The sequence below is a fragment of the Salvelinus fontinalis genome, chromosome 3, assembly GCF_029448725.1.
Source record: "Salvelinus fontinalis isolate EN_2023a chromosome 3, ASM2944872v1, whole genome shotgun sequence".
Classification (NCBI taxonomy): domain Eukaryota; kingdom Metazoa; phylum Chordata; class Actinopteri; order Salmoniformes; family Salmonidae; genus Salvelinus; species Salvelinus fontinalis.
This window is the reverse complement of record NC_074667.1, coordinates 53,272,269-53,560,626: the sequence shown is the minus strand read 5'-3', so window position 1 is coordinate 53,560,626 and position 288,358 is coordinate 53,272,269. Positions and strand designations below refer to the sequence as shown.

Here is a 288,358-nt window from a genome sequence, read left to right as displayed (position 1 = left end):
CTTCAAACATTAATCAAATCATAACAATACTCATTTAGGATCTTAATTTGATCACTCTTTTGTTGCTAATAATTTTCCTGCACAGCAGTGTATTTGAGTTTTAAAATGGTTTAAAATATATATTTTTTCTTTTAAATGTTAAATTTCAAACTTGATTTTCCTTAACAAAAAATGTATTAACCTCTACAAAAAATGTGTATGAATTATAATGCACATAATAATTCACATTTCCTGTTGCTGCAGGGTTATTTTCCTGCTCTAGCAAACTGTCTCAAATTAAGATCCTACAGCTGTATAACTTGACATCTAACAACAAATTTTGATTACCAGAATTACATATGTATTACAATTATTAACAGTGTAGCATAGAAACTGCAACGAAGTTTCTATGTTCATAAGGCTAATAGCCTGAATATGTGCAGGGTGTAACAATTTGTTTTTGAATCAGTAAGTGACTGAAATGCATCGGAAAGGTATTGGAAAGGGAAGGTATTCAGGAAAGGGAAGCTCATCGGGTAATAATTGCGTCTTTAGAAAAGAAGTTCTGCATTGCTTTCAATCACAGTTCCTTCTTCTCCTGCGTGGCTGGTGAGTATTGTACAAGGAAATAGATAAGTGTGTGTTATTGAGAATCTTACCTTTCAGAAATGGGGTCATAATATCTAAAAGCTCCAACTGTTCAAAATCTAAAGCCAAAGTAAAAGAAGAAAACAGAAACTGCTCTGTTTATTTCAACCACATATCGGAGGTTACTCACATGACTACAAAAAAAGAACATTCTGGAACCTTCTGGCGGGTCATACCAAACTCCGTCCCCAGTTTGGTCGGACCTACTCTACATTGTGTTAACTGATTCTCATTGATTGAGTGTTTAGGATGTGGGAAATGTTTCATGTAATTGCTAGGCAGATGAACATCTTAGCCAGTGGTGTGTATCTTTGATAATAGTCCCTCGGGGACTTATCAGCCCTATCTGAGTCAGCCTAACTTTCTTTCCTCTGGGAGGTGTTCTGTACAGCTCGGTGTAGTCACCTGCTAATGATGTGGAAGGTACTTGATGGGAGTATAAACAACAGAAGATCCTCTGTGCTGTTAAAGTTTTTAACTGAGAGGTAGCAAAGGGAGCACAGCTGAACAGAAGAAAGACATGTTAGCAATACACATGGTGATGTGTAGCTCAGTGGAGGCTGGTGACTTGAAAAATTGAGGAGGATGGGAGACCCACGGTATTGGAACGAAACACACGGAGACTACAAGGTGTGTTTCAAAAATCATCAAAGACTAATTATTTTAACCTAAAGCATTTAATAAAGTCATTTATAATACAATATTATGGGGAAGTTGAATGAGAGGGCTACTTACACAGTGTTGGAAAGGATTCACAGCAGTGACTGAATGAGGGTATGAAGCATGAGTTGAGGTGTTCAGAGGCTTGACCAGTGCAGGACAGGGTTTTACTGGGAAGACAAAAAACAATAACACAAGACACTACACAGTTAAACAAAAGAGCTAAGAATGAGTTAGTCCAAGCAAGGAGTAAAATATTTGATGTGTAATAATGTGATTGTGTATGTGATTAACTCTACACACAGTAATGAGAGAAAATTGATATGGGTACTCACAGTGCTTGGAAGGGAAAAATTCAATGTGCCAGTGGATGAGCGGGCACATGAGACGTGGCTTCAGTTCATGTCAGGAGAGAGTTGACGATGGTAGTGCAGTGGAGTAGTCATCACCTCTTAATCAGGGAACAGGAGGGGACTTAGCTGTAAATACAAATAGCAGATACATTCCATTACAACTTCGCCTTCTTAGGTTTGGACAACAAGTTTCTCTATGAAGTTAAACTGACTGAGACTGAGCATCTCGCTCACTTGACACATATAAAGCCCTGATCCTCCACATACCTGACGATAACTGACGACTGCAAGCAGACTGGTGGCACCATAGGTCCCAGAGCGGTGGGGCAAATCTTACCCCTTGGGGCCTGGAGTTTTCCCTGATATGTTAACCTAACTAGGAAAACTCTGGACCCTATAAGGTATGACAGTGTTTAGTCAGTTGTGAAAAGGTTTTATAAGGGCTATGATGGGACCAGTTTTTCCTAATCAAGTTTTTAAAATCTCCTGAAACAAACTCCTGTCCCTAGGGGGGATGAAAACCCTGTCAAACTGCAGATACCTTATATGTGTTTATATCAATTATATTTAGACTAGATTAGGAGGGGGATTTCCTCTACCCAGACACAGAGACAACAACTGATAGACAATAGAACTCACAGGCCTGAGCTTGCTTTATGCATGTTTGAATCATGCAGGCCTATGCAACTGTAGGCCTTATGGAAAATGAACTCACATCTGCCATCACTATTATATCGATTGATTCATTCCAGGTAATAATTTTGGATTAAAAACGTATAGGCAGCCTAGCCAGCCCAATTTTGAATGTAATCTAAATTTGATCACATTCACATTTTCTCCTGACACACAAATGGACTATAAATGCATCACGTTACCAATTAGTTTACCCTGACCAGATGACAGGGTGCATAGGCTGTATGCAGCTGCTCTTATTAGGAGCCTACAGTTGATCAAACTGAAAAATAGTCTTGTTTTCATCCCATACAGCATGTCAGATGTCTAATGTTTAGGTGTAGCCTAGGCTGCAGCAACATTAATGTCATGTGTTTTTGCTTGTGTCTGTCCGGAGTGATTATGTGTTATCATCTTTGCTAAATAAATACCAGAAGAAAGTGCAAAGCCTACTTGAGCGCAAGTGAAAAAATGTGCTGCATCAACCTCTCTCTTTAATCTAATTTTAAATGGATGATGCGATGGAAGCTATCAAATCATTCTGAAATGTTTTCGACATCCCAGAAAAGATGTTCAGCGTGTAAAGCATCATAACGCGCAATTACAGGCAGCTTGACGATAGGCTCCCTGTTAACCAGCTATACATTTGATACCAGTTGGTATTGAACGCCCTCACTTTTTCATCCTTCTCCATGAAACTGATCCCAGGCAGAGTTCAGAGGTCGACCCTCGCTTTTAATTCACACCTTTTCAGTGTACCCCAGAGAATGAAAGGGGTTCTTCAACAAAAATTCCACAACATTTTCGGGAGCGTTGGCCATTCTACCATTCTGGCGGAGAAAACTGCACACTCCCGCTGGTAGCTAGCTACTGAAGTTAGCAAGTGAATATTTAAATAAATTGCACTAACTGGACACAAAAATAAAGTTCTAAACCCAAGAAAACTATTTGTAATATACCTCCTCCATCTCCAGTAATTTTAAAAAAATAATTTGAATTGAATAATGTCCCAAAAATGCTCAACTATCACTCTTCACTCTTTATCTCTATCCAACAAATGTCACAAAGCTTCTCAACACATAGAACCCCCATAATGCTCTGTGGCACAATCCCAATACAACACACTAGGTTCGTTCTCTGATCCTACATCTATGATTGGCTGGACAACATGTCAGTTCATACTGCAAAAGCTTTGATTGGTTGGAGGACGTCCTCCTGAATTCGTCATAATTACCATATATGTCTATGGAAGGAGGTGAGGCCTACCAGTCTCCTAGGTTGTGTTTTGAAGTCAATGTAGCCAGAGGAGGATGGAAACTAGCTGTCCTCCGGCTACACCATGGTGCTAGGGCGGCAGGAAGCCTAGTGGTTAGAGGGTTGGACTAGTAATTAAAAGGTTGCAAGATCGAACCCCCGAGCTGACAAGGTAAAAATCTGTTGTTCTGCCCCTGAACAGGGCAGTTAACCCACTGTTCCTAGGCAGTCATTGAAAATAAGAATTTGTTCTTAACTGACCTGCCTAGTTAAATAAAGGTAAGAAAATCATAATACTTTGTGCTTTCACCTCTGACCAAATAGGGCTATCTTCTCTATCCCCCCTATCATGTCACAACACAACTGATTGGCTCAAATGCATTAAGAAGGAAAGAAATGAACTTTTAACAAGGCACACCTGTTAATTGAAATGCATTCCAGGTGACAAACTCATGAAGCTGGTTGAGAGAATGCCAAGAGCTGTCATCATGCTACTTTGAATAATCTCAAATCTCAAATATATTTTCATATTTTGATTTGTTTAACAGTTTTTTGTTTACTACATGATTCAAGATGTGATATTAGTTTTGATACCTTCACTATTATTCTAGAAAATAGTAAAAATAAAGAAAAACCCTTGAATGAGTAGATGTGGTACTGTATATATATATACAAACATCATATAATCTCTCTCTTTGTCTCTCTCTCTATATATATATATACTATCTCTCTCTCTCTCTCTGAGAGAGAGAGAGAGAGAGAGAGAGAGAGAGAGAGAGAGAGAGAGAGAGAGAGCGAGAGAGAGAGAGAGAGAGAGAGAGAGAGAGAGAGAGAGAGAGAGAGAGAGAGAGAGAGAGAGAGAAAGAGTATATGATGTTTGTTACAAAAGGCAATTAGAGGCGCCACTTGATCAAAAAGAGCTGGTTTTTAGGCTTGGTGGGCGAGGAAGCAGAGCTGTCTGGCAAGCTTGATAAGATCTCAATCTGTTTGCCAAGGGGTTTAATGCTGGTTGTTAGTTGGGCTGTCTATGAGTGATCCCCATGGGGTAGGGCTCTAATCTCCTAATGTCTGAAATGCCAGTCAGGGGAGGGGGCTGAAGACATTCGCATTCCGCTTTGCAAATGACACCTGGTGTGTTTAAAAAAGCAGCATTGTGTTCTCCCTGCCGAGGGGCAGCAGGTGTAATCATCTGCTTTGTACAGCTCTTTCAAGCTGCTTAATTGTAGCAGGGTTTTGCTATTCATACAGTACAATGGCAATCCTCAGACTTCCTTCAACAGCATTCTGATACCCCAAATGTCTGGGCGTTACTCCAAAGTGCATTTGTCCAACTTCTGTCAATTTCATGGTTGTTGTTGTTGTTTATTTCTTTGTTATTATTATTTTTAGTCTCTATATTTTACAACCCCACTGTTTGTTATGTCTTTCTTCAGCTCTTTTGGAGTAGCTGTTATGTATTTGTTACTGTGTTAGTGTTCATAAAGCCATACTTTCATCTGAAAACATGCAATGTACAGCTTTAACGACTACAGTATGTCTGAACAACCAGTGAAGAAGAAAATAAAGATTATAAGGCATATCACTGAAATCCCGAACTAGAGTAATACTCTGGAGGTTGTACATCAGGGGTGGCAGGCGGCCTAGTGGTTAGAGTGTTGGACTAGTAAATGGAAGGTTGCAAGATCAAAACCCCGAGCTGACAAGGTAGAAATGGTTTCTTCTTCCCCTGAACAAGGCAGTTAGCCCACTGTTCCTAGGCAGTCCTTTAAAATAAGAATTAGTTCCTAACTGTCTTGCCTAGTTAAAGAAAGGTAAGAACAATCAAAACACTTTGTCCTTCCACCACCATACCATTTGGCAATCAGTCCCACTGGAGGAAAAATAACCCCAGAGGTATGGCCAAATCTAGATAGATGTCCCACTCTCTGTTCAATTGAACATAATTATTGTTTGACCATCTCAGTCTCTAATGATCAACAGAACACGCATGCATAATGCGTCAAGTTGGAGGCAAATACCACTTCTCTATGTTGAAAACATTCAAACTTGTACAAGTTCAGAATTGGCACACTCAACAGTTTTATTACCAAAGGGAACAGCTAAATATGGCTTTGTTTATCATGTTTTTATGATGAAATATGTAAGAAAGCTTATCACATTTTCCTGAACCATCGTAGTATGATATTTCAAATAGGGAGAAACTTATTTTCTTCTTGGTGCTACTCAAATAAAGAGAGAGACAGTTCCTGTACAGCCCTCCCAGAGGCTTACACTTGATGTTCTGTAAAGATGGCTGCCAGTTACACTGACTCAGTATGTCTGCCATACTGCATTTTAAGACTGAAACCTAAAAAAAAAAGTTTAAAATTAAACATATCCAACTCTGGGTTTCATTTCAGCCTAACATCAGTGATAAGGATCACCGGATAATGTCCATAATCATACTGATGAATAATTGATGATAAAATCCTTACCACAGGCCATGACTGAAAAATTCTAACCTTTCAAAGTACTAAACAAAAATTCAATATAATGTATGTGGCTATGTGGATGACATCTATAAAAGAGATCTGGTACAGATTCATTTTGCTGTATTAACAGTTTGATGTTGACAAGCAGACACTGTAGAGTATGGACATGCTGGCTGATTCCCTGCAGCAATCATTCCACTGGACATGGGAGAACACTATAAAGATAAAGGAACAAAAGAGTTAACAAAAAAGTTTCCAGAGCCAGACTCCCAGCAGACATAATCTTTGATCAGATTATATGGATTAAAGTATGTTGTTTACACAACATTAAGTATTTTAAGAGGATTTCTGGTTGTTTTGCTATATTTTGGAAAATAGTAATTCTCCAAAATCTCTTACAGACTTTTGGGTATTTAAAACAAATATCGTAATACTCACTATAGGGTTTGTAGAATGGAATGCTATGATATTCATAGCATTGTGGTATTCAAAATGTAATACTTTGACCTTCAGGATTAGTGCTAGGATTGATGGAAGAATCCTGTGTGTACAGTAAGGAATAGCTGCTGCTTCGGCAAAAGCTAATGGGGATCCGAATAAACATTCATACAGATTCTCTTATGCTCCCAATGGAATATTCATGGGGAGGTTTGAAGTATGTGTGCATATAGGATTCTGTTCAGTGAGAATAAAGCAGAATCAACTCTAGTCTCTACTAGTCTCCTTTATGTGCCCTTTATGGTTCTGTGCTTGACAGACGTTTTCAGAGGTGAGCTTCTATGAATTTGTCCTATAGTACTTGTGTGCCTCTGCCCGTGGAGCTGCAATCACCATGAGAGACTATGGAGTGCTGTGGAGCATTTCTTGAAAGAGGTAAAACACATACAAATACACCCAGGGAGTATAACAGCCTCACAGCTGCAGTCTAAACTTTACCCTACAGGCCCAGGGATATTACTCTGATGGATAGTCTATTCAAGTTTATAAAAAGATGGGGCAGGTAGGATCTTGGTAGGATCTTGATCTGTCTTATGGATCCAGTGGGAGCATATGAGGTTTATTTCTACACATTACTTTATATCCTCTCTCTCTTACTCTTCATCGTAGACACTGCCTTTCTAATCCATTGAACAGAAAACAAACCCCTCTCAGGCTAGGCATCCCTTACTGCTCTGTGGGCAATGGCTGTACAGTATAGCAGCCTATGGAAGACACGGGTCATTACTAAGCAGAGGTTATTTTAGCAAAAAGGCCAAAGGAGGTGTGGTATATGGCTAATATACCACGGCTGAGGGATGTTCTTAGCCGCTACACAACTTGGAGTGCCAGGATACAGCCATTAGCCGTGGTTTGTTGGCAATATACCACAAAACCCCAAGGTGCCTTATTGCTATTATAAACTGGTTACCAATCTAATTTTTTTTAAATTGTCATACCCATGGTATAAGGTCTGATATACCATGGCACATTCAGGGCTCAAACCACCCAGTTTATAATCATATTTAAAGGTGTGTTTGTCACGTCTACTCCCGCTCCTCCCCTCCGGCGTTCGAATTCGCCGGTATACTAACCACCGGTCCTGGGATCCATCACTAAGCACACCACGCATCAATCATTATGCGCACCTGCACGTCATCAGACACACCTGGACTCCATTACCTCACTTATTACCTCCCTTATATCTGGCACTCCCTTGGGTTCTTTCCCATCGTATATGTTACAGAATACTGACTCCAACAATGGATTCAGCAGGAAAACACAATATCTCCCAGACGGTCGACGAACAGGGATACCTTCTAAGTCAAGGTATGACCAGCTGGCACAACTGGGGACGGCTATGGATGAGGCTCTTCACAAGGTGCAACGTCTCGAACATGCCCGGGAGGCGTTATTGTCAACTAGCGGAGGATACTCTACAACCAGTCAACCCAGCGAGCTAACACAACAGCCCTTTCAGCAACCCGCTCAGGTCAGCGATGTCTGTTTGTCCCTTCCGGATAAGTATGACGGTACCCCATCTAAATGCCGTGGCTTCCTATTGCAGTGCTCTCTCTACTTTACATACCAAATGGGAGCCCCCACCACCGAGGTCCAAGGTTGCCACGCTTATTTCTCTTCTGACTGGGCAGGCGTTGGAATGGGCCACGGCTGTCTGGGAGAGAGGAGAAGAGGGGATCATGGCTCTGTTTGTGCATCTTCGATCATCCCCCGGAGGGCAGAGAGGGGGGTGAGCGCTTACTTCAATTACGGCAGGGGGACCAGACGTCTGCCGAGTACGAGCTCACCTTCTGGACAGTAGCAGCATCCAGTGGATGGAATGAGCCGGCGCTTCGCACGCTATTCAGAAGAGGAGGAGGTCCAGACGGAACTGGCCTGTTGAGGTGACAACCTCTCCTTCTGGATAACCTACTTCAGGACCATTGGTACTCTCCTCGCTTCTCTCCCACCCTCAGTGAACACTCTGGATCAGCTTAAACCCATGGAGGTAGGGGTCACATGCCTCTCCACGGCAGAGCGACACAGATGGAGTCAGCCCATGTCTGTATTGCGGTCAAGGAGGGCACCAGCTCCAGCGGTGTCCGACACTTCCCATTCCGGGATCCACAAGAGAAAAGGGACGGCCACGTCATCTTCCACCTCCTGGGGCAGGAGTGAGTATTCTATTGTCATCACTTTCTGCTAAGCTATTTTTCATGTCCATCACACTAGTTGACTGCCCCTCATGTACTGTGTCTACAGCGTTAGTGGATTCCGGTGCCGCGGGGAACTTTATTGACCAGACCCTTGCCTCTCTTAAAACCTCTTACAGCAACCCCCCCCCTTCTTTCAATTTCCGCCTGAAGACATACCCAAATCTAACTGCCTCTAGCTCAGGCCCAGGAGCAAGGATATGCATATTCTTGGTACCATTTGAAAGAAAACACTCTGAAGTTTGTGTAAATGTGAATTGAATGTAGAAGAATATAACACAATAGATCTGGTTTAGATAATACAATGAAAAAAACATACGTTTTTCTTTTTAATTGTTGTATCATCATCTTTAAAATGAACAAGATAAAACAAACATTCAGATATGAATATGGGGACAATTTCAGTGAAAAACATAGGGGGGCAACAGTACTTGTGCAAAGTTTCAGAATGATAACTTCCAAAATGAGTGTGCTACATGACATTTATCATGAAGTCACCCAGGTGTCCCACTTAAGTAGCCCAAATGTACCCAAGTGGCAAAATTGGTGAAGGTATACCTTTTGAAACAAATAACTATATACAAAATACCAAAATGGTATTCTAACACACCCCCAAAAAAATGGAGGGGAAAAAATCTGAAGAAAAAAATATATACATTTACAAAATAACATGGGTAACTATTTACACACTTTCAATATTTGTAAGACCCTCAGTCCTCTATCAAATCAAATCAATTTATATAGCCCTCAAGAGTAAATATGAACAGTTTACCTCTAGATGGCCCGGGAGGTGTGGAGCCAGAGACAGCAGGGGTCCAGCTGGATGAACCAGCTTCAGAGGGGGATGGACACGTTGGCGGCAGACACACGCATCTCGACCATGCTCCCTCTTATCCATAATATGTAGACTGAGTTGAGGAAGTATAGCCAATGTGTACTTTAAACATTTCATTACATTCTTATATATTGCAAATAAAATGTAAAAACAATCACAAACAATATTTTACATTATTAATTTCAAACAACGGCATTAGCATGAGAAGAACTTACCAGTCCAAAACAATGTCCTCTCCGTTCAAAAAATATGCTTCCATTTGAGTCATGGTCGCTAACTGAGTCGTCTTCCAAAAGCATATGTTTCACTTTCACGATCAATTTCCTCTATAATTTTGTCTACATTCGTATATCTAGTCTTAGATTTAGCTTTCCCTGACTTATTCGCCATGATATTCGATATAATAAACATCTGAAGATGCTTGTTACCGAAACAGTGCTGAGCGTAATGAGTTTGGCTCCTTCCAGTATGAACCTTCAATGGCGGATGACGGTCTTTACGCCAGAGTTTACTACATGGGTTGGTCTTCCAAAACACAAACATTACATATTGCCGTTTACCTCTGCTTATTGGCTATCTACCCAGCTAGATTTCAAGACGATCAGTGGTCATTGGGTTAAAATACAGTCAATCAACAAAACAGCGGTCATATAATGAGGTCGTTACTTATTGTCTTCCAATCGGTTTCTTTGGGTCAATACGTCCCGCGAAATGCCCCATCAAGTTTGGTTGTGTTACAAACAAACAGTTGATTGCAAGGAAACCAAACATGACTGGATAAAGTCAGGTTTAGTCTGTGTATTTACGTTGAATGTTTCGTCAAATTGAATGACACAAATTTCAACGAGATAAGCGTTCACAAAATGTTTCGTGTTAGGCTATAAAAATGGATTTAACCGATCAAAAGACCATTCATTGTGTAACAATGAGCCTTGGGATTGCAAACAGAGCAAGATCTTCAAAGGTAAACGATTTATTTCATTGCAATCTATGATGTTGTTACGCGTGTGCTGTTTGAAAAAGTATTTTTTTATGGGACTCTGTGCTCAGATAATCGCATCGTATTCTTTCGCAGTAAATCCTTTTTTAAATCTGACAACGCAGTTGAATTAGCAAGATTCTAGGCTTTTGAAGCATGTGAGACACTTGTATTTTCAGGAATGTTTAATATGACTATTTGTGGCGATCACCGTATGTTGTCGAATTTAAACCCGCATCCAGTATCCATAGATCAGAGAAGTTAACATCATCTAACACCCACTCTCCTCTCTTTTCCTGGTTCAAGCCCTCGATAGTTGGCCATTAAGATCCGGAGACTGTGTTTAGGACGTTGTCTGGTCACTACGAGTACTTGGTGAGCCATTTGGTTTAGCCAATGCTCCGTCAGTGATCCAGGCATTTGTTAACGAGGTGTTCAGGGCAATGCTCGGATGCCAGGTGGTCGTGTATATCAATGACATCCTGGTCTACTCGGCTACCCTGGAGGATCACATAACTCACATTCGAGCAGTCCTGGAACGCCTCCTGGCTAACCACCTGTTCGTCAAGGCTGAGAAGTGCCAATTTTATCAGAAGGCTGTCTGTCTCCTTAGGCTACCAAGTCAGCCCGCAGGGAGTGAGGATGGATGACAAGAAGGTAGATGCAGTCAGGTCATGGCCAGTCCCAACCACCATACAAGGGGTTACAATGGTTTTTGGGGTTTGCCAACTTTTCCGCCGTTTCATCAGGAACATCAGCTCAGTTGCAGCCCCTCTCACGTCTCTCCTCAAGGGTGGTCCCCATGGGTTGGTGTGGAGCCCAGCAGCCGACGGGGCCTTCCGTCTACTCAACGGACGTTTCACCTCCGACCCATTTCTCAAACACCAAGATCCCACAATCTCCTTTGTGGTGGAGGTAGACGCTTCAGAGGTGGGCATGGGGGCAGTTCTGTCTCAACAACAGGGTAATCCACAACATTTTATCCATGTGCATATTACTCTAAGAAACTGTACCCTGCAGAGAGGAATTTACAACTTCGGTGATCGAGAGCTCCTGGCGGTGAAGTTGGCAATAGAGGAGTGGCTGGAGGACGCCAAGGAACCATTCAACATCTTAACCTGTTGGGGATGGGGGCGCTGTTTAGACTATTTATGCTAATTTGGTAATTTTTGAAACGGCTTCCCACAAAATCCTTGATCGTACAATATGCATATTATTATTATTATTGGATAGAAAACAGTCTATAGTTTCTATAGGAGTTGAAATTTTGTCTCTAAGTGGAACAGAGCCCATTCTACAGCAATTTCCCTGACATGGATTCAGATTTCAGAAATGTTGGCCACTGTTCTGAAGTCAGTTAAAACGGCACTGATATTGCTATGACTATACGGACACTTCTTACGTCTTCCCCTGGATGCCTTTACGTGATGACGATTCCAATGGGGTCGATTGCACGTTCACAGGCCCCACAAATGAAAAAAACGTGAAGCTAGTCATTCTTTTGGAGCTGCGTCATGCGCCTAGAGGACACCGGCCCGCTCCTGTTCCAAGCATTAGTGAAGGGGGTAATATTACTCGGGTCATGTTTCTACTCGTTATGGGAGTTAAAAACATCATAAGGTAGTTAATTTAAAGCGTTTTATAGCAATTTATATCCGTTTAGTGCGATTTTGGGACATTTATTTTTGCAACGATGTGAATAGTTGGGCACGCTTTTCAGTTCATCCCGAACGCAGTAGGCATTTCCACATGGCAAGAGGACAGCTTTCCACCAAAAGACGATTGCTCTCAAGAAAGGATCCTTTGCCCAAGATACTGATGGAAGAACAGCTCAAGGTAGGACATTTTTATTATGATAAATCGTGTTTCTGTCGAAACATTTTAGTGGCTTAGGACGCCATGTTTTATGACGTAGCTTCGCTAGGCGCAAACTGTATTGAAAAGTAAGGATAAATTAAAAAATGTTATTCCGCAATTGTATTAAGAATTAAATTGTCTATCAATCCCTGTCCACCCTATATTTTTTAGTCACGTTTATGAGTATTTATGTATAAGAGTAGATCACTGTCTAAGTGGCGCAAGGACTTTTTCTTTACCAGCTTGTCTACATTTCACATTGTCTAACCATGATTTTGGTGGCTAAATATAAACATTTGCGATCAAACTCTATATGGAATGTGTAATATGATGTTACAGGAGTGTCATCGGAAGAATTCTGAGAAGGTTAGTGAAAAAATTAATATCTTTTGGCGATGTTGACTTTTATCGCTCACTTTGGCTAGAATCAATGCTGGGCTGCTATGTGCTATGTGCTACGCTAATATAACGATTTATTGTGTTTTCGCTGTAAGACACTTAGAAAATCTGAAATATTGTCTGTATTCACAGGATCTGTGTCTTTCGATTCGTGTATGCTGTGTATTTTTACGAAATGTTTGATGATTAGTAAGTAGGTAAACACGTTGCTCTAAGTAGTTTTTCTATTCCATTTGTGACGGTGGGTGCAATTGTAACCTATGCCATCTACCTGAAATATGCACTTTTTTCTAACAAAACCTATCCCATACCATAAATATGTTATCAGACTGTCATCTAATGAGTTTTTTTGTTGGTTAGGGGCTATAAATATCTTAGTTTAGCCGAATTAGTGATGGCTACTGGTGTTGGTGGACAAATAAAAGATGGTGGATTATTGTTAGTAAAACGTTTACTGTTGACAGGAGAACAAGAGGAGACAATAGGACGAGGTGGATAATTTTATAATAAGGCCGTTTAATTACATGTAAAGATATCTTAGTAAAATCTTGCAGCAAGGCTCTTTCAGTCTGACTCCTAGTGAATCGTCCGGAAAAGAGGGAGTTTCCAGAATTGTTCAGTACTATATAGACAACAAGCAAAGTAGGTAGATCTGCGAGTCCGGCCTTCCGATTGGTCGATCTGGGTCTTGGGTAGTCCTGATCAGGCCTGGTGTCCACGTTCCATTGGTTCCTGAGAGTTCTTTGTCCTGAGGTCCAACCATGGGTTGGGTGTGTCTGTGTGATTGTCATGGGGGAGGGGAATTGTGGGTGCCGTGTAAATGTCCTATGTGTCCAGCATATGTCCAAGAGAAAGAGGGGGTGTGTATGTTGTGTCAACTTATAGGTAATGTTGAGAAGTTGTTAAAACAAGTTACCAATATCTAATACAATTTCTTACATTATGCTAATGTGTTTTTAGGTAATAGATGTACATCTTTACATATTGTGTCTTCCCTGTAAAACATTTTAAAAATCGGACATGTTGACTGGATTCACAAGATCTGTGTCTTTCATTAGCTGTATTGGACTTTAATTTGTGAAAGTTAAATATTTTAAAAAAATATTTTTTTTGAATTTCGCGGCACTGGTTTTTCAGTGGGGGGGGGGGGGGGGGGTGTGCCGCTAGCGCCACGCTGATCCTAGACAGGTTAACCGAATATCGGAACCTGGAGTACATATGGACAGCGAGGAGGCTGAATCCGTGCCAAGCAAGGTGGGCCGTTTTCTTTACAAGGTTCGACTTCATGTTAAAAAAACACCAAGGATTATGCCCTGTCCCATCTCTATGATTCGGAAGAGGGTCCTGTCCAGAATGCACCTATAATCCCATTCTCCCAAGTTGTAGCTCCTGTGGTCTGGGATGTAAAAGTGGACATTTGCCAGGCTCTGGAGAGGGAGCCCGAACCCACTAACTGTCCTCCTGAGTACATCTACATTCCCACGGGGATAAGGGACCGGCTGCTGACCTAGGCACACACAGCTGTTGTTGCTGGACATCCAGGTAGTTCTCACACTACCCAATCCATCTCTGAGAAGTACTGGTGGTCCACCTTGGCGCAGGACATCTCTCGTTACATCAACTCCTGTTCCGTATGTGCCCAAACCAAATCCCCCCTGGAATGCTCCAGCAGGGAAACTCCTTCCCCTTCTCGTGCCTCAGTGTCCCTGGTCCCATCTATCCATTGACTTTGTTACTGATCTCCCCTCTGACGGTTTCACCACCATTTTGGTGGTTGTAGATAGATTTTCAAAATCATGTAGTTATGGAGAGCCTTTATGGAGAAGCTCGGGGTCACGGTCAGCGACACGTCCGGGTATAGGCCTCAGTCCAACGGGCAGGTGGAGAGGATGAACCAGGAGCTGGTGAGGTTCCTGAGGAGTCACTGTCAGGACCGGCAGGGAGAGCGGGTTCGATTCCTTCCATGGGAATAGAAGGGAGAGTGGGCTCGATTCCTTCCACTGGGTTGACCCCCTTCCAGTGTGTTCTGGGTTTTCAGCCGGCCCTGGCTCCATGGACCCCAGGCCAGCCCAAAGCTCCAGCGGTTGATGAATGGTTCAGGCGCACAGAAGTGTGGAGCAACGCTCACGTGAGACTCCAGCGTGCCATCCACAGTCAAAAGGAGCAGGCAGATTGCCACCACAGTGAGACCCCCGTGTACCACCCTGGGGATTGTGTTTGGCTTTCTACCAGGAACCTCCCACTCCGCCTGTAAGAATCTGAGCCCCCGGTTTGTGGGGCCGTTCAAGGTTCTCTGGAGGGTCAACGGGGTGACAGGTTCCCGGTGACTACCATTTCTCCATCAGATCTCTACTGGACTCCCGACATCGTGGGGGTTGGCTCCAGTATCTGGTGGACTGGGAGGGGTATCGCCCAGAGGAGCAGTGTTGAGTTCTGGTGGAGGACATTCTGGATCCCAACATCATCCATGATTTCCACCTTCGCTGCCCGGACCAGCCCACTCCTCATCCTCGGGGCCATCCCTCTGGTCGGTGTCGTCTGCACATCAGTGGGGTGTACTGTCACATCTACTCCCGCTCCTCCCCTCCGGTATTGGACATCACCGGTATACAAACCACCGGTCCTGGGATCCATCATTACACACACCTGGCATCAATCATTACACAGACCTGCACTCCATTACCTCCCCTATATCTGGCACTCCCTTACGTTCTTTCCCCAGTCAGTATTGTTTGTGTTTCATGTCTATACACTACTCGTGTTTGTTATGTTGTTCAATGTTCCATTTATTATTAAACTCACCACCTGCACTTGCTTTCCAACTCCCAGCGTATACATTGGAGTTCCTTTGCATTTGCTGAGTATTAATTTAATTTAATTTCTTCCTCTCCCAGGAGGAGATGGGGGAGGATTCCTGTTTCACTGATGCTTCCACTACCACCATCTCTTATTTCTTTTTTATTTAACTAGGCAAGTCAGTTAAGAACAAATTCTTATTTACAATGACTGTAACGATCCTTGTATCGAGGAGAAGGAGAAGACCAAGGTGCAGCGTGATAAGTACTCATAATTACTTTTAATGAATACAAACAAAACAACAAAAACGATAAACGAACAGTTCTGCCAGGTGAACATGCACTAAACAGAAAACAACCACCCACAACACACAATGGAAAATAGGCTATCTAAGTATAGCTCCCAATCAGAGACAACGATAGACAGCTGCTTGGGAACCACACCAGGCCAAACACAGAAATAGACAACCTAGACATACAACATAGAATGCCCACCCACATCACACCCTGACCAAACAAAACATAGAAACATACAAAGCAATCTATGGTCAGGGCGTGACAATGACAACCTCCCTCAGCCAAACCCTAATTCTCCCACGTTCTCATTTACAACTGCGACCTGGCCAAGATAAAGCAAAGCAGTTCGACATATACAACAACACAGAGTTACACATGGAATACACAAACATACAGTCAATAATACAGTAGAAAAAAAGTATATATACAATGTGTGCAAATGAGGTAAGATAAGGGAGGTAAGGCAATAAGTAGGCCATGGTGGCGAAGTAATTACAATATACCAATAAAACACTGGAGTGATAGATGTGCAGGAGATGAATGTGCCACGCGTGCTCTTCACCAAATGTAATACCATTTCATATTTTTAACAAGAGTAATAGTTAGCATATTACATTTACGCAAATCATGAATGCTTTTAAAAATATATATATATTTATTACTTTCCAAATAAACTTTATATTTCCATGGAAATACATGGACATTTTAATGAGAAAGACCCCCCCCCCCCCTCCAATAGTGATCGACTATCGAGGATCGCTATGGGGCGCAATCTGCAGATGTAGGCTTGTACACAATCGCCCAACCTTGTTTTAGGAACGTCAGGCAGGATTTAGGCTACCAACTGCCTAGCCAGTTGTAGCTCAATCTTGGGTGCAAAGATCACGTTCCCGCACTGACTGACTGTGTGGAGGCTCATTGATTTAACTTTACGCTAGCCTACATGATACACTAGTAAAGTAATAAAATATATAGCTGTCGGCTATATTAGCCACGACTTACCGTTCTTTGTGCAGCTTCAAATGTTGGAAATTGTTGTGCCTCCGTCTGTAATTTTCTTCCCGCATGTTTTGCAAGTTGCAATCCGTTTTTTGTTGATACAGCGTTGTCTTTATATCCAAAAATAATAATTTTGGGTATCATCTTTCCAAGGGCACCATCTGAATTCACCCGCCGACTGTCACGACTTCCCCCGAGGTCGGTCCCTCTCCTTGTTCGGGCGGCGTTCGGCGGTCGACGTCACCGGTCTTCTAGCCATCGCTGATCCATCTTTCATTTTACATTAGTTTTGTCTTTATTTTCTACACACCTGGTTTTCATTATCCAATTACATGTTCATGTATTTAACCCTCTGTTTCCCCCATGTTTGTTGATTCCCCCATGTTTGTTGATGTTTGAGTAATTATTTCTCTGTTCAGTTCGGTTCATGATGGCTAGTTTTTTGACGGGTGCTGTGTTCACCTGTGCGTAATATTTACCGTTGGTATTTGGTCAAGTGTATTTGTTTACCTTGTGCCTTTATTTTTTGAGTAAAGTACGTTGCTCACTCAATTTGCTCTCCTGCCCCTGACATCATGCACCAGCTACACTCATCTTCTGACAGAATCATGCACACCAAACCATATGGAGTCAGCAGGAGCAGACTACCCAAGATTAGGGTTCGAGGAGCGCGTCCAGCAGCATGCGGCCATGTTACAACATCTCGGCATCGCCATGGATCGCGTCCTGCAGAATCTGAACCGAGAAGAGGAGTTCCTCCAGTGCCTCCATCACCACTAAGGACACACCTACTCACCCCTCCTTCACCCGGTCCCAGTGGGATTCAGCTCGATCTTCCGAAGGAGTATGATGGGACAGCTGCGGGATGTCAGGGGTTCCTACTCCAGCTGGAGCTCTACCTAGCAACCGTCCACCCGGCTCCTTCGGGCCGTGAGAGCGTGCTCTCCCTCGTCTCCTGTCTCTCAGGGAAAGCCCTGGAGTGGGCCAACGCTGTATGGGAGGAAGGAGAAGCGGGGTTGGACGAATTGAAACATTTCACCCGCCACTTCCGGGCAGTTTTTGACCATCCGCCTGAGGGCAGAGCGGCGGGTGAACGGCTCGTCCAACTTAGGCAGGGGATGAGGAGCGCACAGGAGTTCTCTCTGGACTTTCGGACCCTGGCCGCCAGCGCGGGATGGAACGACAGGGCCCTGATCGATCACTACCGGTGCAGTCTGAGCGAGGACATCCGTCGGTAGTTGGCCTGCAGTTACACCACTCTCACATTTGACCAGCTGGTGGACCTGTCCATCCGGTTGGATAATTTGCTGGCTACCCGCGGACGTCCAGATTGGGGTCTGTCGATTCCATCCCCCAGCACCACAGCTCCTACGCCCATGGAGCTGGGAGGTGCTGCACATAGGGCGACCGGAGGAGGTGCCGGTCCATGCACCATCTGTGGCCGCAGAGGGCACACTGCCGGTCGGTGCTGGAGAGGTTCCTCTGGGAATCGAGGCAGCAGGCAGGGTAACACTCTTGTGTCACCCCAGGTGAGTCGGCACCAGGCTCACTCAGAGCCCTCTGTTGCACACATGTTTGTGTATATTAATTTTCCAGAGTTTTCCCCGCATTCCGGGCATAAGGCGCTCGCAGATTCAGGCGCAGCTGGGAACTTTATCGACAGATCATTTGCCCATAGTTTAGGGATGTCTATTTGTTCCAGTGGATATGCCCTTCCCAGTTCACACCCTAGATAGTCGACCATTGGGATCGGGGCTAATTAGGAAGGCCACCGCTCCACTGGGCATGGTGATGCGGGAGGATCACAAGGAGAAAATATTTTTTTTCCTTATTGATTCTCCTGCGTTCCCGTGGTGCTGGGTATACCCTGGTTGGCCTGTCATGACCGCACTATTTCGTGGCAACAGAGGGCTCTCACGGGGTGGTCACGAGAGTGCTCGGGGAGGTGTTTAGGGGTTTCCGTCGGTGCTACTACGGTGGAAAGTCCAGACTAGGTCTCCACCATGCGCATCCCCTCTGAATATGCCGATTTGGCTCTCGCCTTCTGTAAGTAGAAGGCGACTCAATTACCACCCCATCAACGGGGGGATTGTGCGATAAATCTCCTGGTAGACGCAGCACTTCCCAGGAGTCACGTGTATCCCCTATCACAAGAGGAGATGGCGGTTATGGAAACATATGTCTCCGAATCCCTGGAGCAGGGGTACATTCCACCCCCCACTTCACCTACCTCCTCGAGTTTCTTTTTGGTGAAGAAGAAGGATGGAGGTCTGCGCCCGTGTATTGACTATCGAGGCATCAACCAAATCACTGTGAGGTACAGTTACCCGCTGTTACTCGAGTCAATGCACGGGGCGCGCTTCTTCACAAAATTGGATCTCAGGAGCTCGTACAACCTGGTGCGTATCCGGGAGGGGGACGAGTGGAAGACGGCATTTAGTACCACCTCAGGGCACTATGAGTACCTCGTCATGCCGTACGGGTTGATGAATGCTCCATCAGTCTTCCAGGCATTTGTAGACTAGATTTTCCGGGACCTGCACGGGCAGGGTGTAGTGGTGTATATCGCCGACATTCTGATATACTCCGCTACACGCGCCGAGCATGTGTCCCTGGTGCGCAAGGTGCTTGGTCGACTGTTGGAACATGACCTGTACGTCAAGGCTGAGAAATGCCTGTTCTTCCAACAGTCCGTCTCCTTCCTAGGGTACTGCATTTCCGTTCAGGAGTGGAAATGGAGAGTCACCGCATTACAGCCATGCGTAATTGGCCGACTCCCACCACGGTAAAGGAGGTGCAGCGGTTTCTAGGGTTTGCCAACTACTACCGGGGCTTTGGTCAGGTAGCGGCTCCCATTACCTCACTGCTGAAGGGGGGACTGGTACGTTTGCAGTGGTCAGCTGAGGCGGACAGGGCTTTTGGTCAGCTGAGGGCTCTGTTTACTTCGGCTCCCGTGCTGGCTCATCTGGATCCCTCTTTGGCATTCATAATGGAGGTGGACGCGTCCGAGGCTGGGATAGGAGCCGTGCTCTCTCTGCGCTCGGGTACGCGACCAAAGCTCCGCCCCTGTGCCTTCTTTTCGAAGAAGCTCAGCTCAGTCAATGTGCAGGGGTACAGGTTAGTTGAAGTAATTTATAGTGACTATGCAAAGATAATAAACAGAGTAGCAGCAGTGTAAAAACAATGTAAATAGTCCGTGTGGCCATTTGATTAATTGTTCAGCAGTCATATGGCTTGGGGGTAGAAGCTGTTAAGGAACCTTTTGGTCCTAGACTTGGCGCTCCGGTACCTCTTGCCGTGCGGTAGCAGAGCGAACAGTCTATGACTTGGGTGACTGGAGTCTTTGACAATTTTTGGGGACTTCCTCTGACACCGCCTAGTATATACAGTCAGAAGTTTACATACACCTTAGCCAAATACATTTAAACTCCGTTTTCACAATTCCTGACATTTAATCCTAGTAAAAAATCTCTGTCTTAGGTCAGTTAGGATCACCACTTTATTTTAAGAGCGTGAAATGTCAGAATAATAGTAGAGAGAAGGATTTGTTTCAACTTTTATTTATTTCTTGACATTCATAGTGGGTCAGAAGTTTACATACACACAATTAGTATTTGGTAGCATTGCCTTTCAATTGTTTAACTTGGGTCAAACGTTTCGGGTAGCCTTCCACAAGCTTCCCACAATAAGTTGGGTGAATTTAGGACCATTCCTCCTGACAGTGCTGGTGGAACTGAGTCAGGTTTGTAGGCCTCCTTGCTCGCACACGCTTTTTCAGTTCTGCCAGCAAATTTTCAATAGGATTGAGGTCAGGGCTTTGTGATGGCCACTCCAATACCTTGACTTTGTTGTCCTTAAGCCATTTTGCCACAACTTTGGAAGTATGCTTGGAGTCATTGTCGATTTGGAAGATCCATTTGCATCCAAGATTTAACTTCCTGACTGATGTCTTAAGATGTTGCTTCAATATATCCAAAATATATATATATTTTCCTCGCTAATGATGCCATCTATTTTGTGAAGTGCACCAGTCCCTAATGAGGCAAAGCACCCCCACAACATGATGCTGCCACTCCCGTGCTTCACGGTTAGGATGGTGTTCTCCGGCTTGCAAGCCTCTCCCTTTTTTCCTCCAAACACAACGATGGTCATTATGGCCAAACAGTTCTATTTTTGCTTCATCAGACCAGAGGACATTTCTCCAAAAAGAACGATCTTTGTCCTCATGTGCAGTTGCAAAACGTAGTCTGGCTTTTTCATGGCGGTTTTGGAACAGTGGCTTCTTCCTTGCTGAGCAGCCTTTCACATCATGTCAATATAGGACTCGTTTTACTGTGGATATAGATAATTTTGTACCTGTTTCCTCCAGCATCTTCACAACTTCCTTTGCTGTTGTTCTGGGATTGATTTGCACTTTTCCCACCAAAGTATGTTCATCTCCAGGAGACAGAACGCGTCTCCTTCCTGAGCGGTATGACGGCTGCACGGTCCCATGGTGTTTATACTTGCGTACTTGTAACGTCTGTTTTCCTCCTCTTCTTCTGAAGGGTGTGTTAGGGGCAGGTGTTTGAAGGGTCAATTAGGGGCAGGTGTTTGACAAGGGGGGAAACAGCCGTTACAAGTACGCAAGTATAAACACCATGGGACCGTGCAGCCGTCATACCGCTCAGGAAGGAGACGCGTTCTGTCTACTGGGCCTTACGCAATACCCTCTATAGCGCCTTACGGTCAGATGCCGAGCAGTTGCCATACCAGGCGGAGATGCAACTGGTCAGGATGCTCTCGATGGTGTAGCTATTGAACTTTTTGAGGATCTGGGGACCCATGCCTAATCTTTTCAGTCTCCTGTTGGGGAAAAGGTGTTGTCAAGCCCTCTTCACAACTGTCTTGGTGTGTTTGGACCATGATAGTTTGTTGGTAATGTGGACACCAAGGAACTTGAAACTGTAGACTCCCTCCACTTCACTCCCATCAATGTTAATGGGGTTCTGTTTGGCCCTCTTTTTCCTCTGATCTCCTCCCTATAGGCTGTCTCAACATTGTCGGTGATCAGGCCTACCACTGTTGTGTCGTCAGTAAACTTAATGATGGTGTTGGAGTCGTGTTTGGCCATGCAGTCGAGGGTGAATAGGGAGTACAGGAGGGGACTAAGCACGCACACCTGAGGGGCCCCAATGTTGAGGATCAGCGTGGCAGATGTGTTGTTGCCTACCCTTACCACCTGGGGGCGGACCATCAGGAAGTCCTGGATCCAGGTGTAGAGGGAGGTTTAGTCCCAGGGTCCTTAGCTCAGTGATGAGCTTGGTGGGTACTATGGTGTTGAACGCTGAGCTGTAGTTAAAACCTCTCTGGGATCGTTTGGGACGCTACCTCGCCAACAGCCAGTGAAATTGCAGGGCGCCAAATTCAAACAACGGAAATCTCATATTAAAATTCCTCAATCATACAGGTATTATAAACCATTTTAAAGATAAACTTCTTGTTAATCCAGCCACAGTGTCTGATTTCAAAAAGGCTTTACGGCGAAAGCACACCATGTGATTATGTTAGTTCAGCGCCTAGCCACAGAAAACCATACAGCCATTTTCCAAAGAAGGAGAGGTGTCACAAAAGTCAGAAATAGCAATAAAATTAATCACTAAGCTTTGTTGATCTTCACCGGATGCACTCCCAGGACTCCATGTTAGACAATAAATGTGTTTTGTTCGATAAAGTTAATCTTTATGTCCAAAAACCTCATTTGAAATTGGCGCTTTATGTTCAGAAATGCATTGTCTCAAACATAACATCCGGTGAAAATGCAGAGAGCCACATCAAATTACAGAAATACTCATCATAAACACTGATGAAAGATACAAGTGTTATACATACGATTAAAGATAAACTTCTTGTTATCTTCATGTCCAAATACCTCCTTTTTGTTCGCCCGTTTAGTCCAGTAATCCAAATGCACAAAGCGCGAGCTCAAAGTCCAGACAAAGTCAAAAAAGTTCCATCACAGTTCGTAGAAACATGTCAAACGATGTATATAATCAATCTTTAGGATGTTTTTTTCATAAATCTTCAATAATATTACAACCGGACAATTCCGTTGTCATTAGAAAGGAAAGGGAACGGAGCTCGTGGTCACGGCCCCGTGCGCGATAAATAACTACAGGCTTTCAGCTGAGCCACTTACTGTGAGTGGTCTTATTCTCTCCCCTTTCACAATAGAAGCCTGAAACAACTTTCTAAAGACTGTTGACCTCTAGTGGAAGCCTTTGGAAGTGCAATCTGACCCCATAGACACAGGATATTGGATAGGCAATCACTTTTTAAAAAACGACAATCCTCAGATTTCCCACTTCCTGGTTGGATTTTTCTCAGGTTTTTGCCTGCCATATGAGTTCTCTGACATTATTTTAATCGTTTTGGAAACTTTAGAGTGTTTTCTATCCAAATCTACTAATCATTTGCATATTCTAGCTTCTGGGCCTGAGAAACAGGCAGTTTACTCTGGGCACGCTTTTCATCCAAACTTCCCAATGCTGCCCCTATCCCAATGAAGGTTTAATGAACAGTATTCTCACATAATTGTTCCTTTTGTACAGGTGGGAAAGGGCAGTGTGGAGTGCGATTGAGATTGCGTCACGTGTGGATCTGTTGGGGCGGCATGCGAGTTGAATTGGGTCTAGAGTTTCTGGCATGATGGTATTGATGTGAGATATGACCAACCTTCAAAGCACTTCATGGCTCCCGACGTGAGTACTAGGGGGTGGTAATCATTTAGGCAGGTTACCTTCGCTTTCTTGGGCACAGGGACTATGGTGGCCTGTTTGAAGCATGTAGGTATTACAGACTCAGTCAGGGAGAGGTTAAAAATGTCAGTGAAGACACTTGCCAGTTGGTTTTTGCCTGCTTTGTGAATGTTGACCTGTTTAAAGGTCTTGCTCACATCGGCTACGGAGAGCGTGATCACACAGTCGCCCGGAACAGCTGGTGCTCTCATGCGTGCTTCAGTGTTGTTTGCCTCAAAGTAAGCATAAAAGGCATTTAGCTCGTCTCATAGGCTCGTTTCACTGGGCAGCTCGTGGCTGGGTTTCCCTTTGTAGTCCGTAATAGTTTTCAAGCCCTGACACAGTCCCATATTGACACTTTGCCTTTTTGATGGTTTATCTGAGGGCATAGAAGGATTTATTTTAAGCATCCGGATTAGTGTCTCGCTCCTTGAAAGCGGCAGCTCTAGCCTTTAGATCAGTGCGAATGTTGCCTGTAATCCATGGCTTCTGGTTCGGATTTGTACGCACGGTTACTGTGGGGACAACGTCATCAATGCACTTATTGATGAAGCCGGTGACTGAGGTGGTATATTCCTCAATGCCGTTGGATGAATCCCAGAACATATTCCAGTCTGTGCTCGTAAAACAGTCCTATAGCGTAGCATCGCGTCACCTGAACACTTCCGTTTTGAGAGAGTCACTGGTACTTTGTGCTTTAGTTTTTTCTTGTAAGCAGGAATCAGGAGAATATAATTATGGTCAGATTTGCCAAATGGAGGGCGAGGGAGAACTTTGTATGCATCTCTGTGTGTGGAGTAAAGGTGGTCTGGAGTTTTTTCCCTCTGGTTGCACATGTGACATTCTGGTAGAAATTAGGTAAAATGGATTTAAGTTTGCCTGCATTAACGTCCCTGGCCACTAGGAGCACCGCTTCTGGATGAGCATTTTCTTGTTTGCTTATGGCCTTATACAGCTTGTTGAGTGCGGTCTTAGTGCCATCATCGGTTTATGGTGGTAAATAGACAGCTACGAATAATATGGAAGAGAACTCTCTTGGTAAATAGTGTGGTCGACAGCACATTAAGAGGTATTCTACTTGAGGCGAGCAATGCCTCGAGACTTCTTTAATATTAGACATTGCGCACCAGCAGTTATTGACAAATAGACAAACACCCCCGCCCATCGCCTTACCAGATGTAGCTGCTCTGTCCTACCGATGCACGGAGAAGCCAGCCAGCTCTATATTATCTGTGTCGTCAATTAGCTACCTCACGGTGAAACATAAGATATTACAGTTTTTAAATGTCCCGTTGGTAGGATAGTCTTAATCGTAGATCATCCAGTTTTTTTCCCAATGATTGCACGTTGGCCAGTAATATGGAGGGTAGTGGTGGTTTACCTACTCACCTGCAAATTCTTACAAGGCACCCCGCCATCCTCCGCCTTTTTTTCTGTCTTTTCTTCACGCGGAGGACGGGGATTTGGGCCTTGCCTAGACAAAGCAGTATATCCTTCGCGTCAAACTCATTAAAGAAAACATCTCTGTCCAGTTCGAGGTGAGTAATCACTGTTCTGATGTCGAGAAGCTCTTTTCGGTCATAAGAGACGGTAGCAGCAACATTGTGTGCAAAATGAGTTACAAACGATGCGAAAAAAACAAACAAAATAGCACAGTTGGTTAGGAGCCTGTAAAACGGCAGCCATCCCTTCCGGCGCCATTATTAGATGAGAGGATAGTCTAGCCTTCTTTTCTATTGGCCAGTGCATTAAAGCTGTTATGTCTAAACTGTCCTAATCTTCCTTTATTACGAGCAAGGATGGGACGTTAAATGGAGTTGAAAGAACAGAACAGTCGCATATCTGCAATTTGCACTACCTCTGCATTAGCTAGCAGATTAAAAGGACAAGTTGCTCTCAATATTCTGCGGAGGCTCTGCCTTATGTCTGCTGAACATTCTCACTCTTATCTCAGAGTGAAATATGAACAGACTTCAATCAACCAGTGGAGGAGAGCGGCCGGTGTGAGGCTCGACAGTGGTAAGAAAAGTGCTGCATTATGGAGGAGACTTCAGAGACATGCAGAGGAGAACAGACCTTTAAACAAGTCTGGGTAGTGCAGGGATGTGCTCTGTTGCAGGAAAGACAAGTGAAGACATGTTGCTGAATGTTGAGGAGGTCATGTTCCAAGAGTGAAAGGTCACACTATACTGCAGCAAGACAATGTTTGACATGTCTGAGAGGAGGAGTGTCTGAGCTCCTTCACCCTGGATCTGTAGTTACTAATCAGTATAACAGCAAGATGAGGCTGAGTGAATGTTTCCATCTGGTCCTGCTTCCTCAGAGAAGTGTCAGTAGGCCCATACATGGCTGACGGGCAGTGGTCCTGACAGGCTGACCTCCCTGCTGCCTCACAGATAAATGCCATGTCACTCTGGCCAGGCATCATACTCACACTCTGATCAGACTCTCTCACTGGCCCTCTCACTTCTACACATTATCCTGGAAATGAGCAACAATCAGTCACATTAATCTCACTCTGTCTTATCACTGTCCATCATCGGACATGTGTTGTTTAGTCTAAGATGTATTTGTTTTAGTTTTTACAGCTATCTACAGAGCTTAATTTAATCACACTGTTGCAGGATACCTTTCCTGCAATGCAGGACATTTTAAACTTTTAGCGTATTTGAGGTTTTAAAAGGCTTCTGAAGTTTATAATTTCCACTTTGAAATTTAAGACTGGATTTTCCCTTGTGAAAAATGTATCAAACCCTTCAAAACTGTCCATTAATTTTAATTCACATGATCATTTCCATTTCCTGTTGCTGCAGGATGATTATCCTGCTGTAGCAAACTGGCTCAAATTAATTAAGATCCTACATCTGTATATCAATGCACTCTTAAAAAGTATTAGTTACTATTAAGTATTCCTTACATAGTCCATATTCTGAGCTGTTTCAGTTTCCCCCTCACTCCCCCTTACATTTCCCATAAAACAACCCAGTCATTCAATTGCAGCTGGCAGCTGTGAGAGCGATAGAGATTTTGGTCATTCCAGAAGCTGTTTCTTTATGAGATCAAGCGGTATTAGAAACTGAGACACAGAGCACAAATGTGTTTGTTGTTTCTGCTCCCCAAGCTCTCCTTTGAAGCTGGTTATGTGATGTGGACTTTGGTATTCACAGAGACTCATCGTCTGGGCAGTTGACAAGGCCTGATAAACCACACTGTTTAATGCACAAGTTAATGGGAGGAATCAATAACAGGCATCGATACAGAGAATACAAATCACCGGAATTAAAGCAGGGCGCGCTCGCCCAATAGTCTATCATTACTGGAGCATTACTGTCCACATATCCCAGCGTGATATGCCTAGAGAGAGTGAGAGGGTCCACATATCCCAGCGTGATATGCCTATAGAGAGTGAGAGGGTCCACATATCCCAGCGTGATATGCCTAGAGAGAGTGAGAGGGTCCACATATCCCAGCGTGATATGCCTAGAGAGAGTGAGAGGGTCCACATATCCCAGCGTGATATGCCTAGAGAGAGTGAGAGGGTCCACATATCCCAGCGTGATATGCCTAGAGAGAGTGAGAGGGTCCACATATCCCAGCGTGATATGCCTAGAGAGAGTGAGAGGGTCCACATATCCCAGCGTGATATGCCTAGAGAGAGTGAGAGGGTCCACATATCCCAGCGTGATATGCCTATAGAGAGTGAGAGGGTCCACATATCCCAGCGTGATATGCCTAGAGAGAGTGAGAGGGTCCACATATCCCAGCGTGATATGCCTAGAGAGAGTGAGAGGGTCCACATATCCCAGCGTGATATGCCTAGAGAGAGTGAGAGATCCCAGCGTGATATGCCTAGAGAGAGTGAGAGGGTCCACATATCCCAGCGTGATATGCCTAGAGAGAGTGAGAGGGTCCACATATCCCAGCGTGATATGCCTAGAGAGAGTGAGAGGGTCCACATATCCCAGCGTGATATGCCTAGAGAGAGTGAGAGATCCCAGCGTGATATGCCTAGAGAGAGTGAGAGGGTCCACATATCCCAGCGTGATATGCCTAGAGAGAGTGAGAGGGTCCACATATCCCAGCGTGATATGCCTAGAGAGAGTGAGAGGGTCCACATATCCCAGCGTGATATGCCTAGAGAGAGTGAGAGGGTCCACATATCCCAGCGTGATATGCCTAGAGAGAGTGAGAGGGTCCACATATCCCAGCGTGATATGCCTAGAGAGAGTGAGAGGGTCCACATATCCCAGCGTGATATGCCTATAGAGAGTGAGAGGGTCCACATATCCCAGCGTGATATGCCTAGAGAGGGGTAGCGGTGCAAGATGCAGGCTTCTTCTTGACATTCTTCTACCTATTTGATGAATTCATCTGTGCCCATCCAGCTCCAGACAGCCTGTGTTTTCACTGCAGCCTCGCTCTGACAGGGCCAGAGCTTGCCATCTGTCTTCATCTCTCACTGTGGACAGGGACGGACGAATGGACGTGGGCATGGGAGGAGAAGTGAAAATAAGACCTTTTCTCACCACCTGCCTCTGCCCCGCTTTGAAACCATGGCTCTTGCACATTCTGCAATATCTACCTCCTGGTGTAGCCTACAACTTAAACTGTTTTGTTTCTCCTTCCAGAAAGGAGGAATACTCAGAGTAATTTTGTTAAATGCTTGGTATCAGTCCTTAATGTATCATGTTTAACCCGTCAATCAGTCCACAAATGCATATGTCTTTTTATGCCTAGATAGATGATAGATAAGGTTCAGGATTAAAGCTTTAAACCTGCAATGATTTTAGTTTCAACCTGACATGTTCACTTTCAACCGTAGTAAATCACTTGCCAGTCATAAACCTTAGATATCAAGAGTGTGCATGTCTCGTCTGTATAATGTGGTGGAGTGCATTGGGATTATGGTGCTTTAAAGTGAAGAACACTTAAAGATACAATCCAGGGTCTTCAAAGCTTACAAATTTGTAATTAAACATATCATACTAATTCCACGAAACCTCTGGAGCGTCACTGGAGCACCTCTGGAGAACAGGCCACTTTACATCAAGGATTTATCATGAAATCAAGTAAAGTGACTTTCTTGAAAATACATTTGACAATTTTGACATTTACAGAGCACGGTAAGGATTGTTTGACAGAAACGTCACAACATTTAGGCCTACTGTATACAACATGACATGGATCGCTTGGAGTGTAAAGGGGCCAATTTTGTTCTTATAAAGAAGAGAAGAGAGCAGAAGATTGATGTAATGTAGGATGGAGATGGATGGATGTAAAGAGAGCAGGAGATGGATGGACGATAGAGGTAAAGGAGCAATTATTCATGCAGGCAAGAAAAGCAACAAATTAATGGGTTGCATTTTAAACAGCTCTAATTAGAGGAACTTAACAACAGCAAAACAAAGAGGTACATTGTCTCCCAACAGAAGCACCATTTCAGACGTCAAGGATGGAAGAGGTGTGTGTGTGTGGGGGGGGGGGATGGGGGGGGTGCAGGCAGAAGACTTTCTCACAAGAAAAATGAAGAAAAAGAACCCTCCCTCCTTGGCGTTCTCCCACTGTGCAGACCTAGCGCTTGCCTTTGTTCGCGACATAACAATCCTCGAACAGATGGTGCTCTGCTTGAGTGAGAATGACCAGCACCATCCAGCAGCCAATCGGAAGCAGCTGACTCGTTTGGACAGCGCCAGGTGCTGTTCTCATATTTTCCTTGGAGGGGGACTAGGTTACGGTCGAAGAGTAGAATATCCGCAGACAACTAGTCAGTGAGGTTGCAGGTGGCGTTTCGAAGCGTTTGGATGTCTCTGCAATCTACACCATGCTCTCCTCAAGGTTAGCCTACATGGGAACCGTGCCTGAATGAATATATAAACGACAAACCGCTATAAATAGGCTACCCGTTGCTGATGGAATGGAATAGATTAAGAACTGTTTTACACGATAATATTGAAGGAATCCGATTAGGCTATCTATGTATTTATTTGATTTATTTGTTGGGTATGTAGGTTATTGACGCATAGAGGTGAAGGCTATTTGCACAAACCTTAAACTACTGATGTCCAAATATACGGGATGCAACTGAGAAGAGAGGGGCTTGCATTTCAATGAGGTGAGCCCTATACTTCACATGATTTATTTTGCATTAACAAAGTCAGGATTAGACTAATGCATGAACAAAGCCAGAATATATTAAACTGAAGATGTTTCTTCTGTAGCTGCTATATCCTCTTTCGAGGTATTGTGCAGTAGTATGAGAACAGGTGGATGTGAATGTTATGTAATCAGGAACTCTGTTGCCGGACACTTACCTCCACAATAAGGTTGTGGCCAGGGGGTCATAGCTATTATGCTATCAATTTTTCTGGAAATTTAAAATTTTCCCTAACAAAATGGTATTTGTTTGCCAACAACCTACCGTTACTGCATCTCTGCAAGGGCACAGGACTTTCTGTGCATGGGTTGGAGGGACTCACGGGCAATATTATACGAAGGAATAACTAATAGGCAATCGGTTTCTATAATAATGTTATGTTATAGGCTATCTATATAATTATTCAGGAGTAGCCCTACGACTACTCTGCATCTGCATCATCTTCTATATCTGCATTTGTATTATTGGGATTTGGCTATATCCCGATCAGAAATATTACATTTTCAATCTCAATGCGTCAAATAACACGCTCGGAAACAAACTTTGATCCTCCTGCGGCACCGCTCACCGCTGCAACGTTGCAAAAATGTGATTTGCATATACATTATCGGCAGAATAAATCGAACAAGAGACAGGTCTTCAAGTAAAGGGGGGCAGGGAGTGAGGTAGCCTATTGTCATTTTAAGAAAGGCCTCTGCTGCTTTGCAGCTGTTGCGCCTGTGTGATAGCTGAGGTTAAGTCAAACTGTTGTCTCACAAGCTTCTTATTCACCCGTTGTATGTTCAACAGTGTTAACAACACTAAGGCTAGTCTATGGGTCTATGGTGGTGAAACAGTATCTTTGGCACTGTTTCAACCCTCCTGTTGTGTTCGTTTCATGTTTAATTAATTCTGTGTTCCCGCTCCAAAATGACCGCTCCATTATAGCTGATTATAAATCCATAATAACACATATATTATCACCTAATGTTATGTTAGATCTTTTTAACAACTTAAGTTCTTGTGAACATTACAGGTTTTGAACTTCTATTTGCTATTTATGGCCTGTAGGCCTCATTGACCTGAGCTCATACGACTTGTTTTTAATTCATAAAAAGCATAATGCATGGATTATGTTTACTATAACAAATACTCAGATGAAACATATTGTGCTATTTATAACAGACTACTTTGTGCCAAAGTTTACAAAGACTCTGTCCTCCTAACCAGTGTCATGATCAAATATATTACAGTATGTATCAAGAGTCTCACATACAGTATATTGTTTGGTCACTGTGCTGCCACAGAATGAACTGTGAGCAAGGCCTCAAAAAAGCTTTATAAACCAGAGCTGCAAGAAAAGTTCTATATATTATTGAAACAATGTTGCCATTGTTTGTGAGAATCCCAACAAAACAAGGTCCAGTGTTGTCTTTAGCATCACATCTCTTTATTTGACCTGCTGTAAGAAAAGGTCATACTCAACACTTTATTTTTCAGTGTCTATGTCAAACTGCCAACACTGACTGAGGCTCAGTGGGCAAAGTGATGATTTGGTACTTCTAGCACAGGCAACTTGATAACATAGCAACCAATTAATGACAGGGTATAAAACAATGGAACTCTGTATCTAAGTGATACTAACGAATTACAACTTTAACAGACTGACTGATAACACAACTGAACTCCTTAACCCTCCTGCTGTGTTCCGATCGAATTGGACCGATTTACAAGTTTTCTCTCTGAAAAATGTAGTTGATTTAATGTGATTGTCATAAAGTTCCATGACTTTGTCCACACAGAGCATCTGAACACACAGCATACATTTAGATGATTTTCATCACATTTTGGGTGTTTTATTTAACTTGATCCTGGTCAAAAATGACCGGTCATTAGAAATGATTGGGTGAGACTACAACTGGTGTATAAAATTGAGTTCAAGCACATGCCCATTCATACTTCCTCTCCCAGACCCCCACATGCATGTGTGTTTGAGCACACACACACCTCACTCCCCTTCTTGGCTTCCATGGCAACCCCCACGGGAACATTTCCCCAATAGAATATTTCCCCCACGGGAACCACACCTGGGAGCCCTATGTGATATGTTGGGTTACAATCTCATGTCAGATGGATCTTGAGAAACAGACAGTGAACAGCAGGGACATCCATTTATCAAAACTCAAAGAACAAAGTATCAGGAGGGGAAGAGGAGTGGCAAGGTGCCTGAAGAAGGTTTTGGCTTTTTTTTCTTTCGGTAAACCCTGTGGGCATAACTCCCCCTCCAACAAGCACACACGCACACACGCATACACGCATACACGCACACGCACACGCACACGCACACGCACACGCACACGCACACACACACACACACACACACACACACACACACACACACACACACACACACACACACACACACACACACACACACACACACACACTCCTTCAACTCATAGCGGTGAGAACAGTCTGTGACAAAGGCCTGATAATAGGGTGCGTGTGTCTGTCCACCAGGCAGGGTTATTAGGAGACATTGAGAATACTACAATGTCCTCCACCATGGAGAAGAGAGTTCCCTTGGGGCTGGGGAGAGGGGGGCTGGGGATGGAAGGGGAGGGGAGCGGGGAGTGGAGGGTGTTGCAGCTCATGCTTCTCCCATTATTCTTGTAAAAAGGGTCAACACATTAGGATCTCAGAGGTAAGGCATGGTGCATGCTAGGCAGCTGTTAAACTAATTCTGTTCTCATAATCTGCTGAAGGAATCATTCTGTGCAGAGTGTAACTTTTACAGTGGGTTTATGGGCCCAAACCCCTCAGGCTTAGTAGTTGGACATTGCTGTTGTATTTTCTCTGTGCGGAGGGCACAGGCTACAAATACAAGCATACATTTCAGGTAACACTTCCCTTTACAGTGTTCTTATTACTGGAAAGACTCAACACTCCTGTCTCACAGATAGTTTTTTACCTCTGCAGAGATCTAAAATGAGGAGTTATCAGTCCTTGGTTTGATGTAGGTGAATTTATCATATTCTAATCTAGACTACAATCAATATGCAGTTTTTCGTGTTAATGCTATGGACATGAAGCAGCTGAACCCTTTTATGCAGGACATAACTTCAGTCTCCAGCCAGCCAGCTGTCTGTGCTTGTATTACTGTATACTGTATTCTGAAGCAACACACGTTTTCCCCCTTAACCCTCCTGTATGTAGTAACCTATTACACCTCTACCACACTTTTAGGGGAATATAGTTATTTTAATCCTTTCTGGGGGTTTTTATCTTCTCTGTGGTAGTTACCAATTATCTTTGCCAATCCCAGCCCACCAGACTGTTTGCCTCTTAAAGAGGTGTAAATGTTCATGGGCTTTTAGAAATCAGCATGACAGATTCAGCCTTTTTTTATCTTGGACTTTATGTTTGCACTACTCAAACGAACCAAAAGAGTGTGTGGAAAATCTACTTTCTAATTTTATATTGCTCATTGTCACTTAATCATAAAGTCACCATAGGAAGTTTTTCTTTGAGTGTGAGTGTCCATTTAGAAGAGCGATTTGTGATGGTGGAGAATTGACTTATTAGATTGATTTGGTTTTCCCTAAGGGAAGCCTTATCTTGTTTATGTTTATTATGTCAGAATTATGTGATCGGATTGTATGTCTTCTATTGCTCACATCTCTGGAAGGATTACGCCCTGTGTACACAGGATTGGAAAAGTAAACACCCTTCTCCTGGGAAAAAAAAGGATTTCACTCCTCAGCACATATCAAAGACCTGGTGTCTGACAGCCATGGTACAAAGCAAATCATTAACCATCAGCATTCAAAAATAATCCTGTAACTCAAATCTTTATCAATTGTCAGTTTGTATTCATGTATTCTTTGCATAATTCTATTTGATCTGACATCTAGAGGTACTGTAGTGAAGTGAACTATTAGATGTTGCAGGACATTCTCTTCTGTTCGATTATGCAGGTTTTATTGTAATGTATGACTATATAACAAGAGTATAGCTAACAATTTATTCCAAAAAACTCTGTGTTGTTAGTATAGTATATGTAGTCTGAGTGTCTGTGTACCAGATATTTATTGTGCTCTTGTCCTCTTAGGGTTTGTTTGAAATACTGTGTATGAATGGATCTTTTTTTTTCTTTACATACCTTTGTTTAGTTTAGCTGAATGTGAATAGACTCACACAATACTACATGATTAAGGTAAATCTGCAGTGACTTCAACCTCCCTTCTATTAGACCGATAGTAAACTGATTACAGTCCTTACGGCAACCAAAGAGAGCACAATTATTGTCATTACCATCTATTCAAATTGATTACATCGAATGAAAGCCAACATGGAAACTATTAAATGAAATAGAAAATCATTCTGTAACATTGACCGCAATAACTTTTTTATTGGTGTTGAAAACACATTTTGTTCGAGACTGTTTTGCAAAAGAAATGTGTCCCTCCATGGGACCCATAAGTGGTGGAAGTGGACTTTGTGTTCTTGACAAAGTACAGACAATTTTCTGGATAGAAAATGGAAGGTGTCTCACTCAGAATTAATACATTTCATGGTTTTTACATGCCATTTTTGTTGTCACAGCAGGCAAGCTATGACTACTGTACATACCAGGAACCATAGATCCCCAAGAATCATGTACACCAGGGAGTTTTGCAGTTATATGTCCTGTGCTAAAGTAGCATTGAACCCATATGAATTCATACACATACTCCATCTCAATAGTACTACAGACACCTGTGATCTTCAAATCACTTATCCATAGGATCACATAGTTTACTGTGACTACTGTAAGGTTAAGTAGGTTAAGTACCCAATTGGAAGATACAAAGGCTGTCCTGATTCAAGCTAAAGACCTTTGTTTCTGTCACACCCTGACCAGAGTTTGCTTTGTATGTTTTATGTTTTGGTTGGTCAGGGTGTGATCTGTGTGGGCATTCTATGTTGTTTGTCTGGTTTGTCTATTTCTGTGTTTGGCCTGATATGGTTCTCAATCAGAGACAGGTGTTTTGTGTTGTCTCTGATTGGGAACCATATTTAGGTAGCCTGTTTGGTATTGTGGGTTGTGGGTTATTGTCTATGTCTATACGTTGGTTGCTTGTGTCTGCACTTTCGTTATATAGCGTCACGTTCGTTTTGTTGTTTTGTAAGTTTGTTTAGTTGTTTTTGTCTTCGTTAATTAAATTAAGTATGTATTCATCAAACCACGCTGCGCTTTGGTCCGATCCTTACTCCTCCTCAGACGAGGAGGATTACGACGTTCGTGACAGTTTCTTTCCATGTTGTGTTGTTTTGTTCCCCCTGATGTGTGGATGTGGAGGCCAGGTTTCAAGGCTGGTTTCCTCTGCATGCTTGGTTTTCTCTGGCTCTGAGCCCTCTGTGGGCTCAATGCTGTGTCAGGCTAGTCTCAACGCAGCTTTACAGCTGTTGATTAATACAGCATCTGCAAAGTTCACAAGCTCTCTTCAACTGTATTGTCATGGTTCCAGACACTAATGATACTCCCACCCCACTTAGACTTTCATATACATTTGTTAAATGTCACCCCCCCTTGTAAAACTGAAATGTTTCAAATATAACTATTTTGATACTTGTGATAAATGTCACTGTTATCTCTGTCCGACATTTCAAAATGGAAACACCAACATTGGTTTTGTTTACACTGGTTTGGACTGTTGTCAAGGGAACCTATGAGAGCATAAAATAAACCAAAAAATTGGTGGTTGAGTCTATATTGGTGTAACGCTCGTCGTTAGGAGAAAGAGAGGAGGACCAAACTGCAGCGTGGTGAGTATTCATATTCCTTTTAATGAAAACCGAAATACTAACAAAACAACAAAACTAACGATAAACGAGAATACACGAAACGAAACAGTCCTGTCTGGTGAACATACACAAAGACAGAAAATAAACACCCACAAAACACAGGTGGAAAAAGGCTACCTAAGTATGATTCTCAATCAGAGACAACTAATGACACCTGCCTCTGATTGAGAATCATACCAGGCCAAACGCAAAAACCAACATAGAAAAACGAACACAGATAGACCACCTCACGCCCTGACCATACAAAAACAACGAAATAACAAAAGAACTAAGGTCAGAACGTGACAATTGGATTTAAGTTATGCTGTCTCAAAAGTCCCCATTCATCTATGGGTTTCATCTTTGGCTTAGACCTTCATTTGAAGCTTAATGATAATATTTCAACTAAAGCCTTTGTTTGGAATACAAAGTCTTAGATGAAATGATGCCCTCGTAAATGTAATCTCTCACACTGTAAGAGCTGTCGCTTTCCTCATCCTCAGATGAGGTGAGGAGAGAAGGATCTTCGGACCAAAATGCGGAGTCAGGGAAATATGCCATCTTTTTATTTAATACGAAAACTGATGACACGAAAACAAACACTTTAACAAACTACAAAATAAGAAAACGACGTACACGCAACCTGAATATAAACTTACATGGACAAACGTAAACTCACGAACAGGAACGGACATCGAAACATACGAACAGCCAAACAGCTCCAAAAGTGAATACATCGAACACAACGAAGACATCACAGGAGACAATCACCCACAAACAAACAGTGAGAATGCCCTACCTAAATATGACTCTTGATTAGAGGAAAATGCAAACCACCTGCCTCTAATCAAGAGCCATACCAGGCAAACCGAAACCAACATAGAAACAGATAACATAGACTGCCCACCCAAAACACATGCCCTGACCATAAACACATAAAAACTAACATAAATAGGTCAGGACTGTTACAGTACCCCCCCCCCAAGGTGCGAACGCCGGGCGCACCAGCACAAAGTCCAGGGGAGGGTCCGGGTGGGCAGTTGACCACGGTGGTGGTTCCGGTTCAGGACGCTGTTCCCGCACCACCATAGTCACTCCCCTCTTCTTTCTACCCCTTCCACTGACCACCCAAACATTACCTTCCCCTAAATAAACAGCTAGCACCGGAACAAGGGGCAGCACCGGGACAAGGGGTAGCACCGGGACAAGGGGCAGCACAAAAACAAGGGGCAGCACCAGGATAAGGACCATCACCGGAATAAGGGGCAGCACCGGGACAAGGGGCAGCACCGGGACAAGGGGCAGCACCGGGACAAGGGGCAGCACCGGGACAAGGGGCAGCACCGGGACAAGGGGCAGCACCGGGACAAGGGGCAGCACCGGGACAAGGGGCAGCACCGGGACAAGGGGCAGCACCGGGACAAGGGGCAGCACCGGGACAAGGGGCAGCACCGGGACAAGGGGCAGCACCGGGACAAGGGGCAGCACCGGGACAAGGGGCAGATCCCGGCTGAAGGACTCTGGCAGGTCCTGTTTGGACGGCTCTGGCAGGTCCATGCAGGCTGACGGCTCTCGACGCTCATGGCAGACTGACGGCTCTCGACGCTCATGGCAGGCTGACGGCTCTCTACGGTCATGGCAGGCTGACGGCTCTCGACGCTCATGGCAGGCTGACGGCTCTCGACGCTCATGGCAGGCTGACGGCTCTCGACGCTCATGGCAGGCTGACGGCTCTCGACGCTCATGGCTCTCTGACGGCTCTGGCTGCTCATGGCTCTCTGACGGCTCTGGCTGCTCATGGCTCTCTGACGGCTCTGGCTGCTCATGGCTCTCTGACGGCTCTGGCTGCTCATGGCTCTCTGACGGCTCTGGCTGCTCATGGCTCTCTGACGGCTCTGGCTGCTCATGGCTCTCTGACGGCTCTGGCTGCTCATGGCTCTCTGACGGCTCTGACTGCTCATGGCTCTCTGGCGGCTCTGGCAGATCCTGTCTGGTTGGCGGCTCTGGCAGATCCTGTCTGGTTGGCGGCTCTGGCAGATCCTGTCTGGTTGGCGGCTCTGGCAGATCCTGTCTGGCGGGCGGCTCTAGCGGCTCCTGTCTGGCTGACGGCTCTAGCGGCTCCTGTCTGGCGGATGGCTCTGTAGGCTCATGGCAGACGGGCGGCTTTGCAGGCTCATGGCAGACGGGCGGCTTTGCAGGCTCCTGGCAGACGGATGGCTCAGATGGCGCTGGGGAGACGGATGGCTCAGATGGCGCTGGGGAGACGGATGGCTCAGATGGCGCTGGGGAGACGGATGGCTCAGATGGCGCTGGGGAGACGGATGGCTCTGGCCGGATACGGCGCACTGTAGACCTGGTGCGTGGTGCCGGAACTGGAGGCACCGGGCTAATGATAAGCACCTTCCTACTAGTGCGTGGAGCAGGGACAGGGCACACTGAACTCTCAAAGCGTACTCTATACCTGGTGCGTGGTACCGGCACTGGTGGCACCTGGCTGAGGGCACGCACCTCAGGACTAGTACGGGGAGAAGTGACAGTGTGTACAGGACTTAGGAGACGCACAGGTGGCTTAGTGCGTGGGGCCGGAACTGGAGGCACTGAACTGGATACACGCACTATAGGGAGAGTGCGTGGAGGAGGAACAGGGCTCTGGAAATGCACTGGTAGCCTAGTGCGTAATGTAGGCACTGTAGGTACTAGGCTGGGGCGGGGAGGTGGCGCCGGAAATACCGGACCGTGCAGGCGTACTGGCTCTCTTGAGCATTGAGCCTGCCCAACCTTACCTGGTTGAATGCTCCCGGTCGCCCTGCCAGTGCGGCGAGGTGGAATAGCCCGCACTGGGCTATGCAGGCGAACCGGGGAAACCATGCGTAAGGCAGGTGCCATGTATGCCGGCCCGAGGAGACGCACTGGAGACCAGACGCGTTGAGCCGGCCTCATGACACCTGGCTCAATGCCCAATCTCGCCCTACCAGTGCGGGGAGGTGGAATAACCCGCACCGGGCTATGCACACGTACAGGAGACACCGTGCGCTCTACTGCGTAACACGGTGTCTGCCCGTACTCCCGCTCTCCACGGTTAGCCTTGGTAGTGGGCGCAGGTCTCCTACCTGCCCTTGGCCCACTACCCTTTAGCCTCCCCCCAAGAAATTTTTGGGAGTTACTCACGGGCTTTTTCGGCTTCCGTGCCAGACGTGTTCCCTCATAATTCCGGTTTTGAGCTTGATTCTCCGGCTTCCATCCACGTCTCCTAGCTGCCTCCTTAAACCACCGCTCCTGGGCTGTGGCTGCCTCACTCTTCTCACGAGAGCAGCGATGTTCTCCAGTTTGCGCCCAGGGTCCTCTACCAGACAGGATCTCCTCCCAAGTCCAAAAGTCCTTGTTGCTCCGTCGAGCATTCCCATACCGCTTGGTCTCTGTATTTTGGTGGGTGATTCTGTAAGAGCTGTCGCTTTCCTCATCCTCAGATGAGGTGAGGAGAGAAGGATCTTCGGACCAAAATGCGGAGTCAGGGAAATATGCCATCTTTTTATTTAATACGAAAACTGATGACACGAAAACAAACACTTTAACAAACTACAAAATAAGAAAACGACGTACACGCAACCTGAATATAAACTTACATGGACAAACGTAAACTCACGAACAGGAACGGACATCGAAACATACGAACAGCCAAACAGCTCCAAAAGTGAATACATCGAACACAACGAAGACATCACAGGAGACAATCACCCACAAACAAACAGTGAGAATGCCCTACCTAAATATGACTCTTGATTAGAGGAAAATGCAAACCACCTGCCTCTAATCAAGAGCCATACCAGGCAAACCGAAACCAACATAGAAACAGATAACATAGACTGCCCACCCAAAACACATGCCCTGACCATAAACACATAAAAACTAACATAAATAGGTCAGGACTGTTACACACACTGAAATGGTCCCATCTCTAATGTGGTTTGGAGTCATGGACAGAATCTCAGATTAAATGGAGGCATGTGAGAGAATGCATAATTAACTACTGTAAAAGTCAACATAGATGTCAAATTTAAAACAATGGTATCACTGGGAATCCTTTATCCAAAGTTTGTTAAACATTTTAGGGTCCAGTGAACATATTTTTAATCCTCTAAAACAGGGTTCCCCAACTGGCGGCCCACTCGTGGTTTTATTCATATTTTATATGCTGAAGTTGTCCAGCATTTATGAAGTTGTTTATTTTTATTTTCATTGTTGATATGAAATACTGCAAAAACATCAGGAAATCAGCTCCAAGTTATTTACATTTTTGGAAATCTGTTCCACACATAATAGATAGACACATGGGATTGTATACAAATGTAAGCAAGGTTTTAAATTATTATGTTTTAGTAAAATATTATATCTGAACCTAGTTGATGATCCTTGCCCTAAAACCTCAGGATTTAGCAACTTGATTTATTTTACTGCAATTTCCTTTTGGAAGTAAGGCATCCTTTGCTGTATTTTTTATGCACTGTGGACTACATCTAAGCCTATTTAAGCCTATCAGTAATGGCTGTTTATAAACAGTGAATAAACATGAGGTTACAGCCATTTGTAGTTAAAGAACACAGTTGTCTGTATCTCTCCTGAGGGTTACATTTCCTCAGACTGATTTCTGACTCTGCTAATCCTGATGGGTCAAGTCAATCTTAACCACTCACTCTGCCTTAGCTTAAGAAACATGTCTGTATTACAGGTATTTCACCCCTTATTTCACTCTGTCCCAGGAGAACACTCCCCTGTGCAGGAGGAGCTTGAACTTGTTTCATGTTACCCTTGCTCTGTTGCCAGGCAGTTTTGCACTCAGATGAATACACAGCTCTCTTCTTTCAAAGCCTCTTAGCAATATCTTCTTAAGTGAGTGTTGATCACAGATGTTGTTTGGTTGTAAGGCCTATGGAACTGCAGTACTAATGTATGTCTCTTCCATGGAAAGGGATACGCCCTCAGTAAATTCCCCTAATTAGGTTAGGGGATTTCTTAAGTGTTGCTCAGATTATAATGCCATACAGGACTCCGCCACGGTAGAGACAGCTAGCCTGGATATGGTGGCAGACCTTTCTGATTCCCACCTCTGCATTATATACGTTTACTACATATACAGGAAAGGTTGGTACTCAGAGTAAAGCACTAATGTAAACCCACTTCTCATTTCAAATGGTCCTAATGCTTCAGTAGTTTCAGGGAGGAATCAGTACTTATTGATTTCCACATGCCACTTTCAGAACTCAATTACAGAGCTTTGTAGTTGCTCAAGTGTGCATATGTGCCAGCCTCTCCCCTGGAAAATCCCTAACATACCTTAAGGGAACTATTTTACGGGAGCCATATGGTTAGTGAAAAAAGTCCCATTGCAAATGTACAGTCCCTTACCGGACGTCCGGCGACATTTCTAAAAATCTGAAGTGACGGTAGCAAAAGCTTAGAAACCAACTCAATAGTCAGTGAAATCCTTATTCTGAAGAACATTAGCACAATAAAAGTCGATTTTAATTGATATAACATATTCACTTTAGGTTTAAAAGGTATTGTGGCCCATTTGTTAGAGTCAGAACTGTAGTGCTATATGGGATGGCAGATGCCTGGTGCTCCTGTCATGAGCTGCTATTCTCCAGACTAGACCGTTGGGCCAGATTCTGGCTTCACAAGTCCTTCTCCTAAAATCTCTGTCCTTGGATAAAAATCATTCTGGATTATTACAATTTATTTGAATAAGTGACTGTTGAGGCTGAAGAGGTATGCTCTACAAAATGCTGTACTTGCAATGCACACTGTAGGCTTCTCTCAGAAACACCCTAAATATGTTCAAAGAAATCCATCATATTTCTGTACCAAAACTAGGACACAGTAGACGCTTCATTAATAATCTAGGAACTTTTAATTTTTTTATACTTACGTATCTCAGAGTATTTTAATGATGAGTGAAGAAGCTAATGATCTATTCCTGATGGGCCTATTGGATAGATGAAAGCACTCAATGGAATTTGATCTTTGTCCAAGTATACAAGTCCTGATGGGTGTTTTTTGTATTATTGTGCATGCATGAAAAGGAGCTGATTTCACATTTTTCCTCATAACTGATGATGCTGCATAATTCATATTAACAATCTCTCAGATGAAGATGCAAACAGAAGGTTTGCTCTCAACATCATCAGGAGCTGTGTTACAATCATGTTTTATTTAACATGACTGACATGTAACTTTCGGTAGTATTATGTGACTGGACGTATGATATAGTGTACCCTTACATATACCCCTGACAATAGTTTTCATCAACTCCCTTTGTCTCATACATATCATTTTGTTATGCTATTTGTGCTCCTTTGTGTCCTTGTGTTAAACTAAACTATAGTGACTCAGTCTTTTTTTGCATTTTTTTGTCTTTGTTTTACAGACTCACCTTGCAGTCCTGAGGTATTGATGAAAGAAAAACTCTGAACAGTGGGAGACTCACTGTAACACTGGAACTGTTTCATTGGAACCCCCTGTGCATATTTTTCTGTCTGGATCATTTCAGAGGGATACAACTACAAGTCAACACCCCCTCTGGTTAATGACAATCACACAACTCCCTCCAAGTTCATTTACCCCTTCTGGTGTCCAACCCTGTGGGTTTAGACAGGTGAACGCAGACAGACAGCATGGCTAGAGGGAGGTTTATCTACTGTCTACTAGGCCAGTTGTTCACTGGCCTGATTCTGTCGTCCGTTGGACTATCCTCCATCCAGAGAGATAATGATTGTCCCCAGCAGTGTGTGTGCGAGATCCGACCCTGGTTCACCCCTCAGTCCACCTACAGAGAAGCCACGACGGTGGACTGCAACGATCTCCGTCTCACACGCATCCCAGGCAACCTGTCCAGTGACACGCAGGTGCTCCTCCTGCAGAGCAACTACATCGCCAGAACCAGTGAGGAGCTGGAGCAGCTATACAACCTGACAGAGTTGGACCTGTCTCAGAACAACTTCAGCAGCATCCGTGATGTGGGCCTCAGCAACATGTCCCAGCTCACCACCCTGCACCTGGAGGAGAACCAGATCATTGAGATGCCTGACTACTGCCTGCAGGACCTCAGCAACCTGCAAGAGCTCTACATCAACCATAACCAGATCAACATTATCTCCCCCAATGCCCTCTCTGGCCTGCACAACCTGCTCAGGCTCCATCTAAACTCTAACAGGCTCAAGGCCATCGACAGCCGCTGGTTTGAGTCCACGCCCAATCTGGAGATCCTCATGATCGGGGAAAACCCTATAGTTGGCATTCTGGAGTTTAACTTCAAGCCTCTTGTAAACCTGAGAAGTTTGGTTCTGGCTGGAATGGATTTAACAGACATTCCTGGAAATGCCTTTGTGGGACTAGATAACCTAGAGAGTCTCTCCTTCTATGACAATAAGCTAGTCAGAGTTCCTCAAAACGCTCTTCAGAAACTACCTAACCTCAAGTTCTTGGACTTGAACAAAAACCCTGTGCACAAAATTCAAGAGGGGGACTTGAAGAACATGCTGAGGCTGAAAGAGCTGGGAATTAACAACATGGGGGAGCTGGCATGCATTGACCGCTTTGCCCTCGATAACCTCCCTGAGCTCACCAAGCTGGAAGCCACTAACAACCCCAAGTTCTCCTACGTGAACCGCCAGGCCTTCCGTGACCTCCCCGCCTTGGAGAGTCTCATGTTGAACAACAATGCCCTTAACGCCCTCTACCAGTCCACTGTGGACTTCCTGCCCAACCTGCGTGAGATCAGTATCCACAGCAACCCCATGCGATGCGACTGCGTCATCCAGTGGATGAGCTCCAACAAGACCAGCATCCGCTTCATGGAGCCCCTCTCCATGCTCTGTGCCATGCCAGCCGAGGTCAGAGGGCAGCATGTGAGGGAGGTGCTCCAGCAGGACTCAGCGGAGCAGTGCCTGCCGATGATCTCCCACGACACATTTCCCAACCACCTGAACCTGGACATCGGCATGACTGTGGATCTGGACTGCCGAGCCATGTCCCAGCCCGAACCGGAGATCTACTGGGTCACGCCCATGGGGAACAAGGTGATGATGGACACCATGTCTGAGAAGTACAGCCTCAGTAGCGAAGGAACGCTGCGCATCTCTCACATCCAGGTAGAGGACTCTGGCAGGTACACCTGTGTGGCACAAAATGTTGAGGGGGCAGACACTCGGGTGACTGCTGTTAGGGTGAATGGTACTCTCTTAGACAGCACCCAGCTGATGAAGATCTATGTGAAGCAGACTGAGTCCCACTCTATCCTTGTCTCCTGGAAGGTCAACTCCAATGTCATGACCTCCAACCTCAAGTGGTCATCTGCCACCATGAAGATAGACACTCCCCACATCACCTACACAGCCAGGGTCCCGGTGGATGTCCATGAGTATAACCTCACACACCTACAGCCTGCCACCGAGTATGAGGTGTGTCTCACCGTCTCCAACATCCACCAGCAGACGCAGAAGTCCTGTGTCAACGTCACAACGAAGCACGCAGCCTTTGCTGTGGAGATATCCGACCAAGGCACTAACACTGCTTTCGCAGCTGTCATGGGAACCATATTCGGCATCATCAGCCTGGCCTCTATGGCTGTGTACATTGCCAAGCGGTGGAAGAGGAAAAACTACAATCACTCCCTGAAAAAGTACATGCAGAAAACATCCTCCATCCCACTCAATGAGCTCTACCCTCCCCTCATCAACCTGTGGGAGGTAGACAGTGAGAAGGACAAAGAGGTGTCCTCCTCCTCAGAGACCAAACCCAGCCAAGTGGACACTACACAGAGCTACTATATGTGGTGATAGCTACTGGGTCGTTCCACCAATTCGGTGCCTTTGGGAGAAGTGTAACTTGGTAAAAAAAACAACGTTTGATTTCACCTAATATTATCATTCTGTCATAAAGAGCACATGTTGAACTTCATTAAAAACACATTTTCTCATCTCAAAAGGTTAAATAAAAAATTACTATGGTAAGTGTCTCTTAAGTGCCAAATTAAGTAACAGGGTTGACGGTAACAGGGTTGACAATTTCATCTAATATCAGCCATAAATCCCCTTGTGACAGGGTGTTGTGTACAACAAGTGTTTTGTGTACAACAGGGAATGCAAGCTTCACAACAAAATTGAAGTTGTTAAAAATGTTCTAGCCTGTCTATTGAAAACACGCTCAGTTTTCAACCCGCTCAGTTGTCCACCCGCTCAGTTGTCCACCCCAAAACACCAGAGAATGGCCAAAAAGAGTAGAACCAGCTCACCTGCTTTTACACATTTTTATATATATATAAAAGGAGGGTTCAGTTTACGTAACAATGTTGACCTTAAAAATAAGGGACAGATGAAAATGAATCACTAATCACATTGAATAAATAATAATCTTTAGAAATGACTTTGTCAAATTAACAACAGCAAAAAAATATATAACTTTACAATGATGGTGAAAACTTGGAGAAATGTTGGGGTTAAGTGGGTTATCTTCAGGTCACAGAGTCAGGTCACAGAGTCAGGTCAGGTCACAGAGGGTGCACAGAGTCAGGTCACAGAGTCAGGTCAGGTCACAGAGGGTGCACAGAGTCATGTCAGGTCACAGAGTCAGGTCACAGAGTCAGGTCAGGTCACAGAGGGTGCACAGAGTCAGGTCAGGTCACAGAGAGTGCACAGAGGGACATGTCAAAATGCTGAATTGTTTTACTTTAGCAAGTCTTTATTCATATTGAAAATCAGATTCTCCATGTGGTCTATATTAATAAAGGGCACTTCATTTAATAAACAGAATTTCAAAATTAAATATTGTTGCACAATTTCTACTTAAAATATCAAAGGGATGCAAAAGGCACTCATTTCGTGGAATGACCCCACTACATGGTGAAAGATACTTCATGTGGGGTAAATCAGAAATCATTTTCTTATAGGAGCACAACGTCATTTCTTTCGCTTCTTTGTGTGAGAGTAATATTACTTTTTTTCTTCTGTTTTCTACTTTGCTCATATGAGGCGAAGGACTGACTAGTATTTCAGACTTTTTAGCATAGTGCATTGCCTTTCTTCTCTTGCACCCTTTTTGACACTCAATATGACAACTTTGTTTAGCTCCCAGGACTTGGTAGTCACTGTGCTTTATTTTTAGTACTTGTTTTGATAGCACAGCATGGGTATTGTAAAGGATTCAGCCTGGATCAGCTTGCAGGAGCTGGAATTGGATCCATTTAGATTTCTTTCTCTGGCAGTATTCTTAGAGAACGCAATGTTTTTTTTCTCGTAAAACAGTTTAACTGTTAACTGTTGTGCACTGAAATATATAAACCAATTTGTCTATGGACTCCAATATAAACTGACAAAGTACGTTTAGACTTGATATACTGTCTATTGAATAACGTTAGCAATCGTTCTGTAATGTTGTATCAACTATAATTTGAACAACTATTTTGACATTAGTAAACATTATTTTTTATTTAGAACTTACGTTTGCAGAGAAAACACTGTAAACCAGCAATATAAATATGAATGTTTATTAACTAGGTAAGTAGACATAAGGCTTTTTAAATTCTCAGAATATTTTATTTTATTTTGCTAGAATCTGTCAACGATCACTGATTTTGTTGTGATTTACACACGCAAATATGTTGTATATTGAGGAACAAGCAAAAATAAATGTATTTTCCTCATATTTTTTATACGATTTCCAGGCCATGTGTCATTATTTGCAGGCTATGCTACGTCAGATATTTAAAACAGGAAAAAATCTACTTTAGAAACATTTATTTATTAGTATGCACTAATTTACCATAATTCCATATGACTATCAAACTTGAATAAAAATGAAAACATGCTCTGCGGGGGAGATACAAATATGTGTTTTACAGGATGACATAATGTCAATCAGTGTGAGAGTAGGTGTAGGCACAGTGTAGATTGTGTTAAAGAGAGTGAAGAGATATAACGACAGAGATTGAAATGCTGCTAAAAGCAATTATCAGAGCATAACTCATATCTGCCCGTTTAGTCTCCAAATACTGTTGTAAAAAGCCTACGAGGAGCAAACAACCCTCCAAAACCACAGATGAAAAGTCTGAAAACCAGGAAGAAGACATATGGGGATAAATGTTAAGACAAGCCTCTCAAGCTAATTGACTCCTAGACTTCACTGGACACAGATGACAGATCTTCAGGGTTTACATGCTGCCCACTGCCATTAATGACATGTAGGGCAACAGTGTCCTCCCTTGTCTTGTCCAGTCACCAGGATGAGACAGGATGGGTGTGGGGAGCAGGGAGAGGAGAATATGAAGTGGCCGAGCATAGATCAAAGGAGGAAGTGATTATGGATAATGGGCACAATTAAGCAGCACAGATTGCTGCATTTCTAACAGCCAGCAGCCCTGCTTTAATCAGACAGATGCTAGCAGCTTCCAATTCTCTGCATTCCTTATACAGTATGAGATGGAATTTCACAGGGGTCGAGAGGTGCATAACTGAGCCTTCTGAAGGATTTTGTGTTTATGTGTAGGTCTCCATTTGGTTGTTACATTAATGTAGATTTTCATGGTAGAGATGGAATCAAACATCAGTCTGTTTCTCATCCACCATAACTGCTCTTTCACCAATAAGCTCACTGGGAGGTGAAGAGGAGGAGGGAAAATGAAGATTAATGTTGAATGTTGAATGTTAATGATGAATCATCTGTCACTTCAATACAGTGACTTTTTCGTAGCAGGTTAGGGGAACTTACGCAGCAGGCTAGGATAATTAACGTTGCAGGTTAGGAGACTGAGGTTAAGGTAAGGAAAAGGGTTTTAGGGTTAGCGAAAATGCTCCCCTAAGTTGCTATAAAAAGTCACTTCCGGTCGTAGCTGTATCGAAGTGGTGTGAAAAAACTGTGTCCCCTGTCACTCAACAGCTTTATCATTGAAAATCAAAAAACCCACCTCAGTTCATATCCCAATTTCATTGGCTCTCTCTCCACGAAAGTCTGGGCCTATTGGGAGTTGATCGTGCAGGAATGCTATGTTGGTGTTTGATGTTGATTGACAGCTCAGAGCTTTGTAGAGCAATCAGACCATCTCAGTCTGTGTTCCCCTGATAACACATGCATCCCTCTGTTCTCTCACTTTCTCTAACTGTCCCTCCCTATCTGTATCATCAGAGACCATCTCATCTAACTCTAATGTACTACTTCACTGCAGAAAAATGAATAAGCAGGGCAGTAGAAGTAGTATATCTGCTACAGAATCTTTATGAATGTAATGGATGTGAGATTATGTCAACGTGTTATTTACTTTAAAAACATTTTTATTTCACCTTTTTTTTAACCAGGTAGGCTAGTTGAGAACAAGTATTGGTGTTGTCTAAAATGATGGGATCTCTCACCTAGATATCAGTAAAATAACCTTGCAACCTTGCAAGCACCACCAAGGAGATATTCATAACAACACTTGTCCTATTGTTTCCTGTTTCCTGTCTGTTTCCTGTTCCTTCCTGTCCTCTCTCTCTCTCTCTCTCTCTCTCTCTCTCTCTCTCTCTCTCTCTCTCTCTCTCTCTCTCTCTCTCTCTCTCTCTCCTCTCTCTCTCTCTCTCTCTCTCTCTCCTCTCTCTCTCTCTCTCTCTCTCTCTCTCTCTCTCCTCTCTCTCTCTCTCTCTCTCTCTCTCTCTCTCTCTCTCTCTCTCTCCTCTCCTCTCTCTCTCTCTCTCTCTCTCTCTCTCTCTCTCTCTCTCTCTCTCTCTCTCTCTCTCTCTCTCTCTCTCCTCTCTCTCTCTCTCTCTCTCTCTCTCTCTCTCTCTCTCTCTCTCTCTCTCTCTCTCTCTCTCTCTCTCTCTCTCTCTCTCTCTCTCTCTCTCTCTCTTCTCTCTCTCTCTCTCTCTCTCTCTCTCTCTCTCTCTCTCTCTCTCTCTCTCTCTCTCTCTCTCTCTCTCTCTGACTAGTGAGATGCCAGTAGAAGTTGTGAGGAAATGTTATTAAATGTCACAGACCCTTTGGGGAGACTTATGTCCTGTGTTGTGGTGGGGCTGACAGAGCACAAGGCAAGGCTGTGTTTATGGGCATCTGATGATCGGAATGGAACTGTGATGCCAATCAATGAGTTCTTTTGAAAATGTGTGTGGTAGTCTGCGCCATGTCCCATCCCAGCGGCCTGTTTCCATAACAACCCCCAAACTGAGTACACCTTTTGAAGGAGGGGACCACAAAAACACCATGTACACTTTCACAGGTGTGTAGAGAAAAAAAACAGTTGCCTAGGCATTAGAGGGCATGTATACCTACACTTCAGGCTAGGCATGCTGACCCAATGTGTTAATAAGCCATGCTTTTGGAGGTGCGTGGAAAGAACTACATGGATCAAAGTCAGGACAAGAATTTACTGAGAGTAGCTGTGATTTCATTGCGTTGTATTATTCTTACAATTCATGGTGCAACAGATAAATGCCAATACACAGGTTGGCTGTGTCTCTGTTTCTGCCAATATTGCCTAAATCTTTTTCATTTGTCAAATCTGACAGAATGGGGACACTCCTAAATCTATGGCGACAAATGGAGATCAAATTTAAAGAGATATATTTGGCGAGGCTATGGAGCAATAACTGAAACCAGATTAAGCGCTCCCTAATGACTGAAATATAAGCCTAATACTGTCTGTTGGCATAGTGTGTGGGAATACAGCTGGAGATTTGTCATATTCATGTTTCAGCCCAGAGCATGTTCTAGGTGGCTGGTGAGTCAGTGCTGGTGTCTGACTTCTCTTTGCTGCTCTACTGGACTGTGGAGCTGGCAGTAGTGCAGCAGTCCAAAGCTGAGGTGACCTTCTGTCTCTGCCTCGACTCACAGCCCAGCTATCAGCTCTCTCCCAACAGGCCCATGGCCGCCGGCGCTCACTGAGAGAAATTAATCAAAATGTAATCTTTCTGCTCAGCGTGAGGAGGAAGCCGAGGCCTGCGCCAGGACCTGACACTTTCTATTAGACCAGCCCATTTAACAGAGATAGTAGCTCCTTTAAGAGGCAGGAAGTAACTTACTGTAGGCACATATTTGTTCAGCAGCGTTCAGTAGATATTAAAGGAAATCTGGATATACAGTGGAGCTTAGGTACACCTATATAAATGCTGACTTTGGCCAATTGATGATTATCGGCAAGGGGATAAGGTTCCTTTATTTCAAAGAAGAGGTTTTCAACTTATGAGAGGTGTCTATTGTATAAATAATAAGAAGAAAGTTTATCCAATGAAGATAGCAATAGCTGGGTGAAGGAAGTCACAGCGAACATGAGAAATCACTGAGCAGCAACTGCTGTGGCTTAACTTTCTCTGAAATTGCTTTTCAGCCAACACAAAAGGTTATGCAATTTAAATATAACATTGTATGATTGACATGAAATGCATTTTCATAAAACACATTTTATGAAACTCTTGGTAACTCGATTTGTTTTCTGAATGCCTCCATAAAGGTACACATACAAGTGTCAGCTGGAATGAAGGCTGTGCTTTGCCTTAAATGGAATGGTTGTGCCTTATGCTACAACAGATTGACCTTCATGGATTCTTGAGTGAAAGAGCAATTACTCAATCATATCTGAAGGTTTTTATGCCTAACAGATATGAATCATGATTTCTGTCATAATCTAAATAATAACTCAGGACTGTGAATTAATCTTACTCCAAATCCATTGAAGAAGTGATTTGACATGTTTATTAGCATCCCTGAATTCCTCACTCTGATTAAATTAATGACAGCACATTACAAATTCCTAGACACACAATGTCACTTTTAACAGTGAAACTTGTAACATTTTCCTCCCTTTAATCGAAAGGTTCTCTTTCTCAGGTGACCTGCCTGTCACCACCAGCACAGGGTGTGGGTGTGGGGGAGTTGTTACCATGGCAACATTGATTTCTTTGTCTCCCCCTAGGATTTTATTTAATAATTCTTGTCTAGATAACGAATACAATTACCTTGTCCGTGTAAAGAGTTTGTGAATGGGCTTTGCTTTAATGCTCATCAGATTTATGTCCATGAACATAACCCCATTTTAGACGAGGGATAATTATGGAGTATCATGTATCAGGCCATTAAAATAAGGATTTGGAAGCCTGTACTGTATTGCTGGCAGATTTGTTTCCGATATTTTGAACATTAATAGACTATGTGTATGTGGAGGCTGCTGATGGGAGGATGGCTCATAATAATGGCTGGAATGGAGTCAATGGAATGGTATCAACCACATGGAAACTACGTCTTTGATACCATTCCATTTATGAGTGGCTGACCCAGTGGTCTTGAGAGATGTGGAGGTTTAGAACCTTTAGTTGGCTCTCCCTATTTGATTTCTAGAAAAACAATCCTTTATCTGATCTTCCTTGTTTTTGTTTTGCTCTTAACGTTTGGTGTGGGTTTTAGGTCCCAGTTGTTGTTGCTATGCAACTATCAGTGGACACCTCATGAGTGCATTTTAGAACCCCTCCTAAAACCCCACCTGTTTTGGGTTTTCTTGCTGGGGAACATAACAAAATGGGGGCTTGTATCTTGTTTCCCATGAGTATGGTAGTTTCTCTAATAACCTACTCAGATGCTTTGCTTTGCCCAGATTGTTGAGTGTTCAAAATAGACTTTTTGTGGTTGAGTTTCTGTGACTGACATCCACCCAGAGGAGTTAGAAGATTGTTTGAAACATTTTGAAAGTTGCATAACACAGGCTAATTTTTAAAACATCCATGGACTTTAAGTTGGAAGTATTTCTGGAAACCCTACATGGGAGATACTAGATAAATGTATGAAGGCAAATCTGCTCCTCATTACAAAGGATTATGACATCAGGGTGACATCTGGTGAACCAAAAGCAGTAGTCAAAGAGTTGATCTGTACTATTTTGGTGGAGGAAGAAATCCTTCTGGAGAGGGAGGATGATGAAAAGGGTCTTACGGGTGGTAGAGTACACCCCATATATATGCAACTGAGAGAGGTAGAACTAAAGCCAAAATGGGAGCAACAGAAATTAGAGTTGAAGCACAGGAAAAGAAAAGATAAGTGTGCAGCCCCCCCCCCCCCCCCCAAAAAAAAATGTGAACGTGCAGCCAGACTAGAACAAGAGCGAGAAGAACGTGCATATGGCATTTGATTAAAAGAGTTGGAGCTGGAAGTAAGACAAAGGGAGATAGATCTGGAAGTACTCAAGTCAGGCCATCCTGCACCATCAACAGTTTGGTTTTGGTCGGTGCAGTCGGCTTGTACTGCATTTCAACGAAAAGAAGGTGGATGTATATTTTACTTGAGCGGATTGCCACATCCCTAAAATGGTCACGTGACATTTGGTCACTGCTCCTCCAAAGTGTTCTTGTGAGAAAAGCTCAGAAAGTGTATGGCGCTTTATCTCTTGACCGTAGTTCAGATGATGGCATTGTTAAAGCTGCTATCCTTCGGGCTTACGAGTTGGTCAGAGGCATTATGTCTTGAGTAATTTATGAAAGACAGAATCACAAAGCCATGTTGAGTTCGCAAGGGAACAAGCTTGTATTTTGTGTTGTTCTTGTGGTTCTCAAGAGGTCAAGGACCTTGAGGATTTAAAGAAAATCATACTTCTCGAGCAGTTCAAGAATTGCCTTCACGAAAGGGTTGCTACCCTACATTTATGAGTTGCAGATGAGTTTGTGTTGACACATAAAACTACCTTCACAAACAAAGCACCCAGTAGTTATCCCTACGCAAAAAGCAATCCAGAGAAGTCACCTCCTACTGTGAGGTTACAATCCTTTTCTACATTACCCAAAGATAAAGATCGGCTGAAAACTGTTTTTTCATATCTGCTAGTTTGTCAATACTGCCGTGAGAAAGGACACGGAGACTGAGAGAGAGAAAAATACATTTCTTCTTGTGAGAGCACTCCAGACCATTAATTCTCTGGTTGGGACTGGGGCATCTCCTAAACAAAATGTTGGATCAGATGTGTATGAACCCTAAGTGGCACAGCGGTCCAAGGCACTGCTTGCAGTGCTAGAGGTGTCATAACAGACCTGGGTTTGATCCCGGGCTGTATCACAACTGGCTGTGATCGGGAGTTGCATAGGGTGGCGCACAATTGGCCCAGAGTCGTCCGGGATAAGGGAGGATTTGGCCGGGGAAGGCAGTCATTGTAAATAAGAATTTGTTCTTAACTGACTTGTCTAGTTAATTAAATAAACCCCAACATATACATGTAAAGTAATCTATAAATTCTAGTATGGTAACATGAATAAGTATATTCCAAGTTAAAATCCAACAGTGGGCAGTCAATATGTTTTTGTCTTTTGTATTTAGCCACTGCGTAGCCCTGGCTCACAATTTATTTTGACTGCACATTTTTCCATTTTGGAGATTAGTTTTGTTTTGGTTGGGCTCGTTCCAAGGGGATGAGAGTTATAGAAATGTACGTGATTTTACCCATTTATTAAAAACGTGTACCTTTTAGGCAACTATAAAAAGGAAAAAATATATACGATCATGTTTAATGATAAAAGATCCCATAAACTGTTCCATAGTCACAAAAGGCTTATTTCTCTCCAACTTTGTGCACAATTTTGTTTACATCCCTGTTAGTGAGCATTTTTCCTTTGCCAAGATAATCCATCCAAGAAGCTGATTAAACAGCATGATAATTACACAGGTGCACCTTTTGCTTGGGACAATAAAAGGCCACTCTAAAATGTGTGGTTTTGTCACACAACACAATGTCACAGCATGCAATTGGCATGCTGACTACAGTAATGTCCACCAGACCTGTTGCCAGAGAATTTAATGTTAACTTCTCTACCATAAGCCACCTCCAACGTAATTTTTGAGAATTTGGTAGTACGCCCAACCGGCCTCACAACTGCAGACCACGTGTACGGCGTCATGTGGGAGAGGGTTTTGCTGATGTCAACGTTGTGAACAGAGTGCTCCATGATGGCGGTGGGGTTATGGTATGGGCAGGCATAAGCTGCGGACAATGAACACAGTTGTATTTTGTTGATGGCAATTTGAATCCACAGCGATACCGTGATGAGATCCTGAGACCCATTGTCGTGTCATTCATCCACCGCCATCACCTCATGTTTCAGCATGATAATGCATGTCACATGCATCTGTACACAATTCCTGCAAGCTGACAAGGTCCCACTTCTTCCATGGCCTGCATACTCAACAGACATGTCACCCATTGAGCATGTGTGGGATGCTCTGGATCGATGTGTATGACAGCGTGTTCCAGTTCCCACCCATATCCATCAACTTCACACAGCCATTGAAGAGGAGTGCAACAACATTCTACCACAATCAACAGCCTGACCAACTCTATGCGAAGGACATGTGTCACTCTACATGAGGCAAATGGTGGTCACACCAGATACTGATCCACGCCCCTACTTTTTTCAAAGGTATCTGTGGCTGTCATATCTGTATTCCCATTCATGTGAAATCCATAGATTAGGGCCTGATGAATTTATTTATATTGACTGATTTCCTTATATGAACTGTAACTCAGTAAAATCTTTGAAATTGCTGCATGTTGTTCAGTATATTTACAAAAACAATAAATGTGGCGGTTTTGTCTCATGTTTAACATTTGACAGCCAGTAGACACCATGTTTCTATTGGAGAAGGTGACGCATTTAAGTTGATCATGTTGTGAGATGGAAGTTGTTTTCTGTTGGTGGTGAGCAAATGTGTCCTATGAAAATATAGGGGCGGAGGTGTTACGGGCTTTGGTTTTCCATTTATATTTCGAGGTTGAACATTAGCACGTTAACACGCGGGGCACACCGATTTGTGTCACCTTGTTAGTTAGTATGTGTTACACCTGTCTGGTATGGGCTGGCCCAGGTGATATTCAAGAGTGGCTGGCCCAGTGCTCCAGTGGTCTTCAGAGATGTGGAGGTTTAACACCTTTATGGCTCTCCCTATTTGATTTCTATAAAAACAATCCTTTATCTGATCTTCCCTGTTTTCGTTTTTCTCCATTATTTTGGTTTGCTTCCTGTCTATAAGTTTGGTGTGTTTTTTTGTTTTGTTTGCCTCTTAGTGGGATAATTTAGTGGGCGCTCATGGTGGGCGTTGCTTTGCTGTTGTTGTTGCATCTTTCAGTGGACACCTCCATAAGTGTCTTTTATAACCCCTTTTAAAACCCCACCTGTTTTGTTTTGGTTGTTGTCAATAACGCTTTGTTAGTTCCCCCTTCTGTTTGAGTGACATTTTTGGGTTTCTTGCTGGGGAACGTAACAGTATATGCAGTATTATAGTCCAAGAATGAACCTCCATAATTTGTATTATTTTTCATAGGTCTCCCAAGTTAAAGGGTTTGCTCTGTAGTCAACTTAGGTAAGAGAGATGGATATTAAGAACACAGGACACAGAGATGAAGGACACATCAAAGACCCAGTAGCTCTGCAGAGCAAAAACTAGGCAGAGACAGCTAAATTGACCTTCAAATTGCTGTGATATATGAAAACACTCTGGAGTTCTCATGGAAGGATTTAGGGGCCTTTAGTCTGCCTGTGTCTACAGCTGGACATGTGATGGGCTACTATAACAGAGGTGGTTCCAGACTAAAACTGGATTTTCTTGTTTACTTAATTTGTATGTAGGGTTGCACATTTTGGGGAATATTCAGAGGTGGAAACTTTCCGTGCGAATTAACGGAAATATATTTGCAACCCTATTTGTATGACATGATTTCTCCCTTGACACTTTCTCCAATCTCTCTCTCTCCTCAATCTCTCCCTCTTTTACTCTCTCTCTCTCTCTGTCTCTTTAGACTTTGTAATAGATAAAGGAGATAGAAAGTTAAAAAAAAAAATCTATCAGCTAAAACATGAATATAAATTACTACTATGTTCAATGTTCTCATGGTTGTGTCTGTTGACTGATGTTGTTGTAGTTCTGCCCATAGATTGGTCTCTGTGGTGATGCACTCTTTGTTGTGCTTGGAAGAGTTAATTGGGAGTGAACTAGCTGTCCTAGCTCTGTGAAACTACCAAATGTACTTTATTTCAGAATTTTTCATCCTCTGTTAAATTCATAATGAATCGGGTGGACTGATTTTACTGTTGTATTGTATTCTCCCAAGGCCTCATTAAAATAATCAGTTGGCTTGCGGTGCAGTGTGTGCATTGCTGCGGGAAGATGTTTTGGGGTGGGGCTGATGTCGAGGGGGGAGTGGGTATTTTCCTCCACTCATACAGGAGTAATAAAGACCTAGTGCACTAATTTGGTAGGATTTGTTTTTGGTATGGATATATATTCTGTATATGTTTTTATATATATGTATATATTATTATTTATTTATTTATCAGGGGGTGCTACAGCTATGGATATGAGTGTGTATAAATGTCACTGTTTGAGTAGCTTTCAATTCATCAACTTTTCATCTGTACACAGTCCTATTGCAAGTTTGGTTGCAATTAATTCCACTCAAAAGAAGTGTGGTGCGGTGCAACTGAACACGTTTAATATGCAACAGTTGAATACATGTTTTTGTATCAATGGAATAATATATGAATAAACACCGGAGATGTCCAATAAAACAAAACAGGAGCCTTAAATCCCTGGATGGTCACTGGAATCAATGAGAGTGACTGGGGAATCTGTGTTAATACAGGTCTATATCTGTCTGTAAAACCCACTTCTCAGAGGGAAAAGCTATCAATCCACACCTCCCATTATACCCTGAACTCCCTCTTCATAGGCTGTCTTCCTCTCCTGCTGCCCTGCCATATTTATGGGCCCGAGGATACGATCAAAGATGGTTCCACTCCATCACCCTTCTGATGGCCTACTTTCTGAGAGAAAGGAAACCTTGACGTATTTATCAGCTCATCGTGTGTGAGAGTGTGTGCGTGTGTGTGTGTGTGTGTGTGTGTGTGTGTGTGTGTGTGTGTGTGTGTGTGTGTGTGTGTGTGTGTACTTACAGGCCCTAGTTTTTGCAGCCTCAGCTAATATCCTTACTACAGTCAGCATCCTTTTGACAGTTCTTATGTCACTTCTAAGTTTTCCCCTCACTCACTGACCTCAGCAATTAAAAAGCAGGTCACAAAACATCTGGATTAGAAACATCATTTCTAATCCATTATTTTGTATGTAAACCTCCCTATGCAATTAAACTGTTAGATATAAACAGGCACTTTCTATCTAGACTTCTAGCCCAAGGCATAACAATTAGGTCATTCGAGTGAAGATATACCTGACCACCAAGAAAAGTATCCACAGACACAAGGCTGCAGTATACGGGCCAGGAAACATGTTGAAGGTTGCGACTCTCTCCAAGAGAGATTATTTAATCATATGTGAATAGTGTCACCTGTGAGGCTGTGCAGTTGCTCTTTTGTTTCTCTTAAAAAATAACAGTTCAGCTTAATTACAGATTTGAGCCAAAGGGCCATGTTCATTATGTTTTCAATTTGAATATGGAACAAATGGTAATTGCATTGCTTGTGATAAACAGGTCTGAAGTGTTTCTCATTTTACACAAAATTTACTAGAGCTGTACAGTACTGATGTGATGACATTGAGAATGTTCCCCAATGTTTTGCTTTTGTCTGCTGTAGCAATCATTCTCCTTTTGTAATTGGTGTAAATTGACTTCTCCCAGACAGCCCATTTCATGCCTGTGTGGTTTGCGTGGGCAGTTGACAGGCTGGTGGGAGAAATATGGAGCCACAATGATTGCAAAATCATATTTGAAGAATGAGCAATGCTCAGCATAGATTACAAAGTTGTACAGTATATCATCACTCATTGCTTAATTTCTACGCTTAACAAGCACTAAACTGGTGAAAAAAGATGAATAATGGAATATGATATCAAACATGGGTTTCTTAACCTCTGTAAGTGTTGGTAGTCCACTCTGTGGACTGTGGTTAGATATTGATTCAGCTTACAGCGTCTGTGAGGGCTCTTCATAAGCCAGTTGGCTAAGACAGAGCAGTTTTGTGAAAGGGGTATTATCAGCAGGTCATGACAATACAGAGTACAGCAGGGGTGTTTCCCTTTCCACCAAGACAACTGCTTAGAGAATCTTCACCAATATGGTCGCGGAACAATTCATTTTCTGTTCTATTCAGGAACAAGCATGTAACTCAAGTGATCATCTGTCAATTATCCAACACTTACTGTTGGTTGCTCACTGATCTGACAGTCGTTTGTGAATGCCCATTTCTCTACTGAGGGATTCAGCACCAAGCTACAGTATGTGTGGAGGGAGAAAGTGAAAGGAAGAGAGACTCTCTCTCTCTCCGTGTGTTTTCTCTGCAGAGCTCAGAAAGTGGTAAATTACTTAGTAATTGCTGTGCTCAAATAGCAGAGCCCTCTACCAGAGCAGTGATGTGTACCTATTTGGTGACCGGTTGGAACGTAATACCCCAAAAGCACTAAAAGCCACTTTTTATGCCATAAGGTTTTCAGTACAGATACAATGTTGCCATAACAACACAATCATCATTTTTAGTGCATGGATAAATATCTGTTTTTCCTGGTATTTCAACTCCCAGCACAGTAGTAGACTCTCATCACTGAGCTCCTCTGAGCCAGTATCAGTGGGAAAGTAAAACAGGACAGGGGAAAGCAGCTATTGACCCAGTGAGGCTTCTGTGCCATGAAAGTACTTACCAGAAGAAAATCAATCTCCTGAACATCAAAAGGATGTTTCGATAGGATATCAACACTTCTTAATCTTTACTGCAATATCTGACCATTTATTATTGAGATCACCTTTTTGGAATTAGATCAATCTGACATAAGTGATACAGTACATACATATTGCCCACACTCAAGGAGACTCTTTAAAAATTCTACAAAGCCATCACTTTAGGGGATGGCTATTCTTAATGTGGGAGAATGTTTGTTTTTTTACTGACTTTTTTAGGCAAGGCACTCATGGGGGAAGTTTACTGTAATACTCCCTAGGTTGAAGATGCACAGATGTATATTTTTGATCTAACTCCCCAGGAGGTGAAGCGTGATAGGTTAAGTAAAATGTTAAATCTGGCTTATACATGTTATGTTGTACTACATAGCTGGCCTCTGCCTAGTTATGTCAATCTATATGAAAAGTAGAAACTATTATACACTGATAAATCATAAATCATGTGTCCCTAATATGGTCATACATTCTGCAGGAGCTTAGAAAGTGCAGCTCAGTTTCCATCTCATTTTGTGGGCAGTGTGCACATGGCCTGTATTATCTTGAGAGGTCTGTCTTCAGCAGCCTTTCTCAATAGCAAGGCTATGATAACTGAGTCTGTATATAGTCAAAGATTTCTTTAAGTTTGGGTCAGTCACAGTGGTCAGGTATTCTACCACAATCTACTCTCTGTTTATGGCCAAATAGCATTCTAGTTTGCTCTGTTTTTTTTTGTTAGTTCTTTCCAGTGTGTCAAGTAATTATCCTTTTGTTTTCTAATGATTTGGTTGGGTCTAATTGTGTTGCTTTCCTGGGGCTCTGTGTGGTCTGCTTGTGTTTGTGAACAGAGCCCCTGGACCATCTTGCTTAGGGGGCTCTTCTCCAGGATAATTTCTCTGTAGGTGATGGCTTTGTTATCAGAGGTTAGGGAATCGCTTCTTTTTAGGTGGTTGTAGTATTTATCTTCTCTTTTCTGGATTTTGATCATTATGGGCCTAATTCTACTCTGCATGCATTATTTGATGTTTTACATTGTACACAGAGGATATTTTTGCAGAGTCTCAATTTGGTGTTTGTCCCATTTTGTGAATTCTTGGTTGGTGAACGGACCCCAGACCTCACAACCATAAAGGGCAATGGGTTCTATAACTGATTCAAGTATTTTTAGCTAGATCCTAATTGGTATGTCTAATTTTATGTTTCATTTGATGGCATATAAGGCCCTTCTTGCCTCGTCTCTCAGATCATTCACAGCTTTGTGGAAGTTACCTGTGGCGCTGATGTTTAGGTCGAAGTGTGTATAGTTTTTTGTGTGCTCCAGGGCAACAATGTCTAGATGGAATTTGTATTTGTGGTCCTGGCAACTGGACCTTTTTTGGAACACCATTATTTTTGTCTTACTGAGATTTATTGTCAGGGTCCAGGTCCGACAGTATCTGTGCAGAAGATCTAGGTGCTGCTGTAGGCCCTCCTTGGTTGGGGTCAGAAGTATAAGATTGCCAGCAAACAGGAAACATTTGACTTCAGATTCTAGTAGGGTGAGGCCGGGTGCTGCAGACTGTTCTAGTGCCCTCGCTAATTCCCTGATATATATGTTGAAGATTGTGGGGCTTAACCTGCATCCCTGTCTCAACCCCAGCCCTGTGGAAAGAAATGTGTGTGTCATACCCTGATCTGTTGCCAGTTCGTCTTGTCTTCTCAGGTCTTACCAGCATGTTTTCCCGTCTCCCTGCTTTCTCAAGTTCTGTTTTCTAGTTTCCCAGGTTCTGACCATTCTGCCTGCCCTGACCCCAAGACTGTCTGCCGTTCTGTACCTTCCTGACTCTGACCCCTTTACGAACCTCTGCCTGTCTTGACCCCAAGCCTGCCTGCTGTTCTGTACCTTATTGACTCTGCCCTGGATTATGGACCTCTGCCTGCCTTTGACCTGTATTTTGCCTGCCCCCTGATTGGGTCAATATACATCTGTGACTCTAGCTGTCTGCATCTGGGTCTTATCCTGAGTTCTGATAGTGTGTGTTTTTTGGCAATTTTAACCACACACTGTCATGTTTTTCCCCCAACACCACTTTCCTTCAATTTGTATAAGCAGGCCCTCGTGCCAAATTGAGTCGAAAGCTTTTCTGAAATCAACAAGCATGGAGAAGACTTTGCCTTTGTTTTGGTTTGTTTGTTTGTCAATTAGGGTGTGCAGTGTGAATACTTGTTCTGTCGTTCAGTCATTTGGCTAAAAGCCTATTTGGCATTTGCTCAGTACATAGTTTTCACTGAGGAAATGTACGAGCCTTTTGTTAATGATAATGCAGCAGATTGCCGTTGACGCATGTCCCATGGTAGTTATTGTGGTCAAATTTGTCTGCACTTTTGTGGATTGTGGTGATCAGACCTTGCTTCCAAATATTGGGGAATATGCCAGAGCTGAGGAGGATGTTAAAGAGTTTAAGCCAATTGGAATTCGTGGTCTGTAGATTTTATCATTTAATTTAGGATACTGTAACGGTTCCGTAACGACAGACGCTGGGAGATGGGAAGCAAGTACAGGGTGAGGATTTAGCAATAAATAGACATGAAACTAAACAAGAACAGCGTCTGGACAAGAGAAACAAAACAACATCAATGCAGACACAGGGATGAAACTGAAGAAGTGACAGATATAGGGGAGGCAATCAATGACGTGATGGAGTCCAGGTGAGTCCGATGACTGGTGCACGTAACGATGGTGACATGTGTGCGTAATGATGAGCAGCATGGCAGCCTCGAGTACAAGAGAGAGGGAGAGGGAGCAGATGTGACAGGATACCATCAACCCCACAGGCCTTTTTGGGTTGGAGGGTTTGTATTTTGTCCTGTAGTTTATTCAATGTAATTGGAGAATCCAATGGGTTCTGGTAGTCTTTAATAGTTGATTCTAGGATTTGTATTTGATCGTGTATATGTTTTTGCTGTTTGTTCTTTGTTATAGAGACAAAAAGATTGGAGAAGTGGTTAATCCACACATCTCCGTTTTGGATAGATAACTCTTTGTTGTTGTTTGTTTAGAGTTTTCCAATTTTCCCAGAAGTAGTAAGATTTTATGGATTCTTCAGTTACATTGAGCTGATTTCTGACGTGCCGTTCCTTCTTTTTCCATAGTGTATTTCTATATTGTTTTAGTGATTCTGTCACGTTCCTGACCTGTTTTCTGTTATTTTTGAATGGGTTTAGTTGGTCCGGGTGTGAGTTGGTGTGGGCATTCTATGTTTTGTGTTTCTATGTTTAGGTCATTTGTAATTAGCCTTATATGGTTCTCAATCAGAGACAGGTGTTTGACTTTTCCTCTGATTGAGAACCATATAAAGGTAGGCTGTTCACACTGTTTGTTTGTGGGTGGTTGTCTCCTGTGTCCGTATATGTTTACCACACGGGACTGTATCTTTTGTTTGTAGTCTGTACCTGTTCGTGCGTTCTTCGTTATATGTAAGTTCACAGGTTTTAGGTCAGTCTACGTTCGTTTGTTATTTTGTAGTTTGTTGAAGTGTTTTCGGTTTTTCGTCTTTACTTTAATAAACTTCATTATGTCAAATTATCACGCTGCGCTTTGGTCCAATCCCTACTCCACCTCTTCGTCTGAAGAGGAGGAGGATGATCGTTACAGAACCACCCACCAACCATGGATCAAGCAGCGTGAGAGGGACCAGCAGCAGCAACCTAAAAACCAGGACTCGTGGACTTGGGAGGAAATATTGGCTGGAAAAGGACCCTGGGCTCAGACAGGAGAGAATCACCGCTCTCGGGAAGAGAGGGAGGCAGCTAAAGCCCAGGAGCGGTGGTATGAGGAGGCAGCAAGGAGACGTGGCTGGAAACCCGAAAAGAAACCCCAAAAATTTCTTGGGGGGGAGGCTTAAAGGGAGAGTGGCGAAGTCAGGTAGGAGACCTGCGCCTACTCCCTGTACTTACCGTGGAGAGCGAGAGTACGGGCAGACACCGTGTTACGCAGTAGAGCGCAGGGTGTCTCCTGTACGTGTGCATAGCCCGGTGCGGTACATACCAGCTCCTTGTATCGGCCGGGCCAGATTGAGCATTGAGCCAAGTGCCATGAAGCCGGCTCTACATATCTGGCCACCAGTGCGTCTCCTCGGGCCGGCTTACATGGCACCAGCCTTACGCATGGTGTCCCCGGTTCGCCTACATAGCCCAGTGCGGGTTACTCCACCTCCCCGCACTGGTCGGGCGACGGGGAGCATACAACCAGGTAAGGTTGGGCAGGCTCAGTGCTCAAGGGAGCCAGTACGCCTGCACGGTCCGGTATTTCCGGCGCCACCTCCCCGCTCCAGCCCAGTACCACCAGTGCCTACACCACGCACCAGGCTTCCAGTGCGTCTCCAGAGCCCTGTTCCTCCTCCACCCACTCTCCCAGGGGTGCGTGTCTCCAGCCCAGTGCCTCCAGTTCCGGTACCACGCATCAAGCCTCCTGTGCGTCTTCAGAGCCCTGTACGCACTGTTCCTTCTCCCCGTACTCGCCCTGATGTGCGTGCCCTCAGCCCGGTACCACCAGTGCCGGTACCACGTACCAGGCCTATAGTACGCCTTGAGAGTCCAGTGTGCCCTGTTGTTGCTCCCCGCACTAGCCTGAAGGTGCGTGTCTTTAGCCCGGTACCTCCAGTTCCGGTACCACGCACCAGGCCTACAGTGCGTCTCAGCCGGCCAGAATCTGCCCTCTGCCCAGCGGCCCCTGAATGGCCCGTCTGCCCAACGGCGCCTGAACTGCCCGTCTACCCAACGCCGTCTGAACTGTCCGTCTGCCAAGCGCCGCATGAACTGCCCGTCTGTACTGAGCCTTCAAAGCCGCCCGTCTGCCATGAGCTTACAAAGCCGCCCGTCTGCCATGAGCCTTCAGAGCCGTCTGCCAGACAGGAGCCGCCAGAGCCTTCCGCCAGACAGGAGCAGCCAAAGCCTTCTGCCAGACAGGATCAGCCAGAGCCTTCCGCCAGACAGGATCAGCCAGAGCCTTCCGCCAGACAGGATCAGCCAGAGCCTTCCGCCAGACATGACCAGCCAGAGCCGTCAGCGAGCCATGACAAGCCAGAGCCGTCATCCAGCCATGACCAGCCAGAGCCGTCATCCAGCCATGACCAGCCAGAGCCGTCATCCAGCCATGACCAGCCAGAGCCGTCATCCAGCCATGACCAGCCAGAGCCGTCATCCAGCCATGACCAGCCAGAGCCGTCATCCAGCCATGACCAGCCAGAGCCGTCATCCAGCCATGACCAGCCAGAGCCGTCATCCAGCCATGACCAGCCAGAGCCGTCATCCAGCCATGACCAGCCAGAGCCGTCATCCAGCCAGGATCCGCCAGAGCCGTCATCCAGCCAGGATCCGCCAGAGCCGTCATCCAGCCAGGATCCGCCAGAGCCGTCATCCAGCCAGGATCCGCCAGAGCCGTCATCCAGCCAGGATCCGCCAGAGCCGTCATCCAGCCAGGATCCGCCAGAGCCGTCATCCAGCCAGGATCCGCCAGAGCCAGCCAGCCAGGATCCGCCAGAGCCAGCCAGCCAGGATCCGCCAGTCATTCTGGTGTTGCCCCTCATTCTGGTGTTGCCCCTCATTCTGGTGTTGCCCCTCATTCCGGTGCTGCCCCTCATTCCGGTGCTGCCCCTTAGTCCGGTGCTGCCCCTTAATCCAGTGGGGTTAATTTGGAGGGTGGTCATTGGGAGGAGGCTAAAGAAAAGGGGATTTATTATGGTGGGATGGGGACCACGCCCAGAGCCTGAGCCACCACTGTGGACAGATGCCCACCCAGACCCTCCCCTAGACTTTTGGTGGTGCGTCTGGAGTTCGCACCTTGAAGGGGGGGGGTTCTGTCACGTTCCTGACCTATTTTCTATTATTTTTGTATGTGTTTAGTTGGTCAGGGCGTGACTTGGGGTGGGCATTCTATGTTTTGTGTTTCTATGTTTAGGTCATTTGTAATTAGCCTTATATGGTTCTCAATCAGAGACAGGTGTTTGACTTTTCCTCTGATTGAGAACCATATAAAGGTAGGCTGTTCACACTGTTTGTTTGTGGGTGGTTGTCTCCTTTGTCCGTATATGTTTACCACACGGGACTGTGTCGTTTGTTTGTAGTCTGTACCTGTTCGTGCGTTCTTCGTTATATGTAAGTTCACAGGTTTTAGGTCAGTCTACGTTCGTTTGTTATTTTGTAGTTTGTTGAAGTGTTTTCGGTTTTTCGTCTTTACTTTAATAAACTTCATTATGTCAAATTATCACGCTGCGCTTTGGTCCAATCCCTACTCCACCTCTTCGTCTGAAGAGGAGGAGGATGATCGTTACAGATTCACCATAGTGAAGGCGTAGGCTCAGGTTTTCTGGATGTCTATGTTTTTGGTTGGATAGGTTTCTCAATTTCTTTCTTAGGTTTTTGCATTCTTCATCAAATCATTTGTCATTGTTGTTAATTTTCTTAGGTTGTCTGCTTGATATTTTTAGATTTGCTAGGGAAGCTGAGAGGTCAAATATACTGTTGAGGTTTTCTACTGCTAAGTTTACACCTTCACTATTACAGTGAAACATTTTGTCCAGGAAATTGTCTGGAAGGGATTGAATATGTTGTTGCCTAATTGTTTTATGGCATATTTACATTTAAACCATTTCTTAATATTATTAAATTCCTTTGGCTTTTATGCCTCATGATTAAGCAAAGCTCTGTTCGAGTAGTGTGTGGTTTTGCTGTGATCTGATAGGGTTGTCAGTGTACTGACTGTGAACGCTCTAAGAGACTCTGGGTTGAGGTCAGTGTTAAAGCAGTTTACAGTACTACTGCCAAGAGATGAGCTATAGGTGTACCTACCATAAGAGTCCCCTCAAAGTCTACCATTGACTATGTACATACCTAGCCTCCGACAGAGCTGCAGGAGTTGTGACACGTTTTTGTTGGTTATGTTGTCGTAGTTGTGTCCAGGGGTGCATATAGGGGAAGGAATGCTGTCACCTCCAGGTAGGTGTTTGTCCCCCTGTGTGCTGAGGGTGTCGAGTTCTTGTCCAGTTCTGGCATTTAGGTCGCCACAGACTATTACATGTCCCTGAGCCTGGAAATGTTTGATCTCCCCCTGGGAGATGGAGAAGCTGTCCTCGTTAAAGTATGGGGATTCTATACGGGGGATATAGGTAGCACACATGAGGATATTTTTCTCTGTTCAGATAATTTCCTTATTAATTTCTAGCCAGATGTAAAATTTTCCTGTCTTGACTAATTTAATAGAGTGGGTTAGGTCTGCTCTATACCAAATAAGCATACCCCCATGAGTCTCTTCCCTGTTTCACACCTGCTTTTTTGGTGGATGGGACTACCAGCTCTTTGTAACCTAGAGGGCAACCAGTCTCCTTTATACCATGTTTCTTGTAGGATGACAATGTCTGTATTTCCAGTTTCTTTGATGAACTCTGGGTTCCTGCTCTTTAGGCCAAAGGCAGATTACCTCAGACCTTGTATATTCCAGGATGAGATAGTAAAAGTTTTGTGTTCCATAGTGTTTAGTGTTGTTTTTGTGTGATTTAGGCCCGGACCATCACAGTAGATGTGAGCAGAGCATGTTGAGCATCTGATACATACCTCTTAGGTCGCAGGATGGGGCTTGGGCAGGTGTAATAGTGGGGGTTGGGCCTGTTGCTCTGCTCACGGCCTGGGCATAATATGTCCTGCTGTCATGTTGAGGTCCTTGCCGCAGGGGTGGGGGGCATGGGGTGGGCAGAAGGGGCATAGGTCTGATATGGGGGGGCCTGTATATGGTGTGGCCAGGGTTTGCTTGGGGTGGTCTTAGCTGGTTGGGGTGTGGCTGGTGATGCTGTGGTCTCTCTATCTCTCTCAATTTCAATTTTAATTACAATTTATTGGCATGGAAAACACATTGCCAAAGCAAGTGAAATAGATAATAAACAAAACATATTAACAGTAAACATTACAATCACAAAAGTTCCAAAATAATAAAGACATTTCAAATGTCATATTATGTCTGTATACGATGTTGTAATGATGTGCAAATAGTTAAAGTACAAAAGGGAAAATAAATAAACATAAATATAGGTTGTATTTACAATGGTGTTTTATCTTCACTAGTTGCCCTTTTCTTGTGGCAACAGGTCACAAATATTGCTGCTCTGGTCAACAAAGACATTTCAAATGTCATATTATGTCTATATACAGTGTTTCTCCCTCTTTTTTCTTTATCCCCCCTCTCTCTCTCTCCCTCCCTCCCTTTCCCACTCTCTCTCTCACCCCCCCTTCCCATCCACCTGTTTACATTACCAAAGCAAGTGGAACAGACAATAAACAAATGGGAAATAAACAAGGGAAATAAACAAGCAGAAATGAACAGTAAACATTACACTCACAAAAGTTTTATAAGAATATAGGCATTTCAAATGTTATGTTATTGGCTATTTACACTATTGTAACAATGTGCAAGTATATGTGAAAGGACAAATAAATAAACTGATAAATATAGGTTGCATTTACAATGTTGTTTGTGCTACACTAGTTGCTCTACTACTCTCTTCCTCCCCCTCACTCTCTCTCTCTCCCCATCCCCCTCCCTCCCTCTCCCTCTTCCTCTTCTTCTCTTTCGCTCTCTCTCTCTCTCTTTCTTTCATGGACACAGAGGTTAAAAAACAATCAATAAATCAAATTTACATATCTTTAAAGCCCTTTTTCCATCACCAGTTGTCACAAAGTTCTTATACAGAAACCGAGCCTAAAACCCCGAAGTGCAAGAAATGCAGATGTAGAAGTACTGTGGTTAGGAAAAAATATCTAGAAAGGCAGGATACCTAGGAAGAAACGTAGAGAGGAACCAGGCTCTGTGGGGTGGCCATTCCTCTTCTAGCTGTGCCAGGGGGAGATTCTAAGAGTACAGGGCCATTAAGGCCAGATCGTTCTTCAAGCTTCCAAAGGGTCTGAGGTCAGTTCAATTTGCTCCTGGGTCTGTGTTTTATTGCCAGGGGATTGAGGCGAAGCTCTCCTTAAAAGCATCGCTGCTCTGTCAACGAGAAATACCCCAGATTACAAATATCACCATTTGTCAGCTACACTTTTCATGACTTATTTTGTCAGTGCATCGATCTGGCTTTAAAATATGTCTGGAACACATCTAAACGTCATAATAGCACTCACAGTTATCTTTTCAACTGCCAGTGATTTAAAGATCAATGTTACTGTCAACAGAAATAAAACTAAGGTGAGCAAAACAGTTGCTGTAGGACTCCATGATGGGGGAAACCATAGAATCTCTCCAAGGTATCTAACATCATGTTCAGTTGATAATGATGCTATAGATTACTTTACTCTGAGGATTGACTCCTTTGACATCCCACTGAGCATAGTCCAATATGTCTTTAAAACAATGTCAAGGTCAAACCCCGACAAATGAGGCAATATATTTTTTGGTCTCTCCACAACTTAACAAGGTTTACTATATCCCATCTGTGACATGGATTTTGAACCATAGCAGGGTAAGTGGAAGTTGAAAATCAATCGATTGGATTCAGGAAGTTTCAGTGTCACGTTCCTGACCTATTTCTGTTAGTTTGTTGTATGTGTTAGTTGGTCAGGACGTGAGTTTGGGTGGGCATTCTATGTTGTCTGTTTCTATGTTGGTTTAAGGGTTGCCTGGTATGGCTCTCAATTAGAGGCAGGTGTTTGGCGTTCCTCTAATTGAGAGTCATATTTAGGTAGGTTGTTTACAGTGTTCGTGGTGGGTGGTTGTCTCCTGTGTCAGTGTTTGTCGCACCATACGGGACTGTTCGGTTTGTTTGTACATCGTCATTTTTGTGTAGTCTATTTTCCCTGTTCGTGCGTTCTCCGTGTTTAATGTAAGTTCGTCGTCGAGGTCTGTCTACTCCGTTTGTTGTTTTGTTAGTTTATAGTGAAGTTCGTGTTTTTGTCTTTTCTTTAAATAAATTATGTCAACTCAAGACGCTGCATTTTGGTTTAATCCCTGCTCCTCCTCTTCGGATGAAGAGGTTGAGATTGCTCAAGGCCATAGGATGGGAAAATAATTATTCTTATTTAGTGTGACATAATAAAAAACTATTCAAGGTGTATTTTAGCATTTAATATGTATTCTCTATCCTCATCATATGATTACTGAATGTATATATTATATTGTATTTATATGTTCTATTGATTGTTTATTTTTGTTATTGTCTGAGCTGTAACGCCAATGCCTGTGTTTCTATTTTCTGCACTCACCCAGACCTATCTTCATCCTTCTAGCTTGGCACTCAACCACAGTACATGAAGGCCAAGGTCCATCCCTATCCATTACTTCAATTTCAGCCAGAATAAGGGTTCAATTATTTTCGAATCAGCAGAATTTGCTCTATTATGACCTCAACCTTTCTTCTCCATCTTTGTGAGAGACAAATCTGTGGAATGGCTCTCTCCTCTCCTCCTTCCCCTGGGCCTCCTTCCCCTGGGCCTCCTCCCCCTAGGCAATCAAGCAGGCAGTAGTAACCTGTAGTCAGAAGAGGAGAGAAGAAGAGAAGAGAGGACAAGGGAGCTGAGTAATGGGTGAAAAGTCACTTTTGGGCTTTGCTGTGAAGAAATATCACCATGACACCTTCAGAGAGCCTCTCACCAGTGGCTTGTTCAGACTTGCAACACCAGGCATGTGATTCCCTTGGTTCCCCCTGCATTAACATGAAAGACTCCTGTGTCCTCTATTCCACTACTGTATGAACATCTAGTCGGCTGTTTTGTTGCTGTTGTAATGTTCATCATCAGTTGTATTTAGTTGGGTAACAATTTAGTCATCAGACTTCACACGACTGTAATAGACAATTGAGTTTGTGCTCCAACAGTGATGGTTTAAAAACACTGAAAACCTTTGGGGGGAGGATGACCATCCCTGACTCTACCTAATTGCTTTGTGAAATGTTGTCATGTGAGGAGATCATGCTGCTGTTGCTGTTGCCTAGCAGCAGAGGAAGTCTTCTGACAAGTCTCTGAGGATGCCTGCTCCAGGGTGTGAAAATTCAAGCTGAAGCCATTCTACACACAGACCTACATACAACCTTCATGTCAATTCACTGGAGAGGCAGGAGAAGTTTGTCAATGTGTCATGGTACATTATCTCCATACCTGGTAATGTGTTTAATTATTCTATATTTGTTTCTTTGTTTGTTTCTATGTTTTCTTTCTTTCTTTTTTGCGTTTCACTATTCCTCCTTGTTTGGCAACCTCTGTTGTTTCCAGAAGCAGTGCCTCTCTTTGTTTCATTGGCAGTGGGTCCGTGGCCTTTTATGCACTGGGAGAACCGTGATGGGAGGCCCCTTTGAGAAGCACAGGGAAATGGCAGAGGTAGAGTCCTAGTAATCAAGCCCATTCAGGCTAACAAAGGGAAACAGGGGTAGCCTTTGAATTTATTTATTTTTTGTTCTCCAAAGTCAAACAAGACAGTGAGCAGCATGCCACAGCAACTTTCCTCACAAGCTGAGAGCAGCATCACTGGCAATTTGAAGCCAAGTCAATCAACAGAGAAGCAGTGGACATGGTCTATCATGGTTTTGATCCATTGGCTGTCCAACCACTTGCTTTTGCCTATAGAGCTCCATTTTTATGGAATGGTCTGCCTACCCATGTGAGAGACGCAGACTCGGTCTCAACCTTTAACCTTTCACGAGTATCTACCCCGGATCCGGGAGCACCCCCCCCCCACACTGATTAGCATCGCTAGCATAGCGTCACAATTAAATAGTAGCATCTAAATATCATTAAATCACAAGTCCAAGACACCTAATGAAAGATACAGATCTTGTGAATAAAGTCACCTTTTCAGATTTTTAAAATGTTTTACAGGGAAGACAAAATATGTAAATCTATTAGCTAACCATGTTAGCAAAAGACACCCTTTTTCTTTGTCCACCATTTTTTCTCAACACCAGTAGCTATCACCAATTCGGTTAAACTAAGATATTGATAGCCACTAACCACGAAAAAATCTCATCAGATGACAGTCTGATAACATATTTATGGTATAGGATAGGTTTTGTTAGAAAAATGTGCATATTTCAGGTATAAATCATAGTTTGCCATTGCAGCCAGCATCACAAATCTCACCAAAGCTCCTAGAATTACTACAGACAGCAACCAATTTACTCATCATAAAACATTTCTTAAAAATACACAGCACATAGCAATGGACAGACAGATCTTGTGAATTCAGACAACATTTCAGATTTTCCAAGTGTTTTACGGCGAAAACACAATAAATCGTTATATTAGCATACCACATACGCAAACGTTACCCGAGCACTGATTCTAGCCAAAGAGAGCGATATCATATCATCGCCAAAATATATTAATTTTTTCACTAACCTTCTCAGAATTCTTCAGATGACACTCCTGTAACATCATATTACAACATACATATACAGTTTGTTCGAAAATGTGCATATTTAGCCATAAAAAAACGTGGTTATACAATGAAAATAGTAGCAAAACAAGCCTGGAAATGTCGGTCGCCATCTTTGAGTGATCTAGTTTAATCAATAGCTAATCATATACTTGACTAAAAAATACAGGGTTGACAGGAATCGAAAGACAAATTAGTTCTTAATGCAATCGCTGATTTACATTTTTTAAATTATCCTTACTTTTCAATACAGGTTGCGCCAAGCGAAGCTATACAAAACAAGATGGCGGCGTAAGCTTTAACATTTTTCGACAGAAACACGATTTATCATCATAAATTGTTCTTACTGTGAGCTGTTCTTCCATCAGAATCTTGGGCAAAGAATCCTTTCTTGGGTCTAATCTTCTTTTGGTCGAAAGATGTCCACTTGTCCGTCGAAATGCCCACTAACGTACGACCGGGAGCTCGAAATGTGCCCAGCGCGTCAAAGTGCACAACAAAGCAATGCCTCAAAATCGCACTAAAAGGATATAAATTGCTATACAACGGTTCAAATTAACTACCTTATGATGCTGTTAACACCTATAACGGGTGAAAACATGACCGGAGAAATATTACTGGCTACACTAATGCTTGGAAAAAGAGCAGGGCGGTGTCCACCGCGCGTCCGGCGCAGCTGGAAAAGAGTTCCTACCTACAGGTTTTTTTCTTTTATAGTGGCTGTGATTGCGCAATCGATACCATTCAAAGCGTCATCACGTAAAGGCATCCAGGGGAAGACGTAAGCAGTGTCCGTATCCTCATAGCGTTCACAGTGGCCTTTAAACTGACTCCAGATCAGGGGCCAAAATGTGTGAAATCTGACTCCATGTCAGGGAAATTGCTGTAGAATGAGTTCTGTTCCACTCAGAGACAAAATTCCAACGGCTATAGAAACTAGAGAGTGTTTTCTATCCAATAATAGTAATAATATGCATATTGTACGATCAAGAATTGAGTAGGAAGCCATTTCATCTGTAGAGACAATTATGCTAATTTGAAACAGCACCCCCTATAGTCGCAAGAAGTTAAGTCTTTACTGAAGACTCATCTCTTCAGTGGGTCATATGATTGAGTGTAGTCTGGCCCAGGAGTGTGAAGGTGAATGGAAAGGCTCTGGAGCAACGAACCGCCCTTGCTGTCTTGCTTGGCCGGTTCCCCTCTCTCCACTGGGAATCTCTGCCTCTAACCTTATTACAGGGGCTGAGTCACTGGCTTACTGGTGCTCTTTCATGCCGTCCCTAGGAGGGGTGCGTCACTTGAGTGGGTTGAGTCACTGACGTGATCTTCCTGTCTGGGTTGGCGCCCCCCCCTTGGGTTGTGCCGTGGCGGAGATCTTTGTGGGCTATACTCAGCCTTGTCTCAGGATGGTAAGTTGGTGGTTGAAGATTTCCCTCTAGTGGTGTGGGGGCTGCTTTGGCAAAGTGGGTGGGGTTATATCCTTCCTGTTTGGCCCTGTCCGGGGGTATCATCGGATGGGGCAACAGTGTCTCCTGACCCCTCCTGTCTCAGCCTCCAGTATTTATGCTGCAGTAGTTTATGTGTCGGGGGGCTAGGGTCAGTTTGTTATATCTGGAGTACTTCTCCTGTCTTATCCGGTGTCCTGTGTGAATTTAAGTATGCTCTCTAATTCTCTCTTTCTCTCTTTCTTTCTCTCTCTCGGAGGACCTGAGCCCTAGGACCATGCCTCAGGACTACCTGGCATGATGACTCCTTGCTGTCCCCAGTCCACCTGGCCATGCTGCTGCTCCAGTTTCAACTGTTCTACTTGCGGCTATGGAACCCTGACCTGTTCACCGGACGTGCTACCTGTCCCAGACCTGCTGTTTTCAACTCTCTAGAGACAGCAGGAGCGGTAAAGATACTCTTAATGATCGGCTATGAAAAGCCAACTGACATTTACTCCTGAGGTGCTGACTTGATGCACCCTCGACAACTACTGTGATTATTATTATTTGACCATGCTGGTCATTTATGAACATTTGAACATCTTGGCCATGTTCTGTTATAATCTCCACCCGTCACAGCCAGAAGAGGACTGGCCACCCCTCATAGCCTGGTTCCTCTCTAGGTTTCTTCCTAGGTTTTGGCCTTTCTAGGGAGTTTTTCCTAGCCACCGTGCTTCTACACCTGCATTGCTTGCTGTTTGGGGTTTTAGGCTGGGTTTCTGTACAGCACTTTGGGATATCAGCTGATGTAAGAAGGGCTATATAAATACATTTGATTAGAATTTGATTTGTATTATGCCCTTCAAAGCCCAGGTCTTCTGTGATGTTGTCTTCTCATTAAACATAAAATAGTTAATTAAAGATCCCCAACAAGCTCTGTCAACAAGAGAACAGGAGGTAAGGAATGTGCTTCATCCTATTGTCAAACACTATTGTGAGAGCCAGACATTGTGAAGTCATTTTAATGACATAGAGACCCTTATTAGGAAAAACAAGCTGGTACTTTTGGTACATTAGCACCAATTTTCAAATTGGAAGTCAACTCAAAACACATTCCCTCTTTCTCAGTGCACATTATCTCCCTCTATTTTATTGGATAGCAAACTCCCATTGGTAAATGTAATGTATTTGTGTGGACTGAGTTTGCAGCACTCGGGGAATCCAGAGAGATTAACTTCAAGCTGTGCGGGTAGAATGTTATACAGTCTAGCTAAATACTATTTCAACCTGTACTGTTTGCTTATTTTTCTGCAGACAGGGAGGCAGGAGCACACAGTAAGAGGACAAACAAGCTGATGGGAGTTTGAAAAAGTTCATATTTTATAGAGATTGGAGGACATAAGAAAAAAATATATACTGCATTTTGCTGACTACAGACCTGGGCTCATCGATCATCGTCATGACAGCCATTAATAATCTTAAACGTTCTGTCCATAACTAAAGTCAGTTTCCTTAAAGATTCATCTTGTTGGTGAGCATATTTAATGACTTTAATGCCCCAACGGCAATCATTTGCTTTACGTTATATTTCATTCCCAGGAGAAATTCAGTAAAACTCCAAATCACAAATGGAGTTTTTTCACAAGGACATTGTAAACGAGAGAGGATAGCGGGAGTATTCTCAGAGGAAGAGGACAAACGGTCAGTTGTGTGTGCAGCTGAGATGCCAGCCAGCAATGTGGCAATGTGACCTCTCTCCATCTGCTTCCTTCAGCCACTTGAGTCCAAACCTATGCATTTATTATGTATGACAACATGAAAACAACATCATGCCATGGTACGGATAGAGCTGAAAACTGCCGAAATGACTCCCCTGAAAATAAACGACGTTCTAACAAAAAAAATCTAACAAGAAATATGAAATGTGCATCCTGTCCAACATCTATGCATTTGTACAAAAAGCGAACTTAATGGAAATCCTGATGACCGCATTGTTTGTTTTAAGGCCAGGCAGTATCTCTCCTAGCAACATCACACCATATTGGACAGGATAGTGACTGAGGAAGGAGGTAAACAGAAGCCTGGAACCACGACTTTCCTTCTTCATTTCCTATCCCCTCCCCATGGGTCTGAGGAACAGCTGGAGGGCGGTGCTTCCAAAGCCCCATCATTACAGGATGGATGATGTCACTCACTGGCAGGACGGCAGGGTTGCTTCCAATGTTGTTCATTTGGTGTGTCATTATCTCCAAGGTAACACTGGTCAACCTGTTGCATCCTGACCGGTTGCATCACTGCCTGGTATGACAACTGCTCGGCATCCGACCGTAAGGCGCTACAGAGGATAGTGCATACAGTCCAGTACATCACTGGAGCCAAACTTCCTGACATCCAGGACCTATATACTAGGTGGCGTCAGAGGAAGGTCCAAAAAATTGTCAAAGACTCCAAGTCATAGAGTGTTCTCTATGCTACCGCATGTCAAGCATTACCGGAGTGTAAAGTCTAGGTCCAAAATGCTCCTTAACAGCTTCTACTCCCAAGCCATAAGACTGCTGAACAATTAATCAAATGGCCACCCGGACTATTTGCATTGACCCCCACTGCTTTGTTTTTACACTGCTGCTACTTGCTGTTTATTATCTATGCAGCGTCACTTTTTTTTACTTAGTTTTTTTTATTTAACTTTATTTTTTACTTATTTTAGTTAGTAAATATTTTCTTAACTCTATTTTCTCAAAACTGCATTGTTGGTTAAGGGCTTGTAAGTAAGCATTTCACGGTAAGGTCTACACCTGCTGTATTTGGTACTTGTGACAAATAAAATTGATTTGATTTGAGAGGAAGGGAAGGGAAGGTCCTTGCTCCTCATTCACTCATGCGTCAGATTGTCCCCCTCCAGCTGGGTTCAAACTCATTTGTTTGTGCTCATATGATGTGGGAACCACAGGACACTTTTCCCTCCTATGGCCATGTTTTATTAGCTCTATAACAATGGCCTACCGTGATTCATTACGTGATGACTGTACCTGGGTCTCTTTGTCAAGTCTCATAGCGCCACATACCGCAAAAATGGCAGAAATGCAATAGTGAGATTGTGCTCGAAGCCCGCTAGGCGGCGACATTGTAAAACATTCACACTAGACTTTCCGGAAGCCTCTTCTTTGAGTGTTGTAGTGCTTTTTCTCTGTTGACATGTTTCTCTAGCTAGCTAACTTTGAGAGCTGAACATTTAGCGAGAAAATATGAGTATAATAAAGGTTTTTGATCAGTATTTGTGCAAGGGTCTCGAAAAAGTTCCAGTTTTACGAGAGGGCAATGTCAGCAAAGAAGAATATTCTGATTTTCAGGTAAAATGCTTTATTGTAGCTAGTCGTAGCTGACTGGTTAGCCCATGCCAATACAAATAGCCAGCAATCTAACTTAGAAATTGTCAGGCACCATTATTCCACGTGTGTAATTGTTTATATGGATAAACCATAGTTACTTTGCCTATGCTACATTGTGATAATGAAACTATTGCAACTTCTTGCATTGGTGCTTGTAAACAATTATCTGATGAGAACCAGGTTGAAGTCGAAGAAGAAGCAGTTTTCTTTATATTCAGGGGGAAATAACAAAAGGTGCAACAACCTATTTCTTTGCAATAGGAACATTTAGAAATATCTTCTTCGAATTCGCAACATCATGTCTGGTCGAGGACCTAAAATTAGTAGCGGTCAGTGTCGTTTAAGATGAGGGAGGACGATTTTTTTTTCATGAGCATGGCATCCATTCTATTACAGCATATTGGATGACTGTCATTCATCTTCCATTCACCCAGTTCAATGTAACAGCGATAGGTTTAGGCTACTACATGATACTAACATTTTCCCTATACCCATCATGAGGTTGCTACAACCTAGCCTATGAATTAAAGTTTATAACATAGGCGACACACTGACGGTGATATTCAAACCGCCTTGCACACTCTTGCCTGCATGTAGCTGATATAGGGTGTAATCATTAGTCCAAAAGTTGCAAACAAGAGTTTCTATTGCGCAAATGTATGTGTGTTTATCCCCATTGTGTTCCATTTGCTTCTGTTTAAGATTTTTTTCAACAAAATCAGTTCAATGAATTACACCCCATATCACACTTAAACACAGTTCACTTTCATAGCAACCACGTTGTATTACTTCTCGCATGCGCTCTCCTCCTCTCACTTCTTCCCTTCCCTTGTGGACTTCAATGCACAACACATCAGCTGTATGTGACCAGGCATAAAAAAAACGTTCCAAGCCAAACCGCTACACAGAGCCTACATCGTTGTCACCATATTTGCTAAAGTAACGTCATAGTCAGCATAGCTAATATAATTAACTCGTTAGTAAACCCGCTACAATCAAGCAGTAATGTTAGTGTACAGTCAGTAAGCAGTTACACCGGTGGGCCCCGGTGGCAATAAATTAGTAAAACCAGAAGCTTACCTTGACTTGGAAGAGTTCCAGTGTTGTGTTTGATAGTCATAGCCAGGTAGCTAACATAGCATCCCTCTGTTGGAGCATGGGTGTTTCAGTAGACTGAACTAGCTAGCTGCATTTGCTAGTTAAGTAAGTAAGTGAAACTGAAATTGAAAAATAATTATAATCTCTCTATTTCTCTCTTGCTTCTCCTTCATTTTGGAAGAAATACATTTTTTTCAAAACTGTGAAACTATTGTCTTTCTCTCTCTTTGGGGCAACTACTCACCACATGTTATGCACTGTAGTGCTAGCTAGCAGTAGCTTATGCTTTCAGTACTAGATTCATTCTCTGATCCTTTGATTGGGTGGACAACATGTCAGTTCATACTGCAAGAGCTCTGATAGGTTGGAGGACATCCTCCAGAGGTTGTCATAATTACTGTGTAAGTCCATGGAAGGGGGTGAGATCCACAAGCCTCCTAAGTTTTGTATTGAAGTCAATGTACAGAGAGGAGGACAGAAGCTAGCTGCACTGGCTACACCATGGTGCTACAGAGTGCTGTGGAGGCTACTGTAGACCTTCTTTGAAAAATAGTGTGTTTTAATCAAATATTTGGTGACGATTATATTTAGTATAGTTTCATCTAAAAAGGATAACTTTTGTAATGTTTATTTTATTTTTATGAAATTCACTGAGGAGGGTGGTCCCCCCCTTCCTCTTCTGAGGATCCTCTACTGTTTACAATCGATTAAACCAAAGGGAAACTGTGTAGTAATAATAATGGGCCTACATTTATACAGTTACTTGACTGTGTCCAGCTCACTAATAATCACCTAAATTGAAACTAGACAGTCAGGGAGTATCGCAAATTCCAAATACAATGGCTAGAGGACAATCTTTTGCAAATTCTGATGGCAAGGAAATAATTTATAACCAATTTTCAGTGCGGCCCTCCGGACCTCATTGAAGACCAAATGCGGTCCCCGTGGCAAAATGAGTTTGACACCCCTGCTGTAGACACTGGTATAAAGAACAGCTGTAGATCTTCATTCAGGCTGTCTAAACTGTTTTCTGCCAGCTGGTGGCAGCACAATATCATCACTGGCCACCACTTGGACTGTCTGAGTGAAATGGAGAGAATCTGAAATAGGCTATTGTAACTACTGAACCTTCGGAACTGCACCACTTTACAATCTCCTTACATGTCTTTCTCTTTCTCACCACGGCTTGCTTAAAGGAACATAGCTATGCAGGATTGGATGATATTACAGGGAAGAAAAAACATAGCTTCTATGTGTGATTGAAGAAGCTTTTTCTCTGTAACTATGTCCTCTAAACAAGTGAAATCCCCCAGAGCCTAATATCTTGAGTGGTTGTTTTTATTACTGTTTTAAATTGCTCTGATTACCTTTGTATCTGATAAAAAACTTCAGTCCCCTCTCCTCCATCTGTCTCTTTGGTTTCAGTATTCTCCAGAGAACATCCAGGGGCCAGGATGTGACATAGACCCCAGTGAGGTGACTCTTCCTGGATGCTCCTGCCACGCCCACTCCTGCCTTACAGAGAGCTGCTCCTGCCTGCAGACATACGGACAGACATGCAGACAAACGTACGACAGCCACGGCCGACTCCAAGACCAGGGGGATACAGAGACTGGTTACTGCAGGCCTGTGTTTGAGTGTAACGCCTTGTGTGGCTGTAGTGAGGCCTGCTGTAACCGGGTGGTCCAGAGAGGCCTGGGGCTCAAGTTGTGTGTCTACCCCACAGAGGACAGGGGCTGGGGGATGCGGGCGCTGGAGCCTATCCCCTGTGGATCCTTTGTGTGTGAGTATGCCGGGGAGGTGATCGGCTTTGAGGAGGCCAGACGCAGACAGCTTGCTCAGGGGCTTGAGGACAACAACTACATCATTGCTGTGCGGGAGTATGCTGGTCAGGGCCAGGTCAGTGAGACCTTTGTGGACCCAACTGTGGTTGGGAATGTGGGGCGTTTTCTGAACCACTCCTGCCAACCCAACCTGTTCATGGTGCCTGTCCGGGTGCACTCCCTGGTGCCCAGGCTGGCCCTGTTCGCTGGCAGGGACATCACCCCTCAGGAGGAGCTCACATTTGACTACTCAGGGGGCTATAGCAATATGTCCTCTGTGGAGAGGTTGGTCCAGAGCGACCCTGGGACAGAGGCCAGTGAGACAGGTACCCTCCAGAGGAAACCATGCCACTGTGGTGCCCAGAACTGTTCCCAATTTCTGCCTCTGGATGTATCTGTTCTCAACAATTAGATTAGAGGGATGCATTTATTTGGTTAATGTTTATAAATTGATATTTTGATATTTGAAGTGATTATGGAAAGGAGAGACACTGCACTGAACCCTTTTTTTGTCATTTCTGTTGAATACAACTCTCTCATTCTAACGTATGTTTATTTTATTAAATGTCAGTCCATGTGTCTTTGCACCCATGTGACAGTTCTGTGCGAACAGCATCATCCATCATTTTAGATTGGTTTGTATGACATCCGTGGCATCACTAACCCAGGCTTCTGGGGTATTCATCCTATGCTTACCAGTGTGGCATCCATCTGGATTAAAGGGGAAATCTGGGATTGGTGCATCCATCTAGATTAAAGGGGAAATCTAGGATTGGTGCATCCATTTTGAATTCATACTGTCATTGATTATAAAGGGCTCATGAGCTTAGTTCAACTGTCTTAACCCATCAGAACCCAAGCTATAAGCCTGTTTTACTAGTTTTTTGGGAAACAATGTAATTCTAAACAAACACTGTATAGTTTCAAAACATGGTTAAAATGTAATTGATGGTCAGTAGCTCTCAGCTGTTTACCATAGCAAGTGCCAGGGTGCCATTTATGATGACCCACTTTTCTGTCACGACTGCCCACTATCTCACTGTCCCCACCCTCTTTCTGTTGGATGGCATCGCTGATCTGATAAAAAGATACAGCATTTCTATCACAAAGTATAAACTTCATCTGTGTTGTGCAGACCAGCTAAAAGCTCTCTCTGTCAGAGAGTACTTGTGCTATGTGGGGCACGTCCCACCAGACCTAGCTATCAAAACACTTCAGTCCACAAGTGGCCTATATATAAGCCCTCGCCCCATATCTCACTGACAGCAGATTCATCTAGCAGGTCTTTATATTAACTATGCACTGACTGATATTGACTACAGCAAAAGAGGGGTCTGGTTTTGTAGGGTTTTGTATACTTATAAGAATCATATGTGCTCATCTGCTCATAGATTGGCACAACAATGTTGTATGCAAAGACATTTCTCTCTCAAAAGACATCCATTTAACCTTAAAAGATATAGAGCATACACGTTGGTGGTATCTTGTCTCCATCCCTCAACTTTACAAATATCTCTGTGGTCTTTCAACACAGTGTCCTCCTGAAGGTATCTTCAGCTCTTCATTGGAGCCAAGAATCTCCAGAGGTGTGAGCAATTAAGAAGGGCCGGGGGGTATTTTAATATAGTAACAGGTCTTATTCCCCTGCCACGGGAGGGGCCAAGGTGTCCTGCTTTACTGTGACCATTCTTAAATCAGGCCCCTCTCAAACTGCCCCACTTTCAGTCTAGACCCGCTTTCATCCCAGCTGCTTATTAATATCCACATCTAGGTTAATTAGCACAGAGACCGTGGTGTGTTCCATCCAGAAATAAGACCAGCACTCCAGTCACGTTGGGGGACGGAGGAGAGCAGCGTGGCTCAACCACTGGGTGGACTCATTTTACTTCACCCAGGACAAAGGGTTGGCGGAATTGTCACATTTTAGACCATCCTATTGGTCCTAAAGTAAATCTTTGTCCAGCCGGGGCACCATACGAGCTGAAATGAAGGCACCCATCCTCTCTAACATGGTTTGGAGATGGAAGGCCTAAGCCAATCAGAGTTAACCATCAGGTGGATTTGTTTTTCTTTGTTAGAGAGAGAGATTAACTTTAATGCATCAACCTACATTTTTTTCTCAGCTAACGTATGAGGGTTCCCTTTGCTCTATTTGTTTAGTTATGTTTGGTTATGGTCCAAATTTTCCATGGCAACCCTTCTGCTGTCATCCCACTCCTATCACAGGTGGCACAGTATATCACAGAAACACCTTTGACCAGTGACATTTTGCTTTAATCAAGGTAGCGGTCTGGTTGGTATGTGTCAGCAGGTAACAGCTATTTTGGACAGGTGATTGGACACCAAGGTTTATTCATTTATTACGTTTATTTGAGATGGACAATGTACAACAAAACATACGTTTCAGCGTATGAGAAGTGATGTGTTGCACCAGATTTAACTGACAGCTAATTTACATCACCGGTTGTAGGCATGGTGCAGGCAGGCAGTGTTCCACACAAACTGTTCAGGACTGGAGCTGGAACTCAGTGCCTCATTCCCAGGACAGTCACCTAGCAACCAGCAGTTAACCACATGATATGAACTTCCTCCTGGTGATTACAGTCACACTAGTCACAACACTTAAGAGGGACATACATTTATTGTAGACTACAGTAAGGTTATACCCAGCTAGCACATTTGGTTCCTTGGAAGTTGTGGGAATGTACGTTTTTGTTTTCCCATTGGTTCTGGTTACGAAGCCATACGTTTTCTGACCTTTAAACGGAACGTTTTCTAAATTTCGCCTGTTCTGGAAACGTTAATTGTTAGGTTGCAGGGAGGTTCTGTGAACGTTTTGCTATGGTTCCCTGAAAGTTTTCCTGGGAGGTTTTGTTAAGGTTCTGAGAGCTAATTAAATTACGTTTTTTGAAAATGTTTCAATAAGAATTTTATTAACACTGCTAGCTTAGGTTAACTGTTTTGAACTCCAAGCACAGAGAGGACACATGGGAATTCATTTGTTTAGTCATTAATCATGCAAACAGATCAAATGTTTTATTGTTCTATGACATCAGTGAGATTCAAACCTATGGTCTTCTACTCTCTATCCAGGGAATTAGTCCACTGCGCTACCAGGATGGAGCTAGTGTGCCATGTTTTTTTCAACTCATACAAAACTGTTCATTTTAGTCTATTCAAACGGACTCGATTTCAAAGAAAACAAGCACCCATTAAGATCACACCTGAACACACTTAACGAGATAGAGGATAGAGAGCGTTTTGTTGATGCTGAGAATGGAATGTATATGTTTTTAAATAAAAAATATATAATTTTCTTTGAACATTACTAATGTTTTGTGTTTTTTTATGGGAAGTTTTCTTAATGTTCTGAGCACATGCCTTTAAATAGAACCATGCGGAAACCTGCAGAAAACATTACTCTGAAGTACTGTTCCCACAGAAGAATGGTGTTTTTTAGCGTTCTCTGAATGATCTTGAGAATATGACTTTAAATAGAACCATGCGGAAACCTGCAGAAAACATTACTCTGAAGTACTGTTCCCACAGAAGAATGGTGTTTTTTAGCGTTCTCTGAATGATCTTGAGAATATGACTTTAAATAGAAACATGAGGAAACCTGCAGAAATGTTATGCCAAAGAACTGAAATTACTACAGAAGAAAGTTGTTTCTTAACGTTCTCTGAATAATCTGAGAACATTACTTTAAATAGAACCATGAGGAAACTTGTAGGAAACATTATGGGAAGGTTGTATGCAAAATAACCATAGGACAACCACGCTCTCACCAAGCTCTAAGAAACATATGGTTCTCAGAACGTTATGTGCTAGCTGGGTACTGTCCTTCTAAGCTACTGTCTGTCTACAATATACAGTAGGTCATACCTGTACCATTTTAACTCTCTTTGACCTCAAGAAAAATGTACAGGGCCAAATGTTTTGCTCAATTCGTCATCTAAAATGAGCATGGTATAGCCTAGTAAGAAAGTGTATATTGTGCTCTATTTTATGAGTTCAGGGAGAATTTGTTATTGTCCTAGATGCATAGTACTGGTTGATCTAGTAGTTTGTCTTGATCAAAATAAAAACTTGCCATAGTGATCTCCATACATATAATCAGCGGAATATTGAAGCCAGTGTTGTGGTGGTACACTTTCTGGATACTTTCTTTTGTGTGAGTGTCCAATGACACAATCTTTCCACCTTTTACAGCTCTTGGCTACAACTTAACTGGCCATTGCAGTTCCTTGTTTTCCACTGATGCTAGGTACATAAAGGGCTGCTAATATGACTTTAACGTGATAGAGACAAGAAGAAGCGAGTGTAGAGGCTATTTCAGGATGAATCACCAGTGTAGTAATAAGGCCTGGCAGCCTGTCATCTCTGAAGTGGAGCACCTCTCTAATGAGGGAACACATGTCATTGCCACCAAACTTGGGGCCAATTTTTTTTTTATTGAGTCAACACAGATAAAAATAGATCTGTTGGGGCCACAGCTGGGAGAATAAAAAATGTAATTTCAAGAAAATAGTTTCAATAGTGTTTCAGGGCTTTGAAGTTGTTTTGTAGCTATTTGTATAGAGAAATTTGACAAAATCGTGTATCATCGAACCATTTGTGTTTTCTCTCTAAGATGTAACAATCCTATTACCAGTGTTCTCTCTCACCACAGTCCGTGATAATCTCTGATAATACAACACATTTGGTTGGACTGGAACATCTTTGTGTTATGTTTTCACACATTCCTTTGCCTTGAATTGTCTCTGTTTTGGTAGATGGATTGTCTACTGTATATTCATGAAACATATGTACATTGGGACAGTACAACGTTAGTATGTATAAGCATGACAGTGAAAGCTTGTCAGTGAGGCTGTAGCTCTGTCTGGTTTGTCGGCTGACTGGGTCTAAAGGAATTACCTGCTGTTAAAGGGGATCTGGTTCTATGGGTTAAATAGGTGAGTTGATCATTACCCCTGCATTGCTTTCTAGATGTTCACCTTGTTCAAAGGAGGGGCTCGTTGGTGCAGTCATCACACTCTTGAAATGTGGAGAATCACACTCTTCCATTTTTAGGTCCACTAATTTAAATGCTGACAATCTGAGACAAACACCACCTGGTAGACAATATGTTCTAGTTCATCTCTATTATGCTGAAATCAAGAGCATGGGGTGAAGAGACATTAGTATTTTGGTCTACAAAACGCGTATGAGTGGATGGTATGACAATATACTGTACATATGAGCAGAATGAATGTCCCATGATATCAAGCATTTATTCTCACCCTTGAAGTGATGGGCTGTGTATTTCCTTTTACCAAAGATACAAGTCAATTCTAAATGCCTGCGAAGAATAATGTGTAGGAAAATACATGATGTGAACATCATTTTTCACACTTTGAGAGCAGCAACAGAAATAATAGCACAAACTGCTAGGCCTAATTAGAATCTCTGCAGCTGGTTTATTAAGCATGTTTCCGTAGGGGATAGCGAAGCCATTATACCGGCATAATTGTATTTTATTTTTAGTGAGGAAGAACTCTACACTGTCGGGCACAGCATCAGTTCCTGTTCTTTTGACAACAAACCCACGTGAAACTGAACCCTAGACCTGTACTCTGAAGAGAGGAGAGGGCCGTGAAATTCATGAGAACGTGCTGGGTCACTAGACATTTGAAAAGCAACCGCATCTTGAATCTGTTGGCCATAAAAAATATATGTATTCTAAATTATCATCTTCTCTCAACTCCAATTATAAGGGTTATTTTTTTCTCCCAACATCCTCATAGCCACTTTTGTCCTGTTTTTATCACTCGCATCTGCATGCAACTAAACCCAGAAACCTGTCTGTCCGCAGGCTGCTGTCCTACGACACATTCTAGCCAATAGCATTTGAAACATCCGATGTTATCAATGGGGGTATTCTACTTAATCTGGCATTTATTTTTACATTTCCGGCTTGGTTGACGTGATGGGATGCAAATGAAGGGAGGACAGGGAGGAAAGGAATTTGCTTTCAGAGAGCTCAGTACTCCCATGCAGGCATGGCTTATAGTGTAATGTAGACGGGGGGGGGGGGGGGCACTTCTGTGATAGATAAACCAACCAGCCATGTTCTTTCCTCTGTCTCACTGGGATCTGAACCACATGGTTCATAACAGGGGTGTAAGGGGCTGGCTGCTCCAGTCTGGTAAACTCCATTAGCTTTGAACATGCAGCGGCTCCTCTGAAGAAAGAGCTGATTCATAGTCTGCACACCACACGTCGATGGAACGGGCTGCATGGGGAAAGCAGCATAGAGACTGTTGACAGTTGTGTCTCGCCTGTCAGGGGAGAAAAATCAAAGTGGTTCTCTGGTAGAGTGTTAGGGTCAAAAGTACAACACCCTGATGGAATGAATATTTCAGTGTTTGAAGAGCTTTCCTGGGTCTAACCTGATCTGCTCTGTTACATTCACTGTGTAGTGTAAGCTTTACATCGTCACAAAAACTAACTTGTGCCAAGAAGCCACATCAGTAGAGCAGAACATGGCGAAGACAGGATATAGTGGGTTACTGACCTTGAAACCTGGCACATTCTGAAAAACAACCGGTTTGACCCAGCTTGCATACACAGAAGCTAGAGAAAGGTAGTATAATGTTAAACCTGAGGAATGGAGGAGAGAGGAACTGTCTCTGGAGTCATTGCTCCCAGCAGTGTCATGGTTCACTGCACCAGATACAGGAGACAGTGAGAAGCTAACACATCCTTAGTGCAGTGCTCCCTCTTCATATCCATTACCATGTTTTTCCATATAGTCGTGTTGTATTTCTCCTATCAAATGCACATCACTTATGGTGTGCTGGCCTGGGCCAAAGAAATATTGTAATCAGAAAGTAGTGCCCATCTAGTTACATGAGAAAACTCAAGAGGGCTTAAAGTTGGTCATCCACTACAAATGGAGACAGATTTCACCAGATAATGACACAAAACAAAGGCAGTACGTCTTTATTATGGAATATATCAGAGAGGAAGCTCATCATTATTTCCTCATAATGAAAGCAATAGCTGCATGGCTGCACATAATACCAGAGTTTCTTTGGTTGTAATTGAGTTTGGCCTCGCTATCGTCATTTTGATCAATACTAGGATTAGATTAGAGACAGGGCCCTCACAGAAATAACAACCTTGAGACTCAGACAAGGTTTGTGAATCAAGATAACCATCTACAGGTAACTGCTAAAATAAAGGAAACACCAACATAAAGTGTCTTAATAAGGTGTTGAACCACCAGGAGCCAGAACAGCTTCAATGCACCTTGGCATAGATTCTACAAGTGTTTGGAACCCTATTGGAGGGATGTGACACCTACTTCCACGAGAAATTCCATCAATCTGTGTTTTGTTGGTGGTGGAAAACAGTCTCATGCGCCGCTCCAGAATCTCCCTTGCTATTCGGGATCCCTACCCCATTGAAGTTGAAATGTAAAATGTTTAATGTAAGGGTTATAGTTAGGGTAAGGATAGGGTTTAAGGTTAGGGTTAGGGTTTAGGGTAGGGATCCCAGATAGCACTAACCCTCCAGAATCTCCCATAAGTGTTCAATTGGGTTGAGTTCTGGTGACAGATGGCCATGGCATATGGTTGACATTATTTTCATGCTCATCAAATCATTCAGTGACCACTCATACAAAGCCATGGTAGCCAAAATAATTGCCTGCCCAGAATTGTTATACATTACCCTAATAATGATAGGATGTTACTTACTTAATTAACTCAGTGTCAGAGCCGTGTGTATAGGTGGCAGGGAAGTCAGGCGCAGGAGAGTTAAACGGAGTTTAAATGGAGACTTTTAATAAATGTCCACTTAACATGCTCCAAACAAAACTGTACATACATAAAAATAAACATGGGTACGAGGACCCGTCGCGCACCTATACACCAATAAACAACAGTTGACATAAAACAATCTCTGACAAAGACATGAGGGGAAACAGAGGGTTAAATACACAACAGGTAATGGATGAGATTGAAAACAGGTGTGTGGGAAGACAAGACAAAACCAATGGAAAATGAAAAATGGATCGATGATGGCTAGAAGACCGGTGACGTCGACCGCCGAACACCGCCCGAACAAGGAGACGCAACGACTTCGGCAGAAGTCGTGACACTCAGGGATCACACCTGCGTGTGGAAGCACGTGCTTTCAATACACTTTGTACATTATCCTTCATTTACTTACATTTCTAGTGTTTCCATTATTTTGGTATTTACCTGTACATTTACACCCACACACAACGTTGGCAGAGGAATGGCGTCAGGCCGGAACAGTCAGACACAGTGGTTCTAAAACTGCAAACATACACACAAGCATTCACGTACACACATACTGCACATTCCCTCAAATCTCACATACACACACCCACACACATGGGGAATGCATTTAGTCATCCCACTCTCTGTTTAACATTCTGTGCATTAAGTAGTTGTTGCAGTCTTTTCTGTGTGAGAACAGAAAGGAACAGAAAATTTTATCAGAAACAGGCACATGTCCCAGAGTGCTAAAGGCCATATCCACCATAAGCCAGACTGTCAGTGTATCTGGCTTTGTCACTGTCGCTAAGCTGCCTGTCTATGACCATTTACTGATAAAATAATCTATCTCGATGTCTGAGCAGTTTGTTGTTTTAGTTTAGCTGTGGGAAGAATAACTCTCTGGATAAAGCAAACACTACCAAATATCCCTATTCCTTCGTATGCTCATAACCATATGATTCTTATTAGAAACAGGGCTGACTGCTCTCTTGATAAAAGGCCTTATTTAAGCAATAAGCCTCGAGGGGGTGTGGTATGTGGCCAATATACCACGGCTAAGGGCTGTTCTTAAGCACAACGCAACGCGGAGTGCCTGGATTGGCTGATTGGTTAAAACCGCATTCCAGCCGGTGTCTAATCCACCGATGCCGATTTACTCCATCTGTTCCATCTGACTGCGCAATCCACTGTCTCATCAGCCCAGCCAAACAATTTATAAACTTGATCTCTACTATAAAAAGCATCTAGACATTATCTCACATTTCTTTTAGACTAACATTTCGTTTTCAACAGCGGAGATTTGTATACACCTTGCTGTCTATCTCTCCGACATTTGCAACATTGTTTCAATATTCAAATCTCCAGCTGTCCCATAGTAATGAACGTGTCGGGAGTCTGGACTAGAAAGACAGGGAGGCAGCGTTTCTCATCCAGTTGAAATCATGAATCAGCTGGCGTAATTTTTATGGATATATACAAAGAAATGTCAATTGAAAAAAGGTAAAACAAAATGAAGTACAGCTAGTTTGCAGTCTTTCCAGCTTCAGTTTGGAGTGTTTGCCGTGCTGTTAGCTAGCTCCTCTGAACAACAGTGTCCTGACTAGTGAGCACATGTTCTATGCCAGGCGAAATCGCTCCTCAATAGCTCATTGTTATGGATGTATCTAAATTAAATGTCTCTAGAAAACAACTTCAAACAAGTGCAAATACAGCTACTTTGCTGTTATTCTGGCTTCACTTTATGACGTCACTGTAAGTTAGCCATAGTTGGTTAGCTAGCAAGGGATAAGAACGATGCCAGCCAGTATGGCAATGGAACATTTAGAATGAACGAATGGGTTGCTTCCACAGATACAGAACAAAAAGACTGAACGGCTGGGTCGCGTCTCTAGCAACCGAACCAATAGAACTGTTACGGCTGATTTCCTCCTCTTCGTCTGAAGAGGAGGTGTAGGGATCGGACCAAGACGCAGAGTGGAAAGTGTCCATGTTTTATTATCAAATAAACTGAACACTACATGAAACAAAAGAGAATCTAACTGACAAGCAGTCCCGTGTGGCACAACTACTGACACGGAAAACAAACACCCACTCACACATAGACAACCCACCCAACTCACGCCCTGACCAACTAAATAAATACAAAACAAGGGAAAACAGGTCAGGAACGTGACAAGAACGAACAACCAGCCGGCTTGAGTACCAACCCTAGATTTGTGTCGGGACTATATCTTGTGGAAGGATGAAATTGTAATAATAAATTAATCAAAATAATGTTTTAAATGAAAATATGTCAATCATTATTTGAATATTTTGGTAACCCGTTGTATAAAAGTGATAATTCCCTCGAAGCTGGTGTTTGGAGGATATATTGACACGGTTTGCCAGCCCTCGCCTTCGTTTCGGGCCTAACAACACCCGTGCCAATATATCCTCCAAACACTGGCTTCTCGGGCATTAGCACTTAAACAATACTGCAATTGCACTTCCTTGATTATTGGTGCTCAAAGGAACCTCTCAATGACTAAGGTACACTCGGCCAGGAATAAATCAGTATTGACATAGGGACAATAGTAACTTATGAAAGTGCCAATCAGTTGATTTCGGCCACTCAGTTTGGTAGTGGTGTAGGCATAAAAGAACATGACGTCAAATCATTCAGTTGAACTGAAGTCTGGATGCTGGTAGGGAAGGAAGAGAAAATGCACATTACACAGAGATGTAATCCATTGTAGACACAGAGTATTGGTGTTGACAGACACATGTGAGCTGAGACTCTCACATGGGAATCACGTCCAACTCCTGGTCAATCAAGCCATGAGAAATACTTCCAGGGGAAAGGTAATAGGTGCACCAAGTTTGACCAACTTAAATATTTCTGTGATGATAATACATTTTCATTATGCTGTGGTGCAACTCGAGAACACCCTGCAGTGTATCAACTCGAGTACACCCTGCAGTGTAGCAACTTGCGTACACCCTGCACTGTAGCAACTTGAGTACACCCTGCAGTGTAGCAACTTGAGAACCCCCTGCAGTGTAGCAACTTGAGAACCCCCTGCAGTGTAGCAACTTGAGAACCCCCTGCAGTGTAGCAACTCGAGAACACCCTGCAGTGTAGCAACTCGAGAACACCCTGCAGTATAGCAACTCGAGAACACCCTGCAGTGTAGCAACTCGAGAACACCCTGCAGTGTAGCAACTCGAGAACACCCTGCAGTATAGCAACTCGAGAACACCCAGGAGTGTAGCAACTCGAGAACACCCTGCAGTGTGCAAAGAGACAGCAGGTGCCACTTGGGTCCCTTCAGGAGTGTTACTCCCATCATGCTTTCAAATGTATCAAAGTGATCTGGTGTCACATGACACTCCCAATGCATTTGGGTCACACAGATCAAAGTGATGCTACAGTAAGGTCTACCACACAGCATTTAAATGAACTTCAAAGCATCACCTACAAAATGTATTACAGAGCGATCTGCAACTATTTACATCTCAAAGGCCTCTCAATGGCCTCCTTGTTGTGCACTAATCGAAAGCAGAGAGTGCTGTGAATGTGGAAGGAAGCTCTCATATGGTAATAGATGCACGGAAACTGAACATTACTCATAATCCGTTTAGAACCTGCAGTTCTCAAAGTAACATGATCTATCAACAAGATGTGAAGAAACTGAGCTGTGTGGCTGTGTCTGTTTCTGTGGCTGTGGCTGTGTCTGTGAGTCTATGTGTGTGTGTGGGTGCTTAAATACATGGTAATAATATAGTATTGAGAATATCACAGACCAGATGAGAAAGTGGACCCAGACCCATATAGAGAATTGGGCTAATCCCAGTGGGCACACACTGGTTGAATCAACGTTGTTTCCACGTAATTTCAATTAAATGACGTTGAACCAATGTGGAAACAGCCATCACTTGCACATCAGAGGTGGCTGCTTATAGACATAGATTAGGAATCACTGACCACTTTTAGAAATGGATCACTAGCCACTTTAACAATGTATTCGTATCTTGCATTACTCATCTCATATGTATAAACTGTACTCTATACTATTCTACGGTATCTTTGTCACTTTAATTGTGTGTAAATATTGCATCACCTATCTCATATGTATATACTGTATTCTATACTATGCCACTGTATTGTAGTCCAATGCCGCTCTGACGTATATGTATATATATTCTTAATCCTTTCCTTACTTAGATTTACGTGTATTTTGGGTATATGTTGTGAAACTGTTAGATATTACTTGTTAGATATTACTGCACTGTCGGAGCTAGAAACACAAGCATTTCACTACACCCACAATAACATCTGCTAAACACGTGTACGTGACCAATACATTTGATTTGATTTGATTTTAATAGACATTGAATTGACATCTGTGCACAGTGGGATGCGGTTTCTGTCGTTCCTAGAGCCCACTTTCTCCTCCATAGCCGTTGCTAAGTGATAATTGACGCTTCCACGTTGTTCTGTTTATGTCTGATAGCTTTCAAAACCTATTAAGATGTCCAGTGAAAGCAGATATGCAATCTGTGGACACCACTACACAGTACAGACTTGGGTATACATTATCCGAATGCTAACCAATAAATAGTCGGTTAAATTCACTGTTCTATTTTGTTTGTTTACAGGAGGGTCATTTCATGGGGAATTATCGGAGGGAATCATAGGGAATTATCGCTCTAGTATTGTTACATCACAAAAATTCTGAGAATAAAGACATTAACATGGTAGCCGTTCTATAACCGGGCTGAACTCTCTAAACAGTGCCATCAGAAGGTATTTACAGCTCTTGACTTTTTCCACATTTTGTTGTGTTACAGCCTGAATTTAAAATTGATTCAATTGACATTTGGTGTCCCTGGCCTACACACAATACCCCATAATGTCAGAGTGGAATTATGTTTTAGACATTTTTACAAATGTATTTAAAAAAAGAAAAGCTGAAATGTCTTGTGTCAATACGTGTTCAACCCCTTTGTTATGGCAAGCCTAGATAAGTTCAGTAAACATTTGCTTAACATGTCATATAATAAACATTTTATGGACTCACTCTGCGTGCAATAATAGCGTTTAGCATTCTTTTTTAATGACTACATCATCGCTCCCAAGTGGTGCAGCAGTCTAAGGTACTGTATCTCAGTGCTTGAGACGTCACTACACACACCCTGGTTCGAATCCAGGCTGTATTACATCTGGCCATGATTGGGAATCCCATAGGGCAGCGCACAATTGGCCCAGCGTCGTCTGGGTTTGGCTGGGGTAGGCCGTCATTGTAAATAAGAATTTGTTCTTAACTGACTTGCCTGGTTAAATATAAATAAATTACAAATCCCTGTTTCTGACTTACTTTACTGTTAAGATTTATAATGACAAGTTATCAAACCTGTTCACAGGGTTGGTTAACTCTGGAGATTCCTTTGGTGTCTGTGCAATATGTGTTGTGCTGTATTTTATATGTTTCATATTGTATTAGATTTTCTATGTATTTTATGAAAAAGTCAAAAGTATGGACATACCTACTCATTCCAGGGTTTTTATTTATTTTGACTAAGTTCTACATTGTAGAATAATCGTGAAGACATCAAAACTATGAAATAACACATATGGAATCATGTAAATCAAATCAAATCAAATATTATTTGTCACATACGCATGGTTAGCAGATGTTAATGCGAGTGTAGCGAAATGCTTGTGCTTCTAGTTCCGACAATGCAGTAATAACCAACGAGTAATCTAACCTCACAATTTCACAACAACTACCTTATACACACAAGTGTAAAGGGATGAAGAATATGTACATAAAAATATATGAATGAGTGATGGTACAGAACGGCATAGGCAAGATGCAGTAGATGGTATAGTGTACAGTATATACATATGAGATGAGTAATGTAGGGTATGTAAACATATAAAAGTGGCATTGTTTAAAGTGGCTAGTGATACATGTATTACATAAAGATGGCAAGATGCAGTAGATGGTATAGGGTACAGTATATACATATGAGATGAGTAATGTAGGGTATGTAAACATTATATTAAGTGGCATCGTTTAAAGTGGCTAGTGGTACATTTTTTCCATCATTTTTTCCATTATTAAAGTGGCTGGAGTTGAGTCAGTATGTTGGCAGCAGCCACTCAATGTTAGTGGTGGCTGTTTAACAGTCTGATGGCCTTGAGATAGAAGCTGTTTTTCAGTCTCTCGGTCCCTGCTTTGATGCACCTGTACTGACCTCGCCTTCTGGATGATAGCGGGGTGAACAGGCAGTGGCTCGGGTGGTTGTTGTCCTTGATGATCTTTATGGCCTTCCTGTGACATCGGGTGGTGTAGGTGTCCTGGAGGGCAGGTAGTTTGCCCCCGGTGAAGCGTTGTGCAGACCTCACTACCCTCTGGAGAGCCTTACGGTTGTGGGCGGAGCAGTTGCCGTACCAGGCGGTGATACAGCCCGACAGGATACTCTCGATTGTGCATCTGTAAAAGTTTGTGAGTGCTTTTGGTGACAAGCCAAATTTCTTCAGCCTCCTGAGGTTGAAGAGGCGCTGCTGCGCCTTCTTCACCACGCTGTCTGTGTGGGTGGACCAATTCAGTTTGTCCGTGATGTGTACGCCGAGGAACTTAAAACGTACTACCCTCTCCACTACTGCCCGTTGATGTGGATAGGGGGGTGTAGTAACCAAAAGACTGGTAAACAAATCAAAATATATGTTGTATTTGAGATTCTTCAAAGTAGCCACCCTTTGCCTTGATGACAGCTTTGCACACTCTTGGCATTCTCTCAACCAGCTTCATGATGTAGTCAATTAACAGGTGTGCTTTGTAAAAGGTAATTTATGGAATTTCAAATCAAAACAAACTTAATTTGTCACGTGCCGAATACAAGTGTAGACCTTACCGTGAAATGCTTACTTACAAGCACTTACCTGTACCCCCGCACATTGACGCGGTACTGTTACCTCCTATATATACTGTAGCCTCCTTATTGTTATTTTAGTGTCTTACTTTATATCTTTTTTTACTTTAGTTTATTTAGTAAATATTTTCTTTACTAAGTTGAACCGCACTGTTGGTTAAATTTTTAGGGATAAGGGGCAGCATTTTCACTTTGGATGAATCGCGTGCCCATAGTGAACTTCCTCCTACTCTGTCCCAGATGCTAATATATGCATATTATTATTACTATAGGATAGAAAGCCCTCTGCCGTTTCTAAAACTGTTTGAATTATGTCTGTGAGTATAACAGAACTCATATGGCAGGCAAACTTCCAAACAGGAAGTGGAAATTCTGGGGCTGGTTGATGTTAAACTCATCGTCTAGTCATCTCCCAGTAAGATATGGATCTGTTCACACTTCCTACGCCTTCCACTAGATGTCAACAGTCAGTAGAATGTGGAATGAAGCCTCTAGTGTGATGTGGGGCCGGATGGCAGCTATTTGAGTCAGTGGTCTGGCAGAATGCTAGTTCCTGGTCACGCGCACTAGTCATGATATGGCCATGCGTTCCATTACTCTGTAGACAAAAACGAATGCTCCAGTTGGAACGTTATTGGATATATATGATAACAACATCCTGAAGATTGATTCTCTACTTAATTTGACCAGTTTATTTGACCTGGAATATAACTTTTTGAAGTTTTCGTCTGAGTTCGCCTGGACCGGCGCCAGCGTTTGGACATGTGAACTAAACGTGCTAGCAAAAGTAGCTAATTGGACACTAGTAATGGACATTATCGAACAAAACAACGATTTTGAAAGATCATCAAAGGTAAGGGAATATTTATGATGTAATTTTGTATTTCTGTTGACTCCAACATGGCGGAAAAATGTTGTGTATTTCTGAGCGCCGTCTCAGATTATTGCATGGTATGCTTTTTCCGTAAAGTTTTTTTAAAATCTGACACAGCGGTTGCATTAAGAACAAGTGTATCTTCAATTATATGTAAAACATGTATCTTTCATCAAAGTTTATGATGAGTATTTCTGTTAATTGACGTGGCTCTCTGTAATTACTCCGGATATTTTGGAGGCATTTCTGAACATGGCACCAATGTCAACCGAGATTTGTGGATATAAATATGCACATTATCGAACTAAACATAAATGTATTGTGTAACATGATGTCCTATGAGTGTCATCTGATGAAGATTATCAAAGGTTAGTGATTAATTTTATCTCTATTTCTGCTTTTGTGACTATCTTTGGCTGGGAAAAATGGCTGTGTGTTTTTGGGATTTGGTGGTGATCTAACATAAATATATGTTGTGTTTTCGCTGTAAAACATTTTAAAAATCGGACACAATGGGTAGATTAACAAGATGTTTATTTGTTAATGTGTGAAAGTTACATATTTCTAAAAAAATATATAGAATTAATTTTGCGCGCTGCCTTTTCAGCGGAATGTTGTGGGTGTTCCGCTAGCGGAACCCCTGGGCTAGAAAGGATCTTAAGGATCCACCCCTTTTTTTTTTTTTTTTGCCTAAAATTACATACTCAAATCTAACTCCCTGTAGCTCAGGCCCTGAAGCAAGGATATGCATATTCTTGGTACCAATTGAAAGGAAACACTTGAAAGTTTGTGGAAATGTGAAAGGAATGTAGGAGAATATAACACAATAGATCTGGGAAAAGATAATGCGCAAAAATAAAAACTGTTCTTTTTGTACCATCATCTTTGAAATGCAAGAGAAAGGCCATAATGTATTATTCCAGCCCAGGTGCAATTTCTGTTTTGGCCACTGTGTATTTGGAAAGTTTTTGACTGATCCAATGAACCGTTGCATTTCTTTTTAAAATTGTGCACTCTCCTCAAACAATAGCATGGTATTATTTCACTGTAATAGCTACTGTAAATTGGACAATGCAGTTAGATTTAAGCGTTCTGCCAATATCAGATATGTCAACATCAACTGTTCAGAGGAGACTGCGTGAATCAGGCCTTCATGGCCGAATTGCTGCAAAGAAACCACTACTAAAGGACACCAATAATAAGAAGAGACTGGCTTGGGCCAAGAAACACAAGCAATGGACATTAGACCGGTGGAAATCTGTCCTTTGGTCTGATGAGTCCAGATTTGAGAATTTTGGTTCCAATCGCCGTGTCTTTGTGAGACGCAGAGTAGGTGAATGGATGATCTCTGCATGTGTGGTTTCCACCATGAAGCATGGAAGAGGGTGTGATGGTGTGGGGGTGCTTTGCTGGTGACACTGTCTGTGATTTATTTACAATTCAAGGCACACTTAACCAGCATGGCTACCACAGCATTCTGCAGCGAAACGCCATCCCACCTGGTTTGCGCTTAGTGGGACTATCATTTGTTTTTCACCAGGACAATGACCCAATACACCTCCAGGCTGTGTAAGGGCTATTTGACCAAGAAGGAGAGCGATGGAGTGCGGCATCAGATGACCTGGCCTCCACGATCACCCAACCTCAACCCAATTGAGATGGTTTGGGATGAGTTGGACACACTTTCTCTCTTCCAGAGTGAAGGAAAAGTAGCCAACACCTGCTCAGCATATGTGGGAACTTCTTCAAGACTGTTGGAAAAGCATTCCAGGTGAAGCTAGTTGAGAGAATGCCAAGAGTGTGCAAAGCTATCAACAAGGCAAAAGGAAGCTTTTTCGAGGGAATCTAAAATCTAAAATATATTTTGCTTTGCTTAACACTATTTTGGTCACTACATGATTCCATATGTGTTGTTACATAGTTTTGATGTCTTCACTATTATTCTACAATGTAGAAAATAGTAAAAATAAAGAAAAACCCTTGAATGAGTAGGTGTCCAAATGTTTAACTGGTACTGTATATGCAGGGCTCCCTTGTAAAAGAGACACTGGTCTCAATGGTGACTCCCTGATTAAATAAAGGCAAATAAAATACTCTGTAACCCACACATACACTTCTCTGTAAGGTCCTTCAGTCAAGCAGTGATTTTTAAACACATATTCAACCACAAAGACCAGGAAGGTTTTCCAATGCCTCGCAAAGAAAGGAAACTATTGGTGGATGGGTAAAAATAAAAAAGCAGACATTGAGTATCCCTTTGAGCATGGCGAAGTTATTAATAACACTTTGGATGGTGTATCAATACACCCAGTCACTACGAAGCTACAGGCATCCTTCCTAAGTCAGTTGCCAGAGAGGAAGAAAACCGCTCAGAGATTTTGCCATGAGGCCAAGGTGACTTTAGAACAGTTAGAGAGTTTAATGGCTGTGACAGAAGAAAACTGGGGATGGATCAACAACATTGTAGTTACTCCACAATACTAACCTAAATGACAGAGTGAAAAGAAGGAAGCCTGTACAGAATAAAAATATTCTAAAACATTTATCCTGTTTGCAATAAGGCGCTAAAGTAAAACTGCAAAATATATAGCAAAGAAATTAACTTTATGTCCTGAATACAAAACGTTATGTTTGGGGTAAATACAACTGTAACGGCTTTCCTCCTCCTCATCCGAAGAGGAGGCGCAGGGATTCGACCAAAACGCAGCGTTGTGAAATGACATGATTTTAATGAACAAGACGAAAAAACACGAAACGAAATACACTTGAATAATTAACAAAATGGAGTAGACAGACCTGGAACTTACATAAATACACGAAGAACTCACGAACAGGAACAGACTACATAAACCGAGACAGTCCCGTGTGGCGCGACAAACACTGACACAGGAGACAACCACCCACAAATAGTGTGAAAACACCTACCTTAATATGACTCTCAAGCAGAGGAAATGAAAACCACCTGCCTCTAATTGAGAGCCATATCAGGTCACCCTTATACAAACCTAGAAACACATAACATAGACTACCCACCCAAACTCACGCCCTGACCGTCAAACACATACAAAATAACAGAAAACCGGTCAGGAACGTGACATAACTCCCCCCTCAAGGTGCGTACTCCGAACGCACCACCAAAAGTCTAGGGGAGGGTCTGGGTGGGCATCTGACCACGGTGGTGGCTCAGGATCTGGGCGAGGTCCCCACCCCACCATAGTCAATCCCAGCTTACGTCTCCCCCTTAGAATGACCACCCTCATTTTACACCCACTTAGTTTAAGGGGCAACACCAAGATAAAGGACAGCTCCGGGACAAGGTAGCTCAGGACAGAGAGGTAGCTCAGGACAGAGGGATAGCTCAGGACAGAGGGGTAGCTCAGGACAGAGAGGTAGCTCAGGACAGAGAGGTAGCTCAGGATAGAGAGGTAGCTCAGGACTGAAGGGCAGCTCCGGACAGAGAGACAGCTCTGGACTGAGGGGCAGTTCTGGATAAATAGCCGCTCTGGGCTGAGGGGCAGCTCATGACTGGCTAACGGCTCTGGACGCTCATGGCTAGCTGACGGCTCTGGACGCTCATGGCTGGCTGACGGCTCTGGACGCTCATGGCTGGCTGACGGCTCTGGACGCTCATGGCTGGCTGACGGCTCTGGACGCTCATGGCTGGCTGACGGCTCTGGCAGATCCTGTCTGGTTGGCGGCTCTGGCAGATCCTGTCTGGTTGGCGGCTCTGGCAGATCCTGTCTGGTTGGCGGCTCTGGCAGATCCTGTCTGGTTGGCGGCTCTGGCAGATCCTGTCTGGTTGGCGGCTCTGGCAGATCCTGTCTGGTTGGCGGCTCTGGCAGATCCTGACTGACGAATGGCTCTAGCGGCTACCTCTTAGCCCCCCCCCAAGAAATTTTTGGGGTTTCTTCACGGGCTTCCTTGCTAGCCGCATACCTTCATATCTCCGGTCTTGAGCTTGATTCTCCGGCTTCCAGCCACGTCTCATTGCTGCCTCCTCATACCACCGCTCCTGGGCTGTGGCTGCCTCCTTCCACTCACGAGAGCGGCGATATTCTCCAGTTTGCGCCCAGGGTCCCTTTCCGTCCAATATTTCCTCCCATGTCCACGAGTCCTGGTTCTTTTGTTGTGCTCTCCCACGCCGCTTGGTCGTATTAAGGTGGGTGGTTCTGTAACGGCTTTCCTCCTCCTCTTCATCCGAAGAGGAGGAGCAGGGATTCGACCAAAACGCAGCGTTGTGAAATGACATGATTTTAATGAACAAGACGAAAAAACACGAAACGAAATACACTTGAATAATTAACAAAATAACAAAACGGAGTAGACAGACCTGGACATGGAACTTACATAAATACACGAAGAACTCACGAACAGGAACAGACTACATAAACCGAGACAGTCCCGTGTGGCGCGACAAACACTGACACAGGAGACAACCACCCACAAACAAACAGTGTGAAAACACCTACCTTAATATGACTCTCAATCAGAGGAAATGAAAACCACCTGCCTCTAATTGAGAGCCATATCAGGTCACCCTTATACAAACCTAGAAACACATAACATAGACTACCCACCCAAACTCACGCCCTGACCGTCAAACACATACAAAATAACAGAAAACCGGTCAGGAACGTGACAACAACACAACACGTCACTGAGTACCACTCTTCATATTTTCAAGCATGTTGGTGGTTGCATCATGTTATGGTATGCTTGTCATCGGCAAGAACTAGTGATTGTTTTAAAGATAAAAATAAACGGAATAGAGCTAAGCACAGGCAAAATCCTACAGGAATACCTTGTTCAATCTGCTTACCAACAGACCCTGGGAGACAAATTCACTTCCAAGAAAATAACCTAAAACACAAGGCTAACTATACACAGGAGTTACCAAGGCGACATTGAATGTTCCTGAGTGGCCTTGTTACAGTTTTGGCTGAAATTGGCTTGAAAATCTATGACAAGACTTGAAAATGTCTAGCAATGATCAACAACCAAATTGACAGAGCTTGAAAAAAAAATGGATGTGCAAATATTGTACAATCCAGGTGTGCAAAGCTCTTAGAGACTTACCGAGAAAGATTCTCAGCTGTAATCACTGCCAAAGGTGATTCTAACATATATTGACTCAGGGGTGTTGTAACGGTAGTGTAACGGCGTTCCTCTCTCTCTTCATAAGAAGAGGAGGAGTAGTGATCGAGCCAAGGCGCAGTGGGTTGTGAATACATGATGAATTTTATTTACAAGACAAAACGAAACAAACTATACTTGAATAAACTAACAAAATAACAAAAGGAAAGTAGACAGACTTAGTACGACGAACTGACATAACACACGCAGAACGAACGAACAAGTACTTACTACAAAAACGCACGAACAAACCGAAACATTCCCGTATGGTGTAACATCGACACAGACACAGGAGACAATCACCCACAAACAAACAGTGAGAACACCCTACCTAAATATGACTCTTAATTAGAGGAGAACGCAAAACACCTGCCTCTAATTAAGAGCCATACCAGGCAACCAAAACCAACATAGAAACAGATAACATAGACTGCCCACCCAAAACACATGCCCTGACCTAAACAATATACAAAAACAACATAAAACAGGTCAGGACCGTTACAGAACCCCCCCCCCCTCAAGGTGCGAACGCCGGGCGCACCAGCACAAAGTCCAGGGGAGGGTCTGGGTGGGCAGTTGACCACGGTGGTGGCTCCGGCTCTGGATGCTGTCCCCACACCACCATAGTCACTCCCCGTTTCTGTCTTCCCCTCCCAATGACCACCCTAAAACTCACATCCCCTAAATAAACGGCCAGCACCAGGAGAAGGGGCAGCACCGGGACAAGGGGCAGCACCGGGACAAGGGGCAGCACCGGGACAAGGGGCAGCACCGGGACAAGGGGCAGCACCGGGACAAAGGGCAGCACCGGGACAAAGGGCAGCACCGGGACAAAGGGCAGCACCGGGACAAGGGGCAGCACCGGGACAAGGGGCAGCACCGGGACAAGGGGCAGCACCGGGACAAGGGGCAGCACCAGGACAAGGGGCAGCACCAGGATAAGGGGCAGCACCAGGATAAAGACCAGCACCGGGATAAGGGGCAGCACCGGGACAAGGGGCAGCACCGGGATAAGGGGCAGCACCGGGACAAGGGGCAGCACCGGGACAAGGGGCAGCACCGGGACAAGGGGCAGCACCGGGACAAGGGGCAGGTCCCGGCTGATATACTCTGGCAGATCCTGGCTGAGGGACTCTGGCAGGTCTATGCAGGCTGACGGCTCTCGACGCTCATGGCAGGCTGACGGCTCTCGACGCTCATGGCGGGCTGACGGCTCTCGACGCTCATGGCGGGCTGACGGCTCTCGACGCTCATGGCGGGCTGACGGCTCTCGACGCTCATGGCGGGCTGACGGCTCTCGACGCTCATGGCGGGCTGACGGCTCTCGACGCTCATGGCGGGCTGACGGCTCTCGACGCTCATGGCGGGCTGACGGCTCTCGACGCTCATGGCGGGCTGACGGCTCTCGACGCTCATGGCTCTCTGACGGCTCTGGCAGATCCTGTCTGGTTGGCGGCTCTGGCAGATCCTGTCTGGTTGGCGGCTCTGGCAGATCCTGTCTGGTTGGCGGCTCTGGCAGATCCTGTCTGGCGGGCGGCTCTGGCAGATCCTGTCTGGCGGGCGGCTCTGGCAGATCCTGTCTGGCGGGCGGCTCTAGCGGCTCCTGTCTGGCGGGCGGCTCTAGCGGCTCCTGTCTGGCGGGCGGCTCTAGCGGCTCCTGTCTGGCGGGCGGCTCTGTAGGCTCATGGCAGACGGGCGGCTTTGCAGGCTCATGGCAGACGGGCGGCTTTGCAGGCTCATGGCAGACGGGCGGCTTTGCAGGCTCATGGCAGACGGGCGGCTTTGCAGGCTCATGGCAGACGGATGGCTCAGACGGCGCTGGGGAGACGGATGGCTCAGATGGCGCTGGGGAGACGGATGGCTCAGATGGCGCTGGGGAGACGGATGGCTCTGGCCGGATACGGCGCACTGTAGACCTGGTGCGTGGTGCCGGAACTGGAGGCACCGGGCTAAGGATAAGCACCTTCCTACTAGTGCGGGGAGCAGGGACAGGGCACACTGTATTCTCAAAGCCCACTCTATACCTGATGCGAGGTACCGGCACTGGTGACACCGGGCTGAGGACAAGCACATCAGGATTAGTAGGGGGAGAAGATAGTGTGTTCAGGGCTCTGGAGACGCACAGGAGGCTTTGTGCGTGGTGCCGGAACTGGAGGCACCGAACTGGATACACTCACTACAGAGAGAGTGCGTGGAGGAGGAACTGGGCTCAGGAGACGCACTGGTAGCCTAGTGCGTAGTGTAGGCACTGTAGGTACTAGGCTGGGGCGGGGAGGTGGCGCCGGAAATACCGGACCGTGGAGGCGTACTGGCACTCTTGAGCATTGAGCCTGCCCAACCTTACCTGGTTGAATGCTCCAGGTCGCCCGACCAGTGCGGGGAGGTGGAATAACCCGCACTGGGCTATGCACTCGTACAGGAGACACCGTGCGCTCTACTGCGTAACACGGCGCCTGCCCGTACTCCCGCTCTCCACGGTAAGCCTGGGAAGTGGGCGCAGGTCTCCTACCTGCCCTTGGCCCACTACCTCTTAGCCCCCCCCCCAAGAAATTTTTGGGTGTTACTTACGGGCTTTTTGGGCTTCCGTGCCAGACGTGTTCCCTCATAGCTCCGGTTCCTCTCTCCGGTAGCCTCTGCTCTCCTCAGTGCCTCCAGCTCTTCCCATGGGAGGCGATCCCTACCAGCCAGGATCTCCTCCCATGTGTAGCAACCCTTTCCGTCCAATATATCGTCCCATGTCCATTGCTCCTTCTTTTCCTGTCCCTTACTCCATTTACTCCGCTGCTTGGCTCTGGAATGGTGGGTGATTCTGTAAAGGCGTTCCTCTCTCTCTTCATAAGAAGAGGAGGAGTAGTGATCGAGCCAAGGCGCAGCGGGTTGTGAATACATGATGAATTTTATTTACAAGACAAAACGAAACAAACTATACTTGAATAAACTAACAAAATAACAAAACGAAAGTAGACAGACTTAGTACGACGAACTGACATAACACACGCAGAACGAACGAACAAGTACTTACTACAAAAACGCACAAACAAACCGAAACATTCCCGTATGGTGTAACATCGACACAGACACAGGAGACAATCACCCACAAACAAACAGTGAGAACACCCTACCTAAATATGACTCTTAATTAGAGGAGAACGCAAAACACCTGCCTCTAATTAAGAGCCATACCAGGCAACCAAAACCAACATAGAAACAGATAACATAGACTGCCCACCCAAAACACATGCCCTGACCTAAACAATATACAAAAACAACATAAAACAGGTCAGGACCGTTACAGGTAGTCCTCCTCCTCTTCAACCGAAAAGGAGGAGTAGTGATGGAACCAAGGCGCAGCGGGTTGTGAACACATAATTTATTTAAAGACAAGACGAAAAAACACGAACTTCACTATAACTAACAAAACAACAAACGGAGTAGACAGACCTGGACGATGAACCTACATTAAACACGAAGAACGTACGAACAGGGAAAATAGACTACACAAAATGACGATGTACAAAAACAACCCGAACAGTCCCGTATGGTGCGACAAACACTGACACAGGAGACAACCACCCACAACGAACACAGTGAAACAACCTACCTAAATATGACTCTCAATTAGAGGAACGCCAAACACCTGCCTCTAATTAAGAGCCATACCAGGCAACCCTTAAACCAACATAGAAACAGAAAACATAGAATGCCCACCCAAACTCACGTCCTGACCAACTAACACATACAACAAACTAACAGAAATAGGTCAGGAACGTGACAGGTGTGAATACTTACAGTATGTAAATAAGATATTTCTACATTTCATTTTCAATAAATTTGCATTTCTAAAAACATGTTTCCACTGTCATTATGGGTTATTGTGTGTAGATGGGTGAGAAAAAAAATCCATTTAATCTATTTTGAATTCAGGCTGTAACACAACTAAATGTGGAATAAGTCAATATGAATACTTTCTGAAGGCACTGTATTTATGAATCTGAGTGGACGTAAGTGGTGTGATAGTTGATCATGTAAAAATGCTGACATAGATAAAAAAATGCACCTTATCCTGAAGTCATCGATATTGAAAAACGGATGGCAAATGCTACAAGCTTTTCAACTGATCATCTTAACGCGCCGCTGAATTCCAGTGGTAGGTGAAACCATCTCAAACAGTGCTATTTACTGTTTATTAAAGCTATACTCCTTAGTTGCTACATTCATTTTTGGAGTTGTAAATTATTGATAAATCCATTGATTCTTGAAGAATATAAATGCCTCATGAGCTTAGTTCAACTGTCGTACCCCATCAGAACCCAAAACATAAGCTTGTTTTACTCCAATGTTTGTAAACAATGTAAATATAAACAAACACTGTATAGATGGATTGACTGTCCTTGTATCCATTGCTCTGTCTATGAATTTGAGAGTGGTTACATTTCTCCAGGCCAATCCCTCAACTTTCTTCCAAAAGATAAGCGGGGTGTCGCTTTGTTATTGTTTCAACTAAAGATTCTACCTTTAAGTGATCTCAATGTTATTTTTGTTAAAAAATCAACAAGTGAATAAGTGGGATCTGGAAACAGCCAGGGGAGCACTTAAATTTATTAAATTCATCTGGGAAGTGTTTTACTGGTTTTAATGTTGCATGGATGCTTTTTAATGTTTCAGACAGAGTACACTGATTAGTCTGTGTTCTAATTCCAGAAGTAAAAAAAATTGAAAGACAAGACTTTAATGGGGCATATTAAACTGAACTAGATCACTCACGCTACGTCAGAGTTTCAAAACTTGAAAGCAAAGAAAGAGAGAGGACAGAAACTAAATTAGCGTACCGTAACCAAATTGTAATTCCTTTCTCTGGTTGTTTGTTTATGTTCATTGTCCACCATAGCTGGAGATTCTTTTCAAAACACATCATACTCTCTAAGTTGCAGCATGAGTACAATACAGTTGCATTTTTCAGGATATTCCATCAAGGGCAATGAATGATTAACTTTTTCTGTGTGAACAACAGCCTAGAGGAAATGGACCATGCAGTTTAAATCTGACTCGGCTGAATCCTTTTCACAAAACACAATTCATTGAACAGTGTTAGTGACAGAGTTGAAGAGTTTGTGTTTTTGGCAGCAGCGTGTCCACACAATGACTGTGTTTCTCTAATTTCCTTTCTAAGACTGACATATACAGCATGAGGCCAAGCTATAAGGAAGAGTGGATGTTTTTGACGTTTCTGTTTTTGACATGGAAAACATTTCTATTACAAACAGATACAGTATATAATACGGTCAAAACATCACTCAACCTCAGGGATTTCATCCTCCATCATCATCATGTGCATGGTAAATTCCATGTCATGTGACATGTACAGTACCTCAGATGAACAGGAGGCTGCTGAGGGAAGAATGACTAATAATAATGGCCGGAATGGAGCAAATGTAATGGCATCAAACACATGGAAACCATGTGTTTGATGTATTTGATACCATTTTCTAATTCTGCTCCAGTCAATGAAGGTGCCACCAACCTCCTGTGGTCAGATGTTTTGGCCTCTACTACACTATCTTAGATCAGGAACCGTTTGAAGCTATTCATCTGTTGCTATTCTGTTGCTATTTATTCTGATGCTAGACACCCACATAGGTCCAATTGTCTCTGGACAAATCACTGCCAAAAAGAGACTGCACTTTTAATAGATTGTTCATTCACAATGACACACTTCAGCCTACACTTTAGTCTACAAAGTTATTCATAGTGTCGCAGTTTATAATAGAAGGCCTAATACACTTTTAAGCAAAAATAATCAACACAGCAATAGTAAAACAGCTCTACACATAAGTCTATTAATATGTCTATTTTTAAATTGCAAACTTCAGTGTCAATATCATATAATGGGTCGCAGCCTACAAGTAGCCTATAGTTTTTATCATTGAAACAACATTTCCCAAACACCACTGCTGCGATATATATATATATATATGTGTGTGTGTGTGTGTGTGTGTGTGTGTGTATATATAAGCAAAAGGGGCGTTTCTTCAAAGCGCATGTGGAAGAGGTAAGAAGCGGATTGCCACTGAGGACAAATTCAGCTGTCAGAGAAGCTATGTTCTAACTGGAGTTTCAGTCGGCGATCATGGAATTTAACGAGGACGGCGCAGTGGAAATTCACGTTTGCTGATCCAGCCCGATTCGATCATTTTTTCGCCTCATTCTTTCTTTTGTGAAGGTAAAGTCCTATGCAGATTCTCACCCTGTAGTATAGTTTTGAGAAGATCATCATCCTCTAACGTCATACATGAATTGTCAAGTAACCCACGCGTATAGTCTACCTCGATATAGTAGGCTATGGCTTCTATAGTTTTTAATGCATTGCGTTTTCAAGACCACCAAAATGGGTCTGTATCGTGGAATAAAACCTGAAACTTAAAATGTCAGATTGTTTTTAGACAAGTGCATTTTGAATGAGCTGTGAGAAATGTCAAGGTGGCCAAGCGACATTTTTGGTTTATGCGACTCGGTTACATTTGACATCTTCAGGAAATGAAAGATGTAACAATGTAGCCTAAGCAACAAGCAAAGACTGGCAATGTAGCCTAACAATGTAATGATAATGTATTAATTGAATATTATTATTTTTTAAACGGGGTTAGTATAACTACTCATTTTGTTTCATCCTGATGATTCAGGAGCCTATCCAAGACAATTAGTGTTGCCTACATCAATGATAGAATAGGCCAACAAACCAAGAGTAAAAACAAGCATTGTCAGATGGTTCTAATGGAGTCAGTTAGACCTATTTGCTACATTCTAGATGGCTACAGTATTCCCTTCTGTTTGGATCATTTTTATATTGGGGATGTTGATGAGGCACAATGGTTTCTCACACTGGGGATTTGGGCAGGATTATTACTAATGGAAAGGCCTGCAGACATTTCCATTTGGACACTAGGTAATTAGAGTTGTAGGTTTTTCAGAACATTCCATAAAGAGTGAGGCCTACTTAAAAACATTCAGAAGCTATCTTTTGTTTGAGTGTAGGTTTCATGTACAGGTAACTGCCAAAAATAAAGGATACGCCAACATCGTTTCTTAATAGGACGTTAGGCCATCACGAGCCAGAACAGCTTTAATGCACCTTGGCATAGATTCTACAAATCTGTTGAACTCTATTGGAGGGATGCGACACCATTCTTCTATGAGAAATTCCATCATTTGGTGTTTTGTTGATGGTGGTGGAAAATGCTGTCTCAGGCGCCACTTTAGAAACTGCATACATTTTCAATTGGGTTGAGATCTGGTGACTGAGACAGCCATGGCATATGGTTAACATTGTTTTCATGCTCATCAAACCATTCAGGGACCACTCCTGCCCTGTGGATGGGGGCATTGCCATCCTATGTGGGCATAGCCATGGTAGCCAAAATAATGGCCTGTCCAACATTTTTATACATGACCCTAAAAATGATGGGATGTTAATTGTTTAATTAACTCAGGAACCACACCTGTGTGGAAGCACCTGCTTTCAAAATACTTTATATCCCTAATTTATAAATTGCTGTGCTGATCAATGGACAGTTCATTACCGCTGTCAAAATAATATGTAGCTTAAAGTTATGTTTGTACTTGTATTTCCTTTTGCAATATAGATGGTGTCGCTACAATAATACACATTTACAATAGGCCTATCTAAAAATACATACAGCCAAAAGATGTATGAATATTAACTGGTATACATAATTTTAATAGCGGAACACTAAAGTCCATTATCCTTCTGAAGATTATAAATTAGGCTGTTTGAGAAGGTTTGATCCCAAGCATAGTTTGAAGTACAGTACCAACATAGCTACTGTAGTAGGTCAAAGTTGTGTGCTGGAAAAACTTGGTAGAGCATGGGTGGAATAGGCTTTGTGGTGCTCATGTGCATTTCCTTTTTCGGCTTCAGACCGATGCCTATTCTCACTTAAATTGTAGTTTTTTTTGTTTTTAATTTCCATGGTTTTTACACTGGAAGGTGACTATTATACAACATTATAATACAGCTTAACACATGCTCTCCCTGTGAACCCGCACAATGTTGTGCATTTTATTTTTTATTTTTTGAATATCCCAGCTCATAATACTACTGATCATTGCTCAAAGCAAATTGGCGAGAGCAAGGAAACAAAGACTGAAGCAAATATTTACTATGCGATTACACAATGTAGCTGGCCAGATGACTACAGGAGCGCGAAATATGGATGAGCTGTTCTCATCAGAAGGGTTCTGAAATATTCTTTCTCTCCAAGGCGAGGTGTGACTGAATATATCATAGTCATCCTCCTCGGTGGAAATTACTTGGGACAGCCCTGGTGCGTCAGATGCGAGTTGATTTTAGAGGTAGTCCAGCTGAATTCTCCCCGGGACAACGGTGATCTACTCTGACAGCACACAGTGGAGGAATTAGATGTTCCAGTGCGACGAGGACATCAACAAGCACATAGAGATGGCCAGGTGCTCTGTCAACCAGCTGGTGTTTGCATTTCTCTGTGACAGGTGCATGCCCACAATCCTCCACTCAGACATAAAGCACTGTGTCCCTGGAATGTACCGTAGGGATGGCGTGCATCTCACGGATGATGGAAATGACCTCTCCCATGAGAGTCTGAGAGCTGGGTCCGTATCCACAAAGTGTCTCAGAGTAGACAATTGGTCATAAGTGCTGAGCATAGAGACATTTTACTCCTACTCTTACGGGTCACAATACAAGCTATGCATGAAGCCTCTTCAGTAATAAGTCACACCTAGTCTACAGCTATTTAGGACACCTCATGAGCTGTCCTAACCAATTAATGAAGAGTTACCAGCAGGTGTCTTGATAATAGAAAAAGGCAGAGATTCAGTGGTTCCTGCACCATAGACAGGCAATTGCTTTGGAGTTGAAGGAATCTTTTGATATTTCTATATGATCAACCCATAAATGATCTAGACCTACATGCAACAGTACCGCTTGCACTTTTGACAATGATTTCTTATGAGGCCTTATTCTCATGACTAAATACTTACAACCACTAGACTAATAAATAGTCAACTTTTCTTTCAATTATTTCATTAAGCTGCATGTTATTTCAAGCAGAATATCACGTTGTTATGAAAGATGCCTATACGTGGGTAATTGAAAACTTTTAATTGCATTTGGGTAAAAATTATAGACCTTTCAAACGTTTAATGCAACATTATCGGCAAGTAACTACTGTGCCAAAACAATTTAGTTGTTTAACAGGTTGACAAGTGTGTAGATATAACAATAATATTATAAAAATTCTGCTTTTAAACCATTATATTGTATGATTCAGTGCAAAATGCCTATCACATTATAAAAAAATATCTGGATTGGTAATAAAAAATAAAAAAGATATGCATGCCAACCTATTAAGACTAAGCAAAGTGATCGTTTCAGGCGAAAATGATATCAAACTTTTTACCATTGCAACATTTGCAACATTTGATGTACAGTCACACTCACCGTGGTTGTCTGAAACCTGCTATAAATTTCACAGCTGGCGATGCCTCATCGCGATTGGCTAATCCCCATAATTTGCTATGAGCAGTCATCACTGTCTTTCCTTTGCGGTACCTCAAACTGTCATTACTACCAGCTGACAGTTGATTTTACTCCTGGCTCAGAGTTTGTCTGAGCAGTGACTTAACATCATCCTAAAACCTACTCTGAGCTCTGAATTCTTTTTGTCTTAACTGGGTTTAACAGGATTCTTAGGACCTTTTCTGAGACGCTTTGCGGAGACGGGCCCTGGTCTCTCCTCCGTTCTAGAAAAATGGATGCAGTAGTACACACCACACACTGCCATGTGTCTGCCTCTCCAGAAACCCAAAGGCTCTTTTTAAGAGCCATCTAATGAATTCAAATAAGTGTGTGTGTCAGGAGGGGCTGTTGAAACTATTAAAGAAACATTTTTTTAAATATTCCCCCACCAATCTCGACAAACTATTTCTGTATGGACCTCGCTTTGTGCATGAGGGCATCGTCATGCTGAAACAGGAAAGCCCCCCCCCCCCTCCCCAAATTGTTGCCACAAAGTTGTATGCACAGAATCGTCTAGAATGTGATTTGTATGCTGTAGTGTTAAGATTTTCCTTCACTGGAACTAAGGGGCTTAACTCGAACCATGAGAAACAGCCCCAGACCATCCACCAAACTGTACAGTTGGCATTATACATTGGGTCATGTAGCGTTCTTCTGGCATGTGCCAAACCTAGATTCATCAGTCGGACTGTCAGATGGTGAAGCGTGATTCATCACTCCAGAGAACGCGTTTCCACTGCTCCAGAGTCCAATGGCTGCAAGCTTTACACTACTCCAGCCAACGCTTGGCATTGCGCATGGTGATCTTAGGCTTGGCTGTGGAAAGCCATTTCATGAAGCTCCCGACGAACAGTTCTGGTGCTTCCAGAGGCAGTTTGGAGCTCGGTAGTGAGTGTTGCAACCGAGGTCAGATGATTTTAACGCACTACGTGCTTCAGAACTCGGCGGTCCCGTTCTGTGAGCTTGTCGCCTACCATTTCGCAGCTGAGACGTTGTTGCTCCTAGATGTTTCCACTTCACAATAACCACACTTACAGTTGACCAGGGCAGCTCTAGCAAGGCAGAAATTTGACGAACTGACTTGTTGGAAAGGTGGCATCCTATTACGGTGCCATGTTGAATGTACTGAGCTCTTCAGTACGGGCCATTCTACTGCCAATGTTTGCTATGGAGATTTGTCGGCAACGGGTGTGGTTGAAATTGCAGAATCCATTCATTTGGAGGGGTGTCCGCATACTTTTGGCCATGTAGTGTATCTCCTTCAAGAGGGAAACCTGCATTATTCTGATCCACAGGCGGGAGCTCTAAGCATTTATACTATTAATCCTGTTCTTAACACATTCACTTCGACAGACCATTTAAAGGTCTGGAAGCGTTTGTATCAAAATGATTTTCTTCATTCACTCAGTAATAATTGCATGATTATTTTTCTAGCTTGGTTACAATACAATAGTCTAAAATAGTTGATTTGTTGAAAAGAGACTTATTTAGTCACGTAGTTGACCAAGGTAGCAAGCATTTCATTTTATTTTGACTGCAAGCTTGTGCGACCTGATCTCATAGAGTTTCGTATTATTCCTAGACACTCCATTTAGTATGATATGTTATGTTTCATATGGGTGTATTAATTTGTGGATGACCATCATCCATCTTGAATGATATGTTACAAATTAAAATGTGTGTATGTTATGAAATGCACAAATTCCAATTCGTACAGTATGTTACGAATTTCCGATACGAATTACAATTTGTTGTTGCTAATGTCAGCTAGGTGGCTAATGTCAGCTAGGTGGCTAATGTCAGCTAGGTGGCTAATGTCCAGCTAGGTGGCTAATGTCCAGCTAGGTGGCTAATGTCCAGCTAGGTGGCTAATGTCCAGCTAGGTGGCTAATGTCCGCTAGGTTCAATCAATCAATCAAGTTTATTTCATATAGCCCTTCGTACATCAGCTAATATCTCGAAGTGCTGTACAGAGACCCAGCCTAAAACCCCAAACAGCTAGAATGCAGGTGAAGAAGCACGGTGGCTAGGAAAAACTCCCTAGAAAGGCCAAAACCTAGGAAGAAACCTAGAGAGGAACCAGGCTATGAGGGGTGGCCAGTCCTCTTCTGGCTGTGCCGGGTGGAGATTATAACAGAACTATGCCAAGATGTTCATAAGTGACAAGCATGGTCAAATAATAATCATGGATAATTTTCAGTTGGCTTTTCGTAGCCGATCATTAAGAGTTGAAAGACAACAGGTCTGGGACAGATGGCGGTTCCATAATCGCAGGCAGAACAGCTGAAACCGGAACAGCAGCAAGGCCAGGCGGACTGGGGACAGCAAGGAGCCACCACGCCCGGCAGTCCCGACGTATGGTCCCAGGGCTCAGGTCCTCCGAGAGAAAGAAAGAGAGAAGGAGAAAATTAGAGAGAGCCAAGATTTTCAAAATGTTAAAAAATGACAAGCATGGTCAAATAATAATCAGGAATAAATCTGTTGGCTTTTCATAGCCGATCATTAAGAGTTGAAAACAGCAGGTCTGGGACAGGTAGGGGTTCCGTAACCGCAGGCAGAACAGTTAGGTTAGGGTTAGGAGTTATGTTAAAGGGATGGTTAACATGCTAAGTAGTTGCAAAGTAGCTAAAAAGTAGTTCCAATGTTGGTAATTAGCTAAAATGCGAAAGTTTTCCATGATGAAGATGGAACACTCAACCTTTTTGGGTTGCTAGACATTCGTGTTATACGCCCATCCACTCCATTTTGATCCCTGCCTCCTAAAACCAAAGACTGAAGAAGGAAGTTCTGGTAATCAGGTCTGTACAATGCTGGTCTGACCAATCAGAATCCATGCACCAAGACTGTGTTGATCACGTGGACTGGAGTATGTTCCGGGTCACCTCTAGGTATTTTTTTTATTTAACCTTTATTTAACTAGGCAAGTCAGTTAAGAACAAGTTCTTATTTACAATGATGGCCTAGGGGCAGAGAGACAGATTTTTACCTGGTCAGCTCGGGGATTAAGTCTAGCAATTTTTCAATTACTTGCCCAACGCTCTAACCACTAGGCTACCTGCCACCCTTATAACATCAATGAATACACCAACTCAGACACCGGATTTTTGAAAAAATGCATAGATGTGATAGCAATGGTTTCTTCCAAAACTTACCCGAATCAAAAACTGTGGACTGTGGACCAGACGGCATCCCTAGCTGTGCCCTTAGAGCATGTGCAGACCAGCTAGCTGTTGTGGTTTCGGACATTTTCAATCTCTCTCTAGCTCAGGCCGTTATCTCCACCTGTTTCAAGATGTCCACTATCATCCCCGTGCCCAAGAAAGGGAAAGTAACTGAACTGAATCACTACTGACCCTTAGCACTCACTTTCGTCATCATGAAGTGCCTTTAGAGTCAAAGACCACATCACCTCCTTCCTTCCCGACACACTCGACCCTCTCCGAAGAAGATCATCAGGAGCCTAAGCCACCCGAGCCATGGCCTGTTCTCCCCAATTCCATCACTCAGATCCTGGCAATACAGACATCCTACTCTGCCCCCACCCCAATGGACATTTTATCATGCTTAATAGCCACCACTACTCCTTCCCCCCTCCCTGCCTTTCAATGGACAATTACGCTGCCCACACCCAATGTACATTTTATATTTAAGCAATAAGGCCAACGGAGGTGTGGTATATGGCAAATATATTCATGGCTAAGGTCTGTTCTTAAGCATGATGCAATGCGGAGTGCCTGGACATTCCCCTTAGCCATGGTATACTGGCCATATACAGTATCACAAACCCCAGAGGTGCCTTATTGGTATTATAAACTGGTTACCGATGTAATTAGAGCAATAAAAATAAATGTTTCCTCATACCCGTGGTATACGGTCTGATATACCACGGCTTTCAACCAATCAGCATTCAGAGCTCGAACCATCATTGTCACATTGTCACTGTAAAGTCCATGGAGAATAAGTGCACCTCCTCCCAGCTGCCCACTGCACTGAGGCTAGGAAACACTGTCACCACCGATAAATCCATGATAATCGATTATTTCAATAAGCATTTTTCCAAGACTGGCCATGCTTTCCACCTGGCTACCCCTACCTCAGCCAACATCTCAGCACCCTACCCCGGCCAGCCCCCCCCCCCCCCCTCCCCACACACACGTTTCTCCTTCACCCAAATCCAGACAGCAGATGTTCTGAAAGAGCTGCAAAATCCGAATCCCTACAAATCAGCGGGGAAGACAATCTGGACCCTCTCTTTGTAAAATTATGCGCCGAAATTGTTGCAAACCCTGTTAGCCTATTCAACCTCTTTCGTATCGTCTGAGATCCCCAAAGATTGGAAAGCTGCAGCGGACATCCCCCTCTTCAAAGGGGGAAACACTCTAGACCCAAACTGTTATAGACCTATGTCCATCCTGCCCTGCCTTTCTAAAATCTTCGAAAGCCAAGTTAATAAACAGATCCCCGACCATCTCAAATCCCACCGTACCTTCTCCACTATGCAATCTGGTTTCCGAGCTGGTCATGGGTGAACCTCAGCCATGCTCAAGGTCCTAAATGATATCATAACCGCCATCAATAAGAGACAGTACTGTGCAGCCGTCTTCATTGACCTGGCCAAGGCTTTATACATCTGGCCCTTCTTTAGACACTCTGCTAACAAACCTACAAACGAGCTTCAACGCCATACAACACTTCTTCCGTGGCCTCCAACTGCTTTTAAATGCTAGTAAAACTAAATGCATGCTCTTCAACTGATTGCTGCCCGCAACCTCCCGCCCGACTAGCATCACTACTCTGGACGGTTCTGACTTAGAATATGCGGACAACTACAAATACCTAGGTGTCTGGTTAGACTGTAAACTCTCCTTCCGGACTCACGTTAAGCATCTCAATCCAAAATTAAATCTAGAATCGGCTTCCTATTTCGCAACAAAGCCTCCTTCACTCATGCTGCCAAACATACCCTCGTAAAACTGACTATCCTACTGATCCTTGACTTTGGCGATGTCATTTACAAAATAGCCCCCAACACTCTACTCAGCAAACTGGATGTAGTCCATCACAGTGCCATCCGTTTTGTCACCAAAGCCCCATATACTACCCTGTATGCTCTCGTTGGCTGGCCCTCACTGCATAACTGTCGCCAAATCCACTGGCTCCAGGTCATCTATAAGTCTTTGCTAGGTAAAGCCCTTATCTCAGCTCACTGGTCACCATGGCAACACCCACCCGTAGCACACGCTCCAGCAGGCATATTGCACTGGTCATCCTCAAAGCCAACACTTCCTTTGGCTGCCTTTCCTTCCAGTTCTCTGCTGCCAATGACTGGAACGAATTGCAAAAATCTCTGAAGCTGGAGACTTATCTCCTTCACTAACTTTAAGCACCAGCTGTTAGAGCAGCTTACTGATCACTGTACCTGTACACAGCCAATCTGTAAATAGCACACCCAACTACCTCATCCCCATATTATTACTTACTCTCTTGCACCCCGGTATTTCTACTTGTACATCATCATCTGCACATCTATCACTCCAGTATTAATGCTAAATTGTAATTTGTCTTTTCTATTGTGTTATTGACTGTACGTTTAGTTGTGTAACTCTGTGTTGTTGTCGCACTGCTTTGCTTTATCTTGGCCAGGTCGCAGTTGTAAATGAGAACTTGTTCTCAACTAGCCTACCTGGTTAAATAAAGGTGAAATAATAAAAAAAAACAGTTGTAAATGCGTGTGTAATATATTTATTTGTGTGGTATATTTATCACACTAACTCTTGTCTCTTCCATCTTTTCCAGGCACAGTCCAGGGTGAGGCAACATGTCAGACAAGATGTCCAGTTTCCTCCACATCGGGGACATCTGCTCTCTCTATGCAGAGGGCTCCACCAGTGGATTTATCAGCACTTTAGGGTATGTCTGTCTGCCTACTGTTATACTGCTGCATATGAATCCAATCCCTCTCAACTTGAAAGACGCACATGCTCATAGATTCATGTCTGTCACAGTACACATCCAAGGTCAGACATGGGTTGTTGTACATTTACACATAAACATGCACATACACACAGAGCCAGGTACCAGTGAAATAATGAACCTGGTTGGTGTTTGGGGCCAGGGAGACAGCTGGAACTGCTGCCAAGGTGATAATGTCAAATAATGTAGGGGTTTATTTAACGGCTTAGTCTGAGTCATGGCTTTTATTTCTCAAGTTTTAATAATGTTTGCTCCTCTAGTGTTATTAGCAGAATAAACCCTTACTCATTCCATTGTTATTAAAGTAATAGCATTTCATACCGGTTTCAGCTGATGTGGTGGAGCATATAATAAGAAAAGCTAGACTGTACAATGCTTGTCATTGAGGTGATAACGTTCTATGCCCTTAGAAGACCTCTTGAGAAAAGGCAAGAGAGAGTGTGTTTGGAGCTGGAGTGTGAGAGGCAGAGGTCACAGAACATTTTTGGAGTCCAGCTGAGGATGTAGAATAGCAGTGGAGAGTGAGGACTGAGAACACAGAAGTGAGGGGGTTAAAGGCGAAGGAGAGAGCGAGGGGGAGGAGAAAGTGAAACAGTAGGGACGGTGAGTGTCAGGGAAGAGAGGAATGTGTTTGAACAAGTGAAATGTTATATTGAATGGGATAGTGTCAGTGGGATACAGAGCAGGTGATGTGTTGGCTGTTTATAGGATGTGTTGGCTGTCCTTTTTGTCTCTCTTCCAAGTTGTACCATTAGTAAAACCATGAAATGATGGTCCTAAGTGGCTTAAATTATTTTGCTTCCTGTGTTTGAATTTAAATATTGAGAGCTTATGCTGTATACATTATACAGAAGCGATTGCTCAAATTAAACTGTACATTTTAACTCGTCCTTCCCCTATGTGATCACACCCATTCAACAGAATTTCACGGCTAAACTTTCATCACGGCTCAGTGAGGGTTGAGGGAGATCATTGACTGAAGCATGAGCTGAATTCACAACAAGGCTGATGAGCTTGACAGCACTTCATCCTCTAGTTCTCTGGCGTCAGAGCTGCGAAACTGCCTCGTCTCCTTCCTGTTCCTCCCTTCTGTTTTCTGCTCCTGCCTGTTTGTTGTTCTTTTCCCTCAGTCAAAATGAACACGGTATCTGTGTTGCCATCTCCACTCTTAGCCTCCTTTTTAGCATTGTGATCCATGCCTCTTAATCATACATCGTCACTATCTGGCCCTTTGCTGGGGCCCCATTCAAGCCTTGCCCTGCCATCTCTCAAGAAGCCCCTGCGCTTACATAAATTGCGTAACCAGGCCATGGAAACAAATGTGTGCATGGCTTTGAAGAGCAGCACCTTGACCATATTCGGTTGTCAAGTTGCCAGCCTGGTAATCACTTTTTTTTTTTTCTCCCTCTGGTCCCCTCCCTGTTGTGGTGGCCCTCTGTTAGGAGATGAGCTGAAGGGAAGGAGCTATATTTAGCAACAGCAGGCAGTGTACAGGAGGCTGTGATACTGTTGGTTGTCTCTGTGTATCATACTGACCATTTATAAAGCTTTGTAACGAGCCACCTGGTCTGCAGCTGGTTTTGAGAGGACTGTTCTGTTCACTACTGTACCAGGGGTCTGGCCTGGGCTGGCTGCTTCTTGGAGCACAGAGCAAGACTGCTGCCCTTTGCTGATTTTACATCGACGTCATTACACCTCTTTACATTATTACACCTCTTTACAGGCTCTGCATAGGAATTCAGTTGAATGACGTCTAGCATCTTCCTTGTAGTGTGTAGGCTGTATTGTTCTGTAGGACATTATTATATTGTTTAAATAATGTGTAATTCATACAGATACATTTATCCATAATCAGTACAATTCAGTGCATCCATGTGATGCATGGACAAGATATTAGTAAACAAAACAAATAGCCTAAATCTATCGTAACCCAAATCATTTCCCTTGGGGATATGCTTACAGTGTGTTTTTATTTAAACAATATAATAATGTCCTACAAAACAATACACAGCCTGCACAGGCTATAAATGGAAAATGCTGACTGGACTGGCTCCAGAACCCCATCGAGGTGTCATATTTATCTTTCCGACTACCTGCCAAGCATCCTGTGTTTTGCAGCCAGGAGTAAATCTGAGGCCTATAATGGACTGAGCTTTTATGAAATTGATTATTCCATGGGTGTTATACCTGTGTAGTAACACTGTAAATACTATAGTAACAGCAGTGTAGTTACATATTATTTTAATAAGTGCTTTGGGTGTGCTTTATAATGACAACTGAAGGGAGTTGAGTGTTTTGCTACTACACAAGTAGAATAAGGAGCGGTCTCTATTCCTCTTGTGTAATTACAATAAACATTCAACTCCATAACTGTTATTAGTTAACAATACTATGTAACATGTCAATACAACGTTGTGCCTTGTGTAATGTGTTGCTACACAGGTATAAGAGCAACAACTCTGATTTAAAATATCCGACACCAATAGTGTTAATGGCTCAGCAGAATGCTCCAAGAATGATGATCCAGATGAGGACTTAGTCCCATTCTTGCATTGCTGCACCAAAATAGGAATCAGACAGAGAGTGGTCCTCTGTAGTTCAGATGGTACCGAATGGCGCTTGCAACGCCAATATAGTGGGTTTGATTCCCGGACCACCTGTACGTAAAATGTATGCATGCGTGACTGTACAGATGTAGGATTTTACACTGAACAAAAAATACATACAACAATTTCAAAGATTTTACTGAGTTACGGGTCATATAAGGAAATCAGTCATTTGAAATAAATTCATTAGGTCCAAATCTATGGATTTCACGTGGCTGGGAGTACAGATATGCATCTGTTGGTCACAGATACCTTAAAAAAAAGGTAGGGGTGTGGATCAGAAAACCAGTCAGTATCTGTTACCACCATTTGCCTCATGCAGCGCAACACATTTCCTTCGCATACTCTTAGAGGAAAAGGGTTCCAAAATGCTTCTTTGGGTGTCCCCATAGGAGAACCCTTTTTGCCTCCTCTGTGGAAAGGGTTCTACCTGGAACCAAATAGGGTTCTCCTATGGGGACACCCAAAGAACACTTTTGGAACCAGCGTGCCACTGGCCATCAAAGATGAGCATTTGCCCACTGAAGTCGTTTATGACGCCGAACTGCAGTCAGGTCAAGACCCTGGTTAGGATGATGAGCAAGTAGATGAGCTTCCCTGAGACGGCTTCTAACAATCTGTGCAGAAATTCTTTGGTTGTACAAAGCCACAGTTTCAGCAGCTGTCCAGGTGGCTGGTCTCAGACCATCCCGTAGGTGAAGAAGGAGGATGTGGAGGTCCTGGGCTGGCGTAGTTACACATGGTTTGCGGTTGTGAGGCCGGTTGGACTTATTGCCAAATTCTCTAAAACAACATTGGAGGCGGCGTATGGTAGAGAAATTAACCTTAAATTCTCTGGCAACAGCTCTGGTGGACATTTCTGCAGTCAGCATGCCAATTGCAGATTCCTTCAAAACTGGAGTTGTCTGTGGCATTGTGTTGTGTGACAAAACTGCACATTTTAGAGTTGCCTTTTATTGTACCCAGCACAAGGTGTACTACCTGTGTAATGATGTTGTAATTGGCTTCTTGATATGCCACACTTGTCAGGTGGATGGATTATTTTAACAAAGGGGAAATGCTCACTAACAGGGATGTAAACAAACTTGTGTACCAAATTTGAGAGAAATAAGCTTTTTGTGCGAATGAAACATTTCTGTGATCTTTTATTTCAGCTCATGAAACATGTGACCAACACTTTACAGGTTGCATTTATATTTTTGTTCAGTATAATTTGAACCAGTTTGCTACAGCAGGAAAATAATCCTGCAGCAACAGGAAATGGAAATGATGTGGATTATAATTACTCGAATAGTTTGTAGAGGTTGATACATTTTTTGTTAGGGCAAATCAAATCTGACATTTCAAAGTGGAAATGACTAAATTTACAGGCCTTTTTCAAAACTCAAATGCACTACAAGTTTATACAAAAGCATCTGTTAAATGGCATATATTATTAAATTATTATATATTAGAGTGCTTGATGAATGCCTTTCATAGATGTTCAGGTGTTCAAATTCCAAGTGCCTCTATCAATTCAGCTGTGTTTTCTTAAGTTTAATAAAGCTCAATGGATTTAGATGTTTAGGAGTTAGGTTAAATGTGAATAGCCATGTAATAATAAGTATTAGTAATAATAATGCAAAAAAAATCTAGAGCCCTTGAAACCCAAGAGTTTTAACCACCTAAAAGCTTTATTTACAGGCACAGCTCCAATCCTTTAATATTCCTCATTTCACCAGCTTCTCCCAAACCAAATATTTATTTTCATAATACCCCCTTAATACACATTTCAGCCAGGAATTCAGAGGAAATTTCAGTTAAAGCTGTTCTTGCTCTGTTTATTTTTAGCTCAGAAGGTTTGGTTTAGTTCGGAGTGAGCAGACTGGCTTAGTATTGCTATGAATGCCCTTACAGCAGGTAGACGATGAAACATAGTTCATCCACTAATTAGACTGCTTGATTTCAGCCCTTCATGTCCTTATACTGTAGGTTCTCTCAATGCACGGCTTCCAGAGAGGGCTGTGCCCTGCTCGGCCAATATTGGGAATACTGAGTTTGATGGACAGTTCCCACAGCAATCTGCCCTCTACACCTATTGCCCAATAATCTTGTTGTTGATACAATAAAGTAGTGCCATTATGCACTGTGATGCTGATTTGTGATGCATGCAGGGTTAACATAGTCTCTCTGCCACCTAACTCCAATCAGAGTCTGGAAAGGCTCTTGATGTTGTCGGCACGATGGGTCAATAAGGATAACACAGTGCCACCGACACGGTCAGCTACCAAGGACTGTGGGCTCTCCTTCCCCGTGGCTGACTAGAATAAGACAATTAAACATGTTAACCCTCGCAAGGCTGCCGGCCCAGACGGCATCCCTAGTCACGTCCTCAGAGCATGCAGCCAGCTGGTCTGTTTACGGACATATTCAATCAGTCTCTATCACAGCCTGCCATCCTCACATGTTTCAAGATGGCCACCATTGTTCCTGTACCCAAGAATGCAAAGGTAACTTAACTAAATGACTATCGCCCCGTAGCACTCACTTATGTCATCATGAAGTGCTTTGAGAGACTAGTCAAGGATCATATCACCTCCACCTTACCTGTCACCCTAGACCCACTTCAATTTGCTTACCGTCCCAATAGGTTCACAGACGATGCAATCGCCATCACACTGCACACTGCCCTATCCCATCTGGAGGAATACCTATGTAAGAATCCTGTTCATTGACTATACAGTAGCTCAGCATTCTACACCAATAGTACCCTCCAAGCTGATCATCAAGCTCGAGGCCCTGGGTCGGAACCCCACCCTGTGCAATTGGGTCCTGGACTTCCTGACGGCCGCCCCCAGGTGGTGAAGGTAGGAAACAACAGCTCCACTTCGCTGATCCTCAACACTGGGGCCCCACAACACTGGGGCCCCACAAGGGTGCGTGCTCAGCCCCCTCCTGTACTCCCTGTTCACCCATGACTGCGTTGGGCATGCACGCCTCAAACTCAATCATCAAGTTTGCGGACGACACAACCTTAGTAGACTTGATTACCAACAATGACGAGACAGCCTATAGGGAGGAGTTGAGGGCTCTGGGAGTGTGGTGTCAGAAAATACCCACTCAACGTCAACTAAACAAAGGAGATTATTGTGGACTTCAGCAGAGGGAGCACCCCCCTATCCACATCGACGGGACAGCAGTGGAGAAGGTGGAACGTTTTAAGTTCCTCAGCGTACATATCACTGACCAACTGAAATGGTCCACCCACACAGACAGTGTGGTGAAGAAGGAGCAACAGCGCCTCTTCAACCTCCAGGAGGCTGAATAAATTTGGCTTGGCACCTAAAACCCTCAAACTTTTACAGACGCACAATTGAGAGCATTCTGTCAGGTTTCATCACCGCCTGGTACGGCAACTGCACTGCCCGCAACCGCAAGGCTCTCCAGAGGGCGGTGCGGTCTGCACAAAGCATCACTGAGGGAAAACTACCTGCCCTCGAGGACACCTACAGCACCCGATGTCACAGGAAAGCCAAAGAAATCATCAAGGACAACCATCCGAGCCACTGCCTGTTCACCCCGCTATCATACAGAAGAAGAGATCAGTACAGGTGCATAAGAACTGGGACTGAGAGACTGGAAAAACAGCTTCTATCTCAAGGCCATCAGACTATTAAATAGCCATCACTAGCACAGAGAGGCTACTGCCTACATACACAGACCTGAAATCATTGGCCACTTTAATAAATGGAACACTAGTCACTTTTAATAATGTCACTTTTATAATGTTTACATATCCTGCATTACTCATCTCATATGTATATACTCTATTGTATACTATTTACTGTATCTTAGTCTATGCTGCTCTGACTTTGCTCGTCCATATATTTATATATTCTTAATTCCATTCCTTAGATTTGTGTGTCTTGTTAGATATTGCTGCACTGTCGGAACTAGAAGCACAAGCATTTCGCTACACCCGCAATAACACGCGTATGTAACCAATAAAATTTGATAATGATTGGTTTTCATTTATGTCTTTCTCACTCAAACATCCACATGGACACATGGACAGCCACACAAGCCCCGAGCACCGCCCCCTTCCAATACAGTTGTTGTGTTTTCAAACCAATCAACATGTGGTCTCAACCCCCCCCCCCCCCCCCGGTGTGTCAGCTCTCCCTCGCTGACCATGTGAGTTGCATCAGCCAGGCTAGGAGTTGCATAGATCAAATATAGGTTGTAGTTATGAGTAAAAGAGAGGTTTATTATCCAGATGGAGATTACAGTACTGAGCGACTCAACAGTATTGTTTGTGCTGTGTATGCACGTGTATCAGTGGCATTCACTGCTCAGAACGAAACTTGTGGCTGATGTATTGTTTGTCTGTTTCTGCAGGCTAGATGTATGTGTAGTTAGAAGGATGAGTGTTTGATTGACAGCTGTCATTGCTCCTCCTGTTCCCAGGCTTGTGGATGACCGCTGTGTGGTACAGCCAGACACAGGGGACCTCAACAACCCGCCCAAGAAGTTCAGAGGTAATGAGTACACCCCTTCTATCACTCTGTTTAGGCTGCTGTTCAAATGCAAGCGTCCAACCCATACTGTGGGATCAAAGAGTCAGCAAGGAGTTATGGCATTGATTCATTTGACCTTTTTTCACTCTAGTTTCCTCTCTTAGTCCATTCTCTGCTCAGATTGTCATTACAATGGATATGATGTCAGCTGGAAAAAGCCTTGTAGAATCTCTTCCAACTCTGAGGCCATCATTGCAAGAGGATTATAACTAAGTACTGTGGGTTTAACCCAGTGGTTTGTGCTCCATGTAAGCAATAGATCAGTAGTTGACACTGAGGAGATTTAAAATGTATGTTGAGACATGGAGCCATGACCCCTGATCCTTTGTTATGACATGTGAACTGATGTCTGTGGAAATGAAACTCTACTGAAGCTAATTAACCTTGTATTCACCTGACTCCCCTCACTGAAATGTGGCACTAGACTATACTGCAGTACAGGATACATTACAGTACAGTTAATACACCACATTGTGTGACCAAGTGTACCCTGTGTTAACTCTGATGGGGGTGGTTAACTCTGATTCCCTTAGTTCTTTCACCACTAAACTAAAATTTTCCTCCATATTATTCTTATACTTGTATCTGGTAGTGACAGCGTTTTTTAAATTAAAGGTGTTGGCAAATGTATCTAATGTCTTCAGACTATGAAAAGATGGCAGAGTGCCATGTTTCTTTCATTATTGAGGCTGATTCATGCAGTCCATTTCCTGCAAATGTAAGCAGTGTGGATTACGCCAGAACAGAGTTTAGTGTTTCTGAGACTGTCTGGAACAGGCTTGTGTTCTGTGAGTAAGAGATAGTAGGCTATTTACTGACAGTTTCTCAAGGCATTTAGGATTGTTGTCAGGAATACATTTTAGTCATTTAGCAGACGCTGTTATCCAGAGCGACTTACATTGCATTCATCTTAAGATAGCTAGGTGAGACAACATCACAATCGTAGCACGGGGGGAGGGGGGACTTATTTAAGATACTCTTCTTTAAGATACTCGTGAGACTTATTTACGATACTCTTTAAAGAGATAGGGTATCGGACGTTTTCAGAAGATGGGCAGGGACTGACATTAGACGGAAGCTTTTTCCACCATTGGGCAGCCAGGACAGAAGAGTTTTGACTACAAGACTAAGCTAGTATATAGCCTGGTCATGAGTCATGCTCCGGGATCATGCATTAGATCTGATTGATCAACATACAGTACATCTTTCATGACAGGTCTGACAGGCTTCAATGCTCATATTCAAAGTATTTCTATGAACAGATTAGCATTCCAAATCATATAGATTGATGCAGTAGTGCCGATGATGCATCCTACTGGGTGTTGGACTCCTGTGTGTTGCCAGGGTTTTCCTACAATAATGTTGCCTGTGAATTGTCAAACTATTTGGTGGCTTTGAGGCCCATTTGTCCCTAAAGCGAGCCCTGGATAATTTCTTGATGTTGATTGCAAACCCTTGTTCCCAGCTTGCTGTTATTGGGGTTTGGATTTGAGCAGGCTGAGGCAGCAACAAATATAGTTGTTTAATGTGAGATTATGTTTACTTCGCTTTTCTATTTTATTTTACCTTTATTTAACTAGGCAAGTCAGTTAAGAACAAATTCTTATTTTCAATGACGGCCTAGGAACAGTGGGTTAACTGCCTGTTCAGGGGGCAGAACGACAGATTTGTACCTTGTCAGCTCGGGGATTTGAACTTGCAACCTTTCGGTTACTAGTCCAACGCTCTAACCACTAGGCTACCCTGCCGCCCCACTGGAACTAGAGCTTCATATCTTCAGAGGCATCTTAATCCAGTAACAACACTGTCCTCCAAAGAAAACAAATCATTCTACGAGTGTATTTTGATGCCACTGCTGTTTCATGCTTGGATGTTTTGGAATTCACCTTTATTGCTTCAACACGTCTAATGCCATGGGTTTGTTGTATAGTCATTCAACAACACCAAATAGTCGGCCCAATTACTGTGATTAAAGAGGTGATAGTACACTGGTGTTTGTCATTAATTGCCATGGCTCTCTGTCAGTTTGAACTGGAGCCGGGTCAATCCTATTGCCATAGTAACAACATATTGGCCTTTCCCTGATGGAGATTTCAATGGTGGATTACGTGTGCTACTGTCTCTTTAGCTCATGTGGAACACATCTGCTTAATGCAAATGCTGAATTTCATAATGAACTGTGTTTGGTACAGAATATGATGATGATTATACTAGACTACACTCATGTATAGTAGCACTTTGATTGAAACTAGATTAGGTTATTTTGGGGAGAGCTTTATCTACCAGCTATGGATTTGTATGATTGGTTGGGGTTTATATCAAGCTTCTGTTTTTAACTTTATTCTCAGTCTTGGCGAACATATGTAATTTTTTCCCCCACTCAAACAAAGACGTTATAGCCTAGACGTTATTGAGAATTCTAGTCTGATCAGTGATGTCAGACAGTAAAAAAACAACCTGAGTGTTGACAGTTTTTACAGTGGATCCCTCCCTTTACCTCAAGGTCAGTGCAGAACGATTCTGGTAGCAGCAGAGAGGGCCTGCTGGGAGTGGTTGTGATGCTCCTGCTGATGGGCACCTGGAAGCTCTGGCTGCATACGGTCTCAGTCTCTAATGGAGCCGTTTTTAAATTAGCACAATACATTGGCAGGCCTCCAGTGCAGACCTTTGAAAATACATTTTTGAGTGGCAATCACGTCATTTCAATGTGAGTTTCATTTATTCGAATCAAGGTCATGGAAATTAAATTGACCTTTTTATCCCTGAAAATGAGAGTCCTAGTTTACTTTATATAGCACGTCCGTGTCATTGTCACACAAATCACTCTATATTATGTCAACCTTCAGTGACAATGGTGACAAAATGAAGATGTACTGTGTAATGAAACACACCACAACTCCTCTAGTATATTGTACTCTCCTGCACTGTAGCACAATGGAAGATGATTCAATGTAAGGAGACATGTCTGTTGTTGCTCAGGGAAATGTATTGCTTCTGGTTAGTTGTGTGATTTGCTAAATGGATGGTTTTGTGGGTTTTTGTTTTTGGCGCAGGAGCCCAAGATACAGTAGTTTGACAGAGAATGTCAACTCCTTCATGTCAAGCAGCTGTTCAGTCTCTTTCTAGAGGCTCAGTAGACTCAGGAGGCAGCACCATCACTGTCTTTAGGCCTCTAACAAGACTGGCCCAAATATGTCACTGCTTAGTATTGAGAGAAGAGGAGTCAATAGCTACTATAGCAGCAGGGTACCTTACTATCTTTGTGCCTTTTCATTCTCGTTGGACTGAGAAAACAGGCCTACGTAAAACATCTTTAGCCACGATTGTTTCTGCTCAATGGCATGTATTGTCAAAATGGTGAGCTGTTTTTGTTTGTTTGCACTGCTGTTGTTTCAGTTCCTCAAATAGCCACAATAGACATGCACACTACTGGACAAGAATCTATTTAATCATAATGTTATCATCTAGGCTTGGTACCTTAGTTGCAGCAATGGGAGTGACTGAAGTTATCTGGACCGATGGTGTATTGGGATGTTATAGGTCAGAGGAGTTAAAGAGTTTGTGTCTGAGGGGTAGGCCTTAAATAGTAATGGTGGACTCCAACTTCTTTTTAAGATGGCGCTGACAGACTCGGTCGCCCTGTTTCTAGCTCCTAGCCAACTTTGAAGTATTTTGTATTCATTATTTATATTTCATTATTTGTTCAGAATGTTTCTTATATTATTACCTACAGCAGAAAATAGCTTTTGGACATTAGATCAGCAGTCACTCAAGCAAAATCTGCACAAAAATGGGTCATTTGTTGGAACTTCCCGAGGCAGCTCTATTCATCCTGGGGGTTGCACTAAAACGCTGACGCCAGAGAAGAGGAAGAAGTGGGGCCCTAGTCAGACTCAGACGGCATGCATATACAGTCACTGCTTCAGATTATTTTACTTGCTGATGTTCAGTCCCTGGACAATAAGGTAGACGATCTCCTTCCTGACATACATCAGGGACTGTAACATACTCTGTTTTACGGAATCATGGCTCTCTCCGGATATATTGTCCCCGTCCATTCAGCCAGCAGGGTTCTCCGTCCATCACGCAGACAGGAAGAAGGAACTCTCCGCGATAAAGAAAGGTGGAGGGGGTTATTTCATGATTAACAACTCATGGTGTGATTGTGTTAACTTACAGGAACTCAAGTCCTTTTGTTCTCCCGATATGGAATATCTCACCATCAAATTCAGACCACATTAACTCCCAAGATAATTTTCTTTGGTCATCGTCACTGCCGTGTATATTCCCCTCCAAGCCTACACTGTGACTTCTTTCAAGGAACTACAATAGACTATGTACAAACTGGAAACCACATATCTTGAGGCTGCAATTATTGTAGCTGTGGACTTTAATAAAGGAAATCTGAGAAACACATTTTATTAACACACGCATATCAAGTACTTTGGATCATTGTTTCTCTCTCTTCCGGGATGGCTACAAGGCCCTCCCCCGCCCTCCCTTCGCCAAATCAGATCATGCCTCCATTCTGCTACTCCCCACCTATAGGCAGAAACTTAACAGGAAGCACCCGTGGTAAGGACAGTTTCAACATTAGTCTCATAAGAGCTTTGCAGACCTGTTTTGTGCAATATTTGCCCATATATTATTTTTGCTTCAAGCTCGGTCAAGGAGTTGGGTATTATGGCTAGAGCAATTTTCAAGTCTTGCCATTTTCATTTTCTTGCAGATTTAAGTCAACTGTAACTTGGCCACTAAGGAACACTCATGTTCTTCTTGTTAAGCAACTCCAGTGTATATTTGGCTTTGTGTTTTAGTTTTATTATTTTGCTGAAAGGTAAATTCCCCTCCCAGTGTCTGATGTGAAGCAGACTGAAACCGGTTTTCCTCTTGGATTTTGCCTGTACTTAGCTCATCCCGTTTCTTTTCATCCTGAAAAACTCCCCAGTCTTTGCCGATGTCAAGCATACCCATACCGTGATGCAGCCACCACCATGCTTGAAAAAAAGGAGGCACCTACTCCGGGATGTGTTGTTGGATTTTTTTGCAGTATTACTTTTGTGCCTTGTTGCATACATATTCATGTTTTGGAGTATTTGTATTCTGTATATTTGTATTCTTCTTTTCACTCTGTCATTTAGGTCAGGGTTTCTCAAACCCTGCTGTAGGGCCCCCTCTGGATGCACATTTTGTTTTTTGCCCTGGCACTACATGGCTGACTCAAATATCCAACTCATCAAGCATTGATTATTTGAATCAGCTGTGTAGTGCTATTGCAAAAACCAGAAAGTGCACCCAGGGAGGGCCCCAGGACAGAATTCAGGAAACACTGATTTAGGTCATTATTGTAGAGTCCCCACAGTGTGGATTTATCCTCAGTTTTGTCCCATCACAGCCACTGAAATCTGTAGCTGTTTTAAAATCCACAATGGCCTCATGGTGACACCCCTTAGCAGTTTCCTTCCTGTCCTGCAGCTCAGTTCAGAAGGACGACTGCAACTTTGTGTCTGGGTGGTTCAATACAAAATCCACAGCATAAATATGAACTTAACCGTGCTATATATTCAATGTCTGATTTGTTATTGTTACCCATCTACCAATCACTGCTCTTCTTTATAAGGCTTTTGAAAAGTATTTTGTAGTTGAATATGTGCTTGAAATACAATACTTGAGTGAGGGACCTTTTTTTTATAGATGTTGTATGTTTGGGGGACAGAGGAAGGGGTAGTCATTAAAATGTCAACCCCTGTTATTTCAGAGTCCATATAACGTATTTTGAGATTTGTCAAATTTTACATCTGAGCTCATTTAGGCTTGCATAAACAAAGGGGGAGAATACTTATCTAACTTTTATTTTAGTTATTTAGTTGTTATTCATTTGTAAAATTGTGTAGAATTTTCTTTTCACTTTGACATTATGGATGTTGTGTAAATCAATGACAAATTACTATTAAATCTCTTCAATCGCACTTTGTAATGCAACATGTGAAAGTTCAAGGGGGTGTAGACTTTCTATAGGCACTGTATGTACATAGTCATTGAACACTGGTCACTTTAATAATGTTTACATGTGCATATACTGTATTCTAGTCATGGCTCATCCTATATGACTACTGCAACTTTTCTATTCATATACTGTCCAGTTGAAGTTAGAAACACATGCAATAAAAAGCAAATTAATTGCTTAAAAATCATACAATGTGATTTTCTCGATTTTTGTTTTAGATTCCGTCTCTCACAGTTGAGGTGTACCTATGATAAAAATTACAGACCTCTACATGCTTTGTAAGTAGGAAAACCTGCAAAATCGGCAGTGAATCAAATACTTGTTCTCCCCACTGTAGATTAGTACCAGTCAAAAGCTTGGACACACCTACTCATTTCAGGGTTTTCCTTTATTTTTACTATTTTCTACATTGTAGAATAACTACATAAGGAATCATGTAGTAACCTAAATATATTTTAGATTCTTCAAAGTAGTCACCTTTTGCCTTGAAAACTTTCAAAGTTCTTGAAATTGTATATTTTAAATTATTATTTATTTATTTATCTTTTATTTCGGTTCTTGAAATTGTCACGTTCCTGACCTTGTTTTCCTTTTGTATAGCTTTGTTTTGTTGGTCAGGACGTGAGCTGGGTGGGCATTCTCTGTGTTTGTTCCTTGTTAAGTGTCAGGGTTAATTGACCTTGTATGGCTCTCAATCAGAAGCAGGTGTTTTCGGTTTCCTCTGATTGAGAGACATACATAGGGAGGTTGTTTCACATTGTTTGTTGTGGGTGGTTGTCTCCTGTGTCTGTATTATGTTACCACACGGGACTGTATCGTTGGTTTGTAGTCGTGTACCTGTTCGTGCGTTCTTCATTATATGTAAGTTCACATGTTTTAGGTCAGTCTACGTTTGTTGTTTTGTTAATTATCAAGTGTTCTTCGTGTGTTTAGTTTCGTCTTGTAAATAAAATTCATTATGTCATCATACCTCGCTGCAAATTGGTCTTCCGATCCCTCTCTCCTCGTCTGAGGAGGAGGACGAACTAGACAATCGTTACAGAAATGTTCTGTATTGACTGACATGTCTTAAAGTAATGATGGACTTTTAACAAGGCACACCTGTTAATTGAAATGTATTTCAGGTGACTCATGAAGCTTGTTGCGAGAATGCCAACAGTGTGCAAAGCTGGCTCCTTTGAAGAATGTGAAATATAAAATATTTTCATTTGTTTGGTTACTATGTGTTATTTCATAGTTTTTAATTCACTATTATTCTACAATGTATAAAGTAATAAAAATAAAGAAAAACCCCTTGAATGAGTTGGTGTGTCCAAATGTTTTACTGGTATTTTGTGTGTGTGTGTGTATATATATATATTAAATTAGGAGGAGGAAGGAATAATTCCGTTTTTTAGGAAAAATATCAAATCGAAGATGCACTAAATTACAGACTTAGGCTACCTACTTGAACTTTTTAGTTTTCTAAAGATCTCTTCTGAATATAATACACAGTATTTCCCACCTCTTTCTCGGAAATAGACCACAATGTCTTGCACTGGTATACTGCTTCCCATTGTATTTTTCCCCCCAGGCCCTGTCTTGTGCCGTTGTATAATATACCATATGTAATATGGTGTTTGAGATGCAAGACCAGATGGTTAATTGTATTTTAGCAAGACAAGTTCACAGTGTGTTCATGCAACAGTACAGCAGGAATACGCTATGCAGATTTCCTGGAACCAAATCATGCCTACTATCTCTGACATACAGAGAGGCACACTCACTCACGGAGAAGCACTGTGCTTGGCTGAAGATTGATCAATACTCAACTGATTTACTGTGAGAAGAACAGCACTAGTGTTTGTGGAGTGCGCTCATCATTCTAGAATATATCATCATTGGCCAGTGGAATGAGAGAGCCATGTTTATGGAAGCTAACAAGGTGTACCACATCTCTTTTTGAATGTGCAAAAGAACAAAGACATTTTCTTGTGAATTTATAACTGACTTGCAAATAATAGGCAAAGCCCTGCTCAAGACTGTGTGACATGTAGCCTATGCTTTGGTTTGGAGACATGTAAGCACAAGAGGCCATAGCTCCTGGTCAGAGCGACTTTGGGAGAAAATGGGCAGCTGCCACACTCCACTTTCAGATGAGGGAGCAGCGTTATACCCCTTAAATGACAGATTTTTCACATGTGAAACCCATTCAAAAGATTAGGGGACATGATCTGGAAGTAAATCAGAAGGGGCAATCACTTTCACTTGGTCATTTTTCACGGGCTGCAGCTCGTTCTAGCTATTTAATAAGCTAACTAGCTACAGAAATGAACAAACTACCTAGCAAAACAATACAAAAACATGAAAAGATGGCTAGATATGTCAATTTAAAAAATCAGACGACCCACAAGTTTCAAACCAAAGGAGGAAAGATGAAGGCTTCATTCAGCAGGCACTAGGTAGCTGTGTGATTCTAGCTAGCGTTAGCTACACCACTTTTTTCACTGAGCTAGCCAGCTCGGTATATTGAAGCCAGTCACAAAATAAAATTGGGTGAAAATCCGTTACTCACTGAAGTAAAGTTGTTGCTGGAGTGCTGACAGAAGTTTTTAAGGTGTAATTTCACCATATGAAATAAACTACTTCTGAGCACTTTGTTAACCGCCAGACCAGATCTGGTGCATATGCGCCCATGCAGCTTGTATTGTAGTTCAGATCTGACACATGCAGTTGGACCAGAGCAAATCATCAGCCTACATTTAATCTTGGTTAACCCAGAAATCAAATCTTGCGTAAATTGGTCAGATGCTATGTTTATGTAGTCTGTCCATGAGAGATTAGTCTACATTGAATCCATGAGGTGAATACTATGCGGGTAGGTAGTGAACTACTTTGTTGTTTAGGGCAATGTCAGCAGTTTCTACTATTACTGAAGCTCTACCAATGTGGACATCTATGGCAGATTCAAGGCACCAGGGTTATTGTGATTCCAAAGAAAGTACTCTTGAGATTGGCGTAGAACAATGGAGCACTTGTGGTGTTCAGAGAGTCCTAACAAGCCTGGTTACAGTTCACCTGCACAGTGAAAGGATCGCGTTCTCTCTTAGTGTTTGACAGGCATTGCATTTGAAGTATAGGGCGGCCTACTGAGGAGATGACACATGACAACCCTCCTAGTAGGTGCTGTGACATGAGCATGTTTCACCTGCAGGGGCCTCTGTGTCCTCGTGGTGCTTCAAGGTTTGTGTGGGGTGGAGCAGCATACTCGTGTTCACCCCACCTCTCCAGCCTCTCCCAGGCCTCATCATCACTCCTCCAAGTAGCCACAGTAACAGGACTGAGACTCCATGCTACGTCTCAGTGTGCCTGAGCACTGAGCAAAGGGAAAGTGTAGCAGACTAAGTCCTAAAATCCCTGTTGAGTATTAATAGCCTGGTTAAGCTGGTTTCCAGGGAGCATATGCCCAGCATTTTAAACCTCACTTTTTTCTCTCTGATCTGGGATTGGTACTATGCGACAGTAATTGCTTTTGTGTCATGTCTGACAGTTAGGTGTGTCTCTCGAGGAAATATTACCCTCTGCTAGGACGACTCGTTGCTGTCTGTGATAGTATTTATACACTTCTCAGAGAGCTGTGATCTCATGGATTGAAGGAGAGAAGGCAATGTTATTTGAAGAATGTGACCTGTTGAATATTTTAACCTCTGATAATCACGATCATCCAAAGCATGTCGTAGTAATGTGAAAATTTTGAAATAAGTCTTTACAGTGTTTAGTACAGTGGGCTTCCTGCGTAAACTACAATTTATTTGATCTAAACCAGCATTGTTTTAAGCATTTCGATGGCCGCCTGTTTTATGTTGATTCCTGTCTCCGTTCCTCAGTGTATGCCCTCTGGGTTGCGTCCTACTGTACCCTGCCATTTCCTGCACAGTTTGCCAACTGTTCTTAAAAAGGAAACCCCACAACTGTTCATTCCCTTCCTTCCCACTGTTTAGCATTTGCATATAACCCTCCCCATTCTGTCCCCCTAACCTGGTCTCCTTCACTCCCTAAACCCACTTCCTCTCCCTCTCTCATATAGCCATCCCTCTCTTCTACTGCTCCGTTTTCTGTCCCTGGCTCCTCCTCCTGTGCTTACCCATCCAGCTCTTCCCTCTCTTCCTTCATGCGTCCCATGACAGCTAATCCCTGGACGCTGTGGCGTTTGTTGGCCAAGTTTTTGCTGTGTGCTTGGTGCTGGTCTGGAGCGGCTATTTTTACCTCTGTCACAGATAATCAGATATCCCATTATTGTGCTTTGCAGGTAGCCAGCCTCGGAACCGGAGGAGGAACTAGTGTGTTTTCTGTCAGGACTCACACTGTTCAAGATCTGATCATCTCTTTGCTATGTCTAAAGAGCTCTACTATCCCCAATCTGATCAGGCCAATGTGTTTACCTACAAGAGAATCAAAATGTCTAAAATCACCATCCTGTTATATTTATTTAGCTACAGTCATGTCCTTGTTATACTGACAACCGGTTACTCTTCCATGCCCTTTTGGCAACTTTCCACTGCTTTATATGTCATGTACTGAATGTTATGAATTTGATAATAAATCTTCACCTGTTTTCTCTGTCTTTCCAGACTGCCTTTTCAAGCTGTGCCCCATGAACAGGTACTCTGCACAGAAACAGTTTTGGAAGGCAGCAAAACCAGGTGGAAACAGCACCACTGACACAGTGCTCCTCAACAAACTCCACGTGAGTATCTCACTGCCCATTATGCCTGCTGGTTCTAAACTACGTGCATTGCCGTGTTGCTAAGATCAAGCAAATCATTACAAGTGAAACACTCTCCAAGTTTATAACACGACATAAACCCAGATCTATATTCCATAAAGTACGGCTTCTTATTCTTAATGTGTTTTTGGAGCACTAAATCTAATTGGTGGCCATTATATTCTCTGACATCTCATTTTATCCCTATATTTCAGCATGCTGCTGATCTGGAGAAGAAGCAGAATGAATCAGAGAACCGAAAGCTGCTAGGAACTGTTATCCAGTACGGAAATGTCATTCAGGTATGAGCAGGAAGAGTAGGGGTGATAAGGTAACAAGGAGATGGAGTTTGGTAAAGCCACAATACAACAGTGTCATTAAGGTTAGTGGAAAGCCTGGAGCAGAGAGGCAATACAGCTCTTCCATAAATGCAGCGAATTATCATCCAGGCCTTGTCATCCCCTGCATATGTGACCAGTGATAGTCTCCTATGCAGAAATTCGATCATCAGGCCACAGGGAAACGGGTCTAAAGATCCACTAGAAGTACATCCTATAGTGTGTCAGTTGATTTCAAGTGACAGACCCTCAACCAGAACACCCTGGTAGTTGTGATATCTGTCATCTAAAAACACCAACATATACTGTATCTACTTTAGGCCAGCTGTCTCCTGAACTTTAGTCCTGAACACGCTCTCAGAATTGTATTGGCGGAAGTGGTACAGTAGGTGTATTGGGTTTATGCGTTTTAGGGGTGTGATGACAGGTAAGGTATTGAGGGCAGTAGGGTACAGCTATGCTCCTCTGCCAATGTTTGATATTTACCACAGGCTTACTGTGGTAAGTGGTTGCAGCACTTGAGAGGATGCATTGTAAACACATGTATCTGTAATTGCCTGAGACATTTCAAACGACAGTTGTCTTGTTTTTTCAGTCCCGGCATTCTCCCTCAAAACAAACAACCACAAAGGTTGGTTAAGGTCTAGTCTCCCAGTAATAGACATCACACTGAATAGTTGTTTGAGGGGTCGATGCTGGTTGAGTCAACATGGTTGATTTCTTGGGTGAAATTATGGGGCAAAGGAGGTCATGAGAAACATATTTGAAGTAAGGCCTTGGAGTATTATAAAAACAATTCCAGGGGGAGAAAAGGGTCCAGAAAGAATTCAAGTGTGATATTTTCAAATGGCACATTCTTTTGGGGATTTTCAGAAATGGCCACTGTGCCAGTATTTGACATCTAACTCAATCTCTTCCTGTAGATATACTCCTTAATAGACACAGACCGTGACATTAACAGTATCTGTCTATTAAACCCCAATAGACAAAGTAAGAGACTTCTATAAGCATTACATATTTAAACTTGATAAAACTCAAATTGGAAATGTAAACATGCATGTTTACATGCACTTGCAACTGTGTCTGTTGTTTGCCACTCTGTTCCAGCTGTTGCACTTGAAAAGCAATAAGTACCTGACGGTGAATAAGCGTCTCCCTGCCCTGTTGGAGAAGAATGCTATGAGGGTGACGCTGGACTCTGCAGGCAACGAGGGCTCCTGGTTTTACATCCAGCCCTTCTACAAGCTGCGCTCCCTGGGAGACAGTGTGAGTGTCCAGCCCAGTGTTGGCTTTAGTGTGGGTCAAAGGTCAGATAGGAAGTCTGGTCATGTCTCTGTAGATAAACAACGAAGCCCAGACAACAGCCTTTCCACTCAAGATCAAGATGCGATGCTCGTTGTTGTGATTCTTAGTTATTGGTGATGTTTCAATTTGTTAATTGATTGTCTAGCATTTAATCATTCAGGCTAGCTGGTCCCAGTTGTATTTGTCCATAGACATGTAGGTAGAGAGTGATTAAGAGCCTAACAGGTCATAATCTCACTGAAAGTTCACCTGAACAGTCTGGCATGCAAGATTCGAAAAGCTCCTGGTATACACCCTGAGATTCATTAAAACACCCTGAGATTCATTAAAACACCCTGAGATTCATTAAAACACCCTGAGATTCATTAAAACACCCTGAGATGCATTAAAACACCCTGAGATTCATTAAAACACCCTGAGATTCATTAAAACACCCTGAGATTCATTAAAACACCATGAGATTCATTAAAACACCCTGAGATGCATTAAAACACCCTGAGATGCATTAAAACACCCTGAGATTCATTAAAACACCCTGAGATTCATTAAAACACCCTGAGATTCATTAAAACACCATGAGATTCATTAAAACACCATGAGATTCTTAAAGCTCCTTCCGTCAGTGACCACAGCAAAGATCATTAACAAAGGGGTCTCTAGGACAGCACTTCTCTGATGCTTGATGCCGCTGAAGTTTACCTGCTTTATAAATAGAAGCCGTGGTGCAGAGAATTGACAAGTTGTAAGATTTAATTAATACATAATTTCCTATTTTGACATTGTGTTGGCCTTCGGGTGTGTACCGGTTTAATTGCAAGTAGGCTACTATAGGTCATCATCATTAGCTTTAGCCATTAGGGTTTTTCAGGCTGAATTATTCCTGTGCTGATGAGAGGTCCAGTGTGGCCACCGAGTGCTTGGTAGTCAACATGGTCTGATGGGAATAAGTCGAACAATGTGTTATCATATTTGCCTGGTGTTACATAGCACCAGTAACTAGCTATAACAACATTGAGGACAGAGATTTTAGGGAAAAATGTGGATAAAGGTTGTTAAAAGGAATTCATTATGCAGTGCTCAGACCCGTTTGGCAGTACATCCTGTGCAGCAGCAGGACTTCACCTTGCTATTATGATACCACAGCTTTTCTCTCATATTATGCAATCAACTGATGCCAAAAGTTGAGAGGTTCTGTTTATCTTGAAGGGCACTTTTCTCCGGCTCTAAACTGGACTGACCCCTTACTTTCTTTCCTTGTGTGTGTCTGGGCTGTCATGCGTAACAGCTCTCCTGGGGCCTCTGTAGATGAGCAGATAGCACACTCTGGAGGACACTAGTGGTTGTACAAGTGTTATTTGTGGTTTTCTACTGGCTGATGGGTCTGATGAAGACAATCACACTGCCTCTCTGTTTGCTGTGTCTCTGAGGGTTTCTGTACAATAAGTGTGGACAGTTGTGTGTTTCTGTGTGTGAACGTGTGTTTCTGTGTGTGGCTGTGTGTGAATGTGTGTGGCTGCGAGTGAACGTGTGTAGTTGATCATGGATCACTGTGTGTATAATAATGCTATTTGATTGCTCCCCTGTATGTCTAGGTGGTGATTGGAGACAAGGTGGTCCTTAACCCTGTGAACGCTGGACAGCCTCTTCATGCCAGCAGCCATCAGCTGGTAGACAACCCAGGATGCAATGAGGTAGAAAACATGTTTCATCTTCATTGTCTCCTGGGTGGAGACTGCGTTTGTAACAGAAACCATATTCTCCATTGTTATGTAAACCAAGGTGTGCCTGCACATTTCACTTCCTCAAATCACAAGTAGTGCAGGTTTTAACCATGTTGACAAGTGTGCCTTATTCTTAATTCTCATGTCCTCTCAAAGATGAGGAAACATATTCATTGTACAACTAGCTCCTCTCTTATGCTTGTTTCATATATACTAATCATCGACAGTATTATCTTGAGTTCATTGAGGGTCCTTAATACACTCTTAAGGCTCAACCGCCATTAAGACAATTGACTCTTCAGTTAAAGACTATATCATTACTGTGCTCCTCCTTACAAACCCAGCAGACTCCCAGGCTCATTTGTTTTTGTCACTTTTTTAAGCCAAACTTAATTATGTGAATAAATGTCTTTACCTTAGCCTTTCCTGACTCATCCTCTTGGTTTTCAGGTGAACTCCGTGAACTGCAACACAAGTTGGAAAGTAGTTTTGTTTATGAAATGGAGCGACAACAAGGAGATTATTCTTAAAGGGGTAGGTACTCTGATAGTTGATTAAAATGTATTAGACACAATAACACATTAAATAGGGTAGCTGGCTCTCCTTCCCCATGATACTGACTGGTGTCTATGTTTGTGTTGCCAGGGTGACGTTGTTCGGCTGTTCCATGCAGAGCAGGAGAAGTTCCTGACATGTGACGACTTCAAAAAGAAGGAGTATGTATTTCTCAGGACTACAGGACGCCAGTCCGCCACCTCCGCCACTAGCAGCAAGGCATTGTGGGAAGTGGAGGTGAGCATAGAACATGTAGATAGTAGATACATGGTCTGAGTCATGGTACACAATCATGCCACAGGAGGCTGCTGAGGGGAGGACGGCTCATGATAATGGCTAGAATGGTGTGAATGGAATGGTATCAAACACAAGAAAACCATGTTTTTAATGTGTTCGATACCATTCAGTTCCAGCCATTACTATGAGCCCATCCTCCCCAATTAATGTGCCACCAGCAGTTTGTGAATCACACATATGACAGTGATATTTATCGACATGGTTACACACAACCTTTGATTGTGGAAGCCTTGCATTGCCACGCCATTCTGTAGGTTGTTCCAAAGCTTAAGGCCTGGAACAGAGAGAACCAGGTGAAACTATGTGGGTTGTCCTGCATCTTACAATGTGTTTTTAGTGGTATGGTATCAGTCCAGACGTTGTCCTCATGCTGTCAGGTGTTGCATTCTTCTGTCAGGTGGTCCACCATGACCCGTGTCGGGGCGGGGCTGGCTACTGGAACAGCCTGTTCAGGTTCAAACACCTTGCCACAGGGTCTTACTTGGCTGCTGAGGTGAGTCCCCTTACAGTGACAGAGGCATATTGCATGGTAGTCTACCAGCCAACCACTTGCATAGATCATTTGATTTATACCTGGGAGTATAACGCACACAATCATCTTGCAGTACTTCATCATGCAATCTGAAAGTCTTAACAACAGGGCTTGATTAAGTGTAAGTTGGATTGACTTTATAGTAATTTATAAGAGGACTATGTATTACCTCTTGCTTCCTCACATGTTGGAGTTAAGTATCCTATTCTGGTTCTTGATCTATTTTCAGGTGAATCCTGACTATGTGGAAGAATGTCCTGAGCCCCGATCCTCAGTAAGTCAACCAGAGACAGCTCTATATCTGTGTGTCATGTCTATGTTGTGTTTGCTGTCTTGCCCTACCTACTGCTGCTGATCTGTGGTGGATCTTGTTTCCTCTCCAGGTGGTGGATTTTGTTCCCTTTAACTTCCAGGTACTGTGCCTGTCCTTGTGTTTCATCCTCTCAAATACTTCACTGATGAGTTGAGGGACTCTTTAACCATGTTTTAATAATCAACTCACCCTCTTGAAGAGAACTAACTAAACTAAATTAGTGTCCCCCAATTCAGGCTACTGTTTGTGTGTAGTGTGTTATTATGAAAACAATTCTCTATATGGTGACGAAAGCTGCCGCAAAAACCTGTCCGTTTGTTCTGACCTCTGCTGCTAATTTTTTTAAAGTAAAGAATATTTCAGTGAGTGCAGGTTTTTCCTTTATTCAACCATTCTCTATTACCATCTATTATCATTTGAAGCTATTTCTGTATATTCTGAAAGGAGAGTTTCTTTTTGTAACATTGGCAGCTCTGGTAGTTGTGGGAGAGCACCACACCATACATTTAGATTATCTGTATATGGTACTAGAGCTCACATATAGATGGCAGTATAACACCATATTACTGTGCATGGAGTCATTATACAGTGTATATATGGAGGGAATATGCCAAGGAATATTATTTTCTGGGGTGGAATCCAGGGTCTGCTTTCCAGTAGCGATTTTAGCATGTAAATCTTGGTGTGGCAAAAGAAATTGAAAGTGGGATGCATGCCAGCAAAGCCACTCCACAACACTAAACAATACATTAATTGCACTATAACGATGACAAACGGTGCCCACAAACTGTTAGGGCCTACATAAAGCTGTCCCAACAGCAGTCCCAACATCTTACCACTGCTACACCTGGCTATCAGTGGAGCCTTGTCTGGCAGCGAAACAGTTCATTCAGCCTCATTTATTGCCTTTAAGAAAAGCATAGCTTATTTGGCTGACTTGTTTAAATAAATGTGGTTTGTAATGACAATTGAGATGTACAAACTATGGCATAATGGACGACAAGCGGATAAAAAGCAATCCGTAATTCGATTAAGCCATTAATGAGCTAGGACGGATAAAGGGTAAATGGACCAAATGATTAGGGTGAGGTACAAAGGCTACTAACATCTTACTACACAACATACACATAGTATTACTTTCTTAGCTACAGTATATATATCTCCCTGGCATATTACATAATTTATGCAGCAGTATACAATAAATGTTTGGACTCACCTTGTTGTGCTATGCTCACTTGAACAGGAAGAGGGCACGACGGTTCTTCGTGTGCAAATTTTGTCATCAAAGTCTGGCATTCTCTGGATTTATGGTACTTTCAAAACAACTGGGAACTCGGAAAATAACAAGGTCGAATCATGATGACGTCATTGATCTTGTGGTTGTAGCTCTAGAAAGAGTCCGAATTTACAATTCTGAGTTGGATGACCGTTCAAAACGAGCTCCCAGTCGGAGCTCGTTCAATCCCAACTTCCCAGTTGTCTTGAACTCAATGAAGTCAAGTTTTCACAGTTCCGAGTTAACAGGTGTTTTGAGCACAAATCATGCTTCATTATTGGCCAATGTTGAAAGTTTATTATTTTAAACTTGGAAAAGAGCCCCTTAATCCCAGATTTGGGACCACACAGCCACTGTCACTGATTCCTTCCAAACCACTCATTGTTGAATTTGCGATTTTCAACTTGTTTTGTGATGTTTATGTCCAATGTCTGATGAGCACCAATACATTTGATCTATAATTTCTCTTCATTATTTCTCTTCATATGACAAGGATAAAAAAAGGATTTGCCAGTAGATTGTCGACTTGATTCATGATGATGACTGCTAGCTAAGATTTTGAAAGTATGATGTTGACATGATCAGTCCAATCAAGCTACTGTACATATAATGTGATTGGATGTAATTTTATCTGTGGCCAATGACCCTGAGCCTTCTTGGATGGACACTTCTAATGTAACTCTATGGTAGCATGCAAGGGGCTAGAATTTTCTAAGTCTACCCTTAGACTTGCCGGTGATGTAGTGTCCCCATGAGTGACAGAACACTGAGCCAATCACGGTGCAATGCTCCATATTTTCTGCTGTCTTGCCCCACCACCACAGAAAGCACTGAGCTAGGCTGAAACACCTACATTTTGGAGCAGCCTTACGCAAGAAAACAAAAAAGAGACCATGTTTGTATGCGGCTCTATTAACTCAATGATATATATATATTTTTTTTTTACGTTGTTTGCAAACTGATATGTGATATGCTAGAAATGTCGGGCTCAAAGCAGTTGGGGCAAAACAATGTTGGGCTCAAAACAGGTGGGGCTCTGCCCCTCTCCTCTCCCTGACCTGAATGACGGGTCGCCACTGCTGCTTTCCACAATTTGTTTCTGTCACTGAATTTACAGCTTTCAAAAAATACTTACAGATGATAAAATATGATCATATGAGGCTAAATACATCATGAATTGAATTAGCTTTTAGATCCGTAAACTTGACAGGATAGTCAACCACACATTATCTCTTCTAAAAGTGGAAAATGTCTCTGAATTGGCATGACTCCAATCTCAATATAACCTCATGCTCAGTCTTCATCTGATTGGTACTGATGAGTACAGCAAAGGAAAGATGTTTGGGTGGGTGTATTTGTCTTGGGGGAAGCTGGAGGGAGTTTGGTAAATTATTCCCGGTGATGATTTCTCTCTTCTTACTGTACTGTAAAGCTGCAAATTAGAAAATGTCTTTAATGACTGTGGTAATCCAAACAATGTTGCAATGCTTTATCATCTTAATGTGATCGACTGATATAGCATTGATTAAGCTATTGTTGCCATGCATAAGTCAAACTATAAACAGATTGTAGGAAACGTGTGCAACATCTTCATGCTCTCAGCCTCATCTGTTACACACAGTCACAGACAGTAATATCACTGCATTGAAATTATGAACTGAACTGCTGAGTAAAATTTTAGTATGAAGCGCCATAAACTGACAGTCTCCTCTCCCTACTGTACCTGCAGTTGGACTCGGACCATGAAGCCCTGCGAGCGCGTCTGCGAACCCCTCAAGAGAGGGTCATGTACCAACTGGTGTCTGTCCCTGATGGCATGGACATCTCCTCTATCTTTGAGCTGGACCCAACCACCCTGAGAGGGGGGGACTCCCTGGTGCCCAGGTACACAGACAAATATCACTCCCCTCCACAGATGCATTACATTCTATGATCTGCCTTTCGTCGCATCTTCAATCAACCTGGTCTAAATAGCACGGGTGTGATGCTTGATACAAATCTGTCTCATCATGGCAAGGGGTGGCCATGTGTGGGGCTCTGCTTGCTCCTGTAGCGTCCATGTTACAGACTGCTGCTGCTGACAGTCACGTTGTGTTGACTGGACGGGGGACCCACCATAACATATGAAACTGCTGTTGATGTGGCTGCTCTTCACACCTTCCATTTTTTTCCTGTCTGGCAGGGGCTCTGGGCTCAGTCCCTTCGTAGGCAGGATTAGGGCATTTCATAGGCTTCTGGGCAGCGACAGAGGAGGGCCTTCGGGGGTGTCTAATCACACAGCCTAGTCAGTCTAAGAAACCCAGGAGCAGCATTTACAATTCAGAGATGGTAATTTCAGGGCAATTTTAGGATAGCTAAAGGATGGCCGATTGTTTGATCTTTGATCTGAATAGTGAGTTTGCAGGACAGCTGAGCTCAGTGCAATTTTGGCGCTTTTGTTTTCAAACTGATTCATATTTTTAAGAAGATGTCTCTTCTCATGAAAATATCTCACCGTCTACCACTGCGTGTGTGCGCCTGTGTGTGTTTTTGTGTGCCTGTGTGTGTGTGTTGTAGGAGGTAGCACAGTTTGTTAACACTAGCTAATGATAGTCAGGAAAGTCCCGGTACGGTTTGAAGCAGGAAACCATGGTGATGGGGCAGACTGCAGCGCTACAGACTGGATCAGGATATCCAGAAGATGTTGCAACATGCCGTGATTTAGTCATATCTTCCAGCTGAAAAGAGAAGCCAGATGTTGCATAACCATCCATCCACCCCCACACCATAAACACATCATCATCTGGAAGGCATATTTTCCCATGAAGTAATTTGATCTTTCAGAGGGCTACTGCCAACTACATGGGAACAGTCAGGTCCTGTACATAGTATTGCATATACTTCTATATTCACCTCTGGTGTGTTCCTTCCTTTTCACCTCCTGACTGCATCATGTGTTGGCTAAAATAACAATAGTGTGGTTGTTTCTGTCACCAGCGCCACATCAGACAAGGCGTGTGCCCCCTCCCCTCGTAGTGTCAGTCGGCATTGTGTCATGTTGTGAGGTGCCTGCCTGCTGGCTACCTTTGGCAGCACCCTCGTCCTCTGGTCCCCCTCCCTACCTGAAATAACCCATATTCGCCAGGACACAGGCAGCCAAGCTGGGCTTTAGGTGCGAGTCATTAGAGTGAGTGTGGTAGATGTAAGCCTGTTATCCTAACAGGCCATTACACAACCAGGCCAAGAATACAGCCAGAGAAGGTGGACACACATAGAGCCCAACCGGTATATTGTTTCACCGATATACAGGGCCTTCAGAAAGTATTCATACCCCTTGACTTATTCCACATTTTGTTGTGTTACAGCCTGAATTAAAAATGGATTAAATTATTTATTTTTCCCACCCATCTACACACAATACCCCATAATGACAAAGTGAAAACATGTTTTTAGAGAACTTTGCAAATGTATTTAAAATTAAAAAAACACATTTACATAAGTATTCACACCTCTTTGTAGAAGCACCTTTGGCAGCGATTACAGTTGTGAGTCTTTCTGAGTAAGTCTCTCAGAGCTTTCCAACACCTGGATTGTGCAACATTTGTCCATTATTCTTTTCAAAATTCTTCAAGCTCTGTCAAGTTGGTTGTTGATCATTGCTAGACAACCATCTTCAGGCCTTGTCATAGATTTTCAAGTAGATTTAAGTTAAAAATGTAATTTGGCCACTCAGGAACATTCACTGTCTTCTTGGTAAGCAACTCCAGTGTAGATTTGGCCTTGTGCTTTAGGCTATTGTCCTGCTTAAAGGTGAATTCCTCTCCCAGTGACTGGTGGGAAGCAGACTGAACCATGTTTTCCTCTAGGATTTTGCCTGTGCTTAGCTCCATTCCATTAATTTTTTTACCCTGAAAAACTCTCCAGTCCTTAACAATTACAAGCATACCCATAACATGATGCAGCCACCACTATGCTTGAAAATATGGAGAGTGGTACTCAGTAATGTATTGGATTTACCCCAAACATAACACTTTGTATTCAGGACAAAAATGTATTGCTTGGCAAATGTTTTGCAGTATTTCTTTAGTGCCTTGTTGCAAACAGGATGCATGTTTTAGAATGTTTTTATTCTATAAAGGCATCCTTCTTTTCACTATGTCATTTACAGGTGAAGGCGGAAGTTTACAAACACTTAGGTTGGAGTCATTAAAACTCGTTTTTCAACCACTCCACAAATTTCTTGTTAACAAACTATAGTTTTGGCAAGTCGGTTAGGACATCTACTTTGTGGATGACACAAGTAATTTTTCCAACAATTGTTTACCAACAGATTATTTCACTTATAATTCACTGTATCCCAATTCCAGTGGGTCAGAAGTTTACATTCACTAAGTTGACTGTACCTTTAAACAGCTTGGAAAATTCCAGAAAATTATGTCATGGCTTTAGAAGCTTCTGATAGGCTAATTGACATCATTTGAGTCATTTGGAGGTGTACCTGGGATGTATTTCAAGGCCTACCTTCAAACTCGGTGCCTCTTTGCTTGACATCATGGGAAAATAAAAATAAATCAGCCAAGACACCTCCACAAGTCTGGTTCATCCTTGGGAGCAATTTCCAAACGCCTGAAGGTACCACATTCATCTGTTTAAACAATAGTACGCAAGTATAAACACTATGGGATCACACAGCCGTCATACCGCTCAGGTAGACGCATTCTGTCTCCAAGAGATGAACGTACTTTGGTGAGAAAAGTGCAAATTAATCCCAGAACAACAGCAAAGAACCCTGTGAAGATGCTGGAGGAAGCAGGTACAAAAATATCTATATCCACAGTAAAACGAGTCCTATATCGACATAACCTGAAAGGCCGCTCAGCAAGGAAGATGCCACTGCTCCAAAACCGTCATAAAAAAGCCGGACTATGGTTTGCAACTGCACATGGGGACAAAGATCGTACTTTTTGGAGAAATGTCCTCTGGTCTGAAAAACAAAAATAGATTTGCTTGGCCATAATGACCATCGTCATGTTTGGAGGAAAAGGGGGGTGGCTTGCAAGACAAAGAACACCACCCCAACCATGAAGCACGGGGGTGGCAGCATCATGTTGTGGCGTTGCTTTGCTGCAGGAGGGACTGGTGCACTTTACAAAATAGATGGCATCATGAGGCAGGAAAATGATGTGGATATATTGAAGCAACATCTCAAGACATCAGTCAGGATGTTAAATCTTGGTCGCAAATGGGTCTTCCAAATGGACAATGACCCCAAGCATATTTCCAAAGTTGTGGCAAAATCGTTTAAGGACAACAAAGTCAAGGTATTTGAGTTGCCATCACAACGCCCTGACCTCAATCCTATAGAAAATTGTGGGCAGAACTGAAAAAGCATGTGCGAGCAAGGAGGCCTACAAACCTGACTCAGTTACACTCGCACTGTCAGGAGGAATGGGCCAAAATTCACCCAACTTATTGTGGGAAGCTTGTGGAAAGCTACCCGAAACATTTGACCCAAGTTAATTAATTTAAAGGCAATGCTACCAAATACTAATTGAGTGTATGTAAACTTCTGACCCACTGGGAATGTGATGAAAGAAATAAAAGCTGAAATAAGAACTTTTCTCTACTATTATTCTGACTTTTCACATTCCTAAAATAAAGTGGTGATCCTAACTGACCTAAGACAGGGATTTTTTTGTCGGATTAAATGTCAGGAATTGTGAAAAACTGAGTTTAAATGTATTTGGCTACGGTGTATGTAAACTTCCGACTTCAACTGTATGTTAGTATTGTAGAGTAACTACAATGTTGTTGATCCCCTCTCAGTTTTCTCCTTTCACAGCCATTAAACTCTGTTTTAAAGTCACCATTGACCTCATGGTGAAATCCCTGGGCAGTTTCCTTCCTCTCCGGCAACTGAGTTAGGAAGGACTCCTTTATCTTTGTAGATCTTTGTTGATGAAACTGTGTTTTGATATTCACTGCTCGACTGAGGGACCTTACAGATAATTATATGTGTGGGCTATTGCTGAGGTAGTCATACAAAAAACATTTTAAACACTATTATTGCACACAATAATAGTGAGTGAGTCCATGCAACTTATTATGTGACTTGTTTAGCAAATTTTCACATAACAAAAGGGTTGAATACAACAAAACAATCTAAATGTAATCAATATTAAATTCAGAATATTACATTCAGGGTGTAACACTACGGAAAAAGTCAAGGGGTGTGAATACTTTCTGAAGGCTCTTTAATCGAACGATATTGGTATTATTCCCTTTTATTAGTCATATGTACAGGATACACAGGATACACATACAGGATACACTGTCCAACGAAATGCTTACTTGCCACAACAACATTAAGAAACAACAATAGTAAATAAGAAAATATAACAATACAAACATGAAGTTAAATGGCTCAGTAGAATAGAATAAACATTTTAGCATGAGCACAATACAGGACAATACAATATTTACACATTTTGGGGGGTAAGGAGGGATTAGGGGGCAAATGTTTAAATTGTGCAGTGTTTTGTAATAATACGAGTCTGGTAGCAGCAGTTGTGATGTGTGTGTGTGTAGCATTAATGTCTATTTGTGTGTGGGTGTTTATGTGAGTTAGTGCATGTGTGCCTAGGTGTGGAGAGTCAGTCCACGTGGTCAGTCCAGTTTAAGTGTTCAGCAGTCTGATGGAGCTTGTTGGTATCAGTAAAACCTCCCACAGACCTAGCCTCAGTCCAAATCTGCATCTGCTTCAGGGAAGAGAACAGAGCTGTGAAGTTACACATAGCCATGAAAGAGTGACTGCTCAACTGCATTTTTTTCCCGTTAAAACCCAGGAGTTATTATTTGTCATGTTGTGTTTCTACTGTTGTGTGAGAATCTGTTTTTGGGTGTGTGTGTTCATGCGTGTTCAATCATGTGATGTTCCTAGGTGTGGATTGATACTGGCTCTCAGATCATCTTCTACTATGCTGCAGCGGCCTCAGTAAAAAAGAAAAGACATTCGTTTCTTCTCCATTTAGATTTGTTTCATCAAATTGTGAAATAATCCATCTGTTGTGAATATAGGTGATTATGATTCTTGGCATCATAACAACGACAGTCAAAGGAGTTGGACTGCAAGTTCCAACACAATCACCTATATTTACAACAGCCCTATTTTCCTGCCATTTTTTGTCTAGACGGCATAGTTGTGCAAGAAAGCAACGCTCGGTACCCTTAGTGTTGGCACACAAAAAAGTGTTTGAATTTTGGAAATGGATGCTCATAGAGTCGTGGCCAAAAATTTGCCGCTTCAGTGTCTTTAGATATTTTTGGCAGATGTTAGTATGGAATACTGAAGTATAATTACAAGTATTTCATAAGTATCATAGGCTTTTATTGACAATTACATGAAGTTGATGCAAAGAGTCAATATTTGCAGTGTTGACCCTTCTTTTTCAAGACCTCTGCAATCTGCCCTGGCATGCTGTCAATTAACGTCTGGGCCACATCCTGACTGATGGCAGCCCATTCTTGCATAATCAATGCTTGGAGTTTGTCAGAATTTGTGGGGTTTTGTTTGTCCACCTGCCTCTTGAGGATTGACCACAAGTTCTCAATGGGATTAAGGTCTGGGGAGTTTCCTGGCCATGGACCCAACATATAAATGTTTTGTTCCCAGAGCCACTTAGTTATCACTTTTGCCTTATGGCAAGGTGCTCCATCATGCTGGAAAAGGCATTGTTCGTCACCAAACTGTTCGTGGATGGTTGGGGGAAGTTGCTCTCTAAGGATGTTTTGGTACCATTCTTTATTCATGGTTGTGTTCTTAGGCAAAATTGTGAGTGAGCCACTCCCTTGGCTGAGAAGCAACCACACACATGAATGGTCTCAGGATGCTTTACTGTTGGCATGACACAGGACTGATGGTAGCGCTCACCTAGTCTTCTCCAGACAAGCTTTTTTCCGGATGCCCCAAACAATCGGAAAAGGGATTCATCAGAGAAAATTACTTTACCCCAGTCCTCAGCAGTCCAATCCCTATACCTTTTGCAGAATATCAGTCTGTCCCTGATGTTTTTCCTGGAGAGAAGTGGCTTCTTGCTGCCCTTCTTGGCACCAGGCCATCCTCCAAAAGTCTTTGCCTCACTGTGCGTGCAGATGCACTTACACCTGCCTGCTGCCATTCCTGAGCAAGCTCTGTACTGGTGGTGCCCCGATCCCACAGCTGAATCAGTTTTAGGAGAGGGTCCTGGTGCTTGCTGGAATTTCTTGGAAGCCCTGAAGCCTTCTTCACAAAAATTGAACCGCTCTCCTTGAAGTTCTTGATGATCCGATAAATGGTTTATTTAGGTGCAATCTTACTGGCAGCAATATCCTTGCCTGTGAGGCCTTTTTCGTGCAAAGCAATGGTAATGACACGTGTTTCCTTGCATGTAAGCATGGTTGACAGAGGGAGAACAACGATTCCAAGCACCACCCTCCTTTTGAAGCTTCCAGTCTGTTATTCGAACTCAATCAGCATGACAGAGTGATCTCCAGCCTTGTCCTCGTCAACACTCACACCTGTGTTAACGAGAGAATCACTGACATGATGTCAGCTGGTCCTTTTGTGGCAGGGCTGAAATGCAGTGGAAATGTTTTTGGGGGATTCAGTTCATTTGCATGGCAAAGAGGGACTTTGCAATTAATTGCAATTCATCTGATCACTCTTCATAACATTCTGGAGTATATGCAAATTGTATGATGGCAAACTGAGGCAGCAGACTTCGTGAAAATTTCTATTTGTGTCATTCTCAAAACTTTTGGCCATGACTGTACACTTGTTTGAGGACGTTACAGAATGCCATCACACTCATCAATGGTGAGAGCCCGCTGTAGCTGTTATTACCATCATCTATGCCTAAGTAGGTTTTGGGTGGTTTAAACGACACATTGATACACACACAAACACACGCTCAAAGAGCAAGCATCCTGCGGGGAGAGGAATAACTCATCACGTTAGAGCAATGACAGTGTTGTTGTTATTGTAGAGGTTACTACTAGGGGGGATACTACTGACTCGGCCATCTATGACCATGCAGAGTGACCATGCAGACAATGCACTGTTATAGATTGTTGAGCTTGAATCAGGAGCAGAGCATGAGTAATCAATAACATTTTATTTTATTATATTAGGATCCCTATTAGCTGATGCCATGACGCCAGCTCGTATTCCTGGGGTGACATGAGTTATTGAGCATCCTGTCCCGTCCTCACAGGGCTTGGTTTACATAACAGGACAACAACATTTGCCCATTCAAGTTAACAGAGCATAGCAATGATGGCAGTAATTCTGTAGCTGGCAGGTGTGATAACAGGGTAAACCCAGCTGGTATTCCCCAGTATTACCACACACTTCTATGAATGTTTAAGCAACGCTCACTTTTCAAAGCAATTGTAAGATTACACCTAAGGAATTACAATCCACAGACATTATTTTGGATATACAATACCTACTATAGTGTTTTTTTATGTTGTTGCTGTCCTCTGAGTTGCTCTGTCTTGTTCACTCAGGAACTCTTTCGTGAGGCTCAGGCACCTCTGCACCAACACATGGGTCCACAGCACCAACAACCCAATTGACAAGGAGGAGGAGAAGCCTGTCATGTTACGAGTGAGTGGCTGGGAAGGATAATAGTTTGTGAACATTGGTCGGACTTTTAAAATCTATTTATTGAAAGTATGTTTTACATGTCCCTATTTAGATTGGTACATCAGCGGTTAAAGAAGACAAAGAGGCCTTTGCCATAGTGCCTGTCCCCCCAGCAGAAGTCAGAGACTTAGACTTAGCCAACGATGCCAGTAAAGTGTTAGCATCCATCGCTGGCAAGCTGGAGAGGGGCACTATAACCCAGAACGAGAGGAGGTAAAGTGTGTTCCTGCAGCAGTCCTTTGACCTACTGTATTACTTTATCGTACATACACTACCGTTAAAAAGTTTGTGGTCACTTAGAAATGTCCTTGTTTTTGAAAGAAAAGCAAACATTTTTTGTCTATTAAAATAACATCAAATTGATCAGAAATACAGTGGGGACTGTTGTCCTGATTAAAGAAGCAATAAAACTGGCCTTCTTTAGACTAGTTGAGTATCTGGAGCATCAGCATTTGTGGGTTCGATTACAGGATGAAAATAGCCTGAAACAAAGTACTTTCTTCAGAAACTCGTCAGTCTATTCTTGTGCTGAGAAATGAAGGCTATTCCATGCGAGAAATTGCCAAGAAACTGAAGATCTCGTACAACGCTGTGTACTACTCCCTTCACAGAACAGCACAAACTGTCTCTAACCAGAGTAGAAAGAGGAGTAGGAGGCCCCGGTGCACAACTGAGCAAGAGGACATGTACATTAGAGTGTCTCGTTTGAGAAACATGACTCACAAGTCCTCAACTGGCAGCTTCATTAAAAAGTACCAGTAAAACACCAGTCTCAACTTCAACAGTGAATAGGCGACTCCGGGATGCTGGCCTTCTAGGCAGAGTTGCAAAGAAAAAGCCATATCTCAGACTGGCCAATAAAAAGAGAAGATGGGCAAAAGAACACAGACACTGGACAGAGGAACTCTGCCTAGAATGCCAGCATTAGTTTTCAGTTTTCAGCTGTGCAAACATAATTGCAAAAGGGTTTTCTAATGAGCAATTAGCCTTTTAAAATGATAAACTTGGATTAGCTAACAACATGCCTTTGGAACACAGGAGTGATGGTTGCTGATAATGGGCCTCTGTTCGCCTGTGTAGATATTCCATAAAAAAATCAGCCGTTTCCAGCTACAATATTCAGTTACAACATTAACAATGTCTACACTGTATTTCTGATCAATTTTATGTTATTTTAATGGACAAAAAAATTGATTTTCTTTCAAAAACAAGGACATTTCTAAGTGACCCCAAACTTTTGAACGGTAGTATTCTGGTAGGTTGAAAGTATTTTTAGAAGGTTGCTGTTGGACTTTTGACATTTGCTAGAACTATTATTTTTCATGTTGAGATGAGTCATCATTTAACGCCTACACCAGGTATGCCATAGTTTTTCTCCTTTAGCTGTTGTTCCTAGCTCCTCTCTCTGGAGAGGCTGGCTGTAGGAGTTGGTGTTGTCTGGTACCTTGGTAGAACCAGTCACCTCCCTGGCCCTGTCACTTTGGTCTCTAGGTTTGTCACTAAGCTTCTAGAGGACCTGGTCTTCTTCGTGTGTGACATCCCCAACACTGGCCAGGATGTGCTGGAGATCATGGTCAACAAGCCCAATCGAGAGAGACAGAAACTCATGAGGGAGCAAAACATCCTCAAACAGGTACACCTCATCTTACAGTACAGCGGTAGTATCATCTACATTGGGTTTGGTTAAGTTGACCTCTCTGCATTGTCAGTTTGAGCATCACAATTAAAAGTTACTTATGGAATCCATATCCCTCTAGATTTTCAAACTTCTCCAAGCCCCGTTTACTGATAGCGGGGATGGTCCCATGCTGCGATTGGAAGAGCTTGGTGACCAGCGCCACGCACCCTTCAGGCATATCTGCAGGCTCTGCTACAGGGTATTACGGCACTCCCAGCAAGACTACAGGAAGAACCAGGTCGGTGTGCATAAATTATTGATTGATTGATGTTGTATCAGACGCACAGATGCAGAATTTATTTTGTTAAAAGGCTAAGTTTAATTGAGCTGTTAGTTGTACGTTAGAATGGTGCTGACCCTCACCGACTCCCCCTCTACAGGAGTACATAGCCAAGCAGTTCCGCTTCATGCAGAAACAGATAGGCTACGATGTTCTAGCTGAGGACACGATAACAGCCCTGCTCCACAACAACCGCAAGCTCCTTGAGAAACACATCACGGCTGCTGAGATTGACACCTTCGTCACCTTGGTCAGGAAGAACCGGGAGCCCAGGTGAGACCAAGAGGAAGGGCAATAGGATGGGGGCATGCCATGAGCCTGATTCAGAAGGTTGTTTGGGTGGAGTTATTTTTGTACAGCACCAGCCAGGGAATGTAGTAGATGTAAATTTATTCAAATAAATGTATGCATGCATATCAGAGGAAGGGATTGTGTGGGATCGCGGCACTGGAGGTAATTGCTGTCATTACTGCTGTCAAGCTCCAGTCATGCTTTATGATATGAGAAACATGCTGGTCCAAGGGCCTGGATAAAGAGGGCTTTTACTGGAGTCTGATGGAGCTGGTAGGGGGACTGGAACTGAGCCTGAATAAGCTTACTCTGGGAGCCTGTAGTGTAGCCACTGGCAGTTGGGCCTGTACATTGACAATCATTCCCTTTCTATTTGTCTCCTATCTTCAGGTTTCTGGACTACCTGTCTGATCTGTGTGTGTCCATGAACAAATCCATCCCAGTGACTCAGGAGCTAATCTGTAACGCTGTGCTGGACCCTTCCAACGCAGACATCCTCATCGAGACTAAGTAAACCCCCCTTGATATGATGATTTTGTTTTACCCGAGCACTGAAAATATGAGCGTGGGTGTGTGCATGTTTGAACTTTGATCTGATGCTTTCTAACTAGACTGGCTCAATTGCTGTTATTAGTAATGCTGTCGATTTATGGAAACAAAACACAGATGTGTTGTTTCAGTATTCCTTATTTTCTGCAGTTTCTTTGTTGACTGTCTGTTTTATTTGCCGCCGACCAGGCTAGTGCTGTCGCGCTTTGAGATTGACGCTGTAACAATCGGGGAGGCTCCCGTGGAAATGGAGGAGGACGAAGAAGAGGTGTGGCTCTTCTGGAGGGACAACCTCAAGGAGATCAGGAGCAAGAGTGTCAGAGAGCTGGCCCAGGACGCCAAGGAGGGCCAGAAGGAGGACCAGGAGGTGGTCAGCTATTACAGGTCAGGGATCAGGGCCTTACAGGGTTCACAATGGGTTTTGGTTGAATAGTTAGTGTTATGACAGTATGTAGAAGCATATGCGCCAGTAATTTGATTTCCTATGTGTAGGCCTGCTTTCAGTCTAGGGCCCTGACCAGATGTTAAAGTATGTTCCTCTCCCTCCTGCAGGTACCAGCTGAACCTGTTTGCGCGGATGTGTCTGGACCGTCAGTACCTGGCCATCAATAAGATCTCTGGCCAGCTGGACGTGGACCTGATCCTGCGCTGCATGTCTGACGAGGACCTGCCCTACGACCTGCGCGCCTCCTTCTGCCGCATGATGCTGCACATGCACGTGGACCGCGACCCCCAGGAACAGGTCACCCCCGTCAAGTACGCCCGCCTCTGGTCCGAGATTCCCTCCAAGATCGCCATCGGCGAGTGAGTGGGGTTTATGAACGTGTTATTAGAGTCCCTTCAGAGATATTCTACATTACCTGAGCTCATCTACAGGCTACCCTTTACACAAGAATATTCTCTCCCTTTCTAAGCTACGACAATGATGGGACAACCAGAGATGAGATCAAGGAGAGGTTCTGCCTGACCATGGAGTTTGTGGAGAACTACCTGATGTCTGTGGTGTCTCAGAACATCCCCTTCGATGACAGAGAGAAAAACAAGCTCACCTTCGAGGTAGGTTTCCCTGGAAACAGCATGATGTCAACCAGACAACTTTACTTTGAGGTAGGAATGCATAATGTATGTGTGGAGAATTTACTCCCCTCCTTTTTCTCTCTTATCTATGAAGGTAGTTAACCTGGCAAGGAACCTCATTTACTTTGGCTTCTACAACTTCAGTGACCTGCTGCGACTGACTAAGATCTTATTGAACATCCTGGACTGTGTTCATGTCAGCACCATATACCCTGTCACCAAGCTGGAGAAGGGAGAGGAAAAACAAGGTCAAAAGCACAATGCTGCCTGTCTGTTACCCGTCTGTCAATTGGTATTGGCTGTTACTGATGTACTGTAATTGAGGCGCACTATCTCTCTCTCTCTCTTTCTCAATACACCACCCTTCTATGATGAATCATTATGGAATTGATAAGGTTTGGTTAATGTGTTGTGTGTGAGTAAGTGCCCCATTTCAATTCTGAGGTGTGTGTGTGTGTCCACAGGCAGTAATGTGATGAAGTCTATCCACGGGGTGGGGGAGCTTATGACCCAGGTGGTCCTCAGAGGTGGGGGTTTCCTACCCGTCACCCCCACCCACCAGCCGGAGGAGGGCGTGGTCAAGACCCAGACGGAGCCGGAGAGGGAGGACATCATGGTGATGGACACCAAGCTCAAGATCATCGAGATCCTCCAGGTATCTCCTGCCCTTTTCATCTGGCTTTTCATGTAGATTGTCTGATAATTGTATCCAATTATCATGGCTTTGATTTCCCATAGTATCAAATAAAATTGTATACAAAATCTACGACATATTTTTCTCTGTATGATTACTCTTCGTGGTGAGCTTGAAAGCCTGGTGTTTTAACTAAATTGTGCGTTCTGTTTCTTTCCGCTAGTTCATTCTGAATGTGCGACTGGACTACAGGATCTCCTGCCTACTCTGTATCTTCAAGCGGGAGTTTGATGAGAGTAACCCTCAGGGTGATGGCACACCATCTAGTGCTAGTCAGGATGGAAATAATATGACAGGTCAGCATACTGACAGCCAAAGCCTTGTCCTTATTTGTTACTACTTTTACCCTCAAGCTACTGACCCTACAGACATACCAGATGTTTAATTTCAGAATGATTAAATTAATGTATCGTGTTGATGGTTTCTAAAGGGATGTATGGCCTTCAAAGGGCTCCACAATAATGTAAATGCTTAATTTTCTTTTTAGGGGCTCTAGATTTTGAGAACATTGAGGAGCAGGCAGAGGCGATCTTTGGAGGAAGGTAAACCCTCTCATTTTAAATCTTGATACAATGGAATGCAGTGTCCGTTTCCATAACAACACTGTATTAACACTGGCGTAGGTCTTATGAAAGTATCCCCAGTGTCTGAGCCTGGTGTGTTGTCCTGCAGTGAGGAGAACACCCCTCTGGACCTGGATGACCATGGTGGGAGAACCTTCCTGAGGGTGCTGCTACACCTCACCATGCATGACTATCCTCCCCTGGTGTCTGGGGCCCTCCACCTGCTCTTCAGACACTTCAGCCAGAGACAGGAGGTCCTCATGGCCTTCAAACAGGTAGACCACCGCCCAAACCCATAGGCTCCACAGCCACAAGAACACACAGGTCCTCTGTATCATTGCTCCTCACACTCATCAATAATTTTATCTTTAGTTAGAAAGTCATTTTATGAATTAGCAGCAGTCGTTGGGTTATAAGGCGCTTGAAGGCCTAGCTTGCTCTGAATATTCAACGCCCAGGGGGCGGGGCACAATTGGCCCAGCGTCGTTAGGGTTTAGCCAGGGTAGTCCGTCATTCTAAATAGACTTGCCTAGTTAAATTAAGTTTAAATAAAAAATAAATACAATTAAGTCTACATTCAGGTATATGTCTTCCTCTTCCTTTTAGGTCCAGCTCTTGGTAACCAGCCAAGATGTGGACAACTACAAGCAGATCAAGTCAGACCTAGACCAGCTGCGCTCCATTGTAGAGAAGTCTGAGCTGTGGGTTTACAAGAGGCAGGGGGATGATGACGGAGGGGACGGACCCTCAGAGTCCGACCATAAAAAGAAGGTATTGTTTCAACTGAACTAATGGTTACTGTACATCTGAAGGCTTTCGCTGAATGCTTCACATGAATATGAACAAGCTCTCATTCTAACTCTGTCCATGTGCAGGGGGATTCAGGCAGCTCAGACAAAAAGAAGACGGAAACCACCAGCAGTTACAATTACAGGGTTATGAAAGAGGTACAATCTCTCTCAATTTTCTCTCATTGTTCCATCACACACTGTAAGGAGTCACATCAGATATGTATGAGGTAGTCAGTCTCTGAGCCCCTTCTCTCTTCCCCTCTGTTCAGATCCTGCTGCGGCTCAGTAAGCTGTGTGTCCAGGAGGGAGCGTCAGGGAAGAAGAGTAAGAAGCAGCAGCAGAGACTACTGAGGAACATGGGAGCCCACAGTGTGGTGCTGGAGCTACTGCAGATTCCCTATGAGAAGGTACTGGAAGATAGGATGGGCCAGACCTATACTATCATCACCTCATGCTTTAGAGAGAGAGACTAAAAAGGCATAAAGGCATGAAGCAAGCACTAGAGAATGCATGTCGTAGACTTGTACAATTACGAGGTCAACAATGACATTTGTGGAAGGTTTGAATGATAGCTGCAGCCTTTGGGTTGTGTGTCTGTCTGTACTTGTGATGAACACTTTAGGGTGAGGACGTCCGCATGCAAGAGATCATGAAGCTGGCCCATGAGTTCCTCCAGAACTTCTGTGCAGGGAACCAACAGAACCAGATCCTGCTGCACAAGCACATTAACCTGTTCCTCAACCCAGGGGTGAGTGGACTCCTGGGGTAAGGGTTGGCGCTGTGCTGGGAAGAACCAGTGGTACTCCATCATTCCAATGCCAATAAAGCAGTTAGTTTAATGCTTATCTTTCTCCTCAGATTCTGGAGGCAATCACCATGCAACACATCTTCATGAATAACTTCCAGCTGTGCAGTGAAATCAACGAGCGCGTGGTGCAGCACTTTGTCCACTGCACCGAGACACATGGCCGCCATGTACAGTACCTCAAATTCCTGCAGACCATCGTCAAGGCTGAGAACAAGTTCATCAAGAAGTGTCAGGACACCGTCATGGCTGAGGTGGGACAGGATAATTGCAGTGCACGCATGATTATAATGCAAATGACACACTATGCATTTCTGTAATATAAACTAGCAATACTACCCAAACAAAACTTGCTTTAAAATCTATATGGTGTGTCAGTAGCAGCTGATAAGAACAGTATGTCTGTCTTCCTCCCGCTAAGCTGGTGAACTCGGGCGAGGACGTGCTGGTGTTCTACAACGACCGTGCATCCTTCCAGACCCTGGTCACGATGATGCGGTCGGAACGGGACCGCATGGATGAGAACAGCGCTCTGAGGTACCACATCCACCTGGTAGAGCTGCTGGCTGTCTGCACCGAGGGAAAAAATGTCTACACAGAGATCAAGTGCAACTCCCTGCTGCCTTTGGATGACATAGTGAGGGTGGTCACCCATGAGGACTGCATCCCTGAGGTGAGTGAATGTCGGTTGGGCCAACAGGCAAGCAGGGTAGACCGCTGGAAAGATATGATGAGCCCTATTTGTATATTGTGGAACTCATCTGAACAGATGCTTCTTGAAGCAAGTTAGGCTAAATTATAATTCTAGGTAATTCTATAATGATGTACTGTACTTAGGTAACTCTAAAGTTGTTAAAGGTCAACTGTCTCTTAGAACCAACTTTTCTGGTTTTAAACAGTCTATGTGGCATCAATATGAGTCAGAAACATAAATTCGAGTGTCAAAATTGACTACAAAGTGTAAATAGGATCATTTTGGTCATAAAGTCAGTCTCGTCCAAAACAGAGTTTTGTAAGTGAGTTAGTAATGACTTACTGGATGGTTTTGGTATGGATTACAATCATTGCCCAGTTCCCACTAACAGGAGAGAAGCAGCTGTGCTAATTGCGCTCTATCAGCCATCATTCCAATGCCAATAAAGCAGCTAGTTTAATGCTTATCTTTCTCCTCAGATCATAGCAGCCAGAACCTCCAGACAGTGCACCTCAGACTTTTTTACATAAGAAAACACATCGCTAATGTTATGTTGAAATAACCCTTGGCCCTAAGCTCTTTATGGAGTGGCCACTTGCTGATGTGTTTGATAGTGTCTATCACTCAAGTGTACCACTTTTTGGGGAAAAATTTGAAGAATTGAGACGATCAGAGCGCACTTGTATCCCAACTGCAACTTGTCAATATTCCAAAACCCAGGCATTTGCCAGCATCTTGTGTCCCCCCGCGATCTGTTTTTGTAACATGATTCTTTATGAACACTGCCAGACAGATGCGCACTCTGATAATAGATAGTGAGAAAGTAGTAAAAAACTAAATGGCACCAAAACACAAACTTTGCCACTCCCCAGTGACTTGATAAGCTAATTGTGGCCTGGCTGCTCAATGTGCCTGCTACAGTAGCTACTGCTTGCTAGCTTCATTGACAATCAGAGTTGAAACTACCATCGTTATGTTATAGACTTGTTTTTGTTCTCAGAAATCAGTCCTGAGCTCGTAGCTAGACTTTCCTGACTTGATAGACTGTACGAAGTGCACTGACTAGTTTTCCATGCAATTTCTTTACGTGCGAAATACTACACCAAACACCTAAGTTAGAGCTCTGCAAAAATTTCTACATTTAATTTCAGATTTCTTGATTTATCTTAGATTAATTCTGACTATTTTAACGAAGTGACTATTTTGAAGAAGTGGCTATGTTGTTGATACGGTGACTCAGGAGGGACAGAAAACAGTACCTGCCATGGTATGATTAAGCAATAAGGCCCGAGGGGGTGTGGATACAGCCCTTAGCCGTGCTAAATTGGCCATATACCACAAATCCCAGAGGTGCCTTATTGCTATTATAAACTGGTTACCAATGTAATTAGAGCAGTAAAAATAAATGTTTTGTCATACCCGTGGTATGCGGTCTGATATACCACGGCTGTCAGCCAATCAGCATTCAGGGCTCGAACCACCAGTTAATATGCAAACATTACAGACCCATATCAACCCACACAACCAAGACGGCTCTCATTTGGCTCCTGCTTTGACTTCAGGCCTCTAGCATTTCTTAATGAGCAATCTTCAAAACGAAGCCAAATCACAAAGTCGCCCTTTAATTCTGACCTTCCTCTCCAGGTGAAGATAGCCTACATCAACTTCCTGAATCACTGCTATGTGGACACAGAGGTGGAGATGAAGGAGATCTACACCAGCAATCACATGTGGAAGCTCTTTGAGAACTTCCTGGTGGACATATGCAGGGTAAATAAACACACAACACATCTGTTCCATATCTTATGGCTTGTCAACAGACATGCAGGTGACATGTTACTGATAGCTTGTTGATAGTTTGTTAAGTGTTCTACAGGGAGACTCTCCAAATAAAGTGTTATGGTTGCAAAATTCCGGTAACTTTCCCAAAATCCTCAGGTTTTCCAGAAATCACAAGACGATGCTGAACCAATTGTGCGCTGCCCTATGGGACTCCCGATCACAGTCGGTTGTGATACAGCCCGGGATCGAACCTGGGTCCTCTAGCACTGAGGATGCACATTAAATTGTATTTGTCACATGCGCCGAATACAACAGAATACAACCTTACCATGAAATGCTTACTTACAAACCCTTAACCTACAATGCAGAGTTTTAAAATAGTAAGAAAAATGTGCAAATAAACTAAAGGAAAAATAGGAACACAATATAATAACAATAATGAAGCTATATACAAGAAGTACCGGTACCAAGTCAATGTAGAGGGATACGGGGTAGTCGAGGTAATTGAGGTAATATGTACATGTAGGTAAGGGTAAAGTGACTATTCATAGATAATAAACAGAGAGTAGCAGCAGCGTGTGTGAAGGAATGTGTGTGTGTGTGTGTGTGTCGTCCATATGAATGTTTGTGTGTGTGTGTGTGTGTGTGTGTGTGTGTGTGTGTGTGTGTGTGTGTGTGTGTGTGTGTGTGTGTGTGTGTGTGTGTGTGTGTGTGTTGGAGTGCCAGTGTAGTATGGCTGATTGTGTGGTTAGAGTCCAGTGACTGTACACCGAGCCTGTGTAAGACAGTCAGTGCAACAAATAAGAATAAAATAAGCAGGTCAATGCCAATATTCCGTTCAGCAGTCTTATGGGTTAGGGGTAGAAGCTATTAAGCCTTTTGATCCCAGGCTTGGCGCTCCAGTCCTGCTTGCTGTGCGGTAGCAGAGAGAGCCGTCTATGACTTGTGTGACTGGAGTCATTGAAGTGTTTTAAGGGAGGAAGTGTGATCCAGTGAATGCTCACCCATTACCCACTGTCTGATGAGTCAACCTTGTATATCTGTGTCTGCTGTCTGTAGGTGTGCAACAACACCAGTGACAGGAAGCATGCAGACACGGTTCTGGAGGGTTACGTGACAGAGACGGTCATGAGCATCGTCACCACCTTCTTCAGCTCGCCCTTCTCTGACCAGAGCACCAGTCTGCAGGTAACCATGACTGCAAAACAACACAACTTAAATAACCACCATAACACACAACATGTCACAATCCAAGCAGTTGAATGGTGGATATTCTGAGCTGTCGGATGAAATCTGGTTTCAATAATTTTCTGTTGATAGTGATCTGTGTTAACTTATCGTTTTATAAAGGGCATTCATGAATTCCTCGTCTGTGTGGAAGAAACATTATCCCCGAAGACCCACACACTTACATTTATCATGTAACAAATTTGGCTTCAAATAGGTGGCGCGTCAAGTGTATGTAAGTATGGGTAAATGTCCAGCTGTGGTTAGTTTCCTGTCCCCTGGGTGTGTTCGTTACCAGCAGTCCTAGACTAGCAATAGATTTCATGTGGAACTGAGTCAGCATCTTCCAAGAACCCTTTACAGATGCTGGCGTCTTTAGAATCCTCCCCCGAGTTCCTTCCCAGATCTTTGTTTCGCAAGATGCCATCACTGCTGGGATGTTGTTGCAAACAGCAAGTAGAGAATGGTCAATCACTCTGTGGTCTACTGTAGCCTAAAGAGGTTGGGAGGTGTGTCGTGTGAGGGAGTAGCCCATTGCTTTTCTTGGAAGACTTGTCCACTTCACTCTATGGCTTTTTCAACCACTTGTGGTGTAGGCTAGTAATACCAATGCAGATTAGCTTGTAAGGAATTGGGTTTCCTGTTTTGCAGGAATAGTTTCACTCCCATTAGACTTTATTTGTTTTTGTTTTTCTCATAGTCATTTTCTCACCCTTAAAAACTCCCTCCTCCATCCACCATCCCACATCCCAAGACACTTACAATAATACACGTGTACACAATTTATGTGAAGCACCTAATGATGATATTCATTCCCTTCTATCCCATGACAGGCAAGCATTCTGGGAAAGATAACCGAGGTATATGTTGTACTGTAGGTTTGTGTGCAGCTTGCTTACAGGGTGTCGTTAGGTCCTGATGGTAGTGGTGATACTGTATGTATTAGACATTGGTGCAGCAGAACTGGTTGATACCTGAACTGATTCTGGTGATAACCAACAGCCATACTAGAAGTGATAGACCGTCTTACCTACTGTAGGTGTATAATATAGCACGTCTACAGCACATACGGTTAAAGATTCTAGGATTCTACGGGCAAACAGGAGAAAACGCTTTGAAACAGAAAACATAAATTAGCATTCAGGTAATACCTTGTCAGTTTCAAGCTTTTCTCTGGTTTCTCCCTACAGAACATGACCCGTTTGTGTCTGAGAGCACCCTCACATTGGTGAAACTGTTTTTCAGAGATATGGTCTGAGATAAACCACAAAAGCCTTTGTTGATCACCACTGGGGATTTTAACTTTGGTTAATGTGTAGCTTCTGACTCATCTTTTGACGTCTTCTCTCCTCTCATATCTCCTCTACTTTCTTGTCTGTTTCTATCGGCTCTCTCTATCGCTCTCTTTCTGTCTCTCTCTCTTTCTTTCTCTTTTTTTCTCTCTCCCTCAGACTCGCCAGCCGGTGTTCGTTCAGCTCCTTCAGGGGGTGTTTAGGGTGTTCCACTGTAATTGGCTCACCCCCACTCAGAAGGCCTCAGTTGAGGCCTGTATCAAGGTGCTGTCTGATGTGGGTAAGATACCTACACTTGGCCTCCACCTGTTTCCCAAACATTGTCTTGATAAAGTCTGAGAAATAAATCCAATGAGCTCATTTTGTCTATCAACTACAAAAATATATATATATATTTCAACAACTTTTTAAACTATTGTTAAACAAGCTTCCCTCTTAAGTTGCATCCTACTGTTTCATTGCACACAGCCAAGAGTAGAGCCATTGCCATCCCTGTGGACCTGGACAGCCAGGTGAACAACCTGTTTGTCAAGTCCAACAATGTGGTCACCAAGTCCATCCTGAGCTGGAGGCTCTCTGCTAAGAATGCCCCCAGGAGGGACTCCAACGCCACCACGTCCGTCAGCTACAGGAACATCATAGAGAGGCTACAGGTGAGACTTCATACTGACCATGTCCATCCCCTACAGCAGGGGTCGGGAACCTATGGCTCCCGAGCCAGGTGTGGCTCTTTTGATGATTGCATCTGGCTCGCAGATTTAAAAAAAAAAAAGAGAGATTTTTTATTTTTTTATTTTTTTATTTGATCCCCTTTTCGCCCCAATTTTCGTGGTATCCAATCGCTAGTAATTACTATCTTGTCTCATCGCTACAACTCCCATACGGGCTCGGGAGAGACGAAGGTCGAAAGCCATGCGTCCTCCAAAGCACAACCCAACCAAGCCGCACTGCTTCTTAACACAGCGCCTCCAACACGGAAGCCAGCAGCACCAATATGTCGGAGGAAACACCGTGCACCCACCCCCCTCGGTTAGCGCGCACTGCGCCCGGCCCGCCACAGGAGTCGCTGGAGCGCGATGAGACAAGGATATCCCTACCGGCCAAACCCTCCCTAACCCAGACGACGCTAAGCCAATTGTGCGTCGCCCCACGGACCTCCCGGTCGCGGCCGGCTGTGACAGAGCCTGGGCGCAAACCCAGAGACTCTGGTGGCGCAGCTAGCACTGCGATGCAGTGCTCTAGACCACTGCGCCACCCGGGAGGCCTATTCTCACTTGTTTTAATCCATCCATCGATTTTTCACTGCTCATGTACTGTTCAGGGCTGCAGGAGCAATTGTCCATTATTTTAATTAAATGATACTGGCCTACGTTGGCCGTTGCTAGGTAAAAGAGGTAAACGCCTCCTTTTGAATCAGTCTGCTCGGTCATTAGCTCAAAGCTAACCCTTCAACAAAGAAGATGGCGAAAAGAAAAAAAGATGACGAGTATTGTACATTTCAGGACAAATGGACCGAAGAATTCGCCTTTGTGGAGAGAGCAGGTTCTGCGGTGTGTCTAATTTGCAATGACAAAATTACATCGATGAAACGGTTGAATGTAAATCGGCACTTCGACAAATTCAGAGGCTTATTATACTGACATTTAGTTGAATTCACTTTTAAAATATATTATATGGCTCTCACTGAAATAAATTTCCAAATTATTTGCTTTCATGGCTCTCTTAGTCAAAAAGGTTCCCGACCCCTGCCCTACAGGAACATCATAGTAAGGCTACAGGTGAGACTTCATACTAACCACGTTTAAGCTACAGGGACATCATAGAGGCTACAGGTGAGACTTCATACTGACCATGTCCGTCAGCTACAGGAACATCATAGAGAGACTACAGGTGAGACTCTGGAATATATTGAGGAACTAACATTTACTGTAGCTTTGCATCTAACAGTGGGTTCAAGCCTCGTTCTGACAACATTTGATATGGGTAATCAGGGAATCAGTTTCATTATGATTTTGAATTCAATAACATCCTGCCTCTATTGTTGGGAAAATTAGCCATGACTTCAGGTGCTGAGGTTTTGGAACTCCAGGTCAATTGGCCAATTCATTCCCAGAAATGGAATGCATGGAAGTGCAATAGTAAAGGAAAGACTTGTAATTCCCAAGAAGATTATTACAGAGTTTGTTGCAATTTCTTTGCAGCCAACATACTGAGGATAATAGCAGACAATATTTCCATTCCTATTTGCCCTATTTTCAATTTAAGCCTACTAGAAAGTGTGTGCCCCCAGGCTTGGAGGGAAGAAAAAGTAATTCTGCTACCTAAGAATAGTAAAGCCCCCTTTACTGGCTCAAATAGCCGACCAATTAGCCTGTTACCAACCCTTAGTAAACTTTTGGGAAAAATTGTGTTTGACCAGATACAATGCAATTTTACTGTAAACAAATTGACAACAAACTTTCAGTATGCTTATAGAAAAGGACATTCAACAAGCACAGCACTTACACAAATGATTGGCTGAGAGAAATTGATTATAAAAAGATTGTGGGGGCTGTTTTGTTAGACTTTAGTGTGGCTTTTGCAATTATTGATCATAGTCTGCTGCTGGCAAAAAACATATGTGTTATGGCTTTACACCCCCTGCTATATTGTGGATGAAGAGTTACTTGTCTAACAGAACACAGAGGTTCTTTAATGGAAGGCTCTCCAACATAATCCTGGTAGAATCAGGAATTCCCCAAGGCAGCTGTCTAGGCAATTACATTTTTTCAATCTTTTCTAATGAATTGCCACTGGCTTTGAGTAAAGCCAGAGTGTCTATGTATGCGGATGACTCAACACTATACATGTTAGCTACTACAGCGACTGAAATGACTGCAACAAAAAGTTGCAGTTAGTTTCAGAGTGGGTGGCAAGGAATGAGTTAGTCCTAAATATTTCTAAAAGTAAAAGCACTGTATTTTTGACAAATCGTTCACAAAACCCTAAACCTCAACTAAATCTTATAATAAATAATGTGGAAATTGAGCAAGTTGAGGTGACTAAACTGCTTGGAGTTACCCTGGATTGTAAACTGGCATGGTCAAACATATTGACACAACAGTAGCTAAGATGGGGAAAAGTCTGTCCATAATAAAGATCTGATCTACCTTCTTAATGGCACTATTAACAAGGCAGGTCCTACAGGCCTTAGTTTTGTCGCACCTGAACTACTGTTCAGTTGTGCCACAAAAAAGGACTTAGGAAAATGGCAATTGGTTCAGAACAGGGCAGCACGGCTGGCCCTTGGATGTACACAGAGAGCTAATATTAATAATATGCATGTCAATCTCTCCTGGCTGAAAGTGGAGGAGAGATTGACTTCATCACGACTTTTATTTATGAGCGGTACATGTTGAATGCACCGAGCTGTATGTTTGAACTATTGGCACACAGCTCGGACATCCATGCATACCCCACAAGACATACCACAAGAGGTCTCTTCACAGAACAGACTATGGGAGGCACACAGTACTACATAGAGCCATGACTACATGGAACTTTATTCCACATCAAGTAACTCATGCAAGCAGTACAATTTGATTAAAAAAACAGATACATGTAAATGGAACAGTGGGGGCTGTGAAGCAACACAAACATAGGCATAGACACATGCATACACATACACGACAACATACGCACTATACACACACGTACACAAGGATTTTGTTCTGTAGATATGTGGTAGTTGAGGAGTAGGGACCTGAGGGCACACAATGTGTTGTGAAATCTGGGAATGTATTGTAATGTTTTTAAAATTATATAAACTGCCTTAATTTTGCTGGACCCCAGGAAGAGTAGCTGTTGCTTTGGCAGCAACTAATGGGGATCCATAATTACAGTTTACAGTAACCCTACCAGAATCCCTCCTTCCCTCCCTCCTACTCAAGTCAGTGTCTACATCAACAGACAGTATGGTACAACTGTATCGATTTGCATATTTCCATGGAGTTGATGCTGACTGTGACTCATGGGGATATGTAGCGGGGTTGAGGGGAGCTGTATCGGTCTGTTTTGATGGTTTTTGGTAAACAATGGTTAATTTCTGCTTTTATACGTTTGTCGAGTGAGCAGTCTGAGACAATAAGGTCACAATGTTGACCAGCATGTTTTTCAGTTTTGTCAGCTTCCCTGTATGGGCAGGACTTCAACAGTAGGGGCTGGCACCCAGGCACCAAACTCATAGAGACAGTTAGGTTGGGATCAGACCTACCCTTGATCTAACACTCAGTGTGCCAATGCCCTGAGTTTGCCTGTGCGCTGTTTATGTCCTATCTCTGTTTCTGTTACCCCTCAAACCGTGCCTGTCCTCTGCTCTGCTTTGTGTTGTAGGACATAGTTTCAGCCCTGGAGGACCGTCTGCATCCCCTGGTCCAGGCTGAGCTGTCTGTCCTGGTGGACGTGCTGCATCGCCCTGAGCTGCTGTTCCCTGAGAACACAGACGCCCGCAGGAAATGTGAGAGCGGCGGCTTCATCTCCAAGTAAGACTCCAGTACCCACAAACCATGGCAAGCCACCCACATCAATGACAAGTTTACAAACAATCGACGCGTCTCTTGCCACGTCCAGTGATGGACCATAGTCTGCAATTTTCTTTGAAATTCTGCAATTTCTTCCAAAGCATTCGTATACCAAATAAGGGTTTGTCCACTAGGAAATGACCTAGCTGTGGTTTGACTGGAAAGACTGTACAGTCTCCTGATATTGTCTCAGTGTTCAGGAATGCATGGTGTTAACCTGATCTGAGCTCTTTCATACTGTACCTGTTGTACTGTAACTAGAGTTGGGACACATTTCCCCTGTAGTCTACACAGTAACTGAATTCATCATTGAGCAGGGCGTCCCGCTCCAAACAGGCTAAGTACGGAAGTGACCCAGGGCTTTGTTTTCACATGTCCTACCCTGAGCCTACTGGAGCTCTGGCTCCCTCACACAGTGCTCCCTCCCTCCCCCACACAGGCCAGGACACTCCTGTGTGTGTTGTGCTTGATAAGGGCTGAGATTGGATAACAGGGTGGGAGTTTGGATGTCTGTGCTCCTTGAACAGATGCCGGCTCAGGGATTAGCCTACTGGAAAGGGCCGTAGGGAGGGGGAATTCATACGTGGAGTAGCACGTGAGACACCACCAGTTCACACTGATTCAGGAAACTGACTTACGGTACAAAGGCAATACAGTACAGTACTAGCCTCAATGTGTAGAATACAATGGGACCTTTATGGAAAGCCTGTATGCCAGGAAGAGATTGGGTCTACTGGTTCATTGACGCTTCAGTAGTTGACTCATATACAGGATTGGTAATTTGGATTGAAAGGCTCCTAACCATGAATACAGTAAAACGCAGAACCTGATTGACCGCTCTAAGACCCACGTGAGGTCAAATCTCTACCCAAACATTTACAGCCAATAATAAATTAAGACAATCAATTAGGATTATGCCAAGAAGACCTTTACCCTCATCTCTAAACTACAAGATTAACGGTAATTACTGTAGTAGAATCTCTCTGAAATCAGGGTTTGTTACCACTGTAGTATTTTTTTAGTTGTTGTGGTATGCAGTTCTATGCAGTTCTGTACAGTGCAGTATGTGTGATCCACCTGCCCCTGACCTCTGACCTCTGCCCAGGCTCATCAAACACACCAAACAGCTGCTGGAGGAGAACGAGGAGCGGCTGTGTATCAAGGTGCTGCAGACTCTGAGGGAGATGATGACCAAAGACCGTGGCTATGGGGAGAAGGTAGCTACCTACACTAATATGGCCCTCTTCACCACCTCACAATACTCATCTGGTTCTCTCTACGCTGGGGTTTATCATGAGAGGAAACAGTTACAAGGAGGCCTGGTATTCTGTAGCTCTTTACAGAGGTCAGTGCAGAGGTCTGGGTTTAAGAGCAAAGATGAAGTTGGAGGTTCAGTTTTCCTCTGCTGACCTGTGCCCTCCCCAAGATACTGGGTGTACTTAGGTCTGTGATGGATGGGTTGAGTATTTTGGCTTGGTTTATAACCTACAGTAGCAGTTGCCCTTCTGCAGGAATAAGATGCCAGGGGTGTGTGTATATATGGTATCCTCCGTGCTATTCACAATCACACACTGAGACACGCGCTTAAACAGTAATACACCATAAACAGTAATACACCATTTATGTGCCAATGACTCTCTGTACTAATCTCTGATTAATGCACTTTGTTCTCTCTGCTGTTCTGTTGATACTTACAAATCCATTGCTTTGAGAGGTAGTAACTTGTGTGTTTTTTACTAACTGACATGGTGTGTGTTTCTGTCCAACTGTTTGTCTGTTTCCAGCTGCCTCCCCTCCCCTTAACCCAGCTCTACTAACTCTGCCACTATACTCTTCTCTTCCAGCACATTGCCTTTGATGATGAGATGGATGTGGCTGAGGTTGATCATTTTCCTTCTTTCGTTTGATTTCCGTCTCGTACTAGTGGTGTAGCTAGATGTGCCTGTGCTAAAGTTTTGCTGTATTATGTTATTATGCTGCTGACCTCCGTGAACTCTTCCCCATGCTCTCTCTGTGTCTGTCAGAGTAGCTGCCAGTTGCCGTGCGTTGTACTGTGTAACTGTGCCACCACTAGCATGCTAAGAACTGTCTGGTAATGTTGCCAACTTGCCATACTCCTATGTGTCTTTATTGTAGTCATCTGCTTGAAGTTTAGTTGCTGGTCGTTGTGTACTTCTGTTGTATGAGTGTGTCAGAAGTTGTGTGTCTTTTCAGATTGGACTTGCACATTGTCAATCTTTTATTTTAGGAAACAGTGCATACAGACTGTAATGATAGACCACAATGAACAAAATGAGTCTACACGTCAGTGGACGTAGCCATTTAGTACATAACTGATGGCGTTATGGTTCAGTCATAATGATGTACTTTCTAGCCTTAGCAGCTTTGGAATTTCTGTGGTGAAATACTTAATGGTGCCATTCCTTTCTCCATGTGCACATTTGTTTGTTTGCATTGCCTTTATGCATTTTTTCCCCCTTGTTGTGTTCAATGCACTGTGTCACTTAAGATGTACAGTAATTTGCAGTGCTACACCATATAGTATATTTATATATCCTTTGAATGGGAAAAGTGGAGATATTTATTGTGCAAACTGCAAGCAAATTTGAAACAAGTTCAATTCGGTTTGCAGCTTAACTCACCACTTTCTCCTCACAGAACTGAAGCTAGACAGAACAAATTCCTTTGGAAGGTCAAGTGGTAGGCTATCTGAATGGAGGCAGGACATGAAGAGCCAGCACCCAGGGTTTGGCTTGAGGGGGGAGCAGCAAGGGGGAAGGTTGGTGTCGGGGTGTTGATCATACCCAGTCTTTCTTTGGATGGTGGTCAGAGGGACAGGGCAGGGTGGTTGCCTCTAAGCTCCCCATCACCATTACCACAGCAGGTGTTTGAGTATTTATACACATGGAACTATCCCTTAAACGTAGTGGTGGAAACCAGATCATCCCCACATCCATAGAGGGTAACGGGGTGTTTGTGTGCGCAGGTGTTCTTGCTTTGCGCGTGTGTACTGTATATGTACATCAGGGAGTGTGTCTGTGCGTGCCCTAGAGGAAGTGGAAACTGCAGATATCCTCTTTCTTCCCTTTCGTCTGTCAGGGGACTTTCAGAAAGCCTGAGGCCAGTGCCATATGGGAGGGGCTAATGTGGCATCACATTCTCACTGATGTCATAGAACAGAACACCTCTTTTACTCAGAAGTTGTTCTATTATTATTCCCCTTCTCCATGTCAACGCACCAGACTGTACAGGATACCCCATTGACCAAAACCTATATTGAGAAGGTATGACATTTAAGAGAACAACCTTCAACCACAGGTTATATCGTTTTGTTTTTTTTACCTTTAGAAGGTTTTGTTTAGTATTAGTTGCAGTATTACTGTAGTTATCTTTTTGGTCACAATAACATCATATAGTCAAAACTTGTATTGTATAGTAAATGAGCATGTACACAAGATAGTCATGAGTTACAGCAGTAGAGACTAACTTCCTTTCAGAAAAAAAGGAAAGCAAACAAAGGAGTGAGAGACACTGATAAGAAGGAGAGGTAAACACAGATATCAGTTAGACTGACCGTTGGAGAGTCTACGATCTGAGCTGGATGTCTGCCAGGAGGTCACATGCTCACATGAGTGTCTTCTCTCTCTTTTTCCTCCCTCCATTCCTCCCCCCAGTGTTATCCAGTGATGGAAATCCCCGGCTGCTTCCCCTCCTAAGAAAGGGAGCGAACAGATAGACTACTTCTTTGTTGCCTGAACGGACCCTTCCCATTCGTAGTGTCTGAAGAATGTGTACACCCCACCCACACATCCGGCACGTGCATGGACCCAGGAGGGCCCCCCTATGGGACGCAGTGTCCCAGGCTCCATGCTGATCCAAAGCCCACACTTCCCCTCCACGGCAGAAATGGCAGCAACAGCACTGGGCTGTCTGTCAGTTAGCTTTTAAATTAGCCCTGTGTTCAGCCCGCATTTCTGCTCTGCCCGACATGGCACCTCCTCTGTAGCGTACCCCGCTACAGGCCTGACATATAGTACAGTACTCCCCCTATTCATCTGGGAAGCACTGGGGACTGTAGGTCCGATCCTGTGTGTCTGTGTGTGTGTCATGTGACTCTTTCGCTCCCTTTCCTTGCTGTGTGTGTCCATGCCGGCTGATCGCTATCGTCTCATTATCCCTGGCAAAGTCGCTCTTTCTGTCCCCCTCTCTATTTCTCTCTCTATACCAATCTGTTTCTCTCTGTCTCTCCCTCTTCTCTCCCCTCATGGCTATTCTGCATCACTCAGTGCTGGTGTTCTCTCTGCCTCAGTATGTCCCTGCTTGTCCTCAGCTATCCTCAGAGCTTCTGCAGTGTTTGTGAGGTGAGGGGACCCTAGTTGTTTCTCTGATCCCCTCCAACAGGGGGAACTATAGGCTTTTCTGCTTGCCGTGCAGCTCTGTCCCAGTTTCCATGTAGCCTGCTTCATCCTGCACGATTCTTGTGCTCCCGCCAGCTCTCAGGCAGCGGTTACATAAGAGCTAACGTTATTTTTCCCCCTGGAATTCAGACTCTCCACTGATGTGTGACCTTCAGCAGTAATTGCCAGTAAAAGTGCGGCAGGGCTGTTTACTGAAAGACTGGCAGTGCCTCGTGTTGGGCGGCGCTGGGGCGAGCAAGGGAGCGTGGCAAGGGAGGGCAGGAGTACAGGGCATTGCACAGCCTACACCTGTTAACTGTTTCAGGGTGTGGGGCACTGCACAGCCTACACCTGTTAACTGTTTCAGGGTGGGGGGCACTGCACAGCCTACACCTGTTAACTGTTTCAGGGTGGGGGGCACTGCACAGCCTACACCTGTTAACTGTTTCAGGGTGGGGGGCACTGCACAGCCTACACCTGTTAACTGTTTCAGGGTGTGGGGCACTGCACAGCCTACACCTGTTAACTGTTTCAGGGTGGGGGGCACTGCACAGCCTACACCTGTTAACTGTTTCAGGGTGGGGGGCACTGCACAGCCTACACCTGTTAACTGTTTCAGGGTGGGGGGCACTGCACAGCCTACACCTGTTAACTGTTTCAGGGTGGGGGGCACTGCACAGCCTACACATGTTAACTGTTTCAGGGTGGGGGGCACTGCACAGCCTACACATGTTAACTGTTTCAGGACCACCTCTGGTCCACGGAAGACCACTGATGTAATGGTATCAGACAAGAACAAAGGATATCATCTCTCTGTCCTCCCCCTTTATCCCCTATGATTATCCCCTCTACCTGCTTATTTACTGTACTCTCTAGGCTATAATCTTCCATGCTAGGAGATATCCATGCTAGGAGATACCCGCCTCCCGGGTGGCGCAGTGGTCTAGGGCACTGCATCGCAGTGCTAGCTGCGCCACCAGAGTCTCTGGGTTCGCGCCCAGGCTGGGCTGGGTTCGCGCCCAGGCTCTGTCGCAGCCGGCTGCAACCGGGAGGTCCGTGGGGCGACGCACAATTGGCATAGCGTCGTCCGGGTTAGGGAGGGTTTGGCCGGTAGGGATATCCTTGTCTCAGTATGTAAAATGTAATAAAATGTATGCACTCTACTGTAAGTCGCTCTGGATAAGAGCGTCTGCTAAATGACTAAAATGTAAAAATGTAAAAAATATGAGGGGGATCAGCGGGGGATGGGGGCCAGGGACGGGTAGTTACTGCTAGGGTTCTGATGACAGTCCTGTCACTAGACGAAAGGCCAGGCAGGTTATATAAAACAGAAAGAAGGGGGTGGTGTCATTCATCTTCACACCTTGAGACAAGTGCAGAGACTGGTGGAACCTCTGTGGTGGAATCCTTTCATCTTTCCACTGCTGAAATGTGGCAGTAACTTACAGATGACCTTATGTTTGTAGTGATTCAGCCCATTATACTACTATATACTATACTACTATATAGTCGACGTCATATAGTCTGAGAAAACGTATAAGTGGAACTAATGTTGACAGTCATGGGTCGAGCTGTGTCTAGGGCTGATGCCAGCAGTTCCATGGGGAAATTATTGGCGACCCTGCCCCAGTAACTGTGCGTTCAAGATGGCTCTAACGCCCAGGAAGCGCCGATTCAACCTCCCATTGAATGTCAAAATACACTGCTCAAAAAAATAAAGGGAACACTTAAACAACACAATGTAACTCCAAGTCAATCACACTTCTGTGAAATCAAACTGTCCACTTAGGAAGCAACACTGATTGACAATAAATTTCACATGCTGTTGTGCAAATGGAATAGACAAAAGGTGGAAATTATAGGCAATTAGCAAGACACCCCCCAAAACAGGAGTGATTCTGCAGGTGGTGACCACAGACCACTTCTCAGTTCCTATGCTTCCTGGCTGATGTTTTGGTCACTTTTGAATGCTGGCGGTGCTCTCACTCTAGTGGTAGCATGAGACGGAGTCTACAACCCACACAAGTGGCTCAGGTAGTGCAGCTCATCCAGGATGGCACATCAATGCGAACTGTGGCAAAAAGGTTTGCTGTGTCTGTCAGCGTAGTGTCCAGAGCATGCAGGCGCTACCAGGAGACAGGCCAGTACATCAGGAGACGTGGAGGAGGCCGTAGGAGGGCAACAACCCAGCAGCAGGACCGCTACCTCCACCTTTGTGCAAGGAGGTGCACTGCCAGAGCCCTGCAAAATGCCCCCCAGCAGGCCACAAATGTGCATGTGTCTGCTCAAACGGTCAGAAACAGACTCCATGAGGGTGGTATGAGGGCCCGACGTCCACAGGTGGGTGTTGTGCTTACAGCCCAGCACCGTGCAGGACATTTGGCATTTGCCAGAGAACACCAAGATTGGCAAATTCGCCACTGGCGCCCTGTGCTCTTCACAGGTGAAAGCAGGTTCACACTGAGCACATGAGCACATGTGACAGACGTGACAGAGTCTGGAGACGCCGTGGAGAACGTTCTGCTGCCTGCAACATCCTCCAGCATGACCGGTTTGGCGGTGGGTCAGTAATGGTGTGTGGTGGCATTTCTTTGTGGGGCCGCACAGCCCTCCATGTGCTCGCCAGAGGTAGCCTGACTGCCATTAGGTGCCGAGATGAGATCCTCAGACCCCTTGTGAGACCATATGCTGACTCATGCACATTTGTGGCCTGCTGGAGGTCATTTTGCAGGGCTCTGGCAGTGCACCTCCTTGCACAAAGGCGGAGGTAGCGGTCCTGCTGCTGGGTTGTTGCCCTCCTACGGCCTCCTCCACGTCTCCTGATGTACTGGCCTGTCTCCTGGTAGCGCCTCCATGCTCTGGACACTACGCTGACAGACACAGCAAACCTTTTTGCCACAGCTCGCATTGATGTGCCATCCTGGATGAACTGCACTACCTGAGCCACTTGTGTGGGTTGTAGACTCCGTCTCATGCTACCACTAGAGTGAGAGCACCGCCAGCATTCAAAAGTGACCAAAACATCAGCCAGGAAGCATAGGAACTGAGAAGTGGTCTGTGGTCACCACCTGCAGAATCACTCCTGTTTTGGGGGGTGTCTTGCTAATTGCCTATAATTTCCACCTTTTGTCTATTCCATTTGCACAACAGCATGTGAAATTTATTGTCAATCAGTGTTGCTTCCTAAGTGGACAGTTTGATTTCACAGAAGTGTGATTGACTTGGAGTTACATTGTGTTGTTTAAGTGTTCCCTTTATTTTTTTGAGCAGTGTATATTAGTCACTCACAAAATAAGGTGCTCAGCGAAACTCCCATCTTAATTTACTCCGGTTATGGCCGATATGTACTTCTAAAAAAGCTACCGAAAACATGCCTCTTCGGCACCTGAAATGTATTGAGCTGTTGTAAACTTCCAATCTGTGCGTGCTTGTAAATGTTTTTTGAGACCATTTTTGGATGTACATACCGGCTGTAATGGGAGTATTTGAAGATAGTTACTCAGCAAAACTGCATATTTGGTGAGTAACTAACGTATTTTGACATTATAACTCTAGCAGAGCTGTGTATTTGGAGTTTGAATCTGAGCTTCCTGGGCGTTAGAGAGGAGACACATCATACTCATCGTCAACATCTCTAACGCAGACATTTGGGCAGGTCGACCCCAGCCTTCAGCTTACTGGAACATGGAAGACAAATCAGGTCCGATGAGGACCGTAAATGAATGTCATTCTCCACCACTCAAAATGTGACGAATGGGAAATACACTTGAAAGTAACTATGACGTTGTGATTTAATTGAATTAGACAAGTGAATCAGTGTTGACACTGCCTTGTTTGCATGCATCATCCTTTTTCCTGTGGATATTGATGTTTTACGTAAAGAGGGGCCTGATAAGGGGAGATTCTTGTCTAGTCTAACAATTACTCAGTCAGCATGACTGGGCTACTGGGGCAGAGTCAACCCCACTGTGGTCTGTCTATCTGTCTCGCTGCCTTTTCACTTTGCACCATTTCAATGTATCACATCTGTCTACTCCTTCTAAAGGTCCTTTTTAACAAGGTATTTAAGCAAGCATTTGAGTATGAGTCTGAGTGTCAGCTGAGGTGTTAGTTTTTTTGTTGTTGTGATGTTTGTGTTCATGCTTTTTTTTCATTTGCATATATTATTATGCACTGTATCACTAATACACTATATATACACAAGTATGTGGACACCCTTTCAAATTGGTGGATTCGGGTGTTTCATCCACACCCGTTGTGGGCAGGTGTATAAAATTGAGCACACAGGCATGCAATTTCCATAGACAAACATTGGCAGTAGAATGGCCTTACTGAAGAGCTCAGTGACTTTCAATGTGGCACCGTCATAGGATGCCCCCTTTCCAATGCCACCTTTCCAATGCCACCTTTCCGACAGGTTAGTTCCTGCCCCGGTCAACTATAAGTGTTGTTATTGTGAAGTAGAAATGTCTAAGAGCAATAACGGCTCAGGGGTAGGCCACACAAGGGGAAGGGGTAGGCCACACAAGCTCACAGAACGGGATCGCCGAGTGTTGAAGCGCATAGAAATTGTCTGTCCTCGGTTGCAACACTCACTACCGAGTTCCAGTAAGGTCATTCTACTGCCAATGTTTATCTATGGAGAGTTCATGACTGTGTGCTCAATTTTATACACCTGTCTCGGGCTGTTTTTCATGGTTCGGGCTACCCCCTCATGCTACAGCATACAATAACATTCTAGATGATTCTGTGCTTCCAACTTTGTGTCAAAAGTTTAGGGAAGGCCCTTTCCTATTTAGCATGACAATGTGCACAAAGCGAGGTCCATACAGAAATGTTTTGTCGAGATTGGTGTGGATGAACTTGACTGTCCTGCACAGAGCCCTGACCTCAACCCCATCGAACATCTTTGGGATGAATTGGAACGCCGACTGCAAGCCAGGCCTAATCGCCCAACATCAGTGCCCGACCTCACGAATGCTCTTGTGGCTGAATGGAAGCAAGTCCCCGCAGTAATGTTCCAACATCTAGTGGAAAGCCTTCCCAGAAGAGGGGAGGCTGTTACAGTAGCAAAGGGGAACCAACTCCATATTAATGTCCTTGATTTTGGAATGAGATGTTTGACGAGCAGGTGTCCTAATACCTTTGTTCATGTAGCGTACTTCTGTCATGCCACTAAAAGCCATATCTGCAAGTCTGATTTGTCCGTCGTAACCCCTTAGTCCTTCATGTTAGGACGTGACATTTCTAATCCTTTCACATAAAAAACTAAACAGTACATTTGTACATGCAAGCAACTGTGCGAAAGCATTGGCATGTGAACACAAGGAGCGTAGAATAGTGATGACACAGACAAGTGCTACATTAACCACAGAAACTTAGAATACTGTAGATACGTTAGATAAGGGCATGTTTGTTGTCTCCTTGCTTCTCCGTGGCTGGCTTTGAGTCATGCGCTTGTATTACTGTCGGGCACATGACAGGCCAACTGATTAACTGTTACCAGCCAGACGGGCAGGGAGCTTCTTTGCAAAGCGGCATGGCCTTGTATCGGTCTGTTTGCACTGTGAGGCAGGTGACCTGAGAGCTGCCTGAGGTTAATTTGCTCAGGGAGAGTTCTGCTCTTTGTAGCAACAACATGACTAACTGTTGTCTAAGCCACACCTTGACTAACCCAGACCTTTTATTTATCTATCCAATCAGCTGGCCCCTCCGCCGGCTGAGCCAGAAGTTCCTGCTGCAGATGTGAGTTCAACACCCATATTGGCCCTGGGCCTCAGCATATGGGTTGTTGTTGAATATACTGTAGATGGTAGATTGTCCGTCCTCTACGTTGTGGTGGCCGCATTCCATTACAGTAGTCATCACTCCTCCCCGCTCATCTAGATGGAACAAGTCAAATCCTTCCCCACGTCTTTCCTTTTTCAGGTCCGACTCACCAAAACACACATAACAAATGCCAATGTTTCCAGCTTGTGGATTTTCTATAATACTGTGAACAGACATATGTTTGTCCCTCTCTCCCTCTCTCTGTTCATCCCTCCATCCCAGTTCAGTTTCCTGACCTTCTTTCTGCAGGGTTTTGGAACTGCGCGCATGGGTGTTTTTCCATGGCAGATTGGAACATGGGTTTACACTGTGTCCGTGGCGTTACTAGCACACAACACTGATTCCATTATGTAACCTGGATAGGGCTGGGTTTTTTCCCATGGTTTGAGTTGTGTTTCTGCCCCTGGCAGCTTCTCGCTACCTTATGTACTTAACATGGTTTCATTTGTGTGAAGACTGCAAAGTAACAAGGGAGATACTCGGTTCTGTACAGTTTATCGGTTGAAATGTATCCAAGATCAAAGGAGTGAGCAGCAATATTTAAGCTTTGTTTAACATTGTTAACGTAAGTGTTTGAAATTAAAAGGGATCCTGAGATGTAAAGGGTTTTAGATTAATGGCCCTTTGTTCCGGCAGCAAGCCACCTTATGTTATTAGGTTTTTTTCTCTCGTCTCTAAGCCTGCATGGTTATGTTCCTACCCTACATCCACCCCAATACACCACCCACCTCCCTCGGTTAACTGCATGATGTCATTTGGCCCAGTTTCCTGCATGTCAGGAAAGTGACTAATGTGCACAGTATTAACATCCCTCTTTTTTGTTTTGTTTTTGTTTTCCCTAATTTCCTTTTTGGACATGATTTGCTTTCTGCTAACTCACCTCACCCTCAGGAGCTTGACCCCAACCAGCCCGAGAAGCAACTGGAGGACCAGAGGAGGGTAGGTAGAGTCCATTCTGGTCTGATCCTGTCTGGTCCAGTGTCCCCCAACCCTGCTCTCTCTGGCCCACCATGGCTGGGCTGGTTGTCTTAATGCACTGATGCACCACTCTACCCTAGCCTGCAGCCACTCTGCTTCCACAGCATGCCCACCTACTCACAGGGTTACCCCCCTACTAACTAACTGGCCACTGGGTGTGAGTGTCAATGGGTTTAAAGAGGAATATACAAAACTGATATGTATAAATATGAGTTGGAACATTCCGAGGCTCATGCCATACCAGGTATCGATGGAACTGCAGTTTGGATGTAAGTTATCTAAGTAACAGAAGGTTGGGCTGCAGTAAGAAGGTCATACCAAGGATGATTTAGCTATTTTATTTTGAATTTTACGACAACTTGAAATATAAAAAAATTATTTGATGAAAATTTTAATTTGGACTTCTATTAGCCCATACAAATGCATTGAATAAAAGTTTCACTACATGGAACAACAGATAGTCCCCAAAGAAAATCAAAAGAAAGAAGTGTCTGTCCTATATCTGTGAGATATATAAGAAAGATCAGGATTTGTTTTATTTTTTTATTAGATTTGTATGTTTTTAACCCATTATTTTTGGCACTAAACTGTCTCCATACTGTATATACTTCCATACATTTTTTCAACGGGGACCGGTGGACTTCAGACGAGTCTTGTGAGTTATCCTAGAGCAAAACAACCGACGTGTTCGTGAGAGTCTCATCTTCCCACAGAGGGGTCTTAGTGTGTAGCCCAACTGTTTGGCCGCTACAGACAGAAGTTGGCAGATCAGCTGTACTGATTTGAGACAAGTCCGAAACGTTTGTGAAGCAAAATGGAGAACACTATTGTGTTCGCGACAGTCTCATCTTTCCATAGAGGGGTCATAATAGTTTGTAGGCCAAACCGTTCAGACCCTCTAGCTCTGTCACCTTTCACTGCAGATGGAGGAGTGGTGCGGTGGATTGAGACGCATCCAATGCAAAAAAGTATATATCTCTATCTTAAACTGACAGACTTTATGGGGATTATTTAGTATTATGCTAATTAGATGTCCGTGGGGGCGCAGACATCAACTCTAGGGTTTATCTCATGATAATGATGTAGACTCCATCCTCTGACATCACCTCTTTCCACCAGGGTGAAGCCCTGAGGCAGATTCTGGTGAATCGTTACTATGGGAACATCAAGCCTGGGGCCAGAAGAGACAGTGTGACGACGTTCGTCAATGGTCCTGTCCCCCCTGGAACAGAAGGGAAACCTCGAGCAGGTACCTGTCTGTCTCTGTATCTCTGTGACACTCTGTATCTGTTTGTCTGAACTGGCTGACGTATACAGTGGAGTCATTTTGAACACTATATTTTTGAGATGTTATTTTTTGCTTGTTATACAAAATATTTTTCTCTGAGCAATTGGATTAGTATAAAATAATATATGTAGGTATATGTATACATATACAGTTGAAGTCGGAAGTTTACATACACCGTAGCCAAATACATTTAAACTTAGTTTTTCACAATTCCTGACTAAATCCTAGTAAAAATTCCCTGTCTTAGGTCAGTTAGGATCACCACTTTATTTTAAGAACGTGAAATGTCAGAATAATAGTAGAGAGAATGATTTATTTCAGCTTTTATTTCTTTCATCACATTCCCAATGGGTCAGGAGTTTACATACACTCAATTAGTATTTGGTAGCATTGCCTTTAAATTGTTTAACTTGGGTCAAACGTTTCATGTAGCCTTCCACAAGCTTCCCAAAATAAGTTGGGTGAATTTTGGCCCATTCCTCCTAACAGAGCTGGTGTAACTGAGTCAGGTTTGTAGGCCTCCTTGCTCACACACGCTTTTTCAGTTCTGCCCACAAATCTTCTATAGGATTGAGATCAGGGCCACTCCAATACCTTGACTTTGTTGTCCTTAAGCCATTTTGCCACAACTTTGGAAGTATGCTTGGGGTCATTGTCCATTTGGAAGACCTATTTGCGACCAAGCTTTAACTTCCTGACTGATGTCTTGAGATGTTGCTTTAATATATCCACATAATTTTCCATCCTCATGATGCCATCTATTTTGTGAAGTGCACCAGTCCCTCCTGCAGCAAAGCACCCCCACAACTTGATGCTGCCACCCCCGTGCTTCACCGTTGGGATGGTGTTCTTTGGCTTGCAAGCCTCCCCCTTTTTCCTCCAAACATGACGATGGTCATTATGGCCAAACAGTTCTATTTTTGTTTCGTCATACCAGAGGACATTTCTTCAATGATCTTTGTCCCCATGGGCAGTTGCAAACCGTAGTCTGGCTTTTTTATGAGGGTTTTGGAGCAGTGGCTTCTTCCTTGCTGAGCGGCCTTTCAAGTTATGTCAATATAGGACTCGTTTTACTGTGGATATAAGTACTTTTGTACCTGTTTCCTCCAGCATCTTCACAAGGTCCTTTGCTGTTGTTCTGGGATTGATTTGCACTTTTCTCACCAAAGTACGTTCATCTCTAGGAGACAGAACGCATTTCCTACCTGAGCGGTATGATGGCGGTATGATCCCATAATGTTTATACTTGAGTACTATTGTTTGTACAGATGAACGTGGTACATTCAGGCGTTTGGAAATTGCTCCCAAGGATGAACCAGACTTGCGGAGGTGTACAATTTTTTTTCTGAGGTCTTGGCTGATTTCTTTTGATTTTCCCATGATGTCAAGCAAAGAGGCACTGAGTTTGAAGGTAGGCCTTGAAATACATAGACAAGTACACCTCCAATTGACTCGAAAGATGTCAATTAGCCTATCAGAAGCTTCTATAGCCATGACATAATTTTCTGGAATTTTCCAAGCTGTTTAAAGGCACAGTCAACTTAGTGTATGTAAACTTCTGACCCACTGGAATTGTGATACAGTGAATTATAAGTGAAATAATCTGTCTGTAAACAATTGTTGGTTAAATTACGTGTCATGCACAAAATAGATGTCCTAACCGACTTGCCGAAAACTATAGTTTGTTCACAAGAAATTTGTGGAGTGGTTGAAAAACGAGTTTTAATGAGTCCAACCTGAGTGTATGTAAACTTCCGACTTCAATTGTATGTATGTATATGTGTGTATACAGTGGGGAGAACAAGTATTTGATACACTGCCGATTTTGCAGGTTTTCCTACTTACAAAGCATGTAGAGGTCTGTAATTTTTATCATAGGTACACTTCAAATGTGAGAGACGGAATCTAAAACAAAAAAACAGAAAATCACATTGTATGATTTTTAAGTAATTAATTTGCATTTTATTTTATGACATGAGTATTTGATACATCAGAAAAGCAGAACTTAATATTTGGTACAGAAACCTTTTGTTTGCAATTACAGAGATCATACGTTTCCTGTAGTTCTTGACCAGGTTTGCACACACTGCAGCAGGGATTTTGGCCACCTCCATACAGACCTTCTCCAGATCCTTCAGGTTTCGGGGCTGTTGCTGGGCAATACGGACTTTCAGCTCCCTCCAAAGATTTTCTATTGGGTTCACGTCTGGAGACTGGCTAGGCCACTCCAGGACCTTGAGATGCTTCTTACGGAGCCACTCCTTAGTTGCCCTGGCTGTGTGTTTCGGGTCGTTGTCATGTTGGAAGACCCAGCCACGACCCATCTTCAATGCTCTTACTGAGGGAAGGAGGTGGTTGGCCAAGATCTCGCGATACATGGCCCCATCCATCCTCCCCTCAATACGGTGCAATCGTCCTGTCCCCTTTGCAGAAAAGCATCTCCAAAGAATGATGTTTCCACCTCCATGCTTCACGGTTGGGATGGTGTTCTTGGGGTTGTACTCATCCTTCTTCTTTCTCCAAACACGGCGTGTGGAGTTTAGACCAAAAAGCTCTATTTTTGTCTCATCAGACCACATGACCTTCTCCCATTTCTCTTCTGGATCATCCAGATGGTCATTGGCAAACTTCAGACGGGCCTGGACATGCGCTGGCTTGAGCAGGGTGACCTTGCGTGCACTGCAGGATTTTAATCCATGACGGCGTAGTATGTTACTAATGGTTTTCTTTGAGACTGTGGTCCCAGCTCTCTTCAGGTCATTGACCAGGTCCTGCCGTGTAGTTCTGGGCTGATCCCTCACCTTCCTCATGATCATTGATGCCCCACAAGGTGAGATCTTGCATGGAGCCCCAGACTGAGGGTGATTGACCGTCATCTTGAACTTCTTCCATTTTCTAATAATTGCGCCAACAGTTGTTGCCTTCTCACCAAGCTGCTTGCCTATTGTCCTGTAGCCCATCCCAGCCTTGTGCAGGTCTACAATTTTATCCCTGATGTCCTTACACAGCTCTCTGGTCTTGGCCATTGTGGAGAGGTTGGAGTCTGTTTGATTGAGTGTGGGGACAGGTGTCTTTTATACAGGTAAATAGTTCCAACAGGTGCAGTTAATACAGGTAATGAGTGGAGAACAGGAGGGCTTCTTAAAGAAAAACAAACAGGTCTGTGAGAGCCGGAATTCTTACTGGTTGGTAGGTGATCAAATACTTATGTCATGCAAATTAATTACTTTAAAATCATACAATGTGATTTTCTGGATGTTTTAGATTCCGTCTCTCAGAGTTGAAGAGGTCTGTAAAAAATTACAGACCTCTACATGCTTTGTAAGTAGGAAAACCTGCAAAATCTGCAGTGTATCAAATTCTTGTTCCCCCCACTGTATATACACATACACACATACGGTACCAGTCAATAGTTTGGACACATCTACTCATTCAAGGGTTTTTCTTTATTTTTATTATTTTCTCTGCTGTGGAATAATAGCGAACAGCTCAAATAAGCAAAGAGAAATGACAGTCCATCACTACTTTAAGACATGAAGGTCAGTCAAGCCGGAAAATTTCAAGAACTTTGAAAGTTCCTTCAAGTGCAGATGCAAGAACCATCAAGTGCTATCATGAAGCTGACTCTCATGAGGTTCGCCACAGGTAAGGAAGACGCAGAGTTACCTCTGCTGCAGAGAATAAGTTCATTAGAGTTACCAGCCTCAGATATTACAATAAATGCTTCACAGAGTTCAAGTAACAGAGCCATCTCAACATCAACTGTTCAGAGGAGGCTTCGTGAATCAGGCCTTCATGGTTGATTTGCTGCAAAGAAACCTCTACTAAAGGACACCAATAATAAGAAAGGACTTGCTTGGGCCAAGAAACATGAGCAATGGACATCAGACCGGTGGAAATCTGTCCTTTGGTCTGATGACTCAGAAATTTGAGATTTGTGAGACCCATAGTTGGTGAACGGATGATCTTTGCATGTTTGGTTCCCACCGTGAAGCATGGAGGAGGTTTGGGTGTGGGCTTTACAGGTGACATTGTCAGTGATTTATTTAGAATTCAAGGCACCCTTTTAAAGTTTCCTGAAGTGCATTCACAAAAAAACATAATGTGCCATGATGAAACTGGCTCTCATGAGGACCGCCACAGGAATGGAAGACCCGGAGTTACCTCTACTGCAGAGGTTAAAGTCATTAGAGTTACCAGCCTCAGAAATTGCAGCCCAAATAAATGCTTTACAGATTTCAAGTAACAGAGAAATCTCAACAACAATTCAAGGCACACTTAACCAGCAGGGATACAACAGCATTCTGCAGCAATACACCATCCCATCTGGTTTGGGCTTAGTGGGACTTTCATTTGTTTTTCAACAGGACAATGACCCAAAACACACCTCCAGGCTGCGTAAGGGCTATTTGACCAAGGACAGTAATGGAGTGCTGCATCAGATGACCTGGCCTCCACAATCTCCTGACCTCAACCAAATTGAGATGGTTTGGGATGAGTCGGACCGCAGAGTGAAGGAAAAGCAGCCAACAAGTGCTCAGCATATGTGGGAACTCCTTCAAGACTGTTGGAAAAGCATTCCAGATGAAGCTGGTTGAGAGAATGCCAAGAGTGTGCAACGTTGTCATCAAGTGGCTATTTGAAGAATCTCAAATATAAAATCTATTTTGATTGGTTTAACACTTTTTTGGTTACTACATGATTCCATATGTGTTATTTTATAGTTTTGATGTCTTCACTATTATTCTACAATGTAGAAAATAGTAAAAATAGCTTGTGTGTATATATATATCTTTTTTGTATACAATACAAAAAGATAAAGTAAATATGAGCGATCATATTTATCTAGAGGCTCCCCACTGTACATCTCAATACCTCAGAGTATTAAAGCTTGTTGAAGTGTTCCAGACTCTAATCAGGATGATGAGTCATGGCTGGTCTCTTCTCCACGCCTGGAGAATAGGAATGAGTTCCTTCCTGTTCACGCTTGTGCCTGCCTGCCTGCCCCCACCATGTCCGCCATTAAGACTTTGGACCCAGGCTCTGTCCCTCAGCATTTGAGCACTCTCCTCTGACTGAGCCAAGCCGTGCTGTTGCCAGGCAACCAGAGACGAGCTCTTGATTAGAATGTTTCGTGGAGTGTGGACACCTGCTCCCACAGCCAGAGAGTGGCCCTCTGGGTAACATTATCACACATCTGCATCCTTGTGTGGCTGGAGCAGGTGTCATCACTGGACAAGGCTAGCTAGTCTTAGCTAAGAAATACAGCTATTTTCAAGACATGGAATGATCATCACTATACTTTTGGCATCCTGTTTTTGGTTTAGTTTAGAGATCATATCCATCAAGATTCATCTCATTAAATGATATAATAAGCAAATTATGTAGTGAATCAATGAACAGGAAAGAGACAGACTGACCTCTTTCATCTGCCCGTCTAGCAATCCTCTTGAGTGAGGAAATCCCTGTGAGATGATGGAATTGTACTTTTACTCTCATTTACAGTGACAGGTTCTTCTATTTGTCTGTCTGTCTGTCTGTCTGTCTGTCTGTCTGTCTGTCTGTCTGTCTGTCTGTCTGTCTGTCTGTCTCGCTCTCCCCTTCTCTCTCTCCCTGTCCCTCGCCAGTGGTGAGTTCAGGGGCGGCCGCGGCCCGAGGGGAGCTGACCCTACATGAGGTCCAGTGCCGTCTGGATAAAGAGGGTGCATCCGACCTGGTAATTGACCTCATCATGAACGCCACGAGCGACCGTATCTTCCAGGAGAGCATCCTATTGGCCATCGCCCTGCTGGAGGGCGGGAACACGGTCATCCAGGTGAGAATTAACCCGTGCCAGGGGCATAATGTGATATGAGTAGAACATGTTAGAGAAGAGGAGAGAGAGACTGGGCCCAGAGGAGGAGAGCAAGAAGTGGAGGCAGAGCAGGAACTAATGGTCTGTCTGCTGGGAGAGGTCCAAGCTCTAAGCTCTGCGTAGCTCCCCAATGCGTCACTACCTCCCCTCCTCTCAGCCAGCCAGAAGGGGTTGCTATGGCAACCAAAACCAATTACTTCTCTGACTGCACTGCAAGGTTAAGAGAGGAACATGGGGGTAGTGGGGGGAGCGGGGTGGCTGATTGTTGGGCAGTTATATTTTCTAACTTTGCACCTGCGTTTTTTGAGTGTGTGTGTGTGTGTATCTCTGTGTGAGCTAATGCGTTAACAGGCCTGTTACGTAATAGGGCTTGTATTTGTATAGTGGTTTTACCTGATGAACCCTGGCTTGGCTTCCCACTGCACAGGCAGTTTACTCAAAGGAACTCACATATGACTCCTGTTATATAACTACAGCATGTCACTGGCTGAATAATGCAGAGACCACAGAGCCTTATTAACTGCGTCTCACTGTGCTGTCAGAACAAGGGGAGGAGGAGCAACCCTGGGAGCCAAATGTTCTAGACAGACCAGACACCTGTAGAAAACCACACCCTAGTTTGTAGTCCTCCATCCCACTGTCTCACCTCACACAGATCCACATATCACACACATACACACCCAGGGCAGCTGTTTGTATGTAGATTTGTTGAGTGTTTTGGTCAGGTTAGGGTTCAAAAGGCTATATGTCTTCCTCTTTTGCTGATAATAGATAACACTGGGTGTGTGCCATGAGTGTGTATTTCTTTTGGCATTGTGGCGATGCGCCCTGTGAAGTTTGGGTTAATATTTGCAAAGTTGTGTGTGTGTGTGTGTGTGTGTTTGGTTGGTTGGTGGTTACCAACCTCATGCAAGAGTGTTCATTCTGAAGAGTTTCTCACTGCAGTGTGGGTGTGTGAGAGAGTTGAGCAGGGGAATTACTGCCATTACTCATTGAGACTTCTATTGTAAGGGGATCGCTGGTCCTCATGCCTTTTTTAGTTGAAGCATAATTTACTCCCACTCTTTAACACCATTATGCTATCCTGCACACCCACTGGGGCCTTGGAAAGGACCTCCCTGCAGGAAAACATTACAGGTAGTAGTCAGGGAAAGAGATTGGCAGGATAATGTATTATTTGGAGGGGGTGGGGTTCTCATTGTAGCCAAGGAGCCTGCACAACTACACACAGGGCTTCTTGCTTTCATAATCGCAGATTGTTTTTTCACTCACAATTTGCAGGGAACAAGTCAGCTTTGTTGCGGGATCACGTATGGTGCTGAGTGAATCATATCAGCAGTCGCATCACATTTCTGTCTCTTAGAAAATGCTGGACCTCTCTTCAATGACAAAAAGGCTCTTGATGTCAAATTTTTGGTGGTAATCTGGGGTAGTCGCCGGACCAACAGGAAAGAGGTAGGGAAGGAGGGGGAGTAGTATGAAGGGCCAGTAGTATGAAGGACGAAAGGGAAAGAGCTGAGGTGAGCTGCAGCCCTGAGCTGTATGTGCCAGCCCTAGGGGGAAAGAGGAAGTGCGTTAGTGAAAACAAAGATGATTTATTTATATTTGCACACAAGAACATACAAAACAATATGATAAGAGTTTCAACTCTCTGGTACAAGTGAGACCTCGACAACAGCCAGTGAAATTGCAGGGCGCCAATTCAAAACAACAGAAATCCCATAATTAAAATTCCTCAAACATACAAGTATTATCCACCATTTTAAAGATAAACTTCTTGTAAAAAACTTCCTCTTAATGCAACCGCTCTGTCAGATTTCAAAAAGGCTTAACGGCAAAAGCACACCATGCGATTATGTTAGGTCAGCGCCTAGCCACAGAAAACCATACTGCCATTTTCCAACCAAGGAGGTGTGACAATCACGCGCAGGACTCATGGCTGGAAATTTCCACTGGCCTCTCATTGAAAGTGCTGTATCTCCCTCATTTTTCAGAGTAAAAGCCTGAAACAATGACTAAAGACTGGCCACATGTAGAGGAAGCCATAGATATCGTGAACTGGGTCCTAAGTCTTTGTATGGTGGATAGGCTTTCAATGGAAAAACATCCTTTCAAAATAATAGTACGTCCTGGTTGGATTTTCCTCAGGTTTTTGCTTGCCATATATCAGTTCTGTTATACTCACAGACATTATTTTAACAGTTTTGGAAACTTTAGAGTGATTTCTATCCAAATCTACTAATTATATGCATATCATAGCTTCTGGGCCTGAGTAGCAGGCTTTTTAATTTGGGCACGCTTTTCATCCAAAATTCCGAATGCTGCCCCCTACCCTAGTGAAGTTAAAAGGCAAAAGAAAGGGCCTCCTGAGTGGCACAGCGGTCTAAGGCACTGCAGTGCTAGAGGCAACACTACACTTCCGGGAGACCCATGAGGCAGCGCACAATTCTCCCAGCGTCGTCCGGGTTAGGACAGGGTTTGGCCGGCCGGGATGTCTTTGTCCAATCATGCTCTAGCTACTCCTCTGGTGGGCCTGGCGCATGCACGCTGACACGGTCGCCAGTTGGACAGTGTTTTCTTCCGACACACTGGTGCGGCTGGCTTCCGGGTTAAGCGAGCATTGTGTCAAGAAGCAGTGTGGCTTGGCAGGGTTTTGTTTCAGAGGACGCATGGCTCTCGACCTTAGCCTCTCCCGAGTCCGTACGGGATTTGCAGCGATGGGACAAGACTGTAACTACCAATTGGATGTCACAACATTGGGGAGAAAAAGAGGTAAAAAGTAGTTTTTTTTAAAGGCAAAGGAAAAGAGCATGTGCAGGAGAGGTAGAAAACACAGAGGTGTGTCAGGCCCAGCCCCCTTTCAAAATAATATATAATAAAAACAAACAGAAAAAGTATCCAGATTTTTAAGACTAAGAATATAATTTTGCAACCCAGGCAGGCTAAGGCTGTAGTATTGAGCCAACCAACCCACAGGAGCAAGGAAGCAGAGGCTTGTACTGTACATTGGCTACCGGTGGTCACCCGTATGGAGATATCTATCACCTGTGGCTACTCCCGTTCAGAGCCTTAAATTAAATGTATGGCTCTGCTCCAGCATAGACATCCAGATAGGTCAGACAGTAGTGACTACTGCCAACTGGATTGTGACGCTCCTTGCTCTGTTTGGAAGGCTCTCTGACCCACGCTAGAAGTTGATGCCCACACTATTGGCTATTACAGCACTGGCAGTGGGCAGAACAGCCTGCTGGCTGTGGTGAGGTCATTATGTTTGTTTCAAGGGATAACAAACTTGATTCCTCCTCTTTAGAAACTCAGATTAGGTCATTGTTCAGTATTTGACTCGTTTTAATTGAGTCTGAATTGATTGTCCTTTGCATGATGGAACACTGTCTTGAACAAGCTTTCTGGTCCACTATTGGTTATTATCAATGCTCAAAGGCCAAACCGGCTTATTTTCTATTTTCTTCTTTGTCTTGTGAGTGATATAACAAAACAGAACTTCTTAGAAAACCAATCCCTTCAGGCCTGTAGGTTCGAGAGAAAAGTATAAATAGAATTTTCAGAGGGAGAGGGGGCGTTTGACGGGAGGCTGGACACTGACATCCCATTTTGATGATAATGATCAACTCTGCCTTCTGACAGACCTGCCATTTCACAGAGCTAGCAGGTCACTCTCTGCAACAAAAAAAAGAGGAAGCTCACGCTGCTGGTGTTTTGGCACATGTGCAGATCAAATACACCGCTGGAACTCCGATTAAGGTGTTCCTAATACTTCAAAAGATTTCTTTGAAATCCAGGTGTTTTAATCGGCGTATGCTGATTATGACCTTGTGGCAATTAAGAGAGGAGTAAGGTGTTTACATGACTAATGCCATACTCGGCCTACTGCCGTAATCAGTTTAATATTGTGTTGTTAGTGTGCATGTAAACATACTCACTGTTCCAAACTCTCTTGAACTCCCCCCTACAATTCCACCATGCGGATGGAAGTGGCTGGCAGGGGTTGTGATTGGATACTGGGTGGTTTATTTGTTTTTCTATCCTCTTATACTGTATGTGACCGGGCCTTGTGTGAGAGTGGGTCTCCGTGGTTACCGACTGGTGGGCACGGCACGGTACGGTGCAGGAGCCCTCCAATGATTACAGCCACAGCTCTGTCGCTCAGAGCCTGCGATATAAATAGAGCTTACATAACTGCCCCTTGTTGATGCCAAGAGCCAGCATAGCAGTGAAGGGAGAACAACACAAAAGAGAAAGGGAGGAATGCAGAATGACCTTGAGGTCCCTTTGCCCAACATTGGGGAGAGACAGAGACCATAGTGCACCCAGTGGGCCCTGCAGGTAGGGTCTAGTCTGCTGCAGAGAAGAGGATAAGCTGGTGGTTTCCTGGAAGAAGGAATCAGCAGGTTGATATTGCATTTCAAGGGCCCAGGGATAAATAAGCTCACCACCACAGCCATGCTGGTGTAAATTACACTTAGCAATGCCCAAGTACAATTGAGTATCACCTAGTAACTACACCGTAATGCCTAGTCTACACGTTTAGAAAAAAGGGTTCCAAAAGGGTTTTTCAGCTGTCCCCACAGGGGAACCGTTTTGGTTCCAGATAGAATCCTTTTTGGTTTCATGTAGAACCCTCTGTAGAACAAGTTCTACCTGGAACCAAAAGTGTTCAACCTGCAACCAAAATGGGTTCTTCAAAGGGTTATGCTATGGGGACAGCTGAAGAGCCCTTTAAGGTTCTATATGGCACCTTTTTTTCTGAGTGTATAATAAAACCCCTCAATTTTCCCATAGAGAAAAACATCAATCTTCCTTCCGTGTTGTGTTATTGTTGCAGACTATGACATGTTGTTATGTACCCATATGTACCAAAGAACAGGCTTTAACCCGACTGCTCTGCACTAAAACTATGGCTAAACATATTGTAAATGTCAAAAAAGTACAGATGGGCGAGAGAAGAGACATGGAGAAAAGTCCTGAGATGCAGGATCAGGGACGGGATGGAGGTCGAAGGTCAGGGGGGGCCACAGGGGACATCAGCTGGGCAAGATATAGATTATAAACCTGTTCCAGATAATTGGAAACTGATAGCCAGTAAGTCAGCAAACTGACAAGTTCCTTGATATGTGTAGATGGAACAACAGGCAAATTGCCCTGACAGTGTTTTTCCTTAGCAGGCTCTGTTCCTGCTTGTGCTGCTGCTACCGCTGCTGCTGCTGCTACTGCTACTGCTGTTGCTGTTCTTGTCTTGAACATAAGGCGACAGTCAGGTGTTGGCATAATGATGGTCATCCAAGTGATCCGAGATGGAAGTACTTGTTTTTATGGTCACAGTCATGAAGGCTTCCCATTCAAACTAGGTAATGTTTTAAAAAAGTTGCTTTCTGGCAGTTTTCCCCTCTGTGTGGCAATGTGGGTGGAGGTTTGCCTGGTTACATGGCCACTGTTGATTTCTGATCTAATCACTATCAATGAATGAGCCTGGTGTTGAGCCTGGTGTTAACCTTGTTGAAAGAGGGACAAACTACAGTACTTTGATTAACTTAATTTTAACTTTGAGTGTGTACTATCAGGTATTGGCTACTGGTGGACCTCTGTGAGTACTGTTGAATGCATGCCCGGTTTTAATTTAAAATGTTCTTGTTTTCTTGAAACTTTTTTTAATACTGTATTATGTATTCCCCCCCCCCCCTCTCACTTCCTTCTCACCCACCTGCCTCTGTCCCCCCCCCCACACACACACACCTTTCCTCTCACACCACATACACACCACGTACACACTTCGAGCAACTCTGGTGCTTAAAAGGTAGGGCAGGATTTTCCTCCACTTCTTTCCCTCCTTCCTCCCCTGTTATCTGATGTAACAGGCTCAGTGGTGGTGGCTCCCTCCCTTCAACAACTCAGCTGATTACAGGCCTCATGTAAGGAGGGATAATAAAGGGAAAATGGGACAGGATATACCAGCCTGTAGCACATGGAATACAAAGGTGTCAATTAGGCTGCATACTTTCACTTGAAGTTTTGTTTTGGTTATATTATTGCTAAAGTACTTAATGCTGAATGTGCTGAGTTGACACACTTCCTGTGAATGTTGTGTACCTGGCTGGGATTGTTGTGTACTTGGCTGGGATTGCTGTGTACCTAGCTGGGATTGCTGTGTACCTGGCTGGGATTGTTGTGTACTTGGCTGGGATTGCTGTGTACCTAGCTGGGATTGCTGTGTACCTAGCTGGGATTGCTGTGTACCTGGCTGTGATTGCTGTGTACCTGGCTGTGATTGCTGTGTACCTGGCTATGTTCTCTGTGTGAATGTATGTACAGTGCAGCCTGCCCTGCACAGCACCAGTAGAGTTGTGCCCCTGGGGCAGAGAACAGATGGTATGATTTCAGGTGAGCACAAGGAGGGTTATGTAACAGAGCTGCAGAGAGAGAGCCTCTGGCTGCATAACAGACAGGTAGGCAGGCAGGCAGGCAGGCGGACGGACGGACGAGATGTGGTCAAACGGAACAACAAACATGCTAGACCTTTAAGCTGTTTACCTTGTATTTTTTAAATGGGAAATGTGCATATGTAGATCATCTGACAACATAATCATAATACGTCACTATGAAAACCTCTAGCTACCAAGTCCCTTATTAACACAGAGTTAACTGAAACAAAACCTCTTAAATCTGCAACATTGACTTGTTCTTCTTGTCCAATTCCAGAAATCCTTCTTCATGCGTCTGACAGGGGAAAACAAGTCAGAGATGTTCTTCAAGGTGTTCTATGAGAGGATGAAGCTGGCCCAGCAGGAGATCAAGGCCACTGTGACTGTCAACACCAGCGACCTGGGCAGCAAGAAGAAGGACGAGGAGCCCCCAGACAAGGACACGCCCACTGCTAAAGGAAAGAAAGGTCAGGGGTCAGGGTAGCAGGGCTGGTGTAATCAGCATCCTGGTCCTGTCAGGTGGGACGGTTAATACAGTGAATTTACTACACTCGGAAGATGGCAGAAATCATACATCAGTCATTAACAAATTCTTAGTTGTTTGATACTGCAGTGCAAGCTGGGGCCAGATGATGAAGTTCAAGGTCTGTGACAGCTCCAGCTCGCCTCCTGTGTACACTGTACAGTGAGACTCTCCTCTATGTTACTCTGGTGTCCCCTTCGTTGTGAGTGTCTCTTATTCCTCATGTTCTTCTTTTACCAGGGAAGGTGGTGGCTACGGTGGCGGTTGCTGCGGTGACGGAGGAGGTCAAGGAGCAGCTGGTGGAAGCGTCCACGGTCACTAAGAAGGCGTTCACCACGTACCGCCGTGAGGCCGAGGCCGAGGAGCACCTGGCCGCCGCCGAATGTCAGGGCCCCGCCAGCACGCCTGATGACCAAGAGGGGGAGATGAGTGTCATCATTACCATCATGCAGCCCATACTGCGCCTCATGCAGCTGCTGTGTGAGAACCACAACAGGGAGTTGCAGGTTGGTCAGCCACACCACCAGGGGGCACTACTGTGGTTTACGATACACAAAGTTAGTTATAAAGGGGGGCTGCAGTGGTTGCTCAGGGCCTATGGCACACTTACAGTTTCAGTATTGGTACATTTCCATCACCAGATCGTTATACAGAAATGAAACCAGATGGTGAAAATAGACTTTATTTGTTGGAACAACGTGATGCAACTGTTTCCGTATCTATCTGATAGTGTTTGGTCTGGTTTCACTATGAGGACAAGTGTGGTTGTGTTTTTAAATGGGGAGGTTCAATATCTCAGACAGACATTGAACTTCCCCCACTAACATACTCTTACTCCACATCATTGACAGATAGCTGGATGCTGAATCACCATGGCTCATCATCAGTTTGGTGCACTGTATTTGGCCTCTTTGGATTGATCCTGAGGCAAACACAGCGGGCTAAGTTAATCATGGTTTAATCTAATAATCTCATTGACATGGATAAAGTAATCCTTCTGACCCCCCCCCCCCCCTTAAAAGATTTAGATGCACTGTTGTAAAGTGGCTGTTCCACTGGATGTCATAAGGTGAATGCACCAATTTGTAAGTCGCTCTGGATAAGAGCGTCTGCTAAATGACTTAAATGTAAATGTAAATGTAGACACGAGTTAAAGATGCGTCTCATCCCTAAATAATCCAGCCATTGATTTAAACTTGAATAAAATTATATTTGATTCGTCACATGCTTCGTAAACAACCAGTGGCGTGTATTCATTTTCATTTTTTTTATTTTTCTAAAATAAATATTTAGTCTCTCTTTTTTCATAATTTTACTTTAATTCTTAAGAGGCTGAATGTATCTCACAGGAGAAAGCATCTGAGCGAGCGAAACAGCACTCCTCTGACTCTACGTGTAGACTATCTTTATGATGCTGTCTGGTCCAGATGAGTATGATGTTGTTCCTGGATGTAGCATTGAAGGCAAGGGAAGCCAGCGAGCATTTGTCCTCCCTTGATAAAAAAGTATAAAAAATTTGCCAATCACTGTTGACCTAAATTGAGTAAGCTCAACTGTGAATGGTCCAGGCACACCAAAAATAAGTGTCAAGGGAAGCCAGCTTTGAATTTGGCGTCACTCCTATCAAATCCCATTGAGAGCATACGTAATTGACAGAAAAATGTGAATTGTTGCATCTAGTTGTGTTGTGGTCCTCCGGTGGCTAGCTAGCTAGCTAAAACTGTCCCTTTCCTAAATTAGCCATCGATGGAAATAGGGATTTGGACTTGTGATTTTACTTAATTCTACTCACTGGGCAATGATTATAACAGTGAATCTGATCCAACGATTAATTCATATATTGTTGTGCCCTGGCATGAGAGTATGGAAGTTCAATATGTAGCTAAATGTAGAAAGCTAATGTTAACTAGCTAATGTTTCCCATGAATGGAAGTTAGGCTTTCGAGCAAGCATTTTAGCCAGGTACAACAAAAAATAAAAGCGTGTATGACAGAGTGATAAACTGTTTTGTCAACATGAAAGAGATGGCATTGGCATTTCTCTACAAGTAGGGTGAGTCAACATGTTTTTCTACTTGCACGAACAAGCATGCACACACAAAAATCAGAACCATGGATAGCCACGTCATATTTAGCTTATGTTGATTGGACTAAATCATTTTTTAAACATGTCTTACTGTATTAGACTAAGCAGAGGTGATTTGATGATGTTGAAGATGAAATGGTGCTGGAAGCTCCTGTTTTCTTTGAGACTTGCAGTAACTCTTTGTGGTTATAAATCAATAGTTGTCTATTGGTCCGAAAATGTTGGAAACATTAACTTGCTTGACCATGCTGTAGGTCATGTAACTGGCTGTTACTGTACATGCAATATGCTTTGTGGACTTCAATAGACAGAGGTTGCTATCCGGTTTTGTGATAAAACAAAGGTGTGGTTGAATTTATGTCTTCTTATTGTCTGAGCATGTATATATCCCGGTCGCAAGGCATATTAATGAACAGGTTATAGAGCAAACAACTTAATTATCACAACACAGGTTGTAATATGTTTTTTTTTGGGGGGGGGGGGGCTTGGCTTGGCTTCCCCAGTGATTTTACCCATGCACTGCTACTGTAAACAACAGGTGTCGACTAACAGTGAAATGCTTACTCACGGGCCCTTCCCAACCGTGAAGAGTGGAAAAAAAAACTAAAACACATAATAATAAAAGTAATAATAAATACACATTGAGGAATGATAACTTGGCTATATACACAGGCTACCAGTACCGAATCGATGTACGGGGTAATTGAGGTGGATATGATAATAAATAGTAGTGGCAGCATGTGATGAGTCAAAGCTAGTGCAAAAAGGCTCAATGCAGATAGTCCGGGTAGCTACAGTTGAAGTCGGAAGTTTACATACAGTACACCTTAGCCAAATACATTTAAACTCAGTTTTTCACAATTCCTGATATTTAATCCTGGTAAAAATTCCCTGTCTTATGTCAGTTAGAATCACCACTTAATTTTACGAAGGTGAAATGTCAGAATAATAGTAGAAAGAATGATGTATTTCAGCTTTTATTTCTTTAATCACATTCCCAGTGGGTCAGAAGTTTAAGTTCAATTAGTATTTGGTAACATTGCCTTTAAATTGTTTAACTTGTGTCAAACGTTTCAGGTAGCCTTCCACAAGCTTTCCAAAATAAATTGGATGAATTTTGGCTCATTCTTCCTGACAGAGCTGGTGTAACTGAGTCAGGTTTGTAGGCCTCCTTGGTCGCACACACTTTTTCAGTTCTGCTCACAGGTTTTCTATGGGATTGAAGTCAGGGCTTTGTGATGGCCACTCCAATACCTTGACTTTGTTGTCCTTAAGCCATTTTGCCACAACTTTGGAAGTATGCTTGGGGTCATTGTTAATTTGGAAGACCCATTTGCGACCAAGCTTTAACTTCCTGACTGATGTCTTGAGATGTTGCTTCAATAAATCCACATAATTTTCCACCCTCATGATGCCATCTATTTTGTGAAGTGCACCAGTCCCTCCTGCAGCAATGCACCCCCACAACATGATGCTGCCACCCCCGTGCTTCATGGTTGGGATGGTGTTCTTCGGCTTGCAAGCCTCCCCCTTTTTCCTCTAACCATAACGATTGTCATTTTAGCCAAATAGTTATATTTTTGTTTCATCAGAACAGAGGACATTTCTCCAAAAAGTACGATCTTTGTCCCCATGTGCAGTTGCAAACCGTAGTCTGGCTTTTTTTTATGGCGGTTTTGGAGCAGTGCCTTCTTCCTTGCTGAGTGGCCTTTCAGGTTATGTCGATATAGTATTCATTTTACTGTGGCTATAGATACTTTTGTACCTGTTTCCTCCAGCATCTTCATATGTTCCTTTGCAGTTATTCTGGGATTGATTTGGAATTTTCGCACCAAAGTACGTTCATCTCTAGGAGACAGAACGCGTCTCCTTCCTGAGCGTTATGACGGCTGCGTGGTTCCGTGGTGTTTATACTTGCATACTATTGTTTGTACAGATGAACGTGGTACCTTCAGGCGTTTGGAAATTGGGCTCCCAAGGATGAACCAGACTTGTGGAGGTCTACAATTTTTTTTCTGAGGTCTTTGCTGATTTATTTTGATTTTCCCATGATGTCAAGCAAAGAGACACTGAGTTTGAAGCTAGGCCTTGATATACATCCCAGATACACCTCCTGGGAGGACTCAAATTATGTCAATTCGCCTATAAGAAGCTTCTAAAGCCACGACATCAGTTTTTTGAATTTTCCAAGCTGTTTAAAGGCACAGTCAACTTAGTGTATGTAAATTTCTGACCCACTGAAATTGTGATACGGTGAGTTATAAGTTAAATAATCTGTCTGTAAACAATTGTTGGTAAAATTACTTGTGCCATGCACAAAATAGATGTCCTAACCGACTTGCCAAAACTACAGTTTGTTAACAAGAAATGTGTTGAGGGGTTGAAAAACGAGTTCAAATGACTCCAACCTAAGTGTATGTAAACTTACGACTTCAACTATATTTCGTTAACTATTGATCTAACTATTTAGCAGTCTTATGGCTTTGGGGTAGAAGCTGTTCAGGGTCCTGTTGGTTCCAGACTTGTTGCATTGGTCCTGGATGGCAGGGAGCTCGGCTCTGCTGATGTACTGGGCCTTACGCAAATGCACCGCCTCTTAGGCAGAGGGCATCTATAACAGGCAGCCTTTTTAACATTAATCATTTATATTTTCTGATAATATTATACTCAAAGCCAGTACTTTTGTAGTTTTTCAGTGGAATAACCCCATTTGTTCATAGAGGGATCTAAGGTTATTGTTCATAATGTTTAGAGTGAATGTATGAATTAGTGTGTCTTTAATTCATAAGTTGTGTGTCTCTTTCTGCTCCAGAACTTCCTTAGGTGTCAGAACAACAAGAACAACTATAACCTAGTGTGTGAGACGCTGCAGTTCCTGGACTGTATCTGTGGCAGCACCACGGGTGGCCTGGGGTTGCTGGGACTCTACATCAATGAGAAGAATGTAGGCCTCATCAACCAGACAGTAGAGAGCCTCACAGAGTACTGCCAGGGACCCTGCCATGAGAACCAGGTGGGCACACACACTCACACCTCCTGCTACCTAGATCAAAAGCTTTGTTTTTTATGTGTGGATGGAGTATCATGAAACGTTGTAGTCAAATGACCCAGTGTTTGCGTATAACTGCTGTCTCCATTTCAGTAATTGCACGGTTGGTCTTATTTGGCAGTGCTTTAATTAAGCTTTTAAATTCTCTTTACAAGCCCAGATAAGTCCCAGTACACAGCTCCATACAAAAAAATGTGTTCCTTGCATGGCTTTTTCTTGCAGGATCATGTCAGACTAAACAAAGGCCTTTGTAATATTGTTTTCCGATTCATCTGGAGATATTTTGACTCAATCATAAACACAACGTCAAAAAGTTTCCTGTTTCTCTGTCAGAACTGCATCGCCACTCATGAATGCAACGGTATCGACATCATCATCGCTTTGATCCTCAATGACATCAACCCCCTGGGCAAGAAGAGGATGGACCTGGTGCTGGAGCTCAAGGTTGCACCCTGTTTGTTTTCCTTTATTATCCATTTGACATATTTCTTTGTTCTGTCTTGGTTTAATGCATTTTTTAACCAACAGCACTCATGACAACCTGAATGTTATTCATCCTCCTGATGTTCTGTATCCCTTGTAGGGTTGCAAAGGGTCTGAAACTTTTTCAGGAAAATTTCCATGGGAAGTTAAGCCCGGGAATTTTGTTTAAATTCATCAAAAGAGTTAGCTTATAACAGTGAACCTTTTTTGTTGGATACACATAAGGTGATTCTAGGTCTTGTGGCATATTTTGGTTAAACTATCCCCAATTCTATGGAATTGCAACCCTCTGCAAGCACAGTGCATTCTTCCATCACATGTGGAGTGCACTCTTCCATCACATGTACAGCTGATTCTCAAGATCTTGCACACTAATGAGATGCTATTGAGGCCACACTACTACACTGTCTGAGCCAAGGACTACATGCTTTCTGGTATGTTTTGATTACAATACTGGGTGGGGTGAATATACACTGCTCAAAAAAATAAAGGGAACACTTAAACAACACAATGTAACTCCAAGTCAATCACACTTCTGTGAAATCAAACTGTCCAATTAGGAAGCAACACTGATTGACAATAAATTTCACATGCTGTTGTGCAAATGGAATAGACAAAAGGTGGAAAATATAGGCAATTAGTAAGAAACCCACAGTGGTGTATGATGAAAACGTTTTTGGGAGATGCGATGGATCATTAGGGATCATTCAATATTCCCTTTTGTTTTTCAGTAAAATCATGTGAAGAGTCATCTAAAGTTACATTCGTAACTACATTTATTTAAAAAAAATGTATTGGAAGAATTTAATCATTTGCAATTATGTCTACTTATGATAAGGTAAAATGTTTCTGTTTCTGTCTCCATATGATATGGTAAATATATCCAATGCAAAAAAACATCTACATTTAAATGGTATGAATATTAATTTACATATATTTCCATGAATTCCCGTATATTCCTGTTAATTCCCATATATTCCCGTTAATTCCCACAGAAAGTTTCCACCTCTGAATATTCCCCAGGATGTGCAACCCTAATCCCTTGCCCCTCTCTCTGTTCCAGAATAACGCCTCCAAGCTCCTCTTGGCCATCATGGAGAGTCGCCACGACAGTGAGAATGCAGAGAGGATATTGTACAACATGAGGCCTAAAGAACTGGTAGGTGCTATGTATTGGTAGTCAGATATACCTGCAGCACGGCATGGCACAGAGGACATTTTTAAGGGGAAGTTATCTGACGGTCTGGTTTGTGACGTTCATATGCAGGTGGAGGTGATAAAGAAGGCCTACATGCAGGGGGAGGTTGAGCCGGAAGAGCCTGCTGAGGAAGATGAAGATGGTGAGGAAGAGCATGCTGCCTCTCCACGAAACGTGGGCCACAACATCTACATCCTGGCTCATCAGGTACTGTAGACCGCTGACTGACTGCATGCAACTTTACACCTCCTGTAACAGCTCCTATACAACCTATAAACGTATTACATCAGAGCTCTTCCACTCTAACCCCCTTTAGGCCCAATTCAGCTCTATTCTATTAGTCTATTCAAGTAGTTATGCGGGTGAACAACACAGACAGTTTCAGTTATGTAAATAGAAATGTTGATCCCAAGGCATGATGCCCAGCATGTTAGTGTGTGAAAACTGAACAGTCCACATATTGTACACAAACAGTGGCATGTACTGTCAGATGCATCTGGTGTTGCAGTGATCTGGTGTCAGTGTCAGTTCCCTGTCCCCACAGGCAGCTAGAGGAACTTCCAGAACACACCTACTGTAACATGTTTCATGCCGCCTATCAGATACAATGAGGAAAAATAGACCTCAAAAAATGAAGTTGGTGACTTAGAAGACGCTGATTGTAAATTTTGACCAATGACAGTACAATAAAAATTCATAAGTATAATGTGATACATCACCTGATGGCATTGGTGCATTCATCCAGTTGGCCCGCCACAATAAGGAGCTGCAGGCCATGTTGAAGACCTATGGGGAGGGGGATGATGCCCTGGAGTTCTATGCCAAGCACACAGCTCAAATTGAGGTCAGTCATTTTATCCATCTGTTTTCACCATGTAGTTTTCTGTTTTATTACCCCTGTATTAACTTTGGTTGATTGCAACATGTATTTTGGCAATATGTTTTGACTTTTTATTATCCGAGGCATGTGACAGTCATATTGTCTTTCTTTGCCTGCTGTCAGTATTTTGTATTTTGTTAGCGTATGAAAATTACAAGCATCCTTGGCATGTTTGCATGTGTTCTACTGTGAGCTCAGGAAAGGGAAAGAATGCTGTCAAGGAAGAGCTTATCAAATGAGTGTACAAGGTGTTGTGCAGTGCTTTTATACACACAAACAATCACCTTCTTTACTCCTCTTCACTTTTATAACAGTCTATTAGAGCCAGATCATGTCTTAGCCAGTTTTCCAAGATGAAGAATAGGGACCAACATGCCACTATCAAACCATAAAGTTTGGGGCCTACCCAGTCCAGGGCCTAGAGTTGCCTGTCCTCACCCTGAGAGAGAGGGTCTGTGATGGGCAGCACTGGCTGCATGTGGTTGTGCCCAGATTGTGCGGCTGGATCGCACCATGGAGCAGATAGTCTTCCCCGTGCCCAACATCTGTGAGTTCCTCACCAACGAGTCCAAGCTGCGGGTGTACTACACCACGGAGCGTGACGAGCAGGGCAGCAAGATCAATGACTTCTTCCTGCGCTCCGAGGACCTCTTCAACGAGATGAACTGGCAGAAGAAGCTGCGAGGTACTCAAGAGCCAACCACTGGTAACGCAAACACGGTTCCCTGTGCGTATCTCTCCCTACCTCTCTATACTAGGTACCTGCTTTACATGCCCTCACCCCTCCCTGACCCCTCAGGGCCTCTCAGGAGACTCCCCAGGCTGGGTCAGGTCCTCCATGTATGGGCCAGATACCCACCTTGAACCCTGGAGGAGAGAGGGCATGTAAAGGTTATATGTTAAGTTAAAGTACATAACATAAGGTGGATAAATGTTAAGATATTTACAATGTAAGGTTGCAGGGCTCCAGACAGATTCTTGAAAGACGTGACAAACAACTTTTTTCCACTAATATTTGTCTTAATATTAACAAAATTTGAAATATATATTTTGATACAACAAAATATCAGCTATCACAAATCAAATCATATTGTATTGGTCACATACACATATTTGGCATGTAAAGGAACAACCTTTTAATAAAAATAAAAAAATATCAGAAAATGCAACTAACTGAATTTATGTCTCCGTCAGACACCATAAAAAGGATTTAATTTTTAATATGATTGTCCAACAAGTGTTTAATGGCTTAGATTGTTTCATTCTAACATTAGATTATTTAAATATGTAATACAAATCTCCAAACTTATTTTTATTTTGTTTTATAGCACTATTAAACGGTCCAGGGCTAATTTTGTTAGCATTTTGGCACGTTTTTCTAGATTTAGAACATAAAACAACACTTATAAAGCAAACATTATCCCTTAGGTCTAGCACAGCTAATACTTCAGTTGATTAAGCATACTGTATGTTGCTTGCAGAACAGTGATTTTAAATATTTTTTCAGAATATTAACAAAAAATGTACTCCATCAGTGAATGAGTTGACGAACCACTGACAGAGTAGACAACAGACACTCAAAACAGACATACAGTGCATGTAACTCAATATTAGGAAGGTGTTCTTAATGTTTTGTACACTTAGTGTATCTTGATTAGATAAGTATTCAACCCCCTGAGTCAATACATGTTAGAATCACCTTTGGCAGCGATTACAGCTGTGAGTCTTTCTCTGTCTAAGAGCTTTGCACACCTGGATTGTACAATATTTGACCATTATTCTTTAAAAAATGATTCATGCTCTGTCAAATTGGTTGTTGATAATTTCTAGACAACCAATTTCAAGTCTTGTCATAGATTTTCAAGTCGATTTTTAGTCAAACTAACTAAGCCACTCGGGAAGAATCAATGTTGTCTTGGTAAGCACCTTAAGAGGTCTTGTGTTTTAGGTTATTATCTTGCAGAAAGGTGCATTTGTCTCCCAGTGTCTGTTGGAAGCAGATTGAACCAAGTTACGAGCTCCCGAGTGGCGCAGCGGTCTAAGACAGAGCATCTCAGTGCTAGATTAGTCACTACAGACCCTGGTTTGATTCCAGGCTATATCACAACCGCCCGTGATTGGGAGTCCCATAGGGCGGCGCACAATTGACGCAGCGTCATCCGGGACAGGGTTTGGCCGGTGTAGGCCGTCATTGTAAATAAGAATTTGTTACTAACTGACTTGCCTGGTTAAATGAAGGTTAAATAAAAATATGCTCATTTTTCAGTTAATATCCATTATCATTTTTTTTTCCTCTAGTATTTTGCCTGTGATTAGCTCATTTCCATTTTTTTATCCTAAAAAACTCCCTAATCCTTGCCGATAACAAGCATGCCAATAACATGAGGCAGCCACCACCATACTTGAAAATATGAAGAGTGGTACTCAGTGACATGTTGGATTTTCCCCTAACATAACACTTTCTATTCAGGATGAAAGTTACATTTCTTTGCAGTTTTACTTCAGTGCAGTGGTCAACAACCGGTATTCCTAGTTGACCAAACATTTCTGTAAAAAACAAACAACCTTAAAGCATTGTTTCGCGCTGTTGGCGGTGGGAGCACTTGATTTTGCAGTACTAGTGCCGGGAAGGCAACGTGTTCCCATTTTGAACCATTTCATGTGTCTGAAGGTAGAAACCCGCCTACCCAACAGGCCCAGAAAGCAAAACAAGTGCACTTGTAAGCCTACCACTGGCCAATCAGATAGCTCTGATCACTGTGTCTGCACCATTTCCTCATGCCACAGACTGTAAAAAAGAAGCCTCTAACACACAGCAAAGTTACTGTGAGATTTCAAAACTTTTTAAGCCAAAATTAACAAATACAGCAAAGAGCTGCTGTTGTTTATGAGTAAGTTCATGTTTAAGTTGTTATTCATCCCTGTCAACACTTTGTTCAAAAGTTTTATAAGCCATAAAAATTGCGTTCCCCCTGGTTACACTCACGCTACAACCAGCACTGCAGCTGCAATGAATGAGTATAGCAAAGTGCTTTGATTATTAGCGGCTTGTGTCTTTTTTAATATCTTGGAATATTTAACTGTCTCTGGTCATAGGAATAACAACATGAATTGGTGCATAATGCAGAAATAATGCAGTTCGACTTAAGTTTCGTCACATGCTGGAAGACTCTCCCCTTTTCTCAGTGGAGGGAGGGAGAAAGGAGGGGACGGTGAGTCGGGTGAGAGGCAGCCTCACCACTGCTCCCTCCCTCCCCTCCCCTCAGACTGACCATCAGATGCAAATGTATATGCTCACTCAACTGTGCCTCACAAGTAATACAACACATGGTCTATTACCAGTGTGATCATATACTGTGGCTAACATCTTGAAATATACTTTTTTTTAATGGTCTGAGAAGAACAACATTAGCAGGGCAATTCAAGCATAGCCAATATGCTGTGATAATGTATTGGGCCCATAGCTTACTGCACAAACCTCATTGCAACATAACTGTTTTTAATTGGTTAATGTTGCATAGGCAACGTTTTTTTAAGTCATGTTTTGAGCGGTAGATCTTGGCTTCTTGCACTCGGATCTTGCATTTTGACTCAAAGTGATCTTGATTCAGAAAAGGTTGGTGACCACTGCCTTAGTGACTTATTGAAAACATAATGCATGTTTTGGAATATTTGTAGTCTGTACAGGCTTCCTTCTTTTCACTATGTCATTTAAGTTAGTATTGTGGAGTAACTACAATGTTGTTGATCCCCCCTCAGTTTTCTCCTATCACTGCCAATAAACTCTGTTTTACAATCACCATTGACCTCATGGTGAAATCCCTGAGCAGTTTCCTTCCTTTCCGGCAACTGAGTTAGGAATGGCGCTTGTATCTTTACACACCGTCCAAACTGTAATTAATAACTGCACCATGCTCAAAGGGATATTCAATGTCCGTTTTATTATTATTTTATTTTTTTACACCAATCTACCAGTAGATGCCCTTCTTTGCGAACCATTAGATAAACTCCCTGGTCTTTGTGGTTGTATCTGTGCTTGAAATTCACTGCTCAATTGAGGAACTTTATACGGTAATTATCTGTATGTGTGGGATACAGAGATCATTTATAAATTATGTTAAACACGATTATTGCAAACAGATTGAGTCCTTGCAACTTATTATTTTACTCCTGACATTTTTGGGCTTGCCAAAACAAATGGGTTGAATACTTATTGACTCAAGACATTTCAACATTTCGTTTTTAATTAATTCATAAACATTTCTCAAAACATAATTCCACTTCGACATTATGGGGAATTGTGTGTAAATCAGTGACACAAAATCTAAATTGAATACATTTTAAATTCAGTCTGTAACACAACACAACTTTCTGAAGGCACTGTATTTTTGTTTAATACAAACATTCGTAAAATATGGAACATTATTAATTTGAAAATCCCTTATAAAAACATAACCATTCTGTCAGATCTTTCAGCACTCTGATGGAGTTGACAAAATGCCATTTTTCTTCTTCTTTCAAGTGGTATACACAGCAGCAATTTTGTTTTCCATAGTTGATTTATTACTCTAAAACCAAATTAAATGTAATAGAATATTCATATTGGTTCAAATATATCAGGCAGATAGAGTTGACAGGTTATGGTTGTAACCATGGTGAATCCAATATTGTTTGTTTAAATCTATCAAAAGTAGAGAACTTTCCAGAGCATGAGTGGTATTGTTGCGCTACATGTAATGAGGACATGAATAAGGGGTCCTTATGGTATAGCTGACCCTGACGGAGTTGACCAAATATCCGGACACATCTTTTAGGAATCACAGTTTTGAGAAAAATATTCTTTAAAGTTACAGAGGGCTATTGTAAGAAACTGCATAAGAGTGCTAGAGGCGTCACCACAGATCCTGGTTCGATTCCAGGCTGTACTACAACCGGCCGTGATTGGGAGTCCCACAGGGCGGCACACAATTGGCCCGCCGTCGTCCGGGTTTGGCCGGGGTAGGCCGTCATTGTAAGTAAGAATTTGTTCTTAACTGACTTGCCTAGTTAAATAAAAAATATGTAAAATATTAATTAATTTATTATCAGTAAAAAAAATATATTTAAACACTTTTTCCGCTATTTTGGGGGGGGATCCTTTGCTCATGACAAGGGGATTTCCAGGCATAGAGCCGACATGGAAATTAATAATATTGAAAGTATTTAGAAAATTCCCAAAACAAATCTTTCCCCTATAAAATTCCCCTAAATGTACATTTTAAGCTCAAATAATGCAGCAAAATCATTTTTTTTGTTTTACAATAAGGCTTGTCCCAACTTTCAAGAATCTATGAGCTAATTTCCTGCTATTTTCCACTTTTCCATAAGGCTGAGAGAAAATTATGCAATTTCTTTCATGTCTTCAGATGTGTTCATATGCTATCCACAACCCCCCAAAATGGGGGCTGCCCCACCTTGCGGGGGCTGTTGGGATATGTGCTACGCCAGTGACACACACACAAATAATCACATGGGATATATTCTGATTGTTTACTTCACCGAGTACATGTGGTAAAGGAGGGAGAGTATAGATAGCTAGGCAAGAGGCTGAGCATCTCTGAGAATAGGGGATGATCCTCTCCCAGGGTGTAATGAGATTGGAGGTCAGTGTGAGTGGGTCTCTTCCAGAGAGAGTCAGTCCAGAATCCAGCAGACAGTCAGTACAGGAGCAGTAAATTCTCCCTTCACACACAACTGCTGGCACGAGGCCCACAAGGGTTGAGGCAGGACAGACTGAGAGAGAGTAGGAAGTCCGCTGACATGAGCGATCTATAGGACTGCTCCCTGGTGGAGGACATGACCAGATTAGGCCTAACTACTGAAGAATGGGATCCAGACACCATTAGAATGACTGGGGGAGAGAGTGATTCAAGAGAGCTAGAGAGGAAAGGACTTTCTGAGGAGGTAGAGGATGAGACGCTTTGAAAATTAGATGTCTCTCAGAATCTGTTAACAAACACTAAGCCTGTGACAGAAGATTCATTATCTGATGAAGCATTGTCCTACAATAGTAACTCATGGTGCAATTGTTGGAGCTCTCATCACCAAGTCTACCCAACCAACGCACCCCATGTTGCACATCTAGTAGGGCGTCTCCTTATTGACGCTTAGCACCTGATCCCTTCATCCCCCTTCAGGCTGCGGTCGCTGTATGACTGCACTCTTTGTTTCCTCAATGGGAGCGTGTTTCTGCCTGTCTGTCCCTCTGTGAGCCCTGTACTGCAAGAGGGGACTGTACTCTGACACACGTGGGGCACTTGTCTTATCTGAATGAATCAGCAGCACAGCGACTGAGAGAACATGTTGTTTCGTTGGTGCATGAGTGCGGTTGCTGTTGTTTATAAAAGTCCCCACCCTTTTAGTTCCTCTTTTCAAATGAAAAAGGTGTTGACTGTTGAGAATCCGAGTTGAAGTTCAAATCCCCAGGGTTGGACAGTACTGAACACACTCCAAAATCACCCAATAGGTTTAATGTACACCAAATAAGCATGCTAATTGGCTTTGCACCCTTTTGATGTTTAGGTGATGTTTTTGCTTTGCTGTTCAGTGTGTATTTGACCCTTGCAAATTACCCAACTGACCCTACTCTTACGCTATTTAATAAACTGACTGTGAACCCTAACCTGGGCGTAAGTTTAATGCAGAATTAACCCTCAATTTGGATACATTTCTTAACACATTAAAATGAAAACACTGCTCTGAGGTGAAAAAGTATAAAGTTATGTATCTATTGTAACTATGTCGTACTATGTACTATTATCATCGAGCTTTGATTATTAGAATCAACTGTATAGTGTTAGGGCAAAAAAATAAATGTGCACCCATTGGGGTCCTCAGTACCGAGTTCGGGAAACACTGCCCTACTGTGTATCATGCTTCAGCTGGCACAAACAAGGCAAAAATCATTTGCAGGATAGTCACAAGACGTCCCACTGGGGTGTATTACTTGCTGCAAGGAAAAACTGATAAGTGAATCGCCCAATCACCCATGATGTTTGGGTACCAGTTAACAATAACCTTACTACAATTAACCAACTGATACAACATCGTCACTCCTTCCCCATTTCAAAATGAACATTCTTGACATACAGTAACAGTCAAAAGTTTGGACACACCTACTCATTCCAGGGTTTTTCTTTATTTCTACTACTTTCTACATTGACGATAATAATAGTGAAAACTTCAAAACTATGAAATAACACATATGGAATTATGTAGTAACCAAAAAAGTGTTAAACAAATCAAATTATATTTTATATATTGTTCAAAGTAGCCACCCTTTGCCTTGATGACAGCTTTGCACACTCTTGGCATTCTCTCAACCAGCTTCATGAGGTAGTCACCTGGAATGCATTTCAATTAACAGCTGTCTTGTAGTCTTGTTAAAAATTAATTTGTGGAATGTCTTTCATTCTTAATGCATTTGAGCCAATCAGTTGTGTTGTGATAAGGAAGGGGTGGTATACAGAAGATAGCCCTATTTGGTAAAAGTCCATATTAGTCCATATTATGGCAAGAACAGCTCAAATAAGCAAAGAGAAACGACACTCCATCATTACTTTAAGACATGAAGGTCAGTCATTCCGGAAAATGTCAAGAACTTTGAAAGTTTCTTCAAGTGCAGTCGCAAAAACCATCAAGCGCAATGATGAAACTGGTGCTCATGAGGACCCAGAGTTACCTCTGCTACAGAGGATAAGTTAATTAGAGTTAACTACACCTCAGATTGCAGCCCAAACAAATGCTTCACAGAGTTCAAGTAACAGACACATCTTAACACCAACTGTTTAGAGGAGACTGCGCGAATCAGGCCTTCATGGTCGATTTGCTGCAAAAAAAACACCTCTAAAGGACACCAATAATAAGAAGAGACTTGCTTGGACCAAGAAACATGAGCAATGGTCATCAGACCGGTGGAAATCTGTCCTTTGGTCTGATGAGTCAAAATTTGAGATTTTTGGTTCCAACTGCCATGTCTTTGTAAGACGCAGAATAGGTGAACGGATGATCTCCACATGTGTGGTTCCCAACATGAAGCATGGAGAATGCATGGAGGAGTAGGTGGGATGGTGTGGGGGTGCTTTGCTGGTGACACTGTCTGTGATTTATTTAGAATTCAAAACAAACTTAACCAGCATGGCTACCACAATATTCTGCAGCGATATGCCATCCCATCTGGTTTGCGCTTAGTGGGACTATCATTTGTTTTACAACAGGACAATGACCCAAAACACACCTCCAGGCAGTGTAAGGGCTGTGTGACCAAGAAGGAGAATGATGCAGTGCTGCATCAGATGACCTGGCCTCCACAATTGCCAGACCTCAACCCAATTGAGATGGTTTGGGATGAGTTGGACCGCAGAGTGAAAGAAAAGCAGCCTACAAGTGCTCAGCAAATGTAGCAACTCCTTCAAGACTGTTGGAAAAGCATTCCTCATGAAGCCGGTTGAGAGAATGCCAAGAGTGTGCAAAGCTGTCATCAAAGCAAAGGCTGGCTACTTTGAAGAATCTCAAATATAAAATATACACTACCGTTCAAACGTTTGGGGTCACTTAGAAATGTCCTTGTTTTTGAAAGAAAAGCTATTTTTTTGTCCATTAAAATAACATCAAATTGATCAGAAATACAGTGTAGACATTGTTAATGTTGTCAATGACTATTGTAGCTGGAAACGGCTGATTTTCTTTTCATGGAATATCAATCAATCAAATGTATTTATAAAACCAGCTGATGTCAGCTGATCAGCTGATATCATCTGTCACAAAGTGCTGTACAGAAACCCAGCCTAAAACCCCAAACAGCAAGCAATGCAGGTGTAGAAGCACGGTGGCTAGGAAAAACTCCCTAGAAAGGCCGGAACCTAAAAAGAAACCAGGCTATGAGGGGTGGCCATTCCTCTTCTCACTGTGCCGGGTGGAGATTTATCTACATAGGCGTACAGAAGCCCAATATCTACATAGGTGTACAAAGGCATGTTGTTAGCTAATCCAAGTTTATAATTTTAAAAGGCTAATTGATCATTAGAAAACCCTTTTGCAATTATGTTAGCACAGCTGACAACTTTTGTACTGATTAATGATACAATAAAACTGGCCTTCTTTAAACTAATTGAGTATCTGGAGCATCAGCATTTGTGGGTTCGATTACAGACTCAAAATGTCCAGAAACAAAGGCTTTCTTCTGAAACTCATCAGTCTATTCTTGTTCTGAGAAAGGAAGGCTATTTCATGCGAGAAATTGCCAAGAAACATAAGATCTTGTACAACGCTGTGTACTACTCCCTTCACAGAACAGCGTAAACTGGCTCTAACCAGAATAGAAAGAGGAGTGGGAGGCCCCGGTGCACAACTGAGCAAGAGGACAAGTAAATTAGTGTGTCTAGTTTGAGAAACAGATGCCTCACAAGTCCTCAACTGGCTTAAATAGTTCCCACATAACACCAGTCTCAATGTCAACAGTGAAGAGGCGACTCTGGGATGCTGCCCTTCTAGGCAGAGTTGCAAAGAAAAAGCCATATCTCAGACTAGCCAATAAAAAGAAAAGATTAAGATGGAGAAAAGAACACAGACATTGGACAGAGGGACTCTGCCTAGAAGGCCGAATGTGTTTACATGTGCAATAGATACTGTATGCGTATTTGCATCTCCTTTGAATCCAGACTTAGTTTGGTGAGTGCAGCAGTATTGTGATGGTGGTGTAGTTGTAGTAGTGAATACACTGTGTGGTTGTCTGGTGTAGAAGTGATACTGTTGACTGTCTATTGACTGTGTGTGTTGGCACTCCTCGTCCCCTCTCCAGCCCAGCCCATTCTATACTGGTGCTCTCGCAACATGTCCTTCTGGAGCAGCATCTCCTTCAACCTGGCCGTACTCATGAACCTGCTGGTGGCCTTCTTCTACCCTCTGGAAGGAATCCGCAGAGGTCAGTGAGTTCTGTCCTCCACCTCCCCTTCCTCATTTTCCTTCCCAACTGCCGTCTCTTAATCATCTGAGTAATTTGCAGGGTGTCTGTACCAATCAATGGCTGATCTCTGTATGTGTAATATCAAATCAATCACATTTTATTGGTCAGATACACGTGATTAGCAGATGTTATTGTGGGTGTAGCGAAATGCTTTTGCTTCTAGCTATGAGAGTGCAGTAATATCTAACAAGTAATATCTAACAAATTACACAACATATACCCAATACACACAAATCTAAGTAGGAATGAATTAAGACAATATACATATGGACGAGCGATGTCAGAGCGGAACGGACAAAGATACAGTATAATAGAATAGAAAAAACGGTATATACAGTTGAAGTCGGAAGTTTACATACACCTTGGCCAAATACATTTAAACTCAGTTTTTCACAATTCCTGATATTTAATCCTAGTAAAAATCCCCTGTTTTACGTCAGTTAGGATCACCACTTTATTTTAAGAATGTGAAATGTCAGAATAATAGTGGAAAGAATGATTTGTTTAATCTTTTATTTCTTTCATCACATTCCCAGTGGGTCAGAATTTTACATACACTTAATTAGTATTTGCTAGCATTGCCTTTAAATTGTTTAACTTGGGTCAAACCTTTTGGGTTGCCTTCCACAAGCTTCCCACAATAAGTTGGGTGAATTTTGACCCATTCCTCCTGACAGAGCTGGTGTAACTGAGTCAGGTTTGTAGACCTCCTTGCTCGCACACACTTTTTCAGTTCTGCCCACACATTTTCTATAGGATTGAGTTAAGGGCTTTGTGATGGCCACTTCAATACCTTGACTTTGTTGTCCTTAATCCATTTTGCCACAACTTTGGAAGTATGCTTGGGGTCATTGTCCATTTGGAAGACCCATTTGCGACCAAGCTTTAACTTCCTGACTGATGTCTTGAGATGTTGCTTCAATATATCCACATAATGTTCCACCCTCATGATGCCATCTATTTTGTGAAGTGCGCCAGTCCCTCCTGCAGCAAAGCACCCCCACAACATGATGCTTCCACCCCCGTGCTTCACGGTTGAGATAGTGTTCTTCGGTATGCAAGCCTCTACCTTTTTCCTCCAAACATAACGATGGTAATTATGGCCAAACAGTTCTATATTTGTTTCATCAGACCAGAGGATATTTCTCCAAAAAGTACGATCTTTGTCCCCATGTGCAGTTGCAAACTGCAGTCTGGCTTTTTTTATGGCGGTTTTGGAGCAGTGGCTTCTTCCTTGCTGAGTGGCCTTTCAGGTTATGTCGATATAGGACTCATTTTACTGTGGATATAGATACTTTTGGTCATGTTTCCTCCAGCATCTTCACAAGGTCCTTTGCTGTTGTTCTGGGATTGATTTGCAATTTTCGACACCAAAGTACGTTCATCTAATGGAGACAGAACGCATCTCCTTCCTGAGTGGTATGACGGCTGCATGGTCCATTGGGGTTTATACTTGCGTACTATTGTTTGTACAGATGAACATGGCACCTTCTTTGCTGATTTCTTTTGATTTTCCCATGATGTCAAGCAAAGAGGCACTGAGTTTGAAGGTAGGCCTTGAAATAATTCCACAGGTACACCTCCAATTGACTCAAATGATGTCAAATAGCCTATCAGAAGCTTCTATAGCCATGACAAAATTTTCTGGAGTTTTCCAAGCTGTTTAAAGGCACAGTCAACTTAGTGTATGTGAACTTCTGATCCACTGGAATTGTGATACAGTGAATTATAAGTGAAATAATCTGTCTGTAAACAATTGTTGGAAAAATGACTTGTGTCATGCACAAATTAGATGTCCTAACCGACTTGCCAAAACTATAGTAACAAGAAATTTGTGGAGTGGTTGAAAAACGAGTTTTAATGACTCCAACCTAAGTGTATGTAAACTTCCGACTTCAACTGCACATGTGAGATGAGTAATGCAAGATATGTCAGCATTATTATGTGAATGAGATACCATAGAATAGTATAGAAAACAATATATACACATGAGAAGAGTAAGGCCAGGTATGTAAACATTGTGACTAAGATACTGTAGAATAGTATAGAATACAGTATATACATATGAGATGAGTAATGCCAGATATGTAAACATTAAAGTGACTAGTGTTCCATTCCTTAAAGTGGACAGTGATTCCTAGTATATGCCTCTAATGTGCTAGTGATGGCTGTTTAATATGGCTGCAATCCCGTTAACGGTATCAATATGACAACAGCCAGTGAAAGTGCAGGGCGCCAAATTCAAACAACAGAAATCTCATAATTAAAATTCCTCAAGCATACAAGTATTTCACACCATTTTAAAGATACACATCTTGTTAATCCTACCACAGTGTCCGATTTCAAAAAGGCTTTACAGCGAAAGCACCACAAACGATTATGTTAGGTCACCGCAAAATCACAGAAAAACATTTTTCCAGCCAAAGACAGGAGCCACAAAAAGCAGAAATAGAGATAAAATGAATCACTAATCTTTGATGATCTTCATCAGATGACACTCATAGGACTTCGTGTTACACATTACATATATGTTTTGTTCGATAAAGTTCATATTTATGTCCAAAAACCTCAGTTTACTTTGGCGCCATGTTCAGAAATGCCTCCAAAATATCCGGAGAAATTGCAGAGAGCCACATCAAATAACATAAATACTCATCATAAACTTTGATGAAAGATACATGTTTTACATAGAATTAAAGATACACTTGTTCTTAATGCAACCGCTATGTCAGATTTCCAAAAAGCTTTACGGCAAAAGCACAATATTCAATAATCTGAGAACAGCGTTCAGCCACAAAAGGAAGCCATACAGTTACCCGCCAAATTGTGCAGTCAACAAAACTCAAAAAATAGCATGAATCTTCACTTACCTTTGCTGATCTTTGTCGGAATGCACTTCCAGGACTCCCACTTCCACAAGAAATGTTCGTTTTGTTCGGTAATGTCCATCATTTATGTCCAAATAGCTATTTTTGTTAGCGTGTTTGGTAAACAAATCCAAAGTCAGGAATCGCGCTCACTCAAAGCAGACGAAATGTCAAAAAGTTCCGTAACAGTCAGTAGAAACATGTCAAACGATGTATTGAATCAATCTTTAGTATGTTTTTAACATAAATCTTCAATACTGTTCTAACCGGAGAATTCCATTGTCTTCAGAAGTGCGATGGAACAGAGCTCCCTCATGTGAACGCGCATGGTCAGCTCATGATAGACCTTACTCATTCCCGTCTCCTTCGGCCCCACTTCACAGTAGAAGCATCAGACAAGGTTCTACTAACTGTTGAAATATAGTGGAAGCCGTAGGAATGCAAACTGACCCATATCCCACTGTGTATTTGATAGGTGATGCGTTGAAAACCTACAAACCTCAGATTTCCCACTTCCTGGTTGTTTTTTTCTCTCAGGTTTTCGCCTGCCATATGAGTTCTGTTGTACTCACAGACATCATTCAAACAGTTTTAGAAACTTCAGAGTGTTTTCTATCCAATACTAATAATAATATGCATATATTTGCAACTGGGACTGAGGAGCAGGCAGTTTACTCTGGGCACCTCTGGGCACCTTTTCATCCAAGCTACTCAATACTGCCCCTGCAGCCTTAAGAAGTTAATAGTCTGATGGCCTTGAGATAAGCTGTTTTTCAGTCTCTCGGTCCCAGCTTTGCTGCACCTGTACTGACCTCGCCTTCTGAATAATAGCAGGGTGAACATGCAGTGGCTCGGGTGGTTGATGTCGTTGATGATCTTTTTGGCCTTCCTGTGACATCGGGTGCTGTAGGTGTCCTGGAGGGTGAGTAGTTTACCCCCGGTAATGCATTGGGCAGACCGCACCACGCTCTGGAGTGCCTTGCGTTTGTAGGTGGTGCAGTTGCCATACCAGGCGGTTATACAGCCCGACAGGATGCTTTCAATTGTGCATCTGTAAAAATGTGTGATGGTTTTAGGTGACAAGCCAAATTTCTTTAGCCTCCTGAGATTGAAGAGGCTCTGTTGCGCCAGGTTCTCTGTTTATTCTACATATGTGACTGTTACAAAACAGGATATTTGAATGAATGACTCCCATTAATGTGATGGGAGCTGCATTACAATGCATAATACACACAACCACAAGCTATTTGGGATGGTGAATGGCGAATTTACTATTTTATGAAGTTCTTTGGATTCTACTTTGACGTATTTTACATGTCAACCGTAATTTACATTACACCGTAATTTACAATACACATGCTTATTTAGACGTTTAGTGACTTGATGCCTACTGTGCCAAAAGTGATTTATAGTTGTTAAATGGGAGTGACCCGTGTGTTGCTATCAGGGTGGCTCTAGCCTTTTGGGGACCCTATGTGGGCAAAAGAAATGTGTGGCCCTCCTCTTCATGGCAGAGAAAAGTTTTAATGAAGGTTTTCTGCAGTTCTACACATTTTTCCATTGGCTGAGAGAAAATGTTGCATTTTCGGCCATGATTAGCAAAATTTTAGATAACTGACAAATTTACATATCTAAAAATGATTAGCTGACATGGTTAATTGAGTGACTGTCATTGACTGACAAAACAAGAGAAAAACTGCTGATGCACAACCACATTTCAAACTGATGAAACCCTGACTGAGTTCATGCCTGGAGCCAGCCCTGATTACTTTATTGTCAAAATTCTGCTTTTAACAACCATCAGAATTGGGTAAAAAAGGGGTTATTCACTGCAACATATTATGCAATAATTAAGAGTAAGCAAAGTGCGAAAATTATATCAAACGTTTTACCATTGCAACGTTTGATGTAGGCCTACAATCACATTCAATGTGGTTGTCTGAAGCGTGCTATAGAGTTCACAGCTGGCGATGCCTCATCACAATGGATTATTCCCCATCATTTGCAATAATGTCAATGAGTGTAATCACAATTTTTCCTTTGCGGTAAAAATATCAAATAAAAATGTTTTATTGTCACATACACCTGATAGGTGCAGTGAATATGTTGTTTTACAGGGTCAGCCATAGAAGTACAGTGCCCTTGGAGCAAATTGTGGTTAAGTGCTTTGCTCAAGAGCACATCAACATATTTTTCACCGTGTTGACTCGGGTATTCAAACCAGCAACCATTTGGTTAGTGGCCCTTCTCCTTAAACCGCTAGGCTACCTAGTACCTGGCTCAGAGTTTGTCTGGGCAGTGTCTTAAGATCATCCTAAAATCTGCTCTTAGCTGGGAGTTCATTTAGTCTTATAACAGGTTTTAACAAGATTCCTAGGACCTTTTCTGAGATGCTTTGTGGATATAGGCCATGAGCTGATTATTGATACAGGGTTTGAGCTTAAGTTAACACACACACACCCACTTAATGAACCTGTCACCAGATTCCTGTCTTCACGCTGACACTGATGAGCCTTCAGTCAGGATCCACTGCCATGTACAGTATCTGTCGCTATTGTTTGTAAATTGGGCTGTGTGTGTGTACTACGTATGTGTTGCCTCCGTGTGGTCTGGTTACCCTGAGCCTGGCAGGAACCATAATGCCCAGAACGCAGACTGCAGTGTTTGGTCTACCCTGAAAAGTGACACCTAACCGATAAGGACTGGGGTGGGTCCCTCACAGCTCTTAGATCATTCCCAACAGTCTCGTCAAATAAGTAATGTCCGATAAGCAGCAACAAAGTAGAAGAAATTAGAATGTGCTTGGAAATCTATATTTCTGTGGACATAAAGAAAAAGATGAATACACAATACAAGTAATACTCATTCTTTCTCTTGCTCTCTCTCTCCTCTTCTCTCCATGCCTGAGAGCAGTGTTAGTCTGTGGTGATGTGTAAACCACAACCCCAGTCATTAAGGCCTCTATTGTTCCAAGGCAGTTGCAGAGAGAAGACCCACATTGTGACTCACATAAACTTTACATTGTTTTGTCCAACTGGGGTCAAGCAGTGCAGTCCCTTTTGTGTGTGTGTGTGTGTGTGTGTGTGTGTGTGTGTGTGTGTGTGTGTGTGTGTGTGTGTGTGTGTGTGTGTGTGTGTGTGTGTGTGTGTGTGTGTGTGTGTGTGTGTGTGTGTGTGTGTGTGTGTCTGCGTGTGTGTCTGCGTGTGCGTGTGTCTGCGTGTGCGTGTGTCTGCGTGTGCGTGTGTCTGCGTGTGCGTGTGTCTGCGTGTGCGTGTGCGTGTGCGTGCGTCTGCGTGTGCGTGCGTCTGCGTGTGTGTGTGTGCGTGCGTCGGTGCGTGCGTGCGAGCGAGTGAGTGAGCGAGCGAGCTTAGCATCAGAATCAAACTGTAGGGCTCAGGACACGTCCGCTGTTGTGCGATGGGGGAAATGATGTCAGCTTAACAATGTAGCCAGCCATCATGGCTTGCATATCATTATTGCTCATATTAAATCTTAAACGCACATACAACTGATTGGTCCATACTAATGTCTGTCTGGATGTATGCCAGCTCTAATACTGCTCGGTGTTAATGTTCAATCCAGCTGCTTGTAAAATAGAAGTGAACTTCAGTGGCCTGGTAGACTTGTACAACTTTTCAGCAATAATTTCTAAGTATATTGTGTGGAAGTGTGACATTAAGATAATAAACAAAGCTTTTATTGAAATACATTTTTGAGAGCAGGAGAAATGCAAAGACTTGTGCTTACAGTATGCAGGCGTAGAGATAGGTGAACAAAAAGTAGGAATAATAGGATTAGATTAGTGAGAAATAACACCTGTAATACTGTGTCCCTGAAAGGTGGTTTCTCTAAAGGTCTTGTGAGTTAACAGAATTGAGCCTTGCCCAGAGCTCGGCAGATGCACTCACCTATAAAACATTCCTGGGCTTGGCTGTGGAGTCCAGCTCCCTGGCGGGCTGTCAGCCGGCAGACCTGGGATCACTCCCAGACCATCCCTCATGAATTTCTCAGAAGCCAGGTGTATTTTTAGCTGCCCCAGTTATGTAACATGCACCTGTCATGTGATCTCTGCACAGAGAGGAGAAGAGGGGGCAAAACTGGCCTCTGGCTGGGGCCTAGAAGTGAATACGGCAAAACCGATGATATTGTTTTCGTCTTAACACACATGCACGCACACATTTATCCGACTGACTTTGTCCTTGTGTTGCACAGACAGAGCTGGGACTTAGCCACCAAGTTAGTGCCAGGTAAGCTCATGTTAAAGCTTCACTGAACCACAACATTCTGATGTGTCACACTTTAACCTCTGTTGTAACCGGCAGTATTGTGAAGTTCTAGAGCTTTGCCTCGTCTCCCCAAGGAGATATTTTGCCTGAGCATGTCAAACAGGTGAAATTACTGCAGAGGGATGTCCCGCACTGGAGGCCTATAACAGATTGTTTGCTTGTTAATACGACCCAATGTGTTGCCATCTATCATTACAGCAGTTGGATGACGCTTGTAGTGTTGGCTGCTTTTGTCTTTTGATTCAACATTCAATATAAACAGATCTTTAACTGTATCTACAGTAGGCTTATGTGTCACTGTATGAATATTTCATGTAGGCAAATGTAGTTCCTGCCAGGCTCCATCTTGTATGGACAACACTATCCACGCCCCATCTCTACCTTTAACCCCCCTTCTCACCTCTGTCCCTTCCCCCTCCTTCTTCCAGGTACGCTGGATGGTCACCTGTCAGCCCTGCTGTGGATCGCCATGCTGGTGTCCCTGGCGATCGTCATCATCCTGCCCCAGCCCCACGGCGTCCGGGTCCTCATCACCTCCACCATCCTCCGTCTCATCTTCTCTGTGGGCCTGGAGCCCACCCTCTTCCTGCTAGGGGCCTTTAACGTGAGTGTGTGTGTGCGTGCGTGCGTGCGTGCCTCTGTGACTGGGAAGGTTTGTGGTCACATGGTCCTGTCACAGTAGCTCCTGTGCCCTCAAACGCCTTATCCAGTGTCCTTGCCTGACCTGTATATTAGGTGAAGTGTGTAGTGTGTCACTGTGGGATTCCACAGAGCTGTGGCGCTCTTGTGTCAACCAGACCAAATGAACACTCACTGTACCTATCCAGTGTATGTGACAAAAAAATAAAACATTATTATTATTATATATATTTTTTGTTGGATGGATGCATGACCAATGCTTCTTGCACATCAAGTTTTCTGGAATGATGTCAACTTTTCCGGGAGCAATTTTCCGCCTCTATGCCAGTCTCTGTAAAATAACAAAAGTTGGTTGAGTCTTAGTCTGCTGTGCTTTATTGTTTCTGAATCTCTTTACTTAGTTGTTACAGATGCCAGTATGTACTTTTAAATGAACATGGCAAAGTTTTTGCTCTTTGACTCAATCCTTCGATGTTTTCCACTGTTCCTCAGGTGGGCAATAAGATGATCTTCTTGATGAGTTTTGTGGGGAACAGAGGGACGTTCACACGGGGCTACAAGGCCATGATCATGGATGTAGAGTTCCTCTACCACCTCCTCTACCTGATCATCTGTAGTCTGGGTGTCTTCGTCCATGTCTTCTTCTACAGTCTGCTGGTAAAAACTGTACTCTCACTCACTCGCCTTCTCGCTCGCTCGCTCACTCTCTCAAATCAAATCAATTCAAAGTTGATTGGTTGCATACACATATTTAGCAGATGTTATTAATTAAGGGTGTAGCAAAATGCTTGTGTTCCTAGCTCCAACAGTGAAGAAATATCTAACAATACACAACAATACACATACATCTAAAAGTAAAAGAATGGAATTAAGAAATATAAAAATATTAGGACGAGCAATGTCGGAGTTTGGAGTATGTGTGCATATACAGTTGAAGTCGGAAGTTTACATGCACCTTAGCCAAATACAATTAAACTTAGTTTTTCACAATTCCTGACTAAATCCTAGTAAAAACTCCCTGTCTTAGGTCAGTTAGGATCACCACTTTATTTTAAGAATGTGAAATGTCAGAATAATAGTAGAGAGAATGATTTATTTCAGCTTTTATTTCTTTCATTACATTCCCAATGGGTCAGAAGTGTACATACACTCAATTAGTATTTGGTAGCATTGCCTTTAAATTGTTTAATTTGGGTCAAACGTTTCGGGTAGCCTTCCACAAGCTTCCCACAATAAGTTGGGTGAATTTTCGCCCATTCCTCCTGACAGAGCTGGTGTAACCGAGTCAGGTTTGTAGGCCTCCTTTCTCGCACAAGCTTTTTCAGTTCTGCCCACAAATGTTCTATAGGATTGAGGTAAGGGCTTTGTGATGGCCACTCCAAAACCTTGACTTTGTTGTCCTTAAGCCATCTTGCCACAACTTTGGAAGTATGCTTGGGGTCATTGTCCATTTGGAAGACCCATTTGCGACCAAGCTTTAACTTCCTGACTGATGTCTTGAGATGTTGCTTCAATATATCCACATAATGTTCCACCCTCATGATGCCATCTATTTTGTGAAGTGCACCAGTCCCTCCTGCAGCAAAGTACCCCCACAACATGATGCTGCCACCTCCGTGCTTCATGGTTGGGATGTGTTCTTTGGCTTGCAAGCCTCCCCCTTTTTCCTCCAAACATAACGATGGTCATTATGGCCAAACAGTTCTATTTTTGTTTTTCAGACCAGAGGATATTTCTCCAAAAAGTACAATCTTTGTCCCCATGTGCAGTTGCAAACCATATCTTTTCTATGGCGGTTTTGGTGCAGTGGCTTCTTCCTTGCTGAGCGGTCTTTCAGGTTATGTCGATATATGATTCGTTTTACTGTGGATATAGATACTTTTGTACCTGTTTCCTCCAGCATCTTCACAAGGTCCTTTGCTGTTGTTCTGGGATAGATTTTCACTTTTCTCACCAAAGTACGTTCATCTCTAGGAGACAGAACGCATCTCATTCCTGAGCGGTATGACGGCTGCACCGTCCCATGGTGTTTATACTTGCGTACTATTGTTTGTACAGATGAACATGGCACCTTCTTTGCTGATTTCTTTTGATGAACGTGGTACCTTCAGGCGTTTGGAAGTTGTTCCCGGGGATGAACCAGACTTGTGGAGGTCTACAATTTTTTTTCTGAGGTCTTGTCTGATTTCTTTTGATTTTCCCATCATGTCAAGCAGAGGCACTGAGTTCAAAGGTAGGCCTTGAAATACATCCACAGGTACACCTCCAATTGACTCAAATGATGTCAATTAGCCTATCAGAAGCTTCTATAGCCATAACATAATTTTCTGGAATTTTCCAAGCTGTTTAAAGGCACAGTCAACTTAGTGTATGTACATGTCTGACCCACTGGAATTGTGATAAGTGAAATAATCTGTCTGTAAACAATTGTTGGAAAAATGACTTGTGTCATGCACAAAGTTGATGTCCTAACCGACTTGCCAAAACTATAGTTTGATAACAAGACATTTGTGGAGTGGTTGAAAAACGAGTTTTGAAGACTCCGACCTAAGTGTATGTAAACTTCCGACTTCAACTGTAGGGCAGCAGCCTCTAAGGTGCAGGGTTTAGTAACCAGGTGGTAGCCGGTTAGTGACTAAGTTCAGGGCAGGGTACTGGGTGGAGGCCGGCTAGTGAGGGTTATTTAACAGTCTGATGGCCTTGGGATAGAAGCTCTTTTTCAGTCTCTCGCCCCAGCTTTGATGAACCTGTACTGACCTTGCCTTCTGGATGATAGTGGGATCAACAGGACATTGCTTGGGTGGCTGAGGTCCTTGATGATCTTCTTGGCCTTCCTGTGACACCGGGTGCTGTAGGTGTCCTGTGGGGCTGGCAGTGTGCCCCCGGTGATATGTCGGGCAGACTGCACCACACTCTGGAGAGCCCTACGGTTACGGACAGTGCATTTGCCGTACCAGGTGTTGATACATCCCGACAGGATGCTCTCCATGGTGCTTCTGTAAAATTTTCTGAGGGTCTTCATGTAACCGGTGTGAAATGGCTAGCTAGTTAGCGGGGTGCGCACCAGCAATGTTTCAATAGGTGACGTCACTCGCTCTGAGACTTGAAGTAGTTGTTTCACGTGGCTTTTGTGGCGCGATGGGTAACGGATGCTTCGTGGGAGGCAGTTGTTGATGTGTGCAGAGGGTCCCTGGTTCGAGCCCTGTTAGAGGCGAAGAGGGGGACGGAAGCAATACGGTTACATTGATGCTGTTGACCTGGATCACTGGTTGCTGCGGAAAAGGAGGAGGTCAAAAGGGGGTGAGTGTAACCGGTGTGAAATGGCTAGCTAGTTAGCGGGGTGTGTGCTAATAATGTTTCAATCGGTGATGTCACTCGCTCTGAGACTTGAAGTAGTTGTTTCCCTTGCTCCGCAAGGGCCGCGGCTTTTCTGGAGGGATGGGTAACGGTGCTTTGAGGGTGACTGTTGTCCATGTGTGCAGAGGGTCCCTGGTTTGAGCCCAGGTAGGGGCGAGGAGAGGGACAGAAGCAAATGCTGTTACATTATGGCCAAGCCACATTTCTTCAACCTCCTGAGTATGCATACAACCTCAAATCATCCTCCTGAGGTTGCAATCCATTTCAGCACACTGTCTGTGTGGGTGGACTGTTTCAGATTGTCAATTATGTGTATGCTGAGAAACTTATTCACTGCGGCCCCGTCGATTTGGATGGGGGCATGCTCCCTCTGCTGTCTCCTGAAGTCCACAATCAGCTCCTTCATTTTGTTGGCGACACTCCACCATGGCCCTCATGTCCTCCCTGTAGGCTGTCTCATCATTGTTGGTAATCAAATATACCTCTGTTGTGTCATTTGCAAACTTGATGATTGAGTTGGAGGCGTGCACGGCCACGCAGTATTGGGTGAACAGGGAGTACAGGAGGTGGCTGAACACGCACCCTTGTGGGGTCTCTGTGTTGAGGATCAGCATAGTGGAGGTTTTGTTACCTACCTTTACCACCTGGGGGTGACCGGTCAGGAAGTCCATGACCCAGTTGCACAGGGCGGGGCTCAGACACAGGGCCCCGAGCTTAAAACCTCTCTAGGGTATGTGGGACAGTATCGTCCCACCTCGTCAACAGCCAGTGAAACTGCAGGGCGCCAATTTCAAAACAACAGAAATGCCATAATTAAAATTCCTCAAACATACATGTATTTTACACCATTTTAAAGATACACTTGTTGTAAATTCAGCCACAGTGTCCGATTTCAAAAAGGCTTTACGACGAAAGCAAACCAAACGATTATGTTAGGTCATAGCCAAGTCACAGAAAAACACAGCCATTTTTCCAGCCAAAGAGAGGAGTCACAACAAGCAGAAATAGAGATAAGATTCATCACTAACCTTTGATGATCTTCATCAGATGACACTTATAGGACTTCATGTTACACAATACATGTATGTTTTGTTCGGTAGGGTTCATATTTATATCCAAAAATCTGAGTTTACATTGGCGCGTTATGTTCAGTAGTTCCAAAACATCCGGTGATTTTGCAGAGAGCCACATCATTTACAGAAATAGTCATCATAAATGTTGATGAAAATACAAGTGTTATACGTGGAATTTTAGATCCACTTCTCCTTAATGCAACCGCTGTGTCAGATTTCAAAAAAACTTTACGGAAAAAGCACACTATGCAATAATCTGAGTACGGTGCTCAGACGCCAAATCAACCCAAAGAGATATCCGCCATGTTGGAGTCAACAGAAGTCAGAAATAGCATTATAAATATTCACTTACCTTTGATGATCTTCATCAGAATGCACTCCCAGGACTCCCAGTTCCACAATAAATATCTGATTTGTTCGATAATGTCCATTTATGTCCAAATTCCTCCTTGTTGTTTGCGCGTTCAGTACACAATATAAACTCACGACGCGCGTGCAAGTCCAGCGGAAAGTACGGACGAAAAGTCCAAAAAGTTATATTACAGTACGTAGAAACATGTCAAACGAAGTTTAGAATCAATCTTTAGGATGTTTTTAACATAAATCTTCAATAATGTTCCAACCGGATAATTCCTTTGTCTTCAGAAATGCAATGGAACTCAATCTAACTCACACATGAACACGCATGGTCAGCTCATGGAACTCTGGGAGAGACCTTACTCAAGCCCCTCTCATTCGCCCCCACTTCACAGTAGAAGCATCAAACAAGGTTCTAAAGACTGTTGCCATCTAGTGGAAGCCTTAGGAAGTGCAACATAACCCCATTTCCACTGTATCTTGGATAAGCAAAGAGTTGAAAACCTACAAACCTCAGATTTCCGACTTCCTGGTTGGATTTTTTTTCAGGTTTTTGAGTTCTGCCATATGAGTTCTGTTACACTCACAGACATCATTCAAACAGTTTTAGAAACTTCAGAGTGTTTTCTATCCAAATATATGCATATCCTAGGATCTGCTCCTGAGTAGCAGGCAGATTACTCTGGGCACGCTTTTCATCCGGACGTGAAAATACTGCCCCCTACCCAAGAGAGGTTAATGATGAACTTGGAGGGTACTATGGTGTTGAAGGCTGAGCTGTAGTTAATGAACAGCATTCTTACATTCTTACAAGTATTCCTCTTGTCCAAATGGGATAGGGCAGTGCAATGGCGATTGCGTCATCTGTGGATGTTTTGAGGTGGTATGCAAATTTCAGTGGGTCTAGGGTGTCAGGTAAGGTGGAGGTGATATGATTCTTAGCTAGCCTCTCAAAACACTACATGATGTCAGCTGTGAGTACTACGGGGCGATAATAATTTGTTTTAGTTACCTTCACTTTCTTGGTTACAGGAACAATGATGGACATCTTGATGCAAGTGGGGACAGCAGACTGGGATCAGGAGAGAATGAATGCATCCGTAAACAGCCAACTGGTCTGCGCATGCTCTGAGGACGCATCTAAGGATGCCGTCTGGGCCGGCAGCCTTGCGAGGGTTAACATGTTTAAATGTCTTACTTTAGCCACGGAGAATAAGAGTTCTCGAGAGTGGCCCGCGTCAGTAGCACTGTGTTATCTTCAAAGCAGGCGAAGAAGGTGTTTAGCTTGTCCGGGAGCAAGATGTTGGTGTCCGTGACCTTGCTGGTTTTCCCTTTGTATCCCTGCCACATATGTCTCGTGTCTGAGCCGTTGATTGCGACTCCGCTTTGTGTTTGTACTGATGTTTTGCCTGTTTTATTGCCTTACACAGGGTATAACTGAACTGGGCCTTGTAGCCATCCCGGAAGGGAGAACAAATGTCCCAAAGTTGTTGAACCGCGAGTACTGCAAGCAATATGTTGGTAGAACTTTAGATTTGCTTTATTGAAGTCCACAGCTACAATAATTGCGACCTCAGGATATACACATAGTCCAGTGTACTCCCTTGCAAGCCGTCGTGGTATCGGATTGAGGGGGAATATACACCCTTTGCCGATGACCGAACAGAATTCTGTCGGGAGGTAATGTGGTCGGCATTTGATTGTGAGGTATTCTAGGTCGGGTGAACAAAAGGACTTGAGTTTCTGTACATTACCACAATCACACCATGAGAAGTTAATCATGAAACATACACCTCCGCCTTTCTTCTTCCCATGGAGTTCTTTATTCCTATCTGCACAATGTACTGAGAATCCAACTGGTTGTATGGGACAGTGTATCTCACTCACTCACACACTCACTCACCCTCCCCTGTCTCCCACTAAGCTGTGTTTGTCTCTTGTTTCTCCTGTAGCTCTTTGACCTGGTGTACAGGGAGGAGACACTGTTGAACGTGATCAAGAGTGTAACCCGTAATGGCCGCTCCATCCTGCTGACTGCCGTGCTGGCTCTCATCCTGGTCTACCTCTTCTCCATTGTTGGGTACATCTTCTTCCAAGATGACTTCCTCCTCAATATTGACAGGATACCTAATAAAACACTAGGTAAGGTCAAAGAGCATGCACTATGACACTTAGGGGTTCGCAAACAGAACGACTTCTTCTGTCTATCCTCCCCATTCTGATTGTCACATTTTAAAATTACTTACACCTGATTTCCTGCTGTGAAAAAACTCTGCAAGGCCAAATATGGTCCCTCCATTACAATAGACAATATTAAGCCAACAAAGGCACGAGTGTTCCTCCTGACCTTTTATTTACCTGTTTGGCAGAGAGTGGAGCCAGTATGGTGGGAGATTTTCTGTCAGCAGGAGTGTGTCGGAAGGACAGCGGGGAGAACTGCTCCGCAGAAGCTGCTATGGATGGTATGTGCTCCAGGAAAAGTGTGGGTATGTGTGTGTGTGTGTGTGTGTGTGTGCGCGCAGGCTTGCATGTGTGTCAAGGGGTTCTCCTGTGTCCTCACAGACCACCTGAATCAGTCCTCCCCCAGAGGAGACGCTTCCCACAATTCCACTCAGACGGAAATCTGTACTATGAGGCAGTCATAGGATTAGGCCTTGGTTGGGCCTTGCTGGGTTTGGCTGGGGGAAGCACACAGGGTTTTAGACCTGGCTAGGTTTGGCTGGGCTGGGAGAGGCTATACCGACACTCCTGATGCCCAAATTGATGACATATGTCGTGCACCTGAGAGTCGATGGATTCTGTTCAGTCAGTTGTCCTGATAAGCCTTTTGTTCCCAGCTTAAAACTTGTCAAAGAAAATGTGATATTTCAATGGGAGAAGGAGAAATAACGTGTAGTATTGGTCACCCTATGGAATCTGGATGTCACTGTGACATGCCAATTAGCTAACGTTACGACAAGCCGGTGTGAATGACCGGCTTCACCGGGCAGCTGTATCACGTCGCTGGCAGTAGTTGACGTTGCCAATTTCTTCCATTATATTTTGAGCAGCCTACACAAGAAATAGCTTGTAATGGTAGTAAACATCTTGATGGCACGGTGATACAGTCTACTGCTGCTCAATGGCAAAAGTTTGCGCTGCAAACCTGCAACTTAGCACATGGTACAGCGTCCTTGCTCCCGAGTCCCGCGTGCCAGGCACTGCTGTCTTGCGGTAACTTAGAGGGGAGTATAGATAGTGGAGCTAATATCAGGCCAGGGTGACAGGCAGCTAAAGCACATTTGTTGATTTTGTAGTCTGATAAAAACTGAATGATTCTCAACTCCCAAGTTCCAACTTCCTTCAAGTTTCAAATTCTCACAGAAATTTCTAGCAACAAGCATAAACTAGCTTGCTAGGGAGGGCTCATTAGGACAAGGCAATTGACAGAACTGACAACCGAGTCTAGCTGTGCGACACACCTTATCAGTTTTGGGCACCAGGATTGTCCGTATAGCCTCTCCCGGCTGGGCTGGGGGAAGCGCACAGGAGTTTAGGCCTTGCTGTGTTTGGCTGGGCTGGGGAAAGCATAGGGGTTTATGCCTGGCTGTGTTTGGCTGGGCTGGGGGAGCTCACAGGAGTTTAGGCCTGGCTGTGTTTGGCTGGGCTGGGGAAGCTCACAGGAGTTTAGGCCTGGCTGGGTTTGGCTGGGCTAGGGAAAGCATAGGGGTTTATGCCTGGCTGTGTTTGGCTGGGCTGGGGAAGCTCACAGGAGTTTAGGCCTTGCTGTGTTTGGCTGGGCTGGGGGAAGCTCACAGGAGTTTAGGCCTTGCCGTGTGTATCTGCTACTGGAGAACCAGGATCCAGAGGGAGGGGAGGAGAGGTTAGGGATTAATTGCCATCAGGCACAGGACGGGTTTGCTCTGAGAGGGCGCCGGGGGCAGCTCATTGGGATCCTAGCATTCTAACAGACACTGTTGACTTTTTTTGAAAAATCTCCCAAATTAAAGATGACCTCAATGCTGCCTTAATGTGCTGAGCCAACCTTTTCTGGACCTTGTCAGGCCTGACGGTGTCTGGGTTCAAACCTCATGTAGGCTTCCACCACCATCACCACCACCCAAATGAATGACACTAGTCTGGTGACTTGTTGTTTTGTGAGAACTGAGGGTCACATTGTTATTGTCAGTGGTTCCTGTGCTGGGAAGAAGCAGGCTGTGGTAGGGTTGATTTGCAGGTTTATTTTGAGTGAGATGTTAAGCTTTTGTTTGCACAACATTGTCCTAATTCACTAAATCGTCCCCCCCCCCCCCCCTCCTCAAGACAGAATTTGACAGCATTTGCCATGAGGTATTGTATATGAGAAATGTAGTTGTGAGTTAGAGTTAGAGGATTGAGAGTTAGAGGATTGGATGTTGTTGTGGATATACACGATGTCCCTGATGTCCCTCTGTAGCTGCCATAGCCACCCAGCCGTCGGCAGTGGTGATTGAGGACAAGGAGCGGTCGTGTGACTCCCTCCTCATGTGTATCGTCACTGTCCTGAGTCACGGCCTGAGGAGTGGAGGTGGTGTGGGGGATGTTCTGCGGAAGCCATCCAAAGAGGTATGCAAATGCCCATGTTGAACACCATCAATCCATTTACAATTCCCACAGGTCCAGAAAGCGGAAGAAACCAACACAGTTTAGCTTCACCTCAATCTCAATTATTGCTAATCAACAGGGAACAATTTTGCTGCAGTTATGTTTCATAGCTGCAGTTCTTTTTGATAGTTGACTTGTTGAAATGTACAGGTGTATGTTATCAAATTATTTTTCCTGTCTCTCTTGTATTTGCTAGGAGCCTCTATTTGCTGGCAGGGTGATTTATGACCTACTTTTCTTCTTCCTCGTCATCATCATCGTCCTCAACCTCATCTTCGGAGTCATCATCGACACCTTTGCCGACCTCAGGAGTGAGAAACAGAAAAAGGAGGAAGTCCTGAAGACAACATGCTTCATCTGCGGTGAGTGGTCCTACCTGGGTCTGGCTGGGCTCTTCTGGCCTGTGTCCACCGCTAGTTTTCAGTGGGCTGATGCTCAGCTATCATGGTAGTAGCTGCAATTTGAGCTGGAGTTGGAATGACTAGTGAATGTGGTCTGTAGAGTCTATGAAAAGTAGTGCTATTTCACACTAGGCTTATGGTGCACTGAGTGTTGGTGGAGGATGAACATATGAGTGGTCTAACCTGAGACTGTCTGAGGCTGTTACTTAAGCAATAAGGCCTGAGGAGGTGTGGTATATGGCCAATATACCACGGCAAAGGGCTGTTCTTTGCACGACGCAACGCGGATTGCCTGGATAAAGCCCTTAGCCGTGGTATATTGGCCATATATCACACACCCCCGAAGTGCCTTATATCTATTATTAACTGGTTACCAACATATTAGAGCAGTAAAAATAAATGTTTTGTCATACTTGTAGTATACGGTCTGATATAACACGGCTGTCAGCCAATCAGCATTCAGGGCTCGAACCACCTCGTTTATACAGTTGCATGCCTCACAGCTGGCCCGTGGTAGAATGGGGGCTGTTTTGCTCAGCTCAGCAGCATAAACATCACAACGCCTCCTCTTCCCAGAACCAGAGTGGTTAGTCATGGCTGATGCGATGTGGAGGAGTAACTTCCTCCTGTTACCATGCAGGTTCTTGACCATGTTAGTGTGCAACACTCACTCAGCCATGAAACACTCCTCCCAAAGTGCAACTCAATGGAAATGAACTGTATCACATTGGCATACACAAGCTATTAGTTCATGTAGCCTTAGTTACTTTAGCCTATACATTTTTTTAAATGTTCATGCATTTTACATATGGCTGGCCCCGTGGGATGAAGTAGGATGGGCAAGTCAAATACAAATGTATGTAAGACATTGAGAACCAGCTTTAAGACCCTATTCTATTCTCCCTCTGAAGTGTATTGTATTCTTCTCTCCAATGACAGAACTAAAGTCATGACAATCACCAGACTGATAATGAATGGCTCATTATTGTCACACATGCATTTGTTTGTTTACAGTTTAAGTAACTGCCATGCATTTATGTTCCAGCATGTGTGTTTGACAATTTGTTTTTTTGTGTCCCCTCATGTGCAGGCCTAGAAAGGGACAAGTTTGACAACAAGACGGTGACATTTGAAGAGCACATAAAGGTGGAGCACAACATGTGGCACTACCTGTTCTTCATAGTGCTGGTGAAGGTGAAGGACTCCACAGAGTACACAGGACCAGAGAGCTACGTCGCTGAGATGATCAGGGTACGACTAGACTACTACGCGTATTATGACCTAAATATCTTATCACTTGTAAAGTACCAGCCAAAACAGCTTATAATGAAGGAGATTCTTGATAATACACATCAAGATAGGCAGGTATGTGGTCATAAATAGATCTCTGACAGGGAGTTGGCAGTTCTGCATGACTTCATCAGAAGCGCTCACATATCTGAGCTTTGATCAAATGTGTCTCCTCAGAATGCAGGTTAGCTCCTATACCAGATAGAGAGATTTTGGCATGCAGTGAAATATCTCTGTTCCATGGTGAGAATAAATCTAAAAACATGTTCAGAAACAGAAAACCACATAAGCGCCAATACATTGTAGACTTTTTAAAGGTCCTCCTCCACTGCTTTGCTGCAGATGGCCCAGTCCACCAACTACTAATCTAAATTAACTCAACCTTGGGTTATGTGGGTCCTGAGTCGAGGAGAGTTGATTGCTATGGCTGGCCAGGTTTTTCGACCATTAATTGGCAGCAGGTCCAAAGCAGCGACATTGTGTTGTGTAATCCCTGCCTTCGTGACCATTGAATCCCTCCTAAGTATTATCACATCTGTAAGCTTTGTGAATAGAGAATTAAGATCCAGACAATGTTCCGTTGGCATGGAGAATTAAGATCCAGACAATGTTCCGTTGGCATGGAGAATTAAGATCCAGACAATGTTCCGTTGGCATGGAGAATTAAGATCCAGACAATGTTCCGTTGGCATGGAGAATTAAGATCCAGACAATGTTCCGTTGGCATGGAGAATTAAGATCCAGACAATGTTCCGTTGGCATGGAGAATTAAGATCCAGACAATGTTCCGTTGGCATGGAGAATTAAGATCCAGACAATGTTCCGTTGGCATGGAGAATTAAGATCCAGACAATGTTCCGTTGGCATGGAGAATTAAGATCCAGACAATGTTCCGTTGGCATGAAATGTGCTAATCCCCGAAAGCAGCCATCCCAGCAAACCAAAATTGGTTCTGGGAAAGTTCCTAGAACATTCATTCGGTTGTGGTAAATATTCTCATAACACAAAACTGTCCAGTCGTGCTGATAATTGTAGAATGTTTGTATAAAACTTTCACCTGATGTTGCAAGAAAGGTTCCGAGAACCCATTTCACCTGTTCTTTAAAGGTTCACAGAATGTTTCATTAGGTTGTGGGAACAGTCTGGTGGGAACATTGTGGGGACATCACAAAACATATGTTCCAAAACAATAAAACTACACAGTTGTGTGGATAATTCAACCATGTTTTATTTTAGGGGGCAAAAACATTCACCTGATGTTACAAGAAGGTTCCCAGAACACATTTCTTCTGTTCCTCAAAGGCTCCCAGAACATTTCTTAAGCTTGTGGGAACATTATGGGTATATGACAAGAGATAGTTTCCTAAAACGCTAAAACTGTCCAGTTGTATTTGTATTTATTATGGATCCCCATTAGTTGCTGCCAAAGCAGCAGCTACTCTTCCTGGGGTCCAGCAAAATTAAGGCAGTTTATACATTACAATACATTCACAGATTTCACAACACACTGTGTGCCCTCAGGCCCATACTCCACCACTACCACATATCTACAGTACTAAATCCATGTGTATGCATAGTGAGTATGTTATCGTGTGTGTATGCATGTGTCTGTGCCAATGTTTGTGTTGCTTCACAGTCCCCGCTGTTCCATAAGGTGATTTTTATCTGGTTTTTTAAAATCTAATTTTACTGCTTACGTCAGTTACTTGATGTGGAATAGAGTTCCATGTAGTCATGTAGTACTGTGTGCCTCCCATAGTCTGTTCTGGACTTGAGGACTGTGAAGAGACCTCTTGTGGCATGTCTTGTGGGGTATGCATGGGTGTCCGAGCTGTGTGCCAGTAGTTTAGACAGACAGCTCGGTGCATTCAACACACTTCCGGCGCCGACCGAGATGGCCGCCTCGCTTCGCGTTCCTAGGAAACTATGCAGTATTTTGTTTTTTTATGTGTTATTCCTTACATTGGTACCCCAGGTAATCTTAGGTTTCATTACATACAGTCGGGAGGAACTACTGAATATAAGAGCAACGTCAACTCACCATCGTTACAACCAGGAATATGACTTTCCCGAAGCGGATCCAGTGTTTTGCCTTCCACTCAATACAATGGATCTGATCCCAGCCGGCGACCCTAAGCGACGCCGTAAAAGGGGCAAACGAAGCGGTCTCCTGGTCAGGCTTCGGAGACGGGCACATCGCGCTCCACTCCCTAGCATACTACTCGCCAATGTCCAGTCTCTTGACAATAAGGTTGATGAAATCCGAGCAAGGGTAACATTCCAGAGAGACATCAGAGATTGTAACGTTCTCTGCTTCACGGAAACATGGCTCACTCAAGAGACGCTAACGGAGTCGGTGCAGCCAGCTGGTTTCTTCACGCATCGCTCCGACAGAAACAAACATCTTTCTGGTAAGAAGAGGGGCGGGGGTGTATGCCTTATGATTAACGAGACGTGGTGTGATCATAACAACATACAGGAACTCAAGTCATTCTGTTCACCTGATCTAGAATTCCTCACAATCAAATGTCGACCGCATTATCTACCAAGGGAATTCTCTTCGATTATAATCACAGCCGTATATATTCCCCCCCAAGCAGACACATCGATGGCCCTGAACAAACTTTATCTGACTCTTTGTAAACTGGAAACCACACACCCTGAGGCTGCATTCATCGTAGCTGGGGATTTTAACAAGGCTAATCTGAAAACAAAACTCCCTACATTCTATCAGCATATCGATTGTGCAACCAGGGCTGGTAAAACATTGGATCATTGTTATACTAACTTCCGCAACGCATATAAGGCCCTCCCCCGCCCTCCAGCCTACAAACAGAAACTAAAACAACAAGCCCCCTCGCTCAGGTCTGTTCAACGCTGGTCCGACCAATCTGATTCCACGCTTCAAGACTGCTTCGATCACGTGGATTGGCATATGTTCCGCATTGCGTCCAACAACAATATTGACGAATACGCTGATTCGGTGAGCAAGTTCATTAGAAAGTGCATTGACGATGTCGTACCCACAGCAACGATTAAAACATTCCCAAACCAGAAACCGTGGGTTGATGGCAGCATTCGCGTGAAACTGAAAGCGCGAACCACTGCTTTTAACCAGGGCAAGGTGACCGGAAACATGACCAAATACAAACAGTGTAGCTATTCTCTCCGCAAGGCAATCAAACAAGCTAAGTCCCAGTATAGAGACAAAGTATAGTCGCAATTCAACAGCTCAGACACAAGAGGTATGTGGCAGGGTCTACAGTCAATCACGGATTACAAAAAGAAAACCAGCCCGCCGCGGACCAGGATGTCTTGCTCCCAAACAGGCTAAATAATTTTTTTGCTCGCTTTGAGGACAATACAGTGCCACTGACACGGCCCGCTACCAAAACCTGCGGGCTCTCCTTCACTGCAGCCGAGGTGAGTAAAACATTTAAACGTGTTAACCCTCGCAAGGCTGCAGGCCCAGACGGCATTCCCAGCCGCGTCCTCAGAGCATGCGCAGACCAGCTGGCTGGTGTATTTAAGGACATATTCAATCAATCCTTATCCCGGTCTGCTGTTCCCACATGCTTCAAGAGGGCCACCATTGTTCCTGTTCCCAAGAAAGCTAAGGTAACTGAGCTAAACGACTACCGCCCCGTAGCACTCACTTCCGTCATCATGAAGTGCTTTGAGAGACTAGTCAAGGACCATATCACCTCCACCCTACCTGACAACCTAGACCCACTCCAATTTGCTTACCGACCCAATAGGTCCACAGACGACGCAATCGCAACCACACTGCACACTGCCCTAACCCATCTGGACAAGAGGAATACCTATGTGAGAATGCTGTTCATCGACTACAGCTCAGCATTTAACACCATAGTACCCTCCAAACTCGTCATCAAGCTCGAGACCCTGGGTCTCGACCCCGCCCTGTGCAACTGGGTCCTGGACTTCCTGATGGGCCGCCCCCAGGTGGTGAGGGTAGGTAACAACATCTCCACCCCGCTGATCCTCAACACCGGGGCCGAACAAGGGTGAGTTCTGAGCCCTCTCCTGTACTCCCTGTTCACCCACGACTGCGTGGCCATGCACGCCTCCAACTCAATCATCAAGTTTGCGGACGACACTACAGTGGTAGGCCTGATTACCAACAACGACGAGAATGCCTACAGGGGGGAGGTGAGGGCCCTCAAAGTGTGGTGTCAGGAAAATAACCTCACACTCAACATCAACAAAACAAAGGAGATGATTTTGGACTTCAAGAAACAGCAGAGGGAGCACCCCCCTATCCACATCGACGGGACAGTAGTGGAGAAGGTGGAAAATTTTAAGTTACTCGGTGTACACATCACGGACAAACTGAATTGGTCCACCCACACAGACAGCGTTGTGAAGAAGGCGCAGCAGCGCCTCTTCATCCTCAGGAGGCTGAAGAAATTCGGCTTGTCACCAAAAGCACTCACAAACTTCTACAGATGCACAATCGAGAGCATCCTGTCGGGCTGTATCACCGCCTGGTACGGCAACTGCTCCGCCCACAACCGTAAGGCTCTCCAGAGGGTAGTGAGGTCTGCACAACGCATCACCGGGGGCATACTACCTGCCCTCCAGGACACCTACACCACCCGATGTCACAGGAAGGCCATAAAGATCATCAAGGACAACAACCACCCAAGCCACTGCCTGTTCACCCCGCTATCATCCAGAAGGCGAGGTCAGTACAGGTGCATCAAAGCAGGGACCGAGAGACTGAAAAACAGCTTCTATCTCAAGGCCATCAGACTGTTAAACAGCCACCACTAACATTGAGGGGCTGCTGCCAACATACTGACTCAACTCCAGCCACTTTAATAATGGGAATTGATGGAAATTATGTACAAATGTACCACTAGCCACTTTAAACAATGCCACTTAATATAATGTTTACATACCCTACATTACTCATCTTATATGTATATGTATATACTGTACTCTATATCATCTACTGCATCTTGCCATCTTTATGTAATACATGTATCACAGCTACCCTGGGGAATTCCTGATTTCAACTGGATTATATTTGAAAGGCTTCCATTAAAGAACACCGTCTGTGTTCTGTTAGACAAGTTAGTCTTTATACACTTTATAGCAGGGGGTGTAAAGCCATAAAACGTATGTTTTTCCAGCAGCAGACTATGATCAATAATGTCAAAAGCTGTACTGAAGTCTAACAAGACAGCCCCCACAATCATTTTATCATCAATTTCTCTCAGCCAATCATCATTCATGTGTGTAAGTGCTGTGCTTGTTGAGTGTCCTTTCCTGTAAGCATGCTGAAATTCTGTTGTCAATTTGTTTACTGTAAAATAGCATTGTATCTGGTCAAACACAATTTTTCCCAGAAGTTTACTAAGGGTTGGTAACAGGCTGATTGGTCGGCTACTTGAGCCAGTAAAGGGGCTTTACTATTCTTGGGTAGCGGAATGACTTTAGCTTCCCTCCAGGCCTGGGGGCACACGTACTCTAGTAGGCTTAAATTGAAGATGTGGCAAATAGGAGTGGCAATATCGTCTGCTATTATCCTCAGTAATTTTCCATCTAGATTTTCAGACCCCGATGGCTGGTCATTGTTGATAGAAAACAAAAATGTTTCACCTCTTCCACACTGACTTTACGGAATTCAAAAGTACAATTCTTGTCTTTCATAATTAGGTCCAATATACTTGGATGTATAGTGTCATTATTTGTTATCCCTAAGTTTGCTTATCTTGCCAATGAAAAAGTCATTAAAGTAGTTTGCAATATCAGTGGGATGAATGAGCCATTCTGATTCAATGAATGAAGAAGCCGATTTGGCTTTTTTTCCCAAAATTGTATTTAAAGTGCCCCTTAGCTTTTTACTATCATTCTTTATATAATTTATCTTTGTTTCATAGTGTAATTGATTTGTATTTTTATTTAGCTTAGTCACATAATTTCTTAATTTGCATTACGTTTGCTAAATCAGTTGGGCTGCCAGACTCATTTGCCATACCTTTTGCCTCATTCCGCTCATTCCGCTCAACCATACATTTTTTCAATTCCTCATCAATCCAAGGGGATTCAACAGTTTTTACAGTCGTTTTCTTAATGGGTGCATACTTATTAGTAACTGGAATAAGTTGTTTCATAAATGCGTTAAGTGCAGCGTCTGGTTGCTCCTCTATTTATTTAACTAGGCAAGTCAGTTAGGAACATATTCTTATTTACAATGACAGTCTAGGAACAGTGGGTTAGCTGCCTTGTTCAGGGTCAGAAGGACAGATTCTTGTCAGCTCGAGATTCGATCTAGCAACCTTTCAGTTACTGGCCCAACGCCCTAACCACTAGACTACCTGCCGCCCCTTAAACACCACAGACCAGCAAATATTCTTTACATCATCAACATATGAATCACTACAAAACTTATTGTATGACCTCTTATACACTATATTAGGTCCAGCCTTTGGAACTTTGCTTTTCCTAGATATGTCTATTATATTGTGATGAAAACATCCTATCCTTTGGATACTGCTTTAAAGCAAATATCTGCAGCGTTAGTAAAAATGTGATTAATACATGTTGATGATTTAATTCCTGTGCTGTTTGTAACTACCCTGGTAGGTTGACTGACAACCTGAACCATGTTGCAGGCACAGGTTACAGTTTGGAGTTTTTTCCTGAGTGAGCAGCTTGATGATAGCCAGTCAATATTTAAGTCACCCAGAAAATACACTTCTTTGTTGATATCACATACATTATCAAACATTTCACACATATTACCTAGATACTGACTGTTAGCACTTGGTGGTCTATAGCAGCTTCCCACAAGAATGGGCTTTTGGTGAGGCAGATGAACCTGTAGCCATATTACTTCAACAGTGTTTAACATTAGATTGTCTCTAAGCTTCACAGGAATGTGGTTCTGAATATAGACCGCAGCACCGCCTCCGTTGGCATTTCTGTATTTTCGGTAGATGTTATAACCATGTATTGCTATCACTTTCTCAACAAAGGTTTTATCAAGTGAGAATCAGAGACAGTTTGAATATGAATGTCATCTGTTACAAGCAAGTTATTGACTTCATCGACCTTGTTTCTTAGGCTACATATGTTAATATGGGCTATTTTTAGCACTTTTCTGGGTTGCTTGATTGTTTTTAATGCTTTATTGGGAAGCTTATCAGAGGTAGACTTACTATTTACATTGGAGCTGATAGTGCAGGGTGAGCTGCATAAAGTGGTCTTCCTACTGTTGCACACCGCCTGTGCTAACAGTGTAACTCTGGTTTATAGGCTCATGATTACTGCTTACAATAGCTGGAGGATAAACAGAGGTATTCGGTGCAATTAAGGGTACATAAATTAAATTACTTACATTGTGCTTGCCAATGTCCCTAACATCATGTACATTTGATGCAGCATTATGACGACTCATTGTCACAATGGTAGGCCTTGGATCATTTACCAGTCATTGTTTCAATGCACCCTGAAATGCGTGGACAGGAGACTTAAATGAACAACACATCAGCTTTATGTGACCAGGTGAAAAAAACTATCCAAGACAATCAGTAACGTTACAGGCAATAATTTAATAAAACCAAAAGCTTGCCTTAACTTGGAAGAGTTTTGTTGAATAGTCATAGCCAGCTAGCTAACATAGCATGCCTCTGTTTGAGCCGGGTGTTTGAGTATCTAAACTAGCCAGCTGCATTTGCTAACTAAGTAAGTGAAACTGAATGTGAAAAAAATACCTCTCTCTCTCTCTTGCTTCTCCTTCATTTAGAAAGAAATTAATTAATTCAAAACTGTTAAACTATTGTCTTTCTCTTTGAGTCAACTACTAACCACATTTGATGCACTGCAGTGGTAGCTAGCTGTAGCTTATGCTTTCAGTACCATTCATTTTCTGATCATTTGATTGGGTGAACAACATGTCAGTTCATGCTGCAAGATCTCTGATAGGTTGGAGGACGTCCTCCGGAAGTTGTCATAATTCCTGTGTAAGTCTATGGAAGGGGGTGAGAATCAAGAGACTCCTAGGTTTTGTATTGAAGTCAATGAGGAAGACGGAAGCTAACTGTCCTCCGGCTACACCATGATGCTACCCTACAGAGAAAGTGCTATTGAGGCTACTGTAGACCTTCATTGCAAAACAGTGTGTTTTCATAAATAATTTGGTGACGTGAATATATTTAGTCTAGTTTTTTAATGTTTTAACATTTTTTATTTTAAGAAATTTACTGAGTAGGATGGTCCTCTCCTTCCTCCTCTAAGGAGCTTCCACTGATGTTCATAGCATATTTGTTTTAGGTTTAACATAGAATTCTAGCTGCGCCAACAGGGGACAGCTTTGATATAACGTGGGGGCCTGGGGTGTGCTTCAGTCTAAAATGGTCAATCAGAAAACAATTTCTGTGTTATGAAAATGTTCCCATCCTCTTCATATGCTGTGTACTTGTAACACTGTATTTTATGTTTTCTTTCCTGATTGACCATATTAGACTGAGAAAAAAAAAACACAAGGCTACAGCTATCTCCTGGTGGCGCAGAGGGTTAATGATCTGGTAGCAGATCTGAAGATTGCAGGTTCAATCTCATATTCTTTAACCATGTTTCTTAACTTCTCTAGAGTATGTGGGACGGTAGCGTCCCACCTCGTCAACAGCCAGTGAAGCTGCAGGGCGCCAAATTCAAAACAACAGAAATCCCATAATTTAAATTCCTCAAACATACAAGTATTTTACACCATTTTAAAGCTACACTTGTTGTAAATCCAGCCAGTGTCCGATTTCAAAAAGGTTTTACGACGAAAGCACACCAAACGATTATGTTAGGTATGAGCCAAGTCACAGAAAAAGACAGCCATATTTCCAGCTAAAGAGAGCAGTAACAAAAAGCAGAAATAGAGATAAAATGAATCACTAACCTTTGATGATCTTCATCAGATGACACTCATAGGACTTCATGTTACACAATACATGTATTTTTTGTTCGGTAAAGTTCATATTTATATCCAAAAATCTGAGTTTAGGCAAGACGCTACTGTCTCACTTGGCAAAAAGCCTGAGAAAATGCAGAGTGCCATATTCATATTAATTACTATGAAAATTACTATAAAATCAAACTTTCATTAAATCACACATGATACCAAATTAAAGCTACACTGGTTGTGAATCCAGCCAACATGTCAGAATTCAAATAGGCTTTTCGGCGAAAGCATACGATGCTATTATCTGATGATAGCACAACAGTAAACAAAGAGGGTAGCATATTTCAACACTGCAGGCACGACACAAAACTCAGAAATAAAAATATAATTCATGCCTTACCTTTGACGAAATTCTTTTGTTGGCACTCCAATATGTCCCATAAACATCACAAATGGTCCCTTTGTTCGATTAATTCCGTCGATATATCCAAAATGTCAATTTATTTGGCGCGTTTCATCCAGAAAAACACAGCTTGCGCAACGTCACTACAAAATATGTCAAAAGTTACATGTAAACTTTACCAAAACATTTCAAACTACTTTTGTAATACAACGTTAGGTATTTTTAAACGTTAATAATCGATCAATTTGAAGACGGGATGATATGTGTTCAATACAAAAAGAAAACAAACTGACGCAACTTTTTTGGTAATGTGCCTCTCTCAAACAATTTACTTCAAGTGACCCTCCTTTACGATGGCCGTACTTCTTCATTACACAAAGGAATAACCTCAACCAATTTCCAAAGACTGGTGACATCCAGTGGAAGCGGTAGGAATTGCAAACAAGTCCCTTAGAAATCTGGTATCCCAATGAAAACTAATTGAAAAGACAGTGACCTCAAAAAAATTAAAATTCTGAATGGTTTGTCCTCTGGGTTTTGCCTGCTACATAAGTTCTGTTATGCTCACAGACATGATTCAGTTTTAGAAACTTCAGAGTCTTTTATATGCAAATCTACTAATAATATGCATATCTTATATTCTGGGGATGAGTAGAAGGAAGTTGAAATTGGGCGTGCTATTTATCCAAAAGTGAAAATGCTGCCCCCTACCCCGAAGAAGTTAAGCATATTCCAATTTAGGTCACCTAGCAGTACGAATTCTGATGATAAGATGGATTTTTAAGTTGTAGCTCGAACAGTTTAGGCATAGACCTGGATAGTAGGACAGAACTCTGCAGGCTATCTCTACAGTAGATTGCAACTCTGCCCCCTTTAGCAGTTCTATCTCGACGGAAAATGTTGTAATTGGGGATGGAAATTTCAGAATTTTTGGTGGCCTTCCTAAGCCAGGATTCAGACATGGCTAGGACATCAGGGTTGGCGGAGGGTGCTAAAGCAGTGAATAAGCAAACTTATGGAGGAGGCTTCTGATTTTAACATGCGTGAACCCAGGGCTTTTCCGGTTATAGAGGTCAACAAATGAGAGTGCCTGGGGACACACAGGGCCTGGGTTAACCTCTACATCACCAGAGGAACAGAGGAGGAGTAGGATAAGGGTAGGGATAAAGGCTAAAATAAAGTCATCTAGTGCGTTCGGAACAGAGTCTAAAAGGAGCAGACTTCTGGGGGTAGTAGGATAGATTCAGGGCATAATGCACAGACAAGGGCATGGTAGGGTGCGAGTACAGTGGAGGTAAACCTAGGCATTGAGGGACGATGAGAGAGGCTGTATCTCTGGAAGCGCCAGTTAAGCTAGGTGCGGTCTCCGCATGTGTGGGGCAAGGGAGCTAACCGAGGCATGTAGAGCGGGACTAGGGGCTCCGCAGTAAAACAAAACAATGAGAGCTACCCTAAACAACAGTATACAAGGCATATTGACATTAGAGGGAGGCATAAAGCAATCAAAGGTGTTGATTGGGAGGGCTAAGACAACAACGGGTAAACAGCTAAGACAACAACAATGGGTAAATGGAGATGAATGGGCAGAGAGGGTCAGTTAGCTACACACAGGGCCTGAGTTCGAGGCTGGGGCCGACAGATGAACAAAATGAGGTACCGTGTTAAATAACAGTCCAGTAGGCATTAGCTGTGTAGCCGAGTGATCATAGGGTCCAATAAGCAGCAATGAACAAAACCGGGAGCCGCTTGGCAGTCGTCACTACGCTAGGCTAGTGGGAGACACGGCACTCAGAGAGTTAGCGGGCCGAGGCTAGTAGCTGGGTCCTCAACAACATCAACGACTCAGAGGCCGGTTGAGAGCACATCAGCCGAATTACGTCAGCAGACCAGTCATGATGGATCGGCAGGGCTTCGTGTCAACAACGGGTCCAGGCCAATTGGTAAGAGAGGTATTGTAGTTGGTGTACTTCGTTTCCTGGCCGGGGGAATGGGCCTAGCTCGAGGCTAACTGGTGCTTGCTTCTGGACAAGGGTGTTAGCCACGGCAGCCACTCGGTAGCAGCTAGCTAGCTGCGATGATCTGGTGTAATGGTCCAGTGTATGTGGCAGGAATCCGGTGATGTAGTGGGGGGAAAAAGCAGTCCAATATGCTCAGGGCTGATATCGCGCTGTGCAGACAGACCGATATTATCCGGGCTATCCAGGCTAAAGCGGCTGGTGACTGTGCTAAAGGTAAAGCCTGCTAGCAGTGGCTAACAATGACTAAATAGATATTATCTAATTAGCGGGCTAGCCTCTGAAGCCTCGCTTCTGTTGGAGGTTCCAGTTATAAGGTTAACCTGTTGAGGCTGGGGGCGCTGTTGTCACTATTTATGCTAATCGTGTAATTTTTGAAACGGCTTCCCACAAAATTCTTGATCGTACAATATGCATATTATTATTATTATTGGATAGAAAACAGTCTATAGTTTCTATAGGAGTTGAAATTTTGTCTCTAAGTGGAACAGAACCCATCCTACAGCAATTTCCCTGACATGGAGTCAGATTTCAGAAATGTTGGCCCCTGATCTGGAGTCAGTTAAAAGGCCACTGTTATTGCTATGAGTATACGGACACTGCTTACGTCTTCCCCTGGATGCCTTTACGTGATGACGATTTGAATGGGGTCGATTGCGCGTTCACAGGCACTATAAATTAAAAAACCCTGTAGCTAGCAACTCTTTTCTTGGTGCGTCATGCGCGTGGAGGACACCGACCCGCACCTGTTCCAAGCATTAGTGTTGGGAGTAATCTTTCTCCGGTCATGTTAAGACTCGTTATAGGAGTTAAAAACATCATAAGGTAGTTAATTTAAAGCGTTTTATAGCAATTTATATCCGTTTAGTGCGATTTTGGGACATTTATTTCTGAAACGCTGTGAATCGCTGGGCACGCTTCCAGTTCATCCCGAACGCAGTTGGCATTTCCACATGGCAAGAGGACAGCTTTCCACCAAAAGACGATTAGACCCAAGAAAGGATCCTTTGCCCAAGATACTGATGGAAGAACAGCTCAAAGTAGGACATTTTTATTATGATAAATCGTGTTTCTGTCGAAAAATGTTAGTGGCTTAGGACGCCATGTTTTTTGACGTAGCTTCGCTTGGCGCAAACTGTATTGAAAAGTAAGGATAATTTAAAAAATGCAAATCCGCGATTGTATTAAGAATTAAATTGTCTATCAATCGCTGTCCACCCTATATTTTTTAGTCACATTTATGAGTATTTATGTATAAGAGTAGATCACTGTCTAATATGGCGCACCAACATTTTCTCACCAGCTGGGCTACTTTTGTCATTGTGTAACCATGATTTTGGTGGCTAGATATGCACATTTTCGAACAAACTGTATATGCATGTTGTAATGTGATGTTACAGGGGTGTCATCTGAAGAATTCTGAGAAGGTTAGTGAAAAAATAATATATTTTGGCGATGTTTACGTTATCGCTCACTTTGGCTAGAATTAATGCTGGGGTAATGTTTGCACATGTGCTATGCTAATATAACGATTTATTGTGTTTTCGCTGTAAGACACTTAGAAAATCTGAAATATTGTCTGTATTCACAGGATCTGTGTCTTTCGATTAGTGTATGCTGTGTATTTTTACGAAATGTTTGATGATTAGTAAGTAGGTAAACACGTTGCTCTATGTAGTTATTCTAGTCCATTTGTGACGGTGGGTGCAATTGTAACCTATGCCATCTACCTGAAATATGCAAATTTTTCTAACAAAACCTATCCCATACCATAAATATGTTATCAGACTGTCATCTGATGAGTTTTTTTCTTGGTTAGGGGCTATAAATATCTTAGTTTAGCCGAATTAGTGATAGCTACTGTTGTTGGTGGACAAATAAAAGATGGTGGATTATGCTAATGTGTTTTTAGCTAATAGATTTACATCTTTACATATTGTGTCTTCCCTGTAAAACATTTTAAAAATCGGACATGTTGGCTGGATTCACAAGATCTGTGTCTTTCATTAGCTGTATTGGACTTTAATGTGTGAAAGTTAAATATTTTAAAAAATATTTTTTTTTTTGAATTTCGCGGCTCTGCCTTTTCAGTGGGGGTGGGGGGGAGTGCCGCTAGCGGCACCCTCATCCTAGACAGGTTAACAACAAAAAAATTGCAGATTCATACCAAGTTGGGTGAGGCGGGTTGCAGGAAAGTATATTTAATTCGAAAATGGAAAAAGTGATTGAAATATATGTGTATAGAAAAGCAAAAAAAGCTGAATATTTACACAGGACAAAAACGGGACAAAAACAAACATGTCTTGCTGCTACGCCATCTTGGACAAGAAAAAAACGTTATCTTGTCCTTGGCCTATATCCTAATCTGACTTTGGTGCAGGTCATGTTGTTCTTCACATTACCGTCTCTGGTAAACACACACTATATCAAAAATAGAAAGTGTCCAGATACAAATACTGTATAATTTATTAGATGATGCTTACCCAGAGACACTTGTCTAAATTGATGGGTCATGTGAAAGAATGAGTCACTATTATCTAGATATGTACAATAGATTGCCGTAATCCTCCCCAGACACACCTGGCTAACTTGATGGATCATGTAGTCATCTGTTTTAGTGGAGTCTTTTAGCTAGCTAGCTAAACAATGAACCATAATCCCAACCCATACTACTAGCAGTAGCAAAACGTTTGCAGTTCTCCATGGCTAATGTTATATCTTTCAAAAAAGTCACGGTAGCAAGGATTACCTACACATACTGAGCAGCTCATGTTATAGACAGAAGCATGCTACATTGCAGACCAATCCGAACTCATCTCTCGGCATGTCCGGCCCATCCATTATCTCAGCCAATCATGGCTAGCGGGAAGTCTTTTTCTGAGGCTAAACCAACTAGGCTCGTAATTTAACAATTTTATTTGTATTTACTGATGGCTTACAAGCTTGTTATTAAGGCTGTTCCTATTTCAGAAGGCATTTATGCCAAAAAAAACATTGACAAATGCCTCATGTGACATACACCTAGCTTCAAACTAGTTTCATTTTATTTTTTATTTAACCTTTATTTAACTAGGCAAGACAGTTAAGAACAAATTCTTATTCACAATGATGGCCTAGGAACAGTGGGTTAACTGCCTTGTTCAGGGGCAGAACGACAGATTTCTACCTTTGTCAGCTCTGGGATTTGATCTAGCAACCTTTCGGTTACTGGCCCAACGCTCTAACCACTAGGCTACCTTCTGCCCAAAGTTAGTGCAGGGCTCTCTAACCCTGTTCCTGGAGAGCTACCCTCTTGTAGGTTTTCAATTCAACTCCAGTTGTAACTAACGTGATTCATCTTATCAACCAGCTAATTATTAGAATCAGATGCGCTAGATTAGGGTTGAAGCGAAAACCTACAGGACGGTAGCTCTCCAGGAACAGGGTTGGAGAGCCCTGTGTTATAGTGTAATAGGTTTAATACTGTATAGTAGAATAATTCTATTGATCCATTTTCCCTTCATACTCTGCTGGTTACCCTAACAAGCATAACAGTGTTGAATTCTGCTTGTTGTAGTGAAGATGCCTCAGATGCACAGAGGGGATTGGCGAGATCAGGGGGTGTAAAAGAAGTCAGACAACTCTGACAATGACTGGGACTGACGTCAATGGCAGAAGGCTTTAGCTCAAATGTCGGATTGAAGGTGTAAATTGATGATGCTTGACTCCGGTCCACCAGAATCTGTTTCCCTCATTATTATTGCGGCCCACGCTCACTGCTCCATGATGCGTCCGCATCTTGATTTGAACTTTGAATCGCATTGATAAGAAAATGCATTAGAGTCATTTCAGAAGATGGGAGAGTAAGGAGTTTTTTTGTTGTGTTTTGCACACTGTTACTATTTGTTTGTTAGGTCTAGTTTGAAATGTGAACTGTGTCTTTAATTTGCATAGAAGAATAGTAGATGTAGTGGCTTGCCTGTGACGTTTCTGTTGCTGTCAAAACCACACAGCTTCCTGTTTCTCTGTCATGGCCCTTGTGGTTTTAATAATGAAAAATGCACTTCTTTCATTTCCATTGAACCATTTTGAAGATTAACTTAATGTCAGCGTTGACCGCACGCGGTCTGAGACTTACTGGAAGTGTTTTCATTTGTAAACACCCAGCACCCCAAACACAGTGGTTTGGGGGGCTGGGCTGTTAAACTGACTCTTGACACAGATGGCAAAGGGCAGAATTAAGCAATCTTGCTGTACGTTACGTCTCTGCTCCCCTCTCGTCCAAGATTAGCCTGGCACTTTTGATTGAAATTGATTGCAGACAAACAAGGGTCTAATTCTACATTCAGCAGTATGCTAGCATAGGAAACCAGTATACTGTGTCTATTGGGGGTGTGTCTCTAGTATATTATAGTATGCAGACATCCAATACAGAATGTACTTGATAACATGCGGGACAGCAGCACTGTGTGATTTTGGACGTTCAGGAAGTGGAGCATGCACACAGTACTCCTTTCCTCCTCTCAGAATGAGTACATGTCTCTGTGTGATTCCCCTGTCCTGCTGTTTGTCTGATCCAGGACCAACCTGTGGCCCACTGCAGTCGCCACTCTCACCCCCCACTTCTCAGACTACACCACTGAAACCAAGGGACTTTTCCATCCATGCAGCTGTGCTCACAACAGACACTGGCTACAGTGCAGGTGCTCCCCAGCACCCTCCTGTTCAGGCAACACTGTGCTTCTGTTTACTGTTGGGTCTGTAGTAAGGCTAATTGATAGCGTAATGCTATTTTGTAAGGTGAGAGAGTACATATGCATGTAGCTAAAGGAGTGACTGTTTTGTATGGTGTGTGTGTGTGTCTATGCACTTGTGTTTTTGTTGAAGAGAACTCCAGACAGACCCATTCACACGGCCTTGGCTTGTTTGAGGTCAGGTTCAGACAGTGCACAATAACATTGGTATGTAGTGGCATAGTGCTGGAGGAGATGGAGGGGTGAAAGAACGCGTTTGGAGTGACCCTTGGCTGCTCGCCTGGATGATTGCAGCAACCGTTTCACTGTCTAAAGGCACTGAAGTGACTGGCTGCCACTCATACTCTCCACGTGTAAAACTGTATGTACACTGTGTGCACTAGGCAGACCTTGTGCAGTAGGGCAATTTCACGGTAACAGAATGACGCTGAGACTCACTTCACTTTAAACATATGCCAAACAAAAACCATTGATTGCCAAGTTAAACCATACAACACTATGCACAAGGACTACTTCGAACAATTTCCCCAAAAAATGTTATAGAAACACATTTACTGGATCAACAGTGCAGTTTGGTAACAGAATGACAGTAAAATCTCCCTCCGTTTTTTATGTGACCACGTTTTCAAAAATCAGCTATGATATGACACCTTGAGTTTGAAAAAAATCTATTTTGATTATTAAACTACAGTAAGTGAAGTGGATCAACACCCGGTAACATATGGATGGTAACAGTGACATCATGGGTCCGTGATCTATACTATACAAAAATGCATAATTATGAATGTCATATTCTTCATGGTGATGTATCCTGACTAGGTACACAAAGGTAGAAAAAGGCATTGTCCTCCTTTGCATGTTTGGCTATTATTCTACACATTGGCTATTATTCTAATTATCTCTCCCCCAAACAAGACTAAATTTGGTTGGTCCGGGCCGCATCAAATCTGTACCAATCATAGACGTCTATGTTTCACAAGTATGGACCTCACAGTAGAGCAGAGCAGAGTAGAGTACAGCAAAGCACGGCAGAGTAGAGTACATCCCAGTACAGCACATCACAGTATAGTTCAGTACAGTACAATAGAGTATAGTTCAGTACAGTACGATAGAGTAGAGTTCAGTACAATAAAGTACAATACAGTCAATTATACTGTAATCTACTCTAGTGTGCTCTGCTGTATTAAACTCTTTACTGTACATTACAGTACCTTACTGTATTGCACTGACCCATACTCAAGTTTTATGTACTGTACTGTGCTCTACTGTACTGTGCTGTCCAAACTTGTGAAACAGACGTCTATGATTGGTATAGATTTGGACTGACCACATTTCATCTACTTTTCAACGTCCATAGACGTCCGTTGTCGGTCTGTGCTCAGTGGGTGAGAGGGCTGGTTACAGTAAATGGAAAGAGAGGGGACTCATGGGTAGGGGTCAGTAAGAGCCGGGAGAGGTGACATTAAATGGAGAGAGAGATTGGGAGAAGTTGTCTCAACTGTTTTCACACTCTTGCTTTGACCACCATGCGACAGAAAGAGAGAAAAAAATGAACTGAATGTAACAGTATGTATAGTATACTGAATGTAACAGTATGCCAAGGAAGGACAGTAGCAGGTATTCCAACTTTTTGGTAACAGAATGACAAGACATTGGGCAATATTTCTTAAACTTACAGAAGGCAAATAATTTCTGTAAAACTAAATATAAATGTTGATAATACCTTTTAAGACTTTTTCTGCTAGATGTTTTCTAAGACATATTTTCCAGCTCTTTGGCCAGAAATCAAAGCTTTGCTTATTCATAATTTTTAGGATGCCTTAATAAATACTGACTGTACAAAACATTAAGGACACCTGCTCTTTCCATGACAAAAGGGGGTGGGGGTGCAACTCAATATTAGGAAGGTGTCCTAAATGTTTATATACACTTAGGTTTCATTTGACTCCAAACTGTGCTCCTATGAACTTCATATGTTTGTGCTCATGGGGGTTTTTACATGGAAATGCCCAGTACATTATCTCTTTTCCATATTTAGAAGCAGTCAGTTTATTCCTGTGATTCCTCTGTAATATTGAGAGGTATTGACTGATTGATAGCTGTAGTATTGTAATGTGTACTGTAGGCTATACACCAGGGAGGAGCACGGAAACTTTTTACAAATATAATGAAAGAGGCACGGGCTGAAATCAGTTGATAACAGGACTTAGACAAGATGTAAATGCAACAGGTACTGATATCAGGCAAATGCACAGATAGAGCCCAACACTCTTAGAAAAAAAGGGTTTCAAAAGGGTTCTTTGGCTGTCCCCATAGGAGAACCATTTTTGGTTCCAGGTAGAACGCTTTTAGGTTTCATGTAGAACTCTCGGTGGAGAGGGTTCTACATTGAACCCAAAAGGGTTCTACCTGGAACCAAAAAGGGTTCTTCAAATGGTTATCCTATGAGGAATGCCGAAGAACCCTTTTAGGTTCTAGATAGCACAACTTTTTTCTAAGAGCATAGGGGTGCTGAAGCACCTGCCCTTTTGCCCTCCTATGAAAAAGTGACCATTTGATTGGTGGCATAAAAATCTATTTTCTCTATTGTAACTTTAAATACAATGAATTGTCTATCAAAGTAGATAATTTTTCATAAACTTATGAATCTTAAAAAGTATCAAATCGTTCAAATCACGATGCAGATGCCTCTCGGAGAAGTGAGGGGTGGGCCACAATAATAATGAGGGCCACAGATTCTTGCAGATTTGAGTCAAGCACCATCAATTTACACCTTCAACCCGACATTTCAGCTAAATCCTTCTGCCATTGACGTCAGTCCCAGTCATTGTCAGAGTTGTCTGACTTATTTTACACCCCCTGATCTCGCCAATCTCCAATCTCTCCTCTGTGCATCTGAGGCATCTTCACTACAACAAGCAGAATCTGACACTGTTATGCTTGTTAGGGTAACCAGCAGAGTAAGAAGGGAAAATAGATCAATAGAATTAGCCTATTATACAGTATTAAACCTATTACACTATAACACAGGGATCTCCAACCCTGTTCCTGGAGAGCTACCGTCCTGTAGGTTTTCGCTCCAAACCTAATCAAGCGCATCTGATTCTAATAATTAGCTGGATTAAATTGAGATTTTCTGTCACTGGCCTACACACAATATCCCATAATGTCAAAGTGGAATTATGTTTTTTAAAACATTTTTACAAATCAATTAAAAATTAAAAGCTGAAATGTCTTCAGTCAATAAGTATTTAACCCCTTTGTTATGGCAAGCCTAAATAACTTCAGGAGAAAAATGTTAACAAGTCACATAATAAGTGCAATAATAGTGTTTAACATGATTTTTGAATGACTACCTCATCTCTGTACCCCACACATAAAATTATCTGGAGGTACCTCAGTCGAGCAGTGAATTTCAAACAAAGATTTATCCACATAGACCAGGGAGGTTTTCCAATGCCTCGCAAAGGACGACACCTATTGCTAGATGGATATATTTTCAAGCATAGTGGCGGCTGCATCATGTTATGGGTATGCTTGTAATTGTTAAAGACTGGGGAGTTTTTCAGGATAAAAAAGAAAGGGAATGGAGCTAAGCACAGGCAAAATCCTAGAGGAAAACATGGTCCAGTCGGCTTTCCACCAGACACTGCGAGATGAATTCACCTTTCAGCAGGACAATAACCAAAATCACAAGGCCAAATCTACACTGGAGCTGCTTACCAAGAAGACAGTGAATGTTCCTAAGTAGCCGAGTTACACACCCAAGCCAACTGGCTAACTTTGGCTAGCTTGCTGGGAGAACAGCTCACTGACCATTTATTCGCCCTAGCAGAGCTGGTTAGGCTGTTTTTATGTTATCCAGAGCGTTGGTGACTGCAACTGTACTGCTGGCAACAATTTAATTACGCTTTTTTGCCAACATTTACTGACACAGGCCATATTCAACCGGTGTTGAGCGTTCGTAAATTTGTCAGTTAATCTGCGCTCTGACACACTCAGACGAGAGTGCTGTGAAATCGGAGTAGATTGCCAGAGAGAATTTACCAGCTACGTCTATCAACATCTGTCGCAGTGACATTCTATTGAAATTGATACTTGCATAGTGGAGTCTTTTGTTAAGACATGTAGCTAGCAAGCTAAACAATGAACCATAATCTAAACTCAGGACGTTACTACCCTGCATGAATCTGCTGGTATCTAACCAACCAGGTTCAATATTAGCTAGCTAACATTAGGATATAACTAGCAAAGCAAATGGCTCTGAGATATGAATAATATTACTACACATATCATATACGTAACGTTAGCAAGCGAGCCAGCCAGCTAGCTAGCTAGCTAACAGTACATTTTAACTTGAAATGAAAACGACTTTCTGACAAAATTTGAAACGTGTAATATCTGACAATACAGCTAGCTAGACTATTTTACCCGTATACATGGATGGATGCTTCTCCCTCTCTGTCACGGATGCCATGGTTGCCCTAAGTTTGAAGATGTAATTCGGAGACAGGTGTTTTCTCCATCTCCTTAGCTATCATACTCTAATTCCACTGATTTCAAAACTCGGTCCTCCAGAAAGTGGAGAGCAACACTTATGCTGTTCTACTATGCAATATATATTTTTTAAAGGCACGTTAGTCAGGATTACCAACAGTACACATACTGACCAGCTCAAATAGACAGAAGCATGCTACATGGCAGACCAATCCGAAATCATCTCTCGGCATGTCCAGCTCACTCATTATTTCAGCCAATCATGGCTAGCAGGAAGGTTGCTTACTTTTTCTGTGGCTAAACCAACTAGGCTCATAATTGAACAATTGTATTCATATTTACAGATGGCATACATATTTGTTATTAAGGCACATGAAAGTTTACAAGTTCCAGAAGGCATTTTGATCAAATAAAATAAAAATTACTTGCAAATGGCTCTCCTGTGAAGTAGTGCCGCGCGACATATGTCCAGTTTCCTGAAACGAGCAGAGGTGTAAATAACTGAATTAAGTAAAAATACTTTAAAGTACTACTTAAATCGTTTTTGGGGGTATCTGTACTTTACAATACTATTAATATTTTTGACTACTTTTACATTTACTTCACTACACTCCTAAAGTAAATAATGTACTTTTTACTCCATACATTTTCCCTGACACCCAAAAGTACTTGTTACACTTTGAATGCTCAGCAGGACAAGAAAATGGTCTAATTCACACACTTATCAAGAGAACATCCCTGGTCATCCCTACTGCCTCTGATCTGGCGTACTCACTTAACACATGCTTCATTTGTAAATTTTGTCAGAGTTGGAGCGTGCCTCTGGCTATCCGGAAAGAATTAAAAACTAGAAAATGTGGCCGTCTGCTTTGCTTAATATAGGGAATTTGAAATGATGTATACTTGTACTTTTGATACTTAAGTACATTTTAGCCATTGCATTTACTTTTGACTCTTAAGTATATTTTAAACCAAATACTTTTAGACTTTTACTCAAGTCGTTTTTTACTGGGTGACTCATTTTCTATTAAGGCATTTTTACTTTTACTCAAGTCTGACAATTGGGTACTTTTTCCACCACTGGAAAAGAGTCACATTTATGGTCAGTTTGCATATATTTTAGAGGCTATTTATGTTGAAAAGTTGTATAACCTGTTAGGGGGGCAGCCCGACACCGGTACACTTATGACAACATCCAGCTCAATTGCAGGGCGCGAAATTCAAAATCTATTTTTTTTAAATATTTAACTTTCACACATTAACAAGTCCAATGCAGCATTTGAAAGATAAACATCTTGTTAATCCAGCCAACGTGTCCGTTTTTTAAAATGTTTTACAGCAAAAACACCACGTATATTTATGTTAGTTCACCACCAAATACAAAAGAGGACAGACATTTTTCACAGCACAGGTAGCATGCACAAAGCCAACCTAACTAACCAAGATCCAACCAAACAAACCTAGAAACAACTTCCTCAGATGACAGTCCTATTACATGTTACACAATAAATCTATATTTTGTTCGAAAAATGTGCATATTTGAGCTATAAATCAGTTTTACATTGATGCTACCATCATAGCTACAGTCAGAAATAGCACGGGAGTAGCCAGAGTAAATACAGACACCAACGTCAACTACCTAATTACTCATCATAAAACATTTCAGAAAAATATATGGTGTATAGCAAAATGAAAGACAAAGATCTTGTGAATACAGACAATATTTCCGATTTTTTAAGTGTTTTACAGCGAAAACACAATATATCGTTATATTAGCTTACTGCAATGGCTAACACACAACAGCATTGATTCCAAGTAATCGGTAGCGATAGCACAGCTCGACAGATATATGAAATAGCATCCCAAATTGGGTCCTTATCTTTGTTGATCTTCCATCAGAATGTTGTAAAGGGGTCCATTGTCCAGAACGGTCTTTGTTTGGATCCAGAACGAACTATTTCCCTCTTGAATTAGCAAGCACACTGGCTGTGCGGCGCTAACCTCTCCTTCTTGAAAAAATTCTTCCAACGCATCACGTCTAAAGTCCCGAATAAATTTCAATAAGATAATTAAACTATATTGAAAAAACATACTTTAGGATGATATTGTGACATGTATCAAGTAAAATCGAAGCCGGAGATCATATTCACCTATAACGACGGTTTTCCAGGAGGCAATTCCAGGTTCAACTTCACGCCTTCGAAACAAAAAATAATGGCGGACCTCTCACTCCAAGATGATGTATTCAATCCCTGAACGAGATATTCAAGTCATTTCTGCTCTCACTTCCGCATGACACCCAAGGGAAGGCGTATGACGTGTTTCTATGGTCCCAAGTGACATGCCCTTTTATAGACAAGCTCTTGAAAAAAGACCTCGCATTTGGAAATCTCACTTCCGGATAGGAAATGGGCTGCAGAAAGAGTTCTGGTTCACTTAGAGAAATAATTTGAACGGTTTAAGAAACTAGAGAGTGTTTTCTATCCAATAGAAATGATAATATGCATATTGTACGAGCAAGAATTGAGTAGGAGGCCGTTTGAAATGGCCACCTCTTTCCAGGTTACTCAGTGCTGCCACTTGCAGCCATAAGAAGATAATACTGTATATAATACCGTATAAACTGTAAACCAATAATTGTATTACATAATTTCTGATATCACATGCCCTACTTTTATATTCCTGCATAAGTAAAATCAGGAATATGCCTGTACTGCCATTCATTCCAATTAGACTGGTTTGGATTACTCCCTGACCAATATGGCTGCCATTTTAAACCCATTCTGGAACTTTGAGGGTTCTAGTAATTTAATAGGATCTCTATGGTTAAGTCTAAGTAAATTATTTGTTCTCGGTTTGGCCCTCACACATTCAACAAGGCAAATGGTAGACCTGACTGTGTTTTTAAGGAAGTTAAATTGGAACTCCCTGGTATGGAAAGTCCCCAAATGTAATTCTATTACATTTTATTATAGACTTGATTTGTGCACACAGAAAGTGATACAAAGAGTTGCTTATTTGAGAGAAACACAAGTCAAAGAAGCATATGTATACCAAGTGAAGCCTTAGCTAGCAAATACATTTGATGTCAGTTGAGTTACGTTAATGTGTAAGGCTTTGTCCCCCCAAAAAACGAAGGGTATTAGCATGTTAGTAGTGAAATTAAATCAAATAAGTGTACATCAGAACTGTGTACTGCATTAAACGAATGACAAAATGTGATGACATTTTTTTTTTCCTGAGCAAGCAATTGTAAAGATTTGATTTATGTTTAAATTGTAGCTGATTTGATCAATTCTAAAAATTTATAGGGTTTCACAGCTACCAGTAATTTAGAAAAGTTACTGGAATCTTCTGTAATTTTGGTAATTTTAACTTTTATAAAAATGTGTTCATATATAGTATTTTTTCCCCCTTTAAAAAAAATCTGTGTCCATATTGTCAATGACTTTCTAGTGGATAGACCATATAGTTCAAGAGAAAATGGATAAGTAATGAAAAAAAGCATCTAATCAACAATGGCATTATTTTTTATTTACTCTTCCAACTATAGACTTTTTTCACAACTGCCACATGTTTGGCGCCAAAACATTTACAACAAAGACATTTTGACATAGTAAAATAAATAAATGTGTAAAAAATATTTCATGCTGAATCCCTAATATGATATTCACTAAGTTGATGGTTAATATTTAGGATAATGTTTTAATTCCATTTTATATTTAAAAATCATCTTATTTTATATATTTTACATGTTAAAACTTCTTGACGCACGGATCCCTTTAGCGGGATAATTTTCATCAACAACCGCTGAATTGCAGAGCTCCAAATTCAAAAAGAATTGCTAAAAATATTTATATTCATGAAATCACAAGTGCAATATAGCAAAACACAGCTTAGCTTGTTGTTAATGCAACCGCTGTGTTAGATTTAAAAAATATATATACTTTAGTACAACATACAGCATGCAATATTGTGAGACAGCACTCACCTATTCTCCGCCTTGTTGGAGCCAACATATTCCACAAAAATACAAAATAACATCATAAATATTCTCTTACTTTTGTTGATCTTCCATCAGAATGTTGTGCAAGGAGTCCTAGTTCCAGAATAAATCGTTGTTTTGTTTTAGAATGTCCATTTCTTCTGTCGAATTAGCAACTTTGGCTAGCCATGTGGAGGGCACATGTCCAAGAAATCTTTGCGCACTGAACGAAAAATTCCAAAATTCCCAATAAACATTGAATAAACTGGTCAAACTCGGTTGAAAATCCTACTTTAGGATGTTTTTCTCGTATGTATCCAATAAAATCAGAGCTGGAGCATTTCGTCGTGTATACCTAACGCTTTTCAGAAGACAATGTGAGATTCCCTGGTGAATACTGACCAAATAGCGGACCTGTCACTCCAAAAGCGACCAAATAGCGGACCTGTCACTCCAAAAGCTCTCAATCGGTCTCAGATCAAGCTAGACACCCCATTCAACATTCTACTGCCTGTTGACATCTAGTGGAAGGCGTATGAAGTGCATACAGATCCATAAATATAAGCCAGTTGAATAGGCAGGCCCTGACACAGAGCCCCATTTTCAGAATTTTCACTTCCTGTTTGGAAGTTTGCTGCAAAATGAGTTCTGTTTTACTCACAGATATAATTCAAACAGTTTTAGAAACTTCAGAGTGTTTTCTATCCAATAGTGATAATAATATGCATATTGTATGATCTAGAACAGAGTACGAGGCCGTTTAATTTGGGCACGATTTTTTCCCAAAGTGAAAACAGCGCCCCCTATTAAGAATTAATCAGCTTGGAAAATTATGTCAGGGCTTTAGAAGCTTCTGATAGGCTAATTGACATCATTTGAGTCAATTGGAGGTGTACCTGTCGATGTATTTCAAGGCCTACCTTCAAACTCAGTGCCTCTTTGCTTGACATCATGGGAAAATCAAAATAAATCGGCCAAGAAGTCAGAAAACAAATTGTAGACCTCCACAAGTCTGATTCATACTTGGGAGCAATTTCCAAACGCCTGAATGTACCACGTTCCTCTGTACAAACAATAGTACGCAAGTATAAACACTATGGGACCACACAGCCGTCATACCGCTCAGGAAGGAGATGCGTTCTGTCTCCTAGAGATGAACGTATTTTGGTGCGAAAAGTGCAAATCAATCCCAGAACAAAAGCAAAGGACCTTGTGAAGATGTTGGAGGAAACAGGTACAAAAGTATCTATATCCACAGTTAAAAAAGTCCTATATCGACATAACTTGAAAGGCCGCTCAGCAAGGAAGATGCCACTGCTACAAAACCGGCATAAAAAAAGCCAGACTACGTTTTGCAACTGCACATGGAGACAAAGATCGTACTTTTTGGTTGGCCATAATGACCATCGTTATGTTTGGAGGAAAAAGGGGGAGGCTTGCAAGCCAAAGAATACCATCCCAACCGTGAAGCATGGGGGTGGCAGCATCATGTTGTGGGAGTGCTTTGCTGCAGGAGGGACTGGTGCACTTCACAAAATAGATGACTTCATGAGGGAGGAAGATTATGTGGATATATTGAAGCAACATCTCAAAACTTCAGTCAGGAAGTTAAAACTTGGTCTGAAATGGGTCTTCCAAATGGACAATGACCCCAAGCATACTTTCAAAGTTGTGGCAAAATGGATTAAGGACAACAAAGACAAGCTATTGGAGTTGCCATCACAAAGCCCTGACCTCAATCCCATAGAAAAGTTGTGGGCAGAACTGAAAAAGCATGTGCGAGCGAGGAGGCCTACAAACCGGACTCAGTTACACCAACTCTGTCAGTAAGAATGGGCCAAAATTCACCCAACTTATTGTGGGAAGCTTGTGGAAGGCTACCCGAAACGTTTGACCTAAATTAAAACAGTTTAAAGGCAATGCTACCAAATACTAATTCAGTGTATGTAAATGTCTGACCCACTGGGAATGTGCTGAAAGAAATAAAAGCTGAAATAAATAATTCTCTCTACTATTATTCTGACTTTTCACATTCTTCAAATAAAGTGGTGATCCTAACTGACCTAAGTCAGGGAATTTTTAATAGGATTAAATGTCAGCAATTGTGAAAATCTGAGTTTAAATGTATTTGGTTAAGGTGTATCTAAACTTTTGACTTCAACTGTAAGTGCCTTTTATCGGGGTATGGTAGTAGGTGCCAGGTGCACCGGTTTGAGTGTGTCAAGAACTCTAATGCTGCCGCGTTTTTAATGCTCAATAGTTTTTTATGTGTATCAAGCATGGTCCACCACCCGAAGGACATCCAGCCAACTTGACACAACTGTTTTGTACACTGTGGTTTTTTGGAAACACTTTTATAATATGTACTTATTACAGTGTAAGGCATACAAGTAACGTGAAGTGTTACCAAATATTTTCTATAACTTTTATGATTATGATGAGAGACCGGAATTAAAATGTATTGCCCTTATTTACAGTGTTTCAACAAATGTTCTAGTCATGCTTGAATAACATATAACCTCTGTTCACCAGGAGCACAACCTGGACTGGTTTCCACGGATGCGGGCCATGTCTCTGGTATGTAGCGATGCGGACGGGGAGCAGAATGAGATCAGGAGCCTGCAGGAGAAACTGGAGTCCACCATGAAGCTAGTCTCCAACCTCTCTGGACAACTGACCGAGCTCAAGGAGCAGGTGAGGGGGCCATCTAGCCTCGTAAAGTGAACTGATGATAGTCTGTATAGATATTGATATGAAAATAATTTTTATTTTCTATATATCTTGTGTAGCATTTGGTGTGTTTAATGGCAACTTGCCTTGTTCAGTTCAATAACATTTTTCATAAATCATTTCATCAAACTCGGCACACTGTTTCTTGTAAATAAAATAGTATTTTGGTCTTTCAATAAAATGAGAAGTGTTTGAGGATACGGGTGGTATCTAGACCCAGACAGGAGGAAATGATTGTTGTGTGGCTAAAGGTTTAGATGAGGACACAACTACCGATTCCCCTTGATTTTTCAGGATTAAATATCTCCATAAATAAATCATTATTTGGTTGATGTCTACTTAGTTTTTCAAAATTCTTTCACATGTACACTAACATAGACCAAATTGAATATGTTACTTTAGGAGTTTAGCTGACCGACAAATTCAGACTTAACTGTGCTTTTACATCCCAGAATCAGGGCAGTGCCCCCCCCCCCCCCCCCCCCCCCCGTACCCGGAAGGTTCGTGAGCCTGCTCCATGGCACTCAAAAGTGGCTCACAAACAAGACCATCATCTCACAAACAACAGACCCAAACAAGAGCTCCCTCTGTTACATCATTCCAATGAAAATGTACTTAATTAGTTTGCTGTGGCACAAATAAAGAGTCACATTCTACTATAACTGAGTTTAGCCATTGGCCACCCCTATGGCTATCTATCGTAATACTATAATACTGCTCTTTCGAGCACTTCCCGACATCTAATAATGATTTCCGTTATAATGCTCAACTCATGATGACCAACAGCATTGTTATGAGGGTATTTTTATTGCTGTTGCAATATTAAGATTACAAATAAAAACTTTTTTTGTTTAACTTGTTTTGTTTGTTTTAGAACTTTCATTGATTTAAAATGGTTGTTGTCCCTATTGCCATAAAGGCCAACATCTTTCATTATTACTCATGAGCCTGGCTTGAAAGTTTCACTATTGGTCTTTTCTTTTGGTCTTTTGGTCTTTTCTTTTGTTTCCTGTGGTTTACTTGTTGTTAGAGGAGATGACATTCTGAAAGGCTAGGAGGATACATTTCAAATGAAACACTGAAACCCTCCCATCAAAGCCAAAAGCTCTCAGCACATTGCTGTGCAGAATTTGCAGGCACGGGCAGTTTATACTTTTGTTTCTCTGAACAAGAAACTTAGTAGCAGCTTATTTGGAGGTACTGTAAGTGTCAGACACAGACAACCTATATCCCACCCATAGATGTGACAAAAGTAGCAGATGTACAGATACAAGTAATGAGTAAATAACCTAGCATCTGTCCTGTGTGTTGTCCTCTAGATGACAGAGCAAAGGAAGCAGAAACAGAGGATCGGACTGTTGGGTCATCCTCAGCATCCTCAACACGCGAACCCCCAGCAAACTGTGTGAGGCTGAGGCAAGGAAGCCCCCCCCCCCCCCCCCCCCCATCCAGCCACAAGACCCAGGGAGAGCTACTTCTACTGCTTTGTGTTTGCATAGGGAACAGATTGCAGAGTCTTCACTTAGTGGTCCCTCCCGTCCTGCATATATACTGTAGCTACCAAATGTGTGTGTGAAGCGTAGCACATTGAATTAGCTAGTCATATAATTGTGTAGGTTAGCCTACGAAGGTATAACTCAAACAAAATCACTCACCATGCCCAGGCAACCCATCCTTTTCCCAGTCCAGTTGGGATTGGTGCCAAATGTTTTCTATGTAAAAATGTAAGTGAATTTTCATTACATGGCCTTTACTGGGTGAACTTGAAATACAGCAGAGCAGGGCCAGCGTTATGTGCGGGCTGTAGGGGGCCTGGTCTGCCCTACCGTACCTCCTTGAAATATTGATAATTTATTTGACTTAGAAGTCAAGGACGCATCAATCTCAGATAAAGCATGCGAGCGAAACAGCGCTCCTCTGTCTGCGTATGTGTAGACCATGTATCTGATGCTGTCTGAACAAAAGGAGTATGGCATGTCATACTTTTTCTGGCCAGACAGCATCAGATACATGGGCTACACGTAGTAATACAGAGTGGCGCTGTTTCACTCGATGGTTTCAGCAGATGGGCAGAGGTGAAGCAAGAGGGCTCACTCTCGCCAAAAATCTGTCCTGAATGCGTTTCTATGGGCATAATATGCAGACCTTAGCTTGTCGCCTGCATTCCCACCTTTGGGACAATGACTCGCACTGTTAGGGCGGAGACATGAGCATCTCGTCATTATATACAGACATCTGGTTTCAGCCACTTGCGAATTACAAAGAAAAGTTGGTGGGTAAACAGTGCACTATTCGAATAGTAGCTTCCCCTAAAGTAAATTGATGTTTTGCCAAAATTATATAATGACTCCTGTCTAAATAAAATAATAATAAATACTTTACCAGAGATCATGACTTAGCTACAAAGGATCATTAGTTTATTTTTCTTTTAGATAGCTGCGGATTATTTCAAAACACAAGTGCATAGGCCTATGCCTATTTGGGCAGAGCACGTGGCAATATGCCTAGCTGATTATTGAATTGTGGCTGTCAGCGGAAAAACATCTAAAATGTGTGAAGATAATGTGTCTTGAGTATAATTTAAAATGTTGAGACAAGAAGCGGAGGGGGGTGTGGCGAAGATATGGGCGTCTCTCTCCAGAATGCATGCACTCAGCTCTTCAGAATATGCTCCGCTGTCTCTCGTGAATTCTTGCACATTCATTGTTTCATTGTGTGAATGGTTTTCCCTATGATTTTTTATTTTGATAAATTCTCCATTACATATGTAACCAGTAGGCCTAGTAAATGTACCATTAATCTCTGTCATTTGGTTACATTCATTTCTGTTAGTGCATATATTGCAGTCATTTACTGTTCTCATTCTGAGTGGAAACATTGTTTACAGAGTTCACAACCTGCTACACTTGTGAGAAACAAGTTTTGGTTTATTTCATAACCATCATTTTAGGAGTTTTGTCATTGTATTTTGTTTTGAGTGCTGTGAGCAATGAGAATGTGAGTGGTTTCTCTGTCCTGATAACGTTGAGGGAGCGCCTGAGCACGCCAACCTGCTGAGTTGATACAATGTTGCACTTCACTGCACTAGCAAGTCAAGACAGATAGATAGATAGATAGATAGATAGATAGATAGATAACTCTGTGTTAATTTCTTTAGCCTATAAACTATACGAATAAAGGGAGTCGCACACTCCATATATAAACTCTCAGTAATTTATTGGGTAAATCACCAACGTTTCGGCGTGACTCTCTTTATTTATATAGTTTATTTGTCATTAGTCACCACCTCCACACAAAATACGTTTTCTGGGTGTGCGCCAGCTCATGTTTTTTATTAATTTCTTTAGCCGCCAATGGATCACGGTGTATCAATGTGTCAATTTGGCAGAGGCAGGTGCTCTTGCATTAGTTGAATTTTAACTTTTAGATTTTTATCATTTTAATTCAGATTTGTATGATTAACCACGTAAAAATAAATTTGAAAAACAAAAACGTTATTATTGAAATGAAACTGTTCCACGAAAATGTGCATATACAAATAATCATAACTTATACGCAGATAGGTAGAAATGGCGGGATAAACTGTAACCAAACTTGAAACTCACGAGCTGCCTATGGCCTTTATTATAACACCCATCAACAAAATTTGTGAAAGCGTGTGCACACAGGAGGTCCCGTGAAAAAAATGGACCCGCCTATAGGAATGAAATGCCTGTCCAACTGATTCGTTCTGGCGACGGCCCTGCAGCAGAGCTGTACCGGACACAGGAAGATGTAGTCCGACGTGAAATGGCACTGGGAGACATGGAAATAAATATCTTTTTGTATTTACTACTGGTATAGCAAGCAGTATTTAATGTCTTATTTTTGTATCTTGTGCAATATCACTACTTTAATATGCAAACCCCTTGGTGTGTGAATTTAAGTTGTTCCTAAAGTTATGTCTTATTTAATAGGGACAGAACTTTTTTCCACATGGGAGCTTTATTTTGTATTATTTTGCTTTTAAATGAAATGGGGACCTGTTGTTAGACTTCACATATGGAAATGACTCCATGTAGAATAGCAGTTGGTTGGACAGATTAAGTTACATGTATTGTTCTGGCCTTTCTGATTTTACTTGTTTTATTTCTTTCAGAAGGTTGCATAAAAAGTCTTAAATGCACTTCATAAAGATAGTATATTGTCTGAGAGCAAGTATAGGTCTTGTTTTCAGTTTCATTTCTGCAAATAAGATTGTGTCCTATCTTTTACTATTTTATGGTATTTGCTTTCTTATGTAAACTGGCATTTAAAGCTTTTAGGATACTTGCTTTTCTTCATCCAAACAAATCTATTATGTAAAATGTCATCGTGCTGTTATGTGTTTATTAATCAAATTTCCACATTGTCTTGCACTACATATTATTAGCATCTGTCATCCAGGTTGATCCTCTTGTAATTATAACACCTGTTATGTGTGCCATTTGTCCCTTTAAGACGTTTTTTGGTTCTGATTTACTACTTGTGACAAAGCCACTATCTTTTTCCTTTGTTTTATCATTCAGCGCAAATTTCTGTTCTCAATTCTGCTGTTTATTTGATATATGATTATTTATTGGTTTGTATTGTTGTACTTTAAACATGTACATGCATTATGTCGCTTAAGCCATTGATTTTTGTATAGGGACCTATGTTTTCAGAAAAGTAATGTGGAATTTAAAAGCAGTGTTACTGAAAATGAATGTGCAGAGGACTAATTTGAAAGATTTAAGCACTGTTAGAATTGTAAAATAATGTAGAATTGTCTAATAAAATCTATATAATTCTCCTTTTCATCCACCACTGAATCTTGTCACTACACTGTATGCTACTGGGCTACCGTATGAAGGGAAGCTGTGGTCCAGTCTTCTCTTTTCCCTCTGCTCACTGTGTAAATGGACAGTCTTGTAGTCCATTGTAAAATCTAGCTGCAAAGGTCAGAGAGGTAACTTCCCCACATTTTTCACCTACTTATGCAGTGTCTGCTTCTGTTAAATAAATATTACTTTATTTCTAGTCAACTCTTTGTAAGTATTGGCACAAATATTGAAGAATTTATACACAGTGTATAGTATATGCGGATATGCTGGTGCACAGACGAGTGTTGGAGATTCATATCCTCCTCTCAGGGTGACAATTTAGTTATTCAGAGAAACGGAGCATGTTAAATAAAATATGAATAGACTTGTGCGTGTCTGTAGACTCGAGAACATCAGTAAGTTTACAGAGTAACCAAACGCAAAGGCACAAAAGGAGCGTTTAATTGTCCAGCTTCATTGGTGGACTTTCCTGCAGTATTTTCCACATTCCTAAGGTTTATTAAACAGCAGTGGTGGAAAAAGTACCCAATTATCATACTTGAGTAAAAGTGAAGATAGCTTACTAGAAAATTATTCAAGTGAAAGACACCCAGTAAAATATTACTTGAGTTAAAGTCTTTTGTTTTAAATAGATTTGAGTATCGAAAGTAAATGTTATTGCTAAAATATGTGTCACGCCCTGGCCTTAGTATTATTTGTTTTATTTATTATTTTAGTTAGGTCAGGGTGTGACATGGGGTATGTGTGTGTTTGGGGTATTATATGGTAGAGGGGGTGTTGGTTGTAGTGTATGGTTTTGTGTTGAGTGTATGTATCTAGCTGTGTCTATGGGTGTGTAGTTTTATAGGAAAGTCTATGGTGGCCTGAATGGGTTCTCAATTAGAGACAGCTGGTTTCTGTTGTCTCTAATTGGGAGCCATATTTAAGGCTGCCATAGGCTTTAGCTGTTTGTGGGTCATTGTATATGTATATGTCGACGTAAGTAGTTTGTGTGTGCACTTGCGTTTGAAGTTTCACGATCGTTTGTTGTTTTTGTTAGTGTGGTTTAAGTGTTTTGTGTTCATCTTCGTCGTTATAAATTAAAGAAGATGTTTTCATATCATGTTGCGCCTTGGTCCTCTCATTCATGTCAACACGATCGTGACAGAATGACCCACCAATCTACGACCAAGCAACATGACCAGCGGCAACAGGAGCAGCGCAAGGAGGAATGGAAATGGGAGCGTAATCTGGACTACACTACGTGGGAGGAGATCGACAGGTGGGCGATTGACCCAGGGCGAGTGCCGGAGCCAGCCTGGGATTCTCTGGCACAGTGTGAGGAGGGATACCGGCGAATGGAGGCAGCACGAAGACGCGGTAGGAAGCCTGTGAGTCAGCCCAAAAAAATTCCTGGGGGGAGGGTAAGAGGTAGTGGGCCGAGGGCAGGTAGGAGACCTGCGCCCACTTTCCAGGCTAACCGTGGAGAGTGGGAGTACGGGCGGACACCGTGTTACGCAGTAGAGCGCACGGTGTCTACTGTACGTGTTCATAGCCCGGTGCGGGTTATTCCACCTCCCCGCACTGGTAGGGCTAGATTGGGCATTGAGCCAGGTGCCATGATACCGGCTCAACGCTCTGGTCTCCAGTGCGTCTCCTCGGGCCGGTATACATGGCACCAGCCTTACGCATGGTGTCCCCGGTTCGCCTACATAGCCCGGTGCGGGTTATTCCACCTTCCCGCACTGGTCGGGCGACGGGGAGCATTCAACCAGGTAAGGTTGGGCAGGCTCGGTGTTCAAGGGAACCAGTACGCCTGCACGGTCCGGTATTTCCGGGGCCACCTCCCCGCCCCAGTTCAGTTCCACCAGTGCCTACACCACGTAACAGGCTTCCAGTGTGTCTCCAGAGCCCTGTTCCTCCTCCACGCACTCGTCCTATGGGGCGTGTCTCCAGCCCGGTAACACCAATTCCGGCACCACGCACTAAGCCTCCTGGGCGTCTCCAGAGTCCTGTGCATCCTGTTGCTGCTCCCCGCACTAGCCCTGAGATGCGTGTCCCCAGTCCGGTACCACCAGTTCCGGCCCCACGCACTAGGCCTAATGTGCGTCCCCAGGGTCCAGTATGCCCTGTTCCTTCTCCCCGCACTAGCCTGAAAGTGCGTGCCTTTAGCCCGGTGCCTCCAGTTCCGGCACCACGCACCAGGCCTACAGTGCGCCTCATCCGGCCAGAGCCATCCGTCTCCCCAGCGCCGTCTGAGCCATCCGTCTCCCCAGCGCCGTCTGAGCCATCCGTCTCCCCAGCGCCGTCTTAGCCATCCGTCTCCCCAGCGCCGTCTGAGCCATCCGTCTCCCCAGCGCCGTCTGAGCCATCCGTCTCCCCAGCGCCATCTGAGCCATCCGTCTGCCCAGTGCCGTCTGAGCCATCCGTCTGTCCAGAGCCATTAGAGCCGCCCGTCTGTCCCGAGCCGTCAGAGCCATTAGTCAGTCAGGAGCCGCTAGAGCCATTCGTCAGTCAGGATCTGCCAGAGCCGCCAACCAGACAGGATCTGCCAGAGCCGCCAACCAGACAGGATCTGCCAGAGCCGCCAACCAGACAGGATCTGCCAGAGCCGCCAACCAGACAGGATCTGCCAGAGCCGCCAACCAGACAGGATCTGCCAGAGCCGCCAACCAGACAGGATCTGCCAGAGCCGCCAACCAGACAGGATCTGCCAGAGCCGCCAGCCAGCCATGAGCGTCCAGAACCGTCAGCCAGCCATGAGAAGCCAGATCTGTCAGCCAGCCATGAGCCGTCCAACCAGGATCCGCAGGAGCCGTCATCCAGCCAGGATCTGCCCATTATCCTGGTGCTGCCCCTTATCCTGGTGCTGCCCCTTATCCTGGTGCTGCCCCTTATCCTGGTGCTTCCCCTTATCCTGGTGCTTCCCCTTATCCTGGTGCTGCCCCTTATCCCGGTGCTGCCCCTTATGACTATGGTGGGGTGGGGACCACGACCAGTGCCGGAGCCGCCGCCGTGGAAGGAAGCCCACCCAGACCCTCCCCTAGACTATGTGCTGGTGCGCCCGGAGTTCGCACCTTAAGGGGGGGGTTATGTCACGCCCTGGCCTTAGTATTATTTGTTTTATTTATTATTTTAGTTAGGTCAGGGTGTGACATGGGGTATGTTTGTGTTTGGGGTATTATATGGTAGAGGGGGTGTTGGTTGTAGTGTATGGTTTTGTGTTGAGTGTATGTATCTAGCTGTGTCTATGGGTGTGTAGTTTTCTAGGAAAGTCTATGGTGGCCTGAATGGGTTCTCAATTAGAGACAGTGGGTTTCTGTTGTCTCTAATTGGGAGCCATATTTAAGGCTGCCATAGGCTTTAGCTGTTTGTGGGTCATTGTATATGTATATGTCGACGTAAGTAGTTTGTGTGTGCACTTGCGTTTGAAGTTTCACGATCGTTTGTTGTTTTTGTTAGTGTGGTTTAAGTGTTTCGTGTTCATCTTCGTCGTTATAAATTAAAGAAGATGTATTCATATCATGTTGCGCCTTGGTCCTCTCATTCATGTCAACACGATCGTGACAATATGCTTCAGAATCAAAGGTAAAAGTATAAATCATTTCAAATTCCTTATATTAAGCAAACCAGATGTCACCATTTTCTTGTTTGTTTTTTATTTACGGACAGCCAGGGATTCACTCCAACACTCAGACATAATTTACAAACAAAGCATTTGTGTTTGGTGAGTCCGCCAGATCAGAGGCAGTAGGGATGACCAGGGATGTTCTCTTGATAAGTGTGTGAATTTGACAATTTTCAACCTCCAAAATGACTGACACCCTTGATAAAAATGAACAAAAAATGATGTATACAATAAATAATACAAATACTGAGCTACAGTTCCTTCAGAAAGTATTCACACCAATTGACTTTTTTATACATTTTGTTGTTACAGCCTGAATTTAAAATGTCACTGGCCTACAAACAATACCCCATAATGTCAAACTGTAATTGTTTTTCTTTTTTTTTTCAAGGTGCACCTGTGTAATGATCATGCTGTTTAATCAGCTTCTTGATATGCCACCCCTGTCAGGTGGATGGACTACTTGCCAAAGGAGAAATGCTCACTAACAGGGATGTAAACCAATTTGTGCACAATATTTTAGATAAATAAGCTTTTTTTAAACTCATGAAACATGGGACCAAAACTTTACATGCTGCGTTTATATTTTTGTTCAGTGTAAGCACAGGAGTACAAATGTTCTTAACAAGTCACATACTAAGTTGCATGGACTCAATCTGTGTGCAATAATAGTGTTTAAAATAATTGTATAATACTGACTCATCTCTGTACCCCACTCATACAATTATCTGTAAGGTACCTCAGTCGAGCAGTGAATTTCAAACACAGATTCAACTACAAAGACCAGAAGGGTTTTCCAATGCCTCGCAAAGAAGGGCACCTGCTTCGATCACGCGGATTGGAATATGTTCCGCATTGCGTCCAACAACAATATTGACGAATACACTGATTCGGTGAGCGAGTTCATTAGAAAGTGCATTGACGATGTCGTACCCACAGCAACGATTAAAACATTCCTAAACCAGAAACCGTGGATTGACGGCAGCATTCGCGTGAAACTGAAAGCGCGAACCACTGCTTTTAACCAGGGCAAGGTGACCGGAAACATGACCAAATACAAACAGTGTAGCTATTCTCTCCGCAAGGCAATCAAACAAGTTAAGTCCCAGTATAGAGACAAAATAGTCGCAATTCAACAGCTCAGACACAAGAGGTATGTGGCAGGAGCTACAGTCAATCACGGATTACAAAAAGAAAACCAGCCCCGTCGCGGACCAGGATGTCTTGCTCCCAGACAGGCTAAATAACTTTTTTGCTCGCTTTGAGGACAATACAGTGCCACTGACACGGCCTGCTACCAAAACCTGCAGGCTCTCCATCACTGCAGCCGAGGTGAGTAAAACATTTAAACGTGTTAACCCTCGCAAGGCTGCAGGCCCAGACGGCATTCCCAGCCGAGTCCTCAGAGCATGCGCAGACCAGCTGGCTGGTGTGTTTACGGATATATTCAATCAATCCTTATCCCAGTCTGCTGTTCCCACATGCTTCAAGAGGGCCACCATTGTTCCTGTTCCCAAGAAAGCTAAGGTAACTGAGCTAAACGACTACCGCCCCGTAGCACTCACTTCCGTCATCATGAAGTGCTTTGAGAGACTAGTCAAGGACAATATCACCTCCACCCTACCGGACACCCTAGACCCACTCCAATTTGCTTACCGACCCAATAGGTCCACAGACGACGCAATCGCAACCACACTGCACACTGCCCTAACCCATCTGGACAAGAGGATTACCTATGTGAGAATGCTGTTCATCGACTACAGCTCAGCATTTAACACCATAGTAACCTCCAAACTCGTCATCAAGCTCGAGACCCTGGGTCTCGACCCCGCCCTGTGCAACTGGGTCCTGGACTTCCTGACGGGCCGCCCCCAGGTGGTGAGGGTAGGTAACAACATCTCCACCCCGCTGATCCTCAACACTGGGGCCCCACAAGGGTGCGTTCTGAGCCCTCTCCTGTACTCCCTGTTCACCCACGACTGCGTGGCCATGCACGCCTCCAACTCAATCATCAAGTTTGCGGATGACACTACAGTGGTAGGCTTGATTACTAACAACGACGAGACGGCCTACAGGGAGGAGATGAGGGCCCTCAGAGTGTGGTGTCAGGAAAATAACCTCCCACTCAACGTCAACAAAACAAAGGAGATTATTGTGGACTTCAGGAAACAGCAGAGGGAGCACCCCCCTATCCACATCGACGGGACAGTAGTGGAGAAGTTGGAAAGTTTTAAGTTCCTCGGTGTACACATTACGGACAAACTGAATTGGTCCACCCACACAGACAGCGTTGTGAAGAAGGCGCAGCAGCGCTTCTTCAACCTCAGGAGGCTGAAGAAATTCGGGTTGTCACCAAAAGCACTCACAAACTTCTACAGATGCACAATCGAGAGCATCCTGTCGGGCTGTATCACCGCCTGGTACGGCAACTGCTCCGCCCACAACCGTAAGGCTCTCCAGAGGGTAGTGAGGTCTGCACAACGCATCACCGGGGGCAAACTACCTGCCCTCCAGGACACCTACACCACCCGATGTCACAGGAAGGCCATAAAGATCATCAAGGACAACAACCACCCAAGCCACTGTCTGTTCACCCCGCTATCATCCAGAAGGCGAGGTCAGTACAGGTGCATCAAAGCAGGGACAGAGACTGAAAAACAGCTTCTATCTCAAGGCCATCAGACTGTTAAACAGCTAACACTAACATTTAGTGGCCGCTGCCAACATACTGACTCAACTCCAACCACTTTAATAATGGGAATTGATGGAAATTATGTACAAATGTACCACTAGCCACTTTAACCTGTCTGGCACCGGGGTTCCGCTAGCGGAATTCCTCCCACATTCCACTGAAAAGGCAGAGCGCGAAATTCTAAAAATATTTTTGAGAAATATTTAACTTTCACACATTAACAAGTCCAATACAGCAAATGAAAGATACACATCTTGTGAATCCAGTCAACATGTCCGATTTTTAAAATGTTTTACAGCGAAAACACCACATATATTTATGTTAGCTCACCACCAAATACAAAAAAGGACAGCCATTTTTCACAGCACAGGTAGCATGCACAAAGCCAACCTAACTAACCAAGAAACAACTTCATCAGATGACAGTCTTATAACATGTTATACAATACATCTATGTTTTGTTCGAAAAATGTGCATATTTGAGGTATAAATCAGTTTTACATTGCAGCTACCATCACAGCTACCGTCACAAATAGGACCGAAGCAGCCAGAGTAATTACAGACACCAATGTCAAATACCTAAATACTCATCATAAAACATTTCTGAAAAATCGATGGTGTACAGCAAATTAAAGACAAACATCTTGTGAATCCAGCCAATATTTCCGATTTTTTAAGTGTTTTACAGCGAAAACACAATATAGCATTATATTAGCTTACTACAATAGCCTACCACACTTCCGCATTCATTCATCAAGGCACGTTAGCGATAGCAATAGGCACGTTAGTGATAGCGAATAAACCAGCAAAAGATATTAATTTTCACTAACCTTCATAAACCTTCAGCAGATGACAGTCCTATAACATCAGGTTATACATACACTTATGTTTTGTTCGGAAATGTGCATATTTAGCTGAAATCAGTGGTTTTACATTGTGCTAACGTAGCATCTTTTTCCCAGAATGTGCGGATATTTTTATGACACTCAACTATTCTGACCAAATAACTATTCATAAACGTTACTAGAAAATACATGTTGTATAGGAAATGATAGATACACTAGTTCTTAATGCAATCGCCGTGTTAGAATTCTAAAAATAACTTCATTACGACATCCAGCTTTGTTATAGCGAGAGCGTGCCCAAAATCTGGGCGCAAACTACTAGTACAACATGTTCGAAAGATATATGAAATAGCATCATAAAATGGGTCCTACTTTTGATGATCTTCCATCAGAATGTTGTACAAGGGGTCCTTTGTCCAGAACAATCGTTGTTTGGTTTTAGAATGTCCTCTTCTCCAGTCACTTAGCACGGAAAGCTAGCAAAGTAGCGCGAAGCTCTCCTTCCTGAACAAAGGCACACAACGCAACACGCCCAACGTCCCAAATAAATATCAATAATCTAATAAAACTATATTGAAAAAACATACTTTACGACGATATTGTCACATTTATCAAATAAAATCAAAGCCGGAGATATTAGTTGTCTATAACGACAGCTTTTCAGAAGGCAATACCAGGTCCCTTCGCGCACGCTCCAGAAAACAGGAAACTGGTGACACGTCATACAAAGAGCTTTTATTCGACCCCAGATCAAGTTATACACTCCATTTCTTCTCTCACTGCCTGTCGACATCTTGTGGAAGACGTATGAAGTGCATGTATACTAATAAATATCAAGGACATTTATAGGCAGGCCCTAGAACAGAGCATCGATTTCAGATTTTCCACTTCCTGACAGGAAGTTTGCTGCAAAATGAGTTCTGTTTTACTCACAGATATAATTCAAACGGTTTTAGAAACTAGAGAGTGTTTTCTATCCAATAGTAATAATAATATGCATATTGTATGAGCAAGAATTGAGTACGAGGCCGTTTAAATTGGGCACGATTTTCCCCCAAAGTGAAAACAGCGCCCTCTGTCCTCAACAGGTTAAACAATGCCACTTAATATAATGTTTACATACCCTACATTACTCATCTCATATGTATATGTATATACCGTACTCTATATCATCTACTGCATCTTGCCATCTTTATGTAATACATGTATCACTAGCCACTTTAAACTATGCCACTTTATGTTTACATACCCTACATTACTCATCTCATATGTATATACTGTACTCTATACCATCTACTGCATCTTTCCTATGCCGTTCTGTACCATCACTCATTCGTATATCTTTATGTACATATTCTTTATCCCTTTACACTTGTGTGTATAAGGTAGTAGTTGTGGAATTGTTAGGTTAGATTACTTGTTGGTTATTACTGCATTGTCGGAACTAGAAGCACAAGCATTTCGCTACACTCGCATTAACATCTGCTAACCATGTGTATGTGAAAAATAAAATTTGATTTGATTTGACCTATTGGTAAATAGGGGGAAAAAACATTGAATATCCCTTTGAACATGGTGAAGTTATTAATTACATTTTGGATGGTGTATCAATACACCCAGTCACTACAAAGACATAAGTGTCCTTCCTAACTCAGTTGCTGGAGAGGAAGAAAACCACTCAGGGATTTCACCATGAGGCCAATCATGACTTTAAAACAGTTACAGAGTTTAATGGCTGTGGTAGGAGAAAATTGAGGATGGATCAACAACATTGTAGTTACTCCACAATACTAACCTAATTGACAGAGTGAAAAGAAGGAAGCCTGTATAGAATATTAATATTCCAAAACATGCATCCTGTTTGCAACAATGCACTAAAGTTCTACAAAAAAATGTGGCAAAGCAATTAACTTTTTGTCCTGCATGCACATTACCGAGTACCACTCTCCATATTTTCAAGCATAGTGGTAGCTGCATCAAGTTGTGTATGATTGTAATCGTTTTGGACTGGGGAGTTTTTCAGGTTAAAAAAGAAACAGAATAGAGCTAATCACAGGCAAAATCCTAGAGGAAAACCTGCTTCAATCTGCTTTTCACCAAACAGCTTTCGGCAGGGCAATAACGTAAAACACAAGGACAAATATACACTGGAGTTGCTTACCAAGAAGACAGTGAATGTTCCTGAGTGGCCGAGTTAGTTTTGACTGAAATCTGCTTGAAAATCCATGGCAGAATTTGAAAATTGTTGTCTAGCATTGATCAACAACCAATTTGACAGAGCTTTGAATTTTGAACAGAATAGAGAATATTTTCTCCAGAAAGACTCACAGCTGTAATCGCTGCCAAAGGTGCTTCTACAAATGATTGACTCAGGGGTGTGAATACTTATGTAAATGAGATATTTCTGTATTTAATTTCAATAAATTTGCAAAAATGTCTAAATACATGTTTTCACTTTGTCATTACGGGGTAGTGTGTGTAGATGGGTGAGGGTGGGAAAATGATGTAATCCATTTTGGAGTCAGGCTGTAGCACAACAAAATGTGGAATAAGTCAAGGGGTATAAATACTTTCTGAAGGCACTGTGTATTGTATGCTCCAAAAAATTGGGAAATTGTATTATTTTTTGGTAATACAATTGCTCAGAGAAATAGATTTTGTTTAACAAGTTATATATTTTTGCTCTCAAAAAGATAGATGTGATATAATTATTGACCCTCACAAACTTCTACAAATGCACAATTGAGAGCATCCTGTCGGGCTGTATCATCGCCTGGTATGGCAATTGCACCGTCCGTAACTGCAGGGCCCTCCAGAGAGTGGTGCAGTTAGCCCAATGTATCACCGGGGGCACACTGCCTGCCCTCCAGGACATCAACAGCACCCAGTGTCACAGGAAGATCATCAAGGACCTCAGCCACCCAAGCCACAGCCTGTTCACCCCGCTACCATCTACAAGGCAGAGACAGTAAATGTGCATCAAAGCTGGGACAGAGAGACTGAGAAACAGCTTCTATCTCCAGGCCATCAGACTGTTAAACAGTCACTACTAGTCTTAGTCACTGTTCTAGCCGGCTACCACCTGATACTCTACCCTGCACCTTAGAGACTGGTCACTTAAAAAATGTTTACAAACTGTTTCACCTACTTCATGTATATCAAATAGAATAAAATATGAAAAGGTATTATATAAATGGTATGTACTCTACTCTAGTCATGGCTCATCCTATATACTGCTGTACACACATTTTCTATTCATATTCTGTCCATACTGACAATACACACCATTATTTGTATGTACAGTGCCTTCGTAAAGTTTTCAGACCCCTTGACTTTTGTTACATTTTGTTTTTTCCGTCATCAATCTACACACAATACCCCATAATGACAAAGCAAAAACAGGTTTTTAGAATTTAGGGGGAAAAAAAGAAATATTACGTTTACATAAGTATTCACACTTTGCTCAGTACTTTGTTGAAGCACCTTTCTACTCAACAAATTGGATGCAGTCTATCACAGTGCCATTCGTTTTGTCACCAAAGCCCCATATACTACCCACCACTGCGACCTGTATGCTCTTGTTTGCTGGCCCTCGCTTCATACTCTTTGCCAAACCCACTGGCTCCAGGTCATCTACAAGTCTCTGCTAGGTAAAGCCCCGCCTTGTCTCAGCTCACTGGTTACCACAGCAGCATCCACCCGTAGCATGCACTCCAGCAGGTATATCTCACTGGTCACCCCCAAAGCCAATTCTTCCTTTGGCTGCCTCTCCTTCCAGTTCTCTGCAGCCAATGACTGGAACGAACTGCAAAAATGTTCTGCACATCCTACCATTCCAGTGTTTAATTGCTATATTGTAATTACTTTGCCACCATGGCCTATTTATTGCCTTACCTCTCTTATCCTACCTCATTTGCACATGCTGTATATATATTTTTCTGCTGTACTATTGATTGTATGTTTGTTTAGTCCATGTGTAACTCTGCGTTGTTGTATATGTTGAACTGCTTTGATTTATCTTGGCCAGGTCGCAGTTGCAAATGAGAACTTGTTCTCAACTAGCCTACCTGGTTAAACGGTGAAGCATGGTGGTGGCAGCATCGTGCTGTGGGGATGTTTCCACAGCACGATGCTGCCACCACCATGCTTCACCGTAGAGATGGTGCCAGCTTTCCAGCAGACGTGACATTTGGCATTCAGCTCAAAGAGTTCAATCTTGGTTTCATCAGACCAGAGAATCTTGTTTCTCGTGGTCCGAGTCCTTTAGGTGCCTTTTGGCAAACTCCAAGCGGGCTGTCATGTGCCTTTTTACTGAGGAGTTGCTTCCGTCTGGCCACTCTACCATAAATGCCTGATTGGTGGAGTGCTGCAGAGATGGTTGTCCTTCTGGAAGGTTCACTCATCTCCACAGAGGAACCTCTAGAGCTCTGTCAGAGTGACCATTGGGTACTTGGTCACCTCCCTGACCAAGGCCCAAGGCCCGATTGCTCAGTTTTCGCCGGGCGGCCAGCTTTAGGAAGAGTCTTGGTGGTTCCAAACTTCTTCCATTTAAGAATGATGGAGGCGACTGTGTTCTTAGTGACCTTCAAAGCTGCAGAAATGTTGTGGTACCCTTCCCCAGATCTGTGCCTCCACACAATCATGTCTTAGAGCTCTACAGACAATTACTTCAACCTCATGGCTTGGATTTTGCTCTGACATGCACTGTCAACTGTGGGACCTTATATAGACAGGTGTGTGCCTTTCCAAATCATGTCCAATCAATTGAATTTACTACAGGTGGACTCAAATCAAGTTGTAGAAACATCTCAAGGATGATCAATGGAAACAGATTCTCCTGCGCTCAATTTTGAGTCTCATAGCAAATGGTCTGAATACTTATGTAAATACGGTATTTCTGTTTAATATTTGTATTAAGTTTGCAAAATTTCTAAAATCCTGTTTTCACTTTGTTAATATGGGACATTGTGTGTAGATTGATTAGTTTAAAAAAAATATATATATATATTTTAGAATAAGACTGTAACGTAAAAAAGAAATGTAAAAAGTCAAGGGGTCTGAATACTTTCCGAATGCACTGTAAACATATTGTAATAAACTATGGAATATTTTGAATAGGCTAATGGATTCCAAATTAGAGACCTGGTCTGTTCTATATTTATCTACAGTGGCGGACTGGGACCAAAAAAAATCTACCTTGGCATTTCTAACATTGAGGCCCCCAAACCGGACACCCCCCCCCCCCCCCCCTAATTAGCCAGATAATGATCAGTTTGAGCAACAACAAAAAACAAGTTAGACAGGCCCACTGTGCTAAAAATGGACCAGCCCATCTGGTATTTGCCCAAAATGTCAGATGGCCAGTCCTCCCCTGTTTATCAACCTTCTAATCTAGGTATTTTGTCCAGACATATCATACTACAGTGTAAGCCTACTATGCTATTTGTAATTATCTGCCATGAAAATATCTGTTGTCCTTGCTGGGAACATACATGTGTGTGGTGTGTGGCCACTAGGTAGACCGGCACGCTCAGCTCTATAGTGTATGACGTCAGTGGCAGGGAGCTGGTTTCAGTTCACGTGGCCATTTTGGAGCTCAACGTGACAGCTCAGTGCAGCAGGTAACAAACCGATCAACAAAATCATCCATCTGCAGGTGCACGTGTAGACTCAAATTATTAATGTGTGGAAACCGTGTCCACTCTGAGCCTATTGGCACATGCGAGAATACAGAGCAGCGTGGGGAAAATAAAACATTAGGCTATGCACCACACCAAATAACTATTCCCACGGGGCATTACAGTTTTATATAATAGTTTACATATTGACTGTAGTCTACTCTTAGGTTAGGTGGATTGGTTTATTTGGAATTATTGTCATGGACACAGGCAGGCCTATATAGGCTTTATCTAAACCTAAAATTGAAAACCTACTAAAGATAATACTTAAAGAGAAATACATGAAATACTATTTTCACATCATGAAGGAAAAAAAAACATTCATAAACATTTTTGTTTTAAATGGGCAATTTGCAATTGCTACATCCATTTTTGGACGTATACATTAATATACATTACTTTTGCATTAACATACTTATACATATGTAGGCCTACCCTTTGATTTTTGAAGAATACAGCTTATAAATACCTGATGAGTTTGGTTCAACTGTGGAATACCCCATCACAACCCAACCGATAAGCTTGTTTTACTCCAATGTTTGTAAACAATGTAAATGTAAACAAACACTATATAGCCTCAAAACATGGTTAAAACTGTACTGTTATAATGGATGGTCAGTTCTTGCATTAATAGCTCTGTCTATGAATTTGAGATTGGTTACATTTCTCCAGACCCATCCCTCGTTTTTTTTTTTTACCGTTGTTATTGCTTCTACCGATAATTGCATATTTTAACCCTCACACTGACACAAGTTGAATATGTGAGGCTACACGCGAATGAAAAGTTATATGTTCTTCCCTGCAAATTTCCTGTGGATATATTCTCAATTGTGATAAAATTAAGCCATAGAACCGGTAGCTTACCTTTTCTCCCCTATAAACCATTATTCTGCATATGATTATAGAATAACAGGAATGTGATAATGCATCTATTGTATCTTAATTCTGACACTTTCCTATAATAACTTTATATATGCCATGTCATTATTATGCATGTGAAAGTTGTACATGGAACAGAAGCCGGAATGTAGAACATACAGTAATAACAAAGAGTAGTCTATAAGGCTAAGTGTGTAAGGAATTCTGCCCTACTTTCTATATAGTAAACATATACTTGCACGTTCTGCCTAGTTGTCTTATGTTCTCGTAGCATGGTGGTACACGGGACACAGCCCGCTAGAATAAGAGGGAGGGCCATTCTCGTGCAGATCCTCTTTAACTACAGAAATGGGTTGTACTCTAGATGGCTTGAAAGCACCGTCCAACACGTGAGGCTCATGTGACGGAGGTAGATCAGCTCTCCAACGGAGAGACGTGTCTAGTCACAGGGTTTATTTAACACGTAGACCAAACCACCCCTGTATCACGCATTTACCCGGGAGTAGAGCATCTGAACTATTGCTGTGCTTGGATCTCAAGAGTGACAACATCACATTGACAGTCTCTGCAAAGCAATAGCCTGATGAAATAATATTCTTTATAGAAAAAGTGTTCACTATTGAATAGAATAACATGACAATAATTTTAGCAATAAGAATAAACTACATTTTTTCTCAGATGACAATATTAGCTGAATATTGAAAGACAACTGAAGCCTAGTTTTAAGATTGAATTGTTTGGAGACCAATATTTGGATTTCATAAAGACGCAAAATGGAGAGGATTACAAGTGCGCAACCTCCTCCTTGTATGGCGAAACACCAGTCGCAGGAGATGGCAGACATGCAAGGGTAAGCCCCCAGAAACAGCTTACAATGTATGCATTTTAACACTGCAAAACAACATAGTATTCTTATGTAAATAATAATTTAAAAAAACAATATAAGCATGACTTCTTATCAATATTTTCTATTATTTTTGCCCTATAGAAAGGATTTCCCAAAGTACGTGTACAAACACCGAAAGGGAATGAAGCGCGTGGAAGACAGTAAGGTATGCTTATGTTCTTTACTTATTAATAAAACATTTTGTACATCTTAGATTTACTTTTGTCGGCAATTTATTATTTCTTGTACCCTATTGAATACATTTTACACATTGACTAACAAATGTACTTTTATTTCTCCCACAGGAGACATACAAGTTACCCCACCGATTGATTGAGAAGAAAAGACGTGACAGAATCAATGAATGCATTGCCCAACTGAAGGATTTACTGCCAGAACATCTCAAACTCACAGTGAGTACTAATTTAATGTGTAGCCTACTACTACTGACTGTGTAATAGGAATGCAAAAGCGCCACCTGGTTGTTCATGATTCATTTGTTTGTCCAAATCATGATTCCTTAATCCAAAAATGTTGCCTGTTATGACAAAGGCAACGTATTATTATTATTTTTTTCGTAATGTAAATAACTTGTTTATTATTATTACATCAACACTATTTCATATTATCCGATTGAAAAGTTTGGTTAATTGTAATAATTGAATTAACTGCCTACGCATATTCCCTCAAACCCTTTCAAAACAATTTACATAAACAATATGTTGATAAACTATGTCTTAAATGTACTGCATTGCATTGGTGTGTGCAGATTGCCTGCCTCCCTACCCTGTGGCAGTTTGTCTTCTGTTCAGCTGCTAAAACTGTTATATAAGAAAGATCAACATGCTTATCAAGGTCTTCCTGTTTTAGACTCTAGGCCATTTGGAGAAAGCTGTGGTGTTGGAACTCACCCTGAAGCATGTGAAAGCCCTGAGCACTCTCCTGGAACAGCAGCAGCAGAAAATCATTGCATTGCAAATCAGTAAGTTTGATACCTTGAGTTCATTTTATTATGGGCTACACTCTTTTTCCCCGATCAATAGTATTACTTATTATTGACAGGCCATACCATCGAGACGATGCTGCTCAATCAAAGCTAAAATTGTAGCTTTCCCATTAAGAAAGAAATAAAACAAGTAACCTTTTTCATTGCCAAAACTGTAGCATTATTAAATATGAACCTAATACCTGATATTACTTTGTTTCTCTCAGGTGATCAGAGAAGTGTCCGCTCAGAGAACAGTGAGGAGATGTTCCGCTCTGGCTTCCATGTCTGTGCTAAGGAGGTCCTCCAGTACCTGGCTAACCAGGGGAGCAGCAGAGACCACCTGACCCCCTCTGAAATGATCAGCCACCTCCACAAAGTAGCATCAGAGGTGCTCCAGGGTCCATTCAGCCCCCGGTCCGAAGAGCCCACCCACAAACCCATCGATAGCATGGAGAAGCCTGCTGGTCATATGCCTAAGGGCAAGGAGGGTCACCCCAAGAACTTTGTGTCTGTCATTCAAAGGACATACCCCCACGGACATGGAGAGCAGAGTGGCAATGACACAGACACTGACAGCGGCTATGGAGGGGAACACGAGAAACGGGACCTCAAGGCCCAACGCTCAAGCTACTACGGCAAGGAGGGGGAGCTCAAATATGCTCTGGCTGAGAGGATGGCAGGAGGTGGCGTCAAGCAGGAGGGTGCCGAGCCCCAGGCCAAGAGGTTAAAAGCTGACTACTCAGAGGACGAGTCTTCCTCTGGGCAGGTGGTTAGCAGCCATCACAGCTACATGAGCTTCTCCCAACACCAGACCCCCCTCTGCGTGCCCTTCTACCTCATCCCCCAAGCAGCTGCATCGTGGCCCATGATGGAGAAGTGCTGGTTCCCAGGGGGCATGCCCTTTTTGTACCCGGGCATGAATGTCTCAGCAGCCAGCTTGTCTCCAGAGAAAATACCTCAAAATGTAGTAATGTCTCCCAGGGCAGGTTCCCCGACACTCTACCAAGCACCCATGGACTCACCAACCCTCCTCCAAGCTTTAAAACAAGCCCCCCCATGAACTTGGAATCCAAAAACTGATACACTTTTGTGTTTGCACCCTGCTCTATGAATGTTTGGGGTTGAAGGGATCGCCTGCTGGAAGGCATCTAGGTTAGCAAGGACAAACACGAGAGCACCAGTTTGTCTCCCTCAGCAACAGCAGCCCACACTCTCCCTTTGAGAGCAACCAACAACTGTCACACACAAACCCGGTGGCCACAACCCTCCAAACCAGCCCACAGATCAACCTTGGAGCCAGTTAGCACTGAAGCTCTGACCCTATGGAGGCTCAAAGATGACCTGTTGCAAGACTCTGAGTCACTGTGAAGAGCTGGTCAACACAAGGACATGACAAAAGTGGTTAAGAGAGGGACTTACTGTGGGGATGGCTTCCCTGCACTTGTGTTGAATGTCAGAGTTAAACCCTGACTTTGATGAGCAGACAGCACAGTCCCCAGCCATTCAGACCTGCCCTTTGCACACACACCTGTCTGTATTGAATGTAATAATTTAACAAAACCCCTGTAGATGCTGCTTGAGGTTCTATGTGATTTAGACGTGCGACCGGAGGATCCACATTTTCTGCATCTGTAACTGCTGAAACTGCAACGGACCCGCCTTTAGACCAGAACGCTACCAAATACGTCTCTGGTTTATGTTGACCAGGGTTGTCACAAAATCCATTGCTCCCTCTTCACCCACCAAGTGTACCCTACCTTGCAACTAAATGGACTCCACTGGATTTGATTCTTTAGAAAAAGTCCGGATGGTGTCACCGGACCTGATATGTGTCACTCATGTAAATAGAGGAGTGATGCATTCAGTTATGCATTTTAGTTTTGAGTTTGTAAGTCACTACCATTCGTGCAAGTAGTTCTTGTGAGGTAATGTCTTGTAATTATTTTGTTTATACTACTTGTACATCTCTATTTTTGATACATGACCTACAGAGTGTATTTGCATTGTAACTAGAGGGAGGGAATTTTAGATGGCCATTTTGCTGTTTGCCAAGAGAATGTGTACATAGCATTGTGCTAGACCTGATTTGCATCATGCTCATTATTCATTTCGGGTCTGGTCAATTTCTGGCCTGATCTTTTGCTTAAAGCAGACAAATTATGGCAGATGACAAAATGTATTTGTATCAATTATTGAGGCTGTGGCAAAGAGAGGAGAGTGAATGTAATGCTACAGCAAAATGTTTGTTTTGTATAGGATGAGGTACTTGGGATTTTCGTTTTGGGACATAACAGAAGGTTGCTTGTTGTACATATTTTGTCTATAAAGTATTGTTTACATAAAGTTTTTTTCTGTGGAAATAAGAGTGGGTCTGAATCTTGGTACAACACTAGCATGTTGCACAGCAATGCAACCCAACCTTGCTTCTCATCATAACATCACATGCTTACATAACATTAACACTCACATAACCCAGGCAGCAGTCAGGGGCAGACTGGGACCAGAAATCAGCTCTGGCATTTCTAACACACTGGCCTATTTTTTTCCTAGAGGCCCTAATTATTAGACAGATAATTATCATTTTGTGCAACAACAAAACAATACAAGTTAGACAGGCCCACTGGGAAAAAAATGGACCAGCATATCTGGCATTTGCCATTGTAGATCTAAATCAAGAAGACATGAAAAAAAAAGAAGAAGACTTGGATTTAAGCAGTTTGCTGTAGGTAACTATACATTTACAATATCATGTTCCACATGACACAAACAACTTTATAGGGATTCTATAACAGACTGATAGGATATTATAGTATGACTGCCTGACATTTTTGGAACTAGTGGATTGATTGATATAATCTTTTTTTGATTAGTCATCATCATATTAAGGATAGCCTAGTCAAGCAACTGTAGGCTAATATTCAATAATATTTTGAGTGATTGTAAGTTTTATCAGTTAGAGGAAAAGTTCTGTGATAACGTTTTATATAGGCATATGCCTATTCATCAGAAAATAAGAACTAACCAACAGAACCAATATAGGCCTACCTGTTTTAGGCTTATAGCCTTTTTCTCTACAGCATGTGGGCCTATTCCTAATGCAAAAAGATAGGTAGCATAGCCTCCGTCAAATAACCACAGAGAAGCATAACCTATCTTCCAGCACCAAACTGGACAAGATCAGGACAATGTGCATAACAAGTGCGATGGAGACATTATAGGCTGCTATACTTGTTGAAGTCGAATTGCAGTTCCCATTGCTAATGGTCCCGTGTGGCTCAGTTGGTAGAGCATGGCGCTTGCAACGCCAGGGTTGTAGGTTCAATTCCCACGGGGGGACCAGGGTTCAATTCCCACGGGGGGACCAGGATAAATATGTATGAACTTTCCAATTTGTAAGTCGCTCTGGATAAGAGCGTCTGCTAAATGACTTAAATGTAAATGTAATGCTGGTCAATCTGAATAGTGCAATAGGCTACCAGTTTATCATATCTGTTTACCTGTCTCACCATTAACTGCATCTTCAGTGCAGTACAGTTGACTGTTAAAGAATACCAATGGAAGAGACAGCAATAATCTCAGACTGGCATAACGCATAGCCTATCTTCCAGCACCAAAAATGGACAAATGTGCATAACAAGTGTGATGGATCTAGCTATATTAATGTATTCTTTATATTTTTTTAACATTAAAGGCTGCTAAAGGCTACTTGTAGTTGCATAGGCAGTGGAACCTTACAGCACACATAGTTAATTCATTGCAAATGCTGGTCAACCTGTATAGTGAAATAGGCTATCTGTTTAGCATATCATTAATGGCTGCCCCACCATAAAAGGACTGTAGGTCATGGTAAGCGTCACTGCGCTGTGAACACGAGGCACGTTTCTCCCAAGGATTTATATATATGCTCGATGACTGACGAGCGCTCTTTTAAACAATTTTTGGAAGCTATAGAAATGCGTTTATTAATGTCTACATTTGTTTTTGCCATTTTTAATGCATAGTTTTATATTATATAATGTGAGCTAAACATATATTTTTTTAGAAAAAAAATATATATACAAAAATAATCCAGTCCCTATAAGGGTTTTAAAATAATAGAAGCAAGTTACAAAAATAAAAATAGAAAATAATTGTGAAAAAGAATATACAAAAAAACTAATAGTACAAACAACAACAAAAAAGGAGAATAAGTGGCTATATTAAACTAGTATAGGCCTGGGTGCATATTGCCTAATAGGTATAGATGTAGGATCTTAGTTTGAGCTAGTCTCCTACAGAAAGAAAATAATCTTGCCGCAACAGGAATAGTGAGTTATTATGTGGATTATAGTTAATGGACATTTTTGTAGGAGTTGATACATTTTTCGGAAAGGAAAATCAAGTCTGATATTTCTAAGTGGAAATTGCAAACTTTAGAAGCCTTTTTAAATCTCAAATACACTAGAAAGTTATCCTGCAACAGTTGTATAGGACCAAATAAAAGAATCGAAAAGTGGCAATACAATCTATAATAATTTAAATATAGAAATGTCAGGATTTATTTACCTTTATTTAATCAGGGAGTCACCATTGAGACGAGTCTCTTTATTACAAGGGAGCTCTGCATACACAATTTCATAAAATACATAAGAAGACAGTAGCCTATCCTCTGAGAATGAATAATTACGAGACGCTCAATCATGATCACAACAGTGACCCTTGAAGTCAGATTTTCTAAATCACAATACTAACTCGCTATCTTGCGGTGAAAAATAAGACCTACACGTAATGTTGATTGAGTCTCGAGACACAGCCGTCATGGTCATATGACAGCTGGTATGCTACTTCCTGTAGACATACTTTTGTTTGTCTGAACGGAACAGCTGTCTGGAGGCGGATAGAACCATATCATTAGGAATTAATAGGATCTCTATGAATAGAGACGCTCAATCATGATCACAACAGTGACCCTTGAAGTCAGATTTTCTAAATCACAATACTAACTCGCCATCTTGCGGTGAAAAATAAGACCTACACGTAATGTTGATTGAGTCTCGAGACACAGCCGTCATGGTCATATGACAGCTGGTATGCTACTTCCTGTAGACATACTTTTGTTTGTCTGAACGGAACAGCTGTCTGGAGGCGGATAGAACCATATCATTAGGAATTAATAGGATCTCTATGAATAGAAGTTACTGGTGTTGCTGTATTACTTTTGTGTTCAGTGGCACTCATCAAGATGCTGGCGCTAATTAACAGACTTTTGGACTGGTTTAGGTCTCTCTTCTGGAAAGAAGAGATGGAGCTCACGTTAGTTGGACTTCAGTACTCCGGGAAAACCACCTTTGTCAATGTGATATCAGTAAGTATAAGGATTTAATTACCACACCACATGAATAAAAAATGCTCGTATTGACATGCTGGTGTTGGATAGGAAGAGACCACGAGCCGCTGGACTGTCTAGCCCAGCTAGCTAGTATGTAAGGAACCTGTGTGCCTAGTTAAGTTGGTTTGCTACCATCTGAGCTGATTCACTGTTTGCTAACATAATGCTATGCTAGCATAGCAGTAAGTACAGGTGCACTGCAGTGTCATCAGCTAGCTAGCTAGTAGTAAGTACCCGACTCAACTCCACGATTTACGGTGGAGTTGAGTGGCGACTACTGTGAGCGGACTGTAACTCCGACGTAAAATAAAAGTACGTTTTATATATGTTTTTACAGATTTCTGCGCCCAAAGAATGTCGTGTGTAATTGGGCTATTTTTGTGCTGAAATCAGTAGTTTTTGATGTGACGTTGGTTGGAGTTCAGTTTAATCAGTTACAGTTATAACGTTAGTAATTAGTAAGCAACATGACTGGCTAACTTTATCCATAAATAAGACTACTTTATCATGTAACTAACGTTAGCTATGTCACACATTCTAAAGTCAAATCCGTTAATTATTTTATCCAACTCTCATTGCAACGCTGGAGTTAAAATATGTAACGTTAGCAAGCTGAGGGGCATCACCTTTTTTGTTTCTGGAGTCAGCTAATGTTGGCTAGCTAGTTAGCATGGCTAAAGCATAACAAACCGTTCATCTGTCTTTGTCATCACATTAAATGGACAGTCAACATCACTCAAGTTGTAACGAAGTGTGACCATTTGAAATGATTAAACCCACAGTCCTTTGCTTTGGCCTAAACCACAAAGTAGCTAGCTAGCTATAGGCTAGGCCCTACTTCTGAGAGCTGAATCATGAGGCTAGCTAGCAATTTTTTTTACTCCAAACTGTACAATTCAACTTGAGTTTTTTTCTGGCAGCCTTCTGCTGTTATTACATCATCCAAGTGAGATGAAAAGAGTCAGGTTTAATTCATATCAAGGGGAGTGACTGCCTCCCTGCACTGATACAAGTCACATGGAAACATAACATCAACAGTTAGGCCTATAAGAATTGCACTGTTTACAGAACTCCGAGACCAGATTAACATCCTATCTAGGCTACCTGTAAAATGTCACTATTGTATTAAGTCACCGTTTAAAAGTGCACACTACATAGTACTTAAAGGGTATTTCAGAACGTGGAGTTGGTTCACTTTCTCAGACCATGGCTCTGTTCAGTTGACCTACTGCTGATTAGGCTATATTTCCCTCTCTACAAGCCTAGCCTTATCAAATGTGTCCCAATATCCATATTTGCTCTTTGGCAATATACTTGTAGACAGGCAGGCATGTAGAATTCTGGGCCTGATTTGCCAAGTCATTAAAACTTTTTTTTTTTTTTTTTTTTTTACCTTTAAGAACAAATTCTTATTTTCAATGACGGCCTAGGAACGTGGGTTAACTGCCTTGTTCAGGGGCAGAACGACAGATTTGTACCTTGTCAGCTCGGGGATTTGAACTTGCAACCTTTCGGTTACTAGCCCAACACTCTAAACACTAGGCTACCCTGCCGCCCCAAATTTGGAAGGACTAATAGTGTTGCACAAGGAAAGCAGGTCCTTTGTTTTCCCCAGTTGTTCCACAATGTTGGCTTTCTGCCCCATGCAGAAACACACTTGGTACAGTTACTGTCCCCCAAAAGGAACTTAGCCAATTCATACACTATATATATACAAAAGTATGTGGACACCCCTTCAAATTAGTGGATTTGACTATCAGCCACACCTATTGCTGACGGGTGTATAAAATCAAGCACACAGCCATGCAATCTCCATAGACAAAAATTGGTAGTAGATTTTCAACAGTGCACCGTCATAGGATGCCTCCTTTCCAATAAGTCACTTTGTCAAATTTCTGCCCTGATAGAGCTGCCCTGGTCAAATGTAAGTGTTATTGTGAAGTGGAAACTTCTAAGAGCAACAACGGCTCAGCCGCGAAGTGTTAGGCCACACAAGCTCACAGAACGGGAGTGCTGAAGCACATAGTGTGTAAAAATCATCTGACCTTGGTTGCAACACTCACTACTGAGTTCCAAACTGCCTCTGGAAGCAACATCAGCACAATAACTGTTTGTTGTGAGCTTCATGAAAAGGGTTCAGCTCAAGTGGTGTAAAGCTTGCCGACATTGGACTCTGGAGCAGTGGAAACGCGTTCTCTTGAGTGATGAATCACACCTCGCCATCTGGTGGTCGGACAGATGAATCTGGGTTTGGCGAATGCTACTTGCCCGACTGCATAGTTACAACTGTAAAGTTTGGTGGAGTAGGAATAATTGTCTGGCCCCTTAGTTTTAGTGAAGGGAAATCTAAAGCATACAATGACATTCTAGACGATTCTGTGCTTCCAACTTAGTGGCAACAGTTTGGGGAAGGCCCTTTCCTTTTTCAGCATGTCAATGCCGCTGTGCACAAAGTGAGGTCCATACAGAAAGGGTTTGTTGAGATCCGTGTGGAAGAACTTCACTGGCCTGCACAGAGCCCTGACCTTAACCCCAACCCCATCAGACAACTTTGAATCAATTGGAATGCCAACTGCGAGCCAGGCCTAATTGCCCAACATCAGTGCCCAACCTCACCTTACCAGAATAAGGGCAGCTGTTATAGCAGCAAAGGCTGGACCTACTCCATGTTAATGCCCATGATTTTGGAATGAGATGTTCAATGAGCAGGTGTCCACATACTTTTAGTTATGTAGTGTGTGTGTGTGTCCATCACAGGTTGGTGGCACCTTAGTTGGGAAGGACAGGCTCGTGGTAATGACTGGAGCGGAAAGATTGGGATAGTGTCAAATGTATCAAACACTATTATTATTATGAGCTGTCCTCTTCTCAGCAGCCTCCACATTATCAAATCACATTTATTTATAAAGCCCTTCTTACATCAGCTGATATCTCAAAGTGCTGTACAGAAACCCAGCCTAAAATCCCAAACAGCAAGCAATGCAGGTGGAGAAGTACGGTGGCTAGGAAAAACTCCCTAGAAAGGCCAGAACCTAGGAAGAAACCTAGAGAGGAACCAGGCTATGAGGGGTGGCCAGTCCTCTTCTGGCTGTGCCGGGTGGAGATTATAACAGAAATGTTCATAGATGACCAGCAGGGTCAAATAATAATAATCACAGTGGTTGTCGAGGGTGCAACAGGTCAGCACCTCAGAAGTAAATGTCAGTTGGCTTTTCATAACCGATCATTCAGAGTATCTCTACCGCTCCTGCTGTCTCTAGAGAGTTGAAAACCGCAGGTCTGTGACAGGTAGCACGTCCGGTGAACAGGTCAGGGTTCCATAGCCGCAGGCAGAACAGTTGAAACTGGAGCAGCAGCACGGAGGTGGACTGGGGACAGCAAGGAGTCATCAGGCCAGGTAGTCCTAAGGCATGGTCCTAGCGCTCAGGTCCTCCGAGAGGGATAGAATTAGAGAGCATGCTTAAATTCACACAGGACACCGGATAAGACAGGAGAAATACTCGATATAACAGACTGACCCTAGCCCCCCGACACATAAACTACTGCAGCATAAATACTGGAGGCTGAGACAGGAGGGGTCGGGAGACACTGTGGTCCCATCCGACGATACCCCCGGACAGGGCCAAACAGGCAGGATATAACCCCACCCACTTTGCCAAAGTACAGTCCCCACACCACTAGTGGGATATCTTCAACCACCAACTTACCATCCTGAGACAAGGCCGAGTATAACCCACAAAGATCTCCGCTACGGCACAACCCAAGGGGGGGCGCCAACCCGGACAGGAAGATTACGTCAGTGACTCAACACTCAAGTGACGCAGCCCTCCTAGGGACGGCATGGAAGAGCACCAGTAAGCCAGTGACTCAGCCCCTGTAATAGGGTTAGAGGCAGAGAATCCCAGTGGAGAGAGTAACAGACCCACAACCTGCTTAATTCATGACCCCAGATACCAAGACCATTTGAAGTCTAGGCATATGTATTGGCTTGACTTAAGAATGTCCTTTACAGTAATTGTTGGATACTCTAGTCTGAGTGAAGAGGATAATTACCAAAGAGGCTTTGCAATAGCAGATTGGAATAGTTTCCCCATGCTTGAATTCATCACAAGAATGCAGCACTTTTTCACTTAGTTGTGGTCAGGTGACCTGGACGTGGTCAGGAGCTGGACAAAGCTGCGCTCTCACCCACCCCGTAGTCAGCAGTACGACACCAGCCACACAACTCTAATGCAGTTTTTTTGTATATTTTTTAAATCCCTCTGTCTGCCTTGCTACTCAAGTGTTTGTATAAAACTATACTGGTGGCAATGGTGGCTGTCATTGGACTTTTGTTCTTCTAGAGCTCATTCCTACAGTCCCCTTTGGAGCAGACATGGAATACCCCTCTCGATCTGTTGGTGTTACATTTTTGCGAGATGCTTGTGAACTCCCTCCTGCATTAAAAGGGAACTGTGAATGTGTGTCATTTGACCAGGTGGCCAGGAAGGCACCACAATAGAACCAGATGTTATAGGCCTCATTTGGGGGGAATTTGGTTGAACCTCAGTGTCACTTTCTTCCTGTTTTAGTTCTCACATCTGAAAGTCCAAACCCTTCAGCAATTTTGATAAGCTAATGTGCCAGAATATTTTTGAAATTCAATTTTAAGTGTACTTTTATGTGTTCTAAAATGTTACATATTTTCAGTGTCTGTAATATTTGAAATTCTAAGCATAGCCAAAGTTGTTTTGAGGGCATTTTGGAAAAATGGTCATGCAACTGACAATGACATTATATAGAGCATCCCAAAATTGTTGTAATCTTTTTAATTTCTTTCGCCTTATAATAGCCTCAATGTAGAGACAATATCGTAGAGACAATCATACCCCTTTACATCTCTGTGACCTTTAACTGACCATACCTACATTTTATGGAGTCTTTGATAGCATAATCGGTAGTGGATTTTGTTGGCAAACGTCCTTCAAATGTTCCAGGCTCAAGCCTGGCCACCAACTATCCCCCAAATCTGCAATAATACATTTGGTATTTTTGAAATTGCTGCTCAACGTGTAGACAAATTTCTGTGTCTATCTTTGTGTGCTAAATGTCCACATCGCCGATAAAGCATTCCTCATGTCCTAAGTTCACTTTTCCTTGTTTTGGTTTCTCACAGTCTGGTCAGTTTAGTGAAGACATGATTCCCACAGTCGGCTTCAACATGCGGAAGGTTACCAAAGGCAACGTGACGATTAAGGTAAAGGTTTGCCATTCAACTCTGCTCTAATTGCTGTCTGCTGTGCATCTCTCTGGGAACGGTAGGGAAAGAAGAGTATCTGTGCAGTGTCCACATTGACCTACTGTCTGTCTGTATTGTGTCTACTGTGCAGATCTGGGACATAGGTGGACAGCCTCGCTTCAGAAGCATGTGGGAGAGGTACTGTCGAGGAGTCAATGCCATTGTGTAAGTATCTGGACCAGAGTAAGCCACCTTACGGCTCCACTCTAACCATAACATGCTACTCTGTATCAACGTTTGCTGTGGTCAGTGTGTGTCAATGCCAGGACTGTTTCCTCTCACCAATGTCTCTACCTGGTCTCATATGCCCTTGGCTCTGAAATGCAGGCTCCTACCCTCTCAAACTCTGTGGTTCCTGCCCTAATTTGAACCAAAAACACTTAGCGCTGCATAAAGATATGCTTTTTTATGGTCTACTTTAGCAATCACGCTGGGTTCAGGAGATGATATTGTTATCTTTTCAGGATGCATTTAGTTTAGTACTCGGCCGTCTGACTGTTCTTCTCCACCATTTTCCTTGCTAGCAGCTGCAGCAATTGGAGATGGCATTTTCATGTTTTTCGTCAACTGTCTTTCTTTGTGCTTTTCTGTGCTTTTCTAAGTCATCAATCCATATGACTAATATCTTAGAGAAGTAGTTTTCAACAATATTTGCAAAATGGCATTGGATATTTATACTTAATAAAAATATAAACGCAACATGTAAAGTGTTTGTCCCGTGTTTCATGAGCTGAAATAAAAGATCCCAGCAATTTCCCATATGCACAAAAAGCTTATTTCTCTCAGATTTTGTACACATTTGTTTACATGCCTGTTAATTAGCATTTCTCCTTTGCCAAGATAATCCATCCCCCTGACAGGTGTAGCATATCAAGAAGCTTATTAAACACGACACAGGTGTACCTGGTGCTGGGGACAATAAAAACTCTAAAATGTGCAGTTTTGTCACACAATGCCAGAGATTTCCCAAGTTTTGAGGGAGCATGCAATTGACATGCTGACTGTAGGAATGTCCATCGAGATGTTGCCAGAGAATTTACATGTTGATTTTTCAACCATAAGCCGTTTTAGAGAATTTGGCAGTACGTCCAACCGGCCTCACAACCCAAGACCACGTGTCGCCATGCAAGCTCAGGGCCTCCAAATTGGCTTCTTCACCTGCGGGATCATCTGAGGCCAGCCACCAAGACAGCTGATGCAACTGAGGAGTTGGGGGGGGGGGGGGGGGATATTCTGATTGGGTTGGCCTGGCTCCCAGGTGGGTGGGCCTATACTCTCCCAGGACCGCCCATGGTTACGCCCCTGCCCAGTCATGTATCTTCCATAGATTAGGGCCTAATTTATTTATTTCAATTGACTGATTTCTTTTATATGAACTGTAACTCAGTTGCATGTTGCGTTTATATTTTTGTTTAGTTAAAATATAGTCTAGTTGAAGCTACAGCCACTTTTTCGCTGGAAGTCTGGATTCATTCCCTATGGCGATGCTGATCAGTGAGAAAATGCAATGCTACTGAATGCCTTTTAACTTTGAGTTTTATATATGTTTTTTACCCATTTGCATATGGATGTACTAGACTGAATGTTTTGAAAAAACGGCGTCTGAGCATTGTTTTTGTTTCTCCAGTTACATGGTGGATGCAGCAGACCGTGAGAAGGTAGAGGCCTCCAGGAACGAGCTCCACAACCTGTTAGACAAGCCTCAGCTACAAGGCATCCCTGTAAGTCAGTTATTCAGTCAAATCTAATGCTATATCAATCCCAATGAGTGGCCGGTCAGTGACACTTTTCTTCTTTGAGTTCTTCAGACCCAATGTTCAGCACGTCTTGGTTGACCTTGACCCATGCCATACATCACCTGGAGCGTCCAGTGACTCCAATCAGATGCATTTGATCATCACTCCTAATTGGCAATTACGACCACTAATGGTTTAAGTTACTTAGGCTAAGTGGCATTGGAAGTGCTCAATTTTGTACCCAGCCAAGATATTTTAATTAGATTTCAGTTTCCAGCCCAGCAGCTTGCCAACTGACAAGACAATGTTTGACATGCTGACTCTGTTGCCTTCCAGTTTGCCAAATAGGGGTTGTCTTTTTCCACCAACAGAGAAGGTTCTGTAATAACAAAGAGGTAATGCAAAACGTATAGATTATCTGTCCAGAAAGTGTGATGTATCTGCAGTAACGGGGAAGTGCAGCCCAGTGGGATTGGCTCTGCTGAGAAATCTGAGTCACAGAAGAGATGGTCATAAAGCCTGCTCTGTCTCCATACACCCACTGACCGCTCTTCTCTTCTCCTCAGGTTCTAGTGCTTGGTAACAAGAGAGATCTTCCCAGTGCGCTTGATGAGAAGCAACTCATCGAAAAGTTGTAAGATACTCTGTTTCTCCCTTTTCCCTGAATGATCAATTTGTCATATTGGTCAAAATGAGGACAGACATGTTAACCTATATATCCTTCATTTGTATGTGATCTTGACAGTGTAATCTTCCCAGGGGTAATGAAATGGCCATGACTCCAATAGGAATACCACATTTGAACTTTTTGTAGCCCATTTCTTGCTAACCATTTATCTTGAGTACGTTTTTTTACGGATGGCTGGTTGATGGGGGGGGTTGAAGAAAGGTTGAAGAAAGAAATACTCTGCCAGGTCCTTAAATGCCTTTTTATCTTGGCATGGTTTAGAAGGACTATTACTTACATACTCCACATAATTGGAAGGTGATAATAGGACATTTACTGTATATTTAATTCACCTAGACACTTTTATCCTGTATACAATCAAGGTGTGTGTATGTGTACACAACAACAAAAAGCACCCCAAAAGTAGAAGAAACCAAAGCACTTACTGATTTAACTCTCTACAGGAATTTGTCAGCCATCCAGGACAGAGAAATCTGTTGTTACTCTGTTTCCTGCAAAGAGAAGGACAACATAGGTGAGTAGTAGTGTGAGGGAGGCAATTCACACAGCCACTACCAATGATCAGTTTGGCATTTCTAATTCAATTAAGATGGAGTGCTGTGCTTATGCTCATTCTTTTAATGTTTTTGTCCCCTCTTTGTAATACATAGTGTCTTCTGTTTTGCAATAGTTTTGTGATTTTTAAATATCTCTGCAATGATGTGATAAAGTTTTATCCCATCTTCAGATATCACTCTGCAGTGGTTAATCCAGCATTCCAAGTCTTGAAGGAGCTGAGAGTGTAGGTCCAGCCTGCTTCTGTGAGTCCTCCTTGCTGCCTCTGTGAAGTAGTTCTCTAC

General features: G+C 43.0%; 5 protein-coding genes across 18 annotated transcripts in view; all 5 read left to right on the top strand.

The window, feature by feature from the left end:
* Nucleotides 1-29,223: 29,223 nt before the first annotated feature.
* On the top strand, nt 29,224-46,333 carry LOC129851119 (leucine-rich repeat neuronal protein 1-like). Of its 2 annotated transcripts, XM_055917406.1 has the most exons (3): nt 29,224-29,499; nt 29,673-29,776; nt 42,048-46,333. In XM_055917406.1, exon 3 carries the CDS (start codon nt 42,295-42,297, stop codon nt 44,455-44,457), a length of 2,163 nt encoding a protein of 720 aa, XP_055773381.1. In that variant the 5' UTR covers nt 29,224-29,499; nt 29,673-29,776; nt 42,048-42,294; the 3' UTR covers nt 44,458-46,333. The 2 variants fall into 2 exon arrangements, with proteins under 2 accessions (XP_055773381.1, XP_055773382.1); XM_055917407.1 differs by lacking the exon at nt 29,673-29,776.
* Nucleotides 46,334-66,043: 19,710 nt separating this feature from the next.
* LOC129851118 (histone-lysine N-methyltransferase SETMAR-like) lies at nt 66,044-81,721 on the top strand. Of its 2 annotated transcripts, none has more exons than XM_055917404.1 (2): nt 66,044-72,550; nt 77,996-81,721. In XM_055917404.1, the coding sequence occupies exons 1-2, from the start codon at nt 72,434-72,436 to the stop codon at nt 78,803-78,805; spliced, it is 927 nt and encodes a 308-aa protein (XP_055773379.1). In that variant the 5' UTR covers nt 66,044-72,433; the 3' UTR covers nt 78,806-81,721. The 2 variants fall into 2 exon arrangements, with proteins under 2 accessions (XP_055773379.1, XP_055773380.1); XM_055917405.1 differs by lacking the exon at nt 66,044-72,550 and adding an exon at nt 72,585-75,433.
* A 23,413-nt stretch (nt 81,722-105,134) lies between these two features.
* On the top strand, nt 105,135-258,844 carry LOC129851117 (inositol 1,4,5-trisphosphate receptor type 1-like). Of its 12 annotated transcripts, none has more exons than XM_055917394.1 (62): nt 105,135-105,328; nt 114,479-114,592; nt 121,708-121,778; nt 132,435-132,550; nt 132,784-132,870; nt 134,014-134,172; nt 135,804-135,902; nt 136,383-136,466; nt 136,578-136,724; nt 137,182-137,277; nt 137,546-137,590; nt 137,700-137,729; nt 140,635-140,789; nt 148,431-148,530; nt 148,622-148,782; nt 150,061-150,202; nt 150,327-150,485; nt 150,628-150,800; nt 151,209-151,328; nt 151,557-151,751; nt 151,920-152,171; nt 152,282-152,427; nt 152,543-152,692; nt 152,909-153,099; nt 153,302-153,434; nt 153,626-153,680; nt 153,811-153,976; nt 154,308-154,472; nt 154,577-154,648; nt 154,762-154,899; nt 155,115-155,240; nt 155,351-155,551; nt 155,719-155,970; nt 157,636-157,761; nt 158,833-158,961; nt 160,452-160,572; nt 160,761-160,945; nt 164,664-164,812; nt 165,957-166,068; nt 166,696-166,731; nt 174,952-174,993; nt 175,969-176,016; nt 177,175-177,304; nt 182,971-183,158; nt 189,912-190,101; nt 190,398-190,663; nt 195,055-195,255; nt 195,625-195,735; nt 196,838-196,933; nt 197,042-197,179; nt 197,718-197,816; nt 198,345-198,537; nt 207,691-207,813; nt 215,437-215,612; nt 216,140-216,304; nt 222,387-222,576; nt 222,804-222,896; nt 224,870-225,018; nt 225,254-225,419; nt 226,549-226,709; nt 253,837-253,998; nt 255,354-258,844. In XM_055917394.1, the coding sequence occupies exons 2-62, from the start codon at nt 114,501-114,503 to the stop codon at nt 255,441-255,443; spliced, it is 8,313 nt and encodes a 2,770-aa protein (XP_055773369.1). In that variant the 5' UTR covers nt 105,135-105,328; nt 114,479-114,500; the 3' UTR covers nt 255,444-258,844. The 12 variants fall into 12 exon arrangements, with proteins under 12 accessions (XP_055773369.1, XP_055773365.1, XP_055773366.1 ...); XM_055917390.1 differs by having other exon boundaries at nt 198,345-198,579; XM_055917391.1 differs by lacking the exon at nt 137,700-137,729 and having other exon boundaries at nt 198,345-198,579.
* Nucleotides 258,845-272,943: 14,099 nt separating this feature from the next.
* LOC129851116 (class E basic helix-loop-helix protein 40-like) lies at nt 272,944-276,812 on the top strand. The gene is made up of 5 exons (XM_055917389.1): nt 272,944-273,425; nt 273,564-273,627; nt 273,767-273,874; nt 274,332-274,443; nt 274,674-276,812. Exons 1-5 carry the CDS (start codon nt 273,349-273,351, stop codon nt 275,507-275,509), a joined length of 1,197 nt encoding a protein of 398 aa, XP_055773364.1. The 5' UTR covers nt 272,944-273,348; the 3' UTR covers nt 275,510-276,812.
* A 2,685-nt stretch (nt 276,813-279,497) lies between these two features.
* The window catches only part of LOC129851115 (ADP-ribosylation factor-like protein 8B-A), a 10,942-nt gene continuing 2,081 nt past the window's right edge, over nt 279,498-288,358 (top strand). The window contains exons 1-7 of the mRNA XM_055917388.1: nt 279,498-279,793; nt 284,973-285,053; nt 285,187-285,260; nt 286,723-286,816; nt 287,398-287,465; nt 287,963-288,033; nt 288,247-288,358. The exon at nt 288,247-288,358 is cut by the window's right edge and continues 2,081 nt beyond it. Coding sequence (XP_055773363.1) covers nt 279,671-279,793; nt 284,973-285,053; nt 285,187-285,260; nt 286,723-286,816; nt 287,398-287,465; nt 287,963-288,033; nt 288,247-288,287 — 552 coding nt within the window. The 5' untranslated portion in view covers nt 279,498-279,670 and the 3' untranslated portion in view covers nt 288,288-288,358. The remainder of the gene's footprint in view (nt 279,794-284,972; nt 285,054-285,186; nt 285,261-286,722; nt 286,817-287,397; nt 287,466-287,962; nt 288,034-288,246) is intronic.

Coding starts and splice junctions, on each gene's coding strand:
- LOC129851117 (XM_055917390.1), top strand. CDS start 114,501: ATGTCAGACAAGATGTCCAGTTTCCTCCACATCGGGGACATCTGCTCT. Junction 137,591..137,699: donor GTCCTGAGCCCCGATCCTCA/GTAAGTCAACCA, acceptor TTTCCTCTCCAG/GTGGTGGATTTTGTTCCCTT. Junction 222,577..222,803: donor GATACCTAATAAAACACTAG/GTAAGGTCAAAG, acceptor CCTGTTTGGCAG/AGAGTGGAGCCAGTATGGTG.
- LOC129851119 (XM_055917407.1), top strand. CDS start 42,295: ATGGCTAGAGGGAGGTTTATCTACTGTCTACTAGGCCAGTTGTTCACT.
- LOC129851118 (XM_055917404.1), top strand. CDS start 72,434: ATGCTGCTGCTCCAGTTTCAACTGTTCTACTTGCGGCTATGGAACCCT. Junction 72,551..77,995: donor CTCTAGAGACAGCAGGAGCG/GTAAAGATACTC, acceptor CTTTGGTTTCAG/TATTCTCCAGAGAACATCCA.
- LOC129851116 (XM_055917389.1), top strand. CDS start 273,349: ATGGAGAGGATTACAAGTGCGCAACCTCCTCCTTGTATGGCGAAACAC. Junction 273,426..273,563: donor GAGATGGCAGACATGCAAGG/GTAAGCCCCCAG, acceptor TTTGCCCTATAG/AAAGGATTTCCCAAAGTACG. Junction 273,628..273,766: donor AGCGCGTGGAAGACAGTAAG/GTATGCTTATGT, acceptor TTTCTCCCACAG/GAGACATACAAGTTACCCCA.